This window comes from Chanodichthys erythropterus, chromosome 1, assembly GCF_024489055.1.
Source record: "Chanodichthys erythropterus isolate Z2021 chromosome 1, ASM2448905v1, whole genome shotgun sequence".
In the NCBI taxonomy this organism is placed as follows: domain Eukaryota; kingdom Metazoa; phylum Chordata; class Actinopteri; order Cypriniformes; family Xenocyprididae; genus Chanodichthys; species Chanodichthys erythropterus.
Genome location: NC_090221.1, coordinates 11696818 through 11985175, shown reverse-complemented (window position 1 = coordinate 11985175; position 288358 = coordinate 11696818). Strand labels below are relative to the sequence as shown.

Here is a 288358-nt window from a genome sequence, read left to right as displayed (position 1 = left end):
AGAAGGTGATTTACAATATGATTCTGTTTATTTCAATGTGCTTTTTTTTTTTTTTTTTCATACAATTCTGTGTCTCATTATAGGTCTCGTTTCATGCCAAATTTCAATCTATTTATGGATGTGATGGGGGGGTATAATTGCATTTTACCACTAATGAGAAGCATATACATTTAGATAGAGATTCAGTGACAAGAATATTGCTGAGTCTCCTTAAACTTGCATTTAATCTTACTGTTATGACTGCACACTCAAACTATTCCCAATTAAGTTCTTGTAATTGGACCAATGGAATGACTAGAGCATCATGCACGATGTAAGTCATCTGGCAGAGTGTCGGACTTAAACTGATGAGAAAAAAGACACAGTATTGTCTGGACGACACTCTCTAATTAGCAAAGGACACTCTCGACTCAGTCACCTTGAAAAGATAGTTCAGGTAAGGCTTAGTTTCTATGGTGACCCCGATCTCAGCTCCATACAAAATACTGTAAAAAACAAGACCCACAGATAGATGTATTCAACCTTTTCTTTGCTTAATTTAACTAAGGCAATGTTTTATACTGCATATGTTTGTTTTCATTTATACTGTGTATATTTATCATTTAATCATATGAAAACCCTATATATATATATATAAACACAACTGGCCAATGTATCGAATCTAATAAATAAACCTCAGCATGACATAAATGTGAATGTATTTTAATGCGCTCTGTCTGAATATGAGTGTGCGAATGTGTGTTTGTTTGAGTATTAAGACAACACATCCTTTCCAAAACATTCCTCCGTGTTTTAACATTAAGACAGATGAAGACTTAATACGAGTTAAATTACCTAATAGTAGCGGGATTTTTTTTTCTTGCTATCCAAGACGTCTCGACTTATTTCTTATTACACTTACAAATATTGAATTCATGAATAATTTAACCTACCGCCCACACCCAAATGGTGCAATTGACTTCATTATTTATTTTCCAGCACTTCAATAATTAATGCTATGTGTAGGAGAGCTTCTTGCTCTGCCTGGCTTTCTCATAATTAAACCAGCTGCCAATGCTATGACGTCCTCTGTCATTAAAAGCATTAGAGGGATTAAAAAGTTTGACTGTTTCTCTGTACTTCTATTTACTCTTATCTTACTTTTTCTTCCTCTATCATTGTCTCACTCTTGCACAAAAACACATATAAATGGATTTGTACGACTAGAGACTAGAGATTATGGTATTAGAGAATGCATATTTCATATACTGTATATATAGTTATATTTAAATAAATAACAAGCTCTTTTTCATGTAACCTTCATCTCGCATTTCAGTGAGAGAACAAAGAACAAACCCATTATGATGCCATAAGCTAATCTACATTAGCTTATTGCATCAAGTCCACATTTAGAATCCAGTCACAATTAAATGATAAAACTAGTCACATCCATTTCTGTGATTGTGTATGCTGGAGGAGAGATGAAAAAAATGTCAAGAATATATGATTTATGTGCATTCTCTGTTAAGTGCCCCCTTTTACAAAAATATAAGCCTTTGTAATAAATGGCTCTTTCAAGTATTACACAAATCAATAACATCTAAAAATGGCTGCTCCTCTCTTCTTGACCGTCCTGCTTTTAAAAGTGCAGACATATTGAATTAAGGACACTCTCACCCATCTATCCCTTTTTGTCCGAGATAAAGTTCAGCTTTTTGTTTTTACTTTACATCTTTTTTGTGCTGGAAGTCTAAAAAGTTTTCTGACTGCCCTTTAAAAATGTTTTATATATATATATATATATATATATATAATTTTTTTTATTTTCTTTCTTTATTTTTTATTTTTTTTTCATGCAGACACACATACAGCAAAAAGTTATTTGAAATAATAGGGAAAAAGTTATTTGGTTAACAGGATTTTATGTTATATCAGAGTGCACTGGCTAAAGCTGAAGTTGTTTCACAGACTAAAAACTGTCACGCATTGCTTTCCCTTGTGTCATTTAGCAGTTTTATATTAGCACATTCTCTAAAACACAGTTTTGACTTTTGGGAGCTCAAGATGTCATTCAAATGGTTCAACAGCTGTCTGTCAAACCTGTGTCCAAGGGGACAAGAGAAAATTCTTTGCAGCGTTAAATTACCCTCTGTCTGTGTTTTCTGGAAAAATGTTGATGTCATTTAGAGGGAATTGGAAGAACCTCATGTGGGGACAGGCTATTTCTCTCATGAATAATCCTATTTCATGAATAAATGGTTTTTATTATAGGACCATGTTTGATGCACATAATGCCATGCCAAAAAACGTCACTCTGAGGCATCTCTCGGCTGATGAGGACTCAGGCATTGATGCTGAAATATCAGTCCTTGTGTATTTATCACTGAAAGCTTTTCACTTGAGCGCTTGCTGAGAGCAGCTTTAATTTATGCCTGTTTGATTTGACATCACCACTGTTGAAACACAGAGTGGTTGCTTCAGGACCTAGATTTTACATGTGGTCAGTACAAATATTGTTTGCGTAATATACAAACAGAATGAACAAAAATGTCCTTAAAGGGATAGATCACCCAAAAATGAAAATTCTGTCATCATTTACTCACCCTCAAGCAGTTCCAAACCTGTATTAATTTCTTTGTTCTGCTGAACACAAATGAAGATATTTGGAAGAATGTTTGTAACCAAGCAGATCTCATCCCCCATGGTCTACCTAGTATTTATTTTTCCTGCTATAAATGGGGAGCGAGATCTGTTTGGTTAGTGACATTCTTCCAAATATTTGTGTTCTGCAAAACAAAGAAATTCATACAGGTTTGGAACAACTTGAGGGTGAGTAAATGATGACAGAATTTTCATTTTTGGGTGAACTATCCCTTTACACCTTGATGATACATGGGGCAACTTTTTGAGAAATGTTGAATTGCATTGGGCCTATGCAGTTTATGGTAACATTTCATCGTTTCACCATAAAGGTGATGATAAATGTGGCAACTTTTTGAGCAATGTTGCCAAGCGATGTTGCTTGGGCACTTTCCAATTGAGAATGGGCAACAAATTTCTATCTGGATACTTTAGTTTGAAATTTGTTGCCCATTCTCAATGGGAAAGTGCCCAAGCAACATCGCTAGGCAACATTATTATTATTTTTATTATTTATTTATGTATTTTTTTTTTTTTTTTTTAAGAATGTGGGCAGCTCCATAATGTGGATAACAGCCAGATTTGCACTAAAGTAGAGGTTTATTGGACAAAGGACAATTATTAACATGGGAATCTTTTTACATCTGTATTTATTTTTTAAATAATTTATTTAATTGTTATAAATATCATAATTAAGTCTTTATTTTGCTGTCCAAACTACCTTTTTTTAAACCGAATGACTTTCGCATTGTTAACGGTTCTCACAGCTGAATTTATGAATCAAAAACACACAGTGAACAAATATACTCTCAGAACAAATGGCTCTTATGAGCATGTTATTTTGTCCAATCAAAAACATACTGCACAACCAGTACACAGGCTGTCCAAATGTCCAAATGACTCTTATGAGTCTGTTCTTGTTAGTGAATAAAACACATAGACAACTAACTATATATATATTGTATATTTATTGAATTGTTGGTCACACTTTAGATTAGGGTCAATTTTCACTAGTAACTAACTGACTTTTGCCTCAATAAACTCCTAATTACTGCTTATATGTTAGTAAGGTAGTTGTTGTGTTTAGGTATTGGGTAGAATTAAGCATGTAGAATATGGTCATGCAGAATAAGGCATTAATATGTGCTTTATAAGTACTAATAAACAGCCAATATCCGAGTAATATGCATGCTAATAAGCAACTAGTTAATAATGAGAATTGGACCCTTAACTAAAGTGTTACTGAATTGTTTTATTTTTGATTCTTTTAAAATATATTAAAATATATATAAAATACATATTTTCTCTCTCTCTCTCTCTCTCTCTCTCTCTCTCTCTCTCTCTCAACAAATTTGAACATTTTATGAAGACTCTAGGCTATCCCCTTCATTGAGGTGTATACTATAAATTTAAATGAATATCTAAAGGCAAACAGACACATATATATATATATATTCCACCTCATTATGAAATCGTAAAAATAAGCCCTACAACTGATAGCAACCATCACTCTAACGAATAACATCTACCAAAACAACCTCATCCTAGTGGCTGACAAGAATGGCATGTTTACTATTTTCATCTCAATGTCAGTATTCTACAAAATAATGGTGGAGCTTTAGGGCATCTGCTCATTTGGTTGAGCTTCATGGATGTGTGAAACCATGCGTCTCGTCATGAAATGAGAGCCTGAACAGACAGCATCTCTTCACTATAATGCAGAATGAGTCAGAGGGATATATTAAGACACTGTTGTGGAAAAGTTTTCAATCAGCGGCGAACAGAAATTTAATCAACGACCCATTTAGATCTGCGCTGTCTGTTCGACATAATATAGAACTAGAAAAAAAAATTCACACTCGTTTTTTCTATACCTCTGTATATAACTGGGTGTCACCACTGCAATCAGACCAGGGGCAGTAAAAGTGCCATGGACTAGCAAGAGTAACTGCAGGCAAAACCAGCTATTTCACAGAGGACCACATGCAGTCGAGCTTATCAATCAGCTGTAGCAGGGAGGTGGACGTTATAGAGAACAGTCACACTACTGAATATCCTTATTACAAACCACTGGTATATACTGCACTTGAATACATGGTGGCTGAACACACTGCACATTCACAGAACATGCAATAAAACATCAGATGGCTTAGTGGAGCAGTGAATTATAAGGTCATGCCACATAGCCTTTTATTTACAACATAAAATGTAAGAAACGGCACATATTGGCATACTGACATCACCTTGGTAAAAACAACAGCATAACTGTCACCAGTATATTATGGAAGCCCAATTCTGCCTCAGAGATAAATACATAAATAAATATCAAATAATATAAGTTTATTTCTTTATAGAGGATGACCATGCTTGTGTTATGATGGAGGCAGTTCATCACAGCAGGGCAGTATTATTATTATTATTATTATTATTATTATTATTATTATTGACAAATATAAACACAGCACAGTCTCTGGCAGAGAAAATCTGATGATGTTCTCTTCAAACACAGTTTCAGTTAAGTTTTACTGAACAGCAGTAGTACTAATATCATAACCAATCTGAGCCACCACTAAATTTTTGCTTGGCAAATCGTCATTTCACCAGTCACTGGTTGAACAAGCACTTAAAGTCAGCATGAAATGGAAAACCACCCTATCTGTTTCTTACACTCTAAAAAATGCTAAAATGCCAGGTTAAATATGGACAAACCCAGGGATTGGGTTGTTTTCACCCAGCCATTTTTTTATTTTTTTATTTTTGCCAGCAATATAGTAATATAGTAAAAGGCATGTTTTTGCTCACCCCCAAATAGGGACAAATTTGTGGGGTATTTTAAGCTGAAATTTGACAAGACCAGAGACTTATATTACATCTTGTGAAAGAGGGCATAATAGGTGCGCTTTAACCCAACCTGCTGGGTTTATCCATATTTAAACCAACTTGGGTTGTTTTTAACCCAGCATTTTTAGACTGTATGAACAATTCATCCATGCATACATTTAATTTGTACCAAAAAAAAAAAAAAAAAAAAAATTTTTTTAATTTTTATTTAAAATGTAATTTCCCCCTCAATCCCACCTTTTTTTACAGTTGACCTCAAGTTCAAATTTGTATTTTTCTTCATCCAATCAACAACCAGTGAATTTAACCAAGTCCCCACTGTACACTTTTTTGTTTTGTCAAATGTTAAAATTCAGCAAAATTCTGTTGCTTTTTTCACTGTCACAACTTTAAAGTTGCAGTGTCTCAGTTTTGCTCTCAATTTTTTTTTTTTTTTTTTTTGATGCTGTTCACTTTATTTAAACAATTCATTTTGATTTAACACTATTGTATAAGGTTTCTGGTTCAAATGTGACTGCTTCATGTTAAATTTAATTTTGAAATAACATGTTTCAATCAAGTAACCCAATCAAACAGGACTTTCACCTTCCACCATGCCTTATACAGGGCGAGTTATTTCATGCATTTTTAGCAAGACGAGAAAATGGAGAGATTTGTTAATGTTTAATGTTCTATTATGTTGGTATTTAAAAGTTTCTATGTTATGTTAGTGTTTTGGGGGGTTACCATTGTGGTGAGGTGTTCAGCTTGTGCTTGGTTTGAGGACCTGCTAACAAGAATTCTAATTTCTTTAATAATAAAGCAACTACTATGCAAAGCACCTGTTTATCCATAATGAAAGATGGAGTGAGTGTTTAAATCTTGCTGTATGTATGTACTGTATGCATACTATAAAAATCACACACTGCAGCTTTCAGCAACAAATCCCAAGCAATCGGCATCCCATCAGTAGGATTCATATGCAACATCCCACGAGAGACATTGTTCTTGCTAGTCCTTTTAAATGCTCTTGGCAGCATTCAGATCAGCATTAAGGCACTCAATGAGCCTTGCCATGGCAATTCTCTTACAACTTGCAGTAGCATAACTTACGACTGGTCCGCAGAGAATGACCAGTTTGTGTTATGATGAAGGCAGTTCATTACAGCAGGGCAGTAATAAAAGATGTCTTTTTACAGCTATAAACACAGCACAGTCTCTGGCAGAAACAATCAGATGATGTTCTCAACAAACACAGTACAAGCTTCCAGAAAGAAAGAGAGAGGGAATTAATATTAATCCCGGCTATTTTGTTTCAAAATCTGCACTTCTAGACCTCTTAACTGAAGCTTTTTTCTCACAGGCTAATTGTTGCCTTTGTTCAATGAAAGAATACTACACTGTGTCTTTTCACAGTTTTTGAATACACGTAAATTGGTTTACGATATCTTGAAAGGTCTATTTAAAATTTTGCATCGAGGAGAAAATTGCGCGCATTCATCTCCCCCACCATACGTAATTGTGAGCCCTGCACGTGAAACATGCCCTTAAAGTGAAGGGGCATGCTATTCATATTCATGTTTGACTTCTTCACACAACAGCCGCCGGCCACATCTCACAATCCAAACATTGATGACCTCTGATTGAGCTGCCATTTTCACGTCTGTGGGCTGACAGACTGTGCTTATTGTGTGTGTCTACACAATATAGACCTTTCCCTCCTGAATGTGATCACTTGGCCTTGTTTGTGACAAGGGTATTGATTTAAACCTTGAATCAAAAAGGTGCAGTATCGCCTCTCTATGTCATCGACATGTGGTGGAGTGGAGGCGCAGGGAGAGATTGATGCAACTCTCCAGAGCTGGACATTAAAGAGGGAGGTCAGCGTAAATTTTTAAGGGTTTTCATTCCAATTTTTTTTTTTTAGGTTAACTGAAATAAATCCGCATGTTTGAGACAATGGCTGATAAAAGAGCATAAAAAAAATGGCATGACTGGGACTGGCTGTGAGACTCAAAGAGTTGAAAACTAGAGCAATTCTGGCTATATACAACTTAGAAGACTGTTAAACTGTTCTCCAGGGGTACATGTGGAGATTCAGCACTGGTGGAAAGTGTTAATTGGCGTTCTGCCTGCTGTTGCTTCTCTTCAAAATAGCTTGTTGGTTCACAAAGCCCAAAAATCTCCTGTTGAGGAGCTCAATGCATTCCTGTGCCCCAATTCTTGCATTCTAACATGATGAAAAAGCATTTAATATTATCTTTGATTTATTGTTTGAGTGTTGTGAGTTTACCTCACCTAACCTAAAATAGGTTAAATAAGAAGCCTCTATTGATCTTTGACAGCACGGACCCACAACCTATTTCACACAGTTAAAACTAGGTGGGGTTTTGGAGGACAGCACAAGGCTTTTATATAGGACATCAAAACAATCAATAGAAGAAAATATAATGTATCACAAGCTTAAAATAAAGAATACTTCACTATCCAGAAGAATTTAGTCCTTTGAGCTGAGCAACACACTTTTGTGTGACTATGAGAGACAGAAAGAGGTTGTGTGCACTCATAACTGTCTGCTTAGTTGAAAAAAGAAGACTGGGTTGAATAAGAGCAAAGCTAAAACATTGTTTCATTGATGCATTTTCAGAATTCAATTAGACTAACTTCACTAGGTCCATTCATTAGTCTTGAAGTTTCTTTCCGTTTTGCTACAACCTGCAACCTTCACATAAATGGCATATTTTCTTAGCATTTTATCTGACATGAGGTATATCGTTCCTGGAAAAATATTATATTATTCAAAAATGACAAAAGGAAATCTCTTAATTACAGACTTCACTGAGTGTCATTGTTGTAAATAATAAGCTGGATATTCTGTTGATGAGCCATAAAATGACCTTGACTGCCATTCTGCCTGAGTTTTCTTTACAGAGCAGTTCAGTGCAATTTCTTATGCTTTAGTATTGCATTTTTTTTTTTTTTAATTTATACTATGAGGTGAATTTGCTGCACTTTACATTTGCTTTTAAATCCTTGCACTAAATCCAATGAAGAGAGTGAAGGGGGAAAGTGTTTTGCAATAATGTTGTTTTTAAAGGTCACTGAAAGTAGTGCAGTCTGAGATTATCTGAAAATGTGGTTTTCTTATATTTTGCCGCACCATGTCGCCTCTCTTTGCTTCATGAACAAAGTAATGCAAAAGAGTGTTGCTTCCTCAGAAATATCATCATCTGTTCCAAACATATTGCATACATTTCTTCTCTTCTGTTACCACCTATGGAATGGAAAACGCTTGGTTTATTTTGCTTGTATAAATGCAAAGCTATTCACAAACCCTCTTTTGAGTAAAACACATGGAATTGGTGTTTTAAAAAGAGTGTATTCAAAGTGACCCCTGTTGGTCAAAGAAGGAACTGCTCTTATCCAGATGCTCTGTGTCTGCTTAGGAACATTCTGTCATGAGAATTGAACTGGGTCTGTGCTCTTCAACAGCTATCGCAACAGAAGATGCACTTAACTTCAGTTTCAAGGGAACTTGGAAGTCACTAATTGCTCTGCTACTCACCATGAGCACTGCTGGCTTCACGACATTGGTGTTAGCCTTTCCACACTTCCAATGCTGGTGACGTTTCTTGTGGAAACAACTATTTTTATCCATCTTTTATAGCCAGGACCAGCCTTGGTCAATTAACAGAGCCAATCTCTGTGAGGGCCACAAAGGACAAGACTGGCGCCCAGAGAGACAGGGTGTTAGTGAATATCCCCTGAGGCTTCACACCACAGATTGTTCTCAACACCCAATGCAGAATTTAAAACACTCTGGCCGCTTGCCACCAGGATAACTTATATCATCTAAAGCCAACTGTCAATAATCTAGTACGCCGTGCATACTGAAATCCGTTAACGTCAAGTGCGTTATCATGTTTGCATGATACAATAAGTTTTTTTCTCTTAGCAAAGAATCTTTAAAAGCATTTATCATCTAGACTATGACCGTGTTATTTACTAGATGAATAGTAGATATAGTAGAAAATATATGTAGAGAGAAAAAAAAGAGAGTGATTCAAATGACAGAGTCAAGGTTTTCTGCTACTATAGACATCTCCTGAGCCAAGAACTTCCACTACACACCTGCAGATGAATAAGTACTGCAAAGATGTCCTTGATGGAGAGGCAGCTGTGGACATATTCATATAAAGATTTCAGAGTATTTCTGAGATCTTTTATCTTTTCATTGCATTGCAGACGCTTTCAGACGATGACCTTACATGTGTCTTGTTTTGCACAAGATCTGCCGTTGATTGAGAGTGCTATGCACTCAGAGAATCAGAGAAAGGGTGCTAATGTGTGACAGAATACTCTATAAATCCCTTGTGCTCTGCAAAGTGTCTAAAGAAACAGGTCTCTAGTTACTTATCCCCCAAAGCCCCCATCTCATCAAATACTGATGGAGGCAAAAGTCCCTCGGCACAGGCAGATGGTGGTTATTAAAGCTATCATTACAGGTCTGTCTGACTAAAAGATGGTCTGTTGCTTACTATAGACTCTTCAATCTTCATTTTAATCTGCTTTTGGGTGGATTTGCTATACTGAGAAGAGTAACTGGCAAATGACAACCAGGCTCCAACCCCAAACAGCCTGGGTGGGTGGGAGGGAGGGATGGATGGATGGATGTATTCATGGATGGATTGATTCATTGATTCATTGATTCATTCATTCATTGGTTCGTTGATTCATTGATTCATTCATTCATTCATTCATTCATTGATTCATTGATTCATTGATTAATTAATTGATTGATTCATTGATTAATTAATTGATTGATTCATTGATTGATTCATAGATAGATAGATAGATTCATTCATTCATTCATTCATTCATTCATTCATTCATTCATTCATTCAAATGCATTTTTTTTCTATTCAGAATCCTGAAAAAGTTTCTTAAGCACCAAATCAGCATGAAGGATTTCTGAAGAATCATGTGACACAGAAGACTTGAGAAATGGCTACTGAAAAAAACAGATTTGCCATCAGAGGAATAAATTACATGTTAAAAATTAAGATAGAAAACTCTTATAATATTTTTCCAAAATTACTTTTTTATGTATTTTTTATCAAACAAATGCAGCCTTGGTGAGCATAAGAGACTTGAAAAAGTCTTACCGAACCCAAACTTTTAAACAGTGATTCGAAAGTTACTTTGGATTTTATTGATGAGATGTAAAAAGATGAACAGATGTCTAATAACATAAAAGCAACATATTAGAGTGTGTTGATGGTTACCCTAGAGACGCGTTGATTTCCCTGTGCCAATTTAAGATGATCTGGAATGTGAGATAAGTCGGATAATGTATAAACCTCACCGTGAAGAAAGCAAATAGGGGAATTCAGTCTTTAAACTTTTAAAGTTAACTTAATGATCTATAGCGGCCAAAACGTAGCTCTTGATTCATGTACAGGCCTATACCCTCAATTATGAGATTAAATAATTCAATCATATTCATAATGTGTCCTAAATGAACAGCAGGACAATGATTAAAATCATGCTCATGTCACAGGTTGCTAATGTTGAATGTGATGCCCTGTGCTTGATTGACAACTGGCATTTAGCTGTGAAGGAACAGCCTGGGAGAAAACCATGAGGGTTTTCAGGCAGCTAGAGCAGAACGAAGTGCAATGACCGAGGTGTTTTTTTTTTTTTTTTTTGGGTGGCCATCTGAGAGTGCATTCAGAGTTGAGCCCTGGCCCTTTGTACTAATTAACCTGTCTAATGGGTTCAGCAAGTTCCCACTTCCACACTCGATGGAGTCCGTTCAGAGTTCTGTTATTTTAATAACACACCAGGAGAGAGATATGGAGAACAGAATGCCAAAAGGTGGAAGGTCTCACTGGGTTTTTTAATATAGCTCAGAAGACCCGCAGCTTTATGTTCCTCTCCACTCTTTTCCCACAGCTCTCACTTCACCAACACCCAGAGCTGTTTGCGTGCTGTGCTTCTTAATTTTAAATACATTACCTATTAGCTCTGTGTTCAGAACATCAGTTCCGGTGAGATGCAAGACATGTCGACTGATTATTTGTCACAGCAAAGGCAAATGTTAACTGTAGTATTCCCAAACTAATGAGATTTAACAGGACCTATTATGAATTTTTACATTTTCAACTTTCTATAATGTTGCAGTTTGAGCATGAAAAAGGTCTGCAAAGTTACAAAGTATAAAGTCCAATCCAAAGGGAGTTATTCCCTTTATCAGTAAACACTGTTTCTGAACTTACTGAAATGTCTCGATTGTAGTCTTGAATTTTCTTTAGGGAATGTACATTTCACAATATTTCTCATAAAATAATTCCATCCCAAGGCATACATAAAAAAGTGGCCTTATTGTGTTATGTTAGTAGTGTGTTGAAACTCCATTTCCGACACACACTCAACGCGGTTGACCACTCACAACACACTAGCGCAGCCGACCAATCAGAGTACATTATCACATTTGGAAAGAGGGGCTTCATAGAGACGTTACTGACAGACTGGGAAGAGAGGTGCTGCAACAATGTAAAATATGTGCAATGTGGTGTTTTTGAACATTCAAATATGAAAACCTATTCTAGTAGACCCCAAAATACAAAATAAGGACTTTGTAAAAGGGCATAAAGGAATATATTTACTCACCCTCATGTTATTCCAAACCCTTATGCCAGAGAAATTCTGACCATTAAAATTATTAAAATGCAATTAAATTAATTAGGACAGATGTGACTTTTCATAAACCAAACAGTCCGATTTTTTTAATACATTGGTTGATCACAGGGGCGTAGTTTGTGGAGGGGATGGGGGGGAGGTAACCCCCCAATATTCAAATGCTTCAGTTACAACCCCCCCCCCAATATTTCAACATAAAAATCACAGTAGATCAGATGAAAAATATGTAGAATTAATTTATTGTGTGGCAATAATTTCGTTTCTATTCAAATATGAGTTTGTCATAATAAATTAGAGAAAAAAAATACTCCCCCTCCATTGAACTGATTGGTAACGCCCAACCAATGCGCGTCGCACTTTCAACAACGCGAGTGGCGCTCTACTGTTTGAATGAGAGACTACGGGTAGCTCAAAAAATGAAGAGAATCGCTTCCCAGCCGACTATATTAAACTGCTGGTCAAAGAGAGATGTTAAAAAGAATAAAGCATGTACTGAGAAGGAGGTATGAGAATATTGTAATAGCTAAGTACACTCTACATATATTTTAGCTAGCTAATCCATTGCAATTCAGCCATAACTAACAGTGTAACTGCAACCAGTTACCAAAAACAGCCGTCTGTTTTGTTAGTTCGTTTTTTTAATAGTGTCTGTATTTATCAATGACAAAAGTATTCACATTGGTGTTTGTTTTTCTTCCTAAATTAATCTGACTTTTGAACGAATTGGCTGAATGAACGATTTAAGTGACTGACTCAATAAAAAAGAGAATCGCTGCCGCCTACTGGCGGTGTTAATATTTAACATAATTTCTTTCTTTTTAGAATCAGTTATGTTAGAATTTGATGAATGATTATACATAAATTTCATTAAGTTAGATGTTTGAGACACACAAAACAGATTATTATTATTTTTTTAATAAAAAAAATAACAGACAGCATACCAACGTTCACGTGTATATTGATGCAGTATATTTCATAGGTAATAACTGAGGTCTGTCCAATGCAGATATTCTAGAAAACAGCTTTAATACATGTGTAGACTAACACATATACTGTACATATACCCTGAATGCAAACATTATACAATCATGCTATTCAGTTATCAGTTCATTTTCTTGATATGCTTTCAAAATCCATGTGTATGATATGTGTGAGTGTGTAATAGAGAGACAGAGAAAGAAAGAGCAAGAGAGACAGAAAAGATGAGAACTCTAAGTAGCAGCTGAACCGCCCACAGCTACCTGTGCCTCAGCTGTTTTCATCTCTTCACTTTGATTTTCTGTGTCTGTACATCAGAGTCCTCAGAAGACAAACACAAACACAGCATTCCCACATGACACCCTTCAGACAGACTCTCCATAAAAATATCCAAATACCAGAATATGTCCAAGGACAGTTGCGCTTTTAGGAACGGCAAGACCCACTCACATCTACTGCATACAAATTCACTTTTTTCCACTGTCCGGTTTTATAACTCCAGCTCACCCAAAGAAAATGACACACAGTCCCATTTCGCCAACATGTTGGCTTTATATAGCCGTGATTTTCAGCACTGAGAGAAAGTGGGCCGTGACTACGGTGGCGAGATGTCAGGTAAAGAAGTTCTTGCACAACCTGTGACCTCCCACGCAAATCCTTCAGCTGTGTGAAACAGGTGACCGTTGCACTGCAATAAATCATTTTCTTCATCCTTCATCCTTGAGAAGCAAAACTGTGTATGATATTAAGATTTCCTACCCAACGGCGTGTACTGTAGCTCTTTCTTGGTCTTAGTATAAATTTAACACAATTTAGTGAGGTTTATGCTTAAAACAAGAAAAAAAAAACTGTTTGCCAATGGGGGAAGAAAAATAAATTGAATTCAAGATGTATTCTGTGGAAACAAGCTGAAAGAACTTCAATAGCAACGTGTGTGTGTGTGTGTGTGTGTGTGTGTGTGTGTGTGTGTTGCTTGGAGAGACCAACCATACATCTGTGTTGTTTTATTATAATTTTTTTTTATGATTTAATTTTATAATCATTAGTCATGTAGTTGTCAAGCAGTTTGTCGTTATTTATTATTTCCTTTCTTTTGCAGTTTAATTCCATAATTGTGTGGTTTCAAGGGATGTTAGTCTTCATGAGTTAATAAGAGAATGTCTTTATTTCAAGGTTTGTAGCATCACAAGGGTGATGTTGTGAAGCAGTAATTTTCCATTAGCTGTGGTATAATAACACTTGTTGGATTTGTAATGGTCAGACAAAGTCACGGGGGGGTTTATAAACCTTTAAAGTTACGATCATGCCGGAATTTTTAAACCTGCTTTATAAATCTGTGGTGAAAAAGTGGAACTACAGCATACTGTTGAGATTTCAGGCTGTCCCGCTTATATTGTGCTATATTCAGACATTTTTTTTTTTTTTTTTTTTACAGATTCTAAATAGACTTTTTAAAGTCTTTTTGAAAATGAGCAAAATTGGGTTTTAAGTTACTCCATTTAGTTAGATTAATATAAAATTTTCCTAATAACTAAAACAAATCGATAATAGGTCTAGGCCTATATATTTTTCTTTTGGAAAAGTCGTATTCATTTGAATGAAATATGTTTTCCTCATTTGAGAGGAAACATTTTTGGGGAGTTCTCGGTATTGTGTAACAAATAAAATATTGACAACTTGTAATATTTTAAAACAGGTGTAATTCAGCAAACAGTAACTGATGAAACTTTCAAAAACTGAACGGAACAAGTCTTCATTGATTAATTTCATTAAACTATTTTTTTTATTTATTTTTTTGCATAATGATAATAAATATTTTTAATAGAATCATTTATAACATTTAGACATTTATAAATTGACTTATTTATAACATTAAATAGAACATTTTGTCAGAACCTAGGCCTATTATTTTGTTTGGTTGTGTAATGTTTTGTTTTCAGAGTCATTGGAGAACCGTGATCTCTATATCTCAAAAACAAACAAAAAAAACATATTATCCAGAGTCATAAATTAAGCTTAAAAGAAAATATAAAGTATCTGGCATCTAACTTAGCACTGATATTAAAATGTACAGTCTTACAGCTTTAGGATAATATATATCCTATAAAATAACAGAACACAAATAAAAATAATAAAATAACAGGACAGATATACTGTTTCTTTTCCCAGTGTTATTCTCACATATGTCTTGTAGCACACACTTATATAAAAAGCAAATTATCCAAGCTAACATTTTTAAGTGAGAATTGTAAATGCTCACTAATGCACTTCTCTGAAAGGCCAAAGCTTGTGTTTTTGAGCAAGCGTATGCATGTGTAAATTAGTTTACTCCCCTGATGACATCTTGCTTTATCGCCCCTGGTCCTTATGTTCCCCTGCGTGTGCCATGTTTGTGCAGACTGACTGAGAGTATAGATTTAACCTTGCTCACCTCGCTTTAACATTTCCACTCCTGTGTTGGTAACCCAGGGCCATTATTTCCATGCCGCACAGGCACGCTCTGACTCCGTCTGTGTGGTTCAATAGCCACAGGCCCTTGCTATTGAGTCTGTGGACTAGACCTCAGAATCAAATCAATACCAGCACTGTAAACATCAGACACTCTACAGCCACTTAAAGCAGAGAGAGAAAACAGCCCTAAAACAAATACAGCTGAACTGCAAATGTCATTTGCAGAATTAAAATACAGGTTAAAAGATGTGAAATATACAAAAAACAGAAACTTTCTGTTAAGATGTTACTGATTACATTTATTTGTTTGATTTAAAATATGATCCATTTTAAATTGTCTGATTGTTAAAGAGTTCATGAATTGTGAAATCAATTGTGATTGTGATCGGCTAAAATGCTCAGCTCTGCAACCCTTTTATGCAGTGGGAGTACATCTCAGTATGCATGCTATAATCAACACTTTTCACAATTAGTTAACCTTGCATAGCTGTAATAGTATAAACATAATAGTTTTCAAAAGAGTAGACACGCCCAAATATTTGGTGCTGTGCTGTGCTGAACAACACTGAGATTACAAAAAAATGAATGGCTATTTGAAGCATTTTAAAAACTTCACTAGCGCAGTTACTTTGTTTGCACGGTTTCCGTGGTAACCGCTGCACGCTGCTGTTCCATCAGCGCCCTCTGCTGTCAGAGAGTGAATGCGCACTCTCATCCAGCTCGTCTCCTTCACTCGTTCTGCCATGTGCTTCTTGTGCACGTTGGGATTGTTTACGTCTGAGCGCGCAGAATACAGCGGTGTTCTGCATTTTATACGATTGATGGGTAAAGTATTCTTAATTGCCTTATAAAAAATTAATAATTGGTAATAAATTATTATTTACGGTATTCTGAAGTGCCGACGATTACAATATCGTGCATATTCATTATCGCGATTTATCGCATTAACGAATATCGGCACAAGTCTATTACTGACCATCATCATTTTGGCTGTGTGAGATTCTCCAGCTTTGTTGTTGTTGAGCAACTGAAGCGCGGGCAAATTCACACCCAAATAGGGGCAAATTTGACAATAAATGATCTGTGGGGTATTTTTAGCTGAATCTTCACAGACACATTCTGCGGACACCAGAGACTTATATTACATCCTGTAAAAAGGGGCAAAATAGGTACCCTTTAAATAAAACAGCAACAAGGTTCTAAAAGTCTTTATTACATCAGTTTGTGCTGTTTGATATAGAATGTTTTCTCTGTTAACCGCTCATGCCAACTGTTCATCAAGACGCTTTAAGGACCTTAGTGCAAGTGTGGTTACTGAACAAGTAGTTCCCTGGGACTCTCACCACCCAGTAGAAATCAGTTTGGAGAGTTTGGTTCATTCCAAAGACTCAGACAGGGAGTCCTCAGTAGCCAACTCTCCCTCTACAATCAGTCTGTATCCTGCAGCTAATAAACATGCTCATTAATGGGCTCCTGAAAACTTAATTAAAGTTGGAGAGAAGGAGGCACCGCCGCCCCAAAGAGGAATAATCCACTCTGTGGTGTAATTCAGCCCTTGTGTACTTCAGGGAGAGGAGCCTGAGGCCTGAATGTCAAAGTCCTTGTTAGATTAATGAATACTTTTGCAGACCTTATAACATGACCTCTCTGCTCTTTTATATTTTACTTTTTTGTAAGATAATTAAAATTGTTAGGGAGACTTTACAGACATGGGTTAGGACCATCTTAACTGAGCAAATTACTATGAACAAGATGCTCATAATTGTGTAGATAATTGTTTTTATGAATTTATTTATTTATTTTATTTGAATTTTATTTTATCTTCTATCTAACAGTTATATTTAAGTTTATATATATATATATATATATATTCAAGACTTTGCCAGTAATGCACAGTCATGAACTTCATAAATGGTCTTCAAATAGGTTTCTTATTATTGATAGACACTGTTGGCTTGGAAACACAGGATAAAAAATAGGTGTCAGGTTTTGTGTTTGAATGTCTGAGAAGGAAAGTGGTAAACAAAAGTAATATTTTCCATCAAATACAACCGAGTTGCAAGGTTTATTTACTGCCAGTGGGGAGAAGGTTATAGCTTTTATATTTCTGTTATTAAAGCAGTGGCTAATGTAGCATCCAAGAACAGAGAAGGAGAGCTGGCTTTGCAGCAAGTCTGCCGGCCACCTCCATCTGAGAAATGTTTACTGAACTCTCTCTCTCTCCCTTTCCTTCTCTCTTCTATCTCATATATATACACTCTTATTAAGTCTCTCTCTCCTTTTTATTTCCATTGCTGGGTTGGGAAGAGTGCAGCTTTGACACACACTAATGGACTTCAGCTAAATGTGTAATTAATGACTGCTGAAGAGCCAGGACGACAGGTCAGAGAGTCTGTGAAAAGAGAAAGGCTGTGATATCTGAGATACAGCTTAAAGAGTGACACAGAGAGAAGCACACTAGGTATTTTAAGTGCACAAATACGCACACTCTATGTATTTTACACCTTCACAATAGCATAATAATAGCGAGACTGAGGTTAGTTGTCACACTTTATCTTAATGAATATACATTACCGTTTTGATATAATTTAATACTTTTATTCAGCTAGGATGCAATAAATGTATCAAAAATGAGAGTAAAGACATTTATACATTTTACAGAAGATTTCTATTTCAAACAAATTACAATAGCTATATCTATTCATCAAAGAATCGTGAAAAAATGTATCAACAAAAATATTAAGCATCTTTCAACATTGATAATAATAATAAATGTTACTTGAGCAGTAAATCTGTTAAAATTATTTCTGAAGGATCATGTGACACTTCAGATCGCCATCACAGGAATAAATGACACTGTAATAATATTTGGCAATATTTAATGGTTTTACTATATTTTTTCTTGGTGAGCATAAGAGACTTCATTTAAAGGTGCCCTAGAACTTTTTTAAAAAAAAAGATGTAATATAAGTCTAAGGTGTCCCCTGAATGTGTCTGTGAAGTTTCAGCTCAAAATAACCCATAGATTTTTTTTTTTAATTCATTTTTTTAACTGCCTATTTTGGGGCATTATTATAAATGAGCCGATTCAGGGCTACTGCCCCTTTAATTCTCCTGCTCCACGCCCACGGAGCTCGCGCTTGCCTTGAACAGTGCATAAACAAAGTTTACACAGCTAATATAACCCTCAAATGGATCTTTACAAAGTGTCCGTCATGCATGCGGCATGTATGCGTCGGATTATGTGAGTATTGTATACTGTTATATTGTTTACATTTGATTCTGAATGAATTTGAGGATGCGCTCTGTGGCTAACGGCTAATGCTACACTGTTGGAGAGATTTATAAAGAATGAAGTTGTGTTTATGAATTATACAGACTGCAAGTGTTTAAAAATGAAGAAAAAAAAACGACGGCTCTAGTCTCCGTGAATACAGTAAGAAACGATGGTAACTTTAACCACATTTAACAGTACATTAGCAACATGCTAACGAAACATTTAGAAAGACAATTTACAAATATCACAAAAAATATCATGTAATCATGGATCATGTCAGTTATTATTGCTCCATCTGCCATTTTTCGCTATTGTTCTTGCTTGCTTACCTAGTCTGTTGATTCGCATCCAGATGTTACTGGCTGCCCTTGTCTAATGCCTTTCATAATGTTGGGAACATGGGCTGGCATATGCAAATATTGGGGCGTAATGTAACAGTCCGTGTTATGCTGAGATTCGCCTGTTTTTCGAAGGTCTTTTAAACAAATGAGATTTATATAAGAAGGAAGAAACAATGGAGTTTGAGACTCACTGTATGTCATTTCCATGTCCTGAACTCTATTTGACTATGCCAAGATAAATTAAATTTTTAATTCGAGGGCACCTTTAAAAGCATTTAAAATTCCCACTGATCCCAAAAGTTTGAGCGGTAGTGTTTCTAATGCTACTGTCTTGGTTACATAAAGCATATATTGTAATTATATAAAGCGTTCACAGGCAGATTTGCTTTATGTGTTTCCCCAGCATAAAAATCAGGCACATATAAATGTCAGGAAACATGATTCTTGCTGTATGTCAATATCCATGGATTAGGTTTATTTGACATGTCATAAGGAACACTTTCGAGCCCAAACTTTAGTGTAATCGTTAGTTTTACTCGTGTTTTCGCAGTTTCCCCTATTAAATCCAGTCATGCAGCAGGTTCTTTTGCCACTCAGTCCAGATGAGGGAGTGCGTTCTGGCGGGAAAGTGATGTCAATGCATACCCTCTATAGCACAGGTTAACATCTTACATGTTAAGCATATGCAAAGCATGCTGGGAACTAACAAGCCCTGCCCAGTTTCACTTAAAGGGTTAGTTCACCCAAAAATAACATTTCTGTCATTAATTACTCACCCTCATGTCGTTGCACACCCGTAAGACCTTAATTCATCTTCGGAACACAAATTAAGATACAGAAATACAAGTTTTTTTATCCTCCATTGAAAGCAAAGAAATGACCACATTCAATGTCCAGAAAAGTAATAAAACATTGTTAAAATGGTCAAGGTGACTACAGTGGTTCAACCTTAATGTTAAGAAGCAACAAGAATCATTTTGTGAGCAAAAGAAACAAAAACAACAACTTTATTCAACAAATTCGTCTCTCGTCGTCTCTCCTCTGCTACGCTATTTTCATTGCAGCGTTTCTCAGTATTGGCTGACGCCTCTTCACGTGAGTACTACGATGCATGCGTTTGATGCTGATGCAGGAACCAGCCAATAATGAGCCAGCGTTCAGACACAGAAACGCAGCATTGCGCCATCTGCTTAACAGACTGACAAAGAGGACGTTAAAGTCGTTATTTTTGTTTTTGTGCACAAAAAGTATTCACGTCGCTTCATAACATTGAACCACTGTAGTCACATCAGCGGTTTTAACAATGTCTTTAGTACCTTTCTGGACACTGAATGTACTAATTTAGTTGCTTTCAATAGAAGATAAAAAAAACAACTTACATTTCATCAAAATATCTTAATTTGTGTTCTAAAGATGAACAAAGGTCTTATTGGTGTAGAACGACATGAGGGTGAGTAATTCATGAGAGATATTTCATTTTATGGGTGAACTAACCCTTTAACTGAAACTTGTTAGTTCCCAACATGCTTTGCATAATATGGCTCAATCAAGAGAGAGTAAATGTTGAAGTTAAAGGATTAGTCCACTTTCAAATACATTTTTTCTGATAATTTACTCACCCTCATGTCATCCAAAATACCCATGTCTTTCTTTCTTCAGTCAAAAAGAAATGAAGGTTTTTGATGAAAACATTCCAGGATTATTCTCCTTATAGTGGACTTCAATGGACTCCACTGTTGAAGGTCAAAATTACAGTTTCAGTGCAGCTTCAAAGGGCTTTAAACAATACCAGATGAGGAATAAGAGTCTTATCTAGTGAAACGATCAACGGTCGAAACGGTCATTTTCTAAAAAAAATACAACTGTATATGCTTTATAAACACAAATGACTGCCTTTTACGTGCTTCCATCTTCTGTATTCTTCAAAAAGTTTACACTGTGTACGCCTTCCCTATTCAACTTACGGAATGAACGCGGCACCAGTTTTGTTTTTTACTGTAAGTAGAATAGGGAAGGTGTAGGACATACAGTGTAAATTTTTTGAAGAATACAGAAGATGGAAGCACATACGAGGTGATCATTTGTGTTATAAAGCATATACAGTTGTATTTTTGCAGAAAATGACAGATCATTTCGCTAGATAAGACCCTTATTCCTCATCTGGTATTGTTTAAAGCCCTTTGAAGCTGCACTGAAACTGTAATTTTGATCTTCAACCGTTTGGAGGCCATTGAAGTCCACTATAAGGAGAATAATCCTGGAATGTCATCAAAAACCTTCATTTCTTTTTGACTGAAGAAAGAAAGACATAAACATCTTGGGGTGAGTAAATTATCAGGAAAATTTTATTTGAAAGTGAAATATTCCTTTAAGTGTTGTTTTTTTATTTATGTATTTTAAAGTGGAATGGACACAAACAAATTAAGTTAGGACAAAATGCTTTTTTTTTTTTTTTTTTTTTTTTTTTCAGTGTGTGACCAGCTTGCCCCAACCGTACATTTACAAAAAACTATTCCTGAAAGCAGTTCCTACCTTATAACCATTTCCTTCTCAGGCTATAAAAAAAGAAGCGATGTACAATACATGTTTCCGGTTTCTCCAGAATAATGATAATATGTTACAAGACCGTAATTTTAACCCACTCAAGCATCAACAATGCAAAAACCATCCTCTCCCATTTAAACAGCCTTAAGAGACTCATATATCAAGGCCCAGCAATTAACAGCACAGCAGCTCATCAGAATCAGATGCGATTGCTCCATTCTGATGGAAACAAGATTTTCTCTTTCTTTCTGCCTCTTTTTTCAATTGTTAATTGAAGCAGTGGCAGTCAGGGCAATACCTGATTAGGCAACTCTATTCAATGACCTAGCCTGGATGGCAGATCCATCGTGTAATAAAGCAGGAGATGGATTATGGCTTTTCTGCCGAGCAGGCAAACATGAGTCCCGCTGCCATTCACTGCTTCTTATTTCTGTACAGAAATCTATTAGCAAGGCTGTAGCGTACTCTTCTTCTAATCTCATATCTGTCTCATCCAGCACACAGGGAATACTACAGCTCTTCAGTCCATTTCTTCTTTTTCTCTTTTCCTTTACTTTAAAAAAAAAACAAAAAAACATTATAGATCAATCTTAAATAAATAAACGCAGAACATGTTTACATAGGACACTATTAACACGACTAAATGCATAAAACCATTCAGAAAAATTTGGGCATAAATGGGTTAAAAGCAGGGTGAATCATAGTCCAAAAACATTTTAGATTTGGATGTTTTTATTTTAAATAGGAAAATAAGCATTTTATGTGTGAGTACAGCTGAAACACAAACACTTTGTACTCATCTGCATTAAATACAGGAAACTCTTCAAGGCTCGCTCACCATTTCATCTATATTCATAATCATCTCAATACACACAAATGCCTCTGTCATTATCTCTGTTCATTATGCCCACACTTCTGTATCCCAGTGGAAAGGGAGAGGTCAGTAACATAGATGGGAAAAAAGAGAAAGGAATGGAGACAGAACGGCAAATCAAATGAATTTCTGTAAATGGATTTTAAGATATTCCTGAGTCAGAAAATAGATTATTATTATTATCTTATTCCAGGACAGTTGGAGTGAGATAAATGGCCTAGCCTAGTCAACGTTTTCTTTGTGAGCTGGAATTTAAACATATAATCACCAGTGATGGACATTTGTGATTTGCTAGCAGAATGAATGGAGGGTGAAATCAAAACTGGACAATCGTCTTCACACAGTATATAGGCTGTGATTTCCAATGAATAAGAAAGAAGGAGTTAATGTAAATGAATTCACACTGCCCAGAGGTACTCTCAGTGTCCTGGTTTGATCATCTGTAATGGAACGGATGAAAGTTTGGTCTGTGCAATTAGAGAGTAACAGTGGGGAGAGACATGAATAAAGACACCTGGCAAGATCCAACAAAGGGATGAAAATAGTTTTGATCATAATACCAGACTGCATGTGACGTGATCCGTATAAATCAGGCAATTCATTTGAAACAAATAGTCATTATAAATGTATAAAAGAAATGCACATGCCCTGAATTTTTTTATTATTTGTGAAATTGTATTATATTCACAATATATGCCTGATTCAGTATAATAATATAATATAATATAATATAATATAATATAATATAATATAATATAATATAATATAATATAATATAATATAATATAATATAATATAATATGAAACAGTTCATGTAGCTTGCTACAGAATCTGTTTCTCTACCTACAAGATCCCATAGTCCATATTCAGAGGTTGAAGTGGAGACATGACACTACAGTACATCATGTTCACAACAGGTCGTTCATGTCCTTATGATGGGACAACACCAAGCGCTGAGAGTGAGAGGACAGAAGAGAGATTGGGACATAAAGAAACCCTTGGAAAGTGATAAATGTTTGGTGTAGAAGTAAATCGCACAGTTGGCCGGTTTGACCAGACATTCTCCACTGTCACTAAGGTTTATGGCCACAGCAGAGCAAAGCTATACTCTGAAATACTGAAAATCCATTTGATGTGTGTGTGTGTGTGTGTGTGTGTGTGTGTGTGTGTGTGTGTGTGTGTGTGTGTGTGTGTGTGTGTGTGTGTGTGTGTGTGTGTGTGTGTGTGTGTGTGTGTGTGTGTGTGTGTGTGTGTGTGTGTGTGTGTGTGTGTGTGGAGGGGACAAGCAGTTGTACAGTATATGAACTGTCCCCTAGGTGTGACCCCATGTGACGACTCAAAATTTACAGTTCTTTTCAGATATTAATTTTTAATAGGTATTGTTACCATTTTTGTTTTTTCCTACTTGTTCACTTGAATATAATATTGCAAATGCATACGTTTTAAAATAAACTATTAGCAATAATAATTTTTGTAGCACTATAAATTTACAATACTGCATTTTAATATAATATTGCAAATCATTTAAAAATAACAAAAACATCTTTAAAAAAATAAATATGAAAAAATTAAATATCTCAAGAAAGTATTCTATGATCTAATACTGTAAAATATACAAGCTGCTTAACAGGGCAAATTAAATATTAATGCATGACAGTTGGTTCCCGTCTATGTACTCTGCTTCCCTCTTGTGGCCAATTCTGATATCACCAAACCCACAATTTAATTTATAAAATCGGTTATGAAGAAAAAAAAAAAAAAACAGCCATCTCTGTCTTTTTTTTACAGATTATTTAGCAGCATATCAGGACACTGGGATAAATGCAAATGACAATGGAAACTTATGGGATGTATGTCATTATTTGCCACTAGAGATGGAACGGTATGAAAGTTTAATTTCAAATGTAATCACGGTTATCTATATCAGTGGTTCCCAAACTTTTTGGAGTGGAGTACCCTCTAAGGCATTCACCATCCTTACCCCTTCTCTTTCACTTAGCCTTCACCTTTTCCATTAAAGGACAATATGTGCCCCCTAAATTGACTTTCCAGTGCATTTTTTTCTCTTTATAAATACCTTTACAACAATAATAACAACATTACAGTTTTTCTCGATTGCTTAAACACTTCTTGAAAATATGCCTCATGTTCTCAGTAAACAGTAAACACAAATCCATTACATCTTACCAAATTCCCCACACATCCTATTTTCAGGTCAAAATGAAGCTCTACACTCAAAACCATTCACTCTTGCTGAAAAAAACAAACTTTGCCCTCAGACATCACACACAATCCCTCAAAAACACACACACTACAACATAGTCATACACACTGGTGCAATAAATTCAAAACAACATTTCCAAAACTGGCAAAATCGCAGGGGCCCCACGCAATTGCATGGTGGGTAAACACGCTATTGCGTGTGCGTTGTTCAAAAATCAATTTAGAGACTATGATTTTCCTTATCAGAAATGCTTACTAAAATACATTAACAAATATTAATGTTTAGCACTTTAAAATCGCAGCTATTCCCCATAGTCAGGTGAACCGATTGACAATATCCGGTAGGTGCGATCATCAGTTTATGGTCGCACGGTTTTCGGCTAGTTTGTGCAGTTCAAAGCAAAGTCTTGCGTCAAAATGATCACATTTGATTTCATGTCAAATTTATTGCAATATTATTATTATTAGCTATGTCAGCTTGATCGCGGGATTATGATCAATAGGCTGCATACCTTCTGATGTTCATATTTTGTTCTGTAACTGGCAAAGAGGAAGAGAAAACCGGTTCATGTGCGCTTGATCTCCTGCTTACGCTGAGGCGCTGCAGGGAAAACACCACCCCCGTGAAAAAATTCATAATCAGATTACTAAGCAATCACTGACAGGAATAAAAAAAAATAGGTAAAGCTTAGAAACTCAGCTTTTTAATGCATCCAACTATTTTGTTAAACTCTTAAAGGGTTAGTTCACCCAAAAATTAAAATAATGTAATTTATTAGGCTATACTCACTTTCATGTTGTTCTACAACCGTAAGACCTTCGTTCATCTTCGGAAGACAAATTAAGATATTGTTCATGAAATCAGATGGCTCAGTGAGGCCTCTATTGAGAGCCATTCAAACTCTCAATGTCCATAAAGGTACTAAAAACATGTTTGAAACAGTTCATGTGAGTTCAGTGGTTCTATCTTAATATTATAAAGCGACAAGAATACTTTTTGTGCACCAAAAAAACTAAATAAAGACTTTTGAACAATATCTATATGGGCCGATTTCAAAACAGTGCTTTGGAGCTTTACAAATCGAATCAGTGAATCAGAGCACCAAAGTCACGTGATTTCAGCAGTTTAGTCGTTTGATAGGAGATCTGAATCACTGATTTGGAACAAAAGATTCATAAAGCTCAGAAGCTTCTTGAAGCTAACATCAACAAACATGCTCTGATTGTGGAAACATCATTATTTACAGCAGATTCTCACAATAAAAATGAGTCTACATCGGCATAATCCAACAAAAGCCGATCATGTTATATTGATCACGCAACACGTAAAACCACACCGGCGCACAGATGCTAACTAAAACTAAACTGTAGCTATCACTTGCAATTTTAGCTTATAACTTCATGAAACATGCATAGATTGTAGAAAATGGCACATCATTACTTACAGTTGATGAGGCGAGTTACTCCACGTGAAAGAACGATTTTAAAAAAGCCCATAAGGGGGCGCCAATAGATAAACAAAAATGCTACCTTGGTTCCAAATGCTCTAACTTTTGATTTCTTTATGGGATCACTACGAAATTTGAACCAGATACATCTCACATATAGAGGAATATCACCATTGCTTATTTCCTCTCTGAGTTATTGCATGTCAAATATGAAATACAGTATATGTAAAATTTCCCTTGAGCAAACTTTTATTTTTTGTCTTTATCAGCAGTTTCTCAGCATGAGATTGTCTAAATTATTTTTTTTTTTGTAATATAAAAATGTAAAAAGTTTTCTTTCAAACAATACCAACCTTTTGACTCTTCTTGCTGGAGATTATGAGTCATTATTTTTGTGCATGTCACTTGATCCAGATACAGCTCATATAGAGGAATATATGAGATATTCCATTTTAAATTAGAAAGATATGTAAATTTTCCCTTTCTTCCACTTTTTTTTATATAAAGTTATGACAAAACTTAAGAATGTAAGAATTAAAAATGAAAATTCTGTCATTTATTACTTACCCTCATGCCATTCCACACCCGTAAAAACCTTTGTTAATCTTCGGAACACAAATTAAGATATTTTAGTTGAAATCCAATGGCTCCGTGAGGCCTCCATAGAGAGCAATGACATTTCCTCTCTCAAGATCCATAAAGGTACTAAAAACATATTTAAATCGGTTCTTGTGAGTACAGTGGTTCAATATTAATATTATAAAGCGCGAATATTTATGGTGTGCCAAAAAAATATAAATAAATAGCGACTTATTTAGTGATGGCAAAACACTGCTACAGGAAGCATCGGAGCATTATGAATCAGCGTGTTGAATCATGATTCAGATCGCGTGTCAAACTGCCAACGCCTGAAATCATGTGTCTTTGGCGCTCCGAACAGCTGATTCGACACACTGATTCATAATGCTCCGATGCTTCCTGAAGCAGTGTTTTGAAATCGTCTACCACTATATAAGTTGTTATTTTGTTTTTTTTGGCACACCAAACATATTCTCGTCGCTTTATAATATTAATATTGAACCACTGTACTCACATGAACTGATTTAAATATGTTTTTAGTACCTTTATGGATCTTAAGAGAGGAAATGTCATTGCTCCCTATGAAGGCCTCACAGAGCCATCAGATTTCAACTAAAATATAATAATTTGTGTTCCGAAGATTAACAAAGGACTTATGGGTGTGGAACGGCATGAGGGTGAGAAATAAATGACGGAATTTTCATTTTTGGGTGAACTAACACTTTAAACTATTTTTATTTGCTCCGTGAATATAGATAAAGTAAGCTAATGTGCATTCTTAAAATCTAAACAATTTTGATAATATTATGCATATTAGCTTAGTGCCTATTTTTCATCAACTGGTTAACATTAAAAACACAGTGCATAAAAAATCAGTCAGATTTTCACATTGGGCTGAGCAGAAGGGGTAGACAGGCTGAATAAAAAATGTAAATCCACTCATGATAGTAGGTGGTGCTGCTGTTTTCCTGGTAACGACTGTACACTACATGTTAACATGTAACATGTTAATTCGAGCATGCAGCAGTTTGTCTGTGCGTCATTACGTCACGTCCGTAACAGAAAGGAAGGAGTCCCGTCCAGTCTAGTCAGTTTTATCACGTGAGGATGCTGCTGGTAGCGGCACATTTATAGCCTGTTCTCACAGCAGCTGAAATAATTAAACTTATCATTTTGATGGTGGATTGTAATCCAGAAAAAGCAAAAGACTTTGGACTGTTGAGTGGCTAAGTAATGCTGATTTTGTTAACATTAACAATTTGAGAACAAAGTATAACAGTAATAATAATTTGCACGGTTTGGCATGATCCGAGCTGAGCGATCGTTAGATTTAATCATCATTGGCAGCGCGATTTATTGTAGGCCTAATGCTTTTTTCCTCAGTTGGTCAGAACAAAAGTGGCAGACATGTTACTTACTTGTTCAGATGATATTTTCCAGTGAAAATTCTTATATTGGTCATACTTTCAAGACGTTGAATCTGTGATTCTGAAGTACAGTATCCACACAGATGTGGTGACATGTCCCCACCACTTTTTGCCAGCATCGATATATTGTCCCCACCACTTTTTGAAACATCTCGCGGCACAAATGTATCTAATACAAAATAAACAGCAATTTGTTTGTTTGTGTTAAGTAATAGGTGATCTGGTGCTGGAATGTGTTTTTGAAATCATGTTGAGTGCTCGTTGATGCTTTTTATCAGTGGCGCAACAATGTTTTCTTCACACGGAAGAGCGCTTCAGTCTATTAGCGACTCTCTATTTGTTCTGGTGAAATCACAATTCATTTTCATTTAAAGGTGCCCTAGAATTGAAAATTGAATTTACCTCGGCATAGTTAAATAATAAGAATTCAGTCCATGGAAATGACATACAGTGAGTCTTAAACACCATTGTTTCCTCCTTCTTATGTAAATTTTATTTTTGCAAAAGACCTCTGAAGAACAGGCGAATCTCAACATAACACAGACTGTTACGTAACAGTCGGGATCATTAATATGTGCGCCCCCAATATCTGCATATGCCAGCTCATATTCAAGGCATTAGACAAGCCAGTATTAATGTCTGGATCTGTGCACAGCTGAATCATCAGACTAGGTAAGCAAGCAAGAACAATAGCGAAAAATGGCAGATGGAGCAATAATAACTGACATGATCCATGATATCATGATAGTTTTAGTGATATTTGTAAACTGTCTTTCTAAATGTTTCGTTAGCATGTTGCTAATGTACTGTTAAATGCGGTTAAAGTTACTATCGTTTCTTACTGTATTCACGGAGACAAGAGCCGTCGCTATTTTCATCATTAAACACTTGCGGTCTCTATAATTCATAAACACAACTTCATTCTTTTTAAATCTCTCCAACAGTGTAGCGTTAGCCTGAGCTTAGGCTACTATGAAACTCATTCAGAATCAAATGTAAACATCCAAATAAATAGTAAACTCACATGATCTGAGGCTGCATGACGAACACTTTGTAAAGATCCATTTTGAGGGTTATATTAGCTGTGTGAACTTTATGCTGTTTAAGGCAAGCGTGAGCTCCGTGGGCGGGGAGCGTGAGGATTTAAAGGGGCCGCAGCATGAATCGGTGCATAGTTAATGATGCCCCAAAATAGGCAGTTAAAAAAATGAAAAAAAAAAAAAATCTATGGGGTATTTTGAGCTGAAACTTTACAGACACATTCAGGGGACACCTTAGACTTATATTACATCTTGTAAAACAAGTTCAATGGCACCTTTAATTATGCCCCAAAGTAGGCAGTTAAAAAACTGAATAAAAAAAAATCTATGGGTTTTTTTAAGCTGAAACTTCACAGACACATTCAGGGGACACCTTAGACTTATATTACATCTTGTAAAAAAGCATTCTATGGCACCTTTAATAGGATAGTTTACCCAAAAATGAAAATTCTGTCATCATTTACTCACCCTCAGGTTGTTTCTTTGAAAGGGACTTTTCTACAGCTAAATAGTTGCTACAAAGAGCCAAGAATAAAGATCAGAGTACTACACAAAAGAACATAAAAAATAAAAGCAGGTCAGCTCAAAGTAAACGTGAACATTCATTAGAGCATGCAGCCACTTCACTTCAGTGCAAGTAGCAGACAGTGTTTTGTATTTCTTTCTAGTCTGATAAATAGAGTAAAAAATATATGCTATAATGGCACTATTTACGACATGTAACACTGAGAACATACAATAATAGTCTTAAAAACTTTATTGTTAGTTCACGTGCTGGGCACCAGCATGAAGAAAAAAAGCTGATATATACACAAAAAAAATATGTTCGCTCAACAAAAACATAACAATCAATCAAGCACTTAACACAGAAATTTGAGTTTAAATTACACACAATATTAAGTTAATGCAATGATCAACATTATTATGAACTAAAGAACTAAAAAAATAATGTTTGCAGCTTGAAAGTTTTAATTAAATCAATAAATTATCATTTTTAACTTTGAATTTAATTTGTAACAGGTGCCTTAAATTATTTTGGTCATCGACATCAGCATCAGAAATACTTGGTGGGATCTGATCTGTCACACATTTGAACGTGAACATGAGAAGTGATGCCAGGATAAACCCTCTGCATTGGGAGCATACGTCCGATCCTCTGCCCTTTCTTTAGGGTCCCAGTGTAACGGTCTGGCTTAACGTAGAACAGCTTGAAGCAGAGACCTGCCAAACAGATCATATGAGATGCTTTTGATGTACAAAACCTTATTAGTCCTATATTAGAAGTAGTATTTTTTTTCTAATTTTTTTGTACATTGATATTCATGCTTTAGAACATTCAATATTTGGTACACACCTTGTCCGCTCAAGTTAATGCCATCATTGATAGCGTTGTTCTGTGAGTATGGTTTAGATCTGCCATTTAACTTCACATCAAATGGAGCAACAACTGTGTCTCCATCAGCACACACAATGTCAAGACCCATATGTTTCCGATTCCCACTGCAGCACAAACACACATAATAAGAATAGATTAACCTTAAAATTAAATCATCATTTACTCCCTGTGATCAAAATAAAATAAAAAGTCTTCTTCCTAGCTATCAAATCTTAATATACATTCAAACATGATGCACTGATTTTTATTTGTTATTTTAAGTCTTGTGACAATTGTACATGTAGTACACCTTAATTTCCAAAAATTCCATTGTATGGGAAAAAAGCAGTCTGGACAGTCTTCAAAATAGAAAGGTCATATGTAAACAACATGAGAGTGAGTAAATTATGATGGATTTAATTTGTTTTATTTTATTAGTATGTTATCTACTTTATAGAATCAGTTTGCCATAAAGGTATCATTAAAATTGAATCAAGAACCCTAGGGTTCTATGAAGAGTGTATGATGCAGAATAAGATATTTTGTAATGTTGGGTGTGTCAAATTTGTGTGGAAATACACTCTAAACAAAGGAATGATATCAGTATGTCACAGCACACCCTCCAGTACAAATGTGTTATCTGCTAAATGTGTCATCAGTGACTTCTGGGAAGAGCTACAAGGAAAAGTCAGATAAAACAAAATTTGCTTGAGAAATAGAGCTTTATATACAGACAGTCAGAAGAAAACACAATTTACCGGCTGGCTCCATAGTGTCCACAGCCATACTTTCCATCACATCTTCTTTTATGATTACTTGGGTTACGACTGCAGAGGGTGCCAAATTTCACTGTGAAATGAAGAGATTTTTTTTAACTGATGTCTGTGTTACTTTGTTTCTCGTCTTTATATTTGTCTGTCTGTTTGTCTTTTTCTTCATTTATATTTCATACCTTGTCTAGCATCAACAAGAGAGCTGCAAAACACTGAAAAAGAGACACACATTTGAGACTTTAATTTGCATAATTACTGTTTTTTATGTTTTTGCAATGTTCACTTTGCATGTTAATTTGCATGTTTACTCTTTTCCAACACATCAAACTTCAAATTTAAAAATGGTAACAATCTTAATACACATTCTTGTTTGCTAGAACGTGTGGTGTATGAAAATTTTTTTTTTTTCTTTTAAAATGTTCTCTTTTTTCTTTTAATAATTTTAGAACATAAACATTTTCAATATGAAATATGCTTCATTTGTGCTATAGACTTCTTACATGTGCCAAAGCATTTACAAGTTAAGTATTAGAATAAAATTGCAGGCAATGGTGCTTTAAGTTAAATTGTAATTTCTCACCTGCCAAAAGCAGAAAACCGAGAAGGATGTAAAGTCTCATGATGCTATAACTGTTTGTTTTCAGATGCTTTCTTCTAAAATGCAGGATCCACCAGCACAGCTGGATAGGTAGAAAACCCTGGACACGGCAGGACAGGACAGGACTGGAAATAATGGGATGACCTAAAGAGGTTCACACAGGATGAGTAACAACGACGAACTGGCACCAGAATGAGAACACGGACAATAAATAGGGAAGGAAAGGATAAGAAGGGAGAGCAAGTGGGGCACATAAACCAATAATCAGATAATATAATCAGATAAGAAGAATGAATAATAATCAGATAAGAAGAAAAACATGACAATACGGAAGCACTCGGCTGATAATTAGCACGTGCCGCACGCTACAGTAAACATAACACAACAATATGAAAGCACACGGTTGATGGTAAACATAAGCTGGGTGCGCAGCACACAACAACACATTTGGCCAATGAAACTTGGGGCCTGTCCAAATAAACCTACTTATCCTTCTGACTATAAGTACTAATGGTTCTCTATCCTAAATTAGTTCGAGGCTGGATCCAAATTTTATTATTGGAACCTTATTTTATTTATTTTCTATTGCTTATATGGAAGTGTGAAAAACTTTGTCTTCAGAAAACTCAACTGATTAACTTTGTCTCTTTATATGCCTTAACTGTAATTCCCCTACACAGACTCTGCCACTTGAGAGCACGTGCATGCAACAGGAAGTAAGTGCTCTGCAGGTCTTAAAAATGCCAAAGCTCAGTGCCCTTGACACACACTAAACCCACACTATCTCGGATACTGTTTCGGAGCAGTATTCAAGGCTAAATGAATCCCATCATGTTCAGGAACTCACGTGCCTTTCCCTGAAAGGAAAACATTCCACTGTGATATTACATATAGGTTGGTAGTAAAACATAAAATGTTGCTCATTTTATTGGTGCAATTGTTGTTGCAACTGCTTTTTATTACTTAGAAGCAACTAAATTGTGTCATCTTTTAGGGACTGAACAGACATTTTTTTTTTTTTTAAAGGTACATATAACTTTTTTGATCAAAATGAACAAAATTTAAATCATGAGTCCATACATCTTTAATCCTTCTTCCAAAATGCATTTTTGTCTTACCATGATTCACTATGCTAAGCATATTATAAGTGTTTATATTTTAGACTCGACAGGATAGCAAATTGCATACCTATGTCACCTGCCTGTGCATGTCTCCCCACATTTATAAATACAGAAAAGTTGATATGGCTACTTTGATGCATGTATGGTGTGGAAGTGGCATAGGTTAGTTGTCACAATGAGTGAGATGGAGCATGCTAATTCTCGAAGCTCCAGGAAATCACCCATTAAAAAAAAAAAAAAGCCGAACAGAGAAGAGTCTGCTGGCAAAATGAGAAAGGTGTAGGTAGTGACTTCTGGAACGTCTTTCATGAACTCAGTGACAGCCTCGGTGGCCGTGACTGGGAGAGCGGGTGGCTCTGGGACAGCTGCTGTGGTTGGGTGATCTGGCAGCTTTGAGGTGGTCTCCATGGCCATGAATAGGAAAGCGGGCGGCCTTCATGGCCGTTCGCCAGTTTGCCTGCCAGATAACCCCACTCTTCAATGCATTTCCAAGTTCTCAAACATGTCTGGGGGAATTGTGGGCTGTAGACTCTTTTCCTATTTAGAGCCCAAACTCTGGAACAGTCCTCCTAGCATTGTTGAAGAAGCAGGCACACTCTGTCAGTTTAAGATTAATATTGTGAATGATATGAATCCACTATCTGACATTCTGCCTCTAATGGATGAGAAGTAAAGTTGAACTGAATTTAGATTATGACAAAACTGTTTTCTGCAGAGCAGCTTTTTATACTCATTCCATAATTGATGAACATTGCACAGTTATTGAACCAAACTGAATCAACACTGAACTGATTTTAGCTGAATAATTACACTATTGTCTTTTAGAGCAGCTTTGCAGTAGAACTGAATCATGTTTGCATCATTTATTCATTTTCCTATTTATCACTGTAAAGCTGTTTTGAAACAATCTGTATTGTTTAAAGCACTGTTTAAAGGTGACTTGACATGTGGTTTGGCACTGCAAGGTTGATTAGCTGTCTTTCCTGTTTCCTTGTAACACTGCCTTAGGCATCTTACATTACCGACATTGCAGTTTATTGCTCTGGCCACATCTGCATGTGCAATAATTGTTTATGGTATACATTGAACAAGCATTGTTAAAACCCTCTAAAGATCTGCAAATCTTACTTGTATTTTTTGTATTTGTAAAATAAGAATGTTTAAGAATAGTGTGTACATACAATTATATTGACTACTTGAACCTGGTTCAAATTAGTAGATTTTGTGAACTTCAAATAACCTTTATGGAACTGCGTTAGGCCAGACATATTAGTTCATTCAAGTCAGATGTTGAACTTTAAACCCCACAGCACACTTTATGGGACAAATGAACCAGTAATCAGATAACAAGAAGGGCAGGGTTGAGACAATAGAACACATTGCACATACATACAAACATAGCTAAAGCCATGTTCACACAAAATGTGATAAAGCACAGGCAAACAAAGAGAGTTCTCACAGACTGTATGTCCACACAAAACATGACAACACGGAAGAATGCTGCCGATGATAAACACAAGCTAGGTGCCACACATATTGTACTTGGAGTGTCCCCAGGTTCTATGTGGCACGGCTCAAAATTTACAGTACTTTTCAAATATATTTGATTTTTAATAAGTATTGTTACCATTTTTATTTTATATTGCATTTTTTCTACTTGCTTAGTATTACAAATGCATACATTTTAAAAGAAACTATCAGCAATAATAATTTTTTGTAACACTTTAAATTTAAAGTAGTGTATTTTAATATACTATTGCAAATCTTTAAAAATATTAAAGGGTTCACCCAAATATGAAAACAATGTAATTTATTACCCACCCTCATGTTGTTCTACACCTGTAAGACCTTCGTTCATCTTTTGAACACAAATTAAGATAATTTTGATGAAATCCGATGGCTCAGTGAGGCCTTCATTGCCAGCAATGTCACTGAACCTCTCAAGATCCAGAAATGTACTAAAGACATAATTTAAAACAGTTCATGTGAGTACAGTGGTTCTATCTTAATATTATAAAGCGATGAGAATATTTTTTAATATTTCAACAATATCTAGTGACTTTTCAACAATATCTAGTGATGGGCGATTTCAAAACACTACTTCAAAGCTTTACAAATCTTTTGTTTCGAATCAGTGGTTCGGAGTGTGATTTCAAGAAAATAAGGCTTCGTTTACACAATCCGAACCACTGATTCGAAACAAAAGATTCGTAAAGCTTTGAAGCAATGTTTTGAAATCATCCATCACTAGATATTGTTGAAACGTCATTATTTTGTTTTTTGGCAGACAAAAAGTATTCTCGCTGCTTTATAATATTAAACCTGGATCTTGAAAGGTTCAATGACATTGCTGGCAATAGAGGCCTCACTGAGTTAGCCTTCGTATTTCATCAAAAATATCTTAATTTGTGTTCTACGGCTGTAGAAAGACATGAGGGTAAGTAATAAATAATTTTCATTTTTGGGTGAACTAACCCTTTAAAAATTTAAATATCTCAAGAAAGCAATATTATATGATAACATTTGCATAGATTTTATGTACTGAAATGACTAATACTGTAAAATACAACATAATGTAGAATGTGAAAAATCCTGTCAAGCTGCTTAACAGGGGAAATTAAATATTAATGCATGACACTAGTTGGTTCCCGTCTATGTTCTCTGCTTCCCTCCTGTGGCCAATCCTGATATCACCAAAACCCACAATTTAATTTATACTGAATGTGGGAGCATAATATTGGTGATGATAAAAAATAAATCTCATCACTGATTAATTGGAAAGCTATTGTAGCCATTATTTGAAATATGAGGAACATTGGGAGGTTTTCCCAGTACAAATGATCCAGCAGCATATCAGGACACTGGGATAATGATAAATGATAAAAGAAAACAGGCCAAATTCACTTCACCACTTGATGGTACTGTAATTTAATCTGAGATCCAATGGCCTGCTCTTAAATTCAACAGAAAATATGCCCATAATAAATACTCAGTGATTATGTACATGTGTTGCGTGTATACTTAGCTGAATCACTATTAATTAATATAATGCCATGGATGGTAAGAAGAAAAATTACATTCAAATATACAGTACAGTCCAAAAGTTTGGAACCACTAAGATTTTTAATGTTTTTAAAAGAAGCTTCGTCTGCTCACCAAGGCTACATTTATTTAATTAAAAATACAGTAAAAACAGTAATATTGTGAAATATTATTACAATTTAAAATAACTGTTTTCTATTTGAATATATTTCACAAAGTAATTTATTCCTGTGATGGCAAATATTTTGTACAATTGTACACATTAAATGTTTCTTGAGCAGCAGATCAGCATATTGGAATGATTTCTGAAGGATCATGTGACAGTAAAGACTGGAGTAACGATACTGAAAATTCAGCTTTGCCATCACAGGAATAAATTACTTTGTCAAATATATTCAAATAGAAAACAGTTATTTTAAATTGTAATAATATTTCACAATATTACTGTTTTTACCGTATTTTTAATTAAATAAATGTAGCCTTGGTGAGCAGACAAAACTTCTTTTAAAAACATTAAAAATCTTAGTGGTTCCAAACTTTTGGACTGTATTGTATATGCTCAACTTTATGACTAGATGTACGCCATTATTTGTCACACTGATCTATGACATTTTGGCCACATCCTTTTAGATCTGTGCTATCTGTGTCTATGCACTCTGACACAGTGACTCAAACCGCAAATGCTGCACACTGTTTGACCGTGCACTCAAGGACTATCAGAGGATCTCTCTCTCTGTGCTTTTCTGCACTGATGTATAAAATGGACGTTAGCTAAATGTGTAAGGGTTAGTTTAAACAAAAATTCTGAAGATTCAAAAATAAAATGTCATAATTTACTCACCCTCATGTCATTCCAAACCCATTCCAAAGATTTTTGTTGATCTTCAGAACACAAGCAAAGATATTTTTCTGAAACCTGAGAGCTCTCTGTCCCTCCTTTGACCATCTATGCGAATACTACTTTAACGCTTCAAAAAATTCATAAAGATATTGTAAAACTAATGCATATGAATCGAGCGGTTTAGTCCAAATCACTTTTTATGATGAACAGACTGAATGTAGGCTTTATTTACATAGAGATCGTGTCTTTTCAGAAGATTTGGACTAAACCACTCAGTTCATAAAACAGATTAGTTTTATGATCTTATAAACTTTTTGAAACGTCGAAGCGGTAGTTGTGTAGACTGTCAATGGAAGGACAGAAATCTCTCAAATTTCATCAAAAAGATCTTCATTTGTGTTCCGAAGATGAACGGAAATCTTAGAATGACATGAGTGTGAGTAAATTATGAGAGAATTTTCATTTTTGGGTGAACTAACACTTTAATTGTAGCTACAAAGAGTCAAGAATAGAGACAAAAAGACATAAAACATAAAAGCTGGTCAAACTAAACATGGACATTCATTAGAACATTCATTACTGCATAACTGTTTTGTATTTCTTTGTAAATAAGCCAGAGTCTCAAAAAATTATGATTTATATGCTATGAGGCACTACATGTAACACTGAGAACATAGTCTTCAAAAATGTATTGTTAGACTGCAAAGTGCTGGGCAACAGCATGAAGAAATAAAGCTGATATAAATGGCAGAAGATTCTGAAGTGGTTTGATAGTTGCAGGTGGTCATCAACTCCATCAGCATTAGAAGTACTTTGTGGGATCTGATTTATCACACATTTGAACATGAACATGGGAAGTGATGCCAGGATAAACGCTCTGCATTGGGAGCAGACTTCCGATCTTCTGCCCTTTTTTCAGTGTCCCAGTGTAACGGTCTGGCTTAACGTAGAACAGCTTGAAGCAGAGACCTGCCAAACAGATATAAGATTATTGTAAGGTTATACTTAAATCTTATTCCACATGTCCTGTATTATTATTATTAGTAGTAGTATTTTATCAAGCAATCACATTATTTTCCACAAACATGGTATGGTCTCTAAAAGAAACTTTTGCTACATTGCTATTCATGCTTTAGAATATTTAACATTTGGTACCTTCTCCGCTCAAGTTAATGCCATCATTGATAGCATTGTTCTTTATGTATGGTGCAGCTTTGCCATTCAGCTTCACATCAAATGGAGCAACAACTGTGTCTCCATCAGCACACACAATGTCAAGACCCATATGTTTCCGATTCCCACTGCAGCACAAACACACATAATAAAAATAGTACACCAAAAAAATGTAATTCCTGTCATCATTTACTCCTGTAACCAAAATTTATATAGAATTTATAAATCGAAACAAGCAGTCTGGTCAGTCTGCGAAATATCTTCTATGTTTCTTATGAAAGAAAGAAGGTCTACAGGTTGTAAACAACATGAGAGTGAATAATTAATTATGGATTTTATTCATTTTATTTTATTATGGTGGTACAAAATTAGATAATTTGTTAAGTTGAGTTGTTGGGTGTGTCAAATTTGTGTGGAAACACATTCAAAACAAAGGAATGATATCAATATGTCACAATACAGTACAAATGTGTTATCTGTTAAATGTGTCATCAGTGACTTCTGGGAAGAGCTACGAGGAGAAGTCAGATAAAACAAAATTTGCATGAGAAATAGAGCTTTATATACAGACAGTCAGAAGAAAACACAATTTACCGGCTGGCTCCATAGTTTCCACAGCCATACTTTTTATCACATCCTCTATTATGGTTACTTGGGTTACCTCTGCAGAGGGTGCCAAATTTCACTGTGAAATGAAAAGATTTTTTAACTCATCTCTGTTTTAACTCATAGTTGTCTTCCTGTTTGTCTTTTTCTTCATTTACATTACATACCTTGGCTAGCATCAACACAAGAGCTGCAACTCACTGAAAAAGAGACACATTTGACTTTAATTTGCAGAATTAATATATTTTAATAATAATTGATATATAAAAATATATATATTTTTTTGGATTGTTTTTGCAAGGTTTACTTTGCATGTTTTTTATTCTTTTCAGTGTTTTTAAATAACACCACCAAAAAAATCAGTAAATCCATCAAATTTAAAAATGTTAACAATAAAACTCAAAATTTAGATTTAAATGTAATTACATGTAATTAAAATAAATGTACATTTTAGAACATGAACATTGTCAAAATTAATTGTGCTTCATTTGTGCATTAGACTCAATGTTTTCTTATCTTCCTCCTTTACAAGTTTTAGAATAAAATTGCAAGCGATGATGAATTAAGTTAAATTGTAATTTCTCACCAGCCAAAAGCAGAAAACTGAGAAGGATGTAAAGTCTCATGATGATATACGTGTTTGTTTTCAGATGTTTCTTTCTCCGCTGTCGTGCACAATCTGTATGGCTACTTTAACTGTGAGTTTTTATATTTCAGCTGGGGTCATGGGGAAATTCCAATTTCAACACACATACATGTTGCAAACACAATTGCATAAGTAACCACCAAAATAGGGACAACAGACCAAGAGTCCAATTTTTAAATATAATTTTCTGCTGCAGTGAAAATAAGCCAGTGTAAAACATAAAATGTAAATTAAACTCTCACAATCACTGACCATTTTAGTTTTTCTCATGGGATATTATTTTGCTTGGTTTTCAGTTAACGCACATTGTGCAACCACAGTGCAAATATAATTTTAAAAATGATAAAAAATGATAAAATCTCAAATGCACTCTAAAAGTGATACTTTGGCTATGCATTTGGATATTTACCAGTCAAAATCTATTAAATAGGCCTCACCACTAGTATTTATGAACACATGTAGAACATACTGAGTCTTTATCAATGTTTAAAGGAGTCATTAAATGCCTTTTTAAAAAATATTCAGATATTCTCTGAGGTCCACTTGTATTGTTAGATTTTTACATCAAAAGAACCTCCTTATTTAAAGGCAATAGACAATGTTCTATCCTGTTTTCAGTTTTGATGGACATGCCACATTCAAGACTTGGAAGTAAATGGCCACTTCTATGACAGGGTGACAGTTTTCTATATGTAAAAACGTCTCGGGTTACAGATGTAACCCTGGTTCCCTGAGTAAGGGAACGAGACGCTGCGTGAAACGCATTGGGAACCTTCTGCATGATATTGTCATTGAAGCACTCCTGTATCCAACCAATCGTGTAACGAGACGTCAGAGACGGGTGACGTCACGGACCAGGAAACTATAAAGCATGCCCGGCTGCAGAGAACACTAGCTTCTGTGGTAAATCTGAAGCAAGCACTCGCAAGCATGCAGGGGTACGGAAAGAGACGCAGCGTCTCGTTCCCTTACTCAGGGAACCAGGGTTACATCTGTAACCCGAGACGTTCCCTTTCGTGGGAACTATCGACGCTGCATGAAACGCATTGGGAACGCAATCCCAACTGTGCCGTACTTCAAGTGCTTGTTCATGTTAGCTCGAGAGTACGGAGGAGCCCGGAGTGGAGCCTACATCAAGGTTGTAATATCTGATAAACGTATGCTGGCTTGACCATCCAGCTGCGTCACAAACGTCACTCATAGAGACGCCCGACATCAAAGCTCTTGACGCCGCCATACCCCTTGTGGAATGAGCACGGACATTAAATGGAGAGGCCTGTCCGGCCGCTTTGTATGCTAGTGAGATGGCCTCGACCACCCACTTACTCATTCTCTGCTTGGACGCCGGTCCCCCTTTATTAGGGGAGCCGTAACAGACGAACAGTTGCTCTGTTTTCCGCCACAGGTTCAAAGGGAGCCTCGACTAACCCTTGTAGAACCACTGATAAGTCCCAAGCCGGGGTCCTTGTGCGCACTGGAGGCCTCAACCTCAGTGTACCACGGAGGAAGCGTGACACAAGGGGGTCTCGACCCACCGAGGAATCCCCCCCAACATGGTAGGCTGATATAGCCGCAACATAAACCTTCAAGGTTGAGTAAGATAGGCCTTCTGAGAATTTTTCTTGGAGAAAGCATAGCACAGAGCTTATTGGAGCATGAAAAGGGTCTATTTCATGTCGTCTACACCAAGTAGAGAATAGATTCCATTTATAGGAATAAAGCTTCCTCGTGGAGGGAGCCCTGGAGCTAAATATGGTCTCAACAACCTCAGTTGAGAGACCAGCCTCTATGAACCTGGCCCCCTCAGAGGCCAGGCCCACAGTTTCCATAGTTCTGGGCGGGGATGTACTATCGTGCCGCCCGCCTGAGATAAGAGATCTGGCCTTAAGGGAAGCTCCATTGGAGAGCCATCTATCATGGACACCAAGTCCGAGAACCATATTCGGGTCGGCCAGTGCGGGGCCACCAGTATTAGGCTGACCCCTTCTTGGCGTACTTTCTCCAGGACTCGTGGGAGCAGAGCGAACGGGGGAAAAGCATACAGACGTAGCCTCGGCCACGTCTGTACCATGGCATCCAAACCCAGGGGTGCTGGATGTGTGAGGGAGTACCAGAGTGGACACTGGGTTGATTCTCCCGAAGCAAACAGGTCTACTTGTGCCTGACCGAAATTTTTCCAAATGAGATCCACCACTTCTGGGTGGAGTCTCCACTCCCCGGGCCTCGGCCCCTGCCTCGACAGGGCGTCTGCCCCCACATTCTGACTCCCGGGGATATAAGCTGCCTTCAACGAAAGCAGCTTCCCCTGAGACCACAGGAGGATCCAACGGGCCAAGTAATTTAGTTGGCGAGACCGTAGGCCCCCCTGATGATTTATATAAGAGACCACTGACATATTGTCTGTGCGGACCAGCACATGGTAGTCTCTCAGGTCTGGGAGGAAGTGTTTTAGTGCTAGAAACACCGCCATCATCTCCAGCCGATTTATGTGCCAGGAGAGATGATTGTCTTCCCAAAGACCTTGGGCTGAGCGACCGTTCATGATCGCTCCCCAGCCCGTGAGGGAAGCGTCTGTTGTAAGCATTGCACGACAACCAGAGGTTCCCAACACGGGACCCTGGGACAGGAACCAGGGGTCTTTCCACATAGTTAGGGCACGAAGGCATCGCCGTGTGACTTTGATCATTCGAAAAGGGTTCCCCCTCGGGGAGAACCCCCTGGTCCTGAGCCACCACTGTAGAGGTCTCATGTGCAGGAGGCCAAAGGGAATTATGTTGGATGCAGCTGCCATTAGACCTAACAGTTTCTGAAACTGTTTCACAGTAAGAGACTGGCCTAACTTCACCCCTTTTACGGTTGACAGAACAGAGCTCACACGGGCAGGAGTCAGACGTGCCCGCATTGTTGTGGAGTCCCACATAACACCTAGATAGTTGGTGATCTGAGCTGGTATCAGTACACTCTTCTTGGCATTGAGCCTCAGCCCAAGCCTTTTCATGTGAGCCAGAACAGCATCTCAATGTTGAACTGCTTGTTGCTCTGAGTGAGCTAGGATCAACCAATCGTCGATGTAATTCAGTATGCGAATGCCCTGGAGCTTAATGGAGCCAGGGCTGCATCCACGCACTTCGTGAATGTGCGGGGTGATAAAGATAGGCCAAACGGAAGAACCTTGTATTGGTAAGCTTCGCCCCCGAAAGCAAACCTGAGGAACTTCCAGTGAGAAGGATGGATGGACACATGAAAGTATGCATCTTTCAGGTCTATCGTCACAAACCAGTCCTCGGACCTGATTTGGGGAATGATCTGTTTGAGTGTAAGCATCTTGAATTTTAGTTTTTGTACAGATCGATTTAACACACGTAAATCTATGATAGGACGAAGTCCTCCATCCTTCTTTGGAACTATGAAGTAACGGCTGTAAAAACCCGACAGCTTGCTGGGAGGAGGAACCCTTTCTATAGCTCCTTTCTGCAAAAGTGTCATGACTTCCTGTTCCATAACCAGAGACTGCTCGGGGGTCACCACTGTGGGAAGGACCCCGTTGAATCTGGGCGGGTGAGACCCGAACTGTATTTTGTAACCCTTTTCTATCATGAGCAGCACCCAATTTGATATATTCGGTAGAGTTTTCCATTCTTCTAGAAAATCTACTAAGGGAACCAGCCTCTCGAGACTGGTCTCTGGTGTTTTTTGAGCACTTGGCTCTGCGCTCTGAAACGGCACGCCGGCAGAGGTCAGCCGAATCAAGTGAGGGCCGACCTTCCTCGGAAGGTCGGCGGGGACCTGAAGCACACTGGATGATAGATATGGCGAGGTCCCCGGAGGGCGCTGGAGGGAAGCGGGTGTCAGATGTGTTAACACCAGGCTTCCTCCAGACGGGGGCCACCCTCCTGGGTCCTGACCCACAGATATCAGGACCGCTTTTTAGAAGCCTTCCGCGCCACAATGACGGCCCGCAGGTCCGTCTTGGCGTGGGAAGGCTTCTGTTGTGCGGCTCGCCCCTGTCCCCAGAATCTACGTGGGGGAGCACGGGCGGCCACACTTATTTTTTGTTGCGCTCTGTGGTGCGCTGAGGAGCTCGTTGCGGGCCGAGACTGCTCCCGTTCAACAGTCTCGGCGGGGACTTTAGACCGGCGGGGGAAGAACCTCTGAAACGCCGCAGATTGTTTCTTGGTCTCCTGGAACCTCTCGACGACAGTTGTAACTGCGTCGCCGAAGAGGCCCGCAGGAGACAGCGGCGCATCCATAAGGGCAGCTTTGTCTCTGTCCCTTATGTCTGAGAGGTTCAGCCACAAGTGCCTCTCCGTGGCCACCAGGGCTGCCATAGAACGGCCCACCTCATTGGCCGTCTCCTTAGTGGCACGGAGAGCCAGGTCTGTCGCCATACGCAGTTCCTGGATGCACTCAAATGTGGCCTCCCTGCTGGTATCAATTTCCCCCAGCAGGTCGGCTTGGTAAGCCTGCAGCAGCGCCATAGTATGGAGACACGCTGCTGCCTGACCTGCCGCCGCATATGCTTTGCCCACCAAGTTGGATGTGGTTTTAAGGGGCTTGGTGGGCAGCGTCGGTGCTTTCAGGGACGATGCCGACTCAGGCGAGAGATAGCCCGCGAGCGTCTCTTCAACCCGGGGCATCGCCGCGTAACCATGCTGTTTCAGCCCCACGATGTTACTATAGAGTGAAGTCTGGGGGCTGAACACTCGATGTTGTACTGGTCTATTCCAGGACCTAGACACCTCAGTGTGTAGATCCGGGAAGAACGGTAAGCACCGACGCTGGGGTAGTGAATGTGCGGGGAGAAAGCGTTCATCAAGCTTACTTTTCTGTTTTAAGTCTCCCCGCTCTGTTTCAGGCCAACTGATATTTAACTTGTCTACAGCTCTGGTCACTACCCCTAAGAGCTCCTCATATGCGGGGGAAGAGAATGGCGGTCCCTCTTCCCCTGCGTCGACGCTCATCACATCAACATCCTCAGATGAAGATAGATGAAGCGCCGATGTCTCTCCCCGAGGGGAAGAAACCGCAGGGCGTGCTTCCACCACGGCAGGAGAGACATTGGGTCTGGCAGCTAAGGGGAGAGATAGGGCGGAGCCCGTCTCAACCCCCGCTGCCAGATCCATCTGTGAACCCCACGAATGGAGTCTCCGCTCCGCCTCAGCAGCAGCGGGACCCGATCCGCGGGGAACACCGACCGAGGCACCCTCTCTCTTGTCAAAGAGTGCCCGGCGAGATCTCAACACTCTAAGGGTGAGCTTCTCACAGTGCACGCAGACAGCTCCCTCGAGAGCTGCCTGCGCGTGCTCAACCCCCAGGCAAACTACACACATATCGTGAGTGTCCCCGTCAGGAATAAATCGAGTGCAGGGAGACGCACACTTCCTGAACTGTTTGCCTTCCGCCATTATTTATATATATATCGTGTCTTTTTTGTGTATATGTACAGTGTTGTGGAACTCTTGTCCTCAGACAAAGAGATGACAAACAAACACTAAATAAGACGCACAGACAGCGGTAACAATATACACAAGTGTTGCTGAAACTCTTGTCCTCAGACAAAGAGTGAAATCAGGGATGATAATAAGACAGACAAACACTAAATAAGACTCACGGGATAACATGGAGCGCTTGCTGAAGATAGCAGAAGCTAGTGTTCTCTGCAGCCGGGCATGCTTTATAGTTTCCTGGTCCGTGACGTCACCCATCTCTGACGTCTCGTTACACGATTGGTTGGATACAGGAGTGCTTCAATGACGATATCACGCAGAAGGTTCCCAATGCGTTTCACGCAGCGTCGATAGTTCCCACGAAAGGGAACTGCAGTAATCTTTTGTAAGGGCTTTTCCTGTTTGCCTGAGTTCTCATTCATTATTTGTTACCATGGTTACTGATGGCTTTGTCCACCTGTTTCTTGTTCAGTTTGTTTTCCCCTTTGTATTTAAGCCCTCTGTTTATTTCTACTCATTGTCCAGTATTATCTTTGCTTTTGTAAAGCTGTTCTGTTGTTTTTTTCTCCTGTGGACTGTTCTTATGCCTTCTTATTGCCTTCTTTGTTTTTGATAATAAATTTATGACAGTTGCTATCCTTGCCTTCACATTGCCTGCATGTGACAGAACACTGGACCTAGAAGAGATAAATAACGGATATGCCTGCTGTTCGCCTCATCCTCCTCACCCAGGAGAATCACTCCCTCAAAGACGTGAGGAAGTGAGTTTTTGGACTTGCCCATATTACACACTACCCTGACAGTGCACTTATTTAATTTTTTTGGACCGGTTTAAATCCCAACATCAAACAACTTGTTCCCCTGCCCGCTGATGGTCCTCAAAGACAATTTATTGATTTTGTAGATCTGGTGCTCATTAAATGTGGATCCTTGTTTACTGTGGGTAAGGTGGAGGAGGAATTTGCTAGTCACTCAATCGTCACACTCACTCTGGACCCAGAGCCCAGCTAGCAGTCTACCACACCCATCATGGACAACCTGCTTAGGCCCACCGCAGACCCATCCCACACCCACCACAGAAACTGAGCCTAACTTTGTCCAGTGGCTCAAGCCCAGCAGGAAGTTTGCACACATATGTACACATATATGTACATATAATATAGGAAAATTGCCAATTTTATATATGTCACATATATTAAAAACCTATATCAAAACCTATATTGAAACATATATGTTTATATAGGTTTTTTCCATGTGGGATATCATGTTAATATATTGCCATAGTTAAATTCCATAACATGCCAATTACATGTGATACCAATTTCACGTGTTCGCACGTACATAAGTCCTTGCATCATTTTTTTCGTTAATTCTTAGTTTTTGCCTTGATAATAGAAAATATGAGCTGCATCATGTATGACAGTCAAAAATGAGATATGAGCTACAAAATGACCAGATCCTGCCATTAGCTATATAGAAGACATATCTTGTATGTATAGGGCTTATATGTGGATATGAAGAAGCAATACAGGAGACCTATATTTCCTGTATATGCACATATATGCAGCATATATATCATCATATATGTGCATATACACTGCATATAGGTTTCATATATGCGCATATATCCACATATAGGTTCTTTCCATGTGGGTGGTTCCTCCCTCGATCATCTCCTCCATGGTGTTTCCCTCTGTCAGCTCCTCCCAGTGTTGTGAATTAATTAGAGTAATAATAGCAATAACATAATTTTTTATTAATTGTAATTGATAATGACAGATAGAAGATTAGACGTTTAAATTGTCATATATTAGGTTGTTCAGCTTTAAGAAAAGTCTACCCATAATGCAAAGTGAGCAAGTGAGAGCACGCAGTAAGAAAGAAATGTGACTGATTCAATGTGTGTGTGCTGCATCTGTGTAATCCTGTTCATAAACTTCAGTAAACAGTTTATTTTAATTCGTCAGTGGTCATTATGGCTTACTAAGAAGAAAAGACCCTTCCTCCTCTGTTGGTCTTTGTTTATTGCTACAGTGCGAGGATGCACCTTCCGGGAGGGGGATGTAATGTAAAGGTTATGTTTAGTTTCGTTGTGTTTTAGGTTTCCCTGTTCCTGTTTGAGTTAGCAACTTTTGGAAAGTTGATAAAATCCTCAAATAAATTTTAAAAGTTGCTAAATTTGTTGCTTGTTGCAAAAAGTTGGCATCACTGTGCATCTCTCGCATTTACTACTAAATGACATCATGCTGAGACAAAATCCAAAACGAGTCATTTTGAGAACTTTCAGGTTTCAATAAAAGTTGTTTTTGGACTAACAAGGCAGTTTTGAGTTCTGAAACTTGCATGACATTTTTATAGTACTTGACCACTTTTATAGTACAATGACCACTTATATGTCAAAAGATCAAGTAAATTTTGATTTCTCAATTCATGAGCCATTTAAAGTAAATATAAACCCTTGACAGAATGCTTCTGGGGAATTTCCCAGTGTTTACCAATGAGCATTTGCTAAAAGCAAATGAAGTCTGTCCATGTGTTATTCTTAAATCAATATATAGTAGTCAACATTTGAAGTGGATCAAAACCTTTCATCAAAGTTGTCCTAAAACCTTCTTCTTTGGACAACTTAGTTCTTAGGACAACTTTGATCCACATCAAATGTTGACTACCGTAAAATAACAACATTTCTAAACCACTGAATGTGGGAAATCAAGTGAACAAAATACACTTTTATTAGGAGTTTGTGGAGCGTGTCTAAAGGCTGTAATGTATCATTAAAGAAGCTAATGTACTGTTGAACAATGTGCTGTTGAATTATTGCAGTCTGATTTGCAAATAAACCACAGCACAGAATCGGTTCAACAGTCAGTTTTGTTATGGCCGGATATTTCATGTTTCTCCTTTTCTGTTTCTGCTGCTTTCAGCAGTGACCGGACAAACCAGAATGCAGAAAGACAGTTCAAACACAAAGGCAGGAGGAAGATTGAAATCAAAGGACCGTTTGTTGTTGAGTCAATCTAGGGCACATTAACTGTGGTCTTACAAATCAGACATACACTTATCTGTAATGTATATAAAATCTTTGCCAGTTTATATCTTTACCATTAGTACATTTTTAAAAAAGCATATAAAGTAACATTTCTTACTTAAACCCAGAGGTTCATGCTTTATCATTCTATTATGTCTGTGATGGACATACAATATCTACATTATATGCTTATAGCCACCCTCAAATGTGGGGTGAAAGACCCTTTATCTGCCTTGATGTTTACATGATTTGTAATTAAAACTTATTTTACAATTTATTTTCATACAGTTGCGCTCCATCACTATCCAATAAAAATAAATATTTTTGATCATAGGCTCAAATCCTGCAATATAATATTTACAATGTGTGATATAGTTTTTCAATTAATTCTCAGTCATATCAAGGTATTTAAATGTCTCCACTAGAGATCAGTATTGTCCACTAAATGGAGTACTAAATGTAAGTTCAGAAGGAGCATGTCAATAACGGTAAGACTACACAATCATGAAATATTGGGTCATCAGTGCATTTAATGTAATTTTAATGTTGACATATAAAGGTAATTGAAGAGAAAGAATACTATCTTGAAAGAAAAACATTTCACAAGAATAGAATATTCAGGCTTTATATTACAAAACAATGCTGTTCAAATATACATTTAAAAATACATTTTGGTTGTCATATCCATAGCAAATGTCATGATTAAAAAAAAAAAAAACGAAACAATAAGCATTCTTGACATATGAGCTAGATATGGTTGCGGATGTGATGTGGTTCTGTACTTCCTATTCACAGCTATTCACATAGACAAAGAAACTATTATTGTCATGCATGCTTCTATTGCAGAAAACAGCTCATAAAAAGCATTTGCTATTAAATGGTTTATACTATATGGCACAATTGTATGGTAACATGTCCACTATCCTGTATAATTCATTAATTTACCTTCCACTGTTTGAATCCATGAAATGTATTCAGTTTTTAGTTCACAGTTAAACAAGTTAGTTACATATTCCACATTTAATTTATTTTAATAGACACATCCTTTATTACTTAAATATATAATATAATATAATATAATATCCAATATTAAATATTCAAAAATTCTACCCTAATTTTGGTGAATCTTTCAAGCAATAGATCAGACTGCCCCCTGGATTTGTCTCCTGTATCACTATAATGACTAAAGGAGGAGGAGAAGGAGGAAAGGGAATTAATATCTCCTCATTCCAGTTTTTCCTGTTCAAAGTAATCTTAAGCTATATTCATGGATAAGCAGACTGACAGATGGATGGACACATAGACAGACACTCACTCTATATATTAGTCATTCAATACAGCCTAGAATTGTTGAGTTCTAGTATCTTCTGATTTCCATAACTGTTATGCTAACCTCACGATCAAGCTGTTTCTCAATTTAAAGATCCTTCAGTCCTGCTCATCTTTGATAGTAAGGTCATTTTTGTCTTAGATTCAGAGGAGGACTCCGAATCAGACCCAGAACACTTGAGAACCTCCCATAACCTCTTTCGGAAATCCTTAGACACATAATAAAAAATGAAAGGATCAATGCAGCTGTTGAAGGTGCTGAGAGACAAAGTGATCAGGTACGGAACATAGAGGTGATTATTAGCGAAGTCCAATTTGGAGTAATGCAACAGCATGAGAATGTTGCTAGGCAACAGGCAAGCAATAAAAACCATCAACATCAGCACAGTCACTCTAACTGCATGAGCAAAACGCTGGCCTTCAGCCATAAGGGTACGTAACACTGCAGAATAGCAGAACAGCACAACCAGTAGTGGAACCAGGAAGCAGAGGGAGAAGAGAGTAGCAAAGTACGGCAGGGAGTACTTTTCTTGCTGTTCTGGAGGCAGTGCATCATGGCAGGTTGTTATTGAAAGGCTTTTTATCTCATAAGACTGTTTTGAGGCTAACAGAGGCACAGCAGCAGCAACAACTACTATCCAAACCAAAACACTCATACAGACTGAGTTCTTGTTACTACGAAGTGTCTTGGCACCAAAAGGGTGAACAAGAGCTACATAGCGATCCACAGCAATCAATGCCAGACACACTACTGAGCCGTACATGTTTCCATAGAAGAGTGCCATTACAATTCGACAGAATGGTTCTCCAAATGTCCAGTTGTTGCCTACGAAGTGGTAGACAATACGAAAGGGGAGCACCAGCAGTAGCAGGAGATCACAGATGGTGAGGTTGATCAGCAAAATGGTGGAAGGGAGCTTTTTGGTTCGCAAGACCAGCACCCATAGGGCTAATGTGTTTGTGGGAAGCCCGATGAAAAAGGCCAAGAGGCAGAGAAGAGGAACCACTAGTTTAGTCCTGTAGCTCTGGAACTGCTCCTTATGATGGTCTAGTAGGGTATCATTGATCAAAGGAAGGCTCCTCCCCTCTGAGGGACAGAATAACCAAAAAGACTTACTCATTTAATCACAATGTAGGTCCACCCAGAAAACAATCACAAAATGTTGACTTTCATGCCAATTGTTTTTGGCTTTTTATGTCATTATTTTATATGTCATTATTGTGATTTTTATGTCAAATTGAACATAAGAAGTTGAAATTTTATAAAATGTCAAAGTCGACTTTTATGCCATAATTGTTGTCTCATAATTTTGTCCTTTTATCTCTTAATTATGACTTAGTATCTCATTTTATGTCATAAGTTTGATTTTTTTTTTTTTTTTTTTTTTTTTTTTTTTTAGGTAAAATGAGCTTCCATAGGACATGAGGGTTAGTAAATGATGATTATATTTTGAGTGAACTGTTCCCTCAAATTTTATTAATTATTCAATCTAATCTATTTACTCTATGTAGCTTACTTTCAGCGGTAAGGCAAGAATGTGATAAAATCTAGATGTGTTAAGATTGAATCTCATGTCTGTGCATGTCTGCACCACACGTTACACCCAACCTTTTTTAGTATAATGTGTTGACCTAAATTATCTTTTAACTACATTATGTGAAAATCATGAGAAATGTTCAGTAATAATGACGCGTATTGTAGCCTAGTATTTAGATTACTGTACATAGCTAATCTTTCCTCTTAGCCTATATTTTAGACAAAAAAAAAAAATTGGTCAACACACCCACACAAGTCACAGACACTCAAAACACGTTGTTGGTGTTAATCTTAAAGTTAAAAATATAATGAGAATATACTCACTGGGAGAAAAGTTGGACCTATTCTCCTCTGAAGCTGATGAGACATGAAGAACAATTAGAAGGATTTGGAGAAAAAGCAATCGAGAAATAAAAACAAATGTCATGGTGCTGAAAAACTTTTCTTTACATAAAGGTTCACACCGATCTCTTTACCGTTTATCCTCTCTCTCACACACACACACACACACACACACACTCTATCTCTCTCTCCCTCTTTAGTATTTGTGTTGAAAAATTGTTTTAATAGTTTTGCTGTCATGGGGGATTTCTCACCCCGCCTCCACGAATTTAGACCAATCAAAGAGTTTCTCAGTCCCAGTCGTTCCTCTCTCAGTTTCTGAGCATAAACAGATGTGATCTCCCGTTTACACGTTTCCCTCCTGCTTCAGTTCATGGAAATACTTTAAGGTTGTTACTGTGTGTGTGTGTGTGTGTGTGTGTGTGTGTGTGTGTGTGTGTGTGTGTGTGTGTGTGTGTGTGTGTGTGTGTGTGTGTGTGTGTGTGTATATTATGGTATACTTTTACTAGTAGGTGCAAGACACTAGTTCATTTATGTAAGTGAGGATAGCAAAATAAACTGTCACATATTATACCCAAAAATTCTTAATACAGAGGACTAAAATTGATACAAATTTGGTAAAATTGTTAAAAATTTGGTAAAATTTCGGTTAGCAGTTCGGCTAAATGTTTGCTCAGCATACTGGGCAGTTTTATTTAACCCAGCTATTGTTTAAAAAATACTACATGGCTGACTTAAAATTAATCCAAAAAAGGTTGGAAATTAAAAATCAGACAATACAGTAATTTTTAAACAATAGTTGAGTTAATTAAAACTACCCAGCAGGTTGGACAAACAGATGGGTTAAAACAACCTACTGGGTTTGTCCATATTCAACCCAACTTGGGTTGTTTTTAACCCAGCATTTAGAGTGTGTATTAATTAAATGTTCAAGGTGTCTGAATAAATTTTGGTTAATGGTATTTTCCCGGAACCGTCACGTTACGGACTTTCACGGTTCATGCAATCGGTCTTTGTCAGGTGACGTCACACTCGTGAAAACCGAAGTGCATTATGGGTGTCGTCGCCATTTCTGAGGTATCCAAACAATCTCTGTATCAGTGCAGAGTTGTTTCTTCTTTGGCTACTTTTCATTGTAAAAATGGCACACTTTTGTTGTGTGAAAAGCTGCAATAATATGTCCCACGATAGAAAATGTCAAAAACTTTACTACGAGATTAGATTTAGTCGGTTTCCTACTTGAAAAAAGGCTGTACGGAGAGTATGTAACGTTAGAGGCAATAACAGAGGCGCCGGATCGCACGGGTTGCCGCGGTGAGACGCAAAACATCACTTTCGTCAAGATATCTCCATTCAAGTATGTTTGCTTTCTACATTTCACAAAGGTAAGTTAGAGGTTTCTGTTTTCTAAAGTAGAAAACGTTATAGCAACGCATTGTTTTGGATTGTATGTGCTATGAAACAAGTCAATTTAAACTGAATCCCTTTACTTGAATATGTCTACATTTTATTTTTCTTAATTTTGCTACAGCATTTTTATACTTAAGGTACGACATTTTTGCTCTGTATCTATATACTGATTCTAATTTTCTGACTACTTTTTACAGCTGTGGTCTGTGGACCTTTTCATTTCATTGCAGATCAGCCTGCTTAAAGATTATGGAGACTGACCCCAACTGGACACCATCCCTCCCTACATTAAGGCCACATCAGCATTAAACACAGGCTGTGTCTCAATCAGCTCCCTAGTTCATTAGTTAGGGCACTGATCAGGACGGTCTCAGTCACAAAATTTGTATACACAATATACTGATTCAAGAGCTCAGAGCTGATTGAGATGCACACACAGACACTAAGGAAAAACAATCCAGTCAGCTACTTGGGTAAAGTTGGTTTTATATTTGCACATTCAGACTTCTGATAAATTCAGACTTTCCAATAAATATGCAATAAATTAATGTTTGCGAATTTTTAAGCAGCGACATGATATTGACGACCAACGATTGTCAACTTATAACATTTTTCACAGTCGATCAAAATAGGCAAGTATTGTTTAATGGCATATTTACTTGTGAATGTCCACTGAATGTCCAATGTAGTGTGATTAACAAGGCTATTGAATACGGATGTGCGAATATAAAACCAACTTTACCCAAGTCAGTCAGCTGACACTATGGTCCATCAGGCTGGAGAAAGTGATCATCTTCACACTGAGAAGATGCAGGAGGCTGGAGGAGATGGTGATCTGCATGTGCAGAAGTAAACCGACTTGATATGTACAGGATGTCTGATGTTTGTTTTGGAGATGATGTTAATGTACTATACGGGTCTGCCAAACCTGGGAACCTTTATGGCGTTACAATATTTTTTTTTTTTTTTTTTTTTGTGCCTCTGATTCCAGACGCAACAAATACAAATTTCAAAATGCTTCTGTGAACCTTAATATACCTCAGATTTGGTCTGCCTGCACAACACTTCTAATGTTTCCCCTGAGACGGTATACAGAACATTCAATGAAACTGTGTCATATCTATGCAAACCTGAAGCTTTCAGCTGTATGGGCATACAGAGATGATTTGCACAGAAATATGTCTCCTTTGTTTAAATACAGAGTAGCAGAGATTACTGACTGTTTTGAGATTTTCACAGAGAAACCATCCAATCAGCGCATGTTTGAATCTTTTGTAGAATTGTAGTGTAAAAATGTGCTGATGCTTTATCCAGTCTTGCATGAACAATAAAGCATGTATAATTAAATTTTTCAGGGTGATTTGTAGATTTATGTTATATGCACTTATAGTATTAACAGGATAATTAATAATATACACAATCTGTAAATCAGATATTTAACTTGCATGACATATCTTTGTTTTTATTATTATTAAGGCCTTTGGACAAAAAAAAAAGAAAAAGAAAAAAAAGACTCATAATGTCATTGACCCAGACAACACAGAGGTAGGTCTAAAAGGTATACTATATCAGAATGTACTGTAATAAAATACACTATTAAATTCTACATACATCTCTGATGATGCCTTGTTTATTGGAACAATGTTTATTGTGTTATACATTGGTTTATGTACTTAATGCAATAAAGGAAAAAAATGCATGAAAAAAAGGGTAGTATTAGTTCAAAATTCTTCCTGATAATACTAAACCATCCTTAATCATGCACTTGTTATATAGTTAACACGACATCATTATCGTTACTATACTGTGTTATCGCAGTCCTTCCTTCAGAACATAAATAAATCCTGCACCCATTAGTGAAATATCTGTGATCTTCGAGGGATTTATAGTTTTTAAATTGTTCACTATGCGTTTATGCCATAAACAAGACAGTTAACAATATTTAAGTATGATGATTTAGGTAGCAATGCGGGGTCAGTAGCACTCCAACTTACTGCAGTCAGCTCGTACAGATCTATGTTATGAATGGATGAAAAATTCTCCAAATAACGGTCCCTGGCATCTTTGGTGAGTTTATCGCGATATGAAATTTTAACTTTGTTCTTGTGCTTCTTCATATTTGCGAGTTATTTGCTTGTTATCTCAACTCGTGTAATCTCTTTCATTCTCACAGTCAGCAGGGATACCACAAATATGGCGCCGCGGTGACGTCACACACAACAAAATCACGTGTCTGACAAAGACCGATTAGACGAATACTGTCAGTCATAGGAGATCCACACTCTAGTCCAGAAGGGGGGGCGCGCGATACTGTTGGCCTAACCAGTAACCACTTTAAACCAGCATTAACCACCAATAATCGCAATAAGCTCTGTTTTGTTACTTTCGATAGGAAACAAAGTGCCATCTTTCAAATTCTGTCCATGTTTTTTTCACGAATTTCAAACAATAAATGCCGTTTTGATGGTGACAGATCACTTTAGGCGCCTCAGTTCAAACGGAGCGCGAGTGAACGCGATCATCCCTTTCGCTTAACTAACGTTACTTCAGAATGAACATGAAGGTATGTTGAGCAATACAGTAGAAACGTATATCGTATTTGGTGTAATCAGAAAGATGTCAGTAAAACAGTTTGTAAACAATATGTCACATAGTATTACATTTAACATTACCTCAGAAAAGCCATTCGTCAACAGCTTGTTAGTTCGCTGTTTCGCTAAATATGCTCTATATTAGCCTATATTAATTATATTTTACTTAACCTGTTAATGTAAGGCCTAAATAAATCCTGAAATCATGAAAATGGGTTATGACAGCCACTGAGTCTGTGAAAATGTTTTAACAACAAATTGGAAAAATTGAAGTTAATGCAAAAACTACCTTATGTGTAATTTACATGTTTACAATACATACATTTTTATTATTATTTGAGTGTTGATGATTATATCTAAAAAAATAAATAGCAACTGAATTTAATAATTTGGGCTCTGTTGTTAATTGTAACCTTTATTATAGTAATGTAAGTAGGGCTCCCTGATAGCATTAGCAGAGATTTTTTTAATCCATAAGATTTTTTTTTATTTTTTTGATTATTGAATACATTTAAAGACACAGTAAAACATTGTTTAATAAAAAAAAGAGAGAAAAAAAATGTTTTCTCACCCTGCTGTACCAAACCCGTACCGAACCGTGACTTCAAAACTATATATATATATATATATATATATATATATATATATATATATATATATATACACACACACACACACACATACAGTAAAAACAGTCTGAAATGTATTTTATACCCATGTCCGCACCTCTGTAAACAGGAAGAGATTGGATCTGGAAAGAAATGAAAGATGCTATATGGGGGTTGTTGGTCAAAAGAAGTAGGCGTACTTTACCCTCAACATGCGTTGTCTTTAAAAGAAAAATTCCTTAAAAAGAGAGAGAGAGAAGGAAAATAACACTTTGTTCCATTAAAATATTAAAGTTTTTTTTAGGGTATATAATAGCTGCCATTAATAACAATTACAAAGGTTATTGTATGAAATTGGCCTAACAGTAAGAAGATCTTTTTCTTTTTTTTTCTTTGAATCATTTGAAAGATTTGTATTTACAATCACTACATTTGAAGTATTAGTTTTTATCACAAAAAACACAATAATAACAGCAATTTGTTATAATTGTTATAATCTGTTCATATGTTAGGCCTATGCATGAAACCAATGCCAATAAAGAACCTTCATTTTTAAGAGTGTAGATGTACACAGTGAGCACTAGAGGGCGCAATGGTTGCACTCTTGACCTGGAAAATTAACATTATTATTGTTGAGACGTTACAATAATAATAATGATACACAGGACAGTTTTTCAGTCTGAGTTAGATTCAAACATCTCCCACCATGTCTCTTTACACATTAGGTTTATTTGAGATCTTGAGATGTTGAACCATGTTCCAAAATCAAAATCTTGTGAAACTTAAGAAATATTGAAATAATTACATTTCTGATGCATACGAATGACAATTGGACAAAACACTAAATGTATTCTTTTTCCCTTATAATAACTCACATGCCTTGTTTACTCTTATGCAACATTTAGTTTCAGTCTTCCATCATATTGATCATGTCTGAGTATGCCATTTATCATGTCTGTACATACACTACATCAGCTGTGTTCACTATCAGTCTTACAGCAATCCTGCATTTTTGGAATAATAATGCAAAAAATACAAGAAAAATAGAGGGAGTAAACAATTTTTATTTAAGAAGAGGAATGCATATATAGACAAATGTACTGGAATCATGAATAAAAATGCAAAGCTGAAAAAAACATGAAACTTAATTTTTCATAATCTTGAGTCATTCATCATTCATTCACTATAGTAGGAGTATATCTGATGAAATTACACTGAATAGCAAAGTTTGTTTTTAGAATTTATTGTAATGGATTATGGCCTCCACTAGAGCCAGATATATGATGGGTGATAATTATTTATATTCAATGTGGTCCAGCTAAAATCTGATCTCTACAATTGTTGGATACACAAGAAATTTTATATAGATAGATAGATAGATAGATAGATAGATAGATAGATAGATAGATAGATAGATAGATAGATAGATAGATAGATATGGTGGTCAGTTAAAGGTAATTGTTTAAAGGTGAACATATGGACAATAGGGAGGAAATATTAAACTATGATGGATCCATGGATCTCCTACTGTTTGTCAAGATTGAATAAGGATTTGTTTGTTATATTGTGCAGAAGAAAAGAAAAGAATACAAAATAAAACAAAAGACCATCATAAACTGTTAGTTGGATCTGTCGTCCAGTGCACCTTCATACCATCTGGCTATACAGATGCAGCCAGCTGTGCCACATGTTCTGCAGGGCACCAAATATGATTTCACTCATTTAATCACAAAACATTTCCAGTGAGCACATATTTTACTTAGTCAAATGAAACAATATACAAGCCTGCAAACAATAAAGTAACATCATTGAATATATAATGCAAAACAATTAGTTATTTAGATAACATTTTTCAATAAGGATTCATTTATTAAAGGCCCGCTGAAGTGTCTTGGTACGCGAAGCATTATTCAATATGTTGACGTATAATTTCAACTGAAACAGGAAGACAGGGCAACATATCGAACAGCCCCGCCCCTTTTCGTTTATATCACAGCTCGGCCAGAGCCGTTAAACTCAGCAAAACCTCTGTTTCCTTTTTAATATCTAATTGTTTATCCTCCTAATCTCCTCTATATCACTTTTAAATATAGCTTTCTGTGCAGAATTTAAATGGGTCCTTCGTGGTCTGAGCCGACTCGCAGATATGATCCTCTCTGTGCTCTCGTGTCCCTGGGCCAGAGCAGACTGTGCTCGCGCTGCGGCGGTTCACGTTATACTAACGCAAAGATGGACTTCATTTGCGTCAGTGGAAAGCATATTTACACTGTCTGAATCAATCCCTATTCTCTAGTGTATATATGTGCCATCCACCATGTAGAAACTAGTAAATGTGTGAATAAATGACCGATTTAAGTGTCTGTTTATAGTGTAGGAGGAGGCGGGACTTCAGATTCTAGAGAGCATTTGATTGGACAGAAGATTTGATGAGAAGCTGAAGTGCGATGTGATGTCATGGAAATCCATGATTCATTTTAGCGGAAGTTTGTCATTGTTTTGGAAATTTGTCATTGTTTTGGAACACACCAGCTTATTCATAACATTAAAGCTTACATATTCATACTAAAATCTAAAAAACTTAAATTTTGATTTCAGGTTGACTTTAACATTACTGAACTACATTAGTTACAATAACCAAGATTAATAAATGCTGTAGAAGTATTGCTCACTGTTAGTTCAAGAAATTTCAACATACTAATACATTTTTGTTGTACAAGTTGTATCTGTTAATGCACTTTGAACTAACATAAACAATAAATGATTGCATTTATATTAACTAACATTGACAAAGATGAATAAATCCTGAAAAAAATATATTGCTCATTGTTGGTTTATGTTAAAGCATGCATTAATGTTAACAAATTAGACCATTGTAAAGTCTTACCGTTACTTATTTGAAATTGTGCTCTGGGTTTTCACAAGTGTAGCCACTGAGATGTTTATGCATTGTCATGTCAATTTATGTACAAGAGAATGATTAATCTTTACAGAACAATAACCATACCTTTATATGATGCTACCAAATATGGAAGTTGTCTCTGTATTATGACATCATCAGTATTGTATTATGCTTTACATTCATGCTTACTTACATAAACGTCATTCTTTAGATGAGCCAAATGAAATAAAACAGTTCTGGTCAATTACATGATGTAAAAAAACATAAAAATAAATAAAAATAAAAAAAAGATTTATAAAGTAGGCTACAAAACATAAAATATGCCTACATAAACAACTCTTTGTAAACTCTAGAATCTTCATATTCAAAAGAATACGGCCTCGAATGCTGCCACTGGTATTAAATGGTTGATTAAGGTCCAGCATACGCATTTTGAGATGATGGTGATGTGGCCCTGTGCTTTTCCCCACTGATCTGATCTCACAATGTGAGAGACGCGCTGCTTCGCGCATGCGCAAACGCGTACGACTCAGTGTTGGGCAAGAAGGAAAAAAGCAGAACAGCAACACATTGGTCTGCCTATGGCCGAACGAGCCACGGCTCTTTGAAATATCACAACAAAGAGAGTTTAACTGTAAATAATACAAGTGGAACGACCGAGCAGGTAAGATATCTCGTCATAACCCTTTTTAATAAATGAAAATCTCAGCGCGTGAGGAAAGGTGTTTTTGTTGCATAGCAGCTGGTTGTCAGGGCTGGTTGCACGAACAAAGCAGTCCTGACACCAGAAGAGACACATTTGTTGCCCTTTAACAGTCGTTAAAAGCCAGTGTACTAGTTATAGGGCCTGTAGAGAAGCCTAATCAACGGCCTTTAATAAAAGCAAACTGGCTTTATTATACAGATTCGAGCATCTCTAATGAAATCCACGCGTTTTGTTGTACCGTCGACTAATCTATCTACCATTTCTTTCTGTTAGGGGAAGCCACGCATGGCTCACCATATGCAGGTTGTGGCTTGAGAGGAGGACAGCATGTTTACATGAGGGCTCTTGAAACAGAGCGCTGACCGTTGAAAGATTCGCAGAGTCGGGTTGCGTTGATCGGTGAAGACATTGCCGAAGATGCTGAAGAGATTGGCCGCGCCGGCGTCATGCAGCAGCTGCCTTCTCGCCTTCCTCCTTGCCTTCGTCTCGCCCAGGTGTACTCTGTCTATCGGTGCCGATAAAACTATGGTGAACAAGGAGGATTATTATAGCGCCACTGTAAACGCCACCGTTTTGGACCATAAAGGCAATCCTCAACAGATGGTGACGAAGAATGACGGGCGGTACGGGCAGAATTCTCCCAAAACAGAGGCAAAGGGGATTGTGATCGCACCTGCTGCTGTTAATGGGGGTGAGTGTGTGTATGTGCATTGATATTTTAAACGGGTGTTCAAAAATATTTGACCAGAACAGATGCTCTAGCTTAGGTTATCAATAACTGTCTTCTAATAACCCTGTGTTGGGGGAAAAAGCATCTTAAAGTAGTCTATATTTTACACAGGTGTTCAAAAATATTTCACCTGAACAGATGCTTTACAGCTCTTCTTCTCTTTAAATCAGGGTTAAGATGGTTTGCAGGTCTTTGCTGGTTTAAGTTGGTCTCTGGGTAGACTGGTTTTCAGCTGCTTTAGCTGGATGGCCAACTGGAGTCACAGCCCGTAGGGTTTAATTATTATTATTATTATTATCATTATATAATAATAATGTATTCTTAAACCAGCTTGGGCCACTAAAATACCAGCTAATCTTATATTAGATAGAAATCTTCACTTTATCCATAACTTTTATTTGTCTTCAGAAATATACTGTTTTGTTTCCATAGAGAACCTAATACGCTTTATGGTTTTCTTTATTGTGTCACCTTTTCAATAATGTTAAAATCCATTATGCTTAATGTAAGATAACTCTTTCGAAAGTAAAAAATGTGGGCTTGCAGATCAGAAACTTCCTGTGATATCTTCACATGATTGTCATGTCATTTCCTCTATACTGTGCAACAACAGGAAAAAAAACTGATGTTGAATATTTACCACTTATAGTAATATATATGTAATGTATATGTAATATATATATTATATATACACACACACACACACACACATAAATTTTATACTCTAAGTCGCTGAGAGGGCAATTATGTAGCATCATGTGAGACCTTGTGGATATTCAGGTGCCATGCTTTGGCTGATTCTCTTGCAATGATGACTCCGTAAACAGAACTGTACACCCTCCGTACGATATACTTGCATAACCTCCCCTCAAGAGGCCCTGCACCACTGTGTGCTCTGTTCTGAAAATTCAGTGACGTTGGGGATAAGGGACACAAGTGTGGCTTGCTTTGTTTGCTATAACAGTAATACCATCCCTTGCCCTCCTCTGCACTAAATTAGCAGCTCTTGCATCTCAGAGCATATGCTAGGTGGCCTGCTTGACGCCAACCGGTGTTGCTCAATTGCTTTGTGTTTAATCACAGGCCCCAAAGTTGCTTTTTGCGGTCGCTCTCTGTGGATTGTCTTTATTAATCTCCCATTTCTGTTTCAGCTGACATATTTAGGTAAATTCATCTCCATTGTACTTGATATTTGAAATTTTGCTGAATCATTTAGTTTTTGCTAGATCCTCCTGAATGTATTGAATGGCTTGAGGGAAGTGCAGTATCCATAATCATTCTTAGGATGGCTGGTGTCGTCTTCCAGTGTTCGGATGTATATCTCTCTCTCTCTAACCCAGTTGTTCTCTTATACTCTGCTTGTTCCGGTTACAGGATGCTCAGAAATCACCAGAAATCCTTGAGACTGAGATTCTCTGTAAATCAATTATTAATCAATATTTATAGCACCATTAGAATGCTTAGTGAGGTGCAGGGCACTTTGACTTGGTTTTGTGCCATTGTGGTAAGATTAAAGAAGATGAATCTGTCAATGCCAACCATTGCAGTCAAGGGATCTTTACTGCTGATCATCATATATTTTGAATTCTGTTTTCAAGCCTTGTTTTTGATGACTTCAGCAGGGCACTTTTCTAAGTCGCGTGTCCATCCCTCATTGTACCAATTTTCAGCTTACTTGCTGTTCTAGTTAAGCTAGTGTGTTGAATTGACCCGAGGCAGTTGTCTGACCTGCTGGTCATTTAGCCAGTGAACCCAGTGGAGGTCATTAATCCTGATCCAGTCAGGAGCTGGAAAAGGGACACCAGGCTCTATATTTCATATGAAATATGTTCTCAAGGACATTAGCACATCCATTCCCCTGTTTGCAGTGAGGCAAGAAAGACAATAGCTGAAGGAGACATTCTATCATTTAAGTTTGCACAGTAAATCCAAAGCTAAACTTCCACTTCTTTTATTGCCATTTCAATTGGATCTGAGGTAAGGTAATCATTCTTATTAGAAAATTTTGTATAAAGAGAGCAGAGTACTGACATACTGTAAGCAGTAACACCCACTTCCTCTGTTACTCTAATCACTTTCAGGCCAGGATTAGGGATGTTAATGATTAATTGACGATCGTTAATTGTTGATAATAATTTAATCGATAAAACTTATCAATGGTCGATTAAACAAGGTCTTCACAGTGTGTAGTTTTGAGGTGTGTGTGGCTCATGCGCAAAACATGCAGCAGACACATGAGGAAAAATGAAGTGAGTGTGCTGTAGTTATGTATTCTCAATGTATATATGTCTTCAAGCCATGCAATGGATTAGGTAAACTAGTCAAGGCAAGGGTCCAAAAAACCCTCCAAGTACTACATGTAGTAAACATAAAAGTACATAGAATAAACAAGTAATAAGATCCTGGTTGATGAGTGATGATCTTCCAGCGCTGTTGCAGCTGTTTGGTCCTATTCTGTGGCGCTTGGTAAATCAAAACATTGCTATTTGTGTGATCAAATCAATCCAAGTGCGCTTCAGCTGTAAAACAGTGCCTGTCTGTTACATGATCGGATCCCGGAAGTCCTATAGCTTTAGCCAAGCAGCATGTCATGTCACTCCGTGATCTACGCATCGTCTTAAGTTGTGTTTGTGTTCTTTTGAGACTACCTGCTCCAAGTAAAGATATGTAATCTACTATGGTTTACAAATATTTTGCAAAGTTACAAATAAAAATGTGGTGATTTTTGCAATTTGTACATGCATGCTGCAATTAAAAACAATACTAGCCCTAAATTTAAGAATGATCAGCAGGTTGAAGACAAATAACTGTCCCCATCCCTATTAACTCTCATTATAAGCCATACAAGAACAGGCTGTTTAAAGCAGTCACCATCAACATTTGAGCTCCAGCACTTAACAGAACATAACACTGTGCTTTATATTTGCCTTTGAAAAACTACTAAGTCACTATATGCCTTAGTGAGCCTGTCTCACTCAGAAAAAAAAAAAAACAAGCAGCACATTGCTTCCTGTTTGACTGCTTCAAGATTATATTTCCCCAGGAGACCTCAATGTATTCGTCTGACCTCTGTTTATCTCTCCTCCTGCTTCTCAGATAGCTTACCAGTGGCTCATCCGTCTAAACAAGGTTGTGAGCACAAAAAGATTCTCTTGCTTTTAGGTCATCCTATAGAAAGAGAGAAAAGGAGAAAGTGAAACAGACAGAAGGTATGCAGGGTCTTGTGACACACCATTTTTTTTTTTTTTTTTTTTTTCAATTCTCTGTTTCCCCACCAGCTGCTGCCATCATTAGGGTTCTGGCAAAACAACAAACCACACTTAGCTAATGGGTAGTGAGACAGAAAATCACCTGCCAGTATGCAGAGGTAACTTAGCGTCCAATAAAAGCCAGTCCAGCAAAGCCCCCAATCAGACATGAACCATCAAGCCAAAGAGATAGCAGCCTCAAACAAGACTGTGGCCTGTGGGAGGTAATGAATATTTGTGGTGATAAGCATCCTGTAGCATGATTCCCAGTGTGTAGGGATTTATGATGCTTGAACAAGCCCAAATGGTAGTAAAAGACCCTGACATAAGGGCTAATTAGATTCACCCCATGTCCTGAACATGACAAGTTGGCCAATGGGCAAGTAACTCAATGGTCCATCTTTATCAAGTAGGCTAATTGATTAAATTGAATTAATTTAAATGGTTAGCTAGTGATATAACCTTGAGCAGACATTTTCTGTACTTTCTTCATTCTGAAATTGGTTTTTATTTTTCCTTTTTCATTTCTTTTTTCATGTTGAAGGGCTGCAATAGGAGAAAGATAGTGGCTTGAGTGGTATTCCATAGAGATTATACTATACAGTTAAGTCACACATATTGGATATTAATAAAAAATATTAATGCTACAGTTCCCTTTCGATCGCACTGCATCTGACAAGATGCTATGGGGAACGCCTCATAGCATCTTGTCAGACACAGTGTCTCATTCCCCTTCTCAGGGAACCATGGTTACATTTGAAACCCAAGACGTTTTCATACATTTATAAGATTTGATTTAAGTTTTCCACCATGTGTTGTCATAACATTTTAATTTCTTTCCTGCTTCCTTAAAGCCAAGTGTAAGTACATGAAAAAAATATTCAAAAATATTTTGAATACCACTGAAGCAAACTAAGTACATTAATTTATACCAACAGAATTAAGTTTTTATGGGTTAAATCAGGTAAAGATATCTCTGTAAGTTAACACTTGTAGGTTACTTGTGAGAGGTTCCTTAAATATCATGTGACATGTAAACAGTTTAAATTGCTACTACTCAAGAAAGAACAGAAAAAAAAAATCCATTTGTAAAAAGAAACAGATGAAAGAACAGACAGGAACCATGTTACGTATCATATGCTTCTAATTGATCCAGGCAGGAAATGTGAGCTGGAGTAATGTTGGGCCATTGATTTCAGTGGTGTTGTTGTCATATGAAGTGAGGTTGGAGATGGTCAGCAGGGTTGAAGAAGCAAATTGCCTGCCTGTGTTTTTCTTAATATACATGATTTTCCTCTGTGTGGGTGCATGTGAGTTCATAATGTTTTCTCATTTGAGATGAACACGATGTTAGGAGACGAGCTGCTGAGAATCAAATTAGTGTCGTGTCTGAACGGAGTTTGTAGTGATTTGGTAAAGATTTACTGAAAACTTGCTTTATATTCACACAACAACTTAATGGGTTTTGCGCCAATTCTGAATATGTTTGAAATATCGTTGTATATTGTGATTGTTTTTATAGAAGCACTTTAAGTCATCCCTTGAAGTCTCAATGATGTTAGTGATTGGTTGAGTTGAACCTGAATAATTTTTTTTTCACAGGTCATTTGCCTTTGCAAGTACTTGGAGACTCTTGAAGAAGTCACAAGTTGCACATATTTTACTTCCTTGTTTTTGTCCCACAGCTTATCATGCACAGAGCAGCACTTCTGTGAGTCTATACTGAATATATGTAGTCATCTGCTCATCAAACACAATTTCTGCTGATGAGCAGCAGTTAAATATACTATAACAAGCCAAGTATTTGTCATCAACGGAGGCATCATTCCTGTTATGCAGGACTTTTTGAACTCTGTAACATGCCTTTTTTCATTTATTTATTATTTCGGTAATTTGTGAATACATATTTTATCAAAATGAGTCAATTGAGTCAATTAAAATTGAGAGATTTCTATTTTCACCACAGCCCTAATAATATAATATTTCCTAACTGACAGTTTTTCCCCCAATGTTCACTTCACTGTGATATAGGGCCTATTCTAATGTGATTTCACTCTTTAGAAATTGTGAGTTTAATATTTTCCAGTATATTAAGAATGCAAGTAAGTATCTTCCTTTTTTCTCTCCCTCTCTTCAGCATGTCTTTACCTCTTAGCACCCAAATAGTCAGAACAAAATACAGTAGATGATGTGATGTGCCTTGTCATCAACGGTTCTCATGTGCACTTCTGTCAGGATTGACCTACATATCAGTCTAACAACATTTTCTATTGTGGAGTTCTGCTGTGGATGAATGACTGTGAAAGCTTTTCCTGGAATTTTTAAAGTGTGATTTATGTCATTTTGAAGTGATTAAAAGTAATTGTTGTAGATTAACCTGAAAATTGTTCTTAGTGTGATGCAAATATCACATTCGGTATCATATCCAGCAACAGTTTGCCAGCTGTTCAGGTTTGCACAGACCAAGTTGTATCTTTCCTACTCCCATAGGGAGACATGAGAGATACCACACCGAGATATGGCTTATTTGTGACGTTTATCTGGTTGTTGTGCAGGTGGTCTTGTGGCTTCTGCTGATTGTATCTAGCATTCCTAAGCTTGCACATGCCTGTCGTGGTTGTGCCGACAATGTTAAAGGTGCAAAAACAAAGATAAAAATGAGTGTAGTCTTAAAAAGAATGCAGATGATGTGTTATGCATTTACTTGCATTTTATTTTATGTTTAAAACTGTTTTCTTTCTTGAGACTTGTGGATTATAGGTATCAGTTTTTGAGTCTTTTCTCTGAATACTGTGAAGGGTGAATTATGCACCTTTTACAGAAACACTATCCCCCGGTTTCACAAACAAGGCTTAAGCTAGTCCCAGACTAAAATGCATGTTTGAGCTGCTTTAACTGAAAACAACTTACACTGACATAAATTAAAATATGTCAGTGACATTTTTTTGTCTCAAGATGCGCACCAGTAATGTTTTTTTCTAGGGCACATTTATAAAAGTTCCTAAAATGCCGTAATTGAACTAAGGCTTAATACTGGCTTAGTCTAAGCCCTTTCTGTGAAACTGGGTCTATGCTATGTACAGTATTCCAGGTTAAATTGTCTACTATTTAGGGGCCAAGCACCGAAGGTGCTTAGGCACCTATTGTATCTGTTGGCGTTCCGTACGCTTATTATTATTAGGGGCCAAGCACCGAAGGTGCTTAGGCACCTATTGTTATTGTTGGCGTTCCGTACGCTTATTATTATTCTTCCGCTTCTTCTTCCGCTCTTGAAGTCTATGGCAGCCCATAGAACCGCTTGCGGGAAAGTTGTGAAATTTGGCACACAGTTAGAGGACAGTCTGACCTTTGTCCATAGCAAATTTGGAGTCTCTAACTCAATCCCTCTAGCGCCATCAGCTGTCCAAAGTTGCACTTATGTTTATGTTAATAACTTTTGAACCATAAGGGCTAGAAACAAAATTCTTTTTTCCTCTGATTCCTTGGGTCAAGACGAATCGATTGCACCATATGACGTCATTTTCCGTCATGAAAATTTTTCCGCCATTTTGAATTTTCTGAAAAACGTACTTTTTCGAACTCCTCCTAGGCCGTTACTCCAATTTTCACGAAAATTGAACCAGATCATCTTCAGACCATGCCGACAAAATGTTATGGAATTCAAGTTGATTTCTCAAACCGTTTTCGAAAAACACGCAAACGAATTGTACGTAGTGCTTGCGAAAATAGACATAAGGCTGTATCTCCGCAACGCTTTATCGTATTCAGACCAAACTTGGTAACTGTCATCACAAGCATGACCTGAGGCAACATGCAGCGTTTCGGCGCAGCGCCACCTAGTGGTGCGGAGATATGAAAAATGGCTATTTTTACTTATAACTTCTGATGGGTTTGGCCAAAAATCATGAATGGTCTCGTTGGATTCGGGGAATCATGCCGAGTCGAATGATATCCAATTTTCCCATATTGGACATTTTGGCCGTCGGCCATTTTAAATTTGGTGCTAAAATGCTGTATTTTACGAACGCATTAGCGTATCGTTATGAAACTCGGTATGGGTCATCAGCACAATGCCCTGAAGGAGCATACCAAGTTTAGGACCAGCGCCACCTTGTGGTCAAAAGTTATAACAAAATTTACAAAAATGCTAATAACTTTTGACTATATTAACCGATTGTAATGAAACTGTTTTCAGTAGATTCCTTGGGTCATGCTGAGAACATAGATATCAAACTTTCCATAGTCAGCTGAACTTCCTGTCCGCCATATTGTTTTTCTTTAAAAACCTACTTTTTCGAACTCCTCCTAGACCGTTGCTCCGATTTTCACCAAAATCGAACCGTATCATCTTCAGACCATGCTGACAAAAAGTTATGGATTTCAAGTCGATAAGTCAAACCGTTTTCGTATACCAGAGCAACGAATTTGAGGCATGATGCAAAAATGACTCTTGAAGCTGTATCTCTGCAATGCTTTATCATATTCAGACCAAACTTGGTATGTGTCATCACAAGCATGACCTGAGGCATCATACAATGTTTCAGCACAGCGCCACCTACTGGAGTGGAGATATGAAAAATGGCTGTTTTTGCTTATAACTTCTGATGGGTTTGACCAAAATTCATAAATTTGGTATGGTTCATCAGGACAATGCCCTGAAGGAGCCTGAGAAGTTTCGGACCAGCACCACCTTGTGGTCAAAAGTTATAACAAAATTGACAAAAATGCTAATAACTTTTGATAATATCTACCGATTGTAATGAAACTGGTCTCAATAGATTCCTTGGGTCATGCTGAGAACATAGATATCTAATTTGCCATATTCAGCTGAACTTCCTGTCCGCCATATTGTTTTTCTTTAAAAACCTACTTTTTCAAACTCCTCCTAGACCTTTGCTCCGATTTTCACCAAAATTGAACCGTATCATCTTCAGACCATGCCGACAAAAAGTTATGGATTTCAAGTTGATAAGTCAAACCGTTTTCGTATACCGGAGCAAAGAATTTGAGAGATGATGCAAAAATTACTCTTGAAGCTGTATCTCTACAATGCTTTGACATATTCAGACCAAACTTGGTACGTGTCATCACAAGCATGACCTGAGGCATCATACAGTGTTTCGGCGCAGCGCCACCTACTGGAGTGGAGATATGAAAAATGGCTATTTTTGCTTATAACTTCTGATGGGTTTGACCAAAATTCATTAATTTGGTATGGGTCATCAGGACAATGCCCTGAAGCAGCCTGAGAAGTTTCGGACCAGCGCCACCTCGTGCTCAAAAGTTATAACAAACTTGACAAAAATGCTAATAACTTTTTTTTCTAATTGCTCACTGCTGCTGTTGGTCTGATGCTCACGGCCATGTTGGCTGGCTTCTTGTGCCGTTTTTGTGCTTGGCCCCGTAATTGCTGCTTGCAGCTATATTTCTTCTTCCGTTTCTTCTTCCGCTCTTGAAGTCTATGGCAGCCCATAGAACCGCTTGCGGGAAAGTTGTGAAATTTGGCACACAGTTAGAGGACAGTCTGAACTATGCCCATAGCAAATTTGGAATCTCTAACTCAATCCCTCTAGCGCCACCAGCTGTCCAAAGTTGCACTTATGTTTATGTCAATAACTTTTGAACCATAAGGGCTAGAAACAAAATTCTTTTTTCCTCTGATTCCTTGGGTCAAGACGAATCGACTGCACCCTATGACGTAATTTTCCGTCATGAAAATATTTCCGCCATTTTGAATTTTCTGAAAAACGTACTTTTTCGAACTCCTCCTAGGCCGCTACTCCGATTTTCACGAAAATTGAACCACATCATCTTCAGACCATGCCGACAGAAAGTTATGGAATTCAAGTCGATTCCTCAAACCGTTTTCGAAAAACACACAAACAAATTGTATGTAGTGCTTGCAAAAATAGACATAAGGCTGTATCTCCGCAACGCTTTATCGTATTCAGACCAAACTTGGTACATGGCATCACAAGCATGACCTGAGGCAACATGCAGCGTTTCGGCGTAGCGCCACCTAGTGATGCGGAGATATGATAAATGGCTATTTTTGCTTATAACTTCTGATGGGTTTGGCCAAAAATCATGAATTTGGTCTCGTTGGATTTGGGGCATCATCTTGAGTCGAACGATATCCAATTTTCCCATATTGGCCATTTCAGCTGTCGGCCATTTTGAATTTTGTGCTAAAATGCTGTATTTTACGAACGCATTAGCGTATCATTATGAAACTCGGTATGGGTCATCAGCATAATGTCCTGAATGAGCTTAATAAGTTTCGGACCAGCGCCACCTTGTGGTCAAAAGTTATAACAAAATTTACAAAAATGCTAATAACTTTTGACTATATTAACCGATTGTAATGAAACTGGTCTCAGTAGATTCTGTGGGTCATGCTGAGAACATAGATATCAAGTTTGCCATAGTTAGCTAAACTTCCTGTCCGCCATATTGTTTTTCTTTAAAAACCTACTTTTTCGAACTCCTCCTAGACCGTTGCTCCGATTTTCACCAAAATTGAACCGTGTCATCTTCAGACCATGTCGACAAAAAGTTATGGATTTCAAGTCGATAAGTCAAACCGTTTTCGTATACCAGAGCAAACAATTTGAGATATGATGCAAAAATGACTCTTGCAGCTGTATCTCTGCAATGCTTTATCATATTCAGACCAAACTTGGTACATGTCATCACAAGCATGACCTGAGGCATCATACAGTGTTTCGGCGCAGCGCCACCTACTGGAGTGGAGATATGAAAAATGGCTATTTTTGCTTATAACTTCTGATGGGTTTGACCAAAATTCATAAATTTGGTATGGGTCATCAGGAAAATGCCCTGAAGGAGTATGAGAAGTTTTGGACCAGCACCACCTTGTGGTCAAAAGTTATAACAAACTTGACAAAAATTCTATTAACTTTTTTTTTCTAATTGCTCACTGCTGCTGTTGGTCTGATGCTCCCAGCCATGTTGGCTGGCTTCTTGTGCCGTTTTTGTGCTTGGCCCCGTAATTGCTGCTTGCAGCTATATTTGTAATTGTTGTTGGCTTGATTTTTTATTTATTTTTTTTTTATTTTGCAATGTACATTTCTTACCAAACGCATAAGCGTAAAATAATACACTGCCCAGCCCAAAAAAAAGTTGCTGTTTGGATTTTACGAGGCAAATACTAATAATCTATAAATGGATCATTATTATAGTGATTATTATGTTTCTAGCATGTTTTATGTTTGGCAACACATCTTTTAACCCTTAAAGATGGAGTGTGTAGCTTTTCATTTCTTAAACAACCATGTAGGAAGACGCATCAGGTCCATATTCCAGGATGACAATGTCAAGATTCACCAGGGTTAAATTTGTGAAAGAATGGTTCAGAGAGCATGAAAAATCATTTCCACACATGAATTGGCACCTCTGAGTACAGACCTTAATTTCATTGAAAGTCTTTGGCATGTGCTGGAGTAGACTTTACAGAGTGCTCACCTCTTGCATTGTCAATACCATATCTTGACCAAACAATTGATGCACCTCTTGATGGAAATAACATCACAACATTTATTTCCATTGAGAGGTGCATCATTTACAAAGGCATGTAGGTTATTTCATTCAGACCGAATATAAAGATTGAATTATAAAGACATAATAATTAATGCTGATGTCCCCTGCTCGGTGATGACAGACATGTCCCAGATACACAGGATCAATTTGATTTTCAAACTCACACTGATCAACTCTCATGCTCCACATTGTCTGATTATAATTAATAGAGACAGGGATTTCTAGGAAGCACATGTCCTCCGGCACCGCATTTAATTTGTGAAAACCATAATGCTCTGACTACCTATTGGACAAGATCCTGATTTGATTTTGCAGATCGTCCCAGCTAATGATTGGTAAAAATGACCTAGTGCCAGATTGCTTGACCAGCCTCTAAACCAACGTTATTGGCTCTGAAAACCATGGGTCATTATTTTGTCCAGAACGACTGATAACATTTCTATTAGAAGTGTGTTGTGTTCTGATGTTGGTAGTAATAATATTTGTTTCTATTCGAATATTCAAGTCCTTTTTTTTTTTTTTCAGCTACGTGGTATAGTTCTGATGTATACCATCAAAGCTTCATAACAGGATCCAGTTTTGATGACTGTAACTTATGTTCTGAATTTGTAATACTATCCATTTTACTAGAGAGCAGAGTGGATATGTGAGAACATGCATTTGAATGTTTTCTTGTTTTGCATTTTGTCATTTTTGCCTTTAGTACATTTAAATGATGATGCAATGATATTTAAAATGAGAATGACATGGTTCATTTCTCTTTTCTAAAAGATCAAACAAAACTTGATTTTACAAGCTTTTGCAAAGATGGTGGCATCTTATTGTGTCTGAAATTGGGGTATCTAACACGCTGAGTCATTAAGTTCAAATAATTTCCGGTTGTGTATTAAGTAGAGCAAGACTACTACTTAATCCATCTAAATTCTCCAGCATGACATCTTATTAAGATTACACTTACATTTGTGTGAGTTTTGCCCTAACTAGATCATGAATTAATCTAAAGGATAAGTCACATGTTACATCAGATTTTGAAGAAAAGAAAAAGAAGTAAGATAAAGATAAAAATATAAGAAATATTGTATTAGATTGTATTTGGTTCTTGTTTCTGGGTGCTATGTTCTGTAGGAGTTACTGTTGTTACCATATGATGACCAGACAAACTGATGACATTGCTGCTGATGAATTTCTTACATGGTTCTCTCTCTGACAGATGGAGAGTTTTGGCAGTTTACACAAATTGGATACAGTTTAAACAAAGTCCCCTTTAAAATGGGGTTTTTGGTGTTTTCACATCAGAGGTCTTGATTTGCTTGACTGTATCCAACAATCATACAGCAATGACATAATTCTGTCATTATCAAATTGATATTCTGTTAGTGTAGGGGGAAAAAAACTTTTAATTAACAAAATGTATCTCCAAAAATGTAATAGTTTGGTGTGTCCACCTTTTGTGCACAACCTTAAGTGAACTTAAAGTGTTAGTTCACACAAAATTAAAATTTCTGTCATTAATTATTCACCCTCATGTTGTTCCACACCCGTAAAACTTTTTTTTTCATCTTTGGAACACAAATTAAGGTATTTTGATGAAATCTCCATTCTTTATCCTCCATTGAAAGCAACGAAATTACCACATTCAGTGTCCAGAAAAGTAGCACGAGACTACACTGGTTCAACATTAAAGGTGCCCTAGAATTAAATATTGAATTTACCTTGGCATAGTTGAATAACAAGAGTTCAGTACACGGAAAAGACATACACTGAGTTTTAAACTCCATTGTTTCCTCCTTCTTAAAAAGACCTCTGAAGAACAGGCGAATCTCAACATAACACAGACTGTTATGTAACAGTTGGGGTGTACACCCCCAATATTTGTATATGCCAGCCCATGTTCAATGCATTATACAAGGGCAGAACGTCTGGATCTGTGCACAGCTGAATCATCAGACTAGGTAAGCAAGTAAGAACAACAGCAAAAATGGCAGATGGAGCAATAATAACTGACATGATCCATGATATCATGATATTTTTAGTGATATTTGTGAATTGTCTTTCTAAATGTTTCGTTAGCATGTTGCTAATGTACTGTTAAATGTGGTTAAAGTTACCATCGTTTATTACTGTATTCACGGAGACAAGAGCATTTTTTCGGATGCTGTAACAGTCATGATATGACGTCACGGTCTACAGCGTCTTTTTTATAAACATGAATTCAACACATAACTTAAAGTAATACATTTAAAATGTAAAAATATAGAACCTACTCGACTTTACTGCAAAAATATAATTCTTTTAATTCAGCCAAGAGGTCATGCCGGGACGAATCAATCTTCTACTGGTCGCACGTCTTCACGTGATGCGAATTCGCAGGTCAGAGTTCACCAAACTTGAACTTTGGAACGCAGCGAAATGCGAAATTTTTCACACGAGCTTGCGTTTCCGGTCTGACGCATTCGCATGCGTTTGAATGGAAGTCAATGGAACGAAAAGTGCAGTGTGACCGCCCCTTTAGACTTATATTACATCTTTTAAAAAGAAGTTCTAGGGCACCTTTAATGTTATGAAGCGACAAGAATACTTATTGTACGCATAAACAAAACAAAAATAATGACTTTATTCAACAATTTCTCCTCTTCTCTGTCAGTCTGTTAAGCAGTTGGTGCAGTGCTGCGTTTCCATGTTTACAGCCAAATGCTGGCTCATTATTGACCGGCTCCAGTGTCAGCATCACACGGATGCCTCGTGCTGCTCACGTGAACAGGCGTTGGCCAATACTGAGCCGCTGTTCGGACGTAGAACCTGGAAGCTGCAACATAAATAGCGTATGGAGGACAAAAAAAAACTCTCGGATTTCATCAAAATATCTTAATTTGTGTTCTGAAGATGAACGAAGGTCTTACGGGTGTGGAATGACATGAGGGTGAGTAATTAATGACAGAATTTTCATTTTTGGCTGAACTAAACTTTTAACATGTGATTAACTGCCTTAATTAGGCTTTACCTTTCCACCGTTGTTACAGTTATTGAAAGGCAAAATGTTCAAACAAGTACTTTCTTTATTTTATGGGAATTATAAGTAACTACAAACCATTGTATGGTCCCAAGTTAGTTAGGCCCAACTGAGTTACAGCTTAATTTAGGCTAATTTACTGGTTAAACCTATTACCCATGGATATATATTTAATTTTATCCATCATATGCATTTAATTTTGGGTATTTTTTATGTTTATTTAATGTTTATTGTTAGAAAATAACAGTCACACAAATCAGGTTATTTAATTGTATTTAGGCGTGTCCAACATTTTGGTCCAGGGGTTGCAAAACAGGGTTGCAACTTGGAAAAAATTACATTAACTTTATTACAATTTTCTTTGACCTCCTGAGGTTGTAAAGGTTAAATATTTTTTTACTGACCAGTCTTAAAATGAGTTTCATGAGTTTCATTTGCACTATGGAAAGTGCTTTTTTTATTCCACAAGAAGTGAAATGGACTTCAATACTCAAACTCTCATTCTGAGGTCACACACATTGAGTTTAAATATTTCTATGTCAAAGTTGAACTAAACTGTTCCGATTGTTTCTTGTGTTCTTGCTTTTTGGGATGTCATGGAGCTTGTTATATAACCTTACGTAACTTGGAGAAAGTTCAAATAGAAGACCAGATTTCACCAGCTTTCCTTACGAACCCAAATATGCCCTCTCAGCACTGATAACGCTGGAAAGTCAAAGATGTACTATGCAACACCAACCTCGACCTTAAAGGACTTTCAGTACTAACTGCAATTACGGCACATTCATTATTTATTTTCAGTTAATACCACATTTCGGTGAATGCAAGCATGAAATCGGCATATGAATGCCAAAATTAAATTCTATATTTATCTTTTTATTTTGTTAACAGTTATTTTGTAGAAATACACTGAATTCATTTCCACCTGTGAACATTTTTTTATTTTCTCTCGGTCCATCTATGATGTATCATCAGGCTGTTTTTATGGTTTAATATCAGGTGATGTTTGGATTCATATTACAACAGTTCTCAGTTCTACTCAGTATCTCAGCTGTTGGTCCATTGCGTGAATCATTCATGCTGATACTAATATTATAGTGATCGTAGGGCTACAATATTAACCTCTGGACCAACGTTATTAGCTTTTGGACTCCTCATCTGTTGATTCTCCATCCCAGTAAATACATACACACACCAAAAAAACAACATTATCTCAGTGTTGGTGCTGCCAGCTGATGAATATTTGATTCTGCTTCATCTTCTGTGTCTGAGTGAGCATGCCCAGATATGTGCATGCATATGTGAATGCCTGTGTGTGTGATCCCAATGGTAAAGAGATTTCTTTCTGCAACCTCTCTTCTTGCATTTTTTTGCAATGCAAGTCTTGCTAGAATGCCTTGAGGGAAGGATGGTGGGCTTTGCTGTGGTGGTGGGCTGGGTGCTGAAACAAGCAAAAGCCTTCATATTACCTTTTAAAGACAATCAATTATCGTGACCTGCTCTGCCTCCCTGTGGGGGTTCCAGCTCTCCTCGAGACTGCTTCGACATATGAGTCAGTGTTTGGAAGTGACAGGGCATTAGTTTGCATAGCCCAACTCATAAGACCACCTCCATAATCTCCAGTGTCAATGGAGCAGTCACAAATGAAAGAGGGAGGCAGGCGGCCCCCACATACTCTATTACATTTCTGATGAGTTTAGTGGTGGTATGCATTCAGTCCACAGATGTCATGGTGGTGAGTGTGCGTTTCATCAGAAATGCAAGTCAACAGCACAAAGTGAGGCTGCATATATAAGCACAGCCTACTGACAATTCAGTTCATCCAGTTGGATTTGTAGTGGATTCTTTGTTGATATCTTTAGAATTTGAAATTATGATTTCTTTTACATTTCTTTTAGGAGTTTCTGTGAGTCAGATAGTATTGGAATATTATGTGTTAATTGTTTATTTGTAAATGAGTACATGAGCATAGCCTGTATTTGTTTGTTTAGATCATGTTATGTTCTGTTACACCATTCAAAAGTTTAAGGTCAGTAAAAAGTTTTAATGTTTTTGAAAGTAGTCTCTTATGCTCACCAAGGATGGACTTATTGTATCAAAAATACAGTAAAACAGTAATATTGTGAATATTACTAAAATATAAAATAGCTTTTCAAAAAATAAAATAAATAAAATAGCTTTTACAATATTTATATTTGATATTTTTCAGCATCCATTACTAGGGCCCTATGATTTCCGCGATGCAGAAAACACGGACGGAATCGCGGAATCCATTCATAAAAACAGAATTTACTATATAACGCGGGATGTCACGGAATTTGTCAAATTTTTGATGAATGAATTAAAAAAAGGTCAGTACACTTAAATCAAATCGCGATATAGACTATTATATTCACTGTCCGTGAATATTAGATCACAAAAGACTATTTTAAATATGAATCCTGCATGCCTGTGTGCCTCTGAAATTAATTATGCGGAAGCGGGGTTTCATTTACCTCACACCGCCTCACGCACAATCGCGCGGGCGCACGCACACTGAAGCATGTGCGACGCTCACAGTGTTTTTTGTCCTCTGTCGCTTCACTATATGAATGCACGAAATACATCTCAGAGCTGCTCTGAAAATCGATTCATCAGCATTTAACTGCTTCGTTTGAGAAAACTACCATCATAAACACAGAGAAACTCAAAACTCTAGGCAACCCGTCAAGATTTAACTTGACAGACACATTACTGTAGAGTAGACAGTAGAATTTAGATAAATTAATTTAATAATACATTATTAAAACTATATTTTTAAGGAGTAATCTCAGTTTTTTTCTTCCATGTTTTAATTTTAACAGTATAAAGCTCTATTGTGCAGCACATTGTTTGACAAAAAAAGTTTAATTTAATGATTAAAAGATAAATGAAATGGTATGTGTTCATTCGATTGCCAGAAAAAATAAAATACACAACAGAATTTCTGAAAAAACAAAACATTTCATAAAAATGTATTTTTTAATTGATGAACATTGTTGTCTTTAAGAATTTAATAATTAGACATGCTTTTTGATTATTAAAATGTAATTAAACTATTAAAATGGAATCCAGAAAACAGAATTTGGTATAAAAAAAAAATTAAAAAAAAAAATTGAGGGGAAAGAATAAAACGTATATCATAGGGCCCTAAAAAATGTAATTGTTTTGGTAAACTTTTAATAAATTGTCATGGGAAAACCCCTTAACTGTTAAAAGGACAAGATAATACATCTGACATTTAAACTGATTTTTATTATGAACATAGGACTGACCTGAATGCATGTAATAAACTCGCTCATTCGATCTCTTTCTCACAATACACTTTTACATAATACAGTAAGCTTTAATCAACAATATCAATTGAGAACATACACAGTTTACATTGCTAAGAGTGGTTGCTAAGGGTGTTGTGGTACCAGTGGTCATAGCCATGTTTACCATGAATAAAACGGCTATCAGAAACAAGGACAGGAACTTACCCTTTTACAAATTGTGGTATACAAAATAAAATAGTTTTTGTGTATTTTTGCACAAGGATGTGAAACATTTTTGGCTGGTTAAACTTAGAAATGAAAGTTAACCTGCTGCCCTGTGAGTGAACGCAACTAAACAGAAGTTAACTCAACTTGAAGATAACCTTTGTTTCAACTCACATATAGTCAAGACAACGCATTACTTAATATAAGCAAACTCAATACAATAACTTTTGTCGGAGCTTGTGTCCTGTACAAAATCTAAATGAAGACAGCAGTCAAGGCCCTCTAACTTTCTTTATTTCTTTTTAGCGGTGGATTTGCAAGGCTGCTGTCCGCACACCCGGTTTGTAGTGCCTCCAAAGACCACACACTGGGTGGCCATTATGCAGAGAGGGAAGTGCACATTCAAGGAGAAGATCCTTAAGGCAGCTGCTTTCAATGCCTCAGCCGTCATTATCTACAATAACAGCACCAAAGAGGACACAGTTACAATGGCTCATGAAGGTAAGCTTCATAATTGATGTATTCTCATTAAGACTAACATATGTCTTTCCTTACAGTTTGTACCATGTAAGTTGGTGTTATGTAGCTACCTTTTCAGTCAGCTGACTCAGTTGGTTTTTCTGATAGAACTCAAAGCTTCTTCCTGCTATAGTAATCTTGACACTAGATGCCGGTTAAAGGGGTGCGATTCAATGCGATTTCAATTTTTTAACTTTAGTTAGTGTGTATGTTGCTGCTTGAGCTTACAGCACTGAAATTTCAATGCAAACGGAGATATTGTCTTTCAAAGTTATGGCATTTTAATGCCTACAAAAACGACCGGTTTGGACTACAACAAGCTTCTTCCCAGGTTGGTGACATCATAAACCCTGCAAAACACACCCCCGGGAACTCGCAACAAAGTGGGTGTGGCCATGTGGCACGGCATAATGGAAGCAGAAGAGTTGTGTACACCGGACACGAGCGGCGCAACGCATCAAAAGATATAGAACCAATTATAATCTGTGATATTTTCAATACTTGATGTGGCGCGGAAGACAACTTCCAGAATCTACATGAGTTCAATGCTGGATTTGCACAAAGGCTTTTACTGAAAGATGGAGCAGTTCCCATTTTTTAAGCAGAAGCTGCTGTTTATTGGCTTCAAACTGTAAATATGTTTTATTGTTTGTACATGTCTTTTAAACATATAGTTCTGTTGCTATTTTTGGTTGCATCAAGGACATATACAAAGAGCAACTCGTTTTTGCTTCGCTAGCCAGTTAGCTAAATTCAAACACCAACAACACCAACAAACACCAACAAACGTCTGTGTTCATAGACAAACAGTTCTTCTTGCTATAAATTATAGGCTACCTTTACAAAAATGCAACTACTCAGTCATGTATTCTGCTACAGTAAAGCTTTAATCAGGATACAACTGTATATTGAAAGCTAACAAACAGCAGTGACAGCTTATCTAAACACTTTGACACAAATACTAAATGAAATACCATTCATAAATGTCCTTTAAAAGACACGATTGCAGCTTGACCCTCTTCATCTGGGTCTAATTCGGGCTCAATTTGATACAGCAATATAGACGCCATTATTTACATTTTCACTGAAGCAACGGATGGTAAGGGGAGCATCATTTCCGGATGCTTCAGCGAATCATGATACACTGGGCCAGCTACCAACCTGCTAACCAATCTGAGCACATTGCGTATTTCGGAGGGAGAGGTATCATAGAACCAGGAAGTCAAATGAGCCGTTCATATGACAGTGGAAACAGAGTTGTAGAATAAAGGTAAAATATATGAAAAATACAGCGTTTTTTAAAAAAAATGAAGCATTAAGACATGTTAAACTGTGCCCCAAAAACACAATCAAGCCTAGAAAATAACCACTGAACCACCCCTTTAACATGCAGAAATTTTGTTCAGAATGTACATGTAAATGGATATTTATACTGGACTGCAATTTTCTCAGTTAGAAATACAGGAAGTGGTAATTGTTATTTCTTGACAGTGTACAGTGGTTTTACAGACACTTCTGACCAGTTACATTGAGGTCTTTATAATAATTGCAGCAGATTTTATTGCAGTGAGATACATTATATGGAAAAATCATTGTCCAAGGACTAAATGGTAGAGAGAAAGAGAAGTGTATACCCTGAGTGTGCATTTGTGTCAGTGCAATAGAAAAACTGTTTTATTCTATAGCTCTAAAATTTGCTAAGTAAAACTATTAAATGAAATGTGATGGGTTTGTGTGAAGGTTTTGTGATGGGTAGGTTTAGGGGTAAGGGGTAGTGTAGGGGAATAGAATGCACAGTTTGTACAGTATAAAAACCATTACGCCTATGGAATGCTCTCACTTTGATAGCAAAACAACTGTATGTGTGTGTGTGTGTGTGTGAAGCTGTCACATAAAAGTTCTGTGCAGTGGACAGCAGACAGTCTGGGGGGAAATGTTACTGTGCTCAGCAAAAAATGTTTTTTTATTTATTTTCTTTTAAAAAAAAGAAGCATTTTGGTGAAAGCAATAGCTGACACTGGAATTTCAATGCCCATTACATTCCATTAAATGTTTACTAAACAGACCACAGAGATGCTAACCGGATATGATACAATTACACCACAATACATCAAGCTACGCACAATACATTAGGGATTGCTTATTATGAATTATGCAAGTGTTTAATACTCGCATGTGACTTTATCATATTTTTATTTTTTTTATTTGTTGTAGTCCTGCCAGATAGTAGTTAAAATGCAGCTATTACTATATATAGTTTAATATTTGATTTTATTTTTAGTGTTGCAATTTCTAACAGTGATGTCATTAGTAGTGTTTTTTTTTTTTTTTGCTATTTATTCAAAATGTGTAAAATTTTATTCTGTTATTCACTGTTTTTGTCAGTCTGTTTTAGGTAGACTTTGTTAGTTTTTTTATATATATATATATATTATTATTGTTGATCTGTTTCTGACTGACGTCTGTGGCGGTTGCATCCTGACTATTTTTAAAATGTCTCCCACCATTTCTGAGATGATTTGAAAAACTCCTCATCTTGAAACCCATGTGTTCTGTTCCATTTTTGTGGTGCTCCATTTAGCTGTTTTTGAATGCAAGAACACATCCTGTTTGAACATTTCCTAACTCATTCTGTGCTGCCTGCGGTTTGTCGATTTGTTATGAGTAGTTACGAAAGGAGGAAAAATACACAACGGTAGTAATTCAAGCTTAATTTGCTCCTATGGTAAGAAAATTACTATTACTATTACCTTATTACTAAATTTATATATAGTGAAATTATAAATTGTATATTCTACATATATAATTGTACATATTAAATTAATAACCCAAATCTTGGTACCAATGTTCCCTCTAATTTTTTTTTCTCGCTGAGCATTTGGCCACCTGAGCAAAAACATACTTTATATCAGACCTATACAATCAACATAAACACACACAAAAAAATGGTTTTATCATGCAACTGTAACATTTAAAAAGCAGTTCAGTCATTAAATTAAGCACATTTTAGGTTACTTGAGATTTTTTCACATTGCTATATTAACCGCATTCACCAGTTCCAACTCTATAGCGACAATAACTCCATAGCGACAATAACTCTATAGCGGTTGTCCAGAGCACTGCAATTATTTCTCATTTAAAATACTACAATGATTTTACATGTCTGTTCTCTGCGCGGAAATTATTTTTTTCTGCACTGCCGCGCACGCGCGCAACTTAGAGGGAACATTGCTTGGTAAATAAGCTATTTTTAGGATGATTCTTAGTTGTAGCCAAAACCGTAAAACAGTATCCTTGAGAAGCATGAGCATTCAGGACCAAAGCTGACTGTTATATTTTCAAGTCTGCGGGCTAGAACGTTATCATACATTTGTTGAATTTGGAAAGTGCATAGGTATTTCATAATTTGTCTTAGGGTTGAAAAACCTGCTGTGAGAGTGTGACAGGGAGTGTTTGTTTGGTTTTTGAGGACATTCGGACATGGTGAAGGACTGTGCATACTGGAATCTATCTGCCAGAGCAGTCACTATTCTGCAGGTGCACTCTCTCCACATGCACACACACACACACACACACACACACACACACACACACACACACACACACACACACACACACACACACACACACTTCTAGCTTGGCATATAAGCAACAGCTTTGGATGCACAGAGCACATAGGATTCAACTTAAAATGTCTTAGTAGCATGTTAAGATGTATGAAGGGGTGGGCCGATGGAAAAACAGGAGAAAGGGGGGAGATGGTGAGTCACGACAGCGCTATCAGAATGGGATCGATGAGATGTTTAAATATAGCAGGACTGCATGATTTATTCAGAAGGTCCTTTTCCCCTGCCATGTATGGGATTCAAACCTCTACATACAAGCTGTAAAGGATGGAATCTTGAGATATCCCACAATTCATTTAAATTTTGATTCTTATAAAGTCATGATCGAGATTCTAACGGTTCTCTGTGCATCTCAGTTTTTCAGCAACAGTGTAGGGAATCAAATCTAAGGTGATTTAAATCGTTAAGGTGACTTGTTGCCAAATTCAGTGTAAAGATCTGAGGCTTTTGTATAATATGAATTTAATGCCAAATCAGAGCAGGAAAAAAAATACTACAATAACTAAAAATGACTAAATCTGAACGTAAAATTAAGCTAAATGGAAATGAGAAATGAGAAAAAAATGTGCAAAAATGTCTAGTGCACAATTACTAAAACAAAAAACTAAAATTAAAACTAAAAAAAATATTTTATGCTAATTGCTAAAAAAATTAAATAAATTAATAAAATTAATAAAAAAATTAACAAAACATTAATAAATAGAATATATTATATAACTGTGTAATTTTTTGTTTGGATTGGTTCAGAATGTTATTTGAAAAAGAATTACAATTCATCGATTCATCCAGAGAGATCAGTGTTCTTGCACTACATGACAAATTTTGCATACATGTAAGACAATATATTTTTATGTAGGTTTCAGTCACACATTCAGATCTCTGCATTTAGATAAACATATCTTGTGTTCTGACAGGAAGTTTGGGGGTTGTGTTTGTGCATGTATGTGTGGGTGGAGAGGTGTTTTCAACCCGAAAGATGCAAACAAACTGACACACTCTTTTTAAGAGCAAGTAACTTAGGATAGATTTAGTTACAGTAATTCATGCATTTATCATATATGTATTCATATCAGATTCTGTTATGATGTTTTACAGAAGAATAACCAGGGACTGTTTTCACCATACAACATAAATTTGTTTTGATTTCAGTGATGTAGAGTGAAGTGTGAAGCTAAAGTGGGATAATCTCAAAGATATAAATGCATTTTTTTTTTTTTCCTCTGCTCTGCATTTACTGTTAAATTCCAGGTTATTGTAAATAATTATTGTTAATATATTTTTATAATGGGGAGTATTTAATTCCTCTGAGCATTGTTTGCACTGTAGCATAAACACCATTAAATATCGGTTCAAGTACTGTTTAAAAAGACTGACATGAGCTAAAACCAATATTTTAAAACCAATCACATGCAGAGTGCATCTAAATTCATAATGGCACATGCACACTGTGGTTTGAAGGATCACATCCCCTTCACTGTCGGAGGTAGTCAGCATTTGTAGGGCTTAAGACCACCTTTGAGGGAGTTTCCCTTTTAACAAAGATCAATATTTGCATGCCTTAACCTTTACAGAAGGAACAGTCGATAATGAATAAACAGATTTCAGCATTATAATGTAAGGCCATTCATACTTTCTTCCCTTTTTTTTTTTTCTTTTTTTTAATTACAGAGGTCAGCAGCTCTACATGCATGAAGGACAAGTATTAATATTTTTTACATTTAATCTTTGGCTGATTTTGAGATCTTTATTGGGATCATATTTGGTAATGCTATTACTATTATAGCTCATAATATTTAGTTTAATAATACTTAAAGTGCCATGTTTAACAGATTGCGCTCGTGGAAGTGAGTCATGTACCATGATATCCGTCTGTTGGTTTTCATGCTGTTTATGGAGAAAAACGGCCTTGGAGTGGATCAGAGGTTCTCTATCAGTCATCGCTGGAGCAAATTGTCCCTGTCCTGCCCTAGACATCTTCTTTACTGCTGACAAAACTGCCTTCTGAGCCAGGCAGCATGCTAAACAGTCACGTCTCGTTCACACTTGTGCACACACAAAAGTGCTCACATACACCAATGCATATGAAAATCTATCATCAAAAATCACACCAGCAGGTAGACTGCTTAATTAAACCTTTGTTTATGCATGATGTAACGCATAATGTCCGACACACAAGCAGCCACATTCACACGGACATTCTCTGACATTCAGACTCTCAAAATTTTTCCATTCTCACACATTTTTTGCACCCTTAAGACATTCAGGATTTGGTTGTAAGATGCGCAGTTTTTAAACACAAGGGATGATGTACCCATGATTGCTTCCATAGCAAATGAATGCCTGTTAATATTTAATAATAATATTTAAATAAATAACCTTATTCAATTAATAATTCAATATTTTATTAGTGAAGAGTTGCATTTAAACATTTTGATTTCAGAATGTATTAGCATTTGTTTTAATGACCGCATTAGTATTTGTTTTTAATGATCCCTTTTACAGGGGTTTTCCTGCATTGAAAATATTTTGGCAGCTGCCAGAAAGAATGTTTGTCTGGCCAAAGATTTTTTTGATCGTTTATTGTGATGATGTCTGCTGTTCTGCTGTACCGGTACCCGCTGATAGCCACCTGCTTTAAAGCACTTTAGTGAGTGTTTGTGCGCTCTGTGAAAAGCATCAAAGGTTTCTTTTTTCAACGTTTTGCAGCGTTGAGCTTTGCAGCTAATCACAGACATCTGCTGAGTGTATGAATGCACTGGCCAATCAGATGTTTAAGTTAGTCAGAATCCGCTCAACAATCCTTTCATTCTAACCAACAAAGTATAAACTCTGTGTCAATTAGAGATTCACTAAACGGCGTAAACAGCTTCATTGATTATAACAGGAGTGTACCTTTGTGTACCTCATGTTGAGCTGAAGTAATTGACTGCTTCAGTGATTATAATGGCAGAAAACTTTGCTTGCTTATATATTTATGAGCATTAATCATTAAGAGTTTAAATGCAAAATAATAGACCTGACACTTTTTCTGTAACAAAACTTTTGAAAACTTTAGGAACAGGTGGAGCCTAACCGTGCGTTCACACCGCCGCCGGCGAGAGCGTCAACAGTCGCCTTGGCCGCCCTGCCAACAACGCTGTACTGTTCGTTCAAACTAGGGCTGCACGATATATCGCATGAGATTGTCACGCGCATTTCGTCAGTAAAGCCGGTTCCCTGATTGCCGTTAAATCTCCATCACCTGCTTTCAAATGGAGCGCCATTTAATAGACAGAGCCGTAGTTCACTGAAAAGCCACGCAATATCGCGTTCATTATCGAAGGCGATTCATCTGCGATATGAACGCGATATTGCGTGGCTTTTCAGTGATCTACGGCTCTGTCTATTAAATGCCGCTGCATTTGAAAGCAGGTGATGGCGACTTAGCGGTAATCAGGGAACCGGCTTTATTGATGAAATGCGCGTGACAATCTCATGCGATATATCGTGCAGCCCTAGTTCAAACCGTCGCCGACGGGAGGGTCAAAGTAAATGACAAGTCATGTCAACCAATCGGAAGCCTCTCAAGCGAGGACCTCTACATTCCAATTGGTTGCTGCCGAACTGCGTCATAGCTCATTACCATAAAGTTAACCTGATTTCAACTCTCCTCGACGTTCTCACCGTCCAAGACGCGCCGCGCCACTCTCGCCGGAGCTCGCCGCTGGCTCTCATTGAAAATGAATGACTAGCGTCACTTTGACGCTCTCCCCGCCGGCGGTGTGAACACACAGTTAGTTCACCTTCAAATTAACTGCTAATCCTAGAGCTTCACATACTTCTGCCACCCACAGATAATTTTTCTCAATAAACATTTAACAAAGTATATATTTTTGTCTCATGTGTTCGACTGGGTTCTCTTTATCTACTTTTAGGTCTTTTGTGAACATTTGGTCATATTTTTGCAGTAATGTAGGCCAGAAAATTATAATGGGTTCACACACATTGAAGCAGCACTGTATCTCTCAAAATGGTTTATATTTCAAGTTTTTGCCATCAGGGGTTAATCATTTTAGTTATGGCCAAAGTAACATAGTGTTTTAAGTCACGTTTGCTTAAACATATTCTGTCCATTGTAATAGATATATGATGCTTTTTCTCACTCCATTTGTTATAGGGCAGTTCAAGTGCAGAATATGGTGAGATTAGATCACTGGCAATCACTCGCTAGGGCAGGTCTGCAGTAGGTTTCCATCTGTACTGTTCTAACCTTATTATTGCTAAGCCTAAGGGCCTGAATTATATCAGTGTCTGTGGCACGGCCTAAGCTCCAGATCGGTGTAATTGTGTGCGTTTGTGGTGGGGGGATGGACGAAGTGTTTGTTTGTCCTCATTTTCTGTTGGCATGATTACTGTGCCATTTTGTGTGAATGTTTAATAGGTCAGACCAGGAGCATTAAACTGAATTGGACAAGATCAGTGCATCTGTGTGAGATGTTTTTATACGGAATGTTAACATTAAAAAAACAAACAAAAAAAACAATGATGCAACTTGGAATGGATTGTGTATCTTTCTTGTAAAATGTTATGTTTGTATGGAGCCCTATATATTTGTATCTTCAATATATATAATTATTATTATCGGTAGTAGTAATGGTAGTACTAATTACTAACTTACTAGCACTACTACTATTTTTTTTTATGTTTTTTTTCCCCAACTCAAAATGTTCTTATATAACTTCTCTCTCCAAAGGCACTGGAGACATAGTGGCAGTTATGATCACAGAGTCCTTTGGAAAAGAGATTCTGGGATTCCTGGAGAAGAACCAGACTGTGTTGGTCACCGTCATGGTGGGGTCAAGAGGGCTGCCTAAGAACATCAACCGTGGCTCCTTGGTGTTCGTCTCCATCTCCTTTATAGTACTGATGATTATCTCTTCTGCTTGGCTCATATTCTACTTCATCCAGAAGATCAGAGACACCAGTGCACGGGACCGCAGTCAGGTCTTGCACAACGCACAACACACCAGTCTAGCAATTTTGCTTCTGAATTCTCCTGCATTTTACTCTTTTAAACAAAACACACACAAACACAGTCTCACCCTCAAGCTTGCAGCAAAAATCCTTGCCAGATTTTTTTTTAAGATCTCCCTGATATTTAACTGGCTTATTTGACCTTCAAGAACTTCCTGTGTGCTCAAAGATAGTAGTAAATGGCCCAGCCTTCCTAGCTCATGAAATCTTAATGCAGAAAAGAGTGTGTGTGTGGTGACACTCTGCCTCTTCAGCGTCTGCTTCCACACAAACAGACTCATAGACCTAATTTCTCCACTGTAGTATTGATGTCTCTCTGCCCTTTCGCTTTTACCAGACCTGAATTTACCACTGCCATAAACAGGCTATAATCAGGTGGTAATAACAGCTGCTGGTATTCATTTTTTATAAAGGTGAAATATGTAAAACCTAAATCTCTTATTCACCAGTTAGATTTGAAATAGTAGACACAGTTACAATAAATGCAAATAGATCTGTACACAATACACATTACAATATATAATCTATTGTTTATCCACCTTATTTTTCAATGAGGAAGTATGGTGGGGTTTTTTGTTGTGAATGTGTGAGACTTAAAATTTATTAGCCGCTATTGGGGGGAAATGTGAGGAATATCAAAGTGCTGTAAACTGTAAAATTGTGTGCGCTATGAACCAGTGTGTTTATAATTAAGACAAAACATTAAAATAATATGGTAAGAAATACCAGTTTGCAATATCAAGCAGCGTAACGAGTTGTTTTGTATAGCTAAAAATGACTGAAAGTGAATGATATCGGAAGCCAGACACATTAAAGTTACAAATGGCCTCTTACCTGAAAAATAAGGTGGATAGGATACTGTGGAGGACTACATTTGCACTGCTGTTCAAAAGTTTCAGGTTAGAAAGATTTTTGTTTTTTACATAAAATAATACCTCTATTCAGCATGAATGCTATAAATTGACCAGAAATGACATTTATAATGACATTTATAATGTTATAAAACATTTATATTTCAAATAAATCCTGAAACTTCTATTCATCAAGAATCCTAAAATGAAAACTAAAAACAAAATAATAAGTAATTTTTTACACTGATAGTAAGAAAAAATGTTCCTTGAACACAAAATCAGCATATTAGAATTATTTCTGAATGATCATGTGACACTGAAGACTAATTACTGCTGAAAAATTCAGCTTTGCCATCACAGGAATAAATTACATTTTAAAATATTTTCAAATAGAAAATGCTTGTTTTGAATTGTAATACAGTAATATTGAGAAATATTTTCATAAAATAAATGCAGCTTTGGTTAGCATAAGAGACTTCTTTCAAAAATATTTGAAAAAAACTTAATGACTTTAGCTGATTAACAGGTCATTTTACTGTTTTGATTAAGTCTTACACAAATGTAATTGTAAACGTATCCTGTACCTTCCATTGACTTATATTGTTCTTTAATTAAGCTCATTTTAATTAGTGCAGACTGACCCTAACCCCTTTGGCATTTTTAGACTTTAATTAAAACATCATTTGGCCATTTTATGAACAGTACTTGTGAAGACCATCCTCGTGAGTCAATTTTAAGAGGTTTGTTTGTGTCTGTATTTGTGAGAAGATTTTGAGGCCCTTGCAAATATAACACACACAAACAGTTTAGCAAGCGCAAATCCTTTGGGCCCTGATTGGCCCTTTGGCTTTTTCTCTAAACTGTCGGCGGTAAATCACTGAGCTGTTTATTTAGCAATAAACTAGCAGAATGAAGACCGAGGACATCTAAGAACATACACTCATAAACACACACACAGACAGTGAACTGCCCATCACAGGATGCACTTAGTCTTTTATTTATGGCTGTCTCTGTCATGTCTTTCACTTTGCTTGATAGAATCCTGATAGACACTCTGATGTTGCTTTTATCACAATTAATATTGTTAATGCTTTCTCCTCTTTATTATTCACCCCTACCTTGTTTAGCAAAATCTGAATTGTAATTTTTTCTGCTGTTCTGCTGAATCTTTTATTCCCCAACTTTTAGTCATTTTAATTTCCTGTTGTATTAAATCAAGCTGCAAATCTAAAATTATGTGACTGACTCTCTCCTCTTGTCCTTTGTTGCTATAGCGACGGCTGGGCGATGCTGCCAAGAAGGCCATTAGCAAGCTGACTACCAGGACAGTAAAAAGAGGGGACAAGGTGAGGTCTTTTGACGTCATTGCTTGTTTACTGTTCTCAGGCTCTTGTCAATGCCTGTTATGGAACTTTTTCCTGTTATGGAACGGTGTGTGTAATTCTCCATTCATAATGCATCTCCATACTCCATAAAAAGAACTCACTGAACATGTACACACTACAGCTAAAAATGGTTGTCACTCTTCTTCCGAGTGCTTAATCACATTCTTTACGCACACAGTGTGGTTGTTTACAGCTGCATTTGACAACTAAATTGACTCCTGAAACATACAAGAAGATACAACCTCATTTACATTAAATCCAAGTTTCTCCCAGTCTTGCAGGCTAGCAAGAAACCCGTACATTACAGTCCAAAGTGCATGCTGTTTAAAAGCAGACGTCTGAAGAGCATAAACAAAACACGGTGCCTTTGGAAATTGCTGGATGATGATATACATGTGATCACTATTATTCAGAAAAGGCAAACTCAGAACAGTTTAAACTGTTGAAATCCATGTTTCTGTTTACAGCAAAACAAACAGCACTGGCTCCGCTTTTTGTGCTTTGTGTCTAGGGACTGTGTTCTAAACCTTGGGTTTATAATATCAGTTCTTTAATATTTATGACCGATTACTCTTAATTTAATCAATAATTGGCCATTAAATATTGATGGCAGACCGGTTAGGTTCATCTCAGCAAGTAATCTTGCTGATTGTACCACAGTCCAAAGACAGACGTTGAGCTGTGTAAAGGTGAATGACTGTCAGGTGAGTGAGTTAGGTGAGTGAGACTTCACAGCTGTTCGGTTTGGAGAAAGGGTGGAGCCGTGCCAGTCCGTGCGTATCATAGCCCAGTCAAGGTTAGCTCACATCAGCTATGAATAAAACATCAGTGGCCTTGGAGAAGTGCTGCAAGAAATTGAAACCTTTCATCAGAGAGGTCTTACTCAGTAGAGATTGAGTGAGAGAACATCTGTCTGTCTTCCTCTACCTCTCTCTCTACTTTTTCCTTTTTAAAGTGATCACATGCTCATTTTTGATCAGTTATGACCCTTTTTCCAGTGATGAGGCATCTTTACAGCTTTGCTGCCTTTGGCCGAAGCCTCTCAGCCTCTGGGTATAGGCGACGTCCCTCTGCAGGGACCTGCCGGACCACAGTCGATGACTCTCGCACTGAGAGGGGCCCATTAGAAACCGAACACCACTCACCACAACATGACCTTGACCATGCAGAGTAGACAGGACACTGCCAGGTGACTGAAATAGCATCTTGAGTAGAGAAGGTGCTTCCAGGAAGAGCAGGGCAGAGTGTGATATAAAACCTAGGAGGATTTTTGTCACTTTCTAAATGGCTCCATTCCCAGGGAGGTCGAGTTAGCTGGCTGAGTGATGCGTTGCTTGCTACTAGAGGTATATTTATACTATGATGATGATATATAAATAGTATTTGAAAGCGTTACTGCTGTTTGGTGTACTTCATTACACTAAGTCTTAGCAAATTGCAATTTATAGAGTAAGAATACCATAAAAAATAAGTTATTCTAGCATTAACAAGGGCCGTTAATTGACAAAAAAATTGGAATATGGGACTACTGATAAAAACTTCTTGTTTTTTATATGTACAATAAGCAGAATAATTGCAACAACAACAACAAAAAATGGAGATAAGTTTAGAAAGCATGAACGTACAAAAAAGGATTGAGCTTTGGATAGCCGATAACGATCATTTAAAAAAACTGCTTTATCGTCCCCGATACTGATCCTTGAGACCGGCTCAGGACATCCCTAAATTTTTGTATTTTATCTTAAACTTTCTGTTAGTTGCGAAGTGAAATTTTAAGTGTTTTAGCTAATGCTTATATTTTATTTAATTTCAGCTTTGTTTCAATTAATGAAAACATTTTAGTAGTTTTTGTTTTAATAATAACAAATCTAAAATCAAATAAAATATGCAGATATCAACACAAAAACATCACAACACTAGATAATTTTGTCATCATCTGGCTTTTCTTAATTGATACTAAAGGGTTATAAAAACCTAAAGCTTAGTATTATTATTATTATTATTTTTTTTTTTTTTTAATTTCATGTGTAGAAATAAAGAACACTAATCACTCTAACATTTCCTCTGTGGTGTCAATATTGGCTTCAGACTGACCTCACAGGTCAGTCAAATGACAGATGGGCTGAAAGCAGAGCCAGAGAAATACAGCATCTTTGACACAGTGTATCTACTAAATCTGCTGAACGATCGACTGCTCTCTCCTGCTCACTCACCCTGCAATAACTAGATGGATACACTGTTACAACTTCCTATAGTTTTCTCTGGGAGTTGACAGAAGTTTCTAGAACCACACTGATGGAATGTTTTCCACACTACTTTCTGATTTTATTCAATTTATATTCCAGTATTTTTTGGGATCTGTGTTAGGAAATTACAGTCGGAATGTTCAGATTATGTGTATGATGAAGAGTATGCAAATATATGGTGTACATGGAATGTACCCAGAGGGCCTCATTCATTTGCCAAAATGTGCAGCACACAACCACTTAATCATTCATTCAGCGTGTGACTACCAACTAGTGATTGTCTTGTAAATAACAAGCCAATGCACTGTTTTGTGCTTTGACTTATTGTTTAATTGGACTGCCAAAAGTTTAAAAAAAAATGATATGCAGTATGCTCTGTTGTATACTGTATTGCATACAGAAAGCACTAAATATATATTTTGCTATTGGAACTGTACAGATTGCTATAGTTGGACCATATTAATCTAATTTGTTTGCAGAATTTAGTTTAGTTTCACTCTCTTCAGTATGAGTCTTGTCTAAGCCTTAAATCATGAGCTTGAGAATAGCTGGGGGAGATGAATTCAAGGAGGTCAAGAGATCATATCAATACAGAGTGAAATGCAGGTACTCAAAGCATATTGCCATGAGTTCAAGAGAATTTCACACCTACTTTATTCCCATTTAACATATATACGTGTCATAAGGCCAGCATACATATTTAATAATAATGGGCTAGTGCTGCTTGAGTAGAAATAGTAGGGAGAAATCAGGACCCAAAGTCCTAAAGGGAGTTATATTAGGAGTTATTTCTGTATGTTATATTTCAGATTTAATTTTTATAATTTAAATAATAATACAATAAAAGTATTATTTTAAAAGTGCTGTTGTTGTACAATCATATTGAATAGGGAAAAAAAAAAACATTTTCTTCTTTTTTGTCCTTAACTGATCACATCCACCAAGTGACAAGCAGCAGGACACAATGGTCGCTTGGTTTCTATTTCTGTGGTGTTGTGCTAGGTAGCATTGGTCAAAATACAGCTTACATAACTATTTAAAAAATAACTGAAAGATCTACATACTTGATTAGTTTAGAATGTGTCAGGTCACACGGTGCTTTTCGTTGGTTTCTGCCGTTTGACATTTGCCCTCTTTTTTGTTTGACTGGCAAATGATCCTAAAACTGCCTTAATGTATCTTACATGTGTGTCCTAATGTTACTTCTATTGTTTTGACAATTTCATTTTTAGCTATATTTTGACTTATGAAAAGGCTCATCTTTATTTTTTTGGCTTGTTCATGTTTTTCAGGAAACAGAGCCAGATTTTAATCATTGTGCTGTGTGCATCGAAGGTTATCAGCTAAACGATGTGGTCCGCATCCTACCTTGCAAGTAAGTGTGTGTGTGTGTGTGTGTGTGTGTGTGTGTGTGTGTGTGTGTGTGTGTGTGTGTGTGTGTGTGTGTGTGTGTGTGTGTGTGTGTGTGTGTGTGTGTGTGTGTAATAAGGGCATTATAATCTTCACAGAAGTCTAGGTACACAATTTCTTTTTTTCTTTTTTGTTAATAGTTCATTTATTTTGTTTGTTAATTGACAATAATAATAATATAGTATCAGCAGTAGTAATAATATTAATAATAATTACATTTATATTAATTTTAAATTCAGAATTTGCATTAAACTTCCCTTGATATGATGTAAATGAAGATTTTTCTGTCTCAGCAACTTAGCTTATGTTGTCTGCTGACAAAATCTCTTTGCATTGCCCAGTCAATTTGGTTTTCACCCCAGACTTTGAATAATGGTCAAATGACATTTGGAGAGAGAGGGAGAGAGAAAGGGAGATCAGGGGTCACTTGCTGTTGTGAGATGTGATTTTGTTGAGGAAATATGGCACTGCTGTGGCTGTGAATCACTGCCCCTGTCAGACCCACTCTGCTTATTTTTAGCAGCTCAGCTTCCAGTGACCTCTAGGCAGCCAACTCACAAACACAGACACACATTTATACTTACAAACAGATACACACTATTCATGCACAGTATATTAAAGGGATGCGACATACAGTATACACACACAGTACACAAACATGCCCTTTCCTACGGTTTCAGACACCATCTGCTGAGTATGACCCGGTCACACAGTTGGAAGTCTGGTTGCAAATTTTGTGGATCACCTTACACCAAACACACACATGCTCACATGATATAACTGCTTATATAGATACACAGCAGTGGCAACATGCAGTAACTCACCAGTTTTGTCACAATTACTGTTCTGTTTTTATTCCTTCCGCTTTTTGGCAGACATATCCTTGTTACTACTGTTTTAGTAATTGGGGTACTTCCTCTTAAGGAGAGCATTCAGTTCACTCAGAAATGAAGATTTTGTTGTCATTTACTTACCTTGATGTTGGTCCAGACCTATATGACTTTCTGCTCTCCATTTTATGAAATATATTGGACATTCTGCTCAATATCTCCTTTTGTGTTTGATGCTAGAAAGTCAGTCATACAGGTTTGGAACCACTAGTAAACAATCTATCCTTTTTAAGTACAGTATCAGTCATCTCTCCATGAAATCGACCATACCATAGCATTAGTATCTGTCTCTTTTCATCCACACCCACTCACTCTATCGTTATTATCTCTTTCTCTCCCTCTTTCTTTCTCTACAACTGTACAGCAGCAATGAAATGCTAATCCAGAGTTTGGTTAATTGCATTGTTCCCTGCTTACGGCTGAATCACTGCTTCACTCCCGTCAGATCAAATAACACACTCATGAGCTGCAAGCCTGTGCTGCCTCAGACAGCTGCTGACATCCAGCAACAAACCAGTCTCAGACTCTTAGTCATAATGAGGAAGGGTTGGACAGAAACTCATTTTTGATTTCATGGGTCTTTAAGATATCAGTGCCTCCCAGCGAAACACCATAATCGTTGATTGCAATATGTATGTTTGATATTTTGTCATATTTGCTCTTCAACATTACATATTCACAGCTAGTTTAACTCTGAGGGGCCAGCAAAAAGGTGTTCAGTTAAAAGAAGGGAGCAAATTTACATTATGCATTAAAGTATAACATGAAATGAAGAAGATTAAACTCCCATGACCTCGATGAGATCAAGCACTGATGTTGGGTGGCCCGGAGTTGCTTTCCAATTTGTTCCAAAGACGTTCAGAAGAGGCTCAGGCTTTGTGCAGACCTCACAAGTTCTTCCACACCTCCTAAATTACTTCCGTATGGACCTGGTATTGTCATGCTGGAATAGAAAAGGCCTTACCCAGTTTTACTATACAGTTATACATGCAGTCATTTATTTAGAAATTCAAACTGGATTTACTGGAATAGCCAAACCCTCTTAATCATAAAGGCGTGTCTACATACTTTTGACAATATTGTTTAGTTTTGAGTTTAGAGAATAAAAAAAAAAAAAATACAGTATATATTTGTACTTAGAGACTTGATTCTAACCATTAGGATTTGATTAATATTAGTTTTCTCAATAGTGTGCTATTGGTTAGATTATTATTACAAATTATGATGAAAGATTATTAAAATCATCAAAATACATTTATTCAGCAAGGATGGGAAAACAATAGTTTTTTTTAGAAAGATATTAATACTTTTATTCAACAAAGACATACAATTGAACAAAAGTGAGAGTAAATATATTTATAATGTTACAAAAGAATTCTATTTCAAATATATGGTGTTATTATATTCCTCAAAGAATTCAGAAAAAAGAAGAATAAATATTTCTTGAGTACCAAATTAGAATGATTTCTGAAGGATCATGTGACATTGGAGTAATGATGCTGAAAATTCAGCTTTGCCAGGAATAAATTACATTTTGCAATATGTTACAATAGAAAACAGTTATTTTAATATATATAACTCTAAATATAAATATTTTACAATATTACTGTTTTACTGTATTTTTGATCAAATAATTGCAACCTTGGTGAGCATAGGAGACTTCTTTCAAAAACATGACCCCAAACTTTTGAATGGTAGTGAGACAAGTTACCATCTTTTCTCATCTTATTCCTTCTTAACGTGAGTATCTCTGCTCTCTTAAGCATAAGCATCTCCAGCCACAATCAATAACTCATAGCACAAGTAATGGCAGCACACTTGACCTAGCCTTGGTCATTCAATTTACGTCCCAGTGCATTAGCTTCGCTGTTGCTCCTATAAATTTCTTTGGGGTGTGCCCTTTCCTATATGAATCTGTCTGACTGCATATGCATGTAAATGGTATAATTATGCATGTGATAAGGTAACTGTATAAGAATACAGTACATAAAGATTAGGCCCAGGCACATATAGCTGGTCTGTCGTAGTTTGACGGCATGCATCTCTTTAGTAACCTTTGCGTAGTAAGCACCCTCATCATTAATTCATTTGACCCTAGTTTGCATGTTCTCCATCCAAGAAAATAAAGCATTTTTGCAGTTTGTCTGCACGTCTCTTTGTTACAGTATAATTTCAGAAGTATGCATCCTCTCAGTACTCGCTAATCACAGTGTATCAGAGGCACTTATTTGATGTCCTTAGATAACCAACAACTTGCAACTTGTGGCTGAGGAGTCTGACTATTTAGTTGGGTCTTATGTAATACTGTTTTCTCTTTGAATGCATTTTAAAATGTCATTTATTGCTGTGATGGTAGCTGAATTTTCATCATCAGTCTTCAGTGTCACATGATCCTTCAGAAATCATTCTAATATGCTAATTTGTTGATCAAGATACATTTCTTACTTTTATCAGTGTTCAAAACAGATGTGCTGCTTAATATTTTTGCACTGACCCCAAACTTTTAAACTAAGTGTAGTCCTATTTAATGTTTTGTTTCAAAATTTATCGTATATTAAAATGTAAAAAAATGTACATAGGTTAACAATGCTGTTTATTACTATATATTATTATTATTTGTTCATATAAATGACAATTATTAAATATGTAAGAACATTTAAGCATTATTGTAGATATAAATTGCCCAGCTATCTGATGCAGTGAGAAAGATTCCTACAATCTTCTGAGCCACAATGACTGCCTTGTCTCTAGCATGAGTTTCAATGGCTGGCTTGTGCCGAGAATCTCCCTCATGAAGAGGGTTTCCGCTGTCGAGAGCCCAGGGTCTTTCCTGGAGAAAACACAGCTAAGATTGTGCAGCAGCCGGATATGAGGAGGAGGAGAAGAGACTCAACAGCTCTCTGTGAAAGCTCATGTTGCTGCTTTGAAGTCCACCAGCTTCTTGCTTTTAATCTGCCTCTCACTCTCTCCTCTCTCTGGTTGTAATATAAATGTGTAATGTGCTTTTACATGTAATGTCCTTCTTGCACCGGTGTTCTTAGAGCAGTTTCAAATATTCATTGATGCTGCAAAGAATTATTGTGATATCAAATGCTTGATGCTGCGTTCCATGGGTCTTACATTGTTATAACAGAAACAGAAAGATAAGAAAGATTTCATTCATAAATATTTATGGTTTTGCAACAATATGTACGACACTTTAAATATCCAAAGTCAAAAGATGGTTACAACATGCACAAGTGCTTTATGGCTATCAAAATGTTTTCATCTTCTCTTTAGGCATGTCTTCCATAAAATGTGTGTGGATCCGTGGCTAAACGAGCACTGCACCTGTCCTATGTGTAAACTCAACATCCTTAAAGCCCTGGGGGTTATGGTGAGCGTGCACACACACACACACACACACACACACACACACACCTACACACACACACACACACACAGTTACCTAACTTTCTCTTTAACGTATTGATAAGATGATTATATTTACTATAAAAATTAAGGTAATTATCGTAATAAATAAAACAATTTGTTGTACAAATAATAATAAAAAATAATTATGTTAATAACATATTTATATTTCCTATATACCGATCTAAACAACACTACCCCTAAAAGAAAACCATCAATTTTAGAAAGGGATGGGTGGAGGGGGGACCTTTGTTTACTCTATGTATTATTTTTTATGAGGATGTCTCCAAAGGGAGGTTTTGTAACATTATAGCTATCTTCTGGGAACAATTTTCCACAAAATGTACAACTAAGTGAACACACAACAGACACATTACTTTCATAGGGCAGAATTATGACATTTATAAGGCACTCATTTGATTTGTTATGATTTTATAATGATTTATCCTCTTGAAAATAACATCAAGTCATGTGGTTTGGTTGGGATGGATTGCCTGAATTATTACAGAGCTGAGAATGTAAAGACATTACTGTAAAAAATGACAAAGTGAATATGCGTTGCTGGTTACAACACAATACACAACTTTTACACTTTATGAAGTGATTTGGGCTCTGATATTATTTTTACAGCAGGGATAGAGGATTTATTATCTAGCAGCTCCCTCTGGTGGTCACTTTATTTCATGCATTTTTTTTATGTCATGGCTGAAATTCAATACTGTAATTCTTACCCATTTTTATTTTTTATTTTATTAATTTTTTTTTTTATCGTGGGATGTGATTTGTTAATAAAATGTCTGATTTCAGTTTGACTAAGACATTTATGCGCTTGCAGCCCAACCTGCCCTGCGTGGACAACATGGCTTTTGACATGGATCGGATGTCCCGCAGTCAGACTTCCAGCCAGAGGACGGCGCTGGTGGACCTGTCTTCTGAGACCAGCATCAGTCTGGAGCCTCTACGCCACTCCAGTTCCTCCCAGCTTCCCTCCGACGAAGAGCTTATTCCTCGCTCCGGAGAGATCAACATCGCTGTCACCAGTAAGAGCAGGGCTTATTCTGTCTTGTTGTCTTTTCTGGATGTTCTTTTAAAGGTGAAGTGTGTCATTTCTGCATCATCAAACTGAATTGCAAAAATAATGGTTGTTTTCAAACAGACTTGTGGAATATTAGAAAACTGGGATGTTAGAATCTATTCTAATGTTGAAAAAGATCATACACTTCCCCTTTAAGTTTCTCCCTGTCACCTTTATTTCCTCACCTCCCTCCAACGTTCTCCTTCATTTCCTCCCCAGCGGGGGGTTAGCTTTCCTTACATCAGTGCGCTCCACCTGCTGCTGAGGCTGAGCTCAGTGATGTGAGCAGGTGTCTGTGCTCAACCGCAGCGTGTCCTGCCCTTTTACTGCCATAAATCTTTTGTACTAGACTTCTCACGTCACTGCGTGTTTGTCAGCACTCTGTGTTCTCTCTCCTCTCACATATAAAATTCATTTTAAATGTATATATCATTTTATAATAGGCGAGATAATGTACATTCAGCCAGTTATTATTAAAAAAAAAAAAAAAATCACTTCAGGATGATCACCGTGTTGTTGTTTTGACTGTTGACCAACTATATTTCTTCCATATTCTTTAAGTGTAACTTCACTGATTTTCAATCCACTTTCTATTTTTACTGTGTTAGAAGTAAATGTAAATATACAATGTTTACTTGTTCACTCGTTTAATCAAACACTATGGCAACAGCTTTCTTACCTGTACACGATGGCATTTTGCTTCATAGGTTGGGTGGAGTTAAGTTTCTTTCAGTTTTTCCCCTCCTTTTGGCCTAAAATACTGTGTTCGTGGTCATCCAGTTTGAAATGTTGACTACAAAGACAATTTCCATAGTGGTGTTCTCTCTGTGTTCTTTGCAGCTTTTAGTCACTGCCTACAACACACTAGATCTGTCACTGGATTTTGAGTTCTTGCACCTGAAAACAATACAAGTCGACACCATTATGACTAAAAGTTTGCTAAGAAGTATTTCCTACTAAAGCGAGGTGGTATTTGACTCTAGTAAGTGGCCTTGGACTGGAACATTCCCAGTGCATTATAGGTGTTGACCTTTTCCTACCTATTTGGCAAAAGGGAATATAGCAGCTTTTTTTCTTTCTGTTTTCTCTAGTCAGGTAGAATCTCTTTCAGTCTTTCTACTGCATAGGCAGACAGGTTTTTAACAGGTTTTTAACCCCTTTAACATTTTAGTTGATATGTCATAATTGTAAAATGGTTAAACATTTTAACATAAAGAAAGTTCCTTTTGCCTTAAATTCATAAGTTTCATTGTTACGCTACACTATCCACCCCTATTAATAACTTTAGACCTTCATCAAAGCCAAAATATAAGTAATAGCTTTAAATATATAAAGAAAAATGCTTTGGCTTTAAGTAATAGTCACCCTCTCCCTCACCTTCTCTCTGAAGTTATTTTAGTGTTTAGGTTGTGCCAGCATTTTTAAGCAGTTTATAAAGAGCAGTAGCAACACACATGTTGAATGCAATGAAACTAAACTAAAGAACAGAAAAGTGCATAGAAAGTAAAATAAGTAAATGCTCACAGAACTACACACCTTTGTTGCAGAAACAGATGTAAGGTAATTATGGGTTTGTGGGATAATTTATTATTCACCAACCATTTGTCCTGGTGCTATGTCTTTAAAATATTATGTTCAGCAATTTTAACCCCTCCTGTTGGCCTTTGTTTCTATTGTAGTGATTAATTATGTTATAGAACCCCAAGCAGGTGTTTGTTCAGGTTTTTTTTCTTTTTCTTTCTTTCTTTCTTTCTTTCTTTCTTTCTAAAATGTTAGTGTCTCTGTTTTACAGATTCTTTTGATTGTGAATTCTGTTTGTTCACAGAATTATACTGATACATCTAAAAAAAAAAATCCCTTCATTTAACTTGTCCTTAAAAAAAGCTTGTGTGTGGAATACTTAGCTGCTGCATCTTCTGATGACATGGTCTTCCTAACAGATCTTTACTGCTTTGTAAATGTCTGGCTAAACCAGCGCTAAGTGTCATGTGCTCTGAATGTGCTACGTTCAGTTTCGCTCTCGTTTTTGCGATCATCGCTTGCCTGTGGCTTCCTCTCCTGTTCCATGGACTAGAGAAGCGTTCCTCTTTTCTTCACGCCTCCACCTGTCTCCAGTTTCCTCTTCTCTTCGGCTCTCTGTCGAGATGATACCCTGGCCCCGCCTTCAACAGAAAATGACCCCTCCCCCTTTTACTCTGTTAACAGAAGAGTGGTTTATTGTTGCCAGCTTCGGCGTCCTCTCTGCTCTCACACTTTGTTACATGATCATCAGAGCCACTTCCAGCGCCCCCACTGTTGAGTGAGTATTGTAGATCAAGATTATCTTTTTCAAGATTTTCAGAATGTCAAAGCATCCCTAAATACATTAACAATGGGATAATGTACCTAGTGTACAGCAAGATTTGGGACGGTGTACTACACTTCTCTAAGAGTAAAAACAAAATGTCATTGTGTTATGCAGCTGTAAAGGCTAAAATATTCTTTAAAGAAGTTTGATCAAATAATTATTATCAATTTTTTAGTTAGATGTGGACAAAAAGAAATATATAACATGTAATTATGTAAGGAACTTTTTTATGATGAGTTTACTTGTTAAATGTATTTTTTAATATGTATATCTATGTCTTTTACAGCCTGAAGTTGGAATGAAGATGTTTTCTGGAGTCCTTATTTCTAAAATGCATCCTGAAAAAACAAAGTTGCTGATTGCTCTTCGGGTCCACTTCTTACTTATGCATTGATAGTGTTAATAGGGCTAACTTTCACCTCTAGATGTGAGGATGTTCATAGCTTTTCACTGGATGGTATTGCTGATTAACAACTTCTGTTTTATTTAATAAGCCCTTTTTTTTTCATTTTAGATTAATCGTCTTACATGTTAAATGAATAGAAATGTTAAATGCATATAAATGTCTTTTAAATGTGTATTTTTTTCCCCAAATCCTTTGGTTTGTCTTTGTCATGCAAACATTTTTTTTAAAAAACATTTGTGTTTGTGTATTAAAATTGCTTTGTGCAAAAAGCTTTGTTGTGTTGAAATGTCCAGCAAGTTAACAGTTACTAGTACTAGTTACTACAGTTACTACTAATATTCTAGCTCTAAAGTTTATTTCAGCAGTGCCTTACAGAAAGTCAAGCTTAGAACGCTGAAAATACTGTAACACATCTATGAGGACTAATTGTGTTTTGTGTACAAGCCTAACATTTAATGCATGGGGATTGTGGGGACTATTCAGCTCCAGTCCTAGAAGGCCACTTTTCTGCAGAGTTGAGGTGGAAACCTAAAAAAACAGCTGAACAAGTTACTGTAAGCATATTTTGCTTTAATGTTGTACAATATACATTCTTAAGACTTCGGTTAAAGTTGGTTTTATATCCGCACATTTGGACATCCGTATTCAGTAGCCTTGTTAATCACACTACATTGGACATTCAGCGGACATTCACAAGTAAATATGCCATTTAAAAAATACTTGCCTATTTTGATCGACTGTGAAAAATGTTGTAAGTTGACAATCGTTGATTTTCAATATCATGTTGCTGCTTAAAATTCACAAACATTCATTTATTGCATATTTATTGGAAAGTCTGAATTTATCAGAAGTCCGAATGTGCGAATACAAAACCAATTTTACCAAAGTATTATTAAGCCCTTGTCTTGAGTCTGCAATCATTTGAATACAAGTTAAAGGTGCACCATTTAAATTGTGGCCCTCTAGCATTTAAAAAAGCAAAACTGCATGCATTTTGCAGAAGAACATTGTTTCGGTTCTGCTTCAATTCTGCGTGACTGTGTGGATAAATATGACACTTCACAATAGGTCATTCTTTAGAATGAACTCTGTTAGAGAGCTACATATGTCAATTTATTGGTTCAGTAAAATACCTTACTCACCTGTTATAAAAAAGTAATAAAAATATAGTTCATTAGTCTGCTTTGCTTTTACATTTCAAATCTATCATTCTCGGCATCTCCAAAAAGACAAGCCAATGTCGATTTTCGTTTTATTACGATTTCTGTCGTGTTCTCTTTTTGCCAGCTGACTCTCTCCTTAAGGTGATTCCTCTGAGGTTTGTGATTTTGCGTGAACCTTTCTCACTCATTGTGACAGCTAAAGGCTGATTTATACTTCTGGGTCGAGTGTACGCCGTAGCAACGGCGTAGGCTGTGCGTCGCACGCGTAGCCTGACGTGCACCTCTTCAAAAATGTAACAACGCGTCAATTCTACGCAGACCGCAAGTGCTGTGATTGGTCTGCTAGAACCCCTCCCTCGGGTCAAAAAACTGGCGCGGAGCACTCAGAGAAGAGCGAGCGCTTTCAACTTCCATATGAATAAAAAAAAAAAAAAAACACTGTTTCAGGGGACACATGAAGTCAAACTGCAACAAAAGTCATTACCTATTTGCCGCTTCTCTGTCGTTTCTGTTTGTAAGCTTCTCTGACAACGTACATGACGAGCTGCTTCTTCTTCGGCTTTTGTTTTGATACTCAACTTGACTGCGTACACTGCCTCCTAGTGGTCTGCATGCACGTAGACGCGGACAACGACGCAGAAGTATAAATGAAAACAGACGCATAGCCTACGGCGTAGGTCCGACGCTGAAGTATAAATCAGCCTTAACCTATACCACTCCCACACCATACATGCATCAAAGTAGCTAAAGCAACTTTTACTGATGATGACAAGACACAAACTGACAAGGGATGCATGTACGCAATTTCCTGCGAAAACCATCCCGCCCAGTCTAAAATATAAACACTTATAATAGGCTTACCATAGTGAATCAGGGTTTTTGAACCAAAAAGTTAGGTAACACTTTATTTTAAGGTGACAGTTACACAATTTACACTAACAGTAAATTATGCAGAATTACAAGTAACTAACCCTAACTGTTACTCTATAGTAAGTACATGTAGTTAATTAATATTACTTAGTACTTATTTGAGTAAATATAATGTAACTAAATCACCTTAAAATAAATTGTAACCAAAAGTTAATGTACCTTTTAACACCATTTTTTGAGGATAATTCCAGTGCATTTTCTGACATTGCAGTGTAAATCATTGAGGTTTTTATTTTATTTACCTATCTATGGTTGCATTATTTTTATATTCATACTGTTGAATTAAATACTGTTTAATAATGCACAATTGAATGGAACAGCGCATACACATTTATGTTAACAGTTCATGCAGTTCAATAATTGCATTCTAGTCTACTAGACATAATATAAATAAAATTGAAAAATGTTGACCTTTAATATATACATGCCCATAAAATCCACTTAAATCAAGGAGCTGTATAATCACAAAACACCCACACAAACACTTCCATAAACAACTGACTTCCTCTGAGAAGGTTGATGGTAATTGGTCTGGTGTCAAGGACATAATAAGTGTTGATTACACGTAACAGACCGACATTGATTTTGTGCTGAGATGAAATGTCAGATATGAGCACAACCTTTATGAAGGAACTAAATAAGTCTTTTCAGTCTGCAGGAGCAGAATCTTGAATATTTTATTAACATTCAGCAGAATCATTCCTCCTTTCATCTTTCTCATTTCTATCCCCCGTTATACACACACAAACTAAACATTATCACAAATGGCTTATGTCATGATTTAACCCCTTATTTTTTCTCGTTTGTCCATTTTCAGGTGGTCATTTCTTCAACCGTAATTCTGTGTCTCCGCGCAGCGTAGTTTGTGAGATGGAGCTTCCAGACATCCAGGCGTCACTGGACATGTACGACGACAACAAATCCTGAGGACACGCATCTCCTCCACCTCAAGCCCATTCCTCCATCGTCCTCTCCCCGACCCCAGAATATGGGGATCAACCTTTATGAGTGTGAAATGGAGTATTGACAGTGAGCGCACAGACTCTGGCGATAAACTCTACCACTGTAGAATGATCTTCATAGCGATCGGTCGCCTCAAGTGGATGTGATTGGACTATTGCACCATCATCAGCCTCCTTACACTTTTACACTTATTTTGTTCTCTATTTTTGAAAGACTATTTCAAAAGACATCTTTTCACAGACGGCTGTGGGAAGTACCTCTTAATTCATTTCTCCGGTATCCTCGGTTAGCCACAAATGTCGTGTCAGCTGTTGTCTCATGTATGTAATTTGCTGACTGTTTTTACGTTCCAGTGCTTATTAGTGTTTCAGATGGGGAAGACTCTCTCATGGACAGTTGTAAAAGCAGGCTTGGAAACTGAACCTTTATAGAAGAGCTGTCTGCTTTGCATCTCCGCTTTTGTAGCTAAACAATGTCTCAGATGCAAACCAACTCGTCCTTCATGTGCTAAAATGCAGAAGCTTCATGTTTAGTGCTGGCCTGTTAGCACTCGAAACTCCTCGACAAATCACCGTTATTTCCTCGTAGAAATATACACTATTTCTGTGTACATAGAATGAAAATGTTTTAAACATGTATTTAAAGAAAATCCTATGGAATACCTTCAGCGAATACTAATCAGTTCCAAGCAAGGGGACCCTATAAATAAATTATATATATATATATATATATATATATATATATATATATATATATATATATATATATATATATATAATATACAGTATTTGCATATTATAATTCATACAGTATATATCTCTCTCTCAAGTGGCCTCTTAGCACAGTTTGTCTTTTTGTCTTTATTGGATCTTGTCCATGCACAAGAGTGTCTGTCTGTTTTGTTCTTGTTTTCGGGGGATGGCATTGCGACCATACTGGGCTGCATTCACAGAAATCTTCATGCTGTTTCTGCAACAGATTTGTTTTATGTCATATAGTTGCAGTTGGGACAGGGCAGAAGCTCTACTCTGAGACATTCAGCGAGTAACGGCTGTGCTTTATGTGGGTCATGATAATGGGCTACCTATGTTACATACTGCCTCAGCATTAAACTTGTCATAATTGCCTATGCTGCTCTCTTTCTTTGGGTGAGGTTTAAAATAAATACAACATGGACCACTGTTATTTTAGTATTATTTATATACATATATATATTTCTATTTAGCTCTTTTTTTGTAGTGTAACTTTTATTAATTTTAGTACTTCAACTTAAAGGGTTAGTTCACCCAAAAATGAAAATTCTGTCATTTATTACTTGCCCTCGTGTTGTTCTACACCCATGAAATCTTCGTTCATCTTCAGAACACAAATTAAGATATTTTGATGAAATCCGATGGCTCAGTGAGGCCTCCATAAAGGGACAAGAATACTTTTTATGCGCCAAAAAAAAAAAAAAAAAACGACTTCTCAACAGTATCTAGTGATGAGTGAGTTCAAAACACTGCTTCGAAGCTTTGCGAATCTTTTGTTTCGAATCAGTGGTTCGGAGCACCAAAGTCACGTGATTTCAGTAAACGTGAAATGCGGAACAAAAGATTCGTAAAGCTTCGGATCAGTGGTTTGAAATGGGCCGTTATATTGTTATAATATTGTTTATAATATTAAGGTAGATCCACTGTAGTCACATGAACTGTTTTAAATATGTCTTTAGTAGCTACCTTTCTGGATCTTGAGAGGTTCAGAGACATTAATGGCAATAGAGGCCTCGCTGATCCATCGGATTTCATTAAAAAAAATTGTGTTCCGAAGATGAATGAAGGTCTTACCGGTGTGGAACGACATGAGGGTGAGTAAATGACATAACCTTCATTTTTGGGTGAACTAACCCTTTAAACTTATTAAGGCTAAGTTAGTTGCCAAGGTAAAATGTTACATTTTCTTTTGTATTTTTTCATCTAATATTTATATTTTATTATATTTCAGCTTTATTTCAGTTAATGAAAAGCTAGTTTCATTTTAAAATATTATTAAATATATATATATATATATATATACAAATAATAATAATATTTAAAATATTTAAATATAATATATAAAATAAAAAAAAAATAAAAAAAAAAAAAAAATATATATATATATATATATATATATATATATATATATATATATATATATAATTTTTTTTTTTTTTTTTTTTTTTTAATATTATTATTATTTGTAGCAGTAGTAGAAATAACATATGTAGTAGGGGAACGCCAAAATAAAACATCAATCCTTATATTACATGTTACTAAATCACTAATTAGAATTTTATATAATTACAAGCAGCTTCAGAAAATAATCACATAGTGAGTACATATCGTTCGTAATAACCATCAAACTTACTTTTGTAATAACTGCGCTACATATTAATTTCATAAGACTTAAGAAAACAATTTATTTCAAATATAATCAGGCGCCTCTTAAACACTATTTTAATAAATTAATGTAATACAATGAATTTAAGAGTTAAGTGTCTATAACCTTTTCGTCTCTGTGATTCCTTGGTGCTTTAGTTTCACATTTGAATAGCCAGTCTGCGTCGTAGATCACTTTGCAGGAGGGCGCTCTCAGGTAATATATTCATCAGCCGCTAGAGGGCGATAGAGCGCTCTGCTGCTGCAGGAAATAATCTACAGCAGAAATGAAAGTTGCTAAAGTGTACTGAAGGGTTTACTGAACGTTCTCTTATGATTCCGTTTAAATGGCGTTTATTTTAACATTTGTTAGTTTTATCATTTACCATGAACTGCTCACAGGATCCATCAGCGTCGAGCTAAGTAGGAAATATCTGACGGAAGAAGAACGACTGATGGCTTTTCAGCAAGGACATGAAAACAACGAACCCTATCAGAGAATGATTAATTTGCAGGTATATTTAGTGGACTAACATTAATATCTCCCATTACAACTACAGCTTTAAATCCGTATCATAAGAACTCATTCATCGACAATCCCTAACTATGGTAAGAGAGAATGGATGTGTCTCAAAAACTAGTGAGCTGCCTAACCACTAGACAGTATTTATGAGATGAGCACGCTCTCACATACAGCTTGATGTGCCTTAAATGGACAAAAATGCTGTCTAGGTAGGCAGCTTACTAGTTTTTGATGGCAGCCAATAGTTAGAGATGATTCTAATGTATCTAGAATCATAAAGTAAATCTACAGTCACTAACCTTGTCTTAATACAGATTGAAGATTGAGTTTTATAGTATACATTAAAAAAATACAGACAATGCCAGTACTTCCATTAGTTATTGTCATGTGATATATTTCCTCATGTGATTTAGATCTTACCTGTTGCACATGACACCTTTGGTGATGTCATTTGTTGTCACTTTGTAGAGTTCACTCAAGAGACAAGCCTTTCTGAACTCACTGAAGAAATCAAACCATTCTGCCCATTATGGCATCAACCAGTTCTCTGACTTATCTCCAGAACAATTCAAAGGTGAGTATGCAGGATAAGGATGCTTACAGATGGATTCACTTTGTATAATGGCAACTGACCTGTTGTTTGTTTGTCAGAGCGATATCTCACAGCTCGGGCTGAGACGGCTCCAAAGTTTGACCCATCTAGGGCTGGAATTCAATTTAAGTCGAATTATCCACCCAGGTTTGATTGGAGGGACCATGGAGTTGTCGGACCAGTGCGAAACCAAAAGGCGGTAGGGTTTAGATGTTAAAATCATCATGAAATCAAAATTTCTTATTTCTTCAAGGAAGATTGCAGAATTTATTATTAATGATTTATCTGTGCCCTTTATTTATTTATTTAATTCATGCCCTCATAATCTTTAATCAAAGTATATCCCCCTCCCTTATGCAATGGCATCTCTTCTCTGATGATGTTTACTTGCATGAGGGCAGGACAACCTGTCACTCACATGAGATCACAGCAATAGCAAACCACAACTATCCAATCAATTCCCAGTGAACAAAATCAAGTCCCGCCCTACATTCTTTTCTCATTCGCGAAGCCATTTCACTTGGATATACTGTACGTCACAATAGGGAAGAAAAGATAATCACAACTTCTTTTGTGCCGACTTTAAGATTAGGCTTAAGATTGAACTCACTCATGCATGTTATACTCAGTCTCAGAACATATGACTTGTAATAATAGATATGTTTACTCTGCGTTTCTTCTTGCTTTTTCTTGTAGTGTGGAGCATGCTGGGCTTTCAGTGTGGTCGAAGCCATTGAATCCGTGTCAGTTAAAGATGGAGGAAAACTAAAGCAGCTCAGTGTGCAGCAGGTTATAGACTGTTCTTATGAAAACAATGGCTGTAATGGTGGATCCCCTGGTGAAGCTCTGTACTGGCTCATACAGGTGCTGTCATCTACACTCTCTTTTTCTCATGATGATTTAACTGGGAAAGTTAAATGATTTAAATTGATAATAATAATAGTATTGAATTGCCATTCATTTTAATTGCTTTTACCAAGGGTGTCCAATCCTGTTCCTTGTGGACCACTATCCTGCAGAGTTTAGCTCCAGTCCAAATTAACCCACTTAAACCAGTTAATTAAGCTCTTCAGATTGACTAGAAACTTCCAGGTCGGTGTGTTGGAGCTGCACTCTGGGCTGCAGGACAGGACACCCCTGGTTTTAACCGGAAATGTGTTAAAGGGATAGTTCACCCAAAAATGAAAATCTGATGTTTATCTGCTTACCCCCAGGGCATCCAAGATGTAAATGACTTTTTTTCTTCAGTCGAATGCAAATTATGATTTTTAACTGCAACCGCTGCCGTCTGTCAGTCAAATAATAGCAGTGATTGGGAACTTGAACAATAAGAGTCAAAAAAAACAAACAAATCCAAATTAAACCCTACGGCTTGTGACGGCACATTGATGCCCTAAGACATGAAACGATCGGTTTGTGGTGTATTAGAGGTAAAAATGATATAAATAATGTTCGGTTTCTCGCACAAACCGATCGTTTTGTGTCTTAGGACATTAATGTGTCGTCACGAGCCGCAGGTTTTAATTTTGATTTGTCTAAGCAAGTTTTATTTACTGTTATAGTTCAAGTTCCCAATCACTGCTATTATTTGACTGACAGACGGCAGCGGTTGCAGTTAAAAATCATAATTTGCGTTCGACTGAAGAAAAAAAGTCACCTACATCTTGGATGCACTGGGGGTAAGCAGATAAACAACAAATTTTCATTTTTGGGTGAACTATCCCTTTAAGGCATATTTCTTATGTGAGGAGTATATATGTACGATTGTTCAAAACTTTAGGGTCAGAAATGTTTCATTCAGCAAGGATGCATTAAATTTATAAAAGTGTATAATTTGCCCTTCCTATTCAAATAATCCTTAAAAAAAAAAAAAAAAAAGTATCACAGTTTTCACAAAAATATTAAGCAGCACAAGTGTGTTCCACATTGATGATAATAATAAGAAATGTTTCACAAGCACCAAATCTTCTTAAATATTAGAATTATTTCTGAAGGATCATGTGAGACTGAAAATTCAACTTTGCCACCACAGGAATAAATTACATTTTAAAATATTTTTCAATATTTTCAATATATATTAACTGTTTTTCCTGTAATTTATTTTGCAAATAAATGCAGCCTTGGAGAGCATAAGCAACTTCTTTCAAAATCATTAAAAAAAACATAATCACCCCAAACTTTGTGTGTGTAACAAAGCAAAAGTTATTGTTTATTATTATATTGTCATTTGGATCATATTCTCTAAATTTAGCAAACCAAACACATCAGCAGATTAAAAAGCAGTAATTAGGTTGGTAAAATTGCTGAAATGTATTGTGAAGTCCACATTCTAAGCTTTTAAATGACATCTGTTTTTTGTTTTTTTAGCATTTTAATTAGGATTTTAATAAGGGTTTTAATTAATTAGCTAGCTGCACCAGCACTGAGAGGGTTAAAACTCAAAGTAAAGTTGTCAGTATCATCCACAACAAGCTGCTAATTAAAGGTGTTTGTTAACATCCCAGAAGTCCCATAATTGGCACATCTAATATCCTTCTTTGTATGTCTGTTTTATTTCAGACCAAATTGAAGTTAGTGAACGAGGCGGATTATCCCTTCAAAGCCGTGGCTGGAATCTGCCAATACTTTCCTCTGTCTCACGATGGAGTGGTAGTGAAGAATTACTCCTCTTATGACTTCAGGTAATAGATGTAGCATGCAGATATCTTGAGCTTTACATCAACAGTCAGCTGTGCCAGTGCATTAAGTGCAGTGTAGACCTCATGTAGAATTAAAATTAATTCAAGGTTGAAGTTCTTTGGGATGTGGGCCAATGTTTTATGTTTACTCATCTGTTCTTGTCAACTCTGTTTGCAACTCAGGGTCAGATGCTGAACGGCCACTGACTGTACACTCACTAAGCTCACGTACCACTGGCCAAAAACCAAATGCAGCACTTCTTTTCGATGTTAACCTTTATGCCATATGTCATTTTGTGTCTTACATTGTGTTCTGTTACATGACAAGATGTCTGTACTAAGCAACTGGGTCAAACAGTTTTACTGGTTGCATGGTTTCCATTTCTATCACGTTGTGCTTGGCATCCCTGCCTGCAGTGAAATCTCATGAATGCTTAAATCGATCAAAAGTAACAGTAAATGCTGTCTACAGTTTGGATAGACAGATTTATCACTACCCATATTCTGCAATGTAACAGCTGAACTAAGTAAATCTAAGCGCTATATACAGAGTCCATTGATATGTTGTTCTAGTGGACGTGAGGAGGTGATGATGAGCATCCTGGTGGAGTCGGGGCCTCTTGTTGTCATTGTGGATGCCATCAGCTGGCAGGATTATCTGGGCGGCATCATTCAGCACCACTGCTCCAGCCACAATGCCAACCATGCCGTACTGATCACCGGTTATGATACCACAGGTACACACACACAGACACAGGCGGTTAGACACTCTTTACTTGTGCCTCAGAGCATATAAAGGTTCAGAGCGCTGGCCTTCACGGATTACGTCCTGTCAAGGGCACAAAATTGAGCTGACGCTGGCAAATACTGGCTGTGTGCCAACATCCCAGAAAACTGCCTGATGTGTCTGCTGTATAATCAGCAAGCTGTCCACAGCGTTTATCCACTCCTTTGATTTGTTTTCTCCTGTTTGTTTACTAGTCTGAATAGAGTACTTTCTGTGTAAAGTAGAGATATTGATGCTTAGTGTCACACCATTATCTTAAAACAGTAAAAAATACATAGGGCGCTGCGCTTAACCCCGGGTTATCGACGATCTAAACACCACTTTTAACCCAGGTAAATGAGCGTTCAACACTTGTAATTTAGTTTGGGTTAGTAATGGGTTATGAATCCCTGCTCTGGAGCAGGGTTAGTCAAGCTTGTACGGTGTGAAACGATGCAGTGTTAGAATGTTATAACCAAAGTCCCTTTAAGACAAGTCATTTCACTCGGCGGCCATCTTTGAAACGCCTCTCGGGCATGCAAGTGCAGCTCCTCTCATCTCTGAATGCGGAAACATCAAATTCTCCAAAGCTGTTTGCCAAACTTTCGATTAAATTTCATGTTTGAAATCACCAATGAATTCTGACAACAACTGTCTCATTTTTGTTGTTTTTTTTCTAAATGCTCGAATCATGACAAAAAAATATTTTTTAGGCTGGATTAAGCTAATGCGCATGCGCAGACCTAAATGCGCGTCTCTTGTGCCTCATTTCGGAGGCGCGCGTCTGACTGTTTCTATAGAAACCAGTGCTTCTACGGCTGCTGCAGTGACGCGAGGACTTTGCCAGTCGGCGATTGGCTCTTATTTTGAAGGCGGGACTTATTCCGCCATATTGCGCGTTACACTTTGCTTATCAACCGACACCCAATCGCGTGCCTTTTATTCACGAGCTTTGGGCAGTCACGGAAACGCTGCGTGATGTATAAACATTCCTTCTTTTTATTATTTTTTGTCAAGACTTTAAATGTTATTTGGGCACTATCTCCTCTGCCAGCAATGTCAAAGCCCTAAAAAAAGGGACATTTCTCTACTTTAATTTACGTTAAGTTACCTCTGCCCCCCTTCCATTGTTTATTTATTTATTAATTATTCTTTGTTTTTGTTTATTGTTTATAATTCTATTATTGCTGTTAAATTCTTTGACCTGTAACATTTGCTTTTACTTGTCAATAAAAAAATAACATGGACGTGAAACCAACAGAGCTGTTATTTTTGTCCTGAATAACCATTCATAAATCAAAAAATAATATAGTCCTATAAAGTCCTTTCTGTGTATGATAGGAAAAATGTCAAACGGTGATGGAAAACGACAATTGGAGTGAAGAAGAGACCGTTTCATTCTTACCTTTATAGTTCGAAAAGTTCTCTCAGAAAAACGTGATATAACAGTCAGCATTGTGTAATATGAGGACGCGTAATGCTAGAGTCTTTATGTAAATAGGTCACGTGCTGCATTTGTCCAGTCACTGACACCGCAAATAAGCAAATAGGACTTTAGCCCGTTGTTTAGGAATGTGCAGTGTGAAACGGCAGTTTATGAATACCCAGGATTAACTGTTACTCCATTTCATGTGTGAAAAGCCCTCATGAGCATTATTGTAATTAATCGTTTTGTCAAATTTTGTAATACTAGTGAGATGCTTTTTGGATTAAGTTGGATAAAATAACAATCTGACATGTTTACTGACAGTTAATAGATGCATATTAAGTACACATTTTGAAAGCCCCCTAAAGGGACATGGTGGTGGAAAAAAATGAGATATTTTGTGAATGAGAAAAAAAAATATTCCAAAACTTTTGCGTTCGCTCGCTAATTTTTTACATTCTCCTGAGAAACTTTGCATTCACTTGCGTTTCTCTTTCGTTCTCTCTCAGAACATTTGTGTTCCCCTGAAAAACTTTGCATTCGCTTGCTAAGAACTCAAAAGTTTTGTGATTGAACGCAAAAGCATTGACATAATTTTTCCTCTTATCTCATATTTTCACTTTAGGGGCTTCGTACAAATGTCTACTTAAAGTAACTTAAACAAAACTGCAAACGTTGCAGTTAATTAGTTGGTCAAATCTGTGTTTTTGGATTAGTTTGGATATAAATAAAAAGACTCGTGTTTTGTTTTCATAAGTGAATGCTATGTAATATGACTTGTTATTAATCATTTCCCATCTCAGGTGTATTATCTCTGATATGTCTTCATATTTTGTCACAGGGGAAGTGCCATACTGGATAGTACGCAATTCATGGGGGACCTCATGGGGTGACAATGGATATGTTTACATAAAAATAGGGAACGACATGTGTGGTAAGTTTGTGTATGACCCACTTTTAATGCTTTTTAACTTTGTTGACAGTAACAGTTTCCTAGACAAGTGATAAACACAAAGCATTCTGCTGCTGGGAGATATTGTGTGCATTCATAAATATTCATGAAGCGTTGGACGTTGGCAAACACTCAATACTGTCTGCAATGTAAATGTACAATCACAAATGCCTAGTTTTAATTCAAATCTGATCATTTGGAAATTATGTAGTGAGATTATTTTTAGATTGTGATCTTTTTTTGTCAATTACTTTGAATGGCTTTACGCAATGTCAGATGAGATTCAACAGTCACTCTTTTTTTTTTTCTTTTTTTTTTTTCCATAGGCATTGCGGACAATGTTGCTGCTGTTTTTGTGTAATTGTCAATAATCTTTGTACTTCCATGATAAGACCGTGGCAGATCGACATTTTAAAATATCACCCTCAGGACATGAATCCTCCAGTGTAGCTGATGTGAATTGTAAAAATTCTCATGTAACAAATCCTTTTGCTTTGCGAATGCAAAGCAAAAATGCTGCTATTTGAGCTAATACACCATATTCCTTATCCCAGTCACTGTAGCCCAAAATAATCTGAATCAGAGCCGGATTTCATTTTAGTTATGAAACACACATTAACTAGATTTGTCCTTAAGAATGTTTTAATCTTCAGAAAACACTGTTAGTAAGTACCGTATAAGTGCACAACTAAACTTGGCTCTTATTGTATTGTGTCAATGCACTGATTAAGTGTACAATATCACAAAAAATGTGAAAATTTATATTATTTTATGTAAATACTAATTATATTTAAAATCATTAAGTGCTTATTACTACAGTACAGTTTGTACCAGATATTCAGACTTGATCTTTTATACACATTTGTAACTACAAAGTTTGGTTCTGCTTTATTTTAAGGTGGCCTTGTTACAGTGTAATTATACAAATAACTACTGAGTAATTTTAATTAACAACATGTACTTACTGTATCCTTAGGGTTAGGGTTTGGTTTAGTTTATGCATAATTTACTGTTACTATTACTATAGTAAGTACATGTAAGATGTGTAACAGGGAAACTATACAATGAAGTGTTAGCCAAAGTTTACTTTTTATTGTGTTTATCAGATTGTGATTGCATTATAAGAATAATCTGACATGTTTACTGATATTAAATAAACTTATATTCTATTCAAGTACACTTTTTGACAGAAAACATTGTCTATTTTTTCCAAATAAACAAGAAGTATCATAATATCTGTATGTGTATACTCTATTTACAAAATATAAATCATTTAACTAGACATATGTTAGAATATTACATTATATTGACAGTATATACACACAAGTGCATCAACAGTGTCAATGATATTTTGTTGACACTGTTAAAATTCACATCTTTAAAATCAGCACAGTTTTGTAGCCTCTCATTCTACCATTTAAACAGATTTTAGTGACATAAATGTTGGTGATGGAAGGCTTGAAGCTTTTTTCCTTCTGTACTCTGTAAACGCTGTTCATCCTTTCCTCATCCATCCATCTGTTTAGTCTGAGTCATCGCTGCTGCTGCTGCAGTAGGAGCTGTCGCAGCATTCGGCCATGTACAGGAAGGTGTGCTCACTCGGGTCCAGCTTGGGTACCCATTCCCTCGGAACCAGGAAGGTGGCCAGGTTAAACAGATCCACAAACACCTTGTAGCGATCGCTGGCAAAACATACTCAGGTTCATGAATAAGACGTATCAAGACGTTCTGTACTTGTGTTTGAGTGGTTCTTGTTCAGGAGATGGTTTGCATTTTTCTGCCAATTCACATCTCATTTAGCATTGTGTTTCACATGGATAATTCCAACAGATGCAGAGAGCTTCATCTGAAGACTGGATTTGTCCCAGATTATTTGGCTTACCTGACAGTTGAGCGCAGGTACTGATAGCCTGATGAGCCACCTGTGCCGTCTTTACTGCCAATCATCCTGTGCACCATACACACATGGTTGTCTAGGGAGAAATTCAGGTATAAATTATGCAGGAAGTAAAAAAAAAAAAAAAAAAAAACACTGCATTATTGATATTCAGAGGAAAATCTTTTGTTCAGTGTTAACACTCCTAAGAGGCTCTGCCATACAGGGTGATTTAGGTCAAATTTATTTGCAGTTCTGATGCTGTATGTTTTCAGGGGTGTCACATACATCTCCATTTTGTCATGAGGGTGTCGATGTCCATCAAAGATGTCAGGAGTTGGAAAGGAACCTGAAATCGAGGCTCCTCCCTGAGAGCAGATGCCGATAAGTTGAGTTACAAATGAGTTAAACTTAAGTTGAGTCACAAATAAGTTGATACCATCACTGTACCACAATAGAATATTTGTAAATATTAAGGTAATGTTTCAAAGTCAGACAGGAAAGTCAAATTTAACTTAAGTTTCAAATAGGTGCGTTTGTTACAATTATAAGAAATGTTTCTTGAGCATAAAATCAGCATATTAGAATGCTGAAGGAATGTGAAACTGAAGAACATAAGGTTGTTTCCACAACAGAAAAATAATAATAAAAAAAATAATTGTGACTTTTTTTTCTCACATTTGCGAGTTTACATCTCACAGATCTGACTTTTCTCATATTTGTGAATTATAAGCTCGCAATTGCTAGTTAAAAATCAGAATTGCGGGATATAAAAATGCAGTTTATATCTCGCAATTCAGACTTTTTTCTCACAATTGCAAGTTTATCTCATAATTTTGATTTCTTTTCTCAGAATTGTGAGATATAAACACAATTGTTCAATTGCGACGGGAAAATATACTTTTTTTTCTCAGAAATAGGAGTTTATCTCATAATTCTGGCTTTATAACAATTGCTAGTTAAAAGTCAGAATTGAGAGATATAAACTCTCAATTCTGACTTTTTTTCTCAGAATTGCATGATATAAAGTCGCAATTGCAAGTTATAAATTCAGAATTGCGAGATGTGATGAGATGTGAAGTCCCAATTCAGACTTTTTTCTCAGAATTGCGAGTTAAAATCAGAATTGTGAGGTATGAACTTGCAATTCTGAGAAAAAAATTCAGAATTGCGACTTCGTCATCACAGCTCGCAATTTCGAGTTTATATCTCGCAATTCTGACTTTATATCCTGCAATTGTGAGAAAAACATGTCAGAATTGTGAGATGTAAACTTGCCATTTATATTTTTCAGTGGCGAAAACAAGCTTTCATAGATGACTGGAGTAATGATTCTGAAATTCAGCTTTGCCATCACAGAAATGAATTACATTTTCAAATATGTTAAAGCATCTTGCAGATAGATGTACCTGTAGAAGTATATCATCAGGGCTCCCTGCAGTGCTTTATAGGACAACCTCCTCTGACCTGTACAGACGGAACAAAATATTCATATGTAACCGCTAGTGGATGTGTCTGACTTTGACATTGTAGACTTGAGAGGTTTGCTTACCGGTGCTTAGTAAGTGATCATGTCTCTTCTCATCAAAGAGCGATACGAAAATATCTCTCTGCTTAATGAGCTCGGCCATCATCTCCTCTTTCATCTCTGAGGCTGGTTTTTGCTATTAAGAAGAAACATGAGTTGTCACTTACAACTTAGATTTGGAACTGCACTGAATTATCCAGGGATCCTCCACAAACCTCTATATTTTCTTTCTGTCTCCTGAGCCCCTTGAAAATATTGACTTCCAGTTTCCCCCAAAAATTGAAGCCATCTTCCTCCAAGCCAGGCGTTCTCTCCAGCCATTGCTGAAAAGTATTGATTGCTTATGAGAAATGAGGATGCTGTCCTCCAGATTAATCCTGACTTGATATATAAATTGGCCATGTAACCTATTCCCTTCTGAATACCAATAACAAAGAAGTCAAGTAAGTTACGGCTCTTGTGTTGAATTTCACGATTACATTGATTAATACAGTATTCATGACTTCACAGCTAACGTTTCCCTCAGGTTTACCTCCACTAACTGAAGCAGCGTGGGCTGCTGCTCCGAGTGGAGGAGCAGCTCACTTTCCTGGTCACGGAAATTGTCCCGGTAATGCCTTCTGTTGTAGGGGACCCTCTGGTTGTGCGGGACACCAATCTTATTTTCCAGCAGTCGAAACTGCAGACTCTGGAAGCCTGAAGCCGGTGAGAGATATTCCCTGTGTGCAAAAACACGCAGATCAATCGAGCTAAATGCAATTATGCTAAACTGCCATTGATTTTGATTTAACAAATTAGTGCCATCTAATACTTATTTACTGAGTTAACTATCTGCAGTCTCTTGAGTGTTAGTACATTTCCAACAGCAGTTCTGCCCAACCAATGCTGTTATCTAGGAAATGTAAAACTTGCTCTCAATAATTGCTTGGCAGTGAGGCTTTTCTTTGTCGTAACTTTTTTTTTTTTTAACTAATATTAGGAATAAAAATAATGAGAATTATATACACCTGAAGTCATAGAAGTCTAAGGCAGTCATGGTTTCCAGAACAGCAAACTGGTCTAGCAACAGTCTGAATATCATCACAACCCTGTGGATACGAGTGTTGACTTTGAGCATGTTTCGCTCGTCACGTACCTGAGGAAATAACAGCACATTTAGATTATTTTTTTTAATCAGTCGTGGTACCTGAAACATGACATTTAAAGGGTTAGTTCACCCAAAAATGAAAATTCTGTCATTTATTACTTAACCTCATGTCGTTTCACACCCGTAAGACCTTCGTTAATCTTCGGAATACAAATTAAGATATTTTAGGCCTCCATAGGGAGCAATGTCACGTCCTCTCTCGAGATCCATAAAGGTACTAAAAACATATTTAAATCAGTTCACGTGAGTACAGTGGCTCAATATTAATATTATAAAGCGACGAGAATACTTTTGGTGCGGCAAAAAATAAAAAAATAATAACGACTTATTTAGTGATGGCCGATTTCAAAACACTGCTTCAGAAGAAAGCATCAGAGCATTATGAATCTGTGTGTCGAATCTGCAGTTCGGAGCGCCAAAGTCACGTGATTTCAGCAGTTTGGCGGTTTGACCCGCGATCCGATTCATGATTCGATACACTGATTCATTTGTGCTCTGAATCTTCCTGAAGCAGTGTTTTGAAATCGGTCATCACTAAGTAAGTCGTTATTTATTTTTTTTATTTTTTTGCCGCACCAAAAGTATTCTCGTCGCTTTATAATATTAATATTGAGCCACTGTACTCACATGAACCGATTTAAATATGTTTTTAGTACCTTTATGGATCTTGACAGAGGAAGTGACATTGCTCCCTATGGAGGCCTCACGGAGCCATCGGATTTCAACTAAAATATCTTAATTTGTGTTCCAAAGATTAACGAAGGTGTTACGGATGTGAAACGACATGAGGGTAAGTAATAAATGACAGAAATTTCATTTTTGGGTGAACTAACCCTTTAACTAGAGAAGTATCTTAAACTAGACTGAAGGTGGCAGCCTCATGCTGCAATGCACATTCTTTCTTTGAACTGAACTACATGTATCATAAAACTGAAGGTTCAGGCTGTTCATCATTGTCCAAAAGACCCCCTAACAATAAATTAACTGATTTTTCTATTCGATTTAGAAGCATGCAGATGTGCTACTTTGACAAGTATCCCAAAAAAGACCCTGCATAATGTAAAGTAACATCAAAAATGCTTGGGGGGGAGGGCAAAAAAACATTTACACAGCCGGCCAAAAGTTTACCGTTAATACTTTTATTCAGCACATTAAATTGATCAGGCATTTAGAATGTTTTAGAGATTTCTGATCCAAATAAATGCTGTTCTTTTAAAACTTTCTGTTTATCAAGAATTCTGAGAAAGAAAAAAAAGTGTACCACAGTTTCCACAAAAATAAGTAGCACACCTGTTTTCAGCATTGATGATAATAAATGCTTCTTGAGCATCAAATTGAATGATTTCTGAAGGATCATGTGACACTGAAGACTGGAGTAATGATGCTTTGCCATCATAGGAGTAAATTACACTTTAAAATATATTATACAAAGCAGTTCTTTTAAATTGTAATAATATTTCACAATATTACTGTTTTTACTGTATTTCTTGATCAAATAATTTTTAATAGTTTCATAGGTGATGCATTATAGCTCAAATATCAGATAATAATGTTAAAAATAAGTGCCCTGATTTTGTCTGAGCTATTGGGCTGAGTGTTTTATTTTTGATGTTTATGAAAATCATTCATCATCTCTTTCTAATCTCTTCTTTGTGCCGTGTCAGCTTGAACCTTCATTATTCTCATTAAATAAAATTTTAATAGGTGACTTATTAAATGTTAATCTTATTACATTAATTAAAAGCAGGCCTATTCAAGTTTGGGGGGGAAAAATGAGCTAAATCTGATAACTGTAACTGTTTATGACCCAGTAACACAAATCTTCATGTTTGAGCTTTTTTTGTATTTGGGCTACTCACATGTCCACTGATGAAGATTTCTCTCACTGAGTCGAGCTCCCAAAGAACCTGTTTAAACCACAGTTCATATGCTGCAATAGAAGGAACAAGTTAATCATTTCTTTAGGTTACACATGAAAAGTCATTACGCTTCAAGGTCCCTGGGCTTCTTTATTGTACCTTTATGACATACGGTATATGAAAGAAGCATGTATTTATATATTGTGTATTATGGATTATGTGTTTGAGTAACTCTGGATTCACTGGATTCTGAAATGTCGACGATTGTTCGCATGTAGGTTACATTTAGCTTTTAGGTTTTGCTTTCATTCTTGTCTATTTTTGGTTGCAGTGAAACTTGTCAACATTTAGCGTTATAAACAAGGAAATGAGTCGTGTTTTGGGAGTGTTCATTGGAGAGAGGCTAAGACTGATTTGCCCAAAGGCTGTTTAGCATTTGTTTGGCTCACCTTGATGTGTGACGATGAACAGATGTTCGTCATGGATTTTGTTTCCCTTCAGCTCACTTTGAAGCACCTGAGATGTCACTATTTTATCCAGCTGGGGATGAGAGAACATTTTTGTTTCATGAAAAGCAAGCTAAAAAAGTCTGTGATAACCAAACTCACTGTGCTTTTTTAAATAGAACATTAAAAAAATAAAATAAATTACTTGTTCACTGTTTGCCATTAAAATTTGAAATGGATGCAATTTCCAGCATTTATTAATTTGGAAACTTTGGACAGAATCACATGGTGTTCTGGACGCACAGGCCATTATACTGTAATAAACTTTAGATTCGAGGTCTGCTTACCAATTAATCTATTTTAAGAGAAGCTATGCTTTACGCTTATTAAAATATATGAACATTTCTTTAATATGCATGAGTTCATGTGTAGTTTACCTGTAGATAGTCACCATAGATAAGACCTCCTTTGCTGGCTTTGTTAATTCCAGATTGAGAATCATCGTTCTCATCTTCTTTCAGATGCTGCTTTCTAGTTGACCTGTATTTTCATCAAACACATTAATATCAGAAACATTTGTGTATAACATTCAATGTAGATTTGTCTGGTTTCAGATACGGTAGTGACATGATCCATGGAGAAATGTGTCTTTTGGATTAGCATTATATAAAATCAAATATCTAAAAAAGCTGAAAATACATACAAGAGTTTCCTCTGAAAATATGGACATCCACTCATGGCTGAAATAATAATATGTGGCAAGCTGGACTGTTTTCTTTCACTCCACTTCAAACCACCAGTTCTCAAGAATGTCCGCACGTTTTATAACTTTTCCCCCTATGCTGACTGACCAATCACCTCTAGATACATCCCACCTCCCTGCTGGCCATGTTCACCCCGACCGACATGTTGTACTTTGTCTTTTTCTTATCTTTGGTAAAATCGAACTGAAACAGGTCAATTGAAACAGAACTTTGACTTCATAACATTATGAGCAGGGCATAAATCGAACGCATGTGGGCTCATGTCTGGTTCAGATGAACTTGGGCAGTATAATTTCAAGAGTATTCCAATATTTACTCCCATTAAAAATGAATGAATTGCACTTCATATTGTTTTGCTCCAGAACAGTCCTTTTACATATGCTGCCTGGCCAAAAAAAAAAAAAAAAGGTCACTGTTTGGATTTTTATTGGCAAATACTTAAGAGTCTATGGATGGATTACTGTATTGTTACAGCGATAATTATGTTTCTAGCATGTTATATGTTTGGCAACGGCTCTTTTAACCCTTAAAGATGGATTGCGTAGCTTTTCATTTCCATGTATTAAGATGTATCATGGCCATATTCCAGGATGTCAATGTCAAGATTCATTAGGCTCAAATTGTGAAAGAATTGTTGGGAAGGAGCATGAAGAATCCCTTTCACACATTAATTGGCACTGACAAGTTTTTGGGATGTCCTGGAGAAGACTTTGCATTGTCAATACAAGATCTTGACCAAAAAATGATGCACCTCTCGATGAAATTAAATGTTCTGATGTTATTTCCATCAAGAGGTGCATCAATTGTTTGGTCAAGATATGGTATTGACAATGCAAGAGGTGAGCACTCTGTAAAGTCTACTCCAGCACATCCCAAAGACTTTCAATGAAATTAAGGTCAGGACTCGGAGGTGCCAATTCATGTGTGAAAATGATTCTTCATGCTCTCTGAACCATTCTTTCACAATTTTACATGATTCTTCCTACATGGTTGTTTAAGGGTTAAAAGAACTGTTTAACATACTAGAAACATAATAATCACTGTAATAATGATCCATTCATAGATTCTTAAAGGGATAGTTCACCCAAAAATGAAAATTTGATGTTTATCTGCTTACCCCCAGGGCATCCAAGATGTAGATGACTTTTTTTCTTCAGTCGAACGCAAATTATGATTTTTAACTGCAACCGCTGCCATCTGTCAGTCAAATAATAGCAGTGATTGCGAACTTGAACAATAAGAGTCGAAAAAACTTCCATAGACAAATCAAAATTAAAACCTGCGGCTTGTGACGGCACATTGATGCCCTAAGACACGAAACGATCGGTTTGTGCGAGAAACCGAGCAGTATTTATATCATTTTTTACCTCTAATACACCACTATATCCAACTTCGTTCAGCTTCCGGCTAGTGAGGTCGGATCGCGCTCTGACAACGGAAGTGATGTCACGCGCTCATTGAAGTATATGGGCGAGACATCACTTCCGTCATCACAACGCGTTTTTTTGACCTCACTAACAGGAAGCTGAAAGAAGTTGGACATAGTGGTGTATTAGAGGTAAAAATTATATAAATACTGTTCGGTTTCTCGCATAAACCGATCGTTTTGTCTCTTAGGACATTAATGTGTCGTCACGAGCCGCAGGTTTTAATTTTGATTTGTCTAAGCAAGTTTTATTTACTGTTATAGTTGAAGTTCCCAATCACTGCCATTATTTGACTGACAGATGGCAGCGGTTACAGTTAAAAATCATAATTTGCATTCGACTGAAGAAAAAAAGTCACCTACATCTTGGATGCACTGGGGGTAAGCAGATAAACATCAAATTTTCATTTTTGGGTGAACTATCCCTTTAAGTATTTGCCTATTAAAATCCAATTTGTTATTTTTTATTTTTTTGGCCGGGCAGTGTAGTTTTACATTGCTTTCTTAAAGTGATTTTTTTTTTAAAGTCATTTTTATTATATATTCATTTTAATTTTAGTTTAAGTTTTAGTAATGTATGTCTTTTTGTCATTATTATTATTATTATTATTATTATTATTATTATTATTTGTCTTTATTTTAATTTACGTTTTAATAATTTTAGTATTTTTTTAACAACTTATTTCAGTTAGTTGCCAAAGTAACACATTTGTGTGTGTGTGTGTGTGTGTGTGTGTGTGTGTGTGTGTGTGTGTGTGTGTGTGTGTGTGTTTGTTTCATCTAATATTTATATTTTATTTAATTTCAGCTTTAATGTAAATAGTGTTAACGATATATCAACATTAGGGGTTGGTAATCGAAAATTAATTTCAATTTTGGAATCAGATACTTGTAATAATAAAATTTAAATTGTGATTATGTTTATTGATTCCTGAGTGTGTATTTTAATGTGATTTCAAACCATTTTCAAGAAGACTTGACTCAATTTGGCATGCACAAATACAGAATTGAGTTCTCTTTCACCTCTTGTGCTAGAATGAACAAATAGACACACAATAGAAAATATCCTCGTTAACACATTGGTTGGTTTTTGTCTTAAGAAAACGTAAACATTTGAGAAAGAAAACTTGTGTGTATCAATATGCATTAGCTCTTAAAGTGACAGCAACCTAATAAACCTGCCATCTGTCATTAATGTTACACAAGAACAAAAATCACTCACTGAATAACTTTTGTAACTTTAATTAGGATTAATCTATATTTTATTTATAAAAAGAAAGCTATGCAGTGTTATTTTACATTTGATTATATTTTAATTTCTGTACCTGAACAGATGTATTTATTTGTGCTATTGCTAATTTGTTTATTTGTTCTTAAATGACTATTTACTATAAGCAAATGTTCTTTGTGTAATTGTTCTTTTGGCTGCTTATTTTTGTTTTGTATGCTGCTGATATTTGCTCATGTAATTCAGCTGTAACAAAATGTTTAGCCAAAAGATGCATAGCAAATACGTTTGATATCTTAATGTTAGACATTTTTTACCTTGCTGAAACTGAAACTGGGAATTGATAAGAATCAGAATCGATAGGCAGAATCTAAAATTCAAACCCATAATCAACATTTGAATTGTTGTCATCGATTAAATAATTTCATAGTAGAGTCATGCATGCCCGGATACTTGGAAAAGCTTGTATTTGAGACAGTGTTTATAGAGTTTTTATTGATCTGCCTATGTGTTGTGTGTAAATATACATGCTTTTCAGCTGAATTGTGGGTGACAGGTGAACTCTGGCTAGCCAGAACAGATTGTGAAAGGTTAGAGGGTTTGGAATGAGAGTCAGGGGATCCTGTGTGTGTGTGTCAGAGACAGACAGCAGGCTTGTCTTTGTGTGGTAGAGTGTCTTGTGTCCTTGTAAACACACTGCGCGCTCAGGCACCAGTTTGCTGATATTGAGCGGTCTGTGACAAGGATTGGCCGTCACTGTCTTCACACCTTTTGAAAAGAGTTGGCTAATCCATCAAATCTGCCACTTGAGGCATAAGCAACAAAAATGGCTGTTGGAGACAACACTATATGGAATTGAGTGACCTTCATAAACCAGTTTTATTTTAGGGATTCAATAAAACTGGGTGGGGATAAGTTCAAATGTCTCAGACCAAGTAAAATGAATCAACCCATTAGGAAGTATGTTTGCTGGGACTTGATTGTGCATAAATGTAGTGTTTGAGGGCAGTGCTAATCAGGAGCCAGGGCTGAACAGCATGGTGCATCGTGGATTAAACCAGAAAACGGAGACCATGGATAATACGGGTGATCCAGGGAAGGTTTTTCCTCAGTGCATTTGCATATCATTAGCATGCACTGCACTAAAACAACACAGTTGTGTTGGTGGCATCATCAGACCTTGCCTTGCTCACTCATGCTTAGTAAATATGATGGCAATTTCCTAAAAAGGAAGTCCATTGTTTCTTTTAAATATATATTTAAAAATCCACAATGGTTATTATTGAAATAATTTATGCCATTATGCATTCCATCAAATAGGCCTTCGTCCCAGCTTCAATTAATTCATCTGAGAATGGGGTTTGCTACGTGTCTCTAGCTTTTCAGTAGAATATATTTTGCCGTTGTGGGACCCGCAGAAAGCTCCAGCTCAAAAAGAGGCTTTACGTAACGCCTCACTTTAAAAAAAGTACAGCCGTGTTATGTAATCTCATGTTCCACTTTACCCTCTTGCTATAGAATTGATAAAGTTCCTGCTGTGTTAATATGTATAGTTGTTCACAGTCACGAATAGGGTTCGGATTCCTACTTAAAAGTATATATTGTTTGTAATATTTTTATGTTATGTTATCTGTATGAAATGTGCATATAGGCGGAGATGATGAGTCAGCATTGTCAACTTCATCAGTGCAGCAGAAGATACAGAAAACACAAGTTTATCAATTAATTATTAAAATGTTAAAGCAATCTCCTTTCTGTTTTTCCCCAACACATTCATTAACATTACTTCTGCCAGTGCGCTGTGTCAAGCTTTATGCGTGCGTTTGAACGCTGATTAGGCATTAAAGGCACAATATGTAACATTTTTGTAGTAATTATCCAAAAACCACTAGGCCAGTTTTGTTCAGTTGAGTTCTTAAAATATCCCAAATGTTTCCAACTATTTGTAAATCATGAGAAAATTCACGATTTTAATGAAAGTGTCCGGGAGTCACCTGTCAATGGCGTCATATCTGCGTTACCCTCGGTTTCCGGTTTTATTTTGTAGAAACCATGGAAACACCAAAGACCATTAAATGCCATTTATCAACACAAGCCATCCAGCATGATATTCTACTATCGATCTTACTGCAGTGTGCAACAAGTGTCTCACAGCAGCTGCCGAGCAAACGCACAACATCATAACATCATTTTCAACAGTCAAATGTATCTAATGTGATAAACAGCGTTGTGTTACCTCATACACTTGACCGGAAGCAGCGTCTGCGGCATAAGAGCTCCACTGTTCACAAGACATGTGTCGTGTTCGTCTCTCATTAGCAATCGCTCCAGCGGCCTCGTTCAGCTCCAACAGCACTCGCCCTGCTCTGCTTCATACTACAGTAACGTTAACAATCTCATCCATATATATAATATATCTCAATTCTTTTCCACTGACTGTGAGGTGAAGACGACATCTCCCAAGAATCTGCACTCAAATTCGCATCATTAAGCTACACCTTTGTTTTGAATAGGTGACCTCTAGTGGCGAAACATTTACATATTTTAGCTTTAAAGGCTCTTTAATATGATTTATATGGTTTACTAGTCGACCAGAAAAATCTTTAGTCAATGGCAGCCCTAGTAACTAGTAGGCTATGCAAGGAATAACTGCTAAATTTGGAATTGCATACTGAGATACAACTATTTTCGCTATATCTTCATATTGAAGAAATAGCATATTTCTGTAGTATACTATTCCTAACATAGCAATGACTTTGTGTCTGCGTTTATTTAGCTGTAATGATCAAATGACTGTCTATGTGATAATGAATCTTTCTTTTGTATTTGTATGTGTTTGCTGGTTGGTATTATTATTGAAATGTAAGAAATTGCTTATGTATTTGTTATTTAATGAATCTTGAGTGAAGCGTTATGGGGTGAAATCTTTCCCCGTAACGATGGTTTGACCCATTAGCGTGGCGGGAAACTGGTAAATTAAATTATATATCATTTGAAAGCTTAAACCCTCAAAATTCATCCTGTGAAAACCATTTTGAAATCCGACATTGTGTTACCATGGAAATTGTACCTCAAAATCTTTTAGTGGTCTCCTCCCCCTAAGTGCGGGGTGTTATATTACGGTCTTTTAGAATCAAAACTTTTTATAATCTTGACAAAATACATATCGTTGGAAAGGTCTTAAAGTCTCAAGATTCCATACTTGGTGATTATTTTGTTATAGAAGTAATATTGAAAGACAAATTTATGCAGTTGTGACAGAAAAATGCATCAACATAATTCAATGGAGTTTGGGTGTCACCCGGTGGCTTTTTTTGGTATAACGCGTAGGAACCTCAATTTTTTTAATATCAACTTCAAATTTGGAACACAACTTATCGAGACATATGGCTTTAATTTTATAGCAATTTTGGATTAAAAACTATTTTGTAAAATATTTATTTTATATAAAATATAATAAAAATAGTACAGTACATTTTCTTTACAGTACATTTAAACTTGTATAACTTTTTTATACTTTCATGTTTTGAAATTATTTCACAGCCACAATAATCTGCTGATTGTCTTCTTTAAAAAGAGACCAACCTTATGTCTGTATTCAAAAGTGTTCATGAATTATAACAATTCAAGTTTGGATAGTGCACTTTTATGTCTATAGGTTTAAAAACGGGGGGTGACAGTTTTAAAAAAGGGTACTATAATTTCTAGCAGTAACTACCACATGCACCACTACTACTAGTTACAAATGATACAAGTTATTACATGGCCCTCTGGAAAACTAGATTCTGATTGAACTTGCGGCATTCATTATTTGGGAATATTCGCTGTCATCTATGGATCTACCAACAACACAAACAAAGCCATTTATTAACACTGAAGTTCACTGAGCTCATTTTTGCCAATTGTATGAATGAAACAAGACTGAATGAGTTCGGTTTAGTTATATAGATGCGCAGACAGATATATTGCCATAGATGACAGCGTCTCAGATTTCACCGTTTTTCAGTTAAAAAAGTGTATCATTCATGTAATGAAATGCACTTCTTATTGTTGGATTTTTCAATGTTAAAGTGAAAATAAATGAAGGTTAGCACTAGAATTCTCTTAAGACAAGCAGAGCTAGTCTTTTTACAGGTTCAAAGATCATACGTAAGTCTGCTTGCTTTTTAAAAGTAGTTTTGAAAATTGAAAAGTAGTTTTTTTTTATTTTTCTTTATTATTATTTATAATATTTATTATTATTATTATTATTATTATTATTATAATAATTAGTTACACAAGGCTAAATCAGTATATCACGTCTTTCCTGCCTGAATACACTCCGTCTGTCTGCACATACAGACGTTTTCACTTTGCCTGATCATCAACATTATTAGTCTGAGTGCTTGAATAAATCATGAACATTTGCAGCTGACCAAGGAATATGTTAAATTTAAAAATGATATCTGCAAGAGGACACTGTAATGTCAGTGCTGTGCTCATCACTATAGATGGATTGTGTTTCATGTTTCCCTGTGCATCCTAACAGAATGAGAAAACATCTTTTTTGTGATCTAAGATTTAGTTAAACACTGCAATTACCACATCATATATATAGATGCGTTTTATGATGCACCATAAACCATTTTTAAACAATCTGTGCTAGAAGGTTGTAGTAGAAATCACATGATAGAGGATGTTGAGGTTTCAATGACTCAGCAAGCAAATTTTCATGCTTTGTGGTCCCGACTCTTCTGCCTTTGATCACTCATTAATCAGATTTTACACAGAAAGCAATTATAAATTTAAGTTAATATTTAGGGATTACCATTAGTTTACCCACTATTGCCAAAGCAGATGAAAGTGAGATTTACTCATGACTACAGTCTTGCTTTTGATTAAAGTGAATTCAAATGACCTCTCACGTCTAACTTCAGAGTGCCACAGCGCAATTAGTTCAGCAGTAAACTGCATTTTTTTTTTAATAGCTAGTGGACAAAAATGTTTTACAAAGTTTAGTTGTTATTGTTTTGCCAAGGTTTATTTGTCCATGAAACTATAGGCAAAAGTGTATAATGCTCTTGATTAACCTGATTTTAATTTGAGATGTGCTCAAAGAAATAAAAAACTGTCAAAATTAAGTAATTTTATCATTTATTTTCTTTTAAGTACAAACAATTTTCATAAATATTTCCCTTGGGACCTGTAACCAAATGAGCAAATAATTGCTTTTAATTTTAAAAATATGCAAGTAAACACTCATTTACATAAATACAGACATTTACATATTTTCTGTGCTGTGCTGCCATTTTATTCATTATATGTACAGTTTATTCAGTTAAAGTATGACGTAAAATGACTGCAAATCAAACTGTCAAATGTCATTTATAAAACAATGTTTCCGTAACAAAGGAGAACCAGACATAAATAAAAAATAACAAAAATAAGGAGAGTTTTCATTGCAAATGACATGACTGCCAACAAAAGCATTTTTTTTTTCCCATTATGATATTCATGAAATGTACAGGAAAGAGAGACAAATCTGAATAAATATAAAAATATTACAGTGTATAGCTGGCTACAATAAACCACCTGACATCAAATGTGGTATTTTTGCAGTGGTACAGTGATATGCATATGTAAACATTTTCATTTTCCAAAAGGTATGTTGCTTTTCTCTTTAGCGATATATTTGAATAGTGCCTGTAAAAATGAATAATTAATAAATAGTTAAATAAAGATATCAACAACTCTATGAATCTGGCCTGTCTCTTGATGCTATTAAGTTCATAATTTCATTGTGCTCCACAACTGTAACCTTGTTAAGGCCTTTAATAGGATTTGAGAAAACACAATGATTCACAACGCACAGCGTTGTTTTAATGCTCTTTTTCCCCCCTAGGTTGTACTCTTCTTATTAGACTAGGAGTAGTAGAGTTTTTACAAACTCTGAGGACGTAATAAATGTGTCCGCTTAACTTATTCTTCGATTACAAATTGCACAGAGTGGTTGTGGCTAAGTTCACTACCTTTTGCCAATCTCATTTTGTCTGAGGAACTGAATGTTGTTCACACTGTCGGCTAGCTCAGGATACTGCTCTACTGACAGCACATAGTATCCATCGTAGCCTTGCACTCGTCCGCTGCTGAGAAGCTGCCTCTTCTCTCCCTCAGTCCATAGTCGGGATCCTTCCTCTCCGTTTCGCACCCGCTGCTGCTCACGTGCCCATGTGATGGTGAGGGCCCTCTGTCGGGCCATCTCTAAAACACGCACTCGTTCCTCGTCCAGAGATGCCCCGTAGCGCACGTGCAGGGTGAGAGCGCCTCGCTGAAGCTCTACATCTGCGAAGCGCCGGGTGCGGCCACCTAGCACAGCTGTGGACTGTGACACCGTTACATTCACTGCATTCTCAAGTTCTTTCCGTCCGCTAGTAAGCCGCAGCGCTGCCAGGTCTGCTTCAGGAGAATTCATTTTAACAAAGAAGTGTGTGTCTCTGCCATCCACAATAAAGTGCAAGTCTTTCAAGTATAGGGCGCCATTGAGGATGTTGGCAACCTTGACGCAATCCTCATTAGCCAGGCTTAGTGCACGAGTTATCACGATGCCCTTGTAAAGGGCCAGCATGATCCCACGACCTATCAATGAATCGCTTGAGGCGAACCACAGCCAGGGTTTATCAGCCCTTTGGCTATGGCCAAACTCGACCTGTGGCAGATCCCCAAATGTTAAAAATGCTTCAGCTTGTCGAATGACGTGCTGCTGGACTGCAAAGCTAACCTACAAAACAAGATGATAAACAATTATAGAAACGTGTAGCTATAATAACTTGAGTTCCATTCCAAGAATTGTTTTTTCAATGGGATTCTCCTAGATCTAAAAAAAAAAAAGACCATTTGTTTTTGAAAAAAAAAAAAAAATTTGGAAAACATAGCTTTTATTGTTTTTACTATTATAAATTATTATTAGTTACACAAATCACACCATTATCTGAATATATAATAGTACAAAAAACTAATCGAGGGAACCAATGATTCAATGGTCCATTCATAAGGAGAGCCATTTACTTCATTCCTGAATGAATCGTCAGTTTGAACAAATCGAATAAATGAAAGACTGACTTGCTCATTTAGACATTTACCACCACCTACTGCCAGTTTTGGTTTCTTATTTTTTAAAGTATTATTTCATTGAAAAAAAGTCATATTCCAAATTAATAAAAAATAAATAAATAAATAAAAGTACTGTATGGTTTACCCAAAAATGAAAATTCTGTCATCATTTACCCTCATGGTCTCATAGCCTAAAATTTGTAATAAATGTGTAATAAGTGTATAATAAATGTTGAATCAAATATAATATTATAATATTTCTCTCTAAAAGTACTTTTTGTAATGTCTATTTGATGCTTTTCTCATTTAACACAATAACGACTTTAAATTATCTTTTGGGGGTAATTTCTCAGCCAAATTTGATGTGCGATTAATTCGAGATTAATTACAAATCATGTAATTAATTAAATTAAAAATTGTAATCGCTTGACAGCTCTAAATAAAATAAAAATAACAAAACTATTATGTGAAGGTATCCATCTAAAATAAACTTACTGTCAGGTCATCCCACAATTGACTTTTGGCCAGTTCGTAGGAGGCTTGTGTCATCTCAGAAATGGGGATGGGGAAACCAGGGATACTATTATGGAGATGGAACCCAAATGTGACCAGCCAGCTGTTTACATCTGTAGAAAATATCAATGAATAAATTTAAAATCTAGTCATAATTTGCAATGGGGGGAAATGTGCAATATATAGCAGCTATATTACTTTCAGAACCTATTTTAAGATGCAGATACTGTAGATGCAGTGAATCCGTGCCCTACCTGTTAAGTAGTCTCTAACTTTCTGCACTTTACTTATTGGGTTGTTGTTTCGGAACATGTAGAGATTGAAAGGTCCCGGGTTCTTGCTGATTTTCTCCCACAGCATGAAGTCAGGTGAGGTCCAGCGACCCGACATGATGTCATAATCCCGCACTCCAAAATGAAGCAGTTTTGTTAGAGGGTCATAAAGTCCTCCATGGAAGCCAATCACCAGCTGGATGTCAGGATTGGAGTCTGAGTAGACCTCACCATAGGCCGTATAATGAACTTGCTTGAGGAGGATGCCATCACTGCCAAAGACGGCCAGTGGCGATCCTACGTTATCACAGGCTATGTAGAACTCTGCTCCACTGCTGATCTCCATTGCAAACAAGTGTCCTTGCAGGTCATAGTATAAAGAGGTAATCTGTGAGCTTGAATGGTTGTAGACATGTGTTATCCTGCTAGGGTAGCTCAGATCAGCATAGAAGAACTGCAGATGTTGTCCCATGCTGGACTTTTTGGACACTCTTCTTCCCAAACCATCGTAACGGTACTGGACGGACCACCCGGTGGATTTGCTGTAGACACGTTCTAGGTGGCCGTTGGAGTTGTATTGGAAGATCTCGGGGCCTCTCTGTCGGAGATACCCATCTTCGTCCAACTCGTACTGCAGGTCTCCAAGACGAGTTATACGGTCTCGTAGGTCATAGCGTAGAGGCATGATTCGTGCACTGTTTGCTGGACTCAGTAGGTGTATGTTACCGTTTAAGTCATAGCTGTAGCGCCATGTCATTTTCTCATTGAGGTAGACGGTCTGCAGCTGCCCATCCACGTCATATTCATAGCTATACTTGGTGGCATTGGCGAACGGACCGATCTTAATCTCTCGCTTGGTGACTCGGCCCATATCGTCATACTGTACTGTGATCCAGAAGAGCAGAGAACGAAAGAGTTCATACTGAATTTCTCGGACCCGACCGTGCCCATCAAAGTGTTTGGTGTAAGTCATGACAGAGGTGGAGATGATCTGGTTGATGTCGTAATAGATGACACCAAACTTGCCGAACTGCTCCACCTTCCCTGAGATGTCATCATACTGATAGAGGTCAATGGGCAGCGGGGTCTCGTTGATAACCCCCTGAACGCTTGTTACACGCAGACTACTGTCGTAAGCATAGTCGAAGCGAGCGTTTACCATCCCGTCCTCGCTGAAGCGGTAGATCTGCCGGTCTACCAGTGGGCCAAGCTGCCTGTATCTAATGGTGCATATAAAACCCTCACTCTGCAGATTGACCGTCTTCAGCACACCTGCCGTCTCATCGTAGGTAAAGCTGACACGAGTGCTGTCGTACAGAACTTCCGAGAGTTTGTTGTGCCAGCGGTACCGGTAAAGGACTCTCCGTCCCGTGCCCAGCTGCACCACTCTCAGGAGCCTCCCGTCCTCACTGTAATCCACGGCGACAGAAGCGTTACTCTCAGGCGTATGGTAAAGGTTGCGGTAGTAAGACACAGAGCGTATGGTCTCCATAGCATAGCGTGCCACACTGGGCATAGTGACTGCAGAAAGGCCTCCCTGTGGGTCATATTCAAAGACGTACTGCCGCTGACTTGCCAGTACCAGGACTGTTGACTAGAATGAGAGAAAAACATACCTTGCATAAATCAAGATGAATGAAAAAGAACTACATCTTAGGTTAATCTACACTAGTTGGATCTTACTAGGATCCAAGCGTTTATGCGACTTAAAAGGGACAACATTTTTCAACATTTACTGGCCTTCATATCAATTGATACCCATGTTTTTTTGTTTGTTTGTTTGTTTTTTGTTTTGTTTTTTTCATTCCTTTTTGTGGAAAACAAAATGACATTTTGCTAAATATCCAAGCTGTTCTTTTCCATACAATTAAGATGCTGACCAACTAAATAAAATTCCAAATAAAATTCCAAATAAAATAAAATAAATAAATTAAAGGTTTAATTAAATTAAATTAATTTCTAGCAACAACATCTCTCCATTTATTTTTATTTTTCCCATGGAAGGAAAAATAAAAAAATAAAAAATCAGTTGTAGGGTGTGTAAACCCCTTTATTTTTCAGTATATACTGTTCAAATCTATTTATTTATTTTTAAAGACATGAATACTTTTATTCAGCAAGAATGCATAAAAAATAAAAAGTGACAGTAAATATATTTGTTACAAAATATTTCTATTTCAAATAAAAGCTGTTCTTTTGAACTTTCTAAAGAATCCTGAAAAAATCCATATTTCCAACATTTCAAACATTGACATTAATAATAAATGTTTCTGAGCACCAAATCAGCATATTAAACGATTTCTGAAGGATCATGTGACACTAGAGAGTTCAGTAATGGTTGCTGAAGTAATGGTTGCCTTGCCATCCCAGAAAAAAATCCATGTTGAAATTAGATGAAAAGAGATAAATAGAAAAGAGAAATTTCCACATACATGTATCGCTACAGTATATTATAACTTAATGGTTTAATATAGTGCTCAACAACAGATAAATTAAATGTCTGGAAAATGGATATACAAGAAGACAATGTTTGGACAAGAAAGGTACACTATATTATCTATCTATCTATCTATAGGAATGTACAAAATCCAAAACTTCTGGAAGGAGGTGATAAAATGTCTGTCAGATATGTTTAACAATTTGAATGTTTATCATGGAATTTATCCAATGGACTTTATAAAAACATTGAAACAGACTAATCTTCTGGACTTTGGATGTCTTCAATCCAGGAGAATACACAACTTTATGTTACATGAGTATGGATGCTCCATCTTTGAAAATGTGGGTAAGGGAGACATCGGACTGCACTGGGCTAGAAAGATGAATTTATATTGCTAAGGGCAAGCTGAAAGACTTTGTTCAGCTATGGGAACCGTATATGAACATCATGAAAACTATACTTATACATCATGTAGGCTATACTTGAAAAGAAATAGTAAACAATGTTATTTATTTATTTCAATACATTTTAAATTGTAATTTTTTTAAAATTATTACTGTTTTTTACTGTATTTTTTATTTTAAAAAAATCAGTCTCGGTGAGCTTTCTTTCAAAAAGATGAAAAAAAAAAAAACTTTTGAAGAGCAGTATGTGTGTGTGTGTGTACTGCATAAGGTGGTAAGCAGTGTACACATGACAGAGTCATCTGACAAAAACTCTTGATGTATACTGTATATTACATATATCATTAAAAGCAATTTCTGCTTGCCTTTACCTTCTCCAGATATGTGTAGCTCCAGGTCTTCCCATCAGGGAATGTCCTGGAAAGCAGACGGCCTTGTCCATCATACTCTACTCTCTCTGAGACAGAGCCCCAGTGTATGGCACTCAACTGCCCATTGCTATTGCGAGTGAGGTTGACAGGAAGCAGCTTGCTACTTGGCATCCAGAGAGTGGGCTGACCTGCTGTGTCATAACCAATCTTCAGAAGAAATTTACGGTGATCATCATAGATCTTTTCAATCCTCAGAGCTCGGTCATAATCAACAGACAAAATGTTCCGTCCATTTACCTTGAAGTGCAGGCAGAGAAGAGACACAAAATTAGTATGGCAAGAGTAAAATGGCAGAAAATTTACTAGAAAATTGGCAATTTTTATTTTTTTACATTTAGTTGCCTTAGTTTCCATTATTAGATGAGTGAGGATGAGTCTCATGATTAATAGTTTAACTTAATAAAACTAAGTGACTCACTTTCAAACTATTAAAACATCTTCCAATGTACTCAACATCGATTTCAGAATAAAATTGTTTTACCATTGTAAACGTGTATTTTTTTTTACTCTTAGATCAGCCGGGTGCTATCTTCATACCAAATTTATTTAAATTGTAAGAATTCATATCTAAATAAAAAAGAAATCTTGCATTATTTCTTTTATGTCAAAGTAAAACCTCAAGGCAGATGTCAAGTGCTTAAAGTAAGGTTAATAGATTTAAGAATGAAATTGTCTTCTTAGACTCTTAGGCTTTTTTTTTAAACCTATTTCTTTCTTGTCTGTAATTGGACTTCGGTACATACTCGTAATTTGCGCCCAAATACAGTGACCTTCGTCCTTGTCTGCTCTTTACGAAAGCGCCACTCCACCAAGTTTTGGCCGCTGTCATCAGGTAGAGTCATATTTCTCCGCGCCAGTGTAGGGGAGGATGCGCCAGCCAGAATATGTGGCTCAGTCTGGTAGTGAGTGTTCATTCCATTGGCATACAGAATCCATAAGGAGTGGTCGTAACCAATGACATAGTTGTTCTTCAGCTGATCTGCAAAATAAAAAAGCCAACATAAATTAGCAGAAAGGCTAGAACATTTTGAAATCCTACGAGAATGCAAGTGTATCTATTTGATTTGTCTGTTTACAAAAGGGTTACCTTGGTGCAATGTGAGGACGTTCTGAATCGCTGACTGGTTTGTCATTATGGTTGCAGCTTCATCTCGGTCAAAACTTTCTCTTTCTACTGTAGAAACAGTATCCATGTCATAGGCCAGACTGGTCACCACTCCAGTAGGAAAGGTTACATTGGTCAGTCGTCCCTCTGTGTCATAGCTGAAAGAGAGAGTGATATTAAGGTTCTGCATTTAAAGTGTAAGTTCACCCAAAAATGAAAATTAGCCCATAATTAACTCACCCTGGGTGTATATGACTTTCTTCTTTCAGCCAAACACAATCAGAGTTATATTAAAAAATATCCTGTCTCTTTCAAGCTTTTTAATGGAAGTGAATAGTACCAATTTTTAAGCCTAACAAAAGCACAACTACCCATCATAATAATAATCCATACAACTCTTAATAAAGGCCTTCTGAAGTGAAGCAATGAGTTTTTGTTAGAAAAAAATCCATATTTATAACTTTATAAACTATAATCACTGATTTCTGGTAACGGCCGTACACGAGTCTAGTTCCAGCGGAAGAGTGACTTCTGACCCGATGCATGATGTATTGATGAACACGCAAGCACAGAGGATAGAGCAAATCAAAACACTGGCCACGAATTAGAAATCTAAAACTAGAATATTTACACCTATCTCTTACTTCTACATTCTGCGTCATACGCTGGAACTCGAATCTCTTGTGAACACACAGGAGAGCTGTAAAACTAGTGATTACAATTTATAAAATCATAATTATGGATATTTGTCTTACAAAATGCATCCCTTTGCTTCAGAAGGCCTTTATTAACCCCCTGGAGTCGTATGGATTACATTTATGGTGGATAGATGAGCTTTTTTAGGCTTAAAAATTGGTACCATTCAATCCCATTATAAAGCTTGGAAGAGCAAGGATATTTTTTAATATAACTTAGATTGTGTTTGGCTGAAAGAAGAACGTTATATACACCTATGATGGCTTAAGGGTGAGTAAATTAAATCATTATCGGGTGAACTATCCCTTTAATGTAATCATTTGAATAAGCACTGGTTTATTTGAGAGGGTTTTAGAAAATACCTTTTTTCTTCTTTCTTTTTTTTTGTATTTTCCTAATGCCAAGATAAACTATTTTAAACATTCAAAATTTGTCTTGATGAATTATTCTTTTTAATATTACACAAATATATAATTTGTCATTTATTTTTCATTTCATTCTATTTTAATTTTAGGTCATTATATTTAATCTGATATGCAATTTTGTTACCTCAATTCAAGTTCAGAAATTGAAGTGAAGTTTAAAAGGCATTTTAATTATACATTATTTTAGCCATTCAGTTCGTTATGATGTTTGATGTTGCAAACTGGTATTTGTTATCATATTATTTTAATTCATTATCATAAACACACTGATTTGTAGCGCAAATAGTTTTACGGTTTACTGCACTTTGTTATTCTTGTATTTGTTTACTTATAGCAGCTATTAAATCAGAAGCCTTGCAGATTCATGGGAAACAGCTGTGGTATATGTTGGATAGTGGTCCCTAGAAATGGTTTAAGTCAGGAATGGGCAACTTCAGTCCTGGAGGGCCACTGTCCTTTAGAGTTTAGTTCCAACCCTGATAAACACTCACCTGCCTATAGCTTTCTAGTTATCCTGAAGATTAGGTTAGGTTTGGAGCTAAACTCTGCAGGACAGTGGCCCTCCAGGACTGACGTTGCTGATCCCTGGTTTAGGTAGGGTGGATTCAGGTTGATTGGGACATTTTTTGCTATTGAGATGACCAGGAAAAAGTGTCCCAATCAACCTGAATTCGCCATACTCTTTCAAATGTAAGTCTTAGATTATTTTTCCATTTTATTATTCACCAGGCAAAAGTCTGATTAATTATAAAAGTAATTTCTAAGGTTGCCGTTTGCGTTACAGGCCAATGTTTAATACTTTTTTTCAAATCGCTGACCATAAATTTGAACAATAATTATAGAGATGTTTGCCCTGCAAGCAAGAGCAACAATCAGAAGTGCTTATACATTCTTACTCATAGAATGTTGTCCATCCATTGGCAGTACTTTTGGTTGCCAGGAGACCACTGTTGCCATGGTAAGTTAGCAGCACCTGTTCACGCCCCTGTGTGCCAAGGGTTTTCAGCCCACCACTTGAGCCTACAGTTAGCCAAATAACCTGGTTGTCAGGTGCAACGATGCGCACAGGAAGGCGGCTGGCATCCCTGCGAATCCGTAGCGTGTTCCCATGATGGTCGGCCACTGAGGTCAGATCTCCCTCATTGCTATAGCTGAAGTTATATTTGAAGTCTCCAGTGATCAGGTTGGCCGTATGCTGGTGCGTTCCATTACTGTCAAACATGTACACTTCCTGCTCTGCAGATGATGCCACTTCATACAGGCCCATGCTGTTAAGTGCAGGCTTGTTTTTTCCAATCACGCGAATTCGAATGTTTCCCAGGTCGGCTACGTACAGGGTTCCATCCGGAGCTGCCACGAGAGAAGACGGCCCATTCAGCCGAGCATCTTTAGCGAAGCCATCTCCTGTAAGGTAACAATCACAGTTGACGTCGGTCTTGCAGTCGCAGTCTGAAGGCGCCCCTGCCAGGTGAGTGATCTCGCCATCTGCTGCCACACTGCGTATGCGGCTCATCTTCCTCTCGTCTGTCTCCACGATGTGCAGCACTCCACTGAAAGAGACAGCAATGGCGCTTGGGGATTCCAGATGGGTATGTGTGGCTCGCTGTGTTTCTGTCACCAAGATGTCTGTAGAAGGCATGGGGCAATGAAGGGGTCTGCCTGCTGCCACGCTGACCTGCCCCTCCTCAGTGATCCGCAAAACCACACTGCCATCCAGCACAAACAATGAGTTATCCATTGGACTAACAGCCAGATCTGTCGGCCATTCTAAAGACACCTAAAGGCAAATGAATGAGAAAAAAATGCTTTGTTCAAGATGTGTAGATATTATACTTTATATAACTCCACAAAGGCGAAATGTACTGTATTCCTTCCATTTTATGATAGACAGACATTAGTAAAAATTAGATATTTAATCCTACTCGCTTGGCTAATTAACAATTATGGTATTTTTTCCATGTCAGATGCAAATCTACTAACAGAAATTTCAATAGATAATAATTTGTTAAGTTTTCAGTAAAGTTGTATATATATAACGTTGTATACGAGTTGTATCCATTATAACATAAATGAAATAGATAATAAGAAACAACAATGAAAAACCCAGCATTTATGAATTCAGATTAATGGTATTTTTTACATATTGATATTTTAATACATTAACTTTTCAAGTTTTATAAACATTAGTTAATGTATTATGAACAAACATGAATGAATCAGTATATTTAGGAATATTAGTTTAGAATAATCAATTATTTTAATGTTTATTTTGAACATGAATTAACTATAAACAATAGTATATTTTTAAATTAATATCAACCTAAAATAATGTCATATTTTAAATGATTTAATCTTTCATTTGAACAAACATGAACTAGAAACGATAGTATATTTATAAATGAATATCAACCCAGAATAATACATGAAATTATTTTTAATGGATTAATTTTTAACTTTAACATAAATAAAATATAAAAAAATTATTAACAGAATAATAAATTAAATATTTTTTAATTATTTCATTGTTAATTCTTATTCATTGTTCAAGAAAGCTTATTCATTTTAACCTAGAATAATAAATTTGTAATGTTACAGATTTTTTTTTCTATTTTAAGGAAAAGTATTTCTCTTTAAAAAAAATGTGTATATATTTGCCATAGTGTTATGAGTATTATATCGACAATTGGCCTCAATCAGCATCAGTATAAAAAAAAAAAAAGCCCATAACAGCTGATCACTTCATTGTTTCCTAAATCCACAGTATGAAAAACATACAGGTGACATTAACCAAGACTAAAACTCATTTAGGTCACTCAATAGGTCAGATAAATGGCTTTAGTGTGTCGATTTAAGCATTTTTCACTTTTCACCTGATGGATGTCCATAACGGAGTCGCAGCTCAGAGGTCGAGCAGAGGCAAGGTCATTGGACCCCAACAGGGTGGAAATGATGCCGTTCGGATCCACCTTCCGTATCACGGTCCCATCCACAAAGTAGATCAGTCCGTTCTTGTCAACGGCAATCCCTGGAGAGAAATGAGGATGGAACGAAATGTGCAGGTCACACAGCTGTGCTCTTTGCTTGCCTGATCCAGGCAGCGGGTACATGTGTCGTGTTTGGCTTCCCATTATTCAGGTCACTGCAGAAAGCATCGCCCTCAATTATTCACATCTTGCCTCCCACTGCTGAATTATTTCTTAAGGAGAAAGTGGAATAGGATGTATTAGAACATCCCTCCCTCCCTCCCTCTAGCATTTTTGCCTGTGCTCACTCTCCCTCACTCCGTCTCAGTCAGTCTGTAAGTCTGCTCAAGGTATTTGACAAAAAAGCATGGAGTGGGAAAGCATCAAACCCACTTTTAAACCCAAATTATGAAAGTATGGGTTGCTATAGTAACTGCCGCTTGGTAAATGCGTGCCTAGCTGAGTGGTAGCATTGAGAGTTTATGTGCCTGACGAAAACACAGTGAAGTGAACTGACATTATGGCAGAAATCTCTGTCCCAACCGAGGAAAATGCATGTATGCATCAATGCTTCTGACTTTTTTATAGTTAGAATGTAGATCTCTGCACACATCCCATCAATTCAACACATTATGTACCCGTCTACACAGGAAATATGATACCTAATGTATCCATCATTCCGTACATGCATTCATGTGTGAATGACATTTTATTGAAAAACAATGAAAACATCTCTTTTTCTGCATGATGAGATTATATGAAATAGGTTGTCTATATTCTCCAGACAAGTGTGACACTTTATAATTTATGTCAGTGAAGTCACATAACATTCAAAGCAGCTTCATCAATCTGTTGTGTCTGGCTCAGTCAAATAATTTAGTACCTATCCCGAGGCTGTCAGTTCCCATTTCCCTCGCTGAGGCGCCAATCAAAAACCTCAGTACATAATACAGTGTTAAAAGCTCACAGAGCTTTGGGATAATCTTTCATGTCAATCAAAGTCTGTTGTATGCCTCAGAAGATTCATCTCAAGCACTTTAGCAGTTTGAAGGACCCATACTATTTGACTCCTTTTGTGAAGAGAATGCATGGCCCTTTTGATGATCAGTTTTAATGATCCTCCAACAATACCTTTGGGTCCCGTGAGGAGAGCTTCGGTAGCTGGACCTCCATCTCCACACTGAGCTTCGTCAAAAGGCAGACAGTGATCTCCTGTTCCCGCCACCACCTCCACGTTCTGCTGGGGCTCTGAGCTGGCCAGAAGCACCTGCGGGCTGTAGATGCGCCTGGAGTTGGTGTCGGACACATACAGCCGCCCCGTCACCGGATCCGTGGTCAGGTAGTAGCGGTGAGCGGGATTGTTGCTTGGGGAGAGACATATAAACAGTAGGAGTATGAGCAAAGACATTACTCTGCTGTCAAGCTGAGGCAGTGCAACTCATAAATTATTGGTCTGACATTGCAATTGGAGATGGCAGATGAAATGAGAGACTGATTAGAATATTAATACCATTAAAGACGTTGAAAGAATCGCAGCATCTATCAAAAGGGTGTGAGCTTCTGACAGATGGCAAGAAGAAAAAAGAATGTGTGAAAGGGAAGTAAATGTGATGTGACTGGAACGTATTTGTGGAGGCTGTGATGACGACTTCAAGACTGCCAGATCATTTCAATCATTCTCGTTCCCTTGCGGGGAAAGGTTCTCTGCGATGCGGTGATGATATGCATATCTTAATGACTGTCAACAACTGATGGCTTTTCAGAATGCTACGCTTATTTGCATTCATTAATTCAGCCTCCCAATCAGTCTGCTCCTTTCTGAATGAGGTAGCATGGCCCCTCCAGACATGCCATTAGTGGTTAAATGACCAGTCGAGTCAGGACTTCGCAGATGACGGTCTGGAGCTCAGTTACATTTTCCTCTGGGAACAGATAAATCTTTTCACGTTTTATCAAAAGCCGTTTTAATTCTATTCTTGCACACTGAGCGCGCTCTATTCGATCAATGTCTTGGACTGTTTGAAAACCAATTCACACTCCAAGGCACTGGCCTGTGTAAAATCCAAATGTGAAAATGTGAAATAGTGGTGGTACATTCAGCTAAAGGGCCCGAGTGTTGGCCACTGCATCATAATCCAAAGTCCTCTTGCATGGCTTGAGTAAATCTTTTTGACAGTCGGAAAAAGGTGATGTGCATTTCTCATAAAATGTGCCTTGACATCTTCTGGGATTTTGATCTAAAAAAAAGTTACCCTTCTAAAATTTTGTACATAATACATGCACGTCTCTCAAAACACATTAGCATTGTGTGGCTTTATTGTAATGTAACTTACCTGTGCCTGAAATCCTTATTTCTTTGGTTAGTTTGAAAAAAGAAGGGAAAGATATAGTAAGAAAACATAGTGAGACAAATATAGGTATTATTCTATTTACTTCACTTCACCCCCTTGTCCATCTAGTTCAGGACCATGGAGACAAACTAGCAAATTGAAAACAGGCAAACAGGAATACAGTGAAAATGAAACCAAAACTTAATATAATCGTTAAAACCTTATTGTAAAATGTTACCATTTTTTGTTTACACTTTATTTTAAGGTGGCCATGTTACAGTGTAATTATACATTTAAGTACTGAGTAATAATAATTAATTACCTATACTTACTATACGGTTAGGATTAGGGTGTGATTTAGGATTAGTTGCATGTAATTATGCACAATTTATAGAAGTGGTTCTCAAACTTTTTTCCCAGTGGGCCGCACAATGGTCCAAATGAAAGTCTCACGGTCCGCATATAATTTACATATGACGTCACCAATACAAACCAATCAGATTTAATGTTATCGTATTAGCAAATACTATTATTATACCTAGATGTTGCACACAATAAATAACAAATAAAAACTAACTTACTGACATTAGCTTTACAATAATTATCAGTAATGCTCAATGAACACACAAACTGTATAAATCACTTTAAGTTGCTATTTAATTCTGTATGACTTTATGACTTTCTTCAACAGCATCGCAATAGTCACCAAACAATCACATAAACGCCTTAAAGGAACACTCCACTTTTTTTGAAAATAGGCTCATTTTCCAACTCCCCTAGTGTTAAAAAGTTGAGTTTTACCGTTTTCGAATCCATTCAGCCGATCTCCGGTTCTGGCGGTACCACTTTTAGCATAGCTTAGCATAGTTCATTGAATCTGATTAGACCGTTAGCATCGCGCTTAAAAATGACCAAAGAGTTTTGATAATTTTCCTATTTAAAACTTGACTCTTCTGTAGTTAAATCGTGTACTAAGACCGATGGAAAATGAAAAGTTGCGATTTTCTAGGCTGATATGGCTAGGAACTATACTCTCATTCATACATATCATTGCACTGCTGCAGCCATGGAACGGCAGCAAAGTTCCTTGATTATTACGCCTGAATGAGAGTATAGTTCCTAGCCATATCAGCCTAGAAAATCACAATTTTTCATTTTCCGTCGGTCTTAGTACACGATTTAACTACAGAAGAGTCAAGTTTTAAATAGGAAAAATATCAAAACTTTTTGGTCATTTTTGAGCGAGATGCTAACGGTCTAATCAGATTCAATGAACTATGCTAAGCTATGCTAAAAGTGGTACCGCCAGAACCGGAAATCGGCTGAATGGATTCGAAAACGGTAAAACTCAACTGTTTAACTCTAGGGGAGTTGGAAAATGAGCCTATTTTCAAAAAAAGTGGAGTGTTCCTTTAATAGGCAAATGTTACTCAGCTCTTTTTACAGACAACATAGAGCACATTGTAATTACAATCTCTGACGATATCAAGCATTCTGTCATGTCGCAATCCCTCGCGCAGCATCGGATCCGCGAGTTGGACTCATTCCAGCCGCGGGTGCGCTGATGCGGTTATTTTTACTGATTTAAAATACATCAAACAAACACATCGATTTCACAGTTCAGTCTTTTGAAATTGTAGGTTTTGCTTGTCAAGTAGCCTAGTTTACTACAGAGCAAACAGGAGGCCGTCCATCTCACTCAACTGATTCTTCCATTCTTCTTACCTTCGATGCTGACTCTTCTTGTTTGCATGTGTTCCTTCATTGTATGTTCCTCATTTTGTTTTTCTCCTCTAATAACAAATTTGACCATTTTTGACCAGGCTTAAATTTACAAAATTAATGGCTACTGTTTGAATTCTTCCTAAGCGCGCACTTGTGTTTGTTTCGTTAACTGAGTGATTGCGTCATTAGCCTATTGCCTGATGTCTGAAAATAATAAATGCTCACCAAAATTATTTTATATGACAAATAAAGCATTATAGCTCATTTATATTTATTTAATTCACTTTAATTTAAATTTTAAAACAAAAATAAATTGTATGCTATAATTTTTATTTTATTTATTTTTTTTTTTAATTGTGATCGGCATATCGCGAGACGCATTTACATTCGTGATGGGCCGCAGGTTGAGAACCACTGCTCCACACCCATTGAAACGCTTGCTGCAGTGAAGTGTCGCGTTGCGCGACTCGCGCCCAATTACACTCACTGGATGTCATGGCAACTGAATCATCGAGGAAAACTTTAAATATCTCGCCTTCGCTTTAATTTCTGACCATCTCCAAAAAGACATAAAACACTAAACAAATGATTCTGGCATGCGTTTATCAAAGTAGGAAATCCAGACTTTTAATCCCTTAACACAATTACTGCTGTTGAAATACGAAATTGAGGCGGGTCCGCATTGAATTCCCTCCGGGTCCGGATCCGGACCGGAGTCCGGACTTTGAGAAGTGCTGATTTATAGTAATTACCATATTAATTGCATGTAACAAGGACAAGGTAAAAAATAAGTGTTAACCTGTTTATATATATATATATATAGATAGATAGATATATATATATAGATATATATCAGAGGTGGGGGACTCAAGTCACATGACTTGACTCGAGTCAGATTTAAATCGCACATTTAAGGACTTGAGACTCGCTTGACAAATATTAATAAATGACTTGACTTGACTTTGACTTGGCATTCGTGACTTGAGACTTGACTCGGACTTGAGTTAAATGACTCGAGATAACTTGTCTTTTGTTTAAAACTTGTCTTTTGTTTTAATAAATGTTTTTGAACGCACCGCAATCTAACCACGTGATGCAGCAGGCAATCAGAGAGCTATCGTGAGCTCTCTCATGGACAGTCGTGACTGAACATGGAAGGCGCTATGCCAAGAATAATTAAGTAAAAAAAATAACGTTTTGGACATGTTAAGAGTTGACTTTGAATTGGTTTTGTGTTCATTAAACAGAAAATTGGGTTAAAATAAGTGCTGTCGATGTTTTCCAGTTTAATGCGTCAAACATATTTAACGCAAACACAGCATCCATTTTTTCTGTCATCCTTTGGCTAGCATTACAATATATGATCATGCTCTTATTCATGCAAATGATTTTAAACCATTTAAGCGCACCAAAAAAGAAAAAGAGAATGCGCTGTCTGTGAATGTCCTGTCACACACAAGATGCACAGAAACTAACGCGCGCCAGAATGTCACAAAATTTCCGTTTTGTCGAGTATCCTCATTAGAGCAGCCTTGAATGAGTTAAATTAAGTCTTAAACGAAAGTAAAGAGTTGTGAGAAAGTGGGACGTGCGTGAGATCCACGCTGTCATGTGCTGCAGATCTTAAAGTGATAGCAACCAATGCTGTCTGTCATCGAAGAACAGAGAAAATTATCGCATTTCATTTTTTGCAAGTGCAATACATTTTAAATGGTTATTCACTGTTTATAAGGAAATGTCAGCTTTTTTGCAATAGCACTTAGTATGTGTCTAATAATTGGTCTACAGTGTTAGACTTTGAGTGAAAAGCCTATATTTTATGGGGATGCACATAAATATATTGTATACACACACACACACACAAAAAACAAAAAAACAAAAAAAAAACTCAAACTTTTCACTCATACACGCACACACACATTCACTCACAAATATTAATGACTCACACTAAATCAAATCACGCCTCTCTCTCACACACACACAAAAAGAAAAAAACAAAACAATCAAATTTGCAAACACAACCATGCACATGCAAACAATACACTTTTCACTCATACACACGCACACACATTCAATTATTTATTTTTTTATTTTTAGATTTTTATTGTATTGACAGCTCAGCTGTATGTGGACACATTTCGAGTAGTAGAAATAAAGCTTCCATAGTCCATAAATACTGTAGTTTTAATTAATTTTAATATAAATTCAGTTAATTCATCAAACATTTGTATGACTTGCCAGTAACTTGTTTGACCCAAGCTACGATTTGACTTGAATTACTTGACATACAGCAGTGACTTTATGTAAAAAAAAATGACTTGGACTTGCTTGAGACTTAAACATTAAGACTTGAGACTTACTCCCACCTCTGAGATATAATATATATATATATATATAATTTCTGTTTAGCTTTATTTTTTTATTTCAGTGTTAGTAAGTTTTGTATTTTAACTTAAAATCATTTCAGTTATTTCAACATTTCTTATTTTTGTTTACGTTTTCCATCTAATATTTATACTTATTTCAGCTTTGCTTCAGTTAACGAAATTATTTACTTTTATTAGTCTATTCTAAAATAGAATAGTATTAAAAACATTTTTTTTTTTTTTTTTTTTTTTCATAAAAAATGGATTCAGATCCTGTAAGACAATCACCCTCAAACTGGGAATGTGTGGTGAACAAGAGGTGATGTGTCTAATAATGATACCAACTGACTAATCAATAAGCAAGTTCGACTTGTCAATCGATCTTGTAGTTTGACTTTAAATATGTGTATTAGCTTAAAATTTTAGTGGAAGTGAATTACTGTAATACAAACAACATCTCTGACAGAGTTTACCTGTAAAGCACAACACTCTAAACATCTCTAAATTCAACCCCTTTCAAATCACTACAGCTATTCAAAGCACTGCTTACAAATTCAAAGCATTTACCAATAATTTTCATGACAATTACTGTCTGGCTTCAAATCACCTGCTGTGAGAATTGTTGCCACTATTATGCAAAGTCTCCTTTTTGTGAGGACTATGAAGTTTTGTGAATTAAAATAGTTATGCTATCAAATGTTTTGTAGAGGGATGATCTCTAGACGCTGCCTCTCAGGATCATGTTATTTGTCACAAAATGTCTCAAGTAATCTGCAAGCTTTCATTGCTGCTGTGCTACTAAATCACACATCCGGTTGTGCTCACTCACCTGAGCTCCATGACACTGGTGACATTGCCTGACGGATAGAGGCGTCTGATGTAATTGAAGTCGCCAACGTACAGGCTGCCATCAATGCCCCATGCAAGAGCAACAGGAGCCAGCAGTTTGTTTCCCTCTGCTTGCCCATTACAGCTCGGACAGGAGATGCTTCTGCGCCTGCCATTACCCATTATGGTGCTGATAATGGGAGGAAGCTGGGAGAGGAAGACATTCTCACCATTTCCCTTATACAGAATCCCTAGACACCAGAGAGTCGGAGAAAAAAAATCAATATATATTTTTTTATTTTATAAAATTTATTTATAAAAAAAAAAACTACTTTATTATTTAATAAAAAAAAATAAACACGTTTGCTTATTACTCTCATTTCACCTAAATGTCTTGCATTTTTCATGAAAATTTAACTTGGTTTGATTTGTTTTATACAAACAAGCAGAGAAATGCTATTCATATCTGACTTCACAACCTCACATGCTCATATAATCTATAAGAGGGATGGAAAAAGGGTAGGAAGATCTTTCTGGCTCTAATGGAAAGGCCTGAGCATATAACTCAACTAAAGATGAAAGTTGCTACCCTGGACATCACTATGAAAAGGGGGCACTTAGCACTGTGATCTTCCCGAACTTCCGTTAGAAACTCCATTAATGTGGACATTGAAGTAGCACTTTGATGAGGAAGCTCCAAAAAGAATTAAGCTGCTAAAGGCATCAGAGCAACCATAATGAACAGTTTCATTAATATGGATGATTACACTTCAACTTTTGAAATTAATTGAGCACTTTCTGAAGAGTCTAGTTTTAAGCAAAATGGCATCTTTTTTTATCTGATGTTGGTCTTTGTTATTTTGGTTTTGCATTATTTTTTTTTTTAATACGACATTTAGTACACAATACACCCTGATTTGAATCATTGTCCAAAAATGAGCCGAATGATACATTTATTATATTTGCATGATATATTATTAAATGAGCTATGCTATAATTTGTGTCAGTTCACGGTTATTAAAAATAATATTAAAGAAAATAACACATTTTCAAATTATAATGATTTACTTAAAATTGTCGTATTGTCTTCACTATTTAAGCATGTAAATGCTTTTGTCTCACAGTATTTCTCATTTTAGAATATTCAGCAACTAAAAAAAAAAAAAAAACATTCAAAGGAAAGCTTGTGCCACACAATAGCGGCTCTTCAGGAAAAAATATTTTGTGTTGTTTTGTGTTGTCTAACCAGAGAGAATATATCGCAAATGTGCAAAATAAATAAATATATAAATAATAAAAAGCATAGTCCTCAATCTTCAAGCATTAAATGTACAAACCAGAGACATTTCGATCACCTGAGAGGTGATGATCTACACAGCTGTGTGCTTTATTTTCCAGTCTCTATAGATCTCAGCTTCTAAAACCTTTGATCGTTTCAATCACTTTAACACCACTTTCAGTCCAAGACTGAGTGAGGAGCTTGGGTCATTACAGATAAATATTTCAGTCCTGTGAAAATTTAACTTGTTTCTTTTTGGGGTTGGCTTCAAAGAGGAACTTCAAAGGGAAGTGCCATGCCCAGGGCCATAAATTATTCATACTGAGCAACATGTTAGACTTCCAACACTTGCTTTGGCCTATTAATCACATCAATAACACTGCAATGAACTATGCTCCAATTGGCTGGCCACCACATTTCAAGCTCAGTAACTAGCTACCTCAGTGGCTACACACCATCTGAAGTCTGAAACTGCTTTATTTGAAATATTTTGGCTACAGCTCTTCAACATTGTTTCTATGGGATTTTTTATTATTATTATTATTTTATTTGGTTTTTTGTGAATGTAAACAAGACAAACCAATGCATCAGAGGCTGACCAGAGAGTCTTTTCTGACAGGCTACTCTGATCATGGAAGCACAAATAATGAATAACACTGTGAGCCACTGAGGTCAAATAGTTGGCCAAGCAACTGAACTGAAATTGTTATTTTTTAGCAGGTGTGATTTATCTAGCATATTTTCTGAATGATGTGCTTTAGCTCAAGTCAAATTTATTTGTATAACTTTTCACAATACACACTGTTTCATAGCAGCTTTACAGACTGTCACACTGTTATGCCTATAATGCCTTTTAGTAGTTTTAGGGCTGGACGATGTGGTGATATATAACGATAGCATAAATGTTCCTCCTACTTTAGATCTTGCTATATTCTCTTTATATTGTGTAACAGATATAGGAAGTTATGTACAAGATATATAGAAGTTATGAAATTTTGATTAAACATTATGAGGTTTTTAAAACAAACAATAAAAAAGCTTGTTAGTGAAACCTTCTGGAAAAAGTTGCACCTTCAGCTATATCCCCTTTTAAAGCAACAGTCATTAAAAGACAAACATTCAGACAGAATTTTGCTCTTTTGCTCTTGCATCGCATCTGGTTTTGAGCATCCTGACACGAGCATTGTGTTTTTAAAATGGCATGTCAAGCTAAAAAAGTCTTTGAAGAACATGTCAAAACCACAAAATTTTGTTCCATTCAGTTGCATTCTATCTGTTGAACAAAATAAAGTGTCCTATGTGCATTGCCCAAGAAATGCGTCTGATCAGGTTCATGTGAACCTGAAAACAGCCCAATTATACAGTCCAACAAAATTTTCAAAATATGTAGATTTGTACATCCCTAGTTGCCCTTTCCTGAATGCACTGTGTCACTGAGGAGACAAATCAAGTGCGTCCAGAGCCAAGTCTCATTGGGCATTCCTCTGTAGTGTGATGACTGTCACTTCAGCTGCAAATGTGGTAAACTGTCATTGGCTGATATCAGCTGTTAATTCACAGAGTGCTTAAATGACCCAAAAACCCTCTGCGAATCTGAACTGCATGCGAATCATGGCTAATGTCTTCCCATGTGCCGCTAAGCAGGGTGCATAGCAATTTGTTCCTGCTTGATTAGGCCCTGCCATTGATTAATTGATTGAGAAGAGGGCTGGAATGAAGACATAGTCAGAGGGGATCTTGAAAACGCCCGGCCCAATAGACGCTGCTGTTCTCATTCAGAGGTCTACAATGTACCATTAAGTAAGATGAATTGGTCTGAGTGTCTGCTTTTAAGTGTGACTCAACAAAGCCACTGACCTTGACAGCAAGACAAACCAATGACACATTTCACTTATTCAAACTCTACGATTACTGCATTGCATTGCCCTATTTGCTCGCACTACTTATGAACCACTGTTCAAATGCATGAAAGAAAATAATGACCTATTTACAAAAATTTGACTGTAAATCCTATGGCAAAACCTATTCAACAAGAACAACATGAACAATAACTCACATATTGTTTTGGATAATCAACATTGTCACTATGAAGGCATTGTGAGTGGTTGTCAGTACATTGTTATGCAGTTGCTAAGGTGTTCTTGGTAGTTTCTTCTGACAAAGTCAATAAAACAATAAAAAGTCAAGGAAGAAACAATAAAACGTATTGCTTAGAAAAGCAATTGCACAAATGCCTTCAAAAAGCCACACAATTTAAGATATCCATAGAACAATCTGTGCTGCAAGATTTGCGAGAACCACTAATTACAAGCAGCGTCACAAAATAATTACATTTAAAGCGCATGATTTTCATTAGTGTTACTCATTACCATGCAGCATGGATGTTGTAAATTGTGGCCTAATTAACTTGTGACTTTATGGCTAGAACTTTAGGTGAAAAACAGTCAATTTTTGGCCACTCTCAGCTACATGTTAATGTCTATGAGGTACAACAAACTCCATAAATGGAAATTTTATTCAATGTCATCTACAGTAATGCAATGCTTATGCTTATTGATTATTCATTGAGCAAATATGCTGATCAAATAGCAATGGGATAAATAAAACTATTTGGTAAATGTCAAGCAAACAAGCTGAATATCAAATCACTTAGGTGTTCTGCAGCATTTGAAAAGATGCTTCAGGCTAAGCAGTCTGCCATATCGGAAAAATTCACCAAAAAGGTTAACAATTGACACCTACAGTGGGATCCAAAAATCTGAGACAACATTGAACTTTTCTGCATAAAAAGAAAATCACTGAGGATTCTCCATCATTTCTAAGTTACTAATCACATAATCAACTTAGTAACATTTATCATGTGAACTCCTTTGTACAGATGTTCAGATGCTTCAATAAAAGCACAAGATGCTCTTTGGCTCATTCTCAAATTATGCTGGAGAACATGATCAAAAGATTTTACACAAACTTGCTGCTGTCACTAATGCAAAATGACAAACCAAATACTATTGTATACTATTCAATACTAACGAGTTGCACTGTTGCCTCACAGCAAGAAGGTCCACGATTCGAGCCCCAGCTGAGCCAGGAGTCCTTTCTGTGTGGAGTTAGTGTGGAGTCAGCGTGTGAGTGTGTCAGGAAGGGCATCCAGCGTAAAACGTGCCAAATCCAGTGTGAGTGCGGATAATTCAGATGAAAGCGGACCCTGCAAATGAGCTGGACTAACACTAGGAAAATATATATTAAATTAGAAAAATACAAAATAGAAGCGTGTTTTTTTTTTTTTCTCAGATTTTAGGACCACCATGTTTAATATTTAAAAATTCAAAGAGTATGGCTGTGTTATGAGTAAAAGCTTAGCTTGCTCAAACACATACATATATGCCCAGGCAGACAGTTTGCACGGCCGTTGACTGCTGATCAGACCTGTAAGCCATAGATATGAGAGGCTCCGTATTATCAATCAGCGAGACAAATGGGACTGTCAAAGAGAAGATCTCCCTTTGGCAAATTGATTACATTTGTGACATGTTCTTCAGGACAAAATGTTTTCCCATCTCCATCACTTCTCATGCATTGCTTCTGATATACAGAAACGCACTAATCGTAAAAGAAGTTAAAGGTGACATGCACCAATGCGCAAAGCTTTCATCTAATTTATAAATCTCAGATTAACCAGGGTGAGCCAGATTTATGTCTTAAGCTCTTTTAAGAGCTATTCTTCTCAGAGTAAACTTATAAGTCGATGACTAAGAAGATTATGAGCATGTAGATAAATATTGAGTAACCCGGCGTGAAACTCACCTAACCACAAACCTGCTATTATTTAGTTAAGAGATGAAGAAGAACAGAAGATCATGTTATGGATTTAGATTTAACAGAGCTGAGAACTCTAGGACAGATGCTCTCTGCCTCAGTGCTTTCTATCAGAATATGCAGTTCCTGGGCTTTTTGTTCCATCGCTTTCAACTGTGTCTGTGAGGTTTTTGACAGATTTAGTTCACAAAAACAGCAAAAACAATGCAGTTAATCTTCAATTCAAAGTCTATGAACTTCACCAGCAAGCAAATAAACCTGAGCAGCATAAAAATCCCCAAATATTTAACATAAGAAATATGTAAAAATTTTCATCTACATGCACTGAAAATAATATTAAAAAACAGCCAGAATAAAGTGACATGATGAATCCTGGATTTGGCAAATCGATTAAATGCACTATTAACAGATGATAATCAGTATTAACTATGACATGATAAAATAGCAACACCAAAGCATTTCCATTATAATGGTCTAATCTAAGATAAGATACTGATATAAGCCACAACTATATCTTCAAAAATCTGCAATTGGTTTAATCTACTCTGGTACTCGAGGTGTAAAATGAGAAATGAATCCTTATTGGCAGGAACAGTGCTTAAACTAGATAAACTGTCTAGAGGTGCACAAATAAGGGTTGAGCAGACGGCCATGACCATTTTCTCGGCAGGTCGTCAGATTACAGGGTGTGGAAATGCCCATTTGGCCTTGGGATTTCGCCAGCAATCAAAAAGAGTCTTAAATTCTTTGTTTCAGGCAAGGTACAATCAGATGGTGTCACACTAACTCTAGTGAAATAACTGCACCTGAAAAGTGCCAGTCTAATCTTGTTTTTGTTTAGGGCATCATGATGCACTTCTTTCTCTAAATGCACCGTTAAATTTGACTGCTGGATTCAGTTCAAACTGTGCACACATCGCCATTTACCAAGAATAAAAAGATGCCATTATCGGTGTGAATGTGGAGATTTAAGCTGACAGAATGGGCTTCCCTGTCACCCTGTTTCATTATGAAGACAAAGGAACAGGGAATGTCTGGTGGAATAATGCCACATTTCCATATTCACGCTTGTGTTTTAATGGCACTTTTATTGAATTAAGCTATAAGTATGCATTCTGCGCCTGAAAACTGGATAAAGTTCATTCAGCCAAATCATGTCCTGCATAATGTTGGAGAGCACAGCTCTGACTTGGCACGCTATGTTAATGATTCCGATTTAATCTGTCATCACTGTGAGCGATTAGCCCTTTCAAACTCAGCTTTATTATGTGCAAATGAGGCAATGAACCATATTTCATGTTAAGATGAATATTTATGACAATGAGTCCAGGTAGAGGCACTGACCCCTGAGTTGGTGAGGGGACATTTCCCATGAGGTGGTTCCGATGGGGTTTAATAAGTGATTCCTACCGTTTGGCACATCCAAGATGTGATGCTTATCCAGGGTCCAGCCAGCCATGTTGGAGGCCTCCAGTTCATATCCCTGCAGTGTGGCTGTCCGCTTTTCCCACAGGATCACATTCAGACATGACTCATACTCAAAGCCCACAGATACTACAGCATAGGGGGGGAAAAAAAGGGCAAAAGGTATCTATTATCTTTAAATGTTTTTCTCCACCTAATTTAAAGTGGGTTTCATGTTTAAATTAATCAATTAAAAAAATATATTTTAAGCATACTTTTTTTACTACTATTTGCATGCAAATACTTTAAGCATATTTATATATTTTAAGCATTCAAATATTTTTAAATATTCATTTTCCAAATGGACCTGTGACCTTCTGAAAGCTGATGTTTCTCAGTGCGCTTCATTTGCAGACTAATAATTATACATGCAATAAAAAGATGGACTAGAAAAAAGCAGCTGCTTATATATTTTATTTATTGCTAGAACACAAACCAGTGTCAGATTAGAAAAGATGGTTCAGATAACAACTAAGCATATGCTACAAATTTAACAAAATGAGATTGGCTTTTGAACTGTGTATTTTCAGCAACTGTGCCGGTATTAAAATGAAACCATATTATTGTCCTGAATTCTCTGTTCCAAATCCCTTTAGTTTAAGGTTCAGAGAATATTAAGTTTAACCTTTTAGTCTGTATCATAATAAGTCACCTTCACCTAATCAGTTTGGCTTGTACTCAAACACATACATCAGTTTATAGGCAGATTCATCTTGCCACAGAATTATCTGGGTGAAAAAAAAGATTAATTGTCTCCTGGTTTAAATCAGTCCAAGTTAATAATATATTCATACACAGAGGGCTTTATATAGATCTGTTTCTTCCCATTGTTCTGCTACCTACCTACAGCCTCTGCGAGTCCGTAGACTCTCTGGCTGTATGCATCAGTCTTGTCCCAGATAAAACTGTAAGAGAGCCGGGGTGAAGCTGGGAACTGCTTCTGAAACATTCTGCCCTCCACAGCCACCATGAGGTGGACCCGAGCCAAGCCGAAGGGCACGCTGGACTGGGTCAAGATGACCTTCAGAACAGGTTTGTAGGCTGAAGCACGTGAACTCAAGTAAATCAAATCTAAATCACTCCCAGGAATGGCCGTCTGCTCATGAAGAACCTGTGATTAAAATATGTGCATGAGGGAGGAAGTTAATTGCTTGTAGTGTAAATTTCCTTCTGGATTATTAGCATTTTTATTAAAATTATTTGTAACAAAATGCACAGCTTTGCAATTTCATTTAACACTAGGAATTTATTCTACTCAGGATATGCACTACCGTTCAAAGGTCTGGGGATGGTAAGGATGCGTTCACATTTGGCATGTTTGGTTCAATTAAAACGAACCCTGGTGCGATTGTTCTGTTAGTGCAGTTCATTTGAGCATGTGTTAACACTGCCATCCGAACCCTGGTGCGCGTCAAACAAGCGGACCGAGTCCTCTTTCAAACGAACTCTGGTGCGGTTCAAATGATATATGAATGCAACACAGACCAAAGACATGTAAACGCACCAAAAACAGGAAGATGAGACCCTAAAAAGGACAGAATCCTCACACATATCATTTTTTCTAGTCATAGTCACGAGTTTACCCATCACAGGCATCAGACGCGTCTCCACGCAGCAGATCGTTTGTGTGTGTGTGTGACGGATGGATTCCCGTCGCTGTTTTGACCCCTTTACACATTTTATAAGCTCTCCACGAGTTCCCAGATGGCCAAAATACCATCATATGCAGGCCACACACATAGAACGAGCGCATTTACTTCAGCACACAGCATTGTTTTGGATGTTCGGTAAGTTCCGTCTCAAAATAGGCAATATGTCATAAAATCCGACCAGTCAGGTTGTGACCGTATCCCTATGCCTTTAGGTTCGGTATCTTTTGGTTCGGTGATAAACTCTGAATGCTAATCGGAGCAGGACTAAATGTTTTTTTTTTTTTTTTTTTTGGGTTTTTTTTTTGGTCCAGACCAAATTAACCAAACGATCTGAATTACAAGTGTGAACGCACCCTAAGATTCATTTAAAATAAATGCTGTTCTTTTGAACTCTCTATTCATCAAAGAATCAGAAGAAAATATCAGCTTCCCCAAAAATTTTAAACAGTACAACCGTTGTAAACATTGATAACAATCAGAAAAATCACCATATAACAATGATTTCTGAATGATCTTGTAATACTAAAGACTTAAGTAATGGCTGCTAACAATTCAGCTTTGCAATCACAGGAATACATTCATATTTAAAATATATATTTTCCAAAAATTTTACACCGGAAGAGTAAGATGCTCCATACACATTCAGATTGAGACTTTTTAGCTGGTTAAAGGTGCCCTAGAATCAGAATTTGAATTTACCTCGGCATAGTTGAACAACAAGAGTTCAGTACATGGAAAAGACATACAGTGAGTTTCAAACTCCATTGTTTCCTCCTTCTTATGTAAATCTCATTTGTTTAAAAGACTTCCGGAAAACACGCGGACTCTTACGTAACAGTCGGGATCATTAATATGTATGACCCCAATATTTGCATAATGCCAGCCCATTCAACGCATTAGACAAGGAAAGGCAGTATTAGCGTCTGGATCTGTGCACAGACAAGTTAAGCAAGCAAGAAGAACAGCGAAAAATGGCAGATGGAGCAATAATAACTGACATGATCCATGATATCATGATATTTTTAGTGATATTTGTTAATTGTCTTTCTAAATGTTTCATTAGCATGTTGCTAATGTACTGTTAAATGTGGTTAAAGTTACCATCGTTTATTACTGTGTTCACGGAGACAAGAGAGACATTGCTATTTTCGTTTTTAAACACGTGCAGTCTGTATAATTCATAAACACAACTTCATTCTTTATAAATCTCTCCAATAGTGTAGAATTAGACGTTAGCCACAGAGCACAGCCTCAAACTCACACAGAATCAAACGTAACCATCTAAATAAATACTTTACTCACATAATTCGAAGCATGCATACAGCATGCATGACGAACATCTTGTAAAGATCCATTTGAGGGTTATATTAACTGTGTGAACTTTGTTTATGCAATGTATAAATAGTCGAGAGCTCGTGTGGCAGAGGGAACGCATCTCTTAAAGGGGCCGTGCTGAAAAAATCAGTGCATAGTTAATGATGCCCCAAAATAGGCAGTTAAAAAAATTATTTAAAAAAATCTATGGGGTATTTTGAGCTGAAACTTCACAGACACATTCAGGGGACACCTAGGACTTATATTACATCTTGTAAAAAAAACAATCTAGGGCACCTTTAAAGAGACAACCAAAGCAAATTTTCAAGGAGCATCATATGAACATCTTCAGAATGAGTTATCTAAAATAATAATTTACCATGAATTCACACACACGCAGGTTTCTTTTTGTGAATTGTGGGGACATTCCATAGGCGTAATGGTATACTGTTATACTGTACAAATCGAATTTTCTATCGCCCTACACTACCCCTACCCCTAAACCTACCCATCACAGAAACTGTGCACATTTTTACATTCTCACATTTTTAAATTTTACATTCTTCTTTTTCACATTCTGTATTATTTATAAGCCTTTTAAAAAAGGGGACATGGGGTAATGTCCTCATAAGTCACCCTCACCTTGTAATACCTATGTCATCACACAAATTTGTGTCCTGATATGTCACAAAAATGCACACACACACACATACACACACACACAAAGTCTGATTTCTGCTGACTTCCACTTATAGCCTTAAAAGTGACTTATGTTACAAGCATGAAATGTAAATTATTTCTGTCACAGGAACATGATATAATATGCCACTGTCATAATTAATTCAGAAGCAATATCTGCATGATGGTGTTAAGAATGTCTGGTTTTCCTGACCGTATAATATGTTCTGTATGTAAAAATCACCTGGTTCTCTCGTATTTTGTAGTGACATTAAATCAAACAGCTTAGATGGGGTTAAGGCACAAAAGCCAAAACTTAATCTGATTTCCTGGAAAAATGAGCCAAGACTCATTTTACTCCCAGATGTGATGCAGTATGAGTCACCTGTGTCTCAGGAATGATGGGGCTGGCCTTGGGGCTGGAGCGGTAGAAGGTGGAGAGTGGTGACGCAGTGATTCGGGGCGAGGGTCTGTCAAGGCCACTAAATTCACAGGTTGGCGTGTCTCTTTCCTCTTCTCTCATCACCAGCGTGTCCATCACATGGAAAACCCTCCATGACAACCACACAGTGCGATACACAGCGGAGTACGGAGCACGCACGAAACGTAACGTCAATGCTGTCCCACCATTCACTAATAAATCAAACCTGCAGTTGGGTAAAAACACAATTTTTACAACAGAGCTCATGTATGATAGACAATTACATTACTCTTACAAAACAGTGCTATAGTGGTATGATGGTATTTAAAAAAAAAATACTCTGGTATTGCTAGAGTCCAAAAATATAGTATTCCTATGGTACATGCCATTATTATCATGGTGCCATGTCCAAATAACCATGGCAATATTATACATGGTACTACTATGTTGTATGTATGAGAAGTGTATCAAAAGCAGCTTAAGTTATTTAATAATGCACAAAAGCTTGGTGTTAGCAAAAATGTTTTTCAAAGAAATGTATACGTTTATTCAGCACAGACTCATTAAATTGTTCAGAAGTGACAGTAAAGACATTTATAATGTTACAAAAGCTTTTCATATCAAATAAATGTTATTCTTGTAAACTTTCTGTTCGTCAAAGTGATAATATTAAGAATGATTTCTGAAGGATCATGTGACACTGAAGACTGAAGAAAACTTTTAAATTGTAGTAATATTTCTCAATATAACAGTTTTTACAGTGTTTTTAATCGAATAAATGCAGTCTTGTTGAGTGTAATGCCAGATTCAGACTACACAGTATTTTTGTCTGTTACAATAGTCACTGTGTCAGATTATGCGATTTTGACTCAAAAATTTTTGTAAATTTAAAATCTAAAATCTTGTACTCTGAACTGGGCATAAGAAAACTCATTCACAATCATGAAAAAAGAAAAAGTCATACCAACCCAATCTTTTAAACAATAGTGTATATTTTAATAATATTTCACCATTTATATGAGTTTGAGATACAATTCGTGCCAGAAACTCAAATTGTTTGTGTGGGGGCAGAGGGCATATGAAGGCTAAGTGTGATTTGTAATTTCCTGTTATTACACTGACAAGCACATGGGCTCTCTCCAAATTACATGGTTTGTTAGCTTCATCACAGCGCTTGATATCTTCCACATTCCATATCCTCTGCTAGAAATGTATCCGACTCAAACGTCCAATGAAAATAACAGCTAAATGACATGCACTTCACTGTCTTTTATCAGTAGTTCGCTGGCAGACTTAAAATGTTCTATTAGTTGATGAGGGAAGGGGGTAGAAATGTGATGTAACTTTTTACATTTCAGGGATTTGGATGAGAGATCTGGAGGTCGCAGTTAGCACAGGACCTATTTTAATTAGCGTGGTGTAACGAGGAGGTAGGCGCAGATTTGGAAATGAAGGGGCGTCTCTTTGAAGTCGTGCTCTATATGAGCTGCTGTCTCCCCTGCCCGGAAGGGGAGAGATGCACGCTGCGGTGACTTTATGCACATTCATACAAACATACACATCCTTGAAGTGTCACTGCCTTGAAATTCTCCCAAACTGCTCATGTCCCTTTTTTCAATCTGGGCATGGCTGGGCCACTGTTCCAGACCGTCGGCCTTTAAAGCTGTTTCTTTCCCTCTGTTTCCCCTTGGACACGCTTGCTAACCAGGAGCAGACACCAGCACTGAACAAGCATGATTATCTGAAGCATATTCCCCTGTGTGCAGGTTTTTAGGAGGGATCTGGATATATCAGATAATCCCCAACATCAGCCTTTCTTCTTTAGAGATGTAGATCTATCCCTTGAGTATTTTTTTCTTTCTTTCATTAAACTCTACTGAAGAGAAAATAACATTTTTAATGCATTATGGTCATGCCTCAGTTAAAGGCATACGGTCGCCACACATACACATGCATACTCCCACACATGTGACCCTTGAGTAGAAGACTCACATTAACTGCTGATCTGTGTGATTCTTGATAATGATGGATAATGACTAAAGGGATTATTATAAAGGTACAAGAAGGTCAGATCCACACAGAACTTAAAAGTTAAACTCTGCTGACTGCATTAATGTTGTATAACTAGAGTTAAAATGGGGCTTGAAAGTGAAAAATTTTCCTCTTTTTAATGTGTGTGCAGATCAGATTTTTATTTCATCGGTTTAACTCAGTCTTATATCCTCTACTGAATTAATTTAATTGGTCAGAACAGCTACTGAATTACCAACTGATTCATCATTTGTCAGACTCAAAATCAAGCAGCTGTTTTATGTACTTATGTTTCATGATTAAAACAGTATCACTACTGCCAGACTGTTTAATTGTTCTGTTTGTAATAAGTGTTCATTTTAAAAACAATTATTATTTATATTGCGTAATAAGTTTGAATTATGGTAAATTATAGTATTCATTCTGCTAACTATAAGTATAACTACATGTCATATATAACTATGTCAACTTATTCTACTGTATTAACCCGAACACTAACACCAAACCCTAACCTAACCGTCTACTAACAGTCTACTAGGGTTTGTTCACACAGAACACGTGTTTGCATCTAAAAACGCAAGACGCAGTGCCCCGGTTTTAAAAAAAGCCGAGCACAGAATGCGAGGGTCTCGAGGCGCGCTTTTGAGACGTGATACAATAACGGCAATAACGGAAATAACAGAAATAGGCAAACAGCAGAATAGAAAAAAGGAAAATAATCACACTGGCTCCTCTGCAATGTTGCCTTCAAATAAAACAGTTGCCATGCCAACTTGCTACTGTAAACAGAAGTGCTTGCCCTGCCTCCAAGTTCTTCTGATCGTTCCACTGTTTTGGAACTAACATTGATAAGCAGAGCTGCGTGTACAAGTGGAAATTCTCTTAAAGTCCCCCTGAAATCAAAATGTAAGTTTTTTAGCTTTTAGTATGAATATGTTAGCCTTAAGGTTATGAATAAGCTGGGGTGTTCCAAAACGAAATTCGCATTTAGGAGATATAAGCATTCAAAACTTAAAGTCACTTCACTAAAATAGATCACGGATTTTCATGACATCACCGCGGACTTCAACTTCTAATCAAATCTTCTGTCCAACCAAATGCTCTCTAGAATCTGAAGTACAGCCCCTCCTACACTATAAACAGACACTGAAGCTGTATCTGAAATCGGTCATTTGTTCACATATGTACTAGTTTCTATATGGTGAATGGCACATAGTGCACTATATAGAGGATAGGGACCGATTCAGACAGTGAAATAAAGGAAATGAAGTCCATTTTCGTGTGTCACGTGAACCGCTGCTGTCGGAACAGTCTATGTGCGAGTTGGCACAGACCACAAAATGTTCGGACACATTTGAATTCTACAAACAATGCTATATTTTAAAGCAATATATGGAGAAGAGAAGGTTAGTGATTATGAGGAAAATTGGGTTTTACGAGCTCAATGGCTCTGGCCGAGCTGTGTTCTAGGCCAATAACCATTGGTTATTTTAAAAAAAGGGGAGGAGCTTGTAGATATATCCCACCTTGTCTTCCTGTTTCACTAGAAATTACGTCAACACAGTGAATAATGCTGTGCGTTCCAAGGCCCTTCATTGGACCTTTAACATGACACAGCATCTTAAAAACGTGGCGCTAATGTGAGAGATGCTGCAAAAGACACGAGACGTGAGCGTAACAGTCATATACGTCTGTCTAGCGCGTGTGTAAATAGAAAAACAATGGAAAAGAAGCACATTGGAATAGAAAAATGCGTTCTGTTTGAACGGCCCCTAAGGAGAGTTAGTTGACATATAGTTGCAAAATTACTTACTTACAGGTAGTAGAATGTCTAAAGTGGACCGACAATATAAAGTTTAATCTAAATTATATATTATATAAAATATTAAATGATACATAGATAAAATTGCACAAATATTACATATCATATATTTTGTGGAAATATGTATATATTTTTTGTGTGTGTTTATAAAAAAATATATTCTAATGTGACCTTTCTGGGTCATAAAATTAGATTAGGTTACATTTGCCTGCAAGTGACAGAAACATTGACATGGGGGTGAGAATGTGCCTGTCTGTGATGATTTGACTTAACTTGACTTGTGTGGGAAGCGGTGAGATGTGAATAGGAATTTGCATAAAACTATGCAAAATGGTTTCTCACTGACTATCTTAAGGATAGGTATTAGCATAATTATGTGTGTATACGTATGTGCTTGTCTGTGTCTAAATAAAACATATTTGTACGTACATGCCGTCCTGTCTGGTGATGGTATAACCCTGCTGGGGGTAATGCAGAAGGGACACATTCACCCCAATCAGTGGAGTGCCGTCACTGGTCACCACCTGTCCACGCACAACGGACACCAGGCTGTAAAATAAACACAAACACACGTAAATGTGGTTCTGAATGAAAGCGAAGGTAGTTTAACCATCACATTGATTTTCAAGGTCAGCAGGCTGTTTATTAAAAAAACAATAAGCAGCATTACATTTTTTATAATTTATATAAAACATTTTTAGGTTTTATACATAAAATATCCAGATCATGAAATGAAATGACTCAATCCACTGTACCTGACCTTCCTCTGCCGTTCTGTTTTGATAATCTTAACAGACGTAATTACAGCACAAATTATTTTACCAAGCACCATTTAGTGTCTGACCTGCAATCTTGCATCTTTAGACTAATTGCGCGATAATTTTTCAATGTGCGAACAAAAGGAACCTCAGGGCAGATGGGCGGGATGAGAAGTTTCCTCATCAAGGCATAATCAAAAGCTTCATCAACCAAATATTCTAAAGAGATTCTAACAAGTTTTTCTTGAGTGGTCCTATTCTAAGGCAGTGAAGACAAGCAGCAATGTTCATATTGTTAATTTTGCCCAAAAAACACCAAAGGACATGGAATATATTCGCTCAAGAGTCCAAATTGAAGAGGTGCAAAGGTGAAGCGCTCAATTTTTTCACAGGAAAAAGTAATCATTTCTTAAAGTACATGGTATGTTAGGTTTTTGTACAAATCATACCAATGGTGGATGGCTTTTTTATCTGCATTATAAAAGCAGCAAAAATTAGATAAGATAACATGGAGTCTTCAGAAGGGAAACTGAAGTTCTGAATTCCTATCAAAAAAGAAAAACCCTATTGTTTATTCTTTATGAGTGTGAGAGGCTTGCTCTATTTCCCCATGCTGTTAGATCTACAACCCCAAAACTTTACAAAAACCACTTTAAGATTGTGGGAAATATTGTGCAACACATCAAACGGCATCACAATTACTTGCATAGCCAGAAGGACTTTCTATGCATATACATTTTAATGTTATAACATTGATAAATAAAACATGAAATAGAGGCATTATTGGGATAAAAAGCCATGAGTCTCAGTGAAAAGCTTATATTATATATTAAACAATTTGATGGCTGAAATAATTTTTAAATAACATTAATTTCCTAAAGCATCTAAACTAGCCATTTTGTGGTGTATTTATCAGTTTGGTTCACTGTAGAATATGTCCCATATAATACCAGAATTTGTGGATTCAGACCAGACAGGATTTGTATGTGAGGGACAGACACAAGATAATATTAGGTGGATGATGCATGTTATTGATCATGTCACAAAAGAAAATATCAGAGCAGTAGTAATAGGTTTAGATGCTGAAAAGGCTTATGATTGTATTTGGCATTGAAAAGATTTGGTTTTAAAGATGAGTTCATTAATTGTATTAAAATTTTGTATTCATCAACAAATGCTAGAATAAGGATCAACGGGCATCTCACTCAAGAGTATTAATCTGGAAAGAGGCTGCTGCCAAGGCTGCCCACCGAGCCCTGCTCTTTCAGCTTTATTAATTGAGCCCATAGCACAGTTAATGAGAGACGAGTGGGATAAAAGGAACAAAAGATTGATCTGTACGCAGATGACGTGCTGTTGTTTGTTGCAACACCAGAGGTTAGAATTCCTAGGCTGATGACCATCTTAAAAAAATCATTATGGATATAATGTGGATATAAATTAAATGTTAAAAAAAAAAAAAAAAAAACACCAATCTTAAGTCTGAAATCTGCCCCAATGGCTCTCAATGAATATGTGCTGCAGTTCCATTTTCCACCACAGACTTGTACAACTGTGGGGCGCTATAGAGCTAGGGAGAACTCAGGCACCCTCTGCCCAACTTAGTATCATACGTTAAATTTTAATATATCCTGCTCACTTGACGACTTAAAAAGGTCTAGCAAATGCGAAAAATATTCATTGTAAAATTCTGTACACATTTACAATTTATTATTGATTCAGTTTATATAGAGGTTTATGTTTTGTATTAATATTTTAGTGGGGCACTGCCCCACCTGCCCTCAGAGATGAGCCGAGGCTGGGTTAGATTAAAATGGGAGAAACAATCCAGTCTAGGTATTTCAGAGGAATACTTGCTGAATATCTGTTCTATACAGGCTATACTTCTACCAGCTCGGGTTTGTGAAGAGAATTACGCAGGCGGAATCTTATTAGATACTTTGTAACCCCCAACTTAAAATCTATACAGATTGGCGAGAAGGGAAGGGGTCTATGCTGGAGCAAATGTAGAGAACAGCTGGCAGATCATTTTCATCCGTTTTGTAGCTCTCGTATTGGCAGGAGGTAATACAAGTTTATATATTATTAAGCTGTAACAAGAAAGTGGTTATGAACCTCCAACAAAGACTGAATGGTGGGACATTGTGACCAGTGTCCAAAACATTGAGAGAATAACTTTGTCATTAAACCTACAGATAGATAAATATTTACAATACTGGGAAAAATGGATTGTGTTTTCGACTACATGACATGTTTATTGACCACCGCACCATCTCACGTATATTTTCATCAATATGACTTATGTACATTCTAAAAAATGCTGGGTTAAAAACAACCCAAGTTGGATTGAAAATGGACAAACCCAGTGGTTGGGTTAAATGTTTGCCCAACCTGCTGGGTAGTTTTATTTAACTCAACTATTGTTTAAAAATTACTGTATTGCTTAATTAAAATGAACCCAAAGTATGTTGGAAATGAACATTTATTAATGTTCAATGAATAATTATTAAACAATAAACATTTATTAAATTGCTTAATAAATTTATATTAATAAACTATTAAACAATTAAATGTATATTAATAAAATATTAAAGCTTATTAATAAACATTCCCCTTTTGTCTATTATTGTTGTCTCTAATTGCATCTGGTTTTTAATTTCCCAACTATTTTGGGTTCATTTTAAGCTAGCCATATAGCAATTTTTAAATAATAGTTGGTTTAAATAAAACTACCCAGCAGGTTGGGCAACATTTAACCCAACCGCTGGGTTAAAACAACCCAATTGCTGGGTTTGTCCATTTTCAACCCAACTTGGGTTGTTTTTAACCCAGCATTTTTTAGAGTTGCCTATTTCCAAATTTAGTTGACTGTTCCTCAGCCGTTCAAGAGCTCCTAACCTGCTGTTGAATGTGTTTTCCCCTGGTAGGGTATGGGTGCCCCCTGGAGCTACCAGAAAGCTGACGCGTTGATAGAAGCCTTGAGCGTCTGGAGAAGGTGAGCTGGGGTGTTGCATTGTGCTGGGATCTGGAGCCCCACGGCAGTATGTCTGACCCTGACAGGTGCTGTGAATGCAACAGTCTGGGTCCATACAGTCCACCAAGCCATCTAAAATCACAGTAAGAGACTTTAGACTACATATTCAGATGCTTTTAAAGTTATTTAGACATTTCTAGTACAGATAGTGTGGAAGAGGGAGCACCATCACCATTTATTTAGCCCTCAACTTTGTGACATTTTCTCACCTCCCTCATTGTCCTTGCCATCAGAGCAAAGGGTTTCCATAGCCACATCACACCCCACCCCTCTCCATCCTGACTGGCAGAGGCAATGCCATCCGTTCTGGTCCAGAATGCACCTGCCGTTGTTGTTACACAGCCCTGGACAGCTATCTACCGGGACAAATTCATCAGTTATACATACTGACCAACCAGCAGCCTAGGATGTGTCAAGGGGGTGAAGAACTCACCATAAAGAACTGCATAAACATACAGGGGAAAACATGGTGAATGTGTCTTAGTCAAACGTTTGGCACTTGACATTTTAAAGACATCAAACAGGACTCAGGGACAGCTGTAATTTCACATGAAACAGCTGGACAAAATATGTTTTAGCATTTTAGATTTGTTTTTCTTCTGGAGAATAGATTAATAAATTCAGTGAAATAACAACTAGGCAAAATGATTTGCAATATAAAAAAAAATATATATATATATATATATATATATATATATATATATATATATATATATATATATATATATATATATATATATTTATGAGGTATCTGAGCAGTCTAAAAAGGAAAAAGAAAGTACTTTTGAAAAATAATATTAAATTATCACATTTAGCAGTGTCCATGTGAATCAACAGCATGCTGAGCTGATCAGACAGTGTACATAAGTGCTCCATCATATCCTTTGTCACAGAATGTGTGAAGTCAAAGGAAATTACAGAAGGAAATGCTAAACTAAAGGAGCTTAGCAGCTGCTAAATATAACATTAAGAGACAGTGAGATGTACAACAATGGGGATTTGGGGAATGTGAATGTGTATATGTGTATGGACTGACTGATGGTTGTGTGTGTGTGTCTCTGTATGCCTACATTTACACTGTATAAAACAGGAAACCTGAAACCGAACAGATATGGAGACATTAATACACGGTACGTAGACATAATGAAAGTCATGCTTGAGAGACAGAGGGGTCAGAGCCACATGCTCTCTTCAGGGCAGCATGACCTTTACCTCTATATCCTATCCAGTCTGCTATCATGAAGAGACATTCAAGGAAAAGAATTACACATGGGGTGTTATACTGCGGTATGCAGTGATTTAGTGTCATTTCTATAGACAGCCCAGGCAGCCTCCACTGCTTACACACACCTAATATGCTGCGGCTTACCCTCTCCTCAGTAAATATGACATTTCATGATATTTGCATTGTACTGTTGAAGAGCTCAATTAGTGAAAAGGCATGGGTGCTTTAGAATTTTTATTTTCCTTTTTTTTTTTTTTTGATCTGCTTTTTGGTTTAATAAACATTTGCATTCAGTGAAAATTTAATTAAATAGGAATTCAAGAAAAGTATAATTTAAAAAAAGTTTCAGCAGATCACATGGAAAGCAAAACATGGCAAATGAAAGGAAGCACTGTACCTTTTATTTTGCTGTCCAGAAAGTGAGCTAGAGAGATAAAATGAACAAAAAAGCAATTCAGACATAAAATATAATTTTTTGTGCAATGCTAACTATGCAATACATGTACATATTCTGACAACTGGCAACCTGTGAGCTCTCATAGGTAATTCACAAAATTTGAAAATATGCAACAGTATATTGATGTGCTGACAATATGTTGGATTTAAAAATTAATCACAAGTATTGCCTGAATAATTTGACATTTCTCAATATGCAGTGATCCCACACTCCAAAAAATACAATTCCTTTCCATGACCTTTCCAGTCATTTTTGATTACTGGATAAGGAAGTTTCAAAAACATTTTGATTCAGATTGATTCGCAAATTCATTTTCAGATTTGTGAATCATTTATAAAAAAGTTATGGCTAAAAATAATGATTTATTTAAAAAAATCGACCATCAAGAAACATTGTGTTAAAAAACAGTTGTGCTAATATTCTTTTTTCTTTTTCAGGATTCTTTGATGAATGGAAAGATTAATCGCATAGCATTTATTTCAAATATTTATTTATGTATTTTTTTTGATAACATAATAAATGTCTTTACCGTCACTTCAATTTAATGTGTATGAATAAAAGTATTAATTTCTTTAAAAAAAGATTTAAAAAAAAATCTCACTGTCCCCAAACTTTGGAATGGTATTGTATATTCATTATTCATTATAGAAATCTAACCTTTAGTAAGTTAATAATTTCCATGACTTTTTACTGGCCTGTAAAATACAAGTTTATTTGTCATATTTCCAAAGTAGAATAGGATAAGACATTTTTTTAAAGTAAATCTAAAAAATACAAGAGTTACAACAGGGTGAACTCACCGATATTGCAGTTTTCTCCCGTCCAACCTTGGTGACACTCACACTTCCCCTTTCGACACACGCCGTGCTCACCACAGTGAGCCTGACAGTCCTCCTGTTCACACCCTGCCCCCAACCAGCCGTCTGCACATCGACACACACCTCCACCACACACGCCGTGAGGACCGCAATCCGTTGCACACATTTCTGAAACAAACAAAATGTGTTTTATATAAATACCGTTTATGAAACAACAATACAACTGAAGCATTTTTTTGTATAAAAATTTAAAATTAAAATAAAATGATGGATGTATCATCAGATACCTTACATTACATTTTGATTTTCCTTAATGCATTTTAATGTGGGATGGACAATGAAACTTTTAGCTGAATTGTAGCTTCTTAACTTGAGCTTTTGTTAAAGTTAACGTAATATTGTATTTTTGTTTAAAGTCCCCCTGTGGTGAAAATCAAGTTTTTAATGTTATTTATATGTCTTTTTGGTGTTTTTAACATGCTTTATTAAGCTTTTTTTAAGGCATGAAGAATTTTTTTTTTTCATTTTGGTGATCAAAGATGAGTTTTAAGGGATAGAAATTATTGACTACAGGTGGACTTTAACACATATTTAAATGTTGTCCTCAAAATAAGTGTGAGATCAAACATTAATTTGTGGACGCCTGCAGTACTATTGTTGATCCCCTGTTGACGACCCCTGATCTACATGTTGTCTCATCTGCTGTGGCAAAATAAATAAGAAATTTCATCTCCTTTACAACAGCACCATGCTGAATTATAACTGCTACGACTGAATGCATCTTTGGCACTCTAATTCTCACTGCTGGATTGTATTTGAATGCTGGGGAACAAAATTGGCGGTAATCCTTTGATAGTTTTGTGCTAAAGCCAATGCACAATGGCTCTGAACTTGTCATCCTGCAAGCTGTGACTGCTAACATTTCTGGAGCTCTCCAGAGCATTCATCAACAAATACATTTAGACGCACACATTCACTCAAGACTTTGTATCTTGTGCACATTTTCAAGGACAAACGGCTCTTTTACAGAATTACACTGTGTTGTATTTCTGTTACCATAACATTTAATGCCTTTAAAAATCATTTTTGGGGATAAATGCCTTAATAGAATTCACTAGAATTTCATCTAGGAGAAAAAGTCATTTGATTTGAAGGTTAAAGTTTAAGGCAACATGGGATTTTTTTTCTTTTTCTCTCTTTTTTTTTAAAAATAATTTGAATTTAAAAATATGGCTACATGCCAAAACCAGTTTTTGGAGGGTATATTTAATAGATAATTACTTCCATAAGGCATAACTATATTCTGCAAGTGTCAGCAAATATTGTGCACTCTCGTTATTCTAGAGAGACATCTCAAATTAGGAAGACTTGGTTCCATAGATGGTGCTACAGCAACTTCATTACTCAGTTTATATTATACATTCAATTTATCGTCACCTTAAAATTTCCCAGTGGGCTGCAAACTAATAATCTAAATGAATTAACATGCACACTGTAGAATTAGATCTGCATGTCTGTTTCCAGTCTAACACCGATCTGCATGTATTAAAACAACCTACAGGTCAAGACAAGATCGTAGGATTACATCTGTATGCGTCAGACAGCACAAGGCATTTAAATTTTCAGTATGTATATTCTGCATAAATTCATATGAACCAGGCATTGTCTACACTGAGCTAGAGATGGAAGTATTAAGGCTAGGGATCCAGTTTTCAGACATGCTGCAACCAGACAGCAATGTGTAGGACCACCTAAGTGCATCTGATGACAGATAATGAGAGAAGCTAGACCTGGATTGCCGCCATCCACCTCCATTTCAACTAATCATTATGTTCTAATATCGATACAGTAAAGTGAAGTAAGATATGAGCAATAGCTTGAAATATCAAGTTTTTTGAAATCTCAACCTTTATTTCAAATACGTTAACATATTCAGCATATATTTTCTCAATAAAGTCATACAATTCAGGTTATGTCTGTGTAGAGTTAGAGATCCAGCCACTGGAAGAGAATTATGCGCAAGGCTGAAACAAGGCGCATCTAAACACGTGTAATGCTACATAACAAGGGCAACTTAGACCTGGCTTGGCCCCATCCACTTTCATTTCAACTAATCATTATGTCCTTAGAACTATCACTTCAACGACTCCTAAAATCAGCCAAATAACACCACCCAGGGCAATTTTGATTTTATAAGGCCATAATGGAGCCAATTTATCTTTGCAGTGAAATTACACCACTGCCCAAGGCAACCTTTCAGGCAAGTTCAGAATTGGTCTTCCATTAAGCCATTTCTTTGTCAAGCAACTTTTAGAACGGGAAGAAAGTCCTCTTGACAAATAAATAATGGCTAAAACCTAAAATGGAGTGAAACGTAAGTAAAGTCTCTCTTATGTTTGTTTAGCGGAGCCCTTTTGCAGTCCCCCTCCAGAGTTTTTTTTTTTTTTTTTTCTTCTGCAAGACCTTGGAGGGTCTGATTATGTTGTGCCGGCTCTCTGGAATATTAAATTGCTTTAAAAGGGTGAAGGAGTGGTTGATTTTTTCAATCTTTTTTTTTTTTTAACAACCTTCTTTTTCCACACCAGTCGATGTAATCAATTTTTCATTAGCGGCAAGGTGTTTATCTGTTTTTAGCACTTCCAGGTTCCAGCGGGAGGCGGGTCGATCCATGCCATACACCCGTTAATTAAAGTTTATTTAATTGAGGTGGAACAGTGGAGGTAATGAAGAGACAAAACCCCAACTGTGCAAGCAAGTGGACTCCCATTGCTCCCATGGCCAGAGCTGCAGCTAAAGTGGCCTGACACTAAGCTCACCAAACACTCAGAACAAAGTAATGGTTTAGCTGCTATTGCTATTTAACTATATTCAGTAAAAGATTTAAATAAAACATTTCTGTTCTGTTCAGTATTGTTATTTAAGTGCTAATGAAAATCCTTGATACAATCCAATAAAAATTTTATATAAGCTTTACCAAATTACTGCAAGTTGTACAAGAATATACAGTATAAGTAAACCAATATACAGTACACTACTGTATAAAAGTTTGGGGTCATTTTTTTCTTCTTCTTTGAAAGAAAGAAAGACTTTTTTCAGCAAGGATAAATTCAATTGAATTTTATGGACTGATTAAATGTGATAATTAAGTCATTTATAATGTTACTTTTGAACTTTCTATTCATCAAATAATCCTGAGAAAATGTATCATTGTTTCCACAAAAATAGTATGCAGCACAACTGTTTTCATCACCGACCCCAATGATCTTTCTTGAGCAGCAAATCAGCATATTAGAATGAAGGCAGCTTTGCCATCACAGGAATAAATTACATTTTACAATATATTCAAATAGAAAATATCTATATTAAAATGTAATAATATTTCACAATATTACTGTTTTCACTGTACTTCATGATTATGATCAAATAAATGCACCCTTGGTAAGCATAAGAGTCTTCTTTCAAAAACACAAAAAAATCCTCAAACATTTAAACAGTAGTATAAGTGTTAATCTAACTTTAGATTAACTGAACAGAAGATTTATTTTCATACTGTAACAGTCAAGCAAATTAAATTGAATCTGTGGTGATTTCTGTTTTACTATAACACTTTTTGATAACTGCAGCACATTAATATTGTTCGCTTCACATTTACATTTCACAAAATTCTCCTATTCCAAAACCACAGGCACTTGTGATGGCATAATTCCCAAAACATTCTCTGAAGAAACAGCCTGACAGCTGCATTTCTTTTTCTTTTCACCAATTACTTACAGGCATCACCAAGGGATTGTAGCATATGGAAGTTCTTGCTGCTTCTGTAAGATTAGCGTGCAGTATGTGCATCATGGCCACAAGAAATGCTGACGTGATTGAAAGGTTACTCACAACAGGCTAATCAAACTAGAAACATAAACATTAGTGTCCCTAACAGCACCCAGTGTGGGCGGCATGTTAGAGCACAGACCCACAACCATTTCCAATAATAATGATTCAGTTATTTACAGTGGGGTGCAAAAGTCAGACACAGAGAAAATCATTTTCAAATCTATTTTAAACCTGGAAATAAAGACAGTTTTGAAATGTTCATTATTTTCAATAAATCTCCCAATCTCTAATCAAACCATATTTCAAATTATGACATGACCGATCACATAATCAGTGAACCAAGTGGTACCTGTAGAGCAGTCAGGACCAGTCCAGTTGACATCACAGATACAGGTGCTGGTCTCACTCTGGAATGTTCCATGGCCAGAGCAGTGTTCTGGACACAGAGAGAGCTGCGTCTCACAGTTCGATCCGGTCCAGCCTGAGGTACAGTGGCACTGACCATGGAGACAGGAGCCATGGCCTGAACAAGATGGCTCCACACAGTCCACTGTGGAAAACAATACTGTTTTCAGACCCCTTTTCTAAGAATTACCTTCACATTTTTGCAATGACTTTTAACCAACAGGTCACACAATACAACACAATACACACAATGGGTCTCATTCATGAAACACGAGCAGAACGAATTTTTGTGTAAATAGTGTGTAAAGTGGTTCTGGCGTAAATTTTCGGATTCATTAAAATGTTCGTATTTTCCAAATGTTAGTTGGTACGAAAGAAATCTACACCTGCTCCCAGCCACACGTAAATAGTAACATCCGAACGTTTTGCTCATTAATAAGGCTGCATTTTAATTCACCTTAATCGGGTACATATTTACACAGCATTTTGAAAAAAATATTATATATAGTCATTGTAATGTATAATGTAGATATGCTCGATGATGATGGTGGTCCTCCTCCAGTTTGAATACGATTTTTTTCGAAGTGAACTAATTCGTTTTTTGCAGTCAAGCTTCATGTCGAACCATTTTCTTCTCACTTCTGGGACTGTTCAATTAACAGATGAAACTCCATTAACAGCATCTGTAATATGTTGCCAAGCTTCCTTTTTTTGGGCCTGATACGCCACTATGTACGCTTGAAAATAAAATGTGGTGTTTTGAATGAACTTCTGATAATATATCTTCAATTTCTGCATCTGAGAAATTAATCTTTTTCATTCGCTTTTGAGAAGACGTGTTGAAATCCTTTGTTTGGTGTCATAATATGATGCCCATATATAGTTGTCAGTCGGATTTAATGGGCGGGATTTATGTTAATTGAGAATGAGCGTGCACGCGCGTCCCATTTACGACTGATTGGAATTCATTAACACACACACACATTTCACTATCACATCTGACGTTTACGAATCAGGAGTGTGAGTGAATCAGGAGAAGAGTTTTCGGGAAGGTCTCCTTACGCGCAAATCACTCACATATTTACTCATATATTTACGAATGTTTCATGAATGAGACCCATTGTTTAGTTGTTCAATGGATATAAGAAATCAGTAACCCAGTTCCTCTCAAATTCACAAAACAGACCATAACCACAGGTGTAGTTCACCACATTATCAATGAACATGTTTTTTTGTTTGTTTTTTTTTTTATTTCCTTGTTTTATCACTTAAAACCTAATAAAGTCTTCTTGTGAAATGTCTTGCTTGAAATGCTATAATTCTTTAAAACACCCAACCATTCAAAAGTCAGAGATGGGTAAGATTCTTTTTTTTTTTTTGCTCACCAAGGCTTAATTTATTTAACCAAAAATACAGCGTACTAATAAATTACAAAAAATGCTGCAAAATTGTGAAATAATATTACAATTAAAAATTTTCAATTTTAATATATTTTGAAATGTAATTTATTCCTGTGATGTCAAAGCTAAATTTTCAGCGTCATTACTTCAGTCACATGATCCTTCAATAATCATTCTAATACGCTGATGAAAAATTATACATGTTTATACTTTACTATCACTTTTGATCATTTTAATGCATCCTTGCTAGATAATTAATACTTCTTTCAAAATATCTAACTGACCCCCAGACTTTTGAATGATAGTGTAAATCTACCTAAAATATGTATTTTTGTCTAATACATTTTTAAATGTGGCTTTGATGTCTTATTATTTTAGGCCAAAGAATCATATTCCTAATACATATGCCTTTATAACAGTTTTTTCCTTAAATAATCCCTCTGATAATGATATTACACTTCACCTTACCGTTTTCAAAAAAAGGTCTCTATTTCTTTGAGAGTTATTTCTTTGAGGAAGACCACACTCCAAAACCTCCTATAAATATTTAGTGATGCTTAGATGCCATTTTTAGCTTCCTGCTGCTACAGTATTCAAGAAATCATACTTGAATTTGAGGTATTAATATTTTGTAATATAGAAACAATGTTTGCACAGTGGGGATATGTCTGATCCAGTAAAATGGCTTCATATTCTTGCAGTTCTATGATCATGCAGCGCAATCATGGGACCTAAGGAAGCACATGTCATGACAAATCCATCATCATGCTTTACAGTTGGCAACAGACAATGTGGGTTGAAGGTATCATTTGACTTTCCCTAAACAAAAACCCATGCAGATATAGGAAACAGGTTGAAAGATGACTCATCTGATCATATTATTGTCTGTGATCTATTGCTCAAGGGTCCAGATTTTGTGCTCTGGCTATAAATTACAGCCATAGGAAGCGTGGTGTACAGTTCTTCTAGAGACTTGGACAGAGGTACTAATTTGATTCAACACTACTATTTGAGGTTGCAATTTTGGAGACTTTAACAGCTATCTTGTCTGTGTGTCTAGTTGCAGCACTGTTCCTCATTGCTTGGGTTTGAAAATTTGGTCATTAACCTCATGTTGTTCCAAATCTTTCTGAAGAATGTTTCAATTGTTTTTGTGCATATAATAAAAGTCAGTGGCGTCAAAAATGGCATTGGACCACACTGACTTTCACTGCATGCTTCAAAATATCTTCTTTTATGCTTCACAGATGAAAGAAAGTCATACAGGTTTGTAACGACATGAGGGTGAGTAAATGGTGACAGACTTTTCATTTTGGGGGTACTATCATTTAAATCTCTGTTGAGGTCAACAGTTAATGCAAAAGCATCAAGCTGTTTGTAAAACACACATATCAATATTCTATTAAAGTGCAATTGCCAGACCTCTTTGTAGGTTTTAATTGGCAATCAACTAAATGTGACTGCAGCTACATTATTAATTGTAATTTAGTTACTTCTCTTAAGTCAAGCATTTTTTTTTCATCTAGTCTTTATTGTTTTGTGCAACTTTTTAATAACCGCAGCATAAAAAAAATATATACTGTACATTATATATATATATATATATATATATATATATATATATATTATATATATATATATATATATATATTATATATATCTATATATGTCTTTCTCTCTCATCTCGACCTTAAGGTGAGTTACTCATTCAGTTCAATGACAATTATAACATTGGTCAAGTGACCCAAACATAGATATCTAAAGAGTTCATTTCAAAGTCTATTGAATGTGGATCAATAGACTCAATTGGTTTTACCCAGAGAGAGCAAGAGGGAAATAATCAAAAGACAGGAAATATTTTGTGTGCATGTAAGGGGTATTTTCTTGGCTGTCTGCCTTATCTCAATCCCATATATAGAATCCATTTCAGTCAGTGGATGCTGCTAAATGGTGTGGCTAATTTATCACAACAAAAACCAGCCTTTAAGTCAGTACACTCATCCATGTAATTAGCTGCTCGGTGGTGTTGAAAAAAGTGCTCTCCTCCACTACAATGAGCTAAATGTATTGTGGTTTCTTTGCATGCCTACTGAAATCTGTCCAGTTACCTTGGTCACAGTTGTCTCCTTTGAAGCCTGGGTTACATATGCAGGAGCCTGTAACACACATGCCATGACCCCCACACTGGGCGTCCATACACTGACCGCTGGGCACGTCACATTCAATCCCTTTCCATCCGCTGTAGCACTGGCAGCGACCGCTGTTGTACTGACCATTGCCGCTGCACAACACTGGGCACGCCGCTAATAGAGAGAAACAAATTCGTTAGAAGAATAAAAGAAGACCACAGATGGAAGAAACTCACCAAACATGCCCAGGATGTTTTACTTTTGGTTTGTTGTGTAATTAATCTCAATGATGATTATCATTATACTTTCATTATTGTAATACAGTAATGAAAGTCATCCTTTTATTTTATTTAAAGTTAGCCTATATAGGATACAGTATAATGTTGATTCAGTCATTCTATGACTCGATAGGTAGTCACTAAATTTGGCCGATGTCATCTCAATTTGATGACATAAAACCGAAAAAGATGCAGTAAACAGTATACATACCACCATATTATGCATTGTAACTTTTCTTTCTTTCTTTCTCTCTTTCTTTCTTTCTCTTTCTTTCTTTCTTTCTTTCTTTCTTTCTTTCTTTCTTTCTTTCTTTCTTTCTTTCTTTCTTTCTTTTCATCCTGCAAAAACTATCATTACAACACTACACACACCTCTCGAGCAATATGGCCCAAGGAAGCCTGGGAAGCAATTACATGTGCCTGAGACACATTCTCCATTGCCATAGCAATTGTGTGGACATTCCATCACCGACTCTGCACAAAGAAGATTAACAGTTTAACTGTGGCATATTAACAGCATTTTTACACAACTTGGTATTTGTGGTATAACAAGGCATAGTACAAAGTAACTGAGGTAAAAATACAACTGGGGTGTCTTTAAGAATTATAAAGAGTCTCTTTGGAAGTTGCCTACTAAATTCCCACTTAATAAATAAATTAATAAATAATTGAAAAGCCAAGTACCTTCCTTTGCTATAAATAAAAGCAGATCCTTCTCATGACCGCATAACATACAAAATAAATTCATATTTGAAGATAAAACAAACAGCTCAGCAGCTCAAGGATTTAGTCTATTGGCCTCCATATTCCCTGGCCTGACAGAAAGAGATAGCAGCAGAATCAAACTTATTGATTAGCCAACAACTCAGGGCATGCTTCTGCATGCCTCATTATCACTGCTGTGCTATCTCAGGCACTTGGGTGCAAGACAGAAATATAAAACAGGCCATCTGAAGGCCTCTATAAAAGCTTGTTACAGTGGCCCAATTGCTTTGTCGAGCATCACATTACATAATGTTGGGTATGAAATTAAATTTTCAGCTTTGTGGCAGAAATAAGCAGGAAATACAAAATAACCAGCCACTCTCTGCAGGGCATAAACAAAGACATGTGTATGCACTCAATGACATGATGTTACACGATTGTAGTACATGTGCAAGCTCACCTAGTACTATGGTGTTGTATGAGACGGGTTCTATGGTGCGTCCATCATTGTAAAAGGCCAGGTGCCACACACCGCTGTGCAGGTACTGAATAAAGCCCGCCTGCTGAACGCTGACTGGAATCTCCAGTCGGTCCCTGAGCTCTGGATCCAACTGAACTCGCTCTCGTGAGATGAGCCTACTGCCATCCAAAAGCTCCACAAAGTCGTACTGAAAATTGCCAAAAGATTTACAAAAAATAAAAGGCAAAATTAATATCCAGACACCATGACATTTAAGCTGCCATTACCCTGTCTGGTCCTAAAATATCATCACAGGAAATCTTTTAAAACAGACAGAAAAAAAGTTGGTTTGTTTTTTGGCATCACAGAGTGTATTATCCACCAGAACTTCCCGTACTTCAAATAAACAGATAGACCTACTAATTCAAGACTCTAAATTAAAGTTTCTACAATTGATTTCTTACTGGTCAGCTACAAAAAGCAATAAGGAGACACATGGCAAATTGGAAGCAGCACTCAATAAGCTTGCTTTAGTTTATTGTGATGGCTTTGGGGACACATTGATTGAACATCTACAATAAGTTGGACAGTTTTTCTCAGCACTCACGAAAGGTGCCGCTTTTATTGACAGCTGTGAGTGTTAAACACCCAGCCAATCACTGAGACAGAGAGAAGATGTCTGAGAAGTTGTTTTGTTTTGTTATGATTAAAGTAGGATTTGTTTCTATCGTGTGAAAAAGCTTTGATGGCTGATTCCTTAATCTCTTGTTTTATATTAAATAGCTTCAGTCAATACTTTGCAGACAACAGCTTTATCTGTGGTTTAAGAAATGCAAAATAATAAAGACAGTTCATTCATTTTGGAAGATTAAAAAAATCCTTTGTCCTTTGTTTAAATAACTATAATTTAGTCACTTATGACTTAATTAAGATTAAACTTTAAGACTCTGATATTGCTTTACCTGGGTATGTGAGGGTGGAAGACCCCTCCTCCCATAGACTCCAATCAGGGCGTTTTTTTGAATGGAAATATTAAACTTGAGGAAGTGGGGTTGTTCAATAAGAAGTCTGGACCTCCAGAAAACTCCTGGTGGAACGGCATGTGCTACCTGCTGACCCATCTCCACCTGCCCTGTGTCCAATGTGGCATTATATTGCAGCATCACTCCTACCCTTCCTGTGAGCAGATATATGTTAAAACACTATTAACATATCAATTTATTCATAAAATAATCCTGAAAAATGTATCATGATTAAAATACATAAAATAAGCAGTAAACCTGTTCCCAACATTAATAATAGGAAATAAGAAGAAATGTTTCTTGAATGGTAGCGTACATTATACTGATCCCACAAGTCCAGTAAAACTGTTCCATTTTTATTATCGTAATATTTGAAGTTACAGTTCATGTGCTGTTAGATAAAATTAATATACTTTAGTGTTGGGTACTCGTAAAGCATTTTTTATTTATCATTTGTTGTTTGGCTGCCCAAAGTTGATTCGTGACAACAAACACAGTCAAATACTCTTCCTTTCTAATGCAGGCTAGATTCATGTTTCATTTTAGCCTGGTCAAATGTGACAACCATTGGTCCTAGATAAAACTAAAAATCTGGTCTTCTTTCAAGTCTAAAATTTCAAATGAAAATTACATGAAAAGAATTTTTAATATTTCTCTCTATATATGTTCAGAGATAAATGGGCTCATCAATGTTTTTCCTGATGAGAGCCTCTAAATGTCAAACTTTACCCTAGAACTTGCAGTAGGCATTTGCCATGCTCTTTCAAACTCTCCAAAGGCTATCAATAGATAACAGTTGACAGAGTAACAACACAAGCAAACATCTTTATATCACACTTCAGAAAGAGGCAGTCAGTCAATTAAAAGAACACAATATAGCATGGCAGCTTCGCATTCAAAGTGAGGAAATAGTCTTTTATTGGTTCGCTTCAAACTGATGCTTTCTAAACATGGTAATTAGGACAAACCCAGCACAGTGGGTGCTATTCTTTGGAGACTGTCATTCCCTAAGTGAGATATATTACTATTGTCTATCTATAGCCCTTCAGCCATCTTTAAAGTCAACAAGAAACAACATTCATAACCCTTTTCACTTATTTTATCCATTAGGGATTAAATACATTATAAAAAAATGACCGTTGCATACGAGAAAGGACCATTGTGGTTAGCTGTCCTTGGTGGTTGATTTATATGACTTTTTATCTCACTTTATATGTGACTTTATACAGTATCTCTCAATTGCAACTTCCTTTCTTGTAATTGTGATGGTATATCTCACAATTTGACTTCCCACCTTTCAAATGCAACATTGTTTCTTCTGATTGTGACTATATCTCACAATGAGACTTTATATCACTCAACTGCAACATTGTGAGATGTGGTCTCAATTACATGAAACAATGTTGAAATGGTGATATAGTTACAATTATAAGACAAATACTGCAAGTGAGAGATGTGAAGTCTAGAGGTGGGTAGTAATGAAGTATTTTTACTTCGTTACATTTACTTGAGTAGTTTTTTGGAAAATTTTTACTTTTTAGAGTAGATTTAAATGTGGGTACTTTTACTTTAACTTGAGTACATTTGTAATGAAAAATCTGTACTTTTACTTCACTACGTTTGGGCGACATTCCTCTCGTTACTTTATTTTAATGCAATACTGTACATGTTAAGAAATGCATAGTTTATTCCAAGCACGCTGTCTCTTTTTTCATGAATGATGCCCCATTCACAAATTAATCACTCTTTTGAGTCGATTCTGTTAAAAGACTTGATCAAACAAGTTGGCAAAACTGTCTAAATTGGTTCGCGAATCAGTTTGAATGAATTGTATTATATATATATATATATATATATATATATATATATATATATATATATATATATATATAGTTACAAAGTAACTAGTAACAAGCTACTTGAGTAGATTTTCAATGGATAATTTTTTACTCTTACTCAAGTAACTATTAAGATTTGTGGGAACCATGGACGAATCAGACAAATGAATCATTCAGATGATTCTTTCAAAACATAATTCTAATTCAGAATCGGAATTCGGCTCCAGCCATCTACAGGAAAATCCTTGCTTAATTACTTTTATAACCCCATCCTTCATGGCAGAAGTGACGAACTCAGCCATTTGTGACACCAAATGTTCACCAAGAAGATAAAGAGTCTTTGATAACCAGATCAAAAGAGAAAAGAGAAACAATGCAGGCCCTTTTGGTTTCTCTAAGGGACCTAAAACTTTATAGAAAAAAACAATGAAGACTGTTCTGCAACTAAAACTGCATCAAAATTGTTCCAAACAATTTGAAATGGACTTATCAAACATATTTTAAATGCATAAAAATTCATATAAATTGTGTCCACAAGTACTACCTGTAACCAGTTTTGCTTTAGAACACCCACAATGCATGTAAATGTGTTTAAATAGTCATATCGCAAGACAAGTCAAGAACCAAGACAAAGACAAGTACCAAGAACCATGGAGTAACAAGAAGAACAGACAAGCAGCTCACTCAAGCCCTCCAACTTTCACTCACTTTTCTTTTACTAAATTTTCTTTTCCGCTGAAAGTCTTGTGTTTCTAAGTTTTTCCGCAAAGTTCAACCAACGACTTCTGCCGCTTCAACATTAACTCCAGCCATGACAAAGAGACTTCCTTTCATTGTTCCAGCAAGCTAAAACGTGATTGGTTTTTACCTAACTACCATCTTGACCTGAAGAGACAAATCATCGACTTGGAAAACCCTTCTCTGCACGCCGACGAGGGAAATTCACATTTAAAGTCGACTAAAGCAAGTACCCCAGATTAAAACTGAACTGGTGCATTTAAATGAATGATTCATGGTTCGTTCAGGTCTTTGAAGTGCATTGCTAGGAATTATGTTCATCATATCACTTTCTCTCTCTTAAAACTCTATCTCTCTCATTTCCTTTCTTACTGCAATGCATATGAATGAAGGTGTGTATGTATGTGTGTGTGTTTGTGTTAGGTTAGTTTGTGTTAGAATAAATAAAGTCTCTTGTAGATTTTTAAAAGAAAGTGTCTTGTATTATGTACTTCTAAAATTGAATGTCTTAAACTGTCGATCTTAAGTTACCGTGCTCTAATCAGTGTTTTCACAATTGTTGGATATTTATATCCGCTACAAGAGCTTATTAGGCTCGAGCAAATGAACGCTGAACAACTCAGTTGCTCGGTCGTTAACTTACAACTCTTTATAATTCCCTATAAATTATTTCATTTGAGCTCATTTTACTTCCTAGGGTGTGTTTCCCTACAGATTATTACTTTCACCTTTAATTTGAGTAAATATTTCAGTACTTGTACTTTTACTTGAGTACAGTTTTTGGATACTCTACCCACCTCTGGTGAAGTCCCAATTTGAGATATAAAGTCACAATTACAAGAATCAATGTGACCATACAGGTATCTCTCAATTTCAACATAATTTCCTTTAATTGTGCCTTCATATCTCACAAATGCAACATTGTGTCTTGCAATTGTGACTTTGTATCTCAGAACGTGGCTTTCTGTCCTTCAAATGCTACATTGTTCCTTTTAATTGTGATCCAGACACCTTGAACATTTCATTCATTAATACAGTTTATTCACTATAGTTTAAATTTATAGTTTAAATGGTAATAAAATATGACAAGATCTCAGAGTTAAACTGTGTCAGAAAAAAAATAATTAATTATGTCAGGTAACACTTAAGCAAAACATGGTCAGGTCAAAGTGTCTGAATAATTTTTGGTTCCAAATTTTATCACTTTTACTGGTAGTCCACTGTATGAAGAATTTTTGGGTATAATGTGTCACAGTTTACTTTATTTTGTTATCCTCACTTACATAAATGAACTATAGTGTCCTGCACCCACTAGTAAAAATATATCAAAAATATAAAAAAATGTCTGAATAGTTTTTGGTTTGACTGTATCTCACAATTTGACTTTCTGTTTCTCAGAGTGATTTTATTTCTCACAACTGTGACTGTCTCAGTTGTATTTTAAAGTGTTATTTTCCCTTTAACTTATTAATTAAATTAACGCGTCAACCCCTTAGCATTCCTGTAAACTTTGCCTTAAAATGCCTTAAAAAGGCATACCCAAAGTAAATTGCATGCTGTTCTTGAACCAACAGGTTAAACCTATTACTGTATATATCTAAAATATCTCATAGGGATGTAAAAAATGCAGTTCTCTGTGATTGAAAGGTCATCGATTTCGGCCTTGAAATGTTACCATCTGCAGAAATTGCAGTCACAGTGTTGGTCGGGAACGTCACTGGTTTGGCTTGTCCATTCTCAAAGGCGTGATTATCCACATCCTTCAGTTTCCAGTTCAGGCCAAGTACATGCATGGCTGCGACAGAAAGCAATTAAGATCATGAAACGGAACAGCAAGCACATATCATGTCATGAGACATTCTCATTTGCAAAAGGATATAGTTTAAAAGCTGTTGAAAGCCATTTTAGAAGGTAATTTGCACTCTCCTTTACGCATGTGTTGGACACAAGCACAGTCCATTAAAAAGAACCCCTCTCCCTCATTAGAATCTGCTCTGAATAGTGCACAATGTCTGAAAACATTTTCTTTGAATTATCACTGCACGGGGTCTTGACGCAAACTGTTTTGAACATACTTCAGATTAGTCTTTAGCTCGTTACTGAAAACATTTATTGCTGAGAAAATTTAATCAGATTCCAGTGATTAAAAAGAAAAAAAGAGGGAAAAATGCAAAAATCAAAAGCCTGAAGATCAAAACCTGCTGTGTTATATAATACAGGAGTTTCTCTCATTTTCTTTCTTTCTCCTCTCTCAATCTCCTCTTTCCTCCATTCTCTCTTGAAAACATCCTCTTCTTCATGCACTGCTGTTAAATCTTAGGCAAACTCTTTCTAGTTGTTTTTTTAACCGCTCGATGTGTGAAAAAACAGCTTGGGAAAAGTCTCCTTCAAAGTTCACAGCGAGGGAGCTTGCTGAGGAGGCAGCGCTTCACACACCTCTCTTCCTCTCGGTTTGATCTTTGGAGGGATGAATGTTTCTAACAGGCCTTCAGCAGGGGGGAGGAGCCTCCAACTGCGGCAAATAACTCACAGTGGGGAAACAATGTTAAGAAATCTGAGAGAATAAAAAAAACGTGAAGTTATAATGTTTGTAAGGGCTAAAAGAGTGAATATAGATTGCTGCAGACAATAAGTAAGATCTGTTCATGTTGCTTTTGTTTTGCTGCAGTTATTAATCACTAAATTGATGTCTTTTTCCAGTAAATGTGTGTGTATGTGACTTCCTCTGTGGAATTGGGCGACTATTTAGAGCAGAGCACCAGGTGTTTTGGCCACAGATGAAGGTTTGGGAAGAAAAACTCCACCTGATGAGCTATTTCACTATCTCTTATGGGGGCAGGCTGTATAAAACAGCTCGCACCTGAGTACCTCATGGTCACATACGTAACACACACACACACACACACACACAGTTACCTATGCAGTAGCAGAGCAGAACTGACAGCAGGGTGGCCACTCCTACGGCACTGAGAGCGGTGCATTTCCACGAACACCGTTTAGGAGACTTGTTAAATTTGAATGCACCTCTTGATAGTGTGTTGCGGGTTAAGGGACGGGCTGGTGGAGAGTAGACAGCCCCAGTCGCCATGGTGTAACCGGGATTAGGAGTTGTGAAGAGAGAAGTGGTGCCTGTTCCAGTCTTGAGCAAGAAGTGCCTAGGGATAGGAGATAAGATATGGGATGCTAAAAATATAAAAACAATAACTTTGCTGAAAACTTGTAGATTAAGCTGTGAAAAGGTTAAAAAAAAAAATAACTTTTTTAAAAGTTATTAAAAAGTCTGACCTATTGAGAACTTTAAAATCAAGCATTTTTTTTGTATCACTATTTTTATCACCATGGAAACAGCAGTTTTAGCTTTGCTATTTCTTTTTTGCAGACGCATGCTTTTGTATGTAACAAAAGTTGTAATTTAATAAACTGTCATTTAAATGGTAATAACTTCATTGATTTATAGGGCTGTCACTGGAGTGTTCTGTTTACAGATCAGTGCCTGTACTTTTATGAAATGAATGTCTATAATGATGTGCTATGATGGAAAGAAGAACACACATTCAAGTCCAAGTGAACAGAGATTAACTGAACTCTAGATTCCATGATAAGAAACATAACCCATAATGATGTGTATGAATCAGCATTTGATGGCAGTGTTTTCTGCACTGCTTTTCATCAGTGGCGCTCCACCGCTGCCGAATCTTCTGTGCCACAGCAAAAGAAATCATACTTTACCTGAGTTGTGAATGTTAAGTTTGCTGTCTGATTTAAATGTGCTGGGGGGAAAAAAGACAGTATGCCACAAAATAATGGCAAGAAAATGCATTTTGAGCTGGGAATTGGTCATAAAAGCTCTTAAACCTTTGATTTATTCTGATAAAATCCCTAATGTGTGTGTATATATATATATAAATACAGCTCTGCTGAAAGCTCTATCTTTGCTAGCTTCATACTGGATGCTGTACGACTGCTGTATAGACATTTTATTGTTGGCGTGCCATTGGTCTTCCTCACGGCTCATGATTTAGGGACTGCTTGTTTGGACATTTTATTGCTCATACTCATTTTGCTCAGTGTTTGGATACAGTATATATTAGGGATGTCCCAAGTCAGTCTGAAGGATTGGCATCAGGGCTAATTAAGCATTTTATTTTAACTGATCGGTATAGGCTATTCTAAGCCTTATTCTTTATTTTATGTCAACTGTCATGCAGGTGTCATGCAGTAGGTGGCGGAAAATGCACCTTCAAATGGGTTTGTCAACGGCCATTAAAAGGAAAAGAAGAAGCTTAAAATATGTGTGTGACACGCGAGAATCAATGAGGTCTGAAGCAACACTGATGTAACTGATATATATATATATATATATATATATATATATATATATATATATATATATATATATATATATATATATATATATATATAATCATATTCATCGAACACGCCATTCATTTCTAAACACCGCACCTTTACTGTGTGAATTTTTTAGACGAGGAAACATTTATAACTCTCCAGCTACTAACAGCATTACTCTTTAAAAGTTTAAAATTCAACGGTCAAGCAGCACTCAGAGGCTTGTTCTTTTGTGAAAATTTCAATACAGGCCTGGTTTTAAAATGCATGCTTTTCATTCAGAAGGACTCCATTGTAAAACTTCTACTTTATAATCTGCACGGTTATGAGCTGCTGCCATGACTCCAAACACACACGCACACACACTTTTTTCACAAGGGCTCGGATAGGTTCCGGGCCACTGCACACTGAATGAGGCACATTTAAAAGCCTTCACAAACGATTAACAAATACACTGACAGTGTGCCGTTTTGAGGCCAAACAATCCATAATTGATTAGCGGGAGTGTGACGCCAGCTAGAGAAAATGACTAAGCTAATCCTCATCGCCCCTTTTTATAGGGTGTGAGAATGTTGTTCGCATTAGGACTACTAAGAAGTAACTTCACCCCAAAGAGATTTTTGTACTTGTACAATCTGATTCTCTGTCAGCGTCCCACCTTTCCTTGTCATCGGATTGACGCTTGGAATGCTGCGGCACGAAAGAAGAGGCCCTACAAAAGAAAAGGGGAGGATTTGGAGGTTGAAAGAGAAATTGCAAACAAAAGAATAAAAGTCCTTTTCTAGCATAATCTGATATATAATGATACATAGGCTAAAGAAAAGAGTGGGCTTTTCAAAGGACTACTTGTTGACTTAAAGAGTTAAAACGATTGAGCCTATATGTCAAAAGAGTATGTGACTGGTGATGCAGTGGAAGATGAGTTTAAAGTGAAGACAAGGCCTCATTCTAACACTTGCACGTGAGACTTTAAAAAAAATCTGTGAAAAACAAGGAGGAATTGCAATCCTCTCAACTCCAACTAGGACTCAAGCATCCTCTTCGAGGCGGAAGCATCTGCCACCTCAGTAGGGGTCTGGGAACAGCAGGTGCCTCTCCAGCACTCGGCAGAGTGGCGGTATTTTAAGACGCTCCCTGGAGGTTTCTGCGCCACTGCCATTTTAGGACAGTCCCTTTCTGTTGGCATGTAAAGATCAGAGTGTTTGTGACAGACAGCGAAGTGGAAAGTTTTCAAGACAACGTGCTAAGAAAGGTAGAGTAGTGAGAAAAGGAGATGGTGACGGATTGGCGTACTACATGGAGGAAAGAGAGGAAGCTGAAGAGCGAGAGGTACTAGATTAATTCTACTGGGATCATTAATAACAGGAGAAGACTGTGTTTTCTGCCTAGATCTAGACACAAAACAAAGATTCTTCACTTGAAGTGATTACAAAACATCCCCCCCCCCTCATATCCATAAGTATACTCTCACTAGAGTCTTTCTTTCTGTTGTTTTTTTTTTTTCCTCTCCACAATGGAGCACAACAGCTGTGGCCCGCAAAAGATCAAAAAATTGATGCACAGCATTACCAACACTTCTGTTAGTAATGAACGTGTACAGTGCGACTGCAGGAAGGCCTCTCCGTTAAATGCCCTTTCATAAAGAAAACAATTTAATGGCTAATCTATTAGTATTACTTTAAGAGAGAGCTTAATTTGAAGTGATTTGCAAACATTTAAACCATTCCTGTCCTAAATATATGAAAAATATTCAGTACTTCACATTTAGATATACAGAGGTAAAGGCGACACGTTTTATTTGAAATTGATGAAAAGCTTTAAAGAAAAAAACCACTGACATTATGTCAAAATACCAAAGAAGAAAATCCACATTAAATTGCAGGCCAGGCTGATTGTAGACTGAAATTAAATTTGATTCATTCATTCAAGATGATCCACTCTACATTTATTTTTATAATGACATCCCATTCCTCTATATCCCACACACACACATGACTGCCTTGTTCATACTAGGTTCACTTAATTGATTAATTTAGTGTATTCTAGTCTACACATATTGCAATCATTTTATGATAGGAAGCAACAATGAATACATACAGTATATGTTTGCTTTACATACCAGGGAGCACAAAGCAATTTCAAATAGTGTTTGAAATTGCTTTATGGTTGTAAGCAACATATTTCGGCTGTAGCTGTTATTATTAGACTTGGCATGACAACAATAACATCTAGCCTTCAACAACTTCAACAACAAAAAAATTGTGTCAATATATCATCCATCATGATTTACTTTAAAAAGAGATCCAGTAAAACCTGTTTCACACGCATACTGCATTTTGTGCAAGTAAAAAAAAAACAAAAACAACAGTTTTCTCTTTTGACATTTTATGGTATTTATGGTGGGTAGCTTTTAACATCTGGTAGCTTTTTTTTTTTTTTAGCACATTATAATCACAATCTTGAGTTAAGCATTTAATGGCACACGTTTTGTGATGATACTGAGAACAGTTTAAAGCTGTCATTCGTCTTGTTTAACCTTTTGAGTGGGTGGCAGCCAAGGCTCCTGAAGGTATATAGGTATATGCAGGGTTATATAAACTGTACCATTATGACATTATCCTCAATATATCATCTAGAAAAGATTTAACTCCTTCATGCTTTACAAAAAGTTATTCCTGCTGGAAGTCATTTCTTGTTGGCCATGATTGACCACATTTACACATCAGTCTATGGAGTCAAATTAATGCCTTAAAGTTTTGCACAAAAATAAAGTTTTGCAAAACAAACAAACAAACAAAAAAGAATTGAGTAATAAAAAAATGTTTTGCAAACAAAAATAAAAGAATTGCAAAGGAAAAATAAAGTATTGAGTAGAAAAAAATAAGTTTTGCAAACAAAAATAATAAATTGCAAAATAAAATAACGTAGTATATTCAATTACAAAAATCAATGACAGCTGTAATCCTATTTTATCTTTGCCACATATTTTTCATGCTCAAACCTACTAAATCATTTGCAACGCTCATTTTATTCTGCGTTTCAGTCAAGCGTGCGCTCATGATACCGGTTTTCTTTTGCGGTTCTCTTTATGGCACCGGTTTGACGTGGGGGTGAAGTCAAGAAACGGGGCACGCCCCCGCGAAACACATCATCGGCAGGAGACGCAGATCGGAACAGATCAGATCAAGCATAGAGACAGAGCGCATTTATTATAATCTGAAAACCACGCCCACCTGGGGAAAAACAATCCAACCATCTCCAGGCTGCCTTCTTGTCTTTTCTGACTCATTACAAAAAACAAAACAATGCCTAAAAGGTGCTGTGTGACAAGGTGTACAGCTAACAAGCTAAAAAACCCATAAATAAGTTTTTATAAGCTGTCGACCCCAAAAAATGAATGTTTAAGGACACAAAAGTGGATACAGGCAGTGAGACAGAGCGCAACGGGTCATATTACTATAAGAAATGCATTGGAGGGGGTCGTAATCGGCGACAACATATGCTGAACAAACCAACAAAAACAAACCATTCATTATTTTTAACCATGTCAAAGAATTATTTCACCTGTCGCCGATTACGTTCCCCTTCAATGCATTTCGCGGGGGCGTGCCCCCGTTTCTTGACTCCACCCCCACGTCAAACCAGTGCCATAAAGAGATCCGCGCAGAAAAGTGCAGCGCAAAAGAAAACCGGTATCGTGAGTGCACACTTGACTGAAACGCAGAATAAAATGACAATGCAAATGATTTAGTAGGTTTGAGCATGAAAAATATGTGGCAAAGATAAAATAGGATTACAGCTGTCATTGATTTTTGTAATTGATTATATTTTTATTTTTGCACTGCTTTATTTTATTTTGCAATTTAGTATTTTTGTTTGCAAAACTTATTTTTTTCCACTCAATACTTTATTTTCCCTTTGCAATTCTTTATTTTTGTTTGCAAAACATTTTTTTATTGCTCAATTCTTTTTTTGTGTGTTTTGAAAAACTTTAAGGCATTTGACTCCATATCAGTCAGTTATATATATATATATATATATATATATATATATATATATATATATATATATATATATATATATATATATATATATATATATATATATATATATTTCCAATGTCAGAAAAAAAAGCAGTTTCAGATCTGAGGAGGACATTTTTAGATACTCACAGAATGTTTTCACAACACATAAAGTATTTTATTTCAAAAGGTCAAGGAAATCCCTTGTTGATATTTCATCCACTTAGTCTAAATACAGGCCAACTAAATTTCATGAATTGACTTATTTAAGTTTCAACTACTAACTTGCATGTAATTTAATGTATACATAAAAAAATATTGGCTTGCACATGGTGACTTATGTTTTGGCTAATGAAGTCTATTTCCAATGCTTCTGCATTCATATTCGGCCTCTGCAGGTCCCAGTCTACCGGGATCCTTCCTTTCAGCCTTTTGAAGTGAAAATGCTGATTGTAGCACTTAGAAATCTGCATAAGGGTGTGGAAAATCTATGATGCAGTACATTACTATTTACTCTGTGGGTCTGTTATGAACAAAGGCTGAAATTTGTAAAGGAAGTCATCCTTTTATGAAGACTAATTTTGCACTTTCAAACCTAAATTAAAAAAAAAGAGTCAAAAAACAATAAACAGGTTAAGAGACAGTGTCCATAATTACAATAAGAAAAAATGTGTATATAAAAAAAGCTTCTGAGTGTGTATATCTGAAGAGGGTAAGACTAACATGATATATTTTTACTTATGCTTGATATGATACTCATGTCATGCATACATAAATTCAATCTGTCAGGTGGATGCTGGGTAGGCAACCCTCAGCTTTAGTAGTACACTTCAAGATATCTGTAGTGACAGCAAGGTGCATTACATAAAGGTTTGTCTTGGTAGGATTTACCTCAGTATTTTCTCAAAAATGAGTAGTGAAAACTGATGGGAACTCAAATGGAAAATGTATGACTATATAGAATATTAATTCTGACACAAATGTAACTGATTGCGTAAAGTGTAATTTTAATACTTATACATAACACATAAATTCATTTTGATACTGAATGTTCAAGAGACTGTAAAAGTGACAAGCTATATCCCTATTTGGATGTCAGACATTTGTAGCATTGTCTGATTACCATATATAATTCTCTCCTTTGTAGCCATGATGCAGACTGATTTAACCGAAGTCTAATCAATGAATCCTACTGATGACTAAATTATTACTGTATGGCAGTAGCGGCACCTGACCGTAAATTTAGGTAGGGCAGATTCTGGGTCTTAATGCCATTTTAAGCTTTATATTGTAATCACTGAACACACACACACTTTTGGCAGAGGTTGTGTTTTTCAGTCTGAGGGTGGAGATCTGTTGATTGACATGCACTGAATATACAAGATACACATAGAATACTATCTTAGAATTGCCTTAATGAAGTATTTATTGCCTCCAAATGTTGTGTTAAAATATTACAAGTTGTGGAGGAATTCCAGTGAAGAAAAGAAAGTAATGTCTATTCTCAAACATAAAACAAACACAAAATTATATAAAGGCTACAACATAAGGTGATTAACATGAGCACGTTTAAAGGAATTTTACTTTCATTGATTTGATACGCTAGGGGATCCAGCGTAAAACCTGTGCCAAATCAAAATGTGTGTGTATCGTCTTGGTTTTGAGTGAGGTTTATGTAAAGTAACGTGAAAATAAGCAGGTAGTCTGAAATCTGCCCCAATGGTTCTCAATTAGAGCGTGCTGCAGTTTCAATTACATCGTAAAACTGTGGGCCGCTATAGAGCTGGGGAGAACTCAGACACCCTCTGCCCCACTTTTAAGCATAATATATACCTGCTGAAGCTATACATTAAATTTTTATATATCTTGCTCACTTTACAACTTAAAATAGTCTAGAAAATCTGAAAAATATTTGTTGCAGAATTTTGAACACATTTAAAATTTATATAGAGTTCTATGTTTTGGATTAATATTTCAGTGGGGCACTGCCCCACCTGCCCTTACAGATGAGCCGAGGATACTGTATGAACAGACGAGGATGCCACATGCATCATAACTAGATATATCCATGGACAAACAAAGACATGCTTCTCAGCTATGGGAAAAGAGTATAAATAAAATAAAATAAATAAAATAAAATAAAATAAAATAAAATAAAATAAAATAAAATAAAATAAAATAAAATAAAATAAAATAAAATAAAATAAAATAAAATAAAATAAAATAAAATAATGATTGACAAAGTATGTAAATATTGTTATAAAAGTGTTATTATAATTTTTATTATTACAATCAATACAGTACAGCATGTGTTGTAATGTTGTTTATGTGCTTAATTAGCTTCTGAAATCACTCACTTATTTTCTTTCACTTCTTCCCCATATAATGCACTATATGTTATGGACTATATATGAAATATTGAATACAGAAAGTGAATGAGTGAGTGAATTCAAACACAGTGAATGACTGTGCAAAAACAAGTACCTGTTCTCCAAGCCCACAGTGCCACCCAGAACCCAGTTTTCTTGCAGCTGCACACATTCAGACGCGCTCTGAAGCTCTGTCGGCTGATTGGCCAGTGATTGGTTGAGGGAGGTGACTGATGGATGCTGCTTGTGTTGATGTGGAGCAGGTGGCAGAGGGGGCGGTCCTGCTTGGCTGGAAAGCTGGTCTATTGGAAGAGGAGAGGCAGAGGTATTAGTGGAGCTTGTTACAGAATTCTGCTTTACACAAAGCGCAGGCGGATTGTGTGCCTGTTCCAGATTGGATTGGGTTAAATGGGATTCTTTACAGGATGATTTGGTCCTATGAACACCTTCAAATTTTCACTTCTCTCCATCCAGCTTCATTTAAGAGAGACAGAGGAGACAATTAACACTACATTATGAGAATCACATGGTTTACTGCAAAAATGTGATTTAATTTGTGAATTAAAAATAACAATGTAAAAAGATCAGTAATGAATGTAGTGTGAGACATAACAGAAAAAAATATGACTGGTAAAACAGAAAAAATATGACTGGTAAAATTTGGCCAGTAAAGGTGAATATGACTCAGATCGCAGCAGTATGATTCTACAACTTAACAAAGACGTGAAATTAAGTAGCAATAGTGCTCACAGACTTTTACGGCAGAGTAAACGTAAGTCTCCGCAGGCCATTGGCGGGGAGCAGATGTCTTATAATGGGCTCGTAAACTGAACGCTTCACGTTTGATTACAGCCAGAGAGAGACTCTCGTTTAACTAATGACCGGAACCTCCATTAGGACAGCAGGAAAAAAACAGGTTTTCTCATTTCACTCCAAGCTGGGTAATTGCTCCCCAAAATGACACTATGTGATTATCTCACTGTCCCATCCTGCCGCCGTGCTGACAGGTCTGTTTCCATCTGACTACGGGTGTCCAAACATATGCTGTCACACACCAGACTGTGACAGGGACGTACTGCTCAGGCAAGCCACAAAAATTCAATATTTGCCTTTATTCTCATGCAAAAGCGTATGTGGAGCATGATGGAATAATTTGTTATGAGCTTTTCCTTTTTCTTTTACGTTCAATAATTTAAATGCCAAAATGGTAGCGACAGTGATCAAAACATGCTTTATAATCTATTATTACCATTTCAAATGCATCAATCACAAAATGGCAAGCCAGATTTCTTTTTTTCCCACATAACATTTCATGTATGCACCATACTATATGTTATAATATACTATGGATTTAAAAATATTTGAACACTTAAGCTACATTTAAAATGTGTAAAATATCATCACTTTAACTATGGAAATGTTAACATGTGTTTTCAATGATCGGATTAAAATCAAATAGCACCTGACCAAAATAAAACCAATTAAAAGATGCATCACTGAAAGCACATTCTGAGCACATGCAACGAGGTGTAAACGCTAATGTGATTTAATTATTTGTAATACAGACATTGTGCTTCAAATAATCATTAACCATCACATTGACAGACTTGGTTGTAAATTTTCCATCATGCTCTACTTTATCCATCAATAAAATATCATAACACTTAATGTGACATTTATATCACAAGATCTCCTTTAGTCTTATCAAGTGCTTGGTTCTTGGAGACAGATTCTGGAGGTTCTTTTTATTCTCTAACTCTCATTTCTCTCCCCAGATCCTCACTCACGTGTCTCTCCCAGGCTATTTCCACAGGGGTCCTTTAAAACTTTATTTTCTTCCCTTTTCTTTGCTTCTAATCCTTATTAGCATCCTTTACTGTGGGAATGTTTATAAAGTAGGCAAACACAGTAGACTAAACACCTTATTTTTATCTCTTGAAATAATGGAAAGCATTTGGAGTTATCCCTCAATGTTTTTCAAATTCAGTAAAGTATGGAAATTCAAGTGCCATTTTGTGTGGATGAGTGTGATTAGATTTCTATAAAGCCACATAGGAGACCCATAGGAATGCAGTGTAAATGCACCTAAATAATATCCATAACCAGAATGTGTCCTCTTTTTTGTGTATATTTACTGTTTATAATTTTAAAACTTTTTTTTGTTTGTTTTTTTGTAAAAGGTTCTGATATGCCCTTCAGTAGGGGTGCAATAATTAGGAAATTTAATTTTATTGTTTTCTTTTTTCACAAGCAGGAAGTCATAATATGCATTTGCAAAATGCATTATTCTGTGAAATGTCCTTATTTAGTGGAATATTAATTTAAACAGTTCTGTTATCAGTGTCAAAGATTATTGTGACATGTAACACTGTTGCACTGCAGCACACCGTGAGATTTCAAAATCACACACATCAGGGGTATGTTTAAAAACAATCCACTACTTGCTCCAAAACTTCTCAAGAGAATCAACTTCAGTTAAGTTTTGTTTAGGTTAAGTAACACAAATAACTAAGGGTGGTCCGAATGATCGGGGGCCAATCATTTTTGGCCGATAATAGCTTTATATAGTTTGATTCACTATAAAGACCAATCAGGAGACGCAAAACTTGTGAGACAATTTTTCTATTTGCAGCTTAATTTGCTTCACTGCATTTATTGTTTGGAACACGGACAAAGTGAACTTTGACCTTCAGGTTAGCACCTAAATGGTTAAATATAGAAATGTCAAAATGCCCGGCGAGTATTATGTCAGTTATGTCTTAAGTGAACATAAACAATTGGGAAATAAGTCGCATGTGTATCAGTATACTGGATCCGCATATTCAGTTTTAAAATGACAGCAGACTAATCTTCCTGCTGCCGTCTGTCATCAATATTAATCAAACAACAAAAGACAAAATTAGACAAAAATGCTCTTTAGTAGATTTTGTAGGAATAATGTATATTTAATGTATAAAGTGAAGACTATGCAGTATTGTTTTACTTTTGATTACTTTCTGTTGATAGACTGTTCTGTTTTTATTTTCTCGTTTTTTTTTTTATATATTATTTATTTCACAGGAATGCTATATTTGTTAATCTCCAAGCTGTTACTAATCACCTCTAAGAGAGAGAACTGAATATGTTGCACGTTTCTTGCCAATAAATAATGAGTTGTCAATTCATGATAATTGCTCATCTCTTATTATTATTATTTTTTTTTTTAATACTTAAAATACAAAATACATTGTTGTTAAGAATAGTTAGGCCTATTATTTATTTTTATGATCAGTATTTGTGATCAGTGTTGGCTCCAAAAATCCTGATCGGAGCACCCACAAATAACCTTACATTAGGTATCTTGAACTACTATGCATTAACATTTAAATAAATAATTTAATTAAATATGCTTATATGTTTCTACATTGTACGTGTACAGTATCTTAAAAAAATACCTGCATGTAATTACAGCTGTAATTAAATTCTGTAATTACATCTAAAATTACACTGTTGAGCTTACCTTCTGTACCACCAAATCTGTCCCTAAACATTACAATAGCAGCAAAGGTGTTCTGCAATACAATATGAACACAATAAGTACATTGTGCTTATTTTTTGATGTAAATACATAGTAGTTAAAGACACCTAATATAAAGTGAGACCCAAATGAATTTGCGAAGACATCTCAGCACAGTTAGTGCAGGATAAACTGTTATTGCTGTTATTATGGCAAACATATATCTCTGGTGAGCTCTTAAAATGGGCCTGTCACAGACTAGTGCTTTGACAAGTGACTGAAGCCAGTGAGTGAGATTGAGAATGTGCATGTGACTACAAACTAGTGTAACGAAATATGTGCAGTCTGACTGCTAGTGATCATGACACATCAAGCACTGTATACTCAGATTTTAATTTGCACATGTTTGTTTTTTTTCGCTTTATTTTTTCTTGCTTTAAAATCGACAAGTTTAAAATCTTCCTCTGGAATTGTGCAGTAATTAAAGATATTTACTAACAACAAAAGTTCATACACAAGTGGTCATATACTGTACACTTTTTTTTAGCCATGTCAAGAACAATGAAACGGCAACTAATGTGTACTACATGGACAGAGGTTGAAGTGAGGAAAGAACAGGAATTATTATGACAGGTGTCTTGCCACATTCATGACAGAGTTAAAATAGGCCTCTGTGACAAGTGCATTAGACAAAGTGTTGGAGAGGAAACATGGTTCACCCTCCACTCCGTGCTTCTGACACAAAGAGGTCACCCGGTGCAAATACGGCGATGTCGTGTCATGCCCAGACACGGCGAACACCATTACACTTTCATGTTGTTTGCATTCGCTAATACATCAAACGGGCCAAGACGGTGGTTGGAAATTAAACAGCCAGCAATCTTAAGAGACAGTGAACTTCTGCGGCAGTGCAATTTGCCTTAAATGTGCCCTTAAGGTAACACATGCCTTTTTGAATGCGACTTAATAGAAAATTGTAACAAATTATTTCCTTCAATCTAGATAAGGAGGCACCGCTCTGATTCAATCTGAGCACCGCTAGACTCCACATACTAACAAATGATTACACACCGCATGAGCAGAATGTTAAAGCATTCGGCAGGCTTTCTATCCAGATTTGAGGCAATCAGCTTCCTTTAATCAAACGTCCGATAGCAATAAAATACAATTCTCTCTTTCTTGATTGGACGTACGCATTCTGTACACAGATTTCTCTTCTATGAGCATTTCTGTCCTGTCTAAGTTTACATTTACCTTTACATTGACATTCTCTGGCACATTCGGCAAAAAGATGAAGTGGCTCAGAAAGGAAATGTATTTTTCCATAAAGCTTTCATTTGCAATTTCAGCAAGACGGATACATCTGGCACAAAATTTCTCAATGTCAAGTTGTTCTACTATGATTTAACAAGATTCTTTTATTGGGTCGTTTTGATTAATACTGGATGGGGCAGCTGAAACGACATCTTTATTTTACTCTTACTGCTACCACTAATGTCTGTCAATGGAACACAGCTAAGGGATCATCTACATTTTCCTTTCTCATGATGGGGAGCTACAGATGACATAAACATGAAATTACACAAATGTATGCTGACAGGCATAAATATAGTGATGTCAATATTACTACTTTCTGCCTATTTGATAGTTACTTGAGCTAAATGTAAATCGATAAACAGATGTTTTTCTTTAGTTTGAGCAAACAAAACAGATCAAACTGACAGTTATCGTTCCTGGCACATATCAAGCATAATACTAAGTTTTCTAGTAACAGTAACACCAATAAATCATTTATGTAGGGTATTGTTTTCTTTCAGTGAAGAATGCAAACAACTAGTCTTTTCTAGTCTCAAAATCAGCTAAAAAACCCTTTGAGTAAATAGTTGTTCTCACAACAACATCTAACATTTATCAAAAAGAAATAAAAAATACATCCCCCTGCCTATGACAACAGTATAACATAAACTGTCATATTTGATAAATGAGACTAAATAGTACCAGAAAAGGGGGGGATGGTATTGGATTTCTGTAAATAATGAAAAGAAAATTGCATTCATGAATTCTGTGCTAAACAGGGGCCCTTTGAGGGTTAGACACCATGAGCATGTTAGTAACAGATGAATGTAAAATACGCATAATAGTCTGTGCATGCCTGAAAGGAATTAAATAATTATTCAATCTCAATACAAACAGCAGAAAAACAGAACATAAAATATCTCTAAACAAACTCTGAACCTTTTTCTCTAACAGTAAGAACAATGGACAATTTCGGAGGCAAGGAAAATGATGCATTAACATTGAATACACATTATTTGAGCATGTGATTTTGCTGAATATCTTTGAAATGTCTTGAAAAGCTTTTGCACTTACTCCTGCTCCTCGAAGACAGATTATAACACCATTCTTGATTATTCTGCGCCAAGCACTACCCTATATTTAGACATCCCTCCTTAGACCATCCATCCTTCCATTGACTTTGCCAGTCGGTATTACATCCAATCACTTGAGAGAAAATGTCACATTTGGAATAACCCTCCGGAGCATGGAAAAACCCAACAGTTACCAGAGGAATATAATTGTATTTTGCTTCAAGTTCAGTCTTTGTGAGTCACTACCACATCCTCGAAACAACCCAACATTTGATGTGAAAAACATAAGAATTTATTCATTTTGTTTACGAAAATCAAAAAACATAAAAACAAGCTCTCTAATCAGAACAAGATAGATAACCATAGGAAAACTTTCAAACTATTTTACTCGCACACTCTTCTGACATACAGTTTTCTGAGTTTTCAAGCGCACACAGAAAGTTCTCTTTTGCATCTTATTGTGCTTAAACTGTCAAATACACAAAAGGTTCACATAAACAATTAGAGAAAAGTGCATGTGTGCATTAGGTCTTAAAGTGACAGCAAAATTTCAATGTTTTTCTTTTATATTTTGTTACCCTGTAAGGATTCATTTTTAAAATAGGAAAGTTAGTTTTTAAACCCAGTGCTAATAGGGCAGGTGTTTTGAACCTGTGGGGCAAGAGCAGCTGTTAATTCAGAAGCATACACACGTAGACGCGCATGAGTGTTGCAATGCTGTCGCTCTTTATTTGAGCGTGCTTGTCGCGCATCTACATTTAAAATAACTAATTTGAGTGTGACGTGAACAACCTCTATAACTGTAGACACAGTTTTGCACACTATATGCAGCATAGGCTATTAAAAAATATAACAATGATGTTCATACGCATCAAGTATATATCAATGATACTGGCGTTGGTTGGGGGGTGGGTAATTTGCTAAGCTTAGGTGGGTGCATGTCCAAAAAAATTGAAAACCCCTGTAATAGGGAACCTGCAAAGGATTAGTTGTGTTTTTGTAGTTGCTGTGTTTGTCAATAAGAATAATAATGAACCCACCATTCAAGCAATTGCCACCCCTGAATTGTTGCTAATGTGAAAGTGAAAATAAAATGCGCACGACAACACATTCATTGGCATTCATAACGATTAGTGTGTATTGGTGCGGAGTGTTTTCAGTTAATACCTATGGAAGGTCATGGAAGTGTTGTCACACGTCGATAAACCAGTGCAAACATTTTCTCACTGTCATAACCCTAATGGCCACCCATGATGAGTGTAATATTATGAGAATACTGGGCAGTATAAGACTACAGTATCTAGCATGATAGTGAAACTTGTCTACCTGCCATGACAGGCTATTCAGGAGGCGCTCAGAGTCCAGCGTGAAGCAGAGTACAAGCATTTAATCAAAGACACGCCGCCGCAGAGCTGAAAGTGTTCCCTGGGACTAAAACCTAACAGAGAATAATTTCAGTCCCAGTTGGTGTTTTTCCTTCAGTCTGATTTCTAATTGTTAATAGCTGAATATGCTCAGTAGGTAGAATTTTCTCAGATGTAATGGTAGTTATTTGTCAGAAACATGGTGACATAACTTTCTTAGAATTTTCTGTCAGGCAGGAACTTTAGAACAAAAGGAAAGATGTTTCCTGTGACACGATCACCCTCAAGTCATTCCGCCTGAAACTGACATCGGCAATCTGTTACCAATGTAACGTTTCACCAAGACCCCAGTAAAGACTAATCATGTCTACATCACTTCTGTCATGATGCTGCTGAGAGCAAGTGTTCAGCTTTTGTCAATCATCAATTTTTGCCTTCTTCCTCAAAAGGGAACAATCATCGAAATCATTCCCCATATGTAATGAAATGTTAAAGTTTGACTCTTGCACTGCATGAGCAAATATCATTAAACCTTGTCACCCAAACACCAAAAAATATCCAAATACATTTGTAGGGGTGTGTCAAAAAATATCGAAATGCAATTTCTTATAACAATCTGTTCAGTGGTTCAGATTTTTTCCTGCCACCTTGTTTTAAAGCACTAATAAATAATTAAACAACTTGGAAAGAAATTCCAAAGTTTCATTCTCTTTAACAGGTTAACCATTCAGATTTATTTATTATTTATTTTTATTCAGATATATTTTTTATATGTTTTCTTTAAATCCATACTGGCCTTATATATATATATATATATATATATATATATATATATATATATATATATATATATATATATATATATATATATATATATATATATATAAACACTAAATAATAATCAAGATTATGGTTATGGCTCCCATTGCTGTTAAACCTGCCATGTATTTGCAGCAGTTAAACATTGTAATCACAGACATGTCCTTTCTGCACTGTCATGTACTTTTACTCCACCCCCATACCACCCTTAATTTGCACTGCCTTACCAACACAAGTCATGTTACCATATGATGTAAATTCAGTGTGAATTCACGTTTGATTGAAAAATGATTGAACAATGATTGGCATAGAGCGAGCGAATTCAGCATGATGCTGGATTCCCACCAATGTTGTCAATAACTGTATTGTTTCACCACTGTAATGGTAAAAAAAATCAGTCACTTCAGCACTGTTCCCCATGAGTTCCTCAGCATTTCAAAATGCATCAGTCATTCTTTACAGCTTTGCATGATATTAAAACTTTGCCCAGTAATCAATAACTGTGCAGATCATAACTGCAGCACTTGCTTAGAATAAACAGAAAGTTATCATTCGTTTTGTATGGATGCTTAGATAGTTATCATCATAGCTTTCGTTTTTGGTCATACTGAGTAAATAGTAGGGCTGGATAAAAAAGATCAGTTCCCAATTTTAAATTTATTCCAGGGCTTGAATTTCGACACGGTATTGCGGGTATTGTGCATAATTTTACTCATTCCCACAGGTTTCGTGCTTACTAAAGTTTATCATATGCATGACTTGTCAATTTAAACATTCAAGGATTTAAAAGCATTCAGTATTACTTGCATGCTCTCTGAGAGAGTTTTCTGTGTGCTCTGGGTACCTAGAGCGACAATCACCTCTCGAGTACCGAACTGAGTGCTTTTTCGTGGCTTATTGTGCTTAAATGGTCAGAAAAGGACAAAATTATTTCAAAGTGCCTGTCTTGGTAAGTATTCACAAAAACACAGTTGGTAATGTTTTAAGTGAATGTAAAGTTAAAGCTGCATTCCGCGATTTTTCCTCTTTGTCGCCATCTCGTTTGAAACCTGCAATTGCAGTCATATGCCGAACAGTTATCTGTACGTGCGTTGTGCATCGGCACAGCTCATCAGCGCAGATGAATCTAATGTTTGCTGTCAATCACTACACCGGTGTGGATACTGTACTTCTGAAACACAGATTCAACGTCTTGAAAGTATGACCAATATAAGAATTTTCACAGGAAAATATCATCTGAACAAGTAAGTAACATGTCTGCCACTTTTGTTCTGACCAACTGAGGAAAAAAGCATTAGGCCTACAATAAATCGCGCTGCCAATGATGATTAAATCTAACGATCACTTGGCTCGGATCATTCCAAACCGTGCAAATTATTATTACTGTTATACTTTGTTCTCAAATCATTAATGTTAACAACATCAGCATTACTATGACTATGTGTATAGCGTTACCTGTAGATTTCAATTTCTGTAGCCACTCAACAGTCCAAAGTCTTTTGCTTTTTGACTATGGGTGAATCTCCAGTTGTCACTAAAGATTGTCATTTGGATCTTTCTGGATTACAATCCACCATCAAAATGATAAGTTTAATTATTTCAGCTGCTGTGAGAAAAGGCTATAAATGTGCCGCTACCAGCTGCATCCTCACGTGATAAAACCGATTTGCCTGGACTCCTTCTTTCTGTTTACGGACGTGACGTAATGACGCACAGAGGAACTGCAGCATGCTCAAATTTCCTGCGGAAATCCACCATGTCGCTCTTATTATAAAACATTATTACAAGCTTACCGTTGTGAATCAAGCTAAGATAATGAGATAGTTTTGAACACTGGCTGGTTATGTACTTGCTCAAAAATTGATTTTGGATCATTTTTAACCAAAAATGTTACGGACTGCAGCTTTAAGAAAGAAAATGCATGTGTAACAGTATATTAGATCCATGCATTAGCTCTTAAAGTGAGAGCAGCCCAATGTACCTGCTACTGTCTGTCATTAATGTTAACCAAAGAACAAAAGATAGTGAGAAGAATTCATCTGTACTTAATTTTTACAATGAAACATTTGATTAATGTAGAATTCCTTAGGGCTGCACGATCGCAATTAAACCGCACACGATTTAGCAAAGGCTGGGGATATTTTATGCGCAGCTTGTCAGTTCTGTACGGCTCTGTGATCAATAGTAAATGCTTCTCCATCTGAAAGCCAGAGGGTACTCTTGCACAGAAACTCCAAATATGCCCAGCCGCAGAAGTAGATAACACACATCATTCCAGTAAAACCTTATGGGCATCATACTATCGCTGTAGCTGAATAAACATAAGATTGAAATGCTTTGATTGATTAAATGTGACTAATAAACACACGACTGCCTTATTCTGTGTAAGAAGCCACATCATCTCACAGAAGGATGCTCAACTGTCATTATGAAGTGAGTTTGGAATAAAAACATTATTAAATGTTGTCTTTTGTTGGACAAGATGTTAATAAATGCTATGTATTTTTATTTTATTGCATTTATTTGTGCTTTTGCTTGTAATTTGTTTATTTGTTCTTGTTTATTTTGTAAATTCAATTCAAGGTTAAAAATTAAGCTTCCTTGTGCTGTGTGTAAACTCATGCACAACAAAATTGCCCCATTGTAAAAACACAAATATACACATTTAGGCGAGATAAGTTTAATTTTTTATTAAATGTCCCATTTATATCTAATGTAATAGCTCAATCAGTGTTTTTCAACAGCGAAAAGACATCAATACAACAAGCTGTAAACAATATGTCATGTAATGTTACATTTACCTCAGAAAAGCCATTCAGTAACCTCAAACTTGACAGACAGCTAGAAAAATTAACTCTAGAGAGGATGTATAGTTTGCAGCATTAGTTGAGAGATTTATAGTACTATACCTGATATATACACTGCTCAAAAAAAATAAAAATAAAGAAACACTTTGAAAACACATCTGATCTCAATGGGGAAAAATATCATGCTGAATATCTATACTGATATGGACTGGGTAATGTGTTAGGAACGAAAGGATGCCACATCATTTGATGGAAATAAAAATTATCAACCTACAGAAGACTGAATTCAAAGACACCCCAAAAATCAACATGAAAAAAATGATACAGCAGGCTAATTAATTTTGATGAAATTTCATTGCAGCAACTCACTGGTACTCAGTAATTTGTATGGCCCCCACATGCTTGTATGCATGCCTGACAATGTCGGGGCATGCTTCTAATAAGATGACAGATGGTGTCCTGGGATATTTCCTCCCAGATCTGGACTAAGGGATCACTGAGCTCCTGGACAGTCTGAGGTACAACCTGGCGGCATTAGATGGACCGAAACATAATGTCCCAGATGTGTTCTATTGGATTTAGGTCAGGCAAGCATGGGGGCTTCATCCTCCAGAAACTGCCTGCATACTCTTGCCACATGAGGCCGGGCATTGTCGTGCACCAGGAGGAACCTAGGACCCACTGCATCAGTGTAGGGTCTGACAATGGGTCCAAGGATTTCATCCTGATACCTAATGGCAGTCAGGGTGCCATTGTCTAGCCTATAGTGGTCCATGGATATGGCTCCCCAGACCATCACTAACCCACCACCAAACCGATCATGCTGAATGATGTCACAGTCAGAATAACATTCTCCACAGCTTCTCCAGACACTTTCACAGCTGTCACATGTGCTCAGGGTGAACCTGCTCTCATCTGAAAAGCACAGGACGGCAGTGGCAGACCTGTCAATTCTGGTGCTCAATGGCAAATGCCAATAGAGCTCCACAGTGCCGGGCAGTGAGCACAGGGCCCACTAAAGGACAATGGGCCCTCTTAAGGCCACCCTCATGAAGTCTGTTTCTGATTGTTTGGTCAGAGACATTCACACCAGTGGCCTGCTGGATGTCATATTGTAGGGCTCTGGCAGTGCTCATCCTGTTCATCCTTGCACAAAGGAGCAGATACCAGTCAAGCTGATGGGTTGAGGGCCTTCTACGGCTCTGTCCAGCTCTCCTAGAGTAACTGCCTGTCTCCTGGAATCTCATCCATGCTCTTGAGACTGTGCTGGGAGACACAGCAAACCTTCTGACAATGGCACGTATTGATGGCACATCAATACATGTCATATATATCCTAATTTGGATTATATATCTCCAAATTAACTGATATTGAATCAAAATCGAATCGCAAGCTTGTGAATTGAATTTTAATCAAACAGTGAAATTTGTGTCAATACCCAGCCCTACTAAATAGCCAACAAATAAATAATAATTTACCTAAAACAGGGGAATGACTTAGAACAATGCGACCACAATTTACCTAAAACAACTAAAAAAAAAAAGATAAAACATGGCCACAACTGAAGTAAAACAAAAGAATTCATTAATAAATCATGCTCACGTATTAAGTTGGATTTTTACTTCTTGGTTACAATATATTTTTCCTCCATGCCATGATCAGGGCTTAGTACATATCAATAATAATTTGTCATTAAAAAGAAATTGTGCTCCTACTCAAAAATAAACAATCACTAAAAGTGTGTAAACCAGCAGTTGTCACTGTCTCTCTGAAACTTTCCTCTGCATCACAACTCTTTTTTTATTTTTTTAATTTCACCTACAGACCTGTGGTGAGGTTCTTTTTATTGTCTAAAAATAATTTGTGATGTTTTGTCTCACCAAGTACCTGGTAAAGTCTTACAAAACAGTATAAAAGAAGGATGGATGTCAGCAAAAACAAGCTCTTCAGACACTGTCTGCTAGTGAGCCGGGGAAAGGTCATGCATTTGCACATTTCCTTTGATTTTTCATCAGCACGATGCTTCAAAAACAGCTGTGGTAAAATGTGCTAGGATCAACCAATTTAAATGCTAAACTTCTCCAGGGCTTCTTAAATACACACTGAAAACAAATCACTTGGCCCACTTTGAAGAGCAGAGTGGGAAATTGAATGACCCTAATGTTAAGGTGTATTGTGTCCAGGCTGGAGTAATAGAGATTCTGCTGTCTGTGTGGCTTTAAGAAACAGTTTCATCCTTAAACATTGTTAGTCCTTTTCTCTGAGTCTTTAAATTGAGTTAGTATTGATAAAGCTTTCTGCACTCCAATGGGCCTAATTCATTATACTCTTTGCTTCATAAGGTATGCATTCATCCATCTAATATTCCTGTTCAAACAAATTAAGATGTCACAAATAACATCAATAAAATAACTACAGCATTTACTGTGCTTATCACATTCACTGACATCTGCATTAACCTGTAAGGAAATAAAAAGGCATGTTTTCCTTACTACATGCAAACAGTATACTGGCCAAAACATATTTAAAAGATATGCTAAATATAAAAGAGCAGCTTAAGGAAGTATATTTTTACAATTAAAAAAATATATTTCCAATCTTAAAATAAAAAACTGAAACAATATAAATATGTTTAGCTAAAGGGGTCATGAACTGCATTATTTTATTATTGTATAATGTTTCCTAGGGTGCACTTATAATGTTAGCATGATTTTTACTTCAAAAATTGTCATAATTTACAAATAAAAGGCATTTTCCTACCCTGATTTAAGCCCTCTGATTTGAACACTCTGATTTAAGGGGCGTGTCTGCAGTGAGGCTTCAGTGTAAACGCCAACTGCTGTGATTGGCTAACATCTTTGCATATGAAAAGTATTACATGTGGAAGTCTCAAAAACTTTTACCACATTTTTACTATTAGGTTCTCAAGGTTTACCAATCGTGAAAAGTGTTGATTATAGCATTATATTGAGATTGTGGCATGAAAAGTTTCAGTGTTCTAATGTTGTTGAACGCATGAAAACAGTGATCTCGTCATTGTAACTCGATTTCTGCACACTAACGAATGCTTTAATCAGAACTAACAGTGCAAACAATAATGTAAATAAGAGATTAATTGAATAAAACGGGAGTTTCGGAGTGAGTGTTGGCGAGAGTCCAGAACTCAGTCGCTGATAAATTGTTTGATTGACAGCTTCAGCAATTGTAAAGGGAGCGTTTTTTGATCGCTTTCTATATATAATTTAATCACAGTTAAAATAACAGATTATTTTCATCCTACTAAGAGAAACAACATGAAGTTGACTGTTTAGTCACTGGTTTGATTTACTGACAATAAACGATTTTGAGACAAAGAACATCTGATTTTGGTTAGATATGTACACATAATCCGTACATATCAAAAGATCTGTACAAAGCAATAGTGACACAGTAAACACTTTTTTACTCACATAAGTGTGTTGCGCCATTCCTGTCGGATCCAATATAGAAGGCACAGCATTGTTTTTTAACTTCAAGTTCTCTGAAAATCCAATTCAGCTACTGTGTTTTTCCACAACCTGGCACTGCACAACATTTTGCACCCTTCAAAGACAAGTTTATTGCTTAGTTGCTAGATCCAGTGTTAAGAGTCACATCTTTTATTTACCTACTACTGCTACTACTTCGTCATGAGCGAATCAGTGGTCGGTGCTAAAGTAGTTACGATTTAGTAACAATGTAGAATCACCTATCTATGACATAATAAATAGGCACATTCCACATCAAGTCGTAATCTTGGTTTCAATAAAAACTGTTTTTGGACTAATGAGGAAGCTTTCTGTCAGTGGTGGCTGGTGCAAAAAAAATTTGGTGGGGCACAATTTTTTTTTTTTTTGAAATGCAGGAATGAATAGGCTAATTGTTAAATAATCATTTAACAAGTGATATAAAAATGTATCATTACTAATCTAAAACATGGAAAATTCAGTATTTAAAGCATGCATAGGACTGGGATCTAAAAAAAAAATAATAATCTGTATTTAATTATATATATATATATATATATATATATTTCATATCCTGCCCAATATTGGAAACAATGTTCATATTGAAGACTATAAAAACAAACATGAATGCATGCGCGCAGCGGCGCTCGTTCACGGAAGTTTGTGCTTGCTGAAGGCTCGTCCCGGCTCGTCCACGCCTGACTGCAAAATGGAAATATTTTCTCGACTTTCTAACATTTGCAGATGGAGAATATATCTGTGAAATGTAAATAATGCACTGAGAAAATTATTGGATGTCAATAAGTTTAAAAAAAAAATATTAAGAGGTATGTTAGTTTCCACCAATCGCTGCACAAGTTAAGGTTACGTATGATGACGAAAGCACGTTAGTGCAAGCCCTCCCGGAACCCATTGAGATTGCATTGCAGTGCCTGCAGTTCGGAAAAAAGTTTTTTGAAGTCTATGGGAGCAGTCGGGGCAAATCTCCGCCAGACTGAAATGCCCAAAAAGAGGCGGTACTCCACAGAGCGTGACTCGATGCTGATTGGACTATATCCAGAGGCAGAACAAACAGCAGTGACAGCTAGCGTAACTCTGGTTGAATGTGATTGAAAAATCCGTCCCTTTCTCACTTTGGTAGTGCGTTGCCCTATTGCCCTAATGAAGAAACCGACCCTGCTTTCTGTTCTTAAAATTACAATATATTGTAATATTGTATATATTGTACAATATATCTTGTAGTATGATGACCTGTTATATGTCAAAAGATCAAGGAAAATTTGAATTTCTCAATTCATGACCTCTTTAAAATGCATATTGGAAATACATTTTGGGGCATTTTATATTTTGAAATGTATTTTAAATATATATGAAAATATATTTTTTGCCTTATGGCCTGCAGCCACAAAACATTGCTTCAACATTCCTCAAAAGATCTTCTGATCCTTTTTTAATGTAAAACATACCCTACATTCTGAACGATCACTGGTAATCTAAGCCTGTGCTCCATGTTCTCACACTTCACAACTCCGTAGACTACCTGATAACTTTCAGACAGTCTGTACAACCCTACTTCCAGTCAGGTTGGTTTCACGCCTCAGGGTAGAGACTCAAACCTTAAGCTCTCCTCGCATGTCAGAGTAATGCACAAAGGTAATCTTGGCCTGACAGACTGTGCCGCTGTGTACTACTCTGCTGCCTTCTGAATAATGAATCCAGTGCTTCTTCTAGTCATCCTCCAAGCAGAGCAGTCTGGAAATAGCTCCACAGCCACCCAATCTAAAACACCCCACTGCTGAGCTAGCCTTTAACCCTCTCTCTAATCCCGGAAAACACACAACGCTGCGGCACACTCAAACAAGCACGCAGATTTGCGCTCGATCGCATCACCAATCAAGTTATATGCAGAAGGGGTTTTAGGTGTTCTTATCATCCTTAAGGAAAGAGAAAAACAGGATCAAAGTAGGGTGGCCGACTTTCTTCGAACGCCGCCATGCAAAGCGAGCTGGCACAATAATGACCAATGGCAGCTCTGAGCGCTGAATGATGGATGACAGTAAAAGGAAGAAGCAGGATGGAGGAGAAGACTGAGATTTTAAAAGCAAGGCCTAATTATTCAAACTACTTCACCCTATTCCAGGAATTCCTGGGTGAGAGCTCACAGACACACTAAAGTGAGCAGACAAACTCAGAACAGAAATATCGGGATGAGTGTCCCTTCATTAGAAGATCAAAGAGGCTTTTTTTCCCCAACTATAGCTGGGATTAATTCAAAGGAAATGGGTCAGGGTGAGCGAACATTCAGTCGCTGCAGAGGCTGACACATCCCAGATTAGCCTGATCATGTTGAGTGGATAATCATTCATAGTATCACTCTGAAAACACTTCACTTATACATGAGTTATTTAACAGATTAAGATAATTCCACTGTTAGAGCAAGAAACTGTGACTGAAAGACAGAGAGAAAGCATTCATTACAGAAACATAATTTCCATAATATTCAAGTAATCATTTGACTATTTGACTAATTTGAATAAAACAGTTGACTTGAAGATTATTTCAAATAAATTTTGTTCTTTTCCATTCATCAAAAAATCATGAAGGAAAAATAAAATCATGGATACCACAAAAATATTAAGCAGAACAACTATTTTCAACATTGATAATAAGAGGAAATGTTTCTTGAGCAGCAAATCAGCATATTAGAATGATTTCTGAAGGATCATGTGACACTGAAGACTGAAATAATGGTGCCGAAAATTCAGCTTTGCCATCACAGGAATAAATAACATTTAACACAAAACAGTAATTATAATTTTTGGTCACACTTTAAAATTAGAGTCCAATTCTCACTATTAACTAACTACGACTTTTGTCTCAGTTAACTCCTAATTACTGCTTATTAATGGTTAGTAAGGTAGTTGTTAAGCTTAGGTATTGGATAGGAAATGGGTAGAATTAGGGGATATAGAATATGGTCATGCATTAATATGTGCTTTATAAATACTAAAACACAGCCAATATCCGATTAATATGCATTCTAATAAGCAACTAGTTAATAGTGAGAATTAGACTCTAAACTAAAGTGTTACCCAATTTTTAATTTTAAAATTTTAAGTTAAGTTATAATATATTTCATAATATTACTGTTTTTACTGTATTTTTCATCAAACAAATGCAGCCTTGGTGAGCATAAGAGACTTCTTTCAAAAACATTGAAAAATCTTAGATCATAAAATTTTTGTTGAAGAGCTGTTGAACTGGAGGAAAAAATAAAAGATCAATCTTTTGCCAAACAGTGGCACAAAGGTAAATTTACTTCAAATAAATTTTCAAATGTTTATTAGCACTTATGGTTAGCACTGTTTTAGCACTGAATTCAGTTATGCACCCAAAAAATCTGTGCTGAAAATGTGCTCAACATTTATACCAACTTCGACTATAGAGAATAAAGCTAAAATCGATAATAACCATAATTTACATAGAAAGGAAGCATGTTTAGACTCAAAAGACAATTTAAATACTCAAGAAGCGCTATTTAAGTGCATTTAATGCATGGTGAATATATGACACTAAAATATTCATTGAATTCGCCCCATTGTTTACACTCAGTAAATTTACCGACAAATGGCTTGTCTCTGCACATTAAACTGCATAGGAGTAGGAATTTTAACATCATGTACTCACTTTCCCTTTAAAAGCCAAATTTTTTCAATCTACACTACAAAAATGTTTAATGGCTTTTTAGTTATTACTTGGCAGCCTCATTCATATTTAGTATTCTATAACTTTATGGGATGCTTCAAACTCATTGGTGCTGTTGTACTAAAAACACCATAAACAACATTATAGGCTTTTAAGATGAGGACTTCTATCTCTCTCTGCATTAATGTGCCATCTATTCTGGTGCAACCCCAGCATTGTCTGGGAGAGAGAAAAAATCTGAGTGATGCCCTTACAAGTTCACTAAAAAATGTCAAAAACTGGGAACCATGCCCAACTCTCCTCTTCTCCCCATCACTTCTTGTCCGCTCCCTATTGTGCATAAACGTGCAAAACAGCAAATAATAAATGAGCTGAGAGATTAAAGGTACACAATAGAAATGCCTACTTAAAGAAATCATGTAAATTACAATGCTTTTTAACATGCAATAAATTAATGAACACAATTGTGCAAACAGGTGCAGACTATACACATATGTAGTCATCACATCCCACAAAAAACAATGCTGTACACCTCACCTTGTGGCCCAAGCCATAAATCAAATAATAGCCCTGCACAGGCAACAGAACATTATATAACACTTGGAGCAGGACGATTATGTTACCTTTGTATTAGTGCTTGAGTAGGGAGACCTCTGTCATCTGTAAATATATGTGGATTTGCGTGCATGTGACCCTGCTCGACTCTGCTGTGAATTTCGCCTTGATGTATCTGTTCTGCTTACTCTGGCCAGCTCTCTGTACACAGCGATTACTCTCTGTCCCGGCTGCTAGAGCTCTGCTAAGCACTTCAATCCATCATCGCCACACCTGCCCTGATGCAGGCCCCTTGTTAAATCATAGTCTTCCATACCTAGACCTACAGGACAGGGCAGGGCAGAGCGGCGGCAAACTACAGCACTGCAACACTACATTTCCCCTGCTTAGTGTGAGAGTGTGAGGGCTGGACGGTATATCTGAAAATGTGTCAGCTGGAACTGATCCTGCTATATTAATTTTTTTACCATGTTATGCAAGCACTAAATCTGACACTAATACGTCTATAGTCCACTATGCAAACTGTGTCGCAACATAAACAGCTCCATTGCAACTACACACAACGTACACACTGCAACTAAATTCAGTTGTCAGTTCACCTTTTAGTGCTTAATCCTGTTACAGTTTATTACAGTTCAGTAATTTACGGGAGTGACAACCGCATTCTACAACCGAATCAACTCCCAAAAAATGCATGTAGTGACAACCGCATTTACAAAAATTCTACGCAGTATGTATGGAACCGAACTAAACAACTAGTTGTTACATGTTTCTCTCTTTTTTATGTGTGGACATTGCAGTGCAAGGAATCACAGGGAAAGTGGTAAGAGCCTTGACTCATTTGTGTTGCCACTTCTAGCTAGAAAAACAAAATACAAGCACAAGCCCACAATAACAGCCTAAATCTGAGGGCTGGGCGGTATATCGAGTTTGTACGATATATCAATATATTTTTTATATACGATATGGAATGAGGCAATACGTTTATATTGATATACAGTAGTTTGTATATACATTAGTTTGTTTTCAGTTTTCCTCAGTGATTAACTTACATTTCACAGGTATATTCTCCATTCCGTAAATGTTAGAAAGTCATGCAAATATTTCCATTTTGCTGTCAGGAGTTGATGAGCCTTATGTAAGCGAGTTTCCGCTAAACTTCACACTTCAATGAACAAGCGCCGCCACGAGCATCAAACAGACGGAGCACAATAGAATAGGAGCACCATAATTCTAAAATATACATTTTGCTATAATATTGGTTGTTGAACAATAAATGTGCCATATGTTGAATTTTAAACATACAAATAAGTGTATTTTTCATGATAGCAGTAACTGTAAAGTGATTATTGTAATGGGGAAATCAAAATAGCCTAAAATAATTAGTCTGTGCTTTTGTTTTTATTAATTTTCATTTTAGTTAAGTATATTTTACTTCTGTTTTAAAAAGCATAATTATTTTTAGATTGTAATGTTACAGTTTTAGAATGTAATGTGATTTGACACTTTTTGGTCATTTTGCATAGCATAGACTACATGGTTACATTCACTATTCAGTTGTTTTCATAGCCTTTAATATGAACATTGTTTGTAGGACATTGTTTGCTCAGGAGTTATTAAGCAACCAGTGACGCCTGCAGCCGTACGGCTGTACGCACTGTGCGCACCATAAGAGGGCGCTAATTAATTCCGTTTTTATTTTTTACATAACTTTTAAATTGATTATTAAAATCTATCTGCATACATGCATGACATATTAAGAAAGCAATAGAAAATGAGAGTAAATAAGGGTGTGCATTTGTGTGGTGTCAAATGTATATTGTGCATTCATGGGTGGGCGTGGGAATATTGGTGAAAAGAAATCTGATTGGTTAGTTTAATTTTGTTGCTTTTTCCACACATAACCAATGACATTACAGATGTTTAAAAACGGGCTCAAAATGAGTAAACATTCTCTAAAACAGCTAAATTTGATTGAAATATTTGCAAAAAGCCTAAAACTATTGAGTAGGGATGGAAATACGGTTGCCAAGCATCATCACTAGAATTCAACTTATGTCTGGTCACAGGTGTTCATATACTTTACAAAGGGTTTACATAAGGCTTATTCTATAACCTTTTTAATGTATTACTGTTTTGAGCCTTTTGATTTTAACTCAAGTGTTATACAATATGAAGCAGCTGGAGCCAGAGTTCTGATTTATTTGTTAGAATAATCTAATGATTGGTTGTGTCCATCAAGTTACAAAAAGAAAAAGAAAATAATCAAATAAAAAATACACAACTGTAAGATTTGTTTTTTTCTTCAGTGAAATTAATACTTTTATTCAGCAAAAATATATATTTCAAATAAATGCTGTTCTTCTGAACATTCTATTCATTCTAGTATTGATTTGGTAACACTTTACAATAAACTTAACATACTACATACTTAACATACTACATATTATATTAAGCTTAACAAGATTAATGTATTAACTATCATGAAATAACAATGAGCAACACATTTGTTACATTATTTTTTAATCTTTGTTAAAGGTGCAATGTGTAAATTTTAGCGGCATCTAACACCCCTCCCTTTCGGTGGCCATCTAGTCGACACCATAGACTGTAAAAAAAAAAAGACACAAAGCGAGGGTTCTTCTTACTTCTAACAAAGAACGGTCTCTGCTTCTAATAAACCAGACGACTATTAACTCCCTGAGGTCTGAAAACCGGCGCGTTTTCAGAGACATAATAGAGACATAAGTAATATATCATAGAGACATAAGTAATATATTAATTGAAACTATAGAATATCTTCTTTTATTTGTATACACTCAGAGTAAAAACAAAATGTTGTGCTTTTTGCAAAATAAAGAAAACTAAAATGATGTATGATCTGTCCTCTCCCTCTGAACAAAGTTTAATCTGATAGTTCTCAGAAAATGAACTGTAACTTAAAACAACTTTTAACGAAAACAAAAATTCTGTTTTTATGTAATCTGTATGAAAAGAGACACATGTCAGAAATCTGTGATTCAGCTCATTATCTGCTAATGCGGCCATGCCCACGGAGCCAGCGCTATTCAGAGGCAAATTCAGAGGCAATACATGCATACATCGTCTCAATCGTGTATTTATTGTCTTGAAAAGTGTTTATCTGGATGTTAAAGCCATGGTTCCCATTCAGTCGGTCACGTTCGACGTACGTCGGACAGACCGATGAATAGGAATCTCGCTAGAGAGGCCAATCTACTTCGAGTGTAACTAAACGAGCCAATGCACATTGGCATGCAATCATATGCATCAGCTGCTCGCCTCGCAGCGCGGGTATTTAATGAGCAGCAGGTGCGTTGCATCTTCAGCTTTTCGCTTTCGGAGCCGAACGGTGTTTGTTCCTGTTCTCTGCAAGCGAGTGTCTGCTAGAAGACGAGTCAAGCTTTTTGGTTGAACTTCTCTTTTTTTCCGAGTGCGGGCGAACAGCACAGCAGCGGGGTCGACGTCTTCTCTTTTTCTGTTTCGTTTGCCGTTTTTGAGCAAATAGCTGTTTGACAGCGTCAGAAGGCTGTTCTCACGGCCGGTACGGTGCGCTTTTGAGCGCTGAAAAGCCGTTTTTACGGCTGGTAAGAGTGAGCGCCTTCAAAGAGAGAGAAAGCACATGACAGGCTGCACACAATCCCTGTCTGTGTTGCGGTGGCCGTTCCCCTGCGTGCTTCAGCACTTCTAAAAGAGTAAAGTCCCTGAAAGAGCTTACACAAGTAGATTCGCGTCTTTTTAAAGACGACATCCTGCTTGTGTTTCTGGATGCGATTGTTCCTGTCCTCACTGACGGCCACGATCACCGTTTCGCATGTCTGGGCGCGTGCTGAAATGATGTTCGTGGGTGTTCATGTTTTCATATGAGAACATGATCACGTCGACACGCCGGTCGTGACTCTTCTTTCTCCGGGAAGCTTGAGTCCCCTCTGTTGTTGGCCAGCTGCCGCTTGTTTGTAAAAGCACAGCCTCGGCTCTGCCCGACACTCTGGGAGACCGCGGAGATCAGCGAGAGCAAACCTCTTGCTCCTCTGCGTGTCGTGTGCCGTCGAGCTGCCGGGCTGCAGCGCGGGTTGTCACGGCAACCCAGCGCTCGCTCTGCGCTCTAGATGCGCGGTTCCCTTGCGTAATGTCCATTGTAGCGCCCTCTCTGGTGCACCAGAAGAGGTCTACTTTGCTGATATGGCTTGGGTGACATGAGGTTGAGGGGTTCCTTCGGGGAACCAACCCCCTAGGGCCCCTCCCTCTCTAGCGCATTGCAAGCTGTGCAGTTTCTGGATTGGATTGCTGGTCCTTTTCATAGGGGAACCTAGCATTTCATTCAGAGTTCCAGCTGAGGGACAGACGTCGATTGCAGCATCGGAGAGAGTGCTGTTATGCTCTGGAAATGAGGGTGACGCTGCCCACTGTAATGGTGTGTGCTTATGCTGACTCAGATTCAGAGTTTACAGCCATGCTTTCCTGGGTCTTCCAGATGTGCATGGAAAACTTGGCAGTATGGGGGTATATTGGTGCCATAAATATGGAATGCCAAAGGTGCCAATCTGCATAAGTTTTTCCTCTCTCACTACCCTCTTGGATGGGGTGGCTGTACACAGACCACACCCACCCTGCATGTGAGGCCAAGGCACTCTTTTTGCATGAGGGTAGTTCTGTGCTGGGGTTGAGCTGCGCTTGTTGACTAACCGTGATCAAAGTCACGGCGCAGGCCCTCAGCCAGACGATGTCCACCTCCGTGGTCCAGAAGTGCCCCCTGGCTTACCTTGTGAGGTGTGAGAGGTTGTCAAGCTAAATGCTTTCTCAATGCTCCCATCTTACGAGGTGGCCTTTCGGTGACACTGTCGAGGACTGAGCCCAGCGGTTCTCCTCAGTTAGTAGCGGATAGGGGAGCTTCCCATGACAAACCATTGAGTTCCTCTTGGGCCGCCCCTCAGTCTGCTCGTCGCCAAGGGTGTCGTCCCCTGCAAGAAACTCCGGCCCAGCAGGCTCTGCTGTATCCATTGCGGGGAGATGACGCCTCCAGTCTCTGCAGCTGTTTAACTGGTTGGTGAGAATCACCCCTGAGACGGGCGACCCAGAGATGGGTGGGGCTGCTCTTCCACCCCTGGAGGAGGGCCAGGTGGTAAATCCTTTATTGGGTTTGTTTCTGTTCCGCCACTGACCCAAGAGGCAGCGGTACCCAAATTTTAAAGAGCAGTTCCTCCATTTCCAGGTCTGAAGAGGGTTTGGAGAGCAGTGGGAGGAGAAAAACCTCACCACTCTCATCCCCCTCTTCTGTCGCCAGCGGACAGCAGCGAGCAGCGGGCAGCCAAAGCCTCGACTGCTCCCTCTGTCCATCCGTGGAGCCAGGTAAGTGTTGCCTAGCACACTGTGACGCCGCTTCGGGCCGCCTCACAAAGAGAGCCCCCCGAGCCGCGTCCCTGTGTTCCACCTCGCTGCCCTGCTGCGGGTACACCGGTGGTCCCTTTGGTCCTGATTGTTCGGTCTCTGCGAGCCGGGTTAGCGCTCCCCAGTCCGTCTCGCTGGCTCCTTCGGACCATCAGGGTCGGCTTTGCGATTCAGTTCGCCCGGCTCCCCCCCCCAAGTTCAGGGACGTCCTCTTCACTACAGTGAAAGATGCCGATGCCCCTGTCCTGCGTGCGGAGATCGCAGTCCTACTGGCGAAGGACGCGATAGAGCCGGTCCCTCCAGCCGATTTAGGGTCGGGGTTCTACAGCCCCTACTTCATTGTACCCAAGAAAAGCAGCGGGTTACGACCGATCTTGGACCTGCGAGTTTTGAATTGGAGCCTCCACAAGCTACCATTCAAAATGCTCACGCAGAAACGCATTTTCGAGTGCATCCGTCCCCGAGATTGGTTTGCAGCGATTGACCTGAAGGACGCGTACTTCCATGTTTCAATTCTTCCGCGACACAGGCCATTCCTGAGATTCGCGTTCGAAGGTCGAGCATATCAGTACAGAGTCCTACCCTTCGGGCTGGCCCTGTCTCTCCGCGTCTTCACGAAAGTCGTGGAGGGAGCCCTTGTTCCCATGAGAGAACAGGGTGTTCGCATTCTCAACTATCTCGACGACTGGCTCATTCTAGCACAGTCCCGGGATCAGTTGTGCAAACACAGGGATTTGGTGCTCAGACACCTCAGCCAGTTGGGGCTTCAGGTCAACTGGGAAAAGAGCAAACTCGCCCCGGTGCAGAGGATCTCTTTTCTCGGTATGGAGTTGGATTCGGTCGAGCAGATAGCACGCCTCACAGAGGAACGTGCTCGGTCGGTTTTGAACTGCCTGAATACATTCAATGGCAGGACAGCGGTCCCACTGAAGTTCTTTCAGAGGCTCCTGGGGCATATGGCGGCTGCTGCGGCTGTAACACCGCTCGGTCTGCTTCATATGAGACCGCTTCAGCACTGGCTTCACGGCCGAGTCCCGAGATGGGCGTGGCAGCGCGGCACATTCCGGGTGCCAATCACTCAGGAGTGCCGCCGAACCTTCAGTCCGTGGTCGGACCCCTTGTTTCTTCGGGCAGGAGTGCCCCTAGAACAGGTGTCCCGGCATGCTGTGGTGTTCACAGATGCTTCTGCCACCGGCTGGGGTTCCACCTAATACGGGCATACAGTCTCAGGGGTTTGGACGGGACCCCATCTGCATTGGCACATCAATTGCCTCGAGTTGCTGGCAGTACGCCTTGCTCTGAGCCGCCTCAAAGGCCTGCTTCAGGGCAAGCATGTACTGGTCCGTATGGACAACACTGCGACCGTTGCGTACATCAACCGTCAAGGTGGTCTACGCTCCCGTCGCATGTCACAACTCGCCCGCCATCTCCTCCTGTGGAGTCGGAAGCATCTGAGGTCGCTTCGCGCCATTCATGTCTCCGGTGTGCTCAACCGTGTGGCCGACGAGCTATCACGAGCTGCGCTGCCAGGAGAGTGGCGACTCCACCCCCAGGTGGTTCAGCTGATCTGGAGAGAATTCGGAGAGGCTCAGGTAGACCTGTTTGCCTCACCAGAAACCTCCCACTGCCAGTTGTTTTACTCTCTGACCGAGGGGACACTCGGGACAGATGCACTGGCTCACAGCTGGCCCCGGGGCCTGCGCAAATATGCGTTTCCCCCAGTGAGCCTACTTGCACAGACCCTGTGCAAAGTCAGGGAGGACGAGGAGCAGGTCTTGTTAGTTGCGCCTTACTGGCCCAACCGGACCTGGTTCCCAGAACTCTCACTCCTCGCGACAGCCCCTCCCTGGCCCATCCCTCTGAGGAAAGACCTTCTTTCTCAGAGACGGGGCACTCTTTGGCACCCGCGTCCAGACCTCTGGAAACTCCATGTCTGGTCCCTTGGACGGGATGCGGAGGTTCTAGGTGACTTACCCACTGAGGTACTTAACACCATCACTTCGGCACGTGCACTGTCTACGAGACGTGCTCACGCCTCAAAGTGGAACCTGTTCATCGAGTGGTGCTCTTCTCGCCGGGAAGACCCCCGAAGATGCTCGACCAGAGTCGTGCTTTCCTTCTTGCAGTAGGGTTGGAGCGTAGGCTGTCCCCCCTCCACCCTCAAAGTCCATACTGCTGCTATATCCACTTACCACGACCACTTAGATGGCAAATCTGTTGGTCAGCACGACCTGGTCATCAGGTTCCTTAGGGGGGCGAGACGGTTAAATCCTTCTCGTCCCCTCTCCATACCCTCTTGGGACCTCACTCTGGTGCTGAGAGCACTTCAGATTGCTCCCTTTGAGCCTTTGCTGTCAGCAGACTTAAAGATTCTGTCTATGAAGACTTTGCTGCTGGTGGCATTGGCCTCCATCAAGAGGGTAGGGGACCTGCAGTCATTTTCGGTCGACGAATCGTGCCTGGAGTTCGGGCCGGGTGATAGCCACGTGGTACTAAGACCCCGGCCTGGCTATGTGCCCAAGGTTCCTACCACTCCCTTCAGGGACCAGGTGGTGAACCTGCAAGCGCTGCCCTCGGAGGAGGCAGACCCAGCCCTGGCTTTACTCTGTCCAGTCCGCGCTTTGCGACTGTACATAGACAGAACCTAAAGCCTCAGGACCTCAGACCAGCTCTTGTCTGTTATGGAGGCCAGCAGAAGGGAAAGGCTGTCTCCAAGCAGAGGATGGCCCACTGCATAGTGGATGCCATCGCCCTGGCTTACCAAGCTCAGGGCGTGCCCTGCCCGCTCAGGTTGCATGCTCACTCCACGAGAGGTGTCGCATCCTCCTGGGCGCTGGCTCGTGGCGCCTCGCTGACAGACATTTGTAGAGCTGTGGGCTGGGCGACACCTAACACGTTCGCTAGATACTATAGCCTTCGTGTCGAGCCGGTCTCCTCCCATGTTCTCGCCACAGGTCAGAGGCACGGAGAGGCCCCGGCTTAGTGTCGGCTTGCTGCGCTACATGCGCTTCTTTTGTCCAGAGAGTCCCTACAAGGCAGACCCTGTCGAGTCCTCCGATATCCCTTCGGCAGCCGACGTGGCGGAGCGTCTGGCGCCAGGCCTATACTCCGTTGTATCCTTGAGAACCGGGTTTAGGCTGGGTTCCATATGTGTGACCCTACGGGGATCCCATATGGTTGGTTCCACGGTTGCTCCTAAACGAAGCCCGTGTCCTTCCCTCTGGGAGAACCTACCCTTCATCGGGTTGGAGTCACCCCAGCTCTTCCATATGTAGCACAGCCCTACAGGGTTAGTCCATATGTACTTCTCCACATAACTCCTTCGGGGAAGGATGTGGCTTCCGCAGCGTTCCTTTCCCAGCGAAGGGTACGCTTTCCCAGCGTTATCCAGTAGTCTCACTGAATGGGTTTTGGGGAACAGCAGTGATCGACTCTCTCTGTGTTAGCCCTGTCCCACCATCCTCAGGCAAGGGGGTTCAGGTGGCTTACAACAGAGCGCTGGAAGGGGGCAGCTCCTGTGGCGCTTTGGTAGGGATTCCTATTCGTCGGTCTGTCCGACGTACGTCGAACGTGACCGACTGAATGGGAACGTCTCGGTTACAAAGGTAACCCTCGTTCCCTGAAGGAGGGAACGGAGACGTACGTCCCGTCGCCACAGTCGCTGTACCCCGCTGATGCTGCCGCCTATCCGGTTCGGCTCCTCAGTGAAAACCTGAAGATGCAACGCACCTGCTGCTCATTATATACCCGCGCTGCGAGGCGAGCAGCTGATGCATATGATTGCATGCCAATGTGCATTGGCTCGTTTAGTTACACTCGAAGTAGATTGGCCTCTCTAGCAAGATTCCTATTCGTCGGTCTGTCCGACGTACGTCTCCGTTCCCTCCTTCAGGGAACGAGGGTTACCTTTGTAACCGAGACGTTAGCGAGCTCTGGAAGACATGCAGTTAGTTCCTGGTTCTTCTTCTTCTTTAGAATAATTTGTGGACTAAATGTGCACAGAGAGCGCCCTCCGGATGCAAGTATGAATTGAAAACACCATTCCGGAAATGTCCTCTTCTTCTTTAGAATCATTTGTGGACTAAAGGTGTACAGAGCGCCCTCCGGCTGCAAGTATGAATTGAAAACACCAGCGCTCATAGTGATAACAATGAATATAGAATAAATATACCTCCTCTGTATAGAAAATTGACATAAACATATGAGAATCGATCAATATTTCTATATGTGAATGCTTTTAAACTAAAAACCTATATTCAGACTGTTTGCATCACAGAAATACATTATATTTTAAAGAATATAATAGAATACCATTATTTTAAATTGAGCTGAGACATGATTAGAGGTTTTTTTCACACCCTACCTGACTGAAAGGCCTCATTAATATGCAGCACAATTAGAGGTTCTTTATGCGATTCTTTTGTCTTCTCAGGTGTAAATCACCCATTATTCATGATGATTCACGCCTCCACGCATACTGTGTTTCTTGACAAAAAGTGTCTCACAAAAACTAAATCAATATATTGTTTTATATGAACAAGTAGGCATTATAATTTTTTACATAATTTTTAAGCAAAAACTCTAGCCTACAACCCCCAATACCCAGAAGTCTTGTAAACACAGATTTAATATATATTTTTGGCCTTATTTCAGTGACTTTTGTTTTTTTCAGTAACCACGCATAAACGTTAATGTTAATGTTCGTTAATAAAAATTCAGCTGTTCATAGTTTGTTCATGTTAGTTTATACTGCATTAACTAATGTTAACAAAAATTTTGATTTTAATTGTAACGAAATGTAGCGGTTATTAATCAATTTATGGATGAAATATGAATATAATAATTCATAAGGTTATGAATAAATTATGATTCATATATCGACCCAACGGGAATTAAACATATATCGTGAATCAATTACAACGAATTATAATCAATTACATATATGATTAGTTCTGGTTTAATAATTATTCAGAGAAACTGTTCGTTTGTCCAGCAAACTAAGTCCCTCACAGAATATTATAAACAAAGTTATCTGGCCATGAAAACAACCTGCTGTTATAACATCAAAGCATAAAACGATCGAAAAACGTTAAAGTGACTTGGGTTTTCAGCTGAAAGAACAAACAGAACAATCGAGCATGAATAACGTTTTAATATATGCAAACTACGAATACAGAGGTTATACATCTAAATATATATACAAGAAAATACACACCTATGTACAAGAATAGAAGTAGAGAAGGAAAGAGAGAAGGCAAGTAGCAAACTCACAACCAGTCCTAAGCCAGCACGGAAATCAGTTTCATCATCTAAGATTGAGAAACGGCAGTATACTTGCATTGATTGCGTGTGTCGAATTTCAGGTTGGCGCTGGTGCAGTTCGTTGGCTTCCTCCGTTCAGCGGGAAGGTTTGAACTGAGGACGAGAGTGAGTTTCGCTGGAAGATGGCGATCCCGAAGCTGAGCGCGATGACAGCGCGTGGTCACCGGAGGGGTCCGGGAAAAACGTGTACGAGATGCTCGTGAGACAATCGGGAGAGAACACACAAGAAATTGTGCGTCTTTGCTTTTATGACTGATAAGCCGACACACCTCCTTGAGGTGGGGTAGCCAATAACATGGGTGCAAAGTTGGCGGGAAAGCTTTCCCATTGTTTGGCCTCACGACTTAATCCAATGATTTATGACTACCAGATCAGATCTCCAAACGGAGTGTGTTCTTCACAGTATCATTAAACACATAGAAAAATACATTTGTCCGTTTGGTGACATGTCTCAATGAATAGCTCGAGTCCGGAGCTTTGAAACGAGATCAAACTCGATAGGTCAGAAAGGCATAGGAGAGAAGTTATGGTTTACAGACAAAATTATATCATTAAAATGCACACTAGCACAAATACACTCATTTAAACACTAGGAAACATGCATACGCCCTAAAATATATGAAATATATATTTCAGCATAGTGGTGCTATATATATATATATATATATATATATATATGCAGTTAAAAGTGTATGTTTGTGTGTTTCTGTATGTGTGTCTGTGTGTGTGTGTTTTTGTGTGTGCCAGTGTGTTTGGGTGCTGGAATGTGGATCTGGCCCGTAGTCCACATGAGGGGCCCCTTTGATGTCCTAAGAGCAAGGAAATTGGGCCTGCTGTGTTAACTCGGAGGGCCACAAAGGTGTCAAGTGGGCTCATCTTTAGTAGACAGTTCGGAGCCGATTTAGTGATTAAGAAACAAAGTTCATCAGGTTAAAAGCGTTCTGAAAACTCCAAAGTTTATTGATTATCCTGATACTTGTGCATACGCTACATAATAATGTATTAGTAAAGAATGAAAATACTTTTTTAAACAAAGATTAATAAATACTGTATATGTATTGATCATTATTAGTTCATGCTAACTAATGAACCTTATTGTAAAGTGTTACCATTTTTACTGTTACTTATGATCAAATAAAAGTTCATTGAGCATAAGTCTTCAAAAACATTAAAAAAAATTAAAAAATCTTAAGATCCCAATCTGAATGGTAGTGTACCATGAATTAAAGAATTTCATTTTTTGTTTAAAAAAATCAGACATGACTTCATGGTTATGTAATATGTAAAACATTAGTGTAAAATGTCTAGCAAAAACAACTATAACCACATATCGGTACAGTCATACTGTATAAAGATTTATGTCATAGGCCCAAATAAAGACACATACTGATAATGTTCATATGATCTTAATCTGTTTATGCAGAATAGAAATTCATAATTTCATCGCATTTCATCACGATTGTTAAACACACATATAGACAACCTCAATGTGTCAGGCTGCAAACATAATGAATTTCTAACAGCAGGAATTCTGCAATACACATTCACTCCCACTGTCTATCCTTAGATATTCGTGCCTAATGTGAAAGTGTCACATTCAATTTGGCTCTCAGCTAATGCAAACACAGTGACGCCTAATTGAAATCCACTGGAGTTATAACCACTGATTTACTGTGCAGTGTTGGTTATTTAGTATGGCACTGTGATCTATAAAAGCATGTATTAGATGCAGGGACATTTATTTGACATTAAGTAGTGGGTAATATGGAGTACATTTTTCTTTCCAGTGCCATGAAATAAAATCTTATAAAACATCCTAGCATTAACGATATTTAAATAATGTAGCATGCTTTTGAAAGTATGAGCAATTTCCCCTACCAGTGATAATTTCCCAAAATAAGCTGAACAGTGTGTTCGTTCTCTGCTGGATTTCACCTTTAAATGGCAAATGTGCATTGAAAATCCTATTTGTGTGTGCGTGTGTGTGTGTATGTGTGTGTGTGCGTGTGTGCACCCTTGGCTAATCTATACCAGAGAAAACTGCTGATCTGTTACAACAACCAAGAACTACTGTTCAAACAAAATATTTACTTTATAATGGTTTTGTAAGACCACTGTAGTCATGCATGTAGCCTTCATTTCATGCGCTGGACTAATGTTCTGAACATTATTCCACCTTTTTTAAAATGTGTCAAAATGTGACCTTTTGATGAAAAATAACCATTCTCTGGCAAATATTATATTTTATGATAACAAAAATGCTTTGTAATACAAATATCAGATCAGGTTGTTTGTCCCTAATTTTCATCTAGCAACAAAGCTCACTTGAGACAAACACAAGACTGAAATGGGTGCTTTTTTTGACATTAAGAACTGAGCACTGGAGAGAAAATCTGACATTATCACTCTCGAGTGCCAAGTATCTAGGGCATAGTTGCCATTTGAATATGATAAATGCCTTACTAAGAACTCTCCTATCGTAACAATCCAGAGATGAATTGGGAATACAATAAACAAAGCGGACATATGTTTCATAGCACGCAAACCCCAGGAGACAGTCTATATGGCATTAATCACTCCACTGAAGAGCACTAAAAAACTCTCAAAGCACACCATTACAAACAATGCTCATTTTATATAGCTTTAAGATGCTCCAAAAGTTACTGCACCAATCAAACAATGCAAGAGCGGTGCATATACAGAGTGTAATTGGAGCTGCGGTACTGGAGATGGATTGGGGTCGGACTGTCAGGCGGATAAGCATCGGATCAGAGGCGCGGTCCGACAGCATGATGTCTTTGCCTCCACTGATCCTCTCTCAGCCGGGTCAGGCTTTTTCTGAAAGCCCACTGTGACAGCCAACCACACACGTATCAACACACACCTTATTATGACCACTGTTGATTTAAGCAATGGGATTTGTGTGGAGAAGGACAGACTGTGAAAGACAGACATTGGGTATTCTACATCTACCTCGTGTTGTTTAGGTAAACAAACAACTTTATAGGGCTTTCTGGATATACTTCTAGTGTAGCTCAGAGTCAGTGTGGATCGTTTGCTTGTGTACATTGATCTATCTGCAATAAAATATTGAAATAAATGAATACAACCAGAGGCTGTCCACACTGGGTGTGTTCATGCAAAAAAGCTTGAAGCTTATAGTGCAAGACCAGTGTTCATTTCAATGAAAAAAATTACAGACAAAACTGTATGTTAAAACAATTCCCATTGTGAAATGTGATGTATATATTAAATTGACTTGGCTTGACTTGACAATGCACTAACAAAGTTTTTAAAAGAAGAAATATCTAGAAAGAGTAAGATTTTCATATAATCCAATTATAGTCAATTGGGGACTGACCGCTTTAGTATTTCACATATCATATTATACACTATATAATCCTGCCTGACTTTTTTTTTTATTAAATAACTCAAGGTATACTACAAATATTTGGAGTCTGTAAGATTTTAAAATGTTTTTGAAATAAGTATTTTATGCTCACCAAGGCAATTGCATTTTTCATACAAAATCTAGTACATACAATAAGTTTTCTATTTTAATAGTTTTTATAAATATAATTTACTCCCTTGATGCAAAGCTGAATTTTCAGCATAATTACTTCAGTGTCACATGATCCTTCAGAAATCATTCTAATTTGCTTATTTGCTATACAAGAAACATTTCTTCTTCTTATTATTATTATTATTATTAATGCTGCAAACTGTTGTGCTGCATAATATTTTTTTACATGAAACATTTTTTAGGATTCTTTAATGAATAGAAAGTTCAAAAAAATTGTATTATTATAACCGTCTTTATTTTCACATTTGATCAATTTAATGCATCTTTGCTTAGTATTATTCCTTGAAAAAAATCTTAAATATTTTCAATATTAGTGTACATCGGGAATAAATTACACTTTCTCATCAACTAAACTTGGATGCCACTTTAGTTCAAGTAAAATTTTAAAAATAAATGACAAAATATTGAAAAAATATAAATAATTAAAAAATAGAAAACATGCTGAAAAGGTGCCTCACAAGGGTCCATCTAGTGCATGTTTACATAGAAAAAATGTACAATAATGTGTCCTGTGTGAACATCCCCTTGAAGGTGTCTCTTTATCCTCATATTCCCTTATTCAGCGTTCATATTTTAGATGTGTTTGTCCTTGCTTCTTTTCTGAGGGCAGACATAATCATATCTGCAAGATGCCTTCCCGCCATTAAAGGAGGCAGTTGTTTTGAGAGATGCACATATAATGAAGGGAGCTCAAGATGAGCTATGCTCTTTGAGATGCAACAACTTCAGGATGGATGTCAGGATGAGGGGTTTGAATTTAGGTTTGGCAGGGAGGAATAGAGCCTCAGTCAGACGCACAGGCGCGTTATGCATCCATTAACTTCAGAAAGCACGACATATAGCTCGGAACCAGAATATAACGTGCATCTATATTAAATGCAGGGGAAGAACACAAGTGTCGATTTAGGCTCTTTTTCAAGTGCCTTGTGCACCTGTGCGCCACTTTCAGTGTTTCAGGGACAGAGTCTGCCTTCTTGTGATCTGATCTACATTGCGGAGCGCAGCAGGGGTTTTGTGCAAGAATAATCCAGATTGAAATAAGTAGTTGACAAGGTTGGGAGCGGCAGAGACGAAACCCCCTGTAGAGCGACATGTCAAAATCAACCCAGGGGGCCTTTTACATTGCACCTGGTTTTCACGCCCACTGAAACAACTGCAACTGGACATTCGTAACGGAAAGGAAGTGGGGCTGCCATTTTGGTCCGAGCACCACCTGCATCTAAACATGACAAAAAAGACATGTTTAAGAAGTCAGAGTGATTGTGAATAAATTCCACCTGTAGAGCAACACGTTTCACAACATAGTCCAAAAATGAACGTCACAGCAGTGGGGAGTTTAGGTCTGGCCGACTCATTATTCAGCACCTGTTAGACTCAGATACAGTGTAGCTATGGGACTGACTTTCATTGGTGGCAAAATGGATCTTTTCAAATATAGATGAGAATGCGACTGCAATTTATTACACATCTTGTGATTTATTTTCTGGTTGCTCACACAGGAAAACCAATTCAAGCTGGCAGGGGAATACAAGCAAAACCAAGTCACAGGGAGTAATTCTATCGTTCAAATTGAATGTTACATTCTCTAATAAACAGGTCATTGCCAGGAAATAAAGCCTGGCCACAACAAATATCTCTCCTTGAAAATAAGGTACAATCTGAAGCTACAATTCAACATGAATTCATGCTGTAAAATTACATTGAAAGCATTGTAAGCACAATCCATTTCTTTTATTAAACCATGGGTAGGCAAGTTCGGTCCTAGAGAGCCGCTGTCCTGCTGAGTTTAGCTCCAGCCTAAATTAAACACACCTGAACAAGCTAATCAAGCTCTTCAGGATTACTAAGGCTATAGGCAGCTGGTTGGAACTAAACTCTGCAGGACAGCGGCTCTCTAGGACCGAACTTGCCTACCCCTGTATTAAACATTCAGCCAGAACCAGACTCATCTGAACCAAATCACAAGGTTCTTTGTTCATGGAGAAGTTTCACACTAACTAAGACTAAGAGTTTATCACTAAATTAGCTAATGCAGGTGATGGCTATTGTTGCACTTTTTAAATATTCCTTTCGTCTTTTGCGCAGAGTGGTCGATCTCAGTATGCAGAGACGTGAATCCGTTACATGTTGACTTCTAAGCCCTTGCCATTTTCCAGATCGACCTATGTTCAATATCCTGATTGAGGCTAATCATTACACCAGCTTGCTGAGATAATAACTTTCTCTCAGACAGCGGGCTTTGCCAAGGACTCTGGGGATCTAATGTTTTGTTTTTTTTTTTTCTGTGGCACACAGCCTCGTGGATTAAGGCATTCAAATATTACACTGCAACTTGCACCTTAGAGATACTGATATCAAACCATGCAGAAATATTTTCACATACAAACCAGTGTTTTTCATTTGTAAATGATTACTAGAAAAACAGTACAAACATACAGCTTGTATTGTTGGGACTAGTCAAAAGCCAGATCATATTTTACCTAATTTATTGGTGCAATTGAATTCCAGAACATTTTAATTTCAGCAGGGGCCATGAAATGAGAATATTCTCACACTGTCATAATAACATTGTGCAGCAGAGGTAGAGAGTGTAAGGAGAGGACATTGAGAGAGCAGAAGATAGTGAATAATGGTTTGTTCCACTCAGCACTTAAAGGTTGGATCTCTATTACCAGCTGAGATAAAATGTCATTCGCGTCCCCGGGAATAGTGGATTGTGATATTTAATGGTGGGTCCTGGGACTTGACTTTCTTTCCCAGAGCTCTCTATCTTCCTGCTACATTATTCACAGGGCTGTCAGCGAGCACCTGGCCAACATACAGCAGCACCTACAGTACGTCTACAGACGCACTGAAGGGTAGAAAATGGACTCTTTTCCAGCAAAGCAAGGCTTTTATTGAAAATGATGGTTCTGCCATGATGGCTTCACAGATGCATATCACTGTCTTCATTGCCCTGAAAATATATGAAAGATTTTTCTTCCATTTTGGGGATTTTTGTAAGCATTTTTTCTTATTTTTATTGATCACCATTGCACCATTGTTTTCTCCAAATGATCTCAGTGAATGGCTTGTTGGGCTGTTGAACAACATAATTGGGCAAATGCTGACAAAATACTCATAATGTGTGGGGATGTTATGGATGCACACTGTCTAAAATGTATGTTCTCTAATGTCTCAAAACATTTGTACAGCATCTGTTTATCAGGCAGTTTTAAATTATATATCTAACAGCATGCTAGTTTCTAAATAAGAACATCACCTGTGCATTCGACCGACTAATGAGAACCCACACATATGATTTAAAAATCAGAACAGCACTATATGATGTTGTTACGTCCCATGTTATTATTTGTTTTGGGAATGGTATTTTGTTTGTTTTCTTCCCTCATTTTTTTCTTTGTCTTTACTTTCGTTTCAGCAGGTTGATGTGGGTACCTAAGTGGTTAAATCCTTTGCCAATCACCGTGACGCGTGGCGACAACGCAGGGCTTCACCAATGAGGGCGCCGTAGTTGATTATTAAAGAGCGCACCTGTGCAGGAAGCGGGAGCTCTCTGGCACGCCACACATTCTATTGTTGTTTGGTGGTTGACTCATTTTGCCCTGTACCATCCTTGTGTTAATATGTATTGCTTAAGTCTGTGTTCTTTGCTAAGTCAGTGTTTAACAGCCCATTCGATCTTTTCTCTCTGGTGTTTCTCGCCATTTCTGTTATCTGGTTGATAAAACGATATTACAAAACGGTTGAAGAGATAAAGAACAGGTAAGATAACACGTGATATACATGTACCACACTGAGTTATCAATTATAGAACACTAGTTTAGTGACGCGTGCCACTTTTGTTTTTTTGGTTATAGTAAGGGTAGTGTATTTAGGGCGTCCTTGATGCTGAAGATTTTTCTTTTTGTTTAATGTTTTTTTTTTTTTTTTTTTTGTGAATATTGATGGTAGAGTTAGATTAGAAGTTTTGTTTTTTGTTTAGTAAGGTTGGTTATATTTTGTTTCTTTCTTTGATTTGGCACGGTCTCGTTCTTTTCTCTTTTCCCCGTTCTTTTGTGAATTATTTTTGCTTGGTTAACGAATGTATATAATTTGTAAATTTACGTAAATAATTATATTCTGGGTTAATTTGTCCTGGTTTCGCTATAATAAACAAACACGTTGCTGACAAATGGTGTGTGATTGTTTTCCAGTATGCGTTCAGTGTTTTAATGTTGCACCCTTGTTTCCCCTGGATGTTTTAAAAAAAGGGTTTGTAACAGATGTATAAAAGCACACTGATGTAGTAAAATAATTTTCCAGGTGCTCCAAGATAAAATCTGATGGATTTTTATGGTGATTTTTGTATTTGTCTAAAAATAGATTTTATATTTCATGCTCAAAAGTTTATTCCCCCTCAACCCTTTGCCACGTGTGGTGAAAGGAATGCACAAAAAAAAAAAAAACAAGAATAAAAGCTTTCCTTTTAAGTGCATGATATACTATGCCAAATAATTACAGTTATTTCACCTTACAGCAACCTGTTCAAGATCTATTTTTACCTGATTCATTTTGAATAGGATACAATTACTTTTAAAGCTTTAAGAACCTTGAAATGTTAGACAATCTGACATTATTTGAAAGTACAGTAATGTTCCTGTACAGAAAGTCCAGCTTTTCTGTCAGTTTTTTTAGAGCTTTGTTTGTTTATTGTGCATTTGCATAACCGATGAAACAGAAAAACTCAGATTAATGTAGTTTGCTGCTATATTTGTAAGTAACACTCAGCCATGGTGAACTGTGTATGCCACACAGCAGAGAGAGGAAAACAAATCCACCATAAAGCAAATTTAATGAAGTCCCAAACGGCAACCACTGAGTATATCTCTCTAGCTTTAAAGAAAAGAAACATCCCACAACTCCACAAACTGTCCTTCAATGTGATTCTAAAGTGATGCAGAAAGTAAACAGTCCAACTAGTAGTTCGGTTGTATGGTATTTACAATTAATACAAAGATCTGCAGTACCAAAAATCCTGATTCAGCACAGTTTGGTACATGACCTGACAAAAGCGTGCTGCTATTCAATGGCGCCGATAACTACTTGTTAGTATTTGTGTAGAACTGAAAGCCCATTCACCACTACTGTTCACATTCATCACTCATCACTCATGTAAAGACCGTGCAAAGCTGGAGTTTAACACACAAGCTCTGTTCCAACATCTGCTGTTTATCTAGACAGTATTTTAAGACATCATAGGCCTCCCAAAGCAAAAGCTGTTTATGTTGCCTTAAAATACCTCATATGGGCCCAAAAAATAAATTAAATAAATAACTTTGAAAAATTTGAGAAAAAAAGAAATGTTTACACCAATATAAAATGCACTTTACCCAATATTTGCCTCTTCAAATAGAACTGCAAGACAAACTAAAATGCTGTGTTAAGCTGGCTGGGATGCTCAGAAAAAGCCACAGAGCCACACAAGATTTATACGTTTTGGGTGAAATCAACCTATAGTACAAATGAGTATGATACCATTTAAAAGTTTGGGGTTATTTATTTATTTATTTATAGAAATTAATACTTTTTATTTAGCAATCAAGCATTAAACTAAAAAGTGACAGCAAAGACATTGTTTTAAATTGAAATAATATTTCACAATATTAAATTGTTACTGTATTTTTGATCCAAAAATTGCAGCTTTGATGAGACTTGATTCAAACACGTTTAAAAAATCTTGTATTTGTCTCTGCATAATAAATGGCTAGTTCACTTTTGCCATTTATCATCATCACTCTCATCAAACTTGTATTATGTTATTTGCCGGAAAAAAAAAAAAAAAAAGATTCAGTTTCTGTTAAGTTTCTGCTAAGACTATAAATGCAGATGCAAATGAATATGGATTTTATTGGTATTGTTATACTTCAGATTGTTGATATTTTGCTGCATTTGTTCAGAACCATCTGTTATATTATGGTGGCAGGATTCTGAAGAGATTGGAGCTTCAGATTGGAGCGTGCCACCAAGCAAAACAAAAGCATGTCAATCTGAATGTTGCTCAACAAAGCATCAAAAAGTATGATTTTCTGCTGTTTGCACTGCCAAGTTGGACCTGAGCCCATCATTAGTGCCAAAGATTTGGCAGACTCTGTTCCCAATTTCCAGACAACTGTACAGCTGCCTGATTGTTTAACAGATGAAAGAATTTATTTGAACTCTTTAAACAAAGTTGCAAGACCATCTTCACTGAATTAGACTGACACAATTTGGAAAGAAACCAAAGGCATCTATTCTAATACCCATTTTACACGGCTTTAACCTTATTTGCTTCAAAGCATCAACTACTTTTAATAGTCTGAAGGATAAGTGAAGAAATAATTAGTCTGGGTAAATGAAACAGCTCTAGGTGAAATTAAACTTTAAGTGAACTTTACTTGTACAAGGACCGTAACCATATCCAATCAAGCGACACTGAAAGCCACATTGCAATCAAACAACATCCAGATGGCACTGTGATATTCTTGATCCTTGCCACACATTGGCAAGGATCAAGAATAGGCTGCGGCTAGAAACAGGAATATCACACCACCACCATTAGTTTGTTATCCAACAGTGTCATCTCAAGATAATGGACATTTATGGATTCGCAATGATGGATGAAAAGAGCCTTTTCTGAGAGTCGCCTTGCTGCAGCAAACTCCAATTACATTGTGAATTACGTGAAAATAATGTAATGCTGGTGCCTTCAACATTTAATGTGATTTAAGGGACTGTTCTGAAGTCGATTCAATGTACAGTCTTGAAATTGCCATGGTTTTTTAATCCAGGATGAAAGATCCAATGGCCTGAGACGGATGGCAAGTGGCACAGAGGGCCCTTGACCTCTATATCCGATTCCATATGAGGGACGCAATAAAAGGATATGGAGAGGGTGAATGAGTTGTGACCCCCAACTTCCTTGATTTATATCAGTGTCCTATGAAGTGGGCAGTAGATGTCCTGACCTGCACACGTTCACCCTCACACAGAGAGCCAAAAATCAATATCTTTCAGGAAGAAAAGTACCCAATAGACAGAAATATGGGTGGGCAGGCACAAAGCATTTAAAGTCTATTGTGGTTTAAAAATATATTTATGAATAAATAAATAAATAAATAAATAGAAAGGAGACCAAGTCTCAAAAGAATGGAAATATGGATGAAAATTATAATTAGCATGCAATCAAATATGCATAAATAAACTGTGGCCCTGCTATAACATTGAAGGTTATTAATAGATTTGAACTGTTTATACAAAGGCATAAACAAATTCCTTTGGCCATAAATGAGACTTTGGATGACTGGTCTTGGCAGGCTGATTTGTGCACGTTACGTATTCAGGTGGTGAGAGCCAGCTTTCACATCCCCGAGTGAGAGTGGGTGGAAGCTTTTATTCGTCTGACGAAAGCGAAAGAATGATAGATTTTGTATAACACTATCAGATGAGTCCGAATTCTTTCCTTACAACTTTTTCTGTGATGGGAGATTTAAAACCCTGAATCTCAACTTGTTTGGTGAAGATGAATGTTTGCACTTGGTGATGTGAGAGACGATTATTGACATGCTGGGTAAAGAATGATGTAGCGGGCTACCAAAATATTAATCTGCCCTGAGAACAAAGCGCTGATGTTCTCGCTTCTGCAATCATATGCAATCTCATGCAATTCTTAAGAGGGAAAAATATATCATATATTAGACAAATAGGAATTACACAAGCATTTAGTACGTGCTTCAGTGAATGTTTGAGTGACTGAGCACCCGAACATTCAGACGTGCTTTGAGTGGGGGTTCAATCTTCAACTGGCTGGCGGCAGCAGCCACTGACAGGTCACATGACCTGGTGGCAGCTGCCAGTCTGATTCTGGCAGGTCACGTGACCTGCCAGTGGCACTGGTGGCAGCTGCCAGTCTTGATTCTGGCAGGTCTGTCAGCGGTGGCTGACAGAGTGTAACGCGTTCCTTATTTCTATCGTTGCATGGAAATACATAATTGTATTATTATTAATATAATCTTATGACTCTATTCTTTTGTATAATACACGTTTTAGATGGGTTTATCTCAATTAAAGCAGTAAAATGACCGTGATCTCAACTGGTGGAAAATGACGCATAGCCCAGCCAGCCACTGCTGAGACGCGAGTATAACGCGCTCTCTAATCACTCTCGCTGCATGGAAATACATAATTTTATTATTATTAATATCATATTATGACTCTATTCGTTTGTATGGTGGACGTTTTAGATGGGTTTATCTCAATTAAAGCAGTAAAATGACCGTGATCTCAACTGGTGGAAAATGACGCATAGCCCAGCCAGCCACTGCTGAGACGCGAGTATAACGCGCTCTCTAATCACTTTCGCTGCATGAAAATACATAATTTTATTATTATTAATATCATATTATGACTATATTGTTTTGTATGATTGACGTTTTAGATGGGTTTTTCTCAATTAAAGCAGTAAAATGACCGTGATCTCAACTGGTGGAAAATGACGCTCAGCCCAGCCAGCCACTGCTGAGACGCGAGTATAACGCGCTCTCTAATCACTTTCGCTGCATGAAAATACATAATTTTATTATTATTAATATCATATTATGACTATATTGTTTTGTATGATTGACGTTTTAGATGGGTTTATCTCAATTAAAGCAGTAAAATGACCATGATCTCAACTGGTGGAAAATGACGCTCAGCCCAGCCAGCCACTGCTGAGACGCGAGTATAACGCGCTCTCTAATCACTCTCGCTGCATGAAAATACATAATTGTATTATTATTAATATAATCTTATGACTCTATTCTTTTGTATGGTGGACGTTTTAGATGGGTTTATCTCAATTAAAGCAGTAAAATGACCGTGATCTCAACTGGTGGAAAATGACGCATAGCCCAGCCAGCCACTGCTGAGACGCGAGTATAACGCGCTCTCTAATCACTCTCGCTGCATGAAAATACATAATTTTATCATTATTAATATCATATTATGACTCTATTCGTTTGTATGGTGGACGTTTTAGATGGGTTTATCTCAATTAAAGCAGTAAAATGACCGTGATCTCAACTGGTGGAAAATGACGCATAGCCCAGCCAGCCACTGCTGAGACGCGAGTATAACGCGCTCTCTAATCACTTTCGCTGCATGAAAATACATAATTTTATTATTATTAATATCATATTATGACTATATTGTTTTGTATGATTGACGTTTTAGATGGGTTTTTCTCAATTAAAGCAGTAAAATGACCGTGATCTCAACTGGTGGAAAATGACGCTCAGCCCAGCCAGCCACTGCTGAGACGCGAGTATAACGCGCTCTCTAATCACTCTCGCTGCATGAAAATACATAATTGTATTATTATTAATATAATCTTATGACTCTATTCTTTTGTATGGTGGACGTTTTAGATGGGTTTATCTCAATTAAAGCAGTAAAATGACCGTGATCTCAACTGGTGGAAAATGACGCATAGCCCAGCCAGCCACTGCTGAGACGCGAGTATAACGCGCTCTCTAATCACTCTCGCTGCATGAAAATACATAATTGTATTATTATTAATATAATCTTATGACTCTATTCTTTTGTATGGTGGACGTTTTAGATGGGTTTATCTCAATTAAAGCAGTAAAATGACCGTGATCTCAACTGGTGGAAAATGACGCATAGCCCAGCCAGCCACTGCTGAGACGCCAGTGAGTATAACGCGCTCTCTAATCACTCTCGCTGCATGAAAATACATAATTTTATTATTATTAATATCATATTATGACTATATTGTTTTGTATGATTGACGTTTTAGATGGGTTTTTCTCAATTAAAGCAGTAAAATGACCGTGATCTCAACTGGTGGAAAATGACGCTAAGCCCAGCCAGCCACTGCTGAGACGCGAGTATAACGCGCTCTCTAATCACTCTCGCTGCATGAAAATACATAATTGTATTATTATTAATATAATCTTATGACTCTATTCTTTTGTATGGTGGACGTTTTAGATGGGTTTATCTCAATTAAAGCAGTAAAATGACCGTGATCTCAACTGGTGGAAAATGACGCATAGCCCAGCCAGCCACTGCTGAGACGCGAGTATAACGCGCTCTCTAATCACTCTCGCTGCATGAAAATACATAATTTTATCATTATTAATATCATATTATGACTCTATTCGTTTGTATGGTGGACGTTTTAGATGGGTTTATCTCAATTAAAGCAGTAAAATGACCGTGATCTCAACTGGTGGAAAATGACGCATAGCCCAGCCAGCCACTGCTGAGACGCGAGTATAACGCGCTCTCTAATCACTTTCGCTGCATGAAAATACATAATTTTATTATTATTAATATCATATTATGACTATATTGTTTTGTATGATTGACGTTTTAGATGGGTTTTTCTCAATTAAAGCAGTAAAATGACCGTGATCTCAACTGGTGGAAAATGACGCTCAGCCCAGCCAGCCACTGCTGAGACGCTGAGTATAACGCGCTCTCTAATCACTCTCGCTGCATGAAAATACATAATTTTATCATTATTAATATCATATTATGACTCTATTCTTTTGTATGGTGGACGTTTTAGATGGGTTTATCTCAATTAAAGCAGTAAAATGACCGTGATCTCAACTGGTGGAAAATGACGCTCAGCCCAGCCAGCCACTGCTGAGACGCGAGTATAACGCGCTCTCTAATCACTCTCGCTGCATGAAAATACATAATTTTATTATTATTAATACAGCTAATTTTATGACTATATTCTGTTGTATGGTTGGCGTTTCAGATGGGTTTACCTCAAATATATATACAATCTACTTAATGCTTTCTGTCCTCTGATTGACAGTACATAGCCTACACATGAAGTATGTGTAAGGCAAAAATGTACTGTACTGAAGCAACTTGATTATTCATATTTATACACAATTTTTAATGCTTAAAATTACTATTACTAATAAACTACTTTTTTCGTGTTAATGTAAGTGTCAAATATAACACAGCATGCTTTCGGGGAACATTATATTATGATTGATTTTCAAAAAATTGAGCTATAAAAGCCTGATGTATAAATATGATGCTCAACAACAAAAACATGCACATACTTTTTTGAGTATCGTATTTCATACACACATGCACTGGGACTCGTGATTTTTATTTATACTGTACAAACTGTACATCCTCCCATATATATATATATATATATATATATATATATATATATATATATATAAATAATTAGATATAGACAAAAAAATTTTACCCAAACGCCTGTTGTTTACATTAGCATTAAAAAATGTAAACATGTATTTTATTATTTTTAACATTAAAAAAAGAGGCATGAATAATTAGGTAAATCAAAGTTGCTGCATTCCACAAAATTTTTATCTTACACTTACTTACAAGCTAACACTCAACAACAACTTTTTAAACATGCAAATCCCCTCCAAATATTGTAAATATGTGAAACATATTTGTGAAACAAGTTTTCTCAGAAGGTGAGCAGATTTACAGGTGGTCATGTTGCTTATGCTGCCCGTGACCTTAAAAGAAATGAACAAAGTCAATGTATCTAAATATTTACATCAAACACACCTTTTTAAAATGAAATCAAGAAATGAGACCTAAACTTCCCCACAGCCGCTAAAATTATTGTATCCAGATTTAGGATTAATGTTGAGAAAGGTCGTATTATTAGAATAATTCACGTTTTAATTGCCATTTTTATGCTATATATTATTGCATAACTCGTGTTATTACAAAACATAAAATCGTCACAACTATTAGCAGTATGCATACAAATTAGAATGATTTCTTTGGAATGACAGGCAACAGTGGCTGGATGGTTGAGCGTCCAGCGAAGCATATAGCAACCAGTTGAGATCACGGTCATTTGTATTGTATTTTCATGCAGCGAGAGTGATTAGAGAGCGCGTTATACTCGCGTCTCAGCAGTGGCTGGCTGGGCTGAGCGTCATTTTCCACCAGTTGAGATCACGGTCATTTTACTGCTTTAATTGAGAAAAACCCATCTAAAACGTCAATCACACAAAACAATATAGTCATAATATGATATTAATAATAATAAAATTATGTATTTTCATGCAGCGAGAGTGATTAGAGAGCGCGTTATACTGCGTCTCAGCAGTGGCTGGCTGGGCTATGCGTCATTTTCCACCAGTTGAGATCACGGTCATTTTACTGCTTTAATTGAGATAAACCCATCTAAAACGTCCACCATACAAAAGAATAGAGTCATAAGATTATATTAATAATAATACAATTATGTATTTTCATGCAGCGAGAGTGATTAGAGAGCGCGTTATACTCGCGTCTCAGCAGTGGCTGGCTGGGCTATGCGTCATTTTCCACCAGTTGAGATCACGGTCATTTTACTGCTTTAATTGAGATAAACCCATCTAAAACGTCCACCATACAAAAGAATAGAGTCATAATATGATATTAATAATGATAAAATTATGTATTTCCATGCAGCGAGAGTGATTAGAGAGCGCGTTATACTCGCGTCTCAGCAGTGACTGGCTGGGCTGAGCGTCATTTTCCACCAGTTGAGATCACGGTCATTTTACTGCTTTAATTGAGAAAAACCCATCTAAAACGTGAATTATACAAAAGAATAGAGTCATAATGTTATATTATTAATAATACAATTATGTATTTCCATGCAGCGACAGAGATATAGGGAACGTGTTATACTCTGCCAGCCACCAGAACCTCTGACAGACCTCCCATAATCAGACTGGCAGCTGCCACCAGCGCCAATGGCAGGTCACGTGACCTGCCAGAATCAGACTGGCAGCTGCCACCAGGTCACGTGACCTGTCAGTGGCTGCTACCGCCAGCCAGCTGAAGATTGAACCCCTACTGCGTGCTTTATTAACTGCAGAAGAAAGAAAGTCATACATGGGAGGACAAGGATTGTAAATAAATTATGATATTTTCTCTTTTTGGTGAACTGACTTTAAAGTCAAATTAAGTGTCCAACACAACAAGCAGGATGATTTCGGGTGCTCTTTTATTGATTTACCATTAATATTTAACATTTTGACCATATTGCCTATTTATATTTCTTGCCAAAGCCATTCTTATTTTTTATTCTATATTCACTAATGTTTTAATATTAATAATAACTTTAAATGTCGCAACAACATATTGTAATATGCTATTTCCATGTTTGATAGTATGACATGCTAAGGTGTCTAAATTTTAGAGATATTGGTGAGAGTTTTGGCCTTAGTTCAACACCTTAGGACTAAAGGGTTCTTGTAATGACTTCATAATAAGCGAACTATGTGTTAATTTGGGGAAAAGATGCTCCTTCATCATAAAATAACATACAGTACAGCATAAGTTAAGATTATTTGAAAAGCATGATTAGCAATGTTATATGAAAACTCTGCCCTTATACTGTACCTTACAATCATCTTAAAGTTTTTGGAATATCTGACTATATGCTAACTGTGAGAAAGGCAAATTCATTTGAAAGCTTTGGAATGATAATAAAATTTCAGCTTTTATACTGTAGAGCAGGGGTGTAAAACATACGGCCCTCAAGGTGTCCAATCCGGCCCGCGGGATGATTTGAACTATAATAAAAAATAAAAAAAATAGAGATGCACTAGTCCACTAGTCATAAATCAACATCTGTGAAAAGGACGTTAACACAGGCACACGCTGAATGTGACAAGGAAACAACGCGATATCAAGCGTGCAAGACCAGAGTTCTCACGTGAGACTGGGTTTATTATTAAAAATGGTAGCCCGCAAGAAGCTTGCAGTACGAATTGCCTGTGCACTGATTTGCAGTGAAAACAAGAAAAAGAAAAGAAGAATATGGAGGAGGAAATGGTTGGGGATATACTGTGATATTGATATTATGGTCTATTTTGTGGTCTATAACTCCTCCCCGAACTCCCTGCTGCTCTGTATCTTGCTCTCTCATTGGCTGTCAGTCATTGCCGATGTAGTTTTCAGTCAGAACACGTTTCACACAGCAGGATTTTGAATCGCCGACAGGTCCACATATATAGCATGCCAAATCTCTCACAGGGGTCGGCGACTCATCTGTGATTCTCTCAGATCACGTCTTTGCTCATTCACACTGCAAGATTGTCACTTGCGTGAATGAGCACCGATTTGCCTGCGATTTCGGGCATTTGTCGGCGATTTCTCGAAACCTGTCTGCGAGCCAAAATCGGGGCTAAAATCGTGCCGTCTGAACTTGGCTTAATATCAAAGAGCTACACATATTTTTTGAACAAATAAACAACAAATAAATCTCTAACCAGTATCAGAATCGACCAATTTGCTTCTAAACAAAATGGAATTGGCCACGAAAAATCTAAATAGGTGCATCACTAATAAAAAATAAAAAAATGAAAATCTGAAAATCTAACAGTTTTTCGCTGTTTCGCTGTCACTAGTTTTCTTGCAAATTAATTTGTTGTTTATATGGTTAATATTAATGCAACTATCAATGCACTAAGATTTAAAATTTTTAATTAATTCGGCCCCCACATGGTTATATTTTTCCAATCTGGCCCTCAACCTAAAATGAGTTTGACACCCCTGTTGTAGAGTAAATATTCCATTGTTCTCAGTGATGAATCTTTGAGCAAACACCACATTTGAAATGCACAATGCTGTTGAAGACAGATGCAAATGCTAAAGCATACAGCATGTTATAATTTGGTATATTTTTTTCTGCAAACTTTCAGTATGCTTACTGATGTTATGTGTGGCTGTGCAGCATACAAATAAATATACACTTTAATGAACACCAAGAATAAACTCTACACACTTCATCATAAACGTTAATACAAGACAATAAACAGAGGAAAACTGAGGGCTTAAATACACAAGGAAAGAAAAACAATGGGACAGAGAACAGGTGTGAACTAATCAGGAACCATGATAACTACACCATAAAAAAAATAATAATTTTGAAAAATTGTGGAAATTATTACATATTGGCTCAGTAAATGACTTCCAAATAATTATCCCCATTCAAAAAGATGCATTGTAGTAATATTAGCATAAGGTGAAAAGTTAAAATTAAAAATGTATATTCACCTAAAATATTTAATTGTTTTCACACAATATATCAAGTCGAAGTGAAAATTCTGTGTTGGCTGAAGTCCTGCATCCAAGAAACCATATAAGCATTCACAAAATGCTCCTGATGAAAACCGCTGGAATGGAGTATTCAAATGCGGATGCGCGGAAGTAGGGAGAGCGAGAACGGTGCAGAATCAGTCGGTGCTGCTGAAGACCGAAACAAGCATCATTCCCAAGAGAAGACAGATATTCATTGTCACAAGTTTCAAGATGTTATGGTGAGTATGGTGTGTTGGCTTTAGGACACGGTATAAAGTAATAGGTATTTTGTAGAATCGTGAGTAATGCATTAATTGGTTTCATGATTGTGTTTTCCCAGTTAGTATCCCTACTACCCCATAATTGTCTGATGGTAGCTTATAGTTTTATTTTCCTTGTGTCATATATTTGTAAAATACTGTTAGATCGACTTTTGAATGTAATTTGCGTGATATGTGCGCCATCTGCCATGCGACCGCTGAACACAGTGACATGCCATCGGCCACTTTCAGGACTTTTTGCCTCAAACACATCGAGCACATGATTTTCTTATTCCTCCATTACGTGTTTATCACTCATGTCAGAAACTGTCAGCAGTCCTGAAAGCTGGGTATATTTAAATACCATGAAATAAACAATAAAGCTAAAATCAAAATCTATATCAATTGACAGTTCCATCCTCATTATATAGTTAGCCTACGTACCTTCTGTTCTGACACTAAACAGATGTGATGCACAAGAACTTTGTCATAAATTTTATTTTTTCTTCTTTTTATTTGCAGGTTTTTAGCCTATGCAGTTCCAATTTATGAAAGTTTTCTTCACCACATGAAGACATCCTGTTATGCAGAAGACTTGAATATATTCTGTTATTTCTTGTTTAAAATAAGGTATTTTCACCAAATATCCTGTGTTGGAATTGATTTGTTAATAAAGTGATGTGATAAAATGTCAACTCTGCTGGCTGTGTTCTGTATTTTGATGCATGTATATTTTACGTTTAAATATATATATATATATTTTTTTTCTTTTGGGATAATAATAAATAAACAATTGCTACTACAAAGTAAAAATATTTAATTGGACAAATAACATTTTAATAACTCAATTTTACTTTAGGGACTGGTCACATCTAAATTTTTCAGTTGGCCTAACTGAATTTTGTGAATTGAATTTTATCAATTGTGGCAACAGTCTGTTAACATTGGCTCAATCAGAAACAATATGTTGAGCCAATGTTAACAGACTGTTGTCACAATTGATAAAATTCAATTCACACAAATTCACTTGGACCAACTGAAAAATTTAGATGTGACCCCAGTCGCATAACCTGATTTTGCTGAGTTCAACATGTTCCTGGGTCAACATTTTTGTTGATTCTGGAACAACATTCAAATCAACCAATCAGATTTGAGGGACAAGTTTACAGATTATGTCAAGTTTAGGCTTAAAATCATGAATTGGTGCTTCTACATCAGTGTTATTCATCGATCATTTCCCTCTGATTTTTGGGATAACTTATGGGTAGGGTTAGGTTTAGGGGTAGGAATAGGGTTAAGACCAAATTTTCAGACTAGAATGTTGTTCCAGGATCAAGAAAATATGTTGACCCAGGAACGCATCTAACTCAGCAATATTAGGATGTGCATGACCAGTCACTAGAAAATTTTGAGTTGAGAAGGTTTGAAATTTTTCACAGTACAATAATGAACGAGAACTATGGAAACAAAACAGAACAGAAAAAGACATGAGCATGACAACTGATTTATGTATTAAATTTACAAATTTAAGGCAAAATATATTCTACTGATTTGGTATTTGTGCTTGTCTACAATGTTAATTTATTTTTTATTTTTACTTATAGTTTTTCTCAGTCGCTTTGGTACATTTCTCAGATCAGAATTGAAATTCTCAAAACTACCTGTTCAATTCTCACATCATTGTGTCACTTGTGCACATCAAAAAAGCAGTTTCTCATTTCTTTGAACAAGTTGTAAATGCTTTGGTACATCCATGCAAATGATTATGTACAATTCTCTGTTGTTTCCTACATTATCAGTTGCTTATGTCATGTTGATCAAAATGTATTATATTGGGTCTCTGTTGAATAGTCTCACCCCCCACAACATTTAGGCACAAGCTCATAGCATAAGTCTTTACATGCAAAATGGTTGAACAAGTTATCAAAATATGTCAAGCATATTTCTATACTTTCTATATTTCCATTAGACTTTTTTCTAAATCTGTCCTGAATTGGTAAATTGGTGAATCTTGACGACATGACATGACTCAATAAGGACATGACTCAATGACTCAATGACATGTTCTGTCAATAAAATACAGTACAAACAGTAAGAGAGTAAATTTGAATCTTTTCCATTCTCTTGCAATTACACTCACACATACACTAAGATGTAACTTATAATTGACAATAATTGTCATCAAAACTTTAGCCATAGTTTCCATCAGAACGTCCCTCCAGAGTAAACGGTTATATTGAGAACATGACTAAACAATTTGACTGTCTTATCCGTACACAATGACAAAAGGACTTGTCATTCTGATGGCACTGACATGTTCATTGACACAGATATTTACTTATGAGAGATGAACTAAGGATTTTGAGTAAGAGAGTGGCTTTTGCAGGTTATCCATGGTGTTTTGCTATTTGTACAAATTGTTTTGAGAAATGCACTTACTGTTTTGCAAATTGTGAGTTTGATTCGAGAAATGTACCAAAGCGACTGAGAAAAACTGTAATTCTGCAAAATGAGTCACAAGAAAGTGAAATGTTCTTGTTTTATAATATATGCAATCCTTTTCTTTTCTTTCTACTACCCCAGTTCCTTTTATCAATATTACAAAATGGCAAAAAGACATAAAATCTTCCATTTTCAGGACAATGTTTGAATATATTTCCCTTCATCATAAAACACAGCCATTTAGGCTCACATTTGGACAATTAGAAATACCAAAAAAGGTCCAAGTCAATTTCTGAAATTGATTTCAGAACAATATTGTATTTATAATTGAGAGCAACACTTTCCAAAAATCCTAAAGCACAGATAAAGACACCCTCCATCTGTGCTGTGGGATACAGAAAAGGCATTTTGAAGAATTGCAGAAGCGCTGCATCTTTTTTTAGGCCATCAAAACCTAATCCTGCTATAAGCCGATCAATTGCATTATATATAGCTATAGACTGTAACCTTTAAGGCAAAGTCCTCTTGCTGAACTGTAATAGAAAAAGCAGAACAGTCAAAAAGACAATTTGACACATAGTAATTATCTCTATCGGTCTTGTGCTGCTTATGAAGCTAAAGCTGCACTGGCACTCTGTATGACCTGTTTCGCCTGCATCACTCTGTACTTAGACCATCAGACCAAACTCTCCTGCCACCCAGAGTAATGAGAATGCATCAAACACAGACCTCATCAGCTTTTCTGTTTGAAGTTTGCCTCCAGAAAAAAAGGAAAAACCCTGTGAAAACAACACTTGAATGGTTTGCTGGCCATGTCGAGGTTGTACCCGATTCTTTTACTTTGCAAGAGAGACTCATTCAATCTCTAAGCTGCCGCAGATGGTTGTACACTCCTGGACATTTTGGGCATTGTTGTGGAAAAGTGAAAATGCATATGGAAAACAAGCTGGCCTTGGTGTCTACAATGATCAATGGAGCAAACACCTTGATGTCATAAAGAAAGGTGAGGAAATGTTCGCAGACGTGACAGATGGTTGGTTAAGCATCCTGCCGACGGGTGAGGGAAGGCCTGCATGGACGCACATACCTAGAACTGCCTCTGGCTGCCCCTCTGGGAGTGTGAAGAGGTTTTTCCAAGTAGTATGTAATAGTGTTTCACGATACTGGAATTTCTAACTTTGAAATGATACCTTAAAAAGTATCGATATTTGATACTATTTTCGATACCACAGAAAAAAATACTGCATTTACTGTTAATTTTTTTTTTTTTTGTCCATCTATTGTAAAGTCCATCCAATCAATAATTTCTTTCAAAGAGATAACTTTTATACGATGACAGATTTTAATTTAAGCTTTTAACATTAATGAATTACCATTACAATTATCTCATGTAGATATTTGCTCACTCAATGTACAGTATTTGATTTCAAACTGTAAGCAGAATTTAAAAAGAACAAGTAAACAGCAATAAATTAAGACCATATAAACAAATTACTAACAATAGCACAAATAGATAAAATAGAATAAAGGTACAAATGAAATAAATTGCTTTATTTTTTTTAGGTAAGAAACTGAATAACAAAACTGAAAGTATTCAAATTTAAAATAACATGGATAATCTTCATTGTAAAAATGAAATACAAATGAATCAAATAAAGTTACACAAGTTAATCAGTCAAAAGCAGTAAGTGATTTTCTCTTCGTCTTTTGTTGTTCGATTAATATTAACAACATTGAGAGTGGCATTTTTATTAGGCTGCTGTCCCTTTAAGACCTGACGCGCATAGATCCAAAATACATTTACTGTAAATAGTTCTTCCTGAACTATTTACAACTATGTTTACGTTAATACTCACTAAGATGGGCATTGTTTCATTATTTTGGAGTGTATTTGACCATTAAGCCACGAAAAAGAGCTCATTTAGGCACTTGTTTGTCAAAGATGGCTTTATTATGTGTGTGTGCTTTGAATCTGAGCGCAAAATCTGCAGGAATGAGTAGAATTAGACCGAATTTCAGACCCGGTCACACCAACACTATTTAACGGGAGTGAATGAGACAACTGAATGAGAGGAGACGGGTGCGTGTCAGCTTGCTGTCAGAGAGGAGAGCAAGAATGCTGGTATCGACGTATCAATACTGCAGAAAGGACTATCATTTCAGAAATTTCAGTATTGAAACATATCGAAATATCAATATTTTTGACAACACAAATCTGTTATGATCTGCATTTCCATAGAGGCATTCTCATCAGTCTGAAATCGTATAGTTGATATAGATAATGTGGATTCTCCATCATTGCACTAAATGGAAATGTGGAGCAGATACTACAGTGCACAAGGAAAAATGCAGTCTCAGTTCTTAAACATCATTATAAGATCAGAGAATCCTCTCTGATCTTATAATGTTATTTAAGAACTGAGATTGCATCCCTCATTGGCATTTGGGGGGAGAACATATACACACATGGAGCCTATATACACTCCTCTCATGTGAAAACACAGTGCAAACACCCGCACACACAGGGGCGAGAGAAAGAAAGACAGAGAGAAAGCTTCACAGGCACTGAAGATCCTGATAGGGGTCATTTATCCTCTGATAATAGCGACCAAGGCCAGACAAAAGCAGGGGGCAGCTGGGTTTCCAGGCTATTTCCTGGCCAAACGAAGAGCTTCTCTAACTTTTGTTCACAGTGATGACTTTTGTCACAATGTCTTTCTTGGCCAGACTGTAGAGACTTCTAACATCCCTTACAAGAATACAAATTAGCTAAGGGTTCTTTAAGGGGAAAAAAGTTCTTCTAACTTTTAAACAAAATTTGACTTATACATGCTAATGTTTTGATGACCATTTTTCTCTCTTTCTTTCGTTTTTTGTATGTGGGCGGTCTTGCTTGAAGGTTCACTTAATAAATAAGTCTCCAACATTAATTAATTCCTTTTAGAGCTCCCTTAAATGTGCAAACTTGCTCATTTAGTCATGAATATAATCTTTCAGCTTGATGATTGGCCTCGTCTGATAATATAGTATTTTATTCAGAACAAGAAGTTCTTCCTTTTTACATTTTGTTACTGGATGAAAAAATAATTTTTTCCACCTTCATTTTTCCAAGTTTGTATGAAGTACTTGATCCAGCTTAATATCAGAGGGCAACACAATTTCACATGAACATCCAGTTAAAGCTTATGGAAAGCAAAGGATTGTATGCATTCACAGCAGCAGCCGCAGCACCGCTGAAATTTTGTTTTATTGCCTATATTGAAAAGAGTCTTGTTTGGATGTTCCCCGAGTAGCTAGATCTCAGACTATGCGATATATCTTCAAGCGCTTCATTAAAAATGGATCATCTTAAATTATACCAGCAATGAATATGGTTTATAGCTAAAACAGACTCTGATATATGACTCTCTACAGGGCTTGTATTTATGTCTTTAAAAAAGAGAGAGGTATATTTCCTTAAAGAGAAACACACTCATGTGGTTCCAAACTGCTGTGCTTTCTTTATTCTGTGGAATATGGTTTGGACCTCACTTTCACTGTATTTAAAAAAAAAAAAACCTATATCTATATCTATAGATAGATAGATAGATAGATAGATAGATAGATAGATAGATAGATAGATAGATAGATAGATAGATAGATAGATAGATAGATAGATAGATAGATAGATAGATAGATAGATAGATAGATAGATAGATAGATAGATAGATAGATAGATAGATAGATAGATAGATAGATAGATATCTTCTTTAAAACAACATGAGAGTAAATTGACAATATGCATTTTTGTGTGAATAATCCTTTTAAAAACATCATATGGGGATGTATTTAATCACTGTAAATAGAAGAAGTACCTGTAAAAGAGTATTTATCAGGGGCGGTTCTAGGATTTCATCCTCGGGGGTGGGGGTGTGGGGGGGGGATTAGCCCTCAGTGAGAATCTGTAGCAAGAGCCTCTTTAAATACGCCTCTTTAAATTGGCACCACTATATCACTATACAGTAAGTCAAAAATAGCCTAGCAGTACAAAAAAATTCAAATAATATAATGATACAACTCTTTCTGCAGTACCGTTCAAATCGGTACACATGTAGGCTACTGTTTGACTAACAGAAAATAGTCATCATATATTGACTCAGGGCTCAACACTAAAATTTTTTTAGACTATATTTATTAATAAATACAAATAAATACAAGAGAACAAAGATGCAAATTAAACACTTTACAGTAGTCTTACTGTATTACTGTATGAAGTAAATATACACAGATACTACTAAAGCTACAGAAGTTATTCAGTTAAAAGCAGTGAGTGATTATCTCTTTCATTTGTTGTTTGATTAACATTAGGTGTATGAGGCTGCTGTCACTTTAACACCTAATACATGGATCTGTTATATTGACGGATCCTTAACGGTTTACATTCAGTAAAGACTGTGTTTAGGTGGATATGCATCAAAATGGGTATTTTGACAGTTTCGTGTGTATTTGCTCAAGATGCGAAAAATATAACTCAACTCAGTACTCATATGCTCACTTCAGGTGTGCACACACAAAAAACGATCTATCACAGCACTCTACTTCTCTTTTGCAGTGTCTTGTGCTTGAATGGCTTAAAGGGATAGTTCACCCAAAAATGAAAATTCTGTCAGTAATTACTCACCCTCATGTTGATACAACCATGTAAGTCTTTCTTTCATCTTCGGATCACAAATTAATATTTTTGTGATTAAATATGAGCGGTGGAATACTCCTCCATTGGCTTTAAGGGGGCCCAAACTTGTTCGTCCAGAAAGTCAGTGAAGAAAATGTTTAAATAGTCCATGCCACTACAGTGGCTCAACCGTACGTTTCTCAAGCGACAATAATACTTTTCGTGCGAAAAAAACAAACAAAAGAACGACTTTATTCAACTATTCATTTTCTCTCTTGTAGGCCTCTGACGTTAGTTCACGAGAGCTCCATGACGCATGCGCGAGAACTAAACTGACGACGGTCTTCTTCTACTACTATTTGTTACTGGCTGCTCACTCCTTAGGAGTATTACCGCCACCTAGTGTTCAAGATGAAGTGCTGGCATAGCCGGAAGCGCTAAACTTTGTTTACAAGTAGGTGAACGCGCGCGCTGTATGTAAGCTATTGAATTCGACATTGATCGTGCTTTTGGTCTCGCTCTAAGTAATTGTTTACAATGGTTAGAAAGTGTGCATTTCCTGGATGTCCGAATCGTGAAAAACTAACGAGTAAACGTAAAGGTGCCTTAAAAGGGACCTATTATGCCCCTTTTTACAAGATGTAATATTGGTCTTGGGTGTCCCCAGAATGTATTTGTGAAGTTTCAACACAAAATACCCCACAGTTAATTTATTATAACCATTTGAAAATGTCATTTTTGGGGCCTGTTTTAAAAAGAGCTGTTTTGGTGTGTACCAAAACACTACAAACACAAATACTGTGATAACGTTTGCTAAGTACGTTAGATACACACTATACAAACAAGGTTTAAATTATATACACAGACATTCTACGATGACGACAACAACTTTAGACGCATTTGTTATTGAATTGGCTGAAATCGACTGAAATTACTATTTGCTCAAAAAAACATTAAATACACTTACTTCTGGAGGTGACGTTGGATCGCGAACAGTAGGCAACGATCCGCACTTGAGGATTAACTTTGAAGCAAGACCTGCTTTGAATTGACCCTCATTCTCAAAACAGTCAGTCAAAAAATGATTCGCGCAAACAAACTTATTTTGGAATTTTGAGTGGCGCCTTTCCTTCGTAAATAAAATCCATCCACTGCGTTTTCAGTGGCTCTGATGTCGGAAGTAAGTGAAAACTACTATGTTCATTATTACATTCCACAACAGAACACTTATGTTTCTTAGGAGACATTACCGGCTGTCGTTGAAACAATGGAGGATGGTTGACAGATCACCAACGGCGGGGTCTATGCCAAAACCAGATTGTCAATCAAACCACGTGGGTGGGGCTTAGCGCAATTCTACGTCACAGTGAGAGCAATCTTAGAACAGGGCGTTCTGAGACAGTGCTTATGAATTATTGAGATTGTAAAAAAAACACTGGGTGGATTTTTCTCATTCTAGGGGGGTTTTGCTCACACACTGCCAACACACATTTATGGTCAAACACCATGTAAAAGTGAATTTTGCATAATAGGTGCCCTTTAACATTGCCACAAAATGAACGGCTTACCTTTCACCATTTCCCATCAAATGATCATGAGCGACTGAATCTATGGCTGCTGGCTGTTCAACGGGATGTTAATTTACCGATTAATTTCGTCAAGCACATGAAGTTGTGCAGTGAACATTTCTCTCCAGACGACTTCTAATCAGTTCAACAAAAAAGATTACTGAAATCAACAGCTGTGCCCAACTTGTTTATACAGACCAACAAGGTAAGTGGAAGCAGTATGTGGTAATTGTGAAGGCACCTTTACGTTTACTCGTTAGTTTTTCACGATTCGGACATCCAGGAAATGCACACTTTCTAACCATTGTTAACAATTACTTAGAGCAAGACCAAAAGCACGATCAATGTCGAATTCAATAGCTTACATACAGCGCGCGCGTTCACCTGCTTGTAAACAAAGTTTAGCGCTTCTGGTTATGCAAGCACTTCATCTTGAACACTAGGTGGCGGTAATACTCCTAAGGAGTGAGCAGCCAGTAACAAGTAGTAGTAGAAGAAGACCGTCGTCAGTTTAGTTCTCGCGCATGCGTCATGGAGCTCTCGTGAACTAACGTCAGAGGCCTACAAGAGAGAAAATGAATAGTTGAATAAAATCGTTCTTTTGTTTATTTTTTTCGCACGAAAAGTATTATCGTTGCTTGAGAAACGTACGGTGAGCCACTGTAGTGGCATGGACTATTTAAACATTTTCTTCACTGACTTTCTGGACGGACAAGTTTGGGCCCCCTTAAAGCCAATGGAGGAGTATTCCACCGCTCATATTTAATCACAAAAATATTAATTTGTGATCCGAAGACTTACATGGTTGTATCAACATGAGGGTGAGTAATTACTGACAGAATTTTCATTTTTGGGTGAACTATCCCTTTAAATCACTTGAATGTTTTAACTGACAAAACTTAAAAACATGTGAAAACTATAAACTTTCTTGAGAAAGAAGCACTAGCCGATCACTGAGATCGGCTTAGGCGAGATACAGAACCACCCCTGGTATTTATACTTGGTCACTTCATTCGTCTTGATCAATTGCTATCCACTTGTGCACGTTTCACTTATAAATATGTGCAAAATATTTCTAAATCCAAACTACTTTTCCACTGCTATATCCAGAACTAATGCATTGGCAGCAGAATTCTGTCTTTCTCTTTGCCCTATTAGTTTTTCAGTTTTGAGATTGGTCAATCCATGTGTCCATCCATGATTGCTCATTCATGCATGATTTATGGGGCTCCCAAATGTGACATTGTGAATTTTACATATGACTTGAACAACCCAAATGTATTTAGCTTTCATGATCATATCTATACAGAAATAAACATATTAATTACACACATATATATGGCAACTTGTAAATACCCTCATAAAGCCCTATGGTCCTTTTTGCAATCATGCTGTCCTACATTTATAAGGTCGTCCTTGCAGATACTTTCATACAAACTGCCTATTAATAATTACTTGTACAGCTAGTAAAATACAATCAAACTGTCTCTAACTGTGACAAAAGCTGACAGAAAGCACTAATGATCACACCAGATAAAAAAAATCCTGAGAAAGGGGTAAATCCTTGCTGGTAAATGAGTAATAATGTATAATGACGACAGATTTAGAAGACACAATTATTAAGTATTAATCTGCTTGTAACCATTTAATCAGCTTATTGCAAACAAAGGCATACACAAGGCAGAGGAATATCAGTAAAAGAGATTTTAGAGAGTGATGGAGATGGAAACATAACAGGTGTACTAGAAGGATGATGTTTTAAGTAGTGCTTTTCACCCTGCAGCTGAGCGGCTCTGAGAGCATTACCCACAGCATTTTTACTGCTGCTGCTTTTTATTTTTCAAAGATGCCATACAACACTGTGTCTACACTGCAAGTGAGCGGTGCAATGCAATGCAACAAATCTAGACCATTGCAACGGCATGCAGTCAGCTTTGTTGATTATGAGAGTGACTGGTTTTACAGCGTCAAACATACATACACACACAAGTTTGTTTTTGTGAATTGTGAGGACATTCCATAGGCGTAATGGTTTTTATACTGTATTTGAAATTCAAATTCAAATGAACTGTATTTTCTACCTACACCAGCCATACACTTAAAACTTCCCATCACAGGAAACTGTGCACAATTTTACTTTCTCACAAAAACTCATTCTGTATTTACAAGCCTTTTGAAAAAATGGGGAATGGGGTACTGTCCTCATAAGTCACCCTCTCCTTGTAATACCTATGTCATTCCCATGTCATTATACAAATTTGTGTCCTGATATGTCAAAAAAAAAAAAAAAAGCACACACAAAAACATGGTATGCAAATTCATCCATACTGATTGTGGAATTGATCAGATAGAATTCCTATATTTAAACAACTTCAATTTGATCTAATTATTGATGATTGCATCATAAAGTGCACAAAAAAATGCAAACATTATTATTTAATTCAATAAGTTTCCCCCAAACCTTTAATTTAATCTCCCCAAAACAGACTTTAATAGTAATCAATATTTTAAGATTTGTCAAATTCTAATGCTCTTTAATGTGATATGTTGTTTGTATTGTATTCTAGCAGTTCTGCAATAAAATAAGGTAAGGTGATTAGACTCTGAAGTATTGTGCGCTCCCCTTTAAATCACAAAATATGCATCAGAATATTTTGACACCTTTTTTCTCTGTTTCACAATACTCAATTAAAGATTGTAAACTGAGGTTGGTGTCTTTAGAAGAAGTATCCGTGCTGAACTTTGCATAAATAAATCACAACAATCCCGTGCTATAGGCACAGCCATTGATACAGAAGCAGAAGTTTTTTTACATTCCTATTTGAAGCTTCCGCTTTTCGAATGCGGTAGTGTGATAAAGGCTTATAGGTAAAAATACACACTGAAATTCAGGCCGTGCTTTATATGGTTTGCCAAAGACACATCTCAGAACAATTTACAGTCAGCTTCAATGAGGTCTCTGAGGAATCTCATCCCACACCTTTAAAAGTGCAGCTTAATTGTTACAGTAAATCACAGTGTCTCACATTTGCATGAATTCTTCACAGAGAGAGGCCTACAGTAAGAGACAAATGAATCTGTTTGCATCAAATTTACCAAGAATCATTTTTATCATCACATTTTTATTTAAAATATTTGTAAAATTATGTACCACTGATGTTTTAAAGGGTTCATCTTTCCTAAGATGACTGACTATGAAAACCCTGGAAATATATCAAACACTGACTGTACAAAATGTAGGCTAATCATTGATGAAAAATGCCTTTTACTTTTTAACACCCGACTGACTAATAAATAATCATAGTCACTCTCCAGAGTTGTCTTTATCATTATATAATAATGACTATTCCCCCTGGAGGAGGCTGGATACATGATATGATACAACTTTAACATGTTTTGCGTAGCAGACTGGAGAGATTTCGGGAAAGATGGGGAGAGATACAGAAGCTGAACGACTGTGCAGAAAAACCTGACCTCATTCTCTTAATGGAATGCTGTGAAGCAGACAGTCCGCTCTCAACTACATGATTATATTTTGACTCAAACAGACCAAGTCCCAGACCCAACCCAGCACAGAAGAAAAAAGCTTTGAATATGCTGGTCAAATACTACTGCTCACCTGCATGTCTAAATCAGACTTCCGCCAGAGTATTAAAAAACAAAAAAAACAAAACAAAAAAAAAACACACAAAGCAATTTTGCAGATATATTTAGGGGACTAGCAGGGTACAAATTACACATTCAGCGAGCTCCAAAATGTTAAGACCACTAGTGAAAATGTTAACTTTTTTTAATTAAAATAGAATTATTTTTCATTACAAATTATGTATATAATAACATGCAGTATAATCTGATGGTCATGTTAGCATGATTTGAGAATGATACAAAGAGCATCTTATGCTTCAGCAGAATAATTTTGACCTTATGCACAAAGGAATTCATGTGATCAGTGACACAAATTTGACCTAGAAATGCAGAATCAGAAATATTGCTGATTCATTTGTTGTCAATAATGTTTATTTGTTTATATTAGGATCTTTTAAATTAAATTTTATATCCCAGATTTTCAAAATGTTCTGATGACTTTTGCAAACCACTGCATAAATAAATACATTTCCCACTGTATAAAAAATATAATTATAGAAGTAAATCACTTGGTTTATTCTTTAGTCGTAAATGTGTACATATTATAAACTGTACTTTGACAAGAGCCTCTCAGAAGTGAATTCTTATTATATTAAACATTATATCACACCAAACGAGGAAGTAGCAGCAGTAAATAGTGTCTAATGTGACATGTAAATTGAGCATGGGCATTTCAGATGCGGTTTCCTTTGATCAATGCAGTGAACGCTGAACATGAGACACTACAGATCCTCCATTAAAAATGTTTAGCCTACAGTGAGTAGGATTACATTCCCTTATTTCTTCCTTTCCTGTTTTAAAGCACAAATATCCATTCTGTCAGAAATAACCACCACATGGCAGAATAAACAAATATTTTTAAAACCTTTACCTTCCTTTTTCCCCTACTAATCTTGCATATGTTTGCAACTCAGTAGTGAATATATGAATTTAAATTTTAAAAAAGGCTCGGCACAGACTATTTTTTTCTCTTTTAAAAGCAAAACCAAGAAGATAAATCATAACAGTAAATAAACAGTCCACCATGCTTGCCACAGGGGGAAAAAAAGCTATTTATGCGTCCTGAGGAAAAAAAAAAAATCAAATTAAAATACAGATGTATGTGCTTTGACAAGCATGTATTTCATATATAGACAATTTGCTTTTTCAAAGACACTCCCTAATCCACAAGGCATTAGGGTTTTCAACGCACACCAATTTGCACTTCAAACCAGTGGGCCCCTCTTCATCCACCATAGCGTTTGTTCGCAGGCCCAGCAACACCCTGTGGATCCGCACACCAATATGAGTGACTTTAACAAAGCCATCTACGATTGGGCACAGGCCCAGAGGAAGTGTCTAGCAGTTCTCAGCACCGTTTGCTCATATGCTTCAGGAAATAATGTTATTTTCTCTGAAATGCCTACAACTCCCACTGTGCCCCTTAGGCTGCAAACATAACCAGTTGATCCATTAATATTGTCATCACAACCAGCCATTGGCTACCGATTGTTAGCACTAACCAATTACATCCTTACCCTTGAGTGACTCAAGGTGACTTTGCCTTGACTTGCTCAGGGGTATTTTTCCTTTTTTGCATTTTTACGTCACCAACGTTTACTATCGGGGAATTTTGCCCAATGTATGGATACATTTGAGAATGAAACACAGGTAGACTTACCATTCTCCTGATCCGATTTGTTGTCCTGCTCTGTGTCTGTGAGTGTTAAAGCAGAGTTGGACCGGCTAGACAGCCGCGAGTCCCTTCTGTGTGACTTAACCCATAGCATGGCGCAATCGGGAGAAATGCCCCCTGCGTTCTGGATATGGTCTGCTCCGCTGAGCTGAGTATGATGGCTGAGTCCGGTCTCAGCGCAGAAGCTCAGACCACGACGAGGAGCAGGGCCACATATCCCAAGCTGCCTCAGTGACAGACTTTGGCCTGCAAGATTCAAAGTACATACTTAATACAGAGAGCAAATGCAGAACAAATAGTAAACAAAATAACCGCAAACTTGCTGAAAATAACATTCCCACACTATTTAACTGATTAATCTTGCATTCGAACTCTTGCAGTACAGTATATATACACTTTTATATTAAAATATTTGCTCTTTAAGATGCTGTTCATGTTTGTGAATTTCTGTGGTGACTATTCTTTTAAACCAGGGAGATATAATTTATTTATTTATTTTAAAGATGTATGTTTTACATTTGTGTTTTTTGCTTTGCCTAGCAATGCAAAGACTAATTTCATTGCTGAAATTCAATTAAGAAAACACACAAAAAAATTAAAAACTACAAACAATACAAAAAATAAAAATAAGAGCAACAAATAAACAAGAAAACAGAAATGAGCAGACATGAAAAAAGAGAAAACTACTAAAATAACCTATTTGTGTTGCAATTTCTACTTGATATTTTTTAATGTTACTTTGAAATTAATTTAGATAACGGTGAATACTCAATTCAAATTGGCTTTTGTTCATAACAATAGTGCCACAAAAAACAGTATTAACCTTATTTTTACTCAGGATACAAAATGACAAAGCAAAACTGATAAACAATAAGATACAGACAGTTTTGGCAGAATAAAATATAATATTGATTTACTACATTCTTTTTAATCTCAAAATGCCCATAATTAGGTAAAGGCAGGGAGTTTATTTTCAGCTTTTATTTAAACAGGCATAGCATCAAAAATATACATTCAAACATGTATGTTAAAAATATAAAGAAACTAAATTATACCAACTTAAATAAAATAAATGGCAAAGAGTCTGATAATTTTTTTATTAAACGAGAACCTTCTTTTTTTATGCATTTTATAGGCCTAATTCATTGATATATGATTCTAAACAGTTTGCACCATTTGTCATAGTCTTATTTAACTTATTTATTGTTTGATCTTTTTCTGATCTTTTTTTCCCCATCATCAGGTGAATTTCTGAATGTGGTTTAGCTCTACCTCGTTCAACACAGGAAAATACGAAGATTTACTACACAGTACAAAATAGAAACCGTTCAACTTCAGATTGAAATTCACCTTGAGACCCACCACTGCTCTATTTCTTTCAGCTCTGCTTTTAAAATCATATTCTTGTACCTGCTAGCATATGCTGAATTCTTTATGACTAAAAGCCCACAGAGTTGGTGACACATCAAAATGAATACACTGGAATTTAAATTATGAGTACACTCATAGATATGAAACAAAATAACTCAACACAAGTGCTGACATTAATTACCACATGAGGGCATTATCTGAAATACACATTTTGAAATACTTCAAACTCTGGTAACAAATGCAGGGCAAACTGCCATGATTTAGCCAGGCTGTGATAAAAAAAAAAAAAAAAAAAAATCATGAATACAGGCAAGATTTTTCTCCATCGCCATTTGTGCCGATCAGGCACAAACACGGCTGCTAATTAAGGACGTCCCCCTAAGTGTAACAGCCTAAGGTTATGGAGCGCACTATAAAGCACAATTAACCAACTAAGTGTATTTCTAATGAAATTAAATTTGAATGAACAGTATCCTACCCTTCCACTTAAAAAGTGTCTCATCATGAGATACACCATCAAATATTTATAAAATAGTTTGAATAGTTTGTGAATAATCAGCAATTGAGTGTCTGCTAGGCTCTATAGAGAATCAAAATGAAATGAAAAAGAACAGCTGTCTAATAGGAGTGTTTTGACTGATTTAAAGTAATTTAATTCAGACTCCTTCAATGACAGGTTGAAATAATATATGAAACTTAGTTATTAAACTAATTAAAATTTCATTGAGGGCTTACGTTGCTTTGGAAAAAATCTTTGTGGCTCAGTCTACGTATAGTATATACACATACAATATATATAAAAGGTATTCAAGCTGAAATAAATAAGTAGGTGTTGGATCACAGTGCAACACAGCAGAATTGCTGCATGCAACCCATAGGATCAGACATTTACTGATTTAGAAAAAGTGTTTATTGGATGTTAAGTGATCTGAAAAGTCATTCCTTTAAGAGGTATAATGAATTAGCTCCCCATGTTACATTGTGTATAGTTGTTATTAAAAAAGAGGGAAAATGTTTGAGAAATGAAATAATTTTGTATTCAGAATTTAAAGCATACATATCTGGTAACAATTTTGTAACTACAGTAATATAAATATAAAACAGAAAAAAAAAATCAGTGGATTTTATTGCGTCTGATGAAGAGCCTGCATGCTCGAAATGTCACCTCGAGAGTCCATTATTAAATATTGCATTTTTTTGGAGCCTTGGTGTGCCGACTTTTTTCTGTTTTATATTGCGTGTCCAATCTTTTTGATTGGATTTATTAGCTACATTGCATTCAAAATGATAAAATATTTACTTGGAAAATAATGTCTCCTTTTTATGGTCAAGAATGTTTTTTTCGAGGACATGGGATTTATTTTCTGGATAAGACTGAATTAAATCTGAAGATTTAGTTTCTGTTTGGGTTAAAGCTCAAGGTGAAGTTCGGTCACATTAGTGATGGTGATGTACCACAGTATGCCACTGTATCTTTAGGACTTATTTAATTTAGAAAGATACAGTATTGAATTGTGCATGCTGAAACATTTGATACTAAATAGTTTTTTATATACCTACCATAAAATATTTTTTTAGATTATATATATAATATATATTAAACTATATATATAACATTTTTTTTTTTTTTTTTTTTTTTCCCAAAACGTCTGTTTTTCTTTTCCTTATTGGTTTTGAAAAACATCACATTTGCAAGCCTGAAGGACTGCAGAGTCTCCTGTCCATATGGTGAATGTTAAAGAGCACTTACCTGGAGCTCTGTATTCCTCAGTGTCCCTTGGCACCATGTCTGGCATACGATGCCCATAAAGCCCCTGGGTGGATGGGTGTTGATCAAAGGCCTTCAGAGTCTCACTGGAGCTATAGGACTTCTGGGTAAGGACGGAGGATGAGCCAGTGTGACGGCGGTTGCCGGGACCCTCCCTGTAGCCCTCCCCTTCCTCTCTGTCTCCTTCTCTCTCCCAGTCTCTCCCTCGTTCTCTCCTGCTCCGAGAGAGAGAGCAGTAAGGCCGACGCTCCTTCACTTCCATGTTACATTCATGCTGTGTTCGTCCTTTTCTACGCTTCTCTCTTGCTTCTGTCTGTTCTAGTTTGCTCTTTTCCAGCTGTCGGTCTCTCTGTGCGCCTCTTTCTCCACTCTTAGTTCCACTCCCCCTGCTTAGAGAGACAAAAAAAAAACAAAAAATAAAACACTGCTTAGTGAGAGAACGTAACATGTAAAAAGGGGAATAGAAAAAAGTAACAAAGCTTTAAAGAAATGTCACTCCTGCTTAGTTCATCAAGTTCCTTGTACAGCCTTAGAAGAACAATTAGTCACAAAGACAAAGTAAGAAGGCGTGCAGCGACTAGTTTTTTTTTTTTTTTTTTTTTTTCAGATAACATTGTTAAAGCATATCATTAATCTCTCAAGGTTCGTAAACCTTGTTTCTAAAACACAGGTTCCTCTTCTTACAATTACAGACAAAAAGAATAATTGCTTTTTAGCTTTTGGAAAAATGGTAAAGGTGTGAATTTACATTCTCAATATTTTAAGCACAATATTATATTATATTATATTATAATTTTATTTACAAAAAAAGACGTTTAAACACTTAAAGGGACAGTTCACCCAAAAATGAAAAAGTATGTATGAATTTCTTTCTTCTGCTGAAGAATGTCAGTAACCAAACAGTTGATGACTTCCATAGTATTTTTTCCAGTCAATGGGGCCCATCAACTGTTTGGTTACCCATATTCTTCAAAATATCTTCTTCTGTGTTCAACATTTTATACAGGTATGGAAAAACTTGAGTGTGAGTAAATTATGACAGAATTTTCATTTTCGGGTTACCTATCCCTTTAACTTAAAAAAAAATATCTTCTTTTGTGTTCCACAGAAAAAAGTTTGAAACGTCATAAGGGTGAGTAAATTAGGAATTTTCATGTTTGGGTGAACTATCCAATAATTCAACCATATTGAAATTGACCCCAGTCCACAGAAAGAAAAAAAAAGCAACATTTTTGAGCAAAGGCAAAGTCAAATGAAGTGATACTAAAAATGTTGCTTTCATTGCACTGGCTTTGTCGCAAGAGATCCACACAGACTTGTAAGACTTTAGTAGGTTTCCTGGGAGGTTTGTGCCAAAACCGTTCAACAAAGCTCTGGAGAATTGCTTGAGTTTCACTGGTGTGTGAGTTTAAGGGTATTCCAGTGCTTCCTCTCGAGTGTCGTCTATCTTATGTAGTGGAACAGTCTACACAAACACAAGTGCAAATTTGCCTAGAGACCCCACTGTCAGTTTAAAGCACTATAAAGGGGACAAGAGAAACAATGAGGATAATAAAAACACTGTAGGAGGAAACAGAGGAGACTAGGTCAGCATTACTGCATACGGCCACAGTAATGGGATACAATTGAGGTAAAATAAATGATGTGCCGGTATCAAAATGCTCCTGTCAGAAAGAGAGAGTGAGCTATAGTTTCCTAGACAATATTTCAGCGAGATAAATGAAATATAGTTGTCTTTCTAGCACTGGTCATTTTATTCTTGCGTGTGAGTGTGATGTTGGGCAAAGGCGCAGTGGGTCGCCTGAGCACACCAGCAGAATCCCTCTATCCTTCATTGCACTGGACAGCACCCACTGAGTTATCCTCGGGTAACACGGCCCCCGTATTCGGATCAATTTAGATTAGCCAGGGGCAAGGGAGGCTCAGACATACTGGTCTAGCTCTAAATGTCCTTAAAACTGGTCTCCAAGTCTATCAGATTATCATTGGTTTAATTTCCAAGACCAAAAGCACGATGGTTGATTAGTAAGCAGTCAAATAAAAAATGGAATGTCTAATCAAGAGCTTGTTTAGACATATTAAACACTTCAAACAAGAACACCTAAAAATGTTGGTGGCGTAGATATAGGCTAGAAATCACCCACTTAGAAAAGTTTAGAAGGAATGAGAAGCAGAGATATAAATCACAGTAGAGCTCTGGCGGTCATATCATGCTCAGGTGGGCACTGACCCATGGGTCCATTGAAAAGCAAAGACTCAGCATTGAGTAGAGGGGCCAGTGGGAACTATATTGTAGCAAAAAGCAACCAGGCAAGAAGATGTCACTTGACTATACCTCACTTATGATGATCTAATGGCAATGACTTCACTAAATTAGATGCCCGACCATCTGCCGTAACTGAAAAAGGTGAGAACATACGGTACTGTGGATAGTGACCCTGCTCTCTATGGTTGACTAACAAAACAGAAAAAAAAAAAAACGAAAAAAAAAAAAAATGATTACAATTGTAAATTATCTACCAAATAAAAAGCAAATACAACATTTCACTTTTAAGTTAAAGGGACAGTTCATCAAATAAAAAATTGAGAAGAAAAATCATACTCAGTGTTTTCACAGCAATACCATAGATGAAAAATGTGGTTAGTTCACCCAAAAATGAAAATTTTTGTTACTCACCTTCATGTCGTTCCAAACCCGTAAGACTTTTGATCATTTTCGGAACACAAATGAAGATCTTTTTAAAAAAAAGCTATGTGACGCTTAGAAAAAATTCATAAAGAGATTGTTAAACTAATTCATATGAATTGAGTGGTTTAGTCCAAATTTTCTAAAAAGACACAATCGCTTTATATGATGAAGAGATTTAATTTAGGCTTAATTTAGCCACATATAAACATTGATCAGTGGACATAAACAAAAAACTCAACCGTACTTGCTTCACACGTGAGATCAAACCTCTTCCAGAAGCTCAAACGTGCTGCATGACACACGAGAATGAACCTCATTGGTTCTCGCACACATTAAGCAAACATGCTTGAGCTTCTGTTTACCATAACTGCTGCGTGAGTTGATGAATGTTTATATTTGAATAAAAGCTTAAATTTAATCTGTTTATCATATAAAGCGACTGTGTACAATATTCATTTAGGCAGATAAATAGAGGAGAAATATGGCAAAGTCATTTTGATAAACCACACTTCCTGATGCCAGCAGGTGGCACTTTGACTATAACTAAATATTGCCATGTAAATGTCTTCAGGCCAGGACTATTATCAAACGTGAAAGTGAAGTTTAGAGCAGATCAGACATTGTATGCCCGAGTTACAACAACTTCCTGCTTTAGCAATTAGCCAAGTGTTGCATGATTGAATGTGTTTCTAGCATGTTTGGTACTTCGTGGCATATTGAAATGTGTTTCAGGGAGTGAATTACAGTGTAAAGCATGCCATTTCCTGTTGCCAGCAGGTGGCGCTATGACTACCTGAATATTGGCATATAGATGTCTTCAGGCCAGGACTGTTATCACACAAGTGAAGTTTGGGGCACATCATACATTGGATGCCTTCCTCTTTCATGGCAAAACATCAGACTTTGTCAGACTGCCGCAGACACGCCGTTCAACCAACACTCAAGATCTTTGCAATTTAACATTGCTAAGGTCTTAAGATTAGACTGACCATATATGATGTGGTTCTGGTTAAATCTCTATGAGGAGTTAATCACAGTGTAAAACATGTAATTTCCTGTTGATAGCAGGTGGCGCTATGACTGTAACTGAATATTGGCATGTAGATGTCAGGACTCTAATAAAACATGTGAAGTTTGGGGCAAATCGGACATTGTATGCCTGAGTTACAAAAGCTTCCTCTTTCATGGCAAAACATCAAATTTTGTCAGGCCGCCACGGACACGCCGTTCAACAAAAACTCAAGATCTTCGCAATATAACGTCGCAAAAGCATTTAGATTAGGCTGACCAAATATGACGTTGATCTGATTAAATCTCTAAGAGAAGTTTGCTAAAGTTCGTGTGGAAATGGCAAAAACTGCAAAAATTTTGCATAGAAAATTCTAAATATCTCACTTCCTATGTCGGGTTTTCAGATTTTGCACCCGGGACTTCTTTGTGGGTATTGGGCTATTACATGTGTGTACCAAATTTCATACCTGTACGTGAAACGTAGCGCAAAGGGCGCTTAATTGAAATTTTGTAGGTTTTGCTAAAAGAAAATGTAAACATACCTGAATAAAAATGTTGTCTATTTACATTAAAAGCAGTGCATTCCAGTAAAATGTTTTTTGATGATGCACAAAAATTTATCTGCTGATAAATATGATTCAACAATTAAAATCAAATAATAAGGTATAACCATAGCATGCTCATAAACATGCTATCAGATGATGAAAGTTCACAAGAAATGCACTGGTTTGGGTGTAGAAAGGTTGATAAGTTGGATCTGGGGTTAATGAAGTGAGATGAAGATAGGAAGCCAGGCGTACAACATCTGGATCGTAGTACTGGGCTTGTTGGCCGACATTACTATGATGATCATTATTTATGGAGTTTGGGGTCAGAGGTGGAATCCAATATCCACAGCTAGTCCCAATGAAATGTAATTATCAAACAAAGAGACTTGCTGTAGATGTGCACTTTCAGCCACCAGACCCACACTCTCACACCATCCACAGAATACCCAATGCGCTTCAGGTAAGAAAGATGGGTCATGAAGGTTGCCACCAATTTATTTAACCATGGGTGACTGCATTGGTTCAAAGTCAAGGTGCCTTATCTGGCGGTGCTCTCAGTTATTGTGAATCCATTAGGTGTGCACAAACAACGTATACAGCTTTCAGGACATATACAGACAGATCATTCAGAATAATTCGGATAGCACACCATGGACAGAAACAGAACAGAAAGTAAAAAAAAAAAAGTAGTCAAAAAAAAAATTCTGACTACTTTGTGCTTAGTATTTAGTGTGTGTGTACTGTAAACAGGATTAAATGTGTTTTTTAAATTAGTGTTGATAACATCATTGTTCAGTCCACCCTATGACCTTAGACTAGTAATTAATTCCTATTTTAATAAGTGACAGATGGAATGGATGAATGCCACGGAAATAAGTTATATGAAATAAATCCTAGCATAAGAAGATTTTTTAATAATTTCAAATCTAGGTTTGATCAATATGTTTTCATTAGGTGCCATAGAAGTCATTCAAAATGTACATATGGTTACTCATTAAAAAGTGAAGAACCACCATCGTGCCCCCTTCCTTGTCAAACTCCAATAACTGTTTATCACTTTTATAAGAAAACATCTTCTAAAAGAACTAATCCATTTGCTTCACCTTGAAACTCAGAATTTTTTTGTTATTTCTTGTTATTTCTCTGAACTTCTCAAAAATCAACATCCATATTCTAAACATCAGATGTAACCTAGGGTTAATTATTAATTCATGTCAAAAATATGAGAAACAAAAAGTAAACACAAAATATAATTCTATCCTACCTAACAAGCAAACTTCCAGGCAAATAGGTTAGTCATCACAGCACTAGAACTCTTCTGCTTGTTTTGACTATTTTGGTATGGAAACATATTGCTGGAAATAGATAAAATATGGGCTTTTTTTAAGAGACCACAGACTTTAACAGTATCCAGTTTTCTTCTCTGGAGTATATAAATTTGCTTCAAAGCTGCTCATCCAGAGAGACATGGGATGGTTGCTTGGTGAAAGAAGGCCAAGGGGGAGATGGTCTGGCTGTAAAAAACTCCAGCTCAAAGTACCAGCAGATAGGATAACTAACAAGATTTCCAACCGGAACATTGCACACAATCATCCTTAGTAAAAGTAACTTTGAGTTAACTTCTAAGAGGAGATGTAACTTTTAAGAAGAGATGTATCTTCAGAAGAATGCTGCAATGCAGTGTCGCTGTGGGAATGAACATTTTTAAAAATCAATGACAAAAAGTAAACTTTTTTGGCATACGTCTTATTTTATACAAATATTTTGCATTGTATCTAACTGAAATACAGTAAGAAACTAATTTCTTATTTCATTTCAGACAGTAAAAATGTGAAAGTGAAACAAATTAAACTAAAGGGGAGAAATATGGCCAGAACAAAGTGGGAAAAGCTGATGCACTCAATATATATTTATAGTCTCACAAAATAACAATCTCACCAAATAATCTTTGCTGTATTTTCTGTTTTTGTAGCACTTACTATAACAAAACATAGTGTCTCACAGGTCCACACAGAATGAGCATCTGACTCATACAGAAACATAAGACTGGAACAAATATCCAGAGTTAAATCTGTACTTTACTGATTTATATATTTACCAGATGCAACTTAGGAATGGGTCAAATCATACATCACTCCAAATGAGTTGCCTCTTGGGAGAGGGTTGCTGCAGACAAAAAGCACACAATAAAATAACCTCATACAGTAAATAGCTACTTCTCTCTCCAATTTCTAGAAAATGCTTTGGTGGTCATTAATGGCATGGTTTCACCATACAGACAGTGAGTAATCCCACTCATTATTTAATATGGTGTACATAATAAATTCTCTATGGTAGTCTGTAAGATCTCTCTCTGTGACAGAGTACCCAGATGGCACTGTGCTGTTGTTAACATCTATGGCGGCTGCATTGTTTATTTATGCCTATGATTATATAGAACTGCACAATCATACATTTTATAACTCCCTACATTAAGGTTAAGATTAAGAATTCATTCAACACCCACAATTCCACATAGAGTAAAGGTGAAAATATAAGTCAATTTCTCCTGTATTAGCATCTCATTAGGATGCATGCCACTTTAATTCAATCAAAATATTTTTTTGTCTGCATCCTCCTCTCCATCAATTCACCCCCTACCTCTTCATCTATAAGCCTTTCTTTAATTCAAATTGGCCAAGACTAAAGTTCGCACTAGGATACTAAGTGCACATAGCCCGAAGAAAAATACAGAACCCCTCCCCTCCATCACCCCCCCAAACACACACACACACACACAACCCTTTCTGAGCTTTAGTGTGGCCGCCACCACCGACAATAGCTTGCTTTGACAGCTTTGCATAATTCATGCGCTGCACTGCTCTCCCTGAGCCCAGCCCAGCCACTCGCTCACTGTGAGACAACAGGAAGAAAAAATACAGACGGGAAACAAGGGCACGCTTCCATTAGCCAGTGCCTGTTCCCACACTACACTGCTGCACCCTGGGATAGTGCCACTATTGTCTGGGGGTCGTCATTTTCACCACCCCCGCATCACGGTGGAGCAGACACAGATGTGCACAGGCCTGGAGGAAGACACATCCACTTGTGTTCGCCTTTTTCAGTATTCATGACCTCAAGGCTGTGCTTTTCTTGGACTCATCAGGAGTTAGAGGTTTGCCGGTGAGATTTAATTAAGAGCATTAACGGATATGTCAGATATTCTGTCTAAAATCATCTACTAGGATGTGCAACTTCCTCAGAGATTACTAAATTGTTTGAATATTGCTTGAATCATTACTTTAAGACCAATAAGTCATCCAATATTTTTCTAAACGATGCTCTCTGTGACTATTGCATCTTGAAGAAGTGTTTTAAATACTGCATTTAATCGCAATTCAATGGGCAAAGGAATTCATGAAAATCTGTTTCGGTATGCGGGCCTTAAAATGATTAAACAAAACTTTTACAATTCTCCTCATGTCAGTTTGAAGAGGTGGGAGCGAGGTTATATAGGTCATGATAGCACACTCACTATTAGAACAAAGAGATCACAGGTCTTATTAAAAAAACATTACACTGAAATGTCTCACATGGCACTGCCACTGGCTTTTTTTCTTACGCCCTATGTTCAGAAGATAACTTCTCATGCAACTGCAGCTGTATGATTCATAGGGGTTTCATCATAGGAAGATGAAAATACTATGTGTAGATGTTTTTGTTGAATATATACATATATATATATATATATATATATATACACACACACACATATATACCATATTTTCCACAACTGACTATAAGCTGCACAGGTTCAAGATAGGTTGCGTATATGTACAAGTTACATTACATTAGGAAATTATGTAAAATACCAGTAAATTAAACAAATTTTTTTTAAAATTTTCTTGCACCATATGTTCTGAAGATAACTTCTTATGCTTCTGCAGCTGTATGATTCATAGGGCCTTCATCATAGGAAGATGAAAATACTATGTGTAGATGTTTTTGTTGAATATATATATACACACACACACACATTTTCCACAACTGACTATAAGCTGCACAGGTTCAAGATAGGTTGCATATATGTACACAAGTTACATTACATATGTAAAATACCAGTAAATTAAACAAAACTTTTACAATTTTTCTTGCACCCTATGTTCTGAAGATAACTTCTTATGCTTCTGCAACTGTATGATTCGTAGGAGCTTCATCATAGGAAAATGAAAATGTGTAGATGTTTTTGTTGAATATGTACGCAGGATAGGTCGCTTATATGTACAAGTTTTATTACATTACATAAAATATTACATTATATTAAGTAAAATACCAGAATATTAAACAAAATTTTTACAAACACTATAAAAACGTATTTTAGCTCCCCTCAGTACTGAACAAATACTTTTTCAAATTTAACACTATTCAGAAGAGAACAGGAATGAAAGCGATACTAAAACTATTGACGTGTGGGAAATGCACTGTATACAAATAAACCTCAGAACCCTCATATACCACTCTCATTCTGTATGAATCCAAATGTGTGCATTTTGTGCACGTTTTGCGTGCTTGGCATTAACTGCATTATATAAGTCACTTTAGAATATAAGTTGCAACACATTTTATATTTTAAAAAATTTGACTTATATTTCAGAAATAACAGTCATAAATAAACATACACACATATATAAATCAATAATAATGTAAACATCTTGCTAGCATTATGGCTAGCAATGTTCCCTTTGAACTAGAGGTGATGGAGATGTTTTGATAAACACAGTGCAGGATCCTGTAAATCTAAATGCACTGACTGTACAAAATGCAAGATGACCTACCAAGTTTTCATTTACTTGATAAGTTAAATGAAAGGAAAGCAAAAGAGAGAACTGATGGGGCAAGGCTGAGGTGAAATTATTCAACTGCATAGAGCAAATGTAGTGACAGCAAAGGAAAGCAAATGAACAAACCAATTTGCCTTGACTTCATATCAAGATGAATACTGAAGGTAAAATAACTTTGATTTCAACATGGCGGATTTTCTTGATTACATTTTTGAACATTTTTATCAGTTATCACCTGGAATGTTTTTCACCTTAAATTATAAAGAGATAATGGCCTTACCTGTTTTTCAAATATTCAATACCAAGCAAACCTCATCGCACCACACAAGAAATTCTAATCCAAATGAATGTATTCCATCCTAAAAAAAAAAAAAAAAACATCATCAATTTAACTTAATTACAGAATATGATTTGTGCCACAAGCATCTCTCAACTCATTCCTTTTGTTAAACCCTTTTTTTTTTTTTTTTTTTTCAGTTTCTGTTCTCATTTATAGCATTAGCTTTTGACTGTCATCTCTACAGGACATTAATGTAAATCCCTTGGTTCCAGAGCTGAGGCAGTTTGGAAGAGGGATACTGGCGAGTTTCATTGCCTGGTCAGCGCACTTCCTGCCTGTGGCAAATCATAGGCTGCCTCCAACACAGCAGGAGGCAGGCAAGAGAGCTCCACAGCAAATTGGAGAGTAGTGCGGGGGGTGTGGGAGGGCGGGTGAAGATGGGAGGAAAGCGAGAAAAAAGAATGAGAGAGAATTTAAGACTGGTAGGAAAAGAAACAAGGATGTTATGGAGGTTGGAAAAGTGTACTGCAGGCAGCCAAGTCTGTAATGGACTTTAGGACATCTATAGCACACAGAGAACATCTCTGACTTGAAGCAGTTCACTTGCACAAACACACACACACACACACACACACACACACAAGCACAATCCACAGTGTTCTTATCCCTTAGGGTGAAACAAAATGCATGGCCAGAAATGCACAGACTCTTTCTAGATGCTACAAAGAGACAAAAAGTTTCAAGATACAGCTGCAATAGCAATATATCACAACACTGGCTCTTGTAAAATCATGTAAAGTGTCATGTAAAGACAGATGCTGCAGGTAGCAATCCATCACAATTCAGTACTAATAAGCACACAGAAACACAATGCACAAGAGACCTTGGCTGACATTTATTTCAGGTTGTCTCACAATGAAACGTGCCTGGTTTTTAACTTATAATGTTGATTAGATACACAATAGCACTACTAAACAGGTACATCTCTAGGGTTACATTTTTCATTGATTACATTTCAGACATATCCTTAATGACAAGTACAATTTAAAGGATTAGTTCAATTCAGAATTAAAATTTCCTAATAATTTACTCACCCCCTTGTCATCCAAGATGTTTATGTCTGTCAAAAAGAAATTATGTTTTTTGAGGAAAACATTCCAGGATTTTTCTCCATATAGTGGACTTCAGTGGCTACCAACGGGTTGAAGGTCCAAATTGCAGTTTCAATGCAGCATCAAAGGGCTCTACACGATCCCAGATGAGGAATGAGGGTCTTATCTAGCGAAACGATCCGTCATTTTCTAAAAAAATAAATAAAAATGTATATACTTTTTAACCACAAATGCTCATCTTATATTGCATATATTGCATTTATATTACATTATATAATCACGTTATAATCACGTAGGAAGTACCGCGGTAGGGCGAAAAACTACATCTCATTTTCTCCTCCAACTTAAAAATCGTCCGACATCATTGTTTTACCTTTTTGATTTAATCTTTGCATGTTTGCATGTACGTGCTCGGTGCTTCCGCCTACATCACTCGTGACCTTCACAACATGATTACGTAATGCGTAGCCAGTGTTGGGGAGTAGTTAACTACATGTAGCGACGCTACTAGTTTAACTACATTTTTCAGTAGCTTGTCAGTAGTTCAGCTACTTTTAAAACAGTGTAGCTTTTCCAGTAGTTAACTACTTTTTCCAGCAAGTATCGGTGTAGCGTGACCAAAAGCTACAAGCTACATTCCGTTTTGCATTCTGACGACGAGCCTGCATTGCATGGAAGCAGCACAGCATCTTCAGATCATGAACTAAAATCGTGCATTACCGCCATCTGTTGTTATATCATGCATCTTGTGGCTTTACAGTTCACCGAGAAGATATCGTCTGATGATTATGTAAAGGACAGGAGTGGGTTTACACTTCACACGAATCGATTAGTAAAGGTTACGCTTAATTTATAAACATGATTAAAACGCTGTCTGTGTCGAAGACTTCAAGCACAATAATGTGAATAATAGCCTTTTTAAATTGATTGTGCTGCTTTATTTTATTACAGTGGTGACCCGCCATAGTCTAATCTGTTCCGCCACAGTTTTATAATGAACCTAAGATCACTAACACAGTGTTTTGCGTCATTGCATTGGCAAAGCATCCATCAGTTGAACAGAAAACAAAATCGCGATATAGCTTAGTGCGCTTATCACACAGCAAAGGCTGATCTAATAAAAACAGGTTGTGCGGGTTTCAGAATGAAATGCACTATCTTCACGCAAGAAGTGCATGATTCGCATCTCAAAGCTTCATCACTGCATGTGCTGTGAGTTTAAACCTGGATTTTTTCTGTGTATCCAATTTAAGTTGCATATTTTGCTCTAGCATGGGTGCAGGTCCGGTTCCAGAATCAAATCACTGAGGGTGCTTCTGAAATTAGTCAGGATGCTACAGTGAAGTGCAGATGTAATGTGTAAGCAACGGCTCCACCATAATAAGAATAGCAATGTATACAATGAGAAATTTAAGATTTTTTACTTTTACAAATAATTGGAGTAGAATTTTAAAAATATTGATACAAAAATTCAAATATTTTTTCTAGTCTGCATTTACATTGCTTATTATTTTTATTGCATATTTTTGTCCCGTGTTATGGTTATGGTAGCAATATTGAGTGTGAATCCTGCATTTATATGTACTGTAGACATCACTTCTGAAACTGCAGAGTGCAATTGGTTGTCTGTCCTCTTATAGCATGAAAAATATAACTTATATTAAAATTCTGAGTGTATTATATAAAGCATGCAAACAGCGCTTCCTTTATAATCACTAAAAAGTCATAACTCATCTCAGTTATAGCTGTCTGCACTGCACAATGAGTCTCTTACATCATGTCTACACTTTGTTAATGACAGGCTTCACGAGTGTACAAAAACTCTGGTGTGTCTTCCGGTGGTTCTAACTAACTTAAACACCCCTGATTGGCCATTGCGTTCAAGAGATCAACAGCAATGTCTGTGATTGGCTTCGTTGCTCACCGCTGCAAAATCATGTTATAAATAGAAACATTTAAAATTCTCCAGAGCACAAACACAAATACGCACTGGGTCGTTTGTCAATATGATATTATTACTTAGGGTGTTCTTGCTTGCGTTTGAGGGTGCTAAGGTGCTTAGAACGGGGCCTGCATTGGTATGACATTTGTAGCAATTTTGAACTTTTGACAGTCAGTGTGAGACATAGGCTATATTTGAGTATTGCATCGTTTGATATAGTTTACAAAATAAAACAGTACGCTTTGAAATAATAATTGTAGTGCATTGTGTTGTTTTAAACCCCAAACATTTTACTTAAACATTCTTCATTGACAGTTATTCAGTTATTTGTAATAGGCTGTCATTTAAAAAAAAAAAAAAAAAAAAAAATCTAAGTATTTTCAATGTAGCTAGCTACTTTTTGATAGTAACTTGTAGTGTTGCTGGTAACTACTTTTTCAGAAGGGTAGCTTGACTGTAGTTTAACTACTTTAATTTATGAGTAACTTGTAGCTTGTCAAATTACAGTTTCAGAGTAGCTTCCCCAACACTGTGCACAGTGCATCACAGAGCTAGTGCAAGATGAGCATTTGTGGTTAAAAAGTAAAGAAATTCTTTTTTTTTTTTTTTTTTTTTTTTTTTTTTAAATGAAATGAAATGAAAGAAAATTTAAGACCCTTATTCCTCGGCTGAGATCATGTAGAGCCCTTTGAAGCTGAATTTAAACTGCAGTTTGGACCTTCAACCACTTGGTTGCTGTTAAAGTCCACTATATGGAGAAAAATCCTGGAATGTTTTCCTCAAACACCTTAATTTCTTTTAGAGTGAAGAAAGACAGACGTAAACATCTTGGATGACATGGGGGTGAGTAAATTATCAGGAAATTTGAAATTTGAAGTGATTTAAAACACTGCATGCTGCATTCATTGTAACATTGCACAAAACAACTTAATGAAAAAGGACTATTATTCTGTCCATGGATCCATCGAAAGCATTAATCACAATATTCTAGCCACTGCTCTTGCTGAGACAGTCTAATCCTTTGAGACTTACTTTGCATGTATTTGTGTCTGTGCATTTTTTGAAATTCTGATTTGGCCTCCACTCTAGCTGTAGTGGCAAGCCAATTTTAAATGACACCAGTTTAAAGAGTAATCAATATGTGTGAAGTCTTGTTGACGTGCTGAAGTCCACGAGGGAAATCAGATGTCAAGTTGGCCGTAGGATCCTGTAACTGCAACTGCTGGGAAATAGTACAACATCTCTGATATATCAACAGTGCCTTTAAATTGATTAGCTGTTAATTCTCTGAGGTTGTAAACTTTGTTGCTTTGAGCAAATATTGAGCAAGATGTATTTGTGCCTGCCTCTTGGCATCTACGCGTACTTGCTTGTTAAAGCATTTGTTTGTGTGCTTGTTAGTCGAAGCATGTAATGGTTAAAAAAAGGGATAAATCCAGTGCAAACACTAAAAATGGATTTCAGCCAAGGACAATTTTCAGATCCTCCACAGTTTAAAAATATGGCATATGGGGACGTTTTTGTATAGACGATAAATCAGACTAATCCTTTACAGGCTGTGATAACCTGGACAATGTTAAGCCAACAGAGATCGGGTCTGTCCACTGTGATTATGCAGAATAAATATAGTGTAAATGTGATACGCAGAGGCTGACGTGCTGGCAGTGTGTGTTTGTCAGGGTACATTAACCTGCGCCTGTTTGCTTAGCACTATTGAAATAGGCACTGATGGCTGAGCTACTTTCATACACACACACACACAGTCTTATTCACTCGATCTCTCTCTGCGCTGGACTAAAAAAGCTACTTCACCAGGAGTGCTCATTCTACTCAAACTGCCAAAAGCATTTTTTAAACTTCTATCAAGCAGAATGAACTAAACTGTCATTTACAGATGGACAGCAAAAGAGACCAATCAGCAAAATGCCAAAGAAAGAATCTGAATGGTCCCTCAATTCGCAGGACTGACTACAGTAACATCATCTGATGTTAAGAGGCCTGTCACTATGATTTAATTCTGCAAACATTTGTTTTCATTTTAGGATATCATAAAAGGTACTTGATGGTGATATATATATATATATATTCACTTTGCAGTAAAACACACTAAATAAGAGGGCCACATGATTTATAAAGCATGGAGCAGGACTGAATTCCACCTTTTACATCATTGAAGCTTGACTTACTCTCTTTTTTTATTTGCCCTGAGTGTTATTTGAACCGTTTGATAAGAGGTAAAAGGCTATAACACTCTCTTCCCAGCTGAATATGTGATACATGAGAGAGTCTGTATCTTCTAAATAGGCAACTGACATTAGTGACCTTTTGTTTTTTTCTCACTGTCCTTTTACAGCCCCCAGTATGCGACGTGTGTTTTTCCCTAATCAGAGGGTGATGCATTTTTTTTTTCTGCAATCAGGGGTCTATGTTCACAATGTGACCTCTATTTTTAATGTGCCAAAAAAAAAAACAACAACAACTGTAAAATCATAATATGAACTGGCTGAAAATTCGTTGGGCTTCAAAGCGCCATTGTCGTATTCGCAGTGTAAGAAGAATGTGAATCTATGGAGCTACGAATGTGAATATCACTACATGCTGTTTCTGTATCATGATCGAGATCATCAGAGCACAAATCAAAATGGCAGGCCTCTACTCTCGAGTACCTTTTCAGTCACAACAAATTCTGATGTTGTGCTTCTTTTGCTCCGCCATGTTTTAGATGTTTGGTTTGACGGTTGTTTGGCGTGTTTTTTTTTTTTGTTTTTTTTTTACCGTGTAAAATCAATACGCATATGTGGAATAAAGACAAATGAGGTTTCAAACACAATACATACTTAATGGAGTTGTCAGCGTTATAACTAAACAGAAAAGGAATTAGTTTAAATGAAACAATGCTAATGCAAAAAGCTTTAAAAATGAATTTTGGTCATACCTTACTTGATAACTGTTCAATAATCTGTATCTGGGTCTAAAATGAGAGCCCATTACTATAATCCTTGTTGAACTGATTTGATGAAGTAGCTATTGCCTTGTAAATCGTTTTGTGCCACCATTGTCCTTGATGACAAATGAGCCCAATTAGTCATATGCTCATCTACATGTACAAGTGATGTGAGACATAGGCTAATATAACTGCAACCGCGTTTAATCGGTATAGCAAATTAATAGTTCAGTCACTTAGCCTATATGGACTGGCTCCTTTAAGGAATCTATGAGCCAAGGACAAATAGGCCAATTTAATTTCTCAAGTTTACTGGTCTTATACATGAAGAGAACACTGAAACCATGGCCCCATGTGTCTTGTAAGTGAAATTATATAAATGTTACATCAATGCTTCTTTAGGATCATGATACAGAAAAAGCGTGTAGTGATATTAATATTTTAAACGTAGCCCTACGTAAAATTAATAAATGTAAAAGGTTATTAACGATGTGTAGTCTGTGGAAACTATCTCGCGCAACGGAGATTGTAATTTGACGTTTAGTAAACTATGCTTGCAGCACCAAATAACAGTTAACTTTTTTAAACATTAACAATTGTTTTGTGATGTATTTGTAATATATAACTCTAAAAATATAATTTGACGTGATTTATCGCCCTGTCGCCCGAAACTAATCGCAATAGCTAATGCTAAAGAAGTCTGTTCGCCAAAGTCAGTTGGCAAAAATACGCGCTGTGACCTTCTTGACACTTGTCTAGTTTTTTATCAATGTGCAACTGAAAATCGTGTTGAGACCTACGTTTGTATGGGGGAAAAAATACAAGAATACCCCAACCTTTTCATGTGACTTCCTCTGGGGAAATTCAAGCCCTGAAAAACGCCCCCATAATCCGCAACATGGTTTTGTGCATTGAAGATAAACTAGCTACCTGTTTGTGCACGATTACAATTGCAAATATTTTCATGGCATGTCAAGTACAGTAAGAGGCTGTGGGATGTAGGACAGATCCTCAGTCCATTCCTTAACTATTCTAAGAATGTATTCCATATCCCAAGATTACAAAATGCTACAAGTTTGTTGTGTCTGGTTATTTCCGTGCAGCTGGGCGGAATTCAATACCATTAAAGTATAATGAAGACACTGAGTATTCCAACTTGAAAATTACAGCTGCAAACGGGTCAATAAAATACTCACTAGCATACTTGAAAGGCTGCACGTTTATATATTAAAACAGTGGTATCACTACATAATGTCTCAACATACTGGCAAACGTTAACCAACTGCAATTACAAACAAGTCAAAGCAACATTAAACAAAAGTAACCTGTCTCTCATATCATTTCTTACCTCGTAAAATTCGGTTTAGATCCCCATTGTAGTGGAACGAGGTGAATTAAAACTTTACAGTAGGTATCCAAACTTATTAAAAGCAGCAGCTGTGAGATGCGATAAAATAACGGCTAGGACGATAAATTTCCCGCAGTCACGCCTTCCCGCGTCTCTCACACACTGAGTGCTCTCGAGAGGGGGAAATTCCTCCGCAAACGACCAGCCACACGCACTGTCTAAATAACGAGACAACGATCTGGACCCGGCTAACCCAGAGGCAGTAAGTCAAGAAGCGTTAGTTCTAGCTGTGTCAGAAACACATGTGATGGAGCCAAGGACTGTACCACTCCTCTGTTCTCCCTGTGTGTGTGCGCGCGCGCTGCGGTGCTGATGAGAGGACGGGTCGTTTGCGCGGGATCCGCGCGATAGAGAGGCAGTGTCATTAACTGCACGAGGACTCGGAGCATCGCTGAATACTGAACAAGTCTTGTTTTCTCTTTCACTTGTATGTATCATTTTATATAAAAAACAATAATTGAATCATAAATAGATAATAAATTATAAGTCTGTGATGATTTAAGTGGAAGGAAACTTACATCCTACTGGTATCACAGACTTCTAATGGAAACACATAATGTACATAATGTAGCCTACATTGTTTTACTACTAAGATGTACTGATTTGTTTGTATCATATATATATATATATATATATATATATATATATATATATATATATATATATATATATATATATATATATATATGAATATATATGAATATGAGAGAGAGAGAGAGAATTAGTACAGTAGCATAATTCACTAACCTTGCTGCAACAAAAACAGGAGTGCATTTTTACAGTGTGTCAAAGAATATTATGTGAAAACTTGCCACACTCATATGTAATATATAAGGTCTCTGAAACTCCAAACATAAGAAATGAAAATTTTTTTCACGAAGGCCGAAGCATGTTATCAAGTGTCTTTATTGCCAGTTTGTACAGGAAAACATTACGCAATCTGATGCTTGAATGTTAAGTGCATTTTTCAAGCAAGTAAAATTGCCTTGGGGGTCTGTCAGAGCCCAAAACAGAACATGAGGTTTAAAGAACTTCCCATTAAGCTACTAAAATCCCATTGTTTTGAATGGAGATTGTGATATTTTATGTGATAATTAAAACCACCATAATGAATTTGCACTTGTCTTATGGCAATTGACTGGATTTCCTAAAATAAAAGCTAATTTTGCTTTAGTTAATCAGTTAATTAGCAGTACAGATGGTGAGGTTTCTGTGGCATCATCTCCCCGGTCCCCGAAGACTGGCCTGCAGTGGCATTTTTCATGTATTGTCCCTGCTTAGAGGACATTAGAGGGCCTTTTGGCTTTCATCAAAGAGCTGATGCGAAAAGCACATGGCATATGAATCGCACTTTGACGGCTGTGAAATGACAGCTCTCACAGTAGCTGTGTGTAAAGAATGAAGATCATTAATTACAAAAGCCCCAGCTACTTAATCCCACTCGAAAGAGAGCTTGAGGCGCCTGTCGTTCCCTTTGCCCTCCTCTGTTTTTCGCTCTCTTCCGATATCTCTTGTTTTCGCATCAGTTGCCCCTATTTCTCCTCCCCCACACCAGTCTGGCTGTCTTTTTATCAGACTATTCTTCTTTCTTTCTCATATTCTTTTCAGCTCCTTTCTTTTCCATTACAAACTCCACTTTTATCTCCTCATTCTTTCTCTGAATTACTCTTTTATCTTCTGTCGCCCTTTGCATGTCATGAAGTCCAGCGAGAACAGAATCGAGAGTCTGAGTCCAGAGGTTTTTGGACTCAGCAGGGGGAACGCTCTCCTCACCCTCCTCCTGCATCCCAGCCCTCAGACCACATGCTGAGATGAAGTTATCTCTCAAGGCAAGCTGTTCCACTCACCAGAGCCTTGCATCCAAGTCTCCATGCCAAACACCAGCACATCAAACTCTCTCCCAACAGGAAGTGCTATTATCTGCATGAAAGCCAGCTTGATCAGTAGCTTGCCTTATACTACAACTGAAAGACAGCAACAGAAAAGTGAAACGATTCCATCTGCAGAGGAGCCGAGCTGGCCCAAAAATGCAGTGTATACTCATTACTCGAGTATGTAATGTTTTATCGTGCCCAAAAATGTTATGAAAAATTATAATGATCATTTTGAAATTACCACATTGAAGGACGTTTCATGTGATTGCTTTGTGAATTGTATAAAACAAGATACTAATATTTGGCATTGACTGAGACTGTTTATAATGTGCTTGCTTCTTACTGGCAGTGAATGTGTCACAATAACACATTAACATATCATATATTTGTCACACATATTTCAGACGGACATAAATGTCATACCTACAGGATTTCCAATTAAACTTTATAACAAACACTGTAAAGGTCATCCCCATCAAACTCTAATTCTTAAACAGACCTTCTGCAAACATTGTTCTGGAAAAGGTCTGCTTGAATCCTCGAAACACAATTTCTGGGGCAGTACTAAATGTCTCTTTTTCAAGCTAATCCATCACTGCTGGACTCATTTGTACCCTCTAGTGGGGATGAGTAACACTGTAATTTCTCATTAGATGAGGGCACATCTGTCTGTTTGAAAACAAACAATTTGGACATGAAATCTGATACTGTATATGCACACAAAACGTTTTGATATGGATGTACTCAAACAAAAATACAATTTCCATTGATTGCAATATAAGGGTTATCCTCTAGACTGTCTTTTAAAAGATTTTTCTGCCATAACAATGACAGCATACCAAGATGAAGTTTACTGCATGACCACCATTTACTGATCCAAAATACTGATATTACCAACACTATTTTAAATACCAAAATTGCTTACTTTTCAGCTTTCACAATATATGCATCATCACATTCGACTCTGAATAGCAGCATTATCAACATCCTGCCTGCATCCATGTGAATGGATTGCCACCAGTCAACTTAATTGGACTTGACAATGAATCTTACTACATACATGTCACATTCTGTTTCAATGAACAACAGTATCTGAGGCGGTAAATAGCGAAGCACTTGTGAGGGCAAAGAGTTACGGTCCATGAGGGAGAATGAGCAGCTGCAATCTGTTTAAGTTACTCTCGGAGGATGAAAACAAAACTGCTAAAGGAGAAGAGCTGATTTTACACTGAATTGTGTATTCACTGTTGCTGTGGTTGCAGCATATAATCCTCTGCTTGCATTTCAAAACTAAATAGATCACATTAGATCAAATTTATATCTGTAATTTTTGTTGTTGTATGCTGATTTGTTTGATATGCTGATTTGGTGCTCAAGAAGCAATTCTTATTATTATCATCAATGTTAAAAACAGTTGTGCTCCTTAAAGTCCCCCTGTAGTCAATAATTTTATCTTTGATCACTAAAATTACATATTTAAACTTTTTGTTTTCTGACTTAAAATAGCAAAACATTATATTAGAGATTCTTTTGAACCACTTTCGCTTCACAACCAAATAAAAAGCCTTTTTTGATTAGTAGAATGGTGTTTTTTTTTTTAAATGCAACAGTAAAAATGTACTAAAATAGCTGACATATACCATATACAGTAACACATCAGTGAACAGTTATGTTTGAAATTACTGACAGTGACCTTGAGGTGGCATTTCACAGAATCAGTGTTTTTTAATTAACTCTGATGTCTCTAGATGACTTCCAAAGACTCACCATGGATGGAGTAACCTTCCAAATAAAGTGTGGTTAACAAGAGGAATCGCTTCATCTGAGGTGACAGTGTTTTCAAAAAACTTGGCATTGATGAGCTACTTACTGATGGGGCTTAATTATGCTCACTGTGAAACTGTGCATTCTAATTAGACGACGTAACAAGATATCTAACTTTGGGCAAATTTAAAGAATTACCCCTTAACCTATGAATCTAAGACTATACCAATTATACATATAAGACAACAATGTCAAAACTTCTTAATGTGCAACCACCTAACATCATCCAACCAGAACACTTGTAAGGATAGCCTGCAGGAATAAAAGCAAAGAATGCTTGTGTCTATGCTGCGATCTCCGAGCGTGAATCCGAAAGCCATTGAGATGAATGACCAGTCAATAGTGATCTCCATAATCGTTAGTCCTTTGGTGATTCATCAAGCCAATGACACTCGTGTCCCTAATACCACATTTATGCAGGTTTGAGCAGAGGAGATTGCATGCTGTGATTTTCTCCCAAATGATTGATTATATCCAGCCTCTTTTGCCCAGTGTGTGTATGTGTGTGCAGATGAGTAACTGAACGAACGAGCGGGTAAGTGAGTGAGTGAATGAGTGACTGAATGAATAAGAGATCAAGTGTGTGAAAAAGCAAGAGAAACTGAGACACAAACCAGACAGAAAAGATTTAGAGAGTAAGTGTGAGTGAATAATCTATCATTTTGCCTAAAACACTAAAGGGAAAGTCATATTTTCACATATGAAGACTGCAATTTTGCTGGGGCTTTTTTTGGCCATCTGAGATTAATTTCAGGAATTTTTTGCAGTGTGATTTCTCAATGACTGTCTAATGGAGAGTCAAAAGGAGCACTGATTATGAGTGTCTCTGTATAAAAGAGAAAGAAAGCAACGGTTAGAGGTGGAGAAAGTTCAGCTATAGAGAGTCAACAGGATATACAAAATTAATATCTCATTATTTGTTCACTTAACACTATAATCATTCTAAAATTACCTCAAATTCCTCTGAAGAATAAAGAATTTTCCAAGGACAACACTTCATGTAAAATAAATCAGCTTTAGTCCTCTTTCAAATAAAATGTTCCTGATAATTTACTCACCCCCACGTCATCCAAGATGTTCATGTCTTTCTTTCATCAGTCAAAAGAAATGAAGGTTTTTGATGAAAACATTCCAGGATTATTCTCCTAATAGTGGACTTCAATGGCCTCCAAACAGTTGAAGGACAAAATTACAGTTTCAGAGCAGCTTCAAAGGGCTTCCCTATTCAACTTGCGGAACGAACGCAGCGCCAGTTTTGTTTTTTTCAATAAATAGAATAGGGAAGGTGTAGGACATACAGCATACAAGCTTTTTGAAGAATACAGACAGCGGAAGCACGTACAAGGCGGTCACTTGTGTTTATAAAGCATATACAGTTGTATTTTTTATTTTTTTTTAGAAAATGACCTAGATAAGGCTAGATAAGACCCTTATTCCTCGTCTGGTATCATAATAGCCCTTTGAAGCTGCATTGATACTGTAATTTTGACCATCAACCGTTTAGAGACCATTGAAGTCCACTATAAGTAGAATAATCCTGGAATGTTTTCATCAAAAACCTTAATTTCTTTTTGACTGAAGAAAGAAAGACATGGATATCTTGGGGGTGAGTAAATTATCAGGAAAATTTTATTTGAAAGTGAACTAATCCTTTAAGCTACTGTTATGACTTTAATAATAAAGTACATTTTTACATTTGAAATTTTATATATGAAAACTATAAAATATTTATAAAAATTTATAACCGTAATATACTGTTCAAAACTAAAAAATGTAAAAGTTTTTCCTTTGCGATTTTCACGTACAAATGACAACGCTGTCAAAACAATCCACAATCATCTGTGAAAATGACTATTTATGTTGTCTTCATGTGCTCTCTGAATGATTATAAATACGTGTTTCCTAGGTAAAAAAAAAAAAGCACATGAACGCCCTCCCATTTCAAAACTTGAATGCGATGAGTTTGTAATCACGACATCAGAAGTGGGAAGCTGATAGCATGTGAAGGCAGCATAAGTCCTAAGTATGCTTTGTTTTTTACGCATACGCTAGTGTACGCTACAAACAGTCGAACGCACAGCCTTGCAAAGTATACTTCATTTGACTTGTATGTGTACAGAGGCGTTTGACGCATGCGCATCTCTCGTCACGAGTTACAACCCATGTAAATATATTTGTATTCTTTCATGCTAGAGTTGAACAAATGAGGGTACTTTCTAACTTCTTAGCACAATCTCTCGTCTATGTAGGCCTCCATTGTAGCTGTATTGTGTTACGGTTTGTTCTGTTTATGAAGTTTTTCTTCAACTACCTTGTGAATCAATGCCTCCAGGGCACGCTTGCCACCTTGTGGATAAACTAATTACTGCAAAAAAAAAATTAAATGCCAATGTGCAACCTGCCAGTATAAGTACGCACCGTTCCGGGTGTGTGCTGACCCTCGCATATGTGTAAAAAGTGAAGTATACTTAGGGCTTTATGATGCCCGGCAAGTAGTTGCCGATGTCACTTTGTAAAGAAACATATAGACTGAACACGTAATACGCACACACATGACATCACTGTTTTCCCAAATTCACATTTTTGTAGTTTACACAGAGACAATTATGGTATTGTTTTCAAAAATTTAGCCTGTGTATTTATAGCCCTCATTTTCAGTTGATCTTGGTCCATTTCCTTTTCTCCAGCATGTTCGTTCATCCAAAAATAAAAATTCTGTCATTAATTACTCACCCTCATGCAGTTCCAAACCTGTAAGACCATTGTTCATCTTCAGAACACAAATTAAGGCCTTTTTTGACAATATTCTCTGACCTCTCCATAGACAGCAATTTAATTACCACTTTCAAGGCCCAAAAACGTACTAAAGACATCGTTAAAAAAGTCCATGTGCTACAATGGTTCATCCTTAATTTTAAGAAGCGATGAGAATACTTTTTGTGCGCAACAACAAAATAAAAATAACGACTTTATTCAACAATTTTTTCTATCCCATGTCATTCTCCTATGCTGTTTATGTTCAGCGCTTCGCCGCTTCCAGCTTCTACGTCAGAACGCCAGCTCAGTATTGGCCGGTTCCTGCGTCAGCATCACACGCATGTGTCGTGCTGCTCATGTGTAAAGCATCGACCAATACTGACTGAACTATCCCTTTAATTATTTTATGAATAAACATGACTGCTGCAATTAGATTCTGCCTAACTATAGGTGCAATCATTGCTGACAGTAATACCCTAAAAATATTACAATTTAAAATAACATGTTACATTTTTATTCCTGTTACGTCAAAGATGAATTTTTAGCATCATTGCTCTGGTCTTCAGTGTCTCATGATCTTTCAGATCCTTCATATGCTTCAGATATGTATAGGTCTATAGACAATAAAGAAATATGAGGGGAAAAATGCCAATGCAAATGGCAGCTGATGTCACACCGTCTGCCTTGTCTTTAACCCAAGATCTCACTGAAGTGACACAGTACAATCTGACAAGCAACAACTATAAAGGTCAGAGGGGAGTGAAAGAAATATAAAACACACAGTAAACCCCTGGCTTGGTCTTTAAGATGTAACGAAAGACAAAACAACAACCTAATACAGTATTAAGCAAATACATGATGAATGCAGCAGTCCTTAAACGTTCAATTAAGTAACAGAACAGTTCAGTGCAATGAGACACTGTAACCATCAATGCAAAAGGATGACAGAATGACCCGTCTACGGTACATCATTCAATTACTCCTGATGTGTTTAATTAAAGAACAAGTCAGGATCATTCCATTCCCATTTCTTTGATCATGTAATCCTTCTTTAAACAGACCTTGATCAATACTTAATAAAGGCTTGGGATAATACACAAGACTAGGGAAACAAAGCAGAGACAGCTATAGCATAACGTAGGTATTTGTTTTCTGACTGTATAAATACACATATATGAGACTTCTACTTCATGTCTGTGTTATTTTGATAAATGAAGTGTACATCAGGATTCCACGAGAACGTCCATTTTAATTGAGTGGGGAGTTCCCACAATGCCGTATTGAGTTCTCCTCATCTAAAACGTCCATAGAGCTCCAGATGTGCCTCTCACATCCTGTCACAGCAAGACACGTGCAGTATAGATTCTCATCTTGAGAATACAAGACAAGCTGCCAATACAAGATCTACCTGTGAATGCCTGATGCCTCAGTGCATGAGTGTACTTATACGTGTCAGTCAGAGGAAAGTCTTTCTCTTCGGTTTCAATTCAAATCCATTATCCCCCATCATCCTCCAGCAGTGGAAAACTAACAACCCTGTCACTTAAAAATTCTCAAGATGGCCGTTCAGTCTGAAGCAAAAGTGAAGTTTGCAATTAAGGAAATAATTATGTCCATATCTGCTTTGAGATGTGAGGACAGGGGCCTTCTGGAGCCTTGTGATAGAGTGATACTGAGGACCTTAACAGTGGGGAGTTGATTTAATTGAGTCCAAATTACACTCTCATGGCAGTGGCACTTTCCTCTGAGCTGTAATGGCTCACTGTGCAGTTGTCAGAGCTGCACGGTATGTTTTAGCTTTTAAAAGCTAGAGGTAATATCTGCAGACTTATGGCAGAGTAGATCTCTTCCTTTCTAAATAATGTAAGAACCATTTTGATTTGTATTAGTTTGAAGCTGTAGCATTAAACCCTCTCTAAATTTTTTATTGCCCACTGTAAACTGATGGGTGATGATTTTGGAGTCTTACTATTATTTCATTCTTTCATAAGAAGAGCATTCATGAATCATTTTCACACAAGCTGACATTCTAGTAGGCGGTTATCACTTACCGAAACCCAGCTATGTACTGTTATGCAAATATTAGGATATACACTTAAAGCTGGATCTGAACACTAAGAAGTGCAATAAGAAATATATATAGGCCTATATACATACCGCTCGAACAGTTGGGGTCATTCAGCAAGGACACATTAAATCGATCAAAAGTGTCACTAAACAAATGTCTCAAAGATTTTCTAAATATTTGGCAGCACAACTGTTTTCAGCATTGATAATAAGAAATGTTTCTTGAGAACTAAATCAGGATATTAGAATGATTTATAAAGGATCAGGATCATAAAGGAGTTGATACTGGAGTAATGAAGCTGAAAATTCAGCTTGGCCACCACAGGAATAAATTACATTATAGAAAACATTTATTTTAACTTGTAATGTTTTCTCACATTATTACTGTTTTTACTTCTCTACATCAGTTTGCGTCGTGCATAATGTCCTTCAGACGTGACTTATTCACCATACAGCACAGCCTCGTGCACCATACTGCTTATATACATATACATATATGTCCTGATCACCTGTGTGAACATGCATGGAGGCATGAGGACTGCAGATGTGACCAGAGAAATAAACTATATGTCTATAATGTAAGATGCTTAAGACAGTGCTACAGGGAGACAGGAAAGACATCTGATTGTCCTTGAAGTGCCAAAAGCACATGTAGCCATATTTTCCATGATTGAGAAGTTGCAATGCATTGGTGGATATCTGTATAAACTACATCGAAAACACTTTTACCGGAAAAAATCCAACAGTAGATATGTGTAACCCCTCGTTTCTACTAGCACCGCTCTGACAGGATTCGAAACACACCGTAAAAAAAAGAATTGTTGGTTTAACTTAAAAAAGTAAGTTACCTGGTTGCCTTAAAATTTTAAGTTCATTGAAATTAAAAATTTGAGTTAATACAATGAAGGCGATTAGTTTAATCAACAGAAACTCAAAATATTATGTTATCTGAACCACATTAATTATTATAGCTGATTTGACAAAAGAAAAAACAAATCCATGATTTTTTTTTTTTTTTTTTTTTTTTTTTTTTTACAGTGCAGCATTTATGGCATGAGAGATAAGTGCGTTAACAAGGACGCTAAAGACTAGAGCTTCTAGTGTCAGTCATTAGTGTGCCTTTTGAGGCCAGGGGAGTGAGGTTTACTCACACATCTCTTATTGGTTGGCCTCCGTTACATATGCATCAAAATAGTATTCTGACTTTTGGTCATGGTTATCCCAAAATGAAATAATTCAAATCCTGCTATCAAAACAATTGGATACAATTACCTCCACGCTAATTGCAAGCAAACATAAAATTAGCCATTTTGTCTGCATTCTAATTTATCACATTTAATAAAATAGCCACAGTGGCTTCCCTTTGTATGTCTTTTCTCTAGAAGTGATTATTTTTTTCTCTCGAAAACACAGGTCAGAAATGCTCAGGCTGCTTTGTTCTCAGTTTTCTTTCTTGCTATATTTTTATCTTCTGCATAAGTTAAGTTCACAACTGGAACAGTAACAAAGCTAATGGCTTTGATGTGGACTCAATAATTATGTAGCTGTCCATAGTGTAGTGATTGGTAAGGATGATTTAAGTGTGGCTCAGACAAGACTTCCTGCTGGGCACAACCTTAATGATTAACTGACTGATTGTATCTTTCTCTTTAGGTTTCTCTCACTGTCATTTTCTTTTCGTCATTTTTTTTTCTGACCAAGCAACTGTGAGTCACAGTATTTGGCACCCACCATCCACACCCCCAACATTATAATTCCCTCTGCAGCGTCTAAGGAGATACACACTCCATCTATCACAATACTTGCATTCTCCCTGCATAGATTCATTCTCAGCCCAATTAAACTCGTTCTTTTCCTCCTCCTTTTGTGAATAATTAGGCTTTCATCTCACTTGGATGCATCGTCAAGATTCTGCTCTTTCTTCGAGCAAGGCAACATCAAAAAAATACGAGAGTATCTTCTGCCTTCTTTCATTTCTGTTTCTTGAGGCCTTTAGTCAATTATTGAAATTGCTTGGGTTACAACTGAACTGGCTGGTTAAAAAAAAAAAATATATGTACTGTGTATTTTATTTAGATTCCAGAAAGATAAGAATCAGGAGCCTCAAAGTCTAGATGGTCCTTCACTCTCTCAATTCATACTGTATAGATACAAAGACAAATGTATGCGAGATTAGATATAAACAATGCATTCAACTGAGATTTTGTGGACACTTTTGCACCATTATCTGATTGCACAATTCCTTTAGTGAACCATGCACTAAAACAACAAAAACAGTGTGAAAACAATCTCTATCATTGCGTGAAATTCATTCTTAAGAGAATTCCATCCATCCCTGTCTTTTCTGCCTAAAGGGGTACTTCAGTCATTTAAAGATGAAATTTCATGCTCATGCCATTCCAAACCTGTATGATTTTCTTTCTTCTGTAGAAAACAAAAGAAAAGTCATTGGAAGTCAAAGGGGTCCAATGTTGCTTGACTCCATCGCTCTTCAAAATATCTTCTTTTGTGCTTGCAGAAGGTTTGGAATGACATGAAGTTAAGTAAATGATTTCATTTTTGCGTGAACAATCCTTTTTCAACTGAGAGTCCCAAATGGGCCTCAAACGTCCAAGGTGGCCTCCCCTCAAGATGACAAAAAAGTTAAAAAAATTATTAAAGGTGCCATCGAATTGAAAATTGAATTTACCTTGGCATAGTTGAATAACAAGAGTTCAGTACATGGAAATGAAATACAGTGAGTCTCAAACTCCATTGTTTCCTCCTTCTTATATAAATCTCTTTTGTTTAAAAGACCTCCGAAGAACAGGCGAATCTCAACATAACCCAATATTTGCATATGCCAGCCCATGACTGAGGCATTACACTAGGGCAGCCAGTATTAACGTCTGGATCTGTGCACAGCTGAATCATCAGACTAGGTAAGCAAGCAAGGACAACAGTGAAAAATGGCATGTGGAGCGATAATAACTGACATTATCCATGTTAACATGATATTTTTAGTGATATTTGTAAATTGTCTTTCTAAATGTTTCGTTAGCATGTTGCTAATGTACTGTTAAATGTGGTTAAAGTTACCATCATTTCTTACTGTATTCACGGAGACAAGGCTGTCATTATTTTCATTTTTATGAACACTTGCAGTCTGTATAATTCATAAACACATCTTCATTCTTTATAAATCTCTCCAACAGTGTAGCATTAGCCATTAGCCATGGAGCATAGCCTCAAACTCATTCAGAATCAATGTAAACATCCAAATAAACACCGTACTTATACGCGATTAGACATGCTGCATGACGAACACTTTGTAAAGATCCATTTTGAGGGTTATATTAGCTGTGTGAACTTTATGCAATGATAGAGTCGAGAGCTTGGGAGGGGGTGGAGAGTGCGAGCAATTAAAGGGGCCGCAGCCTGAATCGCCGCATTTCTAATTATGCCTCAAAATAGGCAGTTAAAAAATGTATTAAAAAATATCTATGGGGTATTTTGAGCTGAAACTTCACAGACACATTCAGGGGACACCTTAGACTTATATTACATCTTGTAAAAAAACGTTTGATGGCACCTTTAAGAATTTATTAAAATAGTCACTCTAATCTGATCTAAAATCCTCTAACAATGGACGGAGAGAAAGCTCTTAGATTTCATTAAAAAATATCTTCATTTGTGTTCCGAAGATGAACGAAAGTCTTAGGGGTTTGGAATGGCATGCGGGTGAGGATGAACTAACCCTTTAATATATCAATATACTCCAAGTTTCTGTTAGTTAAAAAACAAAAGCAGCTTGTTTGAAAACAAGCAGCTTTGTATTAATTACAGAAATAGCCTAAGTTGGGGAGCCTTCAAATATTGTGTTGGACAACTAGATCCTTTGAGTCAAAAAGGTTGAGAATGACTCCTTTAAGCAATTACAGATCGATTTAGTTCTGTTTGTATAGAATTATAGACACCTCTCAAATGTAAAAGAAATGTGCATTTGCATGTATATCTTATTATATTATATGACAATGCATCCATCTAGGGAAGGAGGAGGGAGACAAATGCCAAATTATAAAGCCATTACTTTAATGCAGAGTGCAAGGCACCTGGAAAACAACCTTAGGGATCAATACTCCACACACATTTCATTACATAAGTGGAATTCAGATTCGTCTCTGCCTGCCCCGTTCTCTCCTTGCCAATAATTTTCCCAGCACGGAAATTAAATTGGTTTAGTAATGATTACCTGACTCAGGTAAAACTAATAGTCCTGTGGCTTATTAACAAATGCAGCGACAAGGGCATGAAGAGGGGCCGGTATTCAGTAACTGTTAGATTTTAGCACACCGGACTCTAGCCTCAGATAAAATTTGAGAACAGAAAGTTTGAGAACAGAAAAACACAAATCTCCTTGTTTTATAGCCTCTGCTAGCACAGACAGTTTAAAAATGAGGAGATGGACCACATACAGAAAAATAAATTGGAGAAATCAAAACGCTCAACACAGTGGCTATAGAAATGGAAGTCCCACCTTGTTCACAGTACTTTAGAATGTTTATGTAGATTAACTGGAAAGTCCGCTGAAAAATGTTGCTTTAGCAGTATTTGAGCTGAAGAAGCAAAACGTAGATACTTTTGAATACTACTGCAGTCAGATTTTATTTCTGATAAGGCATATGAAACATAATCTTGAAAACAATTTTCCATTCAAGTAGATACTGGCTGCCTGGAGGTGTTAACAAGACGACCCATTGAGTGAACTTGCTTGCCTTACTTGCTACTGTTTATTGGTCTGTTTATTGAACTGACTGCCTGTCTGACTAGCTATCTAAAATAATTTTTGCGTTCAATTAATGAATTCCAAAACGTAAGCAATTTGAACAAAAACTGAAAATGCTGAAACATAGCAAAGATCATTTCTGCTCAGGACAAACCTAAAACACCTTGGTTCTAATCCCTGCTACTAAAAAGACTTGTTTAAGGCTCCTACTGTATGTATGACATATGTAGCTGGTATGCATCATACAAGGTTCTCCTCAATCACTGCGGAAACTGTAGCTGGAGCATCTGAGGCCTCAGAGAGAGAGCAGCACAGTCTATAAACAATTCGGGATTGGCTTTCAGAATTAGGCATAGACGACCACAAAGCATCCTTGAGGCATTACTAAAGTACGGAACAGATGTCAGCTACTTTGAACAAATGAACAACATGCTGAATCAAACACCAACTGCTTTTTATGAACCTATGAAACATAAGCCAATCCATTCACTAAAACATAAGGCAACTGGTTACAGAGATATTAAGCCAGTGAATGCATATGGCCATACAAAATGTTTTGCCACTATAGTCACAATGACAACATTTTTGTTGCAAACAGGTTCCCCCAATGGCGACTGAAGTTTTCTGCAAAGATTTGGTAAATTCTAAACAGATTGACTTGACAGATGGTTTCAGGGAATCGAAAAGGAAGTAAAATGAGTAGATTTCAAAGGGAGTACAAAGGCCATGCAACACATTTTCTTTGCACAGATATACCTCATACCCAGTGGTGTGTGAAATCTGCTGTTACCACATATGCATTCACATCATGCTGAAAATTACACCTTTGGCAATATTTATTTAAAGACTTTGATAGCAAAATAACACATTGATACCTTAACACAGCAAATCCTCTTTGATGGACAAAACTGTCACTTATCTACCTGTATGCAGAGTTGTGTTACCCTATTTAAGCGTGTCTATCATAAATGTTGCATGCCTCAGCCTAATGCTAATTAATCACCTTGAGAATATGACAAAAAGAGGGAACATATTTGTTGCACAGCAGGAGACATTTTTTTCCAGGGTGCATGATTGTCTTCACACGTTTAATGGCAGTGTTTGTGCTGTTAATAGACAACACAAAATGAGTGCCTATATATAATTTTCCCGTTATATATTTCCAGCTTGATTTCACCACATTTACAAGTCAAAATTCAGTAAGTCAGTAAGATTTTTTTATTTGTATTTGTATTTGTATTTTATTTTATTTTATTTATTATTTTTTTGAAAGAAAAGAATATTTTTATTCAGCAAGGACACATTAAATTATTAGCTAATAACTGCTGAAAATTCAGCTTTGACATCATAGGAATAAATTACATTTTAGAAATAATAAACTTCTTTCAAAAAACATCTAAACTTCTGTGGAGAAATCAAGATGGAAACAATAATTTTAACTAATATAATATAATATAATATAATATATAACTTGACTATACCTCATGTTAGAACTCAGTTTTAACTTTGTCATTCGCGTATGGAAGTACGTGTTCTGACTAGGAGTTGCTACTATAGCAGCAAAGGCTTTTGTGTTTCAGAGTTCACCTTGCTGAGGTTACAGCTTGATTTACATTGTAGCTTTAGATGAGGAATGTTCAAAGTCAGCAGCGTTCAAAGATGGTACGGATCTTACAGGCCCCCTGCTGCTCACACACAAATGAGAAAATTTCACCTGCGCTCAT

At 36.9% G+C, this 288358-nt stretch overlaps 7 protein-coding genes across 16 annotated transcripts; 2 read left to right on the top strand and 5 right to left on the bottom strand.

The window, feature by feature from the left end:
• Positions 1-30071: 30071 nt before the first annotated feature.
• LOC137016963 (leukocyte cell-derived chemotaxin-2-like) lies at positions 30072-32269 on the bottom strand. Its single transcript, XM_067380829.1, has 5 exons — positions 32052-32269; positions 31651-31683; positions 31457-31547; positions 30678-30823; positions 30072-30544 (listed from the first exon to the last, which is right to left on the bottom strand). Exons 1-5 carry the CDS (start codon positions 32089-32091, stop codon positions 30378-30380), a joined length of 477 nt encoding a protein of 158 aa, XP_067236930.1. The 5' UTR covers positions 32092-32269; the 3' UTR covers positions 30072-30377.
• A 4416-nt stretch (positions 32270-36685) lies between these two features.
• On the bottom strand, positions 36686-39555 carry LOC137016949 (leukocyte cell-derived chemotaxin-2-like). The gene is made up of 5 exons (XM_067380827.1): positions 39439-39555; positions 39020-39052; positions 38841-38931; positions 38229-38374; positions 36686-38042 (listed from the first exon to the last, which is right to left on the bottom strand). Exons 1-5 carry the CDS (start codon positions 39476-39478, stop codon positions 37876-37878), a joined length of 477 nt encoding a protein of 158 aa, XP_067236928.1. The 5' UTR covers positions 39479-39555; the 3' UTR covers positions 36686-37875.
• Positions 39556-48493: 8938 nt separating this feature from the next.
• On the bottom strand, positions 48494-51364 carry si:ch211-132p1.2 (proteinase-activated receptor 4). Its single transcript, XM_067380821.1, has 2 exons — positions 51164-51364; positions 48494-50389 (listed from the first exon to the last, which is right to left on the bottom strand). The coding sequence occupies exons 1-2, from the start codon at positions 51264-51266 to the stop codon at positions 49386-49388; spliced, it is 1107 nt and encodes a 368-aa protein (XP_067236922.1). The 5' UTR covers positions 51267-51364; the 3' UTR covers positions 48494-49385.
• A 7852-nt stretch (positions 51365-59216) lies between these two features.
• Positions 59217-104411, top strand: rnf130 (ring finger protein 130). 2 transcript variants are annotated; one of them, XM_067387938.1, is made up of 10 exons: positions 59217-59353; positions 59669-60086; positions 77750-77944; positions 86321-86571; positions 88727-88798; positions 92376-92458; positions 96663-96759; positions 97630-97834; positions 100075-100168; positions 100503-100891. In XM_067387938.1, the coding sequence occupies exons 2-10, from the start codon at positions 59813-59815 to the stop codon at positions 100516-100518; spliced, it is 1287 nt and encodes a 428-aa protein (XP_067244039.1). In that variant the 5' UTR covers positions 59217-59353; positions 59669-59812; the 3' UTR covers positions 100519-100891. The 2 variants fall into 2 exon arrangements, with proteins under 2 accessions (XP_067244039.1, XP_067244048.1); XM_067387947.1 differs by lacking the exons at positions 100075-100168; positions 100503-100891 and adding an exon at positions 103533-104411.
• Positions 104412-106331: 1920 nt separating this feature from the next.
• Positions 106332-114647, top strand: ctso (cathepsin O). Of its 3 annotated transcripts, none has more exons than XM_067380813.1 (8): positions 106332-106589; positions 107066-107171; positions 107249-107388; positions 107886-108053; positions 109749-109870; positions 110441-110604; positions 112901-112993; positions 114538-114647. In XM_067380813.1, the coding sequence occupies exons 1-8, from the start codon at positions 106422-106424 to the stop codon at positions 114540-114542; spliced, it is 966 nt and encodes a 321-aa protein (XP_067236914.1). In that variant the 5' UTR covers positions 106332-106421; the 3' UTR covers positions 114543-114647. The 3 variants fall into 3 exon arrangements, with proteins under 3 accessions (XP_067236914.1, XP_067236905.1, XP_067236920.1); XM_067380804.1 differs by lacking the exon at positions 114538-114647 and adding an exon at positions 113338-113476; XM_067380819.1 differs by lacking the exon at positions 114538-114647 and adding an exon at positions 113338-113476 and having other exon boundaries at positions 106548-106683.
• Positions 114534-120961, bottom strand: tdo2a (tryptophan 2,3-dioxygenase a). The gene is made up of 12 exons (XM_067380776.1): positions 120571-120961; positions 120305-120407; positions 119871-119961; positions 119422-119492; positions 117423-117550; positions 116948-117134; positions 116631-116738; positions 116440-116551; positions 116297-116354; positions 115176-115255; positions 114894-114984; positions 114534-114693 (listed from the first exon to the last, which is right to left on the bottom strand). Exons 1-12 carry the CDS (start codon positions 120603-120605, stop codon positions 114534-114536), a joined length of 1224 nt encoding a protein of 407 aa, XP_067236877.1. The 5' UTR covers positions 120606-120961.
• Positions 120962-128709: 7748 nt separating this feature from the next.
• On the bottom strand, positions 128710-256855 carry si:dkey-237h12.3 (teneurin-3). 7 transcript variants are annotated; one of them, XM_067380751.1, is made up of 30 exons: positions 256576-256855; positions 253436-253700; positions 227662-227687; positions 191298-191466; positions 183358-183596; positions 182117-182236; positions 177806-178020; positions 176844-177051; positions 176051-176152; positions 175380-175574; positions 171816-172016; positions 167624-167809; positions 166764-166790; positions 165351-165497; positions 165006-165213; positions 161779-161898; positions 157461-157722; positions 154275-154542; positions 153378-153521; positions 146874-147123; positions 141957-141977; positions 140755-140987; positions 139531-139685; positions 137557-138437; positions 135522-135697; positions 135178-135413; positions 134375-134671; positions 131142-132753; positions 130870-131000; positions 128710-130042 (listed from the first exon to the last, which is right to left on the bottom strand). In XM_067380751.1, exons 1-30 carry the CDS (start codon positions 256853-256855, stop codon positions 129290-129292), a joined length of 8127 nt encoding a protein of 2708 aa, XP_067236852.1. In that variant the 3' UTR covers positions 128710-129289. The 7 variants fall into 7 exon arrangements, with proteins under 7 accessions (XP_067236852.1, XP_067236826.1, XP_067236844.1 ...); XM_067380725.1 differs by lacking the exon at positions 227662-227687 and having other exon boundaries at positions 191298-191484; positions 253440-253700; XM_067380743.1 differs by lacking the exons at positions 141957-141977; positions 166764-166790.
• Positions 256856-288358: the final 31503 nt, after the last annotated feature.

Excerpts from the sequence above, each read along its gene's own strand:
- LOC137016949 (XM_067380827.1), bottom strand. The coding sequence starts at position 39,478 with ATGAGACTTTACATCCTTCTCAGTTTTCTGCTTTTGGCTG. Across the intron at positions 39,053-39,438 it reads CAGTTTTCTGCTTTTGGCTG|TGAGTTGCAGCTCTTGTGTT; the intron begins GTGAGAAATTAC and ends TCTCTTTTTCAG. Across the intron at positions 38,932-39,019 it reads TTGTGTTGATGCTAGCCAAG|TGAAATTTGGCACCCTCTGC; the intron begins GTATGTAATGTA and ends TTCATTTCACAG.
- rnf130 (XM_067387947.1), top strand. The coding sequence starts at position 59,813 with ATGCTGAAGAGATTGGCCGCGCCGGCGTCATGCAGCAGCTGCCTTCTC. Across the intron at positions 77,945-86,320 it reads AGTTACAATGGCTCATGAAG|GCACTGGAGACATAGTGGCA; the intron begins GTAAGCTTCATA and ends CTCTCTCCAAAG. Across the intron at positions 88,799-92,375 it reads CAGTAAAAAGAGGGGACAAG|GAAACAGAGCCAGATTTTAA; the intron begins GTGAGGTCTTTT and ends CATGTTTTTCAG.
- ctso (XM_067380804.1), top strand. The coding sequence starts at position 106,422 with ATGGCGTTTATTTTAACATTTGTTAGTTTTATCATTTACCATGAACTG. Across the intron at positions 106,590-107,065 it reads AGAGAATGATTAATTTGCAG|AGTTCACTCAAGAGACAAGC; the intron begins GTATATTTAGTG and ends GTCACTTTGTAG. Across the intron at positions 107,389-107,885 it reads CAGTGCGAAACCAAAAGGCG|TGTGGAGCATGCTGGGCTTT; the intron begins GTAGGGTTTAGA and ends TTTTTCTTGTAG.
- tdo2a (XM_067380776.1), bottom strand. The coding sequence starts at position 120,605 with ATGAGTGGATGTCCATATTTTCAGAGGAAACTCTT. Across the intron at positions 116,355-116,439 it reads TGATCACTTACTAAGCACCG|GTCAGAGGAGGTTGTCCTAT; the intron begins GTAAGCAAACCT and ends CCGTCTGTACAG. Across the intron at positions 115,256-116,296 it reads CTGATGATATACTTCTACAG|GGAGGAGCCTCGATTTCAGG; the intron begins GTACATCTATCT and ends ATCTGCTCTCAG.
- si:ch211-132p1.2 (XM_067380821.1), bottom strand. The coding sequence starts at position 51,266 with ATGACATTTGTTTTTATTTCTCGATTGCTTTTTCTCCAAATCCTTCTA. Across the intron at positions 50,390-51,163 it reads TAGGTCCAACTTTTCTCCCA|AGGGGAGGAGCCTTCCTTTG; the intron begins GTGAGTATATTC and ends TCTGTCCCTCAG.
- si:dkey-237h12.3 (XM_067380751.1), bottom strand. The coding sequence starts at position 256,855 with ATGGAAGTGAAGGAGCGTCGGCCTTACTGCTCTCTCTCTCGGAGCAGG. Across the intron at positions 165,214-165,350 it reads TGGCAAGGACAATGAGGGAG|ATGGCTTGGTGGACTGTATG; the intron begins GTGAGAAAATGT and ends CTGTGATTTTAG. Across the intron at positions 147,124-153,377 it reads CATCTTGGATGTGCCAAACG|GGATTCTGTATAAGGGAAAT; the intron begins GTAGGAATCACT and ends TCTGGTGTCTAG.
- LOC137016963 (XM_067380829.1), bottom strand. The coding sequence starts at position 32,091 with ATGAGACTTTACATCCTTCTCGGTTTTCTGCTTTTGGCAG. Across the intron at positions 31,684-32,051 it reads CGGTTTTCTGCTTTTGGCAG|TGTTTTGCAGCTCTCTTGTT; the intron begins GTGAGAAATTAC and ends TCTCTTTTTCAG. Across the intron at positions 30,824-31,456 it reads GGACACTATGGAGCCAGCCG|TGGGAATCGGAAACATATGG; the intron begins GTAAATTGTGTT and ends TTTGTGCTGCAG.